General features: G+C 44.1%; 13 protein-coding genes across 24 annotated transcripts; 7 read left to right on the forward strand and 6 right to left on the reverse strand.

Moving 5' to 3' along the window:
• Window positions 1-3,713: 3,713 nt before the first annotated feature.
• bglapl (bone gamma-carboxyglutamate (gla) protein, like) lies at window positions 3,714-4,880 on the forward strand (the record flags this gene model as incomplete). Its single annotated transcript, XM_079159374.1, has 4 exons — window positions 3,714-3,826; window positions 3,945-4,394; window positions 4,532-4,628; window positions 4,778-4,880. The coding sequence occupies exons 1-4, from the start codon at window positions 3,766-3,768 to the stop codon at window positions 4,878-4,880; spliced, it is 711 nt and encodes a 236-aa protein (XP_079015500.1). The 5' UTR covers window positions 3,714-3,765.
• Window positions 4,881-7,115: 2,235 nt separating this feature from the next.
• On the reverse strand, window positions 7,116-17,199 carry slc34a2a (solute carrier family 34 member 2a; the record flags this gene model as incomplete). Its single annotated transcript, XM_079158903.1, has 13 exons — window positions 7,116-10,061; window positions 10,503-10,627; window positions 10,838-10,954; window positions 11,043-11,210; window positions 11,567-11,687; window positions 11,778-11,873; window positions 12,492-12,684; window positions 13,730-13,841; window positions 14,045-14,188; window positions 14,390-14,518; window positions 15,990-16,100; window positions 16,178-16,241; window positions 17,176-17,199. The coding sequence occupies 13 exons, from the start codon at window positions 17,197-17,199 to the stop codon at window positions 9,495-9,497; spliced, it is 1,971 nt and encodes a 656-aa protein (XP_079015029.1). The 3' UTR covers window positions 7,116-9,494.
• Window positions 17,200-19,571: 2,372 nt separating this feature from the next.
• LOC306695698 (OCIA domain-containing protein 1) lies at window positions 19,572-22,514 on the forward strand. The gene is made up of 8 exons (XM_079159004.1): window positions 19,572-19,795; window positions 19,995-20,079; window positions 20,194-20,247; window positions 20,344-20,391; window positions 20,845-20,974; window positions 21,072-21,244; window positions 21,778-21,927; window positions 22,047-22,514. Exons 1-8 carry the CDS (start codon window positions 19,742-19,744, stop codon window positions 22,082-22,084), a joined length of 732 nt encoding a protein of 243 aa, XP_079015130.1. The 5' UTR covers window positions 19,572-19,741; the 3' UTR covers window positions 22,085-22,514.
• Window positions 22,515-23,287: 773 nt separating this feature from the next.
• LOC306696734 (rhomboid domain-containing protein 2-like) lies at window positions 23,288-24,979 on the reverse strand. The gene has a single exon (XM_079160417.1). It carries the CDS (start codon window positions 24,701-24,703, stop codon window positions 23,600-23,602), a length of 1,104 nt encoding a protein of 367 aa, XP_079016543.1. The 5' UTR covers window positions 24,704-24,979; the 3' UTR covers window positions 23,288-23,599.
• A 763-nt stretch (window positions 24,980-25,742) lies between these two features.
• chic2 (cysteine-rich hydrophobic domain 2) lies at window positions 25,743-31,489 on the forward strand. Its single transcript, XM_079159518.1, has 6 exons — window positions 25,743-26,039; window positions 27,297-27,351; window positions 27,642-27,797; window positions 27,910-27,966; window positions 28,052-28,111; window positions 28,615-31,489. Exons 1-6 carry the CDS (start codon window positions 25,903-25,905, stop codon window positions 28,663-28,665), a joined length of 516 nt encoding a protein of 171 aa, XP_079015644.1. The 5' UTR covers window positions 25,743-25,902; the 3' UTR covers window positions 28,666-31,489.
• A 5,281-nt stretch (window positions 31,490-36,770) lies between these two features.
• On the reverse strand, window positions 36,771-45,620 carry fip1l1b (FIP1 like 1b). The gene is made up of 16 exons (XM_079159934.1): window positions 45,362-45,620; window positions 44,920-44,974; window positions 44,454-44,520; window positions 43,712-43,848; window positions 43,193-43,257; window positions 42,901-43,008; window positions 42,518-42,648; window positions 42,074-42,192; window positions 41,609-41,662; window positions 40,931-41,030; window positions 40,678-40,828; window positions 40,459-40,540; window positions 39,575-39,630; window positions 39,094-39,283; window positions 38,800-38,946; window positions 36,771-37,463 (listed from the first exon to the last, which is right to left on the reverse strand). The coding sequence occupies exons 1-16, from the start codon at window positions 45,438-45,440 to the stop codon at window positions 37,322-37,324; spliced, it is 1,683 nt and encodes a 560-aa protein (XP_079016060.1). The 5' UTR covers window positions 45,441-45,620; the 3' UTR covers window positions 36,771-37,321.
• A 7,877-nt stretch (window positions 45,621-53,497) lies between these two features.
• kitb (KIT proto-oncogene, receptor tyrosine kinase b) lies at window positions 53,498-67,550 on the forward strand (the record flags this gene model as incomplete). Its single annotated transcript, XM_079160026.1, has 21 exons — window positions 53,498-53,673; window positions 55,164-55,439; window positions 55,534-55,818; window positions 57,805-57,944; window positions 58,244-58,412; window positions 59,385-59,574; window positions 59,655-59,770; window positions 59,888-60,002; window positions 60,749-60,936; window positions 61,337-61,443; window positions 62,020-62,146; window positions 62,719-62,823; window positions 63,671-63,781; window positions 64,413-64,554; window positions 64,684-64,751; window positions 64,850-64,941; window positions 65,484-65,606; window positions 66,389-66,500; window positions 66,767-66,866; window positions 67,050-67,155; window positions 67,407-67,550. Exons 1-21 carry the CDS (start codon window positions 53,619-53,621, stop codon window positions 67,548-67,550), a joined length of 2,871 nt encoding a protein of 956 aa, XP_079016152.1. The 5' UTR covers window positions 53,498-53,618.
• A 5,408-nt stretch (window positions 67,551-72,958) lies between these two features.
• clockb (clock circadian regulator b) lies at window positions 72,959-83,658 on the reverse strand. 2 transcript variants are annotated; one of them, XM_079160197.1, is made up of 20 exons: window positions 83,552-83,658; window positions 83,047-83,195; window positions 82,389-82,480; window positions 81,609-81,698; window positions 81,306-81,426; window positions 80,591-80,704; window positions 80,372-80,490; window positions 80,174-80,256; window positions 79,786-79,892; window positions 79,545-79,692; window positions 79,294-79,369; window positions 77,874-78,018; window positions 77,569-77,666; window positions 77,160-77,294; window positions 76,461-76,619; window positions 75,339-75,545; window positions 74,490-74,683; window positions 74,231-74,360; window positions 73,711-73,845; window positions 72,959-73,505 (listed from the first exon to the last, which is right to left on the reverse strand). In XM_079160197.1, exons 1-20 carry the CDS (start codon window positions 83,581-83,583, stop codon window positions 73,224-73,226), a joined length of 2,616 nt encoding a protein of 871 aa, XP_079016323.1. In that variant the 5' UTR covers window positions 83,584-83,658; the 3' UTR covers window positions 72,959-73,223. The 2 variants fall into 2 exon arrangements, with proteins under 2 accessions (XP_079016323.1, XP_079016322.1); XM_079160196.1 differs by having other exon boundaries at window positions 77,160-77,351.
• An 8,905-nt stretch (window positions 83,659-92,563) lies between these two features.
• exoc1l (exocyst complex component 1 like) lies at window positions 92,564-94,114 on the forward strand (the record flags this gene model as incomplete). The annotated part of the gene is made up of 3 exons (XM_079158746.1): window positions 92,564-92,684; window positions 92,973-93,151; window positions 93,845-94,114. 3 exons carry the CDS (start codon window positions 92,564-92,566, stop codon window positions 94,112-94,114), a joined length of 570 nt encoding a protein of 189 aa, XP_079014872.1.
• Window positions 94,115-95,457: 1,343 nt separating this feature from the next.
• smc2 (structural maintenance of chromosomes 2) lies at window positions 95,458-104,158 on the forward strand. Its single transcript, XM_079160205.1, has 25 exons — window positions 95,458-95,743; window positions 95,969-96,118; window positions 96,217-96,339; window positions 96,427-96,465; window positions 96,559-96,669; window positions 96,772-96,816; window positions 96,961-97,194; window positions 97,386-97,535; window positions 97,635-97,868; window positions 98,076-98,235; window positions 98,351-98,468; window positions 99,105-99,243; window positions 99,357-99,476; window positions 99,579-99,783; window positions 99,985-100,120; window positions 100,654-100,778; window positions 100,920-101,113; window positions 101,284-101,427; window positions 101,593-101,667; window positions 102,292-102,411; window positions 102,549-102,749; window positions 102,865-102,981; window positions 103,147-103,307; window positions 103,438-103,585; window positions 103,699-104,158. The coding sequence occupies exons 1-25, from the start codon at window positions 95,576-95,578 to the stop codon at window positions 103,882-103,884; spliced, it is 3,603 nt and encodes a 1,200-aa protein (XP_079016331.1). The 5' UTR covers window positions 95,458-95,575; the 3' UTR covers window positions 103,885-104,158.
• A 727-nt stretch (window positions 104,159-104,885) lies between these two features.
• ecpas (Ecm29 proteasome adaptor and scaffold) lies at window positions 104,886-119,826 on the reverse strand. Its single transcript, XM_079159217.1, has 49 exons — window positions 119,776-119,826; window positions 118,881-119,011; window positions 118,518-118,634; window positions 118,051-118,169; window positions 117,671-117,820; window positions 117,392-117,569; window positions 117,072-117,211; window positions 116,728-116,806; window positions 116,519-116,638; window positions 116,271-116,356; window positions 116,100-116,175; window positions 115,976-116,025; window positions 115,813-115,879; window positions 115,571-115,693; window positions 115,362-115,465; window positions 115,078-115,201; window positions 114,901-114,981; window positions 114,604-114,811; window positions 114,258-114,349; window positions 113,902-114,036; window positions 113,626-113,797; window positions 113,248-113,420; window positions 113,006-113,107; window positions 112,612-112,735; window positions 111,955-112,100; window positions 111,394-111,448; window positions 111,151-111,265; window positions 110,994-111,062; window positions 110,771-110,888; window positions 110,497-110,664; window positions 110,240-110,319; window positions 109,980-110,085; window positions 109,747-109,794; window positions 109,545-109,663; window positions 109,313-109,463; window positions 109,146-109,211; window positions 108,954-109,043; window positions 108,679-108,745; window positions 108,494-108,585; window positions 108,324-108,390; window positions 108,009-108,206; window positions 107,657-107,868; window positions 107,525-107,568; window positions 107,233-107,425; window positions 106,970-107,117; window positions 106,439-106,544; window positions 106,234-106,322; window positions 106,083-106,154; window positions 104,886-105,930 (listed from the first exon to the last, which is right to left on the reverse strand). Exons 1-49 carry the CDS (start codon window positions 119,795-119,797, stop codon window positions 105,791-105,793), a joined length of 5,532 nt encoding a protein of 1,843 aa, XP_079015343.1. The 5' UTR covers window positions 119,798-119,826; the 3' UTR covers window positions 104,886-105,790.
• An 868-nt stretch (window positions 119,827-120,694) lies between these two features.
• Window positions 120,695-147,037, forward strand: kdm4c (lysine (K)-specific demethylase 4C). 11 transcript variants are annotated; one of them, XM_079159078.1, is made up of 22 exons: window positions 120,695-120,833; window positions 122,727-122,893; window positions 123,172-123,347; window positions 124,157-124,271; window positions 124,426-124,619; window positions 127,518-127,567; window positions 128,523-128,626; window positions 128,872-129,009; window positions 129,168-129,361; window positions 129,821-130,053; window positions 130,203-132,322; window positions 132,426-132,537; window positions 133,842-134,023; window positions 135,010-135,253; window positions 136,984-137,060; window positions 137,604-137,659; window positions 137,788-137,896; window positions 142,747-142,941; window positions 143,271-143,441; window positions 144,533-144,652; window positions 145,747-145,839; window positions 145,961-147,037. In XM_079159078.1, the coding sequence occupies exons 2-22, from the start codon at window positions 122,750-122,752 to the stop codon at window positions 146,141-146,143; spliced, it is 5,010 nt and encodes a 1,669-aa protein (XP_079015204.1). In that variant the 5' UTR covers window positions 120,695-120,833; window positions 122,727-122,749; the 3' UTR covers window positions 146,144-147,037. The 11 variants fall into 11 exon arrangements, with proteins under 11 accessions (XP_079015204.1, XP_079015209.1, XP_079015207.1 ...); XM_079159083.1 differs by having other exon boundaries at window positions 145,747-145,824; XM_079159081.1 differs by having other exon boundaries at window positions 143,274-143,441.
• A 4,387-nt stretch (window positions 147,038-151,424) lies between these two features.
• ptprdb (protein tyrosine phosphatase receptor type Db) lies at window positions 151,425-243,108 on the reverse strand. Its single transcript, XM_079160389.1, has 40 exons — window positions 242,971-243,108; window positions 218,073-218,222; window positions 205,742-205,887; window positions 203,108-203,249; window positions 196,936-197,124; window positions 193,571-193,588; window positions 191,741-191,851; window positions 189,945-190,214; window positions 189,081-189,190; window positions 187,926-188,123; window positions 187,612-187,737; window positions 187,340-187,487; window positions 187,035-187,180; window positions 186,624-186,768; window positions 185,322-185,624; window positions 184,020-184,213; window positions 183,129-183,155; window positions 182,343-182,460; window positions 181,464-182,051; window positions 180,983-181,077; window positions 180,202-180,458; window positions 178,440-178,533; window positions 177,600-177,824; window positions 177,342-177,502; window positions 175,974-175,985; window positions 175,181-175,293; window positions 175,033-175,074; window positions 174,402-174,499; window positions 172,404-172,527; window positions 168,510-168,685; window positions 166,987-167,010; window positions 165,040-165,159; window positions 164,093-164,247; window positions 162,093-162,378; window positions 158,930-159,108; window positions 158,647-158,773; window positions 157,329-157,454; window positions 157,067-157,221; window positions 153,037-153,172; window positions 151,425-152,924 (listed from the first exon to the last, which is right to left on the reverse strand). The coding sequence occupies exons 2-40, from the start codon at window positions 218,155-218,157 to the stop codon at window positions 152,856-152,858; spliced, it is 5,838 nt and encodes a 1,945-aa protein (XP_079016515.1). The 5' UTR covers window positions 218,158-218,222; window positions 242,971-243,108; the 3' UTR covers window positions 151,425-152,855.
• Window positions 243,109-279,126: the final 36,018 nt, after the last annotated feature.

Genomic DNA, 279,126 nt, shown 5'->3' on the forward strand with positions numbered 1-279,126 from the left:
GATATTCACTGAATTTGACGAGAAGCATTGGATTAGAATCGCTGACCCCACCTTTAATGCAACAGTATAATCAATTTAAAGACATATATAACAGTAAAACACTGACAGGGACCATTTTCTGCACAATGAGTACCTTTAGGCCTATTCTGAAGTACATTTTCGTTTACTTTTACATAACTGAGGTTTTGAAAGCAGGACCTTCACCTGTAGTGGAGCGTTTTCACAGTGTGATATTGCTCCTTCTACTTAAATAAAGGGTCTCAATACTAAGTCCGCCCCTGGTGAGAAGCCTTTCTTTCATGACATCTCCCATGTTGTTTCAACAACTCTACTCCTTCATCTAGTGCTCGAACACAAAAGTCTCTAACTCGCATTATTTCCATACATCAAACTTTTTTTTTAAATGGCTGCTGTCTGTTTATCCTTCCATAAGGTCATCCTGATGCACTTGGCAGAATATATAGATATTGAATAGTAGTAGGTTACAGTATGTGCTTCATTAGATAGGATTAAATAGCTGTGGTATGACTCCATAGTGTCACTGTTATGGCTAATAAGTCTCTGGTGCTGCAGGAGATCTGCTATCAGTCTGCTAAGCAGAGAGCCGTACACAGTAAATGTCTCTCTCAGGAGTTTTTCAGTATTTATAACACAAAACATAATTTTTGCATCGATTGCAAAAATATGGACACTTTTAGGCCCCCTCTCCTTCAACATGTCTGCACTGTTATATGCTGCATTATATCTCCCAGTTTACATTTTCTTTTATTCACGTACCGTAATACAAAATCACAAATCTATCCTTTTTTATCATTCAGTTGGTGTATTACAGCATATTTCCCGTAAATTACACCTTGCTGAGGTTACACATGCTCTTACCTACAACCTAAAATGTTCTCTGTAAGTCATGAGCATCCACACACGCACACTGAGGTAATGGTTTAAAAAGAAAAGTCTAAATACACGCCTGTAACTGGTCATTTAAAGCTTGTTTGTTGCAACCATGTGATGCGTGTGTATCATGCAAGTGGAGTAAAACTGGCAGGGACCAAGGACAAAAGAAGGAAATTTACAGTGAAAAATAAGTTGTACACCAAAACAGACTCTTTGCTGTGTAGATAAACCTGCTGTTAACACTGATCTGTCCTTTACATATCTTACTGGTGTGTTAACGTGGGCTTACCGTTATTGGTGGTGGGATTTGTTTGTTTAAAAGCTTGATACAGACCTGATGGAGCCCTGGTCTATTAGGTCTGAGATGCACGCTCATCTCCAGAAGTGTCAACTCAAGGTCAATAAACAGCCTATAGATGCACTTAAAGGAGGGGTAGGGAAGAGATATGTCATGAATATGAAAGAAATACATAAATGATTATGTTGTAAACCCATTCATCAAATGGCAAAATGTTTCTAAAAATAACCCTTCATACACACGCAAACACACAAATACAAACTGTAAACCAATGAGACTAATGCACATGAGAAACAGAAATAATAATAATAATATACTGTATATAAATAAATAAATAAACTGAATAAAAGACAATAACAAATATGATATATATGATGCAATAAAATATCTTAAAACATTGATACAAATGAAATAAATTATTATTATTATGACATTTTAAATGAGGGCTATAAAACCTTCTTATTAAAAGTTTAGGTTTAAAGACAAAAACAGTTTCAGTCGCTCTCCGGTCCTCAGACAGTCTGCCCCAACGACTTGGGAAAAAATGCATTTTGGAACAACTAAAAGACTCAGAAGATGAACCTCAGGGGAAGTGCTTTCAACAAGTAAAATACATTTTAAATCAAATCATAAACTTACAGTGAACCAATGCAGCGAGTAATGGGTTCTCTCCTTCTGGTCCTGGTACAGTAAAGATAGTATTATATTTGGCCTGAGAGGATACCGTATCACCTAATATAGAAGAAGACAACAGTTGATCGCCCTACACTTAATGGCGTCTTTGTCACACAGTATATATGCACCTGTGCATGTAAGTTTTATGCTGGACAAACAGGAAATGTGTAAACCCAGAACAACAGTGAATAAAAGTGAGCATTACTCATCGTCTAAATTAAAAGATTTCAAAGCCGAGACGCAACAACAACAAACAAGGTCTAGGGCAGAAATGCACCAGACACTGTATTTCCTGCCTATTCAGGGATGCTGCGGCAATTGTTTTCTCCAACTGTGTCTCCCCCGTGCACTAAGACGCAACCACAAAAATGGACACTGAACCAGACATTGAAATTACACAGCACACGGTCCAAGACAAATGCCTGACACCAGGAATAACGCTAGACTATATGAAACACGAAGGACACCAAGGTCACCCTGCAGCTGCACTGAACTTCTCAGAACGTCTCACTACGTGATAGATGGAGCCGTTTGGGGACCCTCTGGGACATATATATATATACATGAAGTGATATGTGTGCATAAACTTTTGGTTATCTAGTCAGTATTTACGGTGCAAGATAGTTTAGGGCCAAGCTGCAAACTCAAAAATACCATATATCTTTTTTATCATAAACCACAGCTGAAGCCGCACTTCAACTGTATCGCACAAACAGAAAGCTGCATCCAAACCCGCATATATAACGCTGTGCATCCAAAACACGGGGGCGGCTTATATTTAGCCGTATATCTGCTGAACTACATCAAGCGAGGCCATGTATTGGGCCACTGCTTGGCGTTGGTAAACCGTGGCCGTGCCTGCATCTGGGCCAGGAGCTAGACCCAGATGGATCCGTAAATAGTGACTGACTGCGGTTCTGGTGGGACTCTGCAACACTCTAATTAAGCTCTGTCGCATAACGAGGCTCACTGCTGTCCCATGTCACTCGATTAGTAGCCTGTGGTCGGCTCAAGCTATAGTTTGGGGTTTGTGGGGGTGGAGCGGAGCGGAGCAACATAACAGCAACGGCAGGACCGGCGGACTTCATGTTGAAGAATCAACCCTGCAACGGGTCTCCCTGATTAAGATCCAATCACATCTGAAGGGTATTTTATAGAGATCAGTAACACAACTGGTTTAGACTTTCAGGGGGGGTGTTGCATTATATATACAGTGATTAAAAGAGGATTTACAGGATTGGTAAACACGACAAGTATAAAAACTGATTCAGTTTGACCTCAGGGAGTGATTGACATTTTGGCATTTTGTTGGAGAAAATATACCCAAAAGCCAGAAGGAGAAACTATTTTAGGATGTCAATTCAGTAATCGAATTTGACATTTATGTATGGGACATATAGGAGTTCTTTAGAATTAAAGGTCAAATATGTGTGTATATTTGCATGTGTGCATGTGCGTGTGGAGAAGGGGAATCCCCCGATGTTAGTCCAACTTTCTTCATGTCACCCTGTTTGTCTGGGATTGGCTTTAATGTCGAGTCAAGGCATACATACATGAATACATACGTGTTTACATACAGTACATGCACTGTACGTACAGTTGAATGCCAGGAATGTTTGTGGGCTTGTAAGTTTCTGCGCGGGTGAACGAGTTTTTCGGACTTTGTGCCAGGGCTGCGTGGGTGTTAAGGGGAGCTTTCATGACAAGTGGAAGCGGAAACGTTGACATTTGATTCCCCGGCCAATCACAGGGCTGTCTTTGGTCTGAGAAAGGAGGTGGACTTCAGTATATATTGACCTCGAATTGGGGTAAGGAAACAGAGCAAGCCATCGAAGGAAAGAAGGGCGCACAATCAAGAAAGAGACTTTTCTACAGAGTGAAACTAACTACAAGGCATCATGAAGACTCTGACTCTCCTCTCCATCTGTGCCCTTCTGTCAGTGTGCTGGTCCATGGGAGGTAAGGACAAACTCGTCCCATCACTGCTGTGATTCCTGAGATTGACCTCTGTGTTATTTGGAATAGTGTAGCTGCCTACAGTGTGCCTATAAAAGTGTTATTTTCTGTAATTCCCCAGCTGTTGAGCCAGAGGTTGTCGTGGACCCTGCTGCCGACACAGCGGCTGATGCTGCACCTGCTGACCCCGCTGACACAGCTGAGCCAGCTGACCTTGCTGACCCCGCTGACAGTGCTGATACTGCTGACCCTGCTGACCCTGCTGACCCCGCCGCCCCCGATTCATCCTCCTCATCTTCCTCTTCCTCCTCCTCAGAGTCTAATTCGTCCTCAGCCTCCGACTCCAACTCTTCCTCAGACTCTTCCGCATCTGACTCCAACTCCAGCTCCAACTCGTCTTCCTCCTCCTCATCCTCCTCATCCTCCTCTTCCTCAGAGTCTTCCGAATCATCTTCCTCCTCCTCCTCCTCCTCTGAGTCTGACTCCTCAGCATCCGACTCCTCCGACTCCTCCGATTCTTCCTCTTCTTCTTCATCCGAGTCATCTTCATCCGAGTCAGCCAGTGACGAGGGTGTGCAACATTTTTGTCTCCAGAAAGAATCATTGCATGGTTTCAGAATGACTTAAAGTTAGACTATAAAACAAGAACATTTAAAAAAAAAATTTAAAAAGACAAAAAGTTTGATTTTGTGATGTTCGTCCCCGCAGTGTCCGAGGTGGTCATGGAGAAAGACATGGCTGCTGTTCTCCTGAGGAGAAGAAGAGCTGCCCCAACAGGAGTCCTCAGCCCCCTGCAGCTGGAAAGGTACAGTTATTTACTTTATTCCTTGCTGCAAAGTTCCTGCCTACGGTCAAATTATCATTTTACATATTAGTCGGGTGTAAAAAAAACAACCCAGAAGTCTAAGAGATGTTGCAGCCCTTCTAACCTCGTGTCCCTCCTCTGCCCTGCAGCCTGAGAGAGGTGTGCGAGCTGAACATTGCCTGTGACGAGATGGCCGAGACTGCAGGCATCGTCGCCGCATACGTCGCCTACTACGGACCCGTCCCCTTCTAAGATGAAGAAGACACCACAACTCTTTTCTCTGTCGTTTTGTAACAGAACAGTGCAGCAACAACTCCCCTGATACCAGATGAGGAGCAGACAATCCCCCCCCCCCCCCCCCCAAAAAAAAAAACTAAATGGAGATTTTCTTTTAAAGGCACAAACCCTTGCACAAGTGATCGGCTTTAATGGTGCTGTATGAAAAGGCCTCTTCCAGGCTTTCAGAGAGAGGCACATAGAAACGCAAGCCTGTGAAGTATGTAGTAGCCCACATGAGATTAAATTGTTCTCTACGTCTGTAGTATAATGCAATGATGGTGCTACAAGTGAAGGTATAGTGTATGTTAATGTATTGGTGTGTGTTTATGTTGTGCTTTAGTGCTTTAACTAGAAGTAGTAGTTCTAGTAAGTAGTGGATGCAGTAATGAGGTACTGTAGTTTTAGTGGCAGTGTATTGATAGTGGTAGTGTACAGTGTGTGTAGAATGCACATCAGTTATCTGTAATGACTGTAACCACAAATTGCCTCTGGGTTTGAAGATAATAAATTATTTCGTTTTTTTGTCGAATTGTTTGTCTTGTCTTAAATGAATAAAATGTGTTGATGGGAGCTGATGGAAGGAATGACGTTATACAAGAACTGCAGAACTTTGGTGATAATTACCCTCAGGTTCCTCTCTACGAATGACCCCTTCCACATGCAAGCAGTCATGTCATCCATTGTTCATATGAAGTACCGCTTATAGCTGCTGTAACTAAGATATATTCTGCAGGGAATTAGTGTTATATTCTCTTTCATACATAAACATGCACGATACAAGGGGCTTCATCTTCAGCCAACGTGACGCCGCTCCATTCAGCAGTCATGCTGTTCTCATATTTGCCACTAGATGACAGAGTCGATCAGTCAAACAGGTCAGGAATTAATCTTGTGTTCAATTGGAATACATGAAAACACTCTGACAGAATATTATATTATATCAATCAAATCGCACTGCCAACAGAAATAGTCATATACATTTACCCACAATTTTACAGATATCCCCTTTGAAAATATTATGCTTCAAAGATGCCGAAGCATGAAAACAACTACGGGAACAGATAAGATTAACAGTGAGTACGCCTCAGCATTACGTGTGCCCTCTGCTCAATCACAGCACATCACGTGGATGAAACGCCATGAGGGGGGGTGCACTGTTTTATCATTGAGAGAGAGAGAGAGAGAGAGAGCTGTGCTCTTCTTCTTCACTTTATTTAAAGTACCTGTGCAACAATAGAAAAATACTCTGTCATAAGTAAAAATCCTGCATTCATTATCCTACTTCAGTAAAAGTAATGAACATTTCATTGTTGTAGCTGTTGAGATGGTTACCTTATAAACTACAGTTAGATAGTTTAGTCCAGTGGTTCCCAACAGAAGGGTCGAGCCCCCTCCAATGGGTCACAAGATAAATCTGAGGGTCCAGAGATGATTAATGGGAGAAGACGGAAAAAAAGAAGAAGAAAAAATGTTCTGCCACACAAACACATTTTTTTAAATGTTTTTTCTAATATTTGCCTCTCTGACATATTGTACTTTTACCTCTTTGGTCCATGAACAGTTGAGAGAGGAAATGTCTTGATGGACTAAAAACCTAAAGACATCTGAAACAAGTCGCCCCAACAAGATCCTGCTTTTTTTAGTCTCAAGCTAAAGAGGCCGGGAACCACTATTTGAATTGATATTGTTGGGTGTGACCTCAAAATGTACAGTACTTGAGTTAAAGTACATATTCACTCAGTCGACCATGTGGAAAGTGTCTCGTGGTTGTTCGTGCGCTTTGGCACGGTTGTGCGCCCTCGATATTGACATATTGAGAATCCATCTCATGTCGTTTGCATAAGGTTTACTGACATGACAGTATAGCAGTCAGCGCAACACTTTCCTGGACACTGGCCGGGTTTCGTGCCCAGATACGAAAATTCACAACTCTGTTAATACTGTTGATAATGTTTATGATACTTTGAGATAAGGAGTTTGTCACTCTGAACTGTACACACTCGACTTTTCTTTATCAAAATTCGTCATTCCCAACATGCTCTGCTCAGGTAAATCATCAGAAAAAACTGATAGGAGAGCAATAAATAGCCCCTTATCATATCTATTATACAGGGTTGAATATAATGAGGCTAATTAGGGCTAATGAGGGATCATTTAAAACGATGACTCGAGTGGTTTCTGAGAAAAAAGATACAGTCAATCTTTCAGTCAGGTATCATTTTGAATCTTTTATTTCTAAATCATCATTATGGAGACAAAATATCAACATTAACATTACAAGTTAAAAACGTTCAGTTAGATGCCCATTCATCTCATTTCAAACTACATATTCCTTGAATACAATTATCCGTCTCAATTACGAAATATATTTTACACCTTAAAACGATGTGATAAGGATCTCAATGTTTCTTTTATACACCGTAAGAACAAGATGTTCCTCGTCTCTGAACAAGCCTGTTTGTTTAGTGCAGATGTGATCCTGACTGACTGTCTCTGCTGCAGTCATTCGACTGGGTCGCAATCCACAGGAGATTAAATAAATCTGCAGAATTTCTTCCATCGGCTATCATTTAACGATTATTTCTGCAGTACACCGTTGAGCCACATGAGGGAGGAGGACTGTTTGTAAAGGCTAGCGTACACAAAAGACATATCATATTTATAAAGTATTTATGAAACATATATCTCTTCAACATGGCTGGTTTACAAGTTTAAGAACATAAAAGGTGATGTGGAAATGGCAGTCTGATTGGTCGCGAACGTTCATTTATGCACATATTCGCTTTTTATAGATAAGGCCTTTTGTGAATTGGGTCGCGATAGTTTGTCTTTTTCAAAGAGTGGTTCCTCAGAAAAATAAGTTTGAGAAACACTGTTCCACTGACTTTCCGTGCACAAAGACCATGGCATCCTCAGGAGTTTCTCCTTTTAACAACATAGAATATAATACAACACTTGCATTGTTCTGCTCTTTCTATAACTGTTTCCTATTAATGCCAGTTATTGATTTTGTTCAGCAATAGTTTACATACACAGCGTTATGTAAACTGAAGCAGCGTTCAGTTTTTCTGCTCCACAGATCTGCAACAAAGTCCCAGAAAGCTGCAGGTCTGCTGAGACCCTCAGCTCCCTTAAATACAGATTGAAGACTTTTCTGTTTGCTGCTGCCTTTAATTGAACCAGATTCAGAGATATTAATCAATTTCCTGCATTTCTGCATTTTACTACTGTTATTTTCTTTCTTGCACTGCTTTTTAGTGTTTCAATGAATGTTTTTAAATCTCTTTTTATTTTGCTGCTTTTAATTGTTTTATGTGAAGCACTTTGAATTGCCTTGTTGTTCAAATGTGCTATACAAATAAACTTGCCTTGCCTTGCCTTACACATACTGTACATTTGTATTTCAGCATTTTAACAATATCATAAGATAAAATCCACTACTATGTCTGGAAAATTTTAAATGGTGATTTATTCTTTTATGCTATCAAAGTGGCACTTTATTTAGCCTATTACAGCTGAAGTTAGAAAGTCAAATACTAAAGATAAGTCTGGTAATATTCTATTTATTGTTCATATTGTCCACAAACCCCCTGATTATTGCTCCATGACACGGACCTCTCCTGTTGCCCAACACGACTAAGAGTCTACAGCCATGCTAGCAGCTTTGTGAGGCACAGTGGTGCTTTGAGATAAATTAGTAGTTTGCTATAAATGTCAGTGTCCAGCTGCTTTAGGAAATGATTAAAAATGTAAATATATATATATATATATATATATATATATATATATTTGTGAGCCCTTTTTAACATTAAGTCTTCAGCCGGAGCCAACTGGCTTAATGCTTGAGGTATGGGAAGTCAGAAAGTATTGGAGAGATGGACTAAGGCCTTTAACCCTGAACCCTCAGGGACTTCCTGACGTCACCTGGTAAATGGTTGCGTGTGAGAGCACGTGACAGCCCTTTGCTGCAACATATCATGTTACCATGACAACGTCAAAAATATTATGTACAATTGTGTGTATTTATTTTATTTATTTTTTTACTGCCTAATTTGAACGTGTTGTAGGCTCTTTCCTCACAAGATAGGAGGTCATTTCAGATAATCTATTTACTTTTGTCAAAACAGCTTCAATGACTAAATTAAATATATTTTGAATAAATAACTAAATATCCTCTGATTTCATGTGTTTTGTTTTGTTCCATCTTTAATCCTTAATGTTTCTGTGTAAATGTAATATGACAGGCTGAACACACACGTGCCGTCCTCTCTGGGAGCGCGTCTCAAAGTCCGTGAGTGCCTGAGTGTGGAGATTGGGATTGGGTCTAACATACTGTGGGATTTGTGGACAATAATAAAAAATACATTTTGCAAGCCCTTTCCTTTCACTTCAGTGAACACCATGCAGGTGACCAAGACCAACACCTTCCTGCATGCTATTTTTATTTTCCTTATAAGTTTTCCCATTTCCCATCTTACGCTAAAGTAATAACAGAAATATTACCGAAATGTTAGAGTTTTGCCGAAATGTATTTGGTCCTTGTCCCTTGACCAATGCACTTATATGTATATATATATATATCAAATCTTAAAGTCGGGTCATTTTTGGAATCTTTAGCTCTAAATTGATCTCATTTTCCACCTCTTTCTCTGCACTCATTGCAGGGTTATCATACACCTCTGTGTGCGATTTATTGTTATTTTCCACAGATTCTTTCTCTCCTGGTTCTTGGTCGTCAGCAGCAATCTGGCAGCATTTGCAGCAGCAACAGCATTTGGCGGTACATACCCCGACCACTTTGTCCCAGGGAGCCAGGGAGTGGGCCCAGAGAGGGAGGAAGTCCCAGGACCTCAGTGCTGCAGGCAGACACCCGGGTTTCCGTTTCTGCAGCATGTTGATCACCAGGATGATGATCAACATGATCACCAGAGGTGCACCCACGCCCACCAGTACCTGCCAGCCAGCCAGCGACAGGCTGAAGACAAGGAGCGGTAAAATGAAGAAGAAGGAGATGATGTAGACAGCAGCAAACCAGCGGTAGGAGGCCGTGATGTTGCCCAGGCTTTTCGCCAGCCGGATCGGGAGGCGGGTGAAGGGGATTGGATACCACAGAATGATGCCAGAGATGTTGAACAGGAAGTGCACGAGGGCAATCTGGAAACAACAACAACCAACTTTATTGATATGCTTCAGTCATTATTTTTCTCCTTATAAAATAAAAATAACTCTGTTACTGTGATATTACTAATATATTTCATGAAATAAATGGTAACAGTTTACTTCACAGGTCTGTGACATTTCATGGAAAGAACTACATGCAATGTATGCTATATTTGGCACTAGATAAAAGAAGTACTTCATTGATACACTTCCAACTATTTATTCTAATCCATTCTCAGTGGACAGCTAAACATGTACAAAACTGTAAATCTTGTCCAAGAGTCGAACAATTTCCAATAAAAATGTATATTTACTTATTATTACTTATTGTATATTTACTTATTTTGAATTTTGGTATAAAAGCTAAAAATCAAAGGAAATAAGTTTAGTACTGATCATTTTACGTGTGTGCACGTTCTTATGTGAATGACTGACCTGTAGCGCATTAGCCAATGTGTCTCCAGGACTAGCCATAGCTGCCAGGATGGCTGTGGTGGTTGTGCCAATATTTGAACCCAGAGACAATGGGTAGGCTCTTTCTATGCTGATGACACCAATACCTATTGTTTTTTTTTAAACGGGAAAACAAGTTAAGTTTGTGTGCTCCCTAGATCACTCTCCACTGTATTCAACCATATTGTTGTTGAAGAGACAGTGTCTGAACAATGTTGCACTGATTAAAATATCACCAGAGGGAATAAGAAGATACAGAAAGCTGAATCAAAAAACAAATGAAATGAATGGATGGATGAATGAATGAATGACCTCACCAACAAGTGGAGTAATGGCAGAAGTGAAAACCGAACTGCTCTGCACAATGAAAGTCATTCCAGCTCCGACTAAAATGGCAATGTACCCTGTGACCCAACCAAATGGGAAAGGGAAATCTGCACGCACAAACAGACACAGCAACATTCATGCATTACCAACCAACGCAGTCACATTGAATTCATTGCACGGGAGTCTGCTACTCACCAGTGTTGAGGATCTTCTTGATGACCGCAGCCACCTGTCCCTTCAGCATGGAGTTGAGCAGCTTGACGATCAGGATCAGGCAGGAGCAGAGCACCAGCAGAGAGAGAACCAGCAGAATCATCCCCACCGCCAGGTCGGACAGACTCGCGTTCACAAAGAGATGCTTACCTGTGGACACACAGAAGCACACGCATGAAAGTTCTGCAGAAATCACTCAATACGGACACAAGCAGGCGACGGCTGAACCATTATGGGTTTTTTTTCCTGGCCAAATGGGGGCAGAAGAACTCTACAACAACCTGAAAAACACACGTATTGAGCTGAAAGAGACAAAAAAAAGGTTCCATGAATGCAAGGATGATGTTGCCGTAACTGCACATACCGTATAAGCTGTTCAGTTGAATGAGGCCATGTTTACCATGATGAGGATATCATACATGTACTTGATGTACAGATAACGGTATTTGTATTGACAAAAATACAAAATTAAAAAAGAGTATAAATACTGTGAAAACTGGCCTTACATTTCTGGACATTGTACGTTTCAGAAATGTTCTTCAGCGTGACGGTGTAGTTGCCATCGACCCAGCAGAGAGACGGAGACGTGCAGTTCTCGGGACCAGCGACTGTGACGTTCATTAACGTCTGAAACGCAGCAGCAGTTTGACAATAAAGATTCTAATCTTCTCCATGTTTTGAAACATTTAGTATGTCGCTGACATGCTTTGGTCTTACTTGGTTGGTGAAGGTTTGGCACCATTTCTTGATGAGGCTCTTGTTCCTGGCTGCTGGGTCTCCGGTGGCAATCCCACTAATGACAGACTTGTCCAACTAAGTTGGAGGGAATGAAGACGCGGAAATGTAAAACCATGACATAGATAGTAATGTTACATAGTGGTATTCTATTTCTCATTTCTTTAAAAGAGTAAAAACAACACACAGAAAGTTACTTGGAGAAGCTACTGTGGAAGTTCAGCGGTGGCCCATATACACAACAATAAAAATTGCCCAGTGGCTTCTGTATCAGCCAGACTGCTGTTAAAGTTCACAAGTGGAGCTCAAGGACGAGCCAAAGAATGTGACAGTTACACAATCAATTAAGCACACCGTTAATGCCGCTAAAAGACACTTATCTACCCAGAGGGGCTCATTGCATACACCTACTGGGGATGAATCCATTGAGCTTAAAGATCTGGTTTTTGCACTTGCTGGACATTAGTTTAATTTTGTCTTCAGTGCAAAGTTTTCTTCTATGTGTGGCTAAGATGGGTATCGCAGTGCTGTCTTTACAGATGGGTGAAATGTGCATTAAAGACAATGTTGCATGAAGCAGTTTTTCTGCATCATGCAACATTGTATGCAAGATGTATCCAGATGTTGACCACTGAGGCTCAAATTTATAATGGCAGTTTGTTTGCACAGGGAACATCATCGGAAATGACATTTTACCTGTATAATTGACTCAGTGAGGATATCAGTGATCACATTTAACAGGTCTGGGGCCTCTCCACTCTCAATTTTGAAGGAGTCGATGATGAGCTTGGTGACCACGTACAAATAACCAGTGGCGACTTCCAGAGGCAGCAGCACCAGCACAGAGAGCCAGTTGAAGAAGTCGTGCACTGTGGCCCCCGCAAAAGCCCTGTGTACATTGTGAGAGGAGGTAGATGAATGTAAAGAGAAATGACCTTTGATCTTTCTAATGGGAGCTACATATTGTTGCTGTCCAGCAATAGGTAATCTTGTAGGAAGGTGCGTAAAACTATTTACATAGCAATAGTGATCTCTACATTTGGTGATTTTGTTATTTTAAACACTTAAACGTGTTTTTTTTTAAGCTGGTAACTAAAGAACATGACTGTACTGTGATTAAAACACATGATCTTTGGTGTTAATATTGACATTTTTACCAGATTTCTTGGCTGAAAATGGCTGAACTTGACAACTACTGTTTTAAATCAGCCCAATAAAAGAATGTTAATGCCTTCTAAACTGAAACCCCTCCTTGCTTCTCCCAAGAGCATCTATCATTTTTACTATTTCAGTAAACACGGTGTGTATTACAATCACAGCAAACGCCTGTTCTCTCCTTCATGTGTACTGGAAATGAAGCTTTCAGCACATCACACAGTCTCTTAACTCCCAGTTAAACTGTATATTACTCAAATTCAGTGACCCATATCGCCATTTTTCCAAGCTTCTACAGCTGTGATACTTGCTGATCTGCGTCAACAAACGGAAGTGGGCGTAGTTTCATCTCTCAGACTCTTGCCTACTCTGTAGCATTTCTCTGAATTATGCAGTGGTTGGACTTCGGCTTAAACAAGGGTGTGAAGTTACACCTTAAATATGGAATATTTGTCATTTTAAGATAAAGGTAAAGGTAGATATTGAAGATTTACTTTGTTGTAAATCTATAACCCATCGCCACCAAGCTAAAAAAAGGCTGATGTCTTGGTTCATCAAAAGCTGGCATTTTGGATATAATGTATTTCATAGACCGCAATTCAAGTGTTCTCACTGCATGGGCTGTTCTGATGCGTCTGTTGCTGGAGGTGAATGATACAGCAATGAAAATACTTTATCAGGCTTGAAGTTGACAGCAGAACACAATGTTTTTGGGGGATTTCTGAGCTGCAGAGAAAGGAGAGTCAAAGGAAGCAATCCGTCAAATACAAAATAATCACCTGCGAAAGACGCTGCGGTCACCCGCCTGCGTCATGGCGACTAGTGTGTTGGTGACAGAGGTGCCAATGTTGGTGCCCATGATGATAGGAACAGCCAGCTGGACCGTTAGCACTGTCAAAGCAACAACACGGGCCTCCTTCATCATCAGTCTCCACAGCTCCAACATCATCATCATTCATGCATTCTGTGCATGGATGTATATATGTGTGTGTGTGTGTGTGTGTGTGTGTGTGTGTGTGTGTGTGTGTGTGTGTGTGTGTGTGTGTGTGTGTGTGTGTGTGTGTGTGTGAGAGTGTGTGGAGGCTCGTACTCACGTCCAGAGGAGACCATGCTGACAACTATGGAGGAGGAAGTGGACGAGCTCTGGACCAGCAGGGTGACCAGAACACCAATAACCAGACCGGCCAGGGGGTTGGACAGAACCGAGTTGTCCTGAAGGATGTCGCCTGCTGCTTTACCTGCGCAGACCATGTTCATATATTTTTAAATGGGCTTTTGTATGTGTTCGTATGACTCACTGGGATATTTCACTGGAACAACGCCATCATATCAGAAACTATACTTTTCCAACTATGACAAGTCAAAATGTCTTCTGTGGTCCAGTCTATGGGTCATCATCACACCCACGCGTGGCTTCGGACGAGCGTTACTGTGTTTACCTCCGACGAGCTGGAAAGCTGAGCTGAGCAGGTCGAGAGAGCAGATGAATATGTAGAGGAAACCCAGCAGCAGGATGAACTTCCCCACAGACACCAACACTCTCAACACCTTCCCTTTGGTGTCCAGAGCTGGGACAGAGACAAGACATGATAGACACAAAAAAGAAAACACTATTATTTTTAAACCAAATTTTCCTTTTTGGGCCTTTTTTTATACGACAGACATTTGTATTTGTCGTAGCAGGAAAAACACAGGTGTGATTATTGCCATAAACATCTGGCTCTGTTACATTTAAGTGTCTCAAGAGGCTATGTCAGTTAGCCAGCATGCAACGTAGTAGGACCCTGGAACTGTTAAAGCTAAATGGAGAGCAGCCCTTATTAATATTAGTAGTCACACCTGTGGTTTTTGCACTATTGCACAGCCCACATAGTTTGATTGGAAACAGTCAGTGCCTACAGTGTGTTGGCACAGGCTCAGCTGTGTGTCTGGCTATACTGTATTTATCACATCCATTACTTTTGATTACCTCTATGCTTTCTAAATAATCAGATCAATAAATCTGATGTGATTTATTGTCAGTCTATTGATGCATTGATGCCTTGGGAGTTCAGCCAACTGGAGGGCTTAGAAAAAGTATTAACCGCTGTTGGAAGTTTTGAATCAAATTAGAGAAGATGTGACTTTTTTGACGATGCTGAACAGAAAGAAAAAAAAATCCTTTTTGAATGTCAAAGGGAAAACAGAAGAATACGTATTTGTTCCTTTTACATGTGGTGCAATTTATTACATTACAGTCATTTAGCTGACGCTTCCACCCAAAGCAACTTACAATTCAGATGCTATCATACCGTAGGCACAGCTACGGGAGCAATTTTCTGGGTTAAGTGTCTTGCTCAAGGACACATCGACATGCAACCGTGAAAGACGGCCCTGCTCTCCACCTAGCCACAGTCGCTTATCAGTCTTGAATGTTCTGGTGTGAGTTGCAGAGTGTTGGAGATATCGCCTGTAGAGACGTCTGCCTTCTCTCCAATATAATGGCACCCGGCAAAAAAGTACATTTGAAAAACTCAACGGCGATGTCTCTTTCCAGAAATCATAACCAGATTACTCAAAGATCATCCACAGACCGTGTTGTGAGCAGTTTCATGTAGGAAGTATTTTCTTTAATGCACAGTAGTTAGATTAGAGAGAAGGCAGAAGGCCGATATCTACAAAGAAAAAAAAAAGCCACATAGATTTATCTCGATCTGATGTTGTTGGATGCTAAAACATAAAAACTTCAGAGAGAGGGTGAATACTTTTTATAGTACTGTAAGAGAGAGTTACATATACTGTGAATTTATAAACATGTGATGTATAGCTGTGCGCTTAATTGGTTGACTGCACAAAAACAGCGTACTTAACTTAAGGTATAGCAATGATGTGTGGGACCCTTTATCACTTCTGCTGTAGGCTCTGTGTGTGACCCAATAGTTGGCATGTAAATGTATTACTTACTGACCATGTATATCTAATCAGGACACAGATGTTCCTTTAAAAGTACAAGGATAAGACAACACTTGTTAATAATAATGTGACATTACAAGTCCTCACCTGTCCATGGGACCCCAGTGTCACTCAGCTCTGGCATGTCCCACGGGTCTGCGTCCTCCGGCTCCTCCTCAATCAAAGCCACGGTGGAATGTGCAGGGCTCGCTTTGACCTCTGGGACAAACAAGAAGCCTGAATAAACTATGTCCACTACATGTAACTGCTGCATTTTAATACAATATGAAAAATACCTTTCTTCTTCTTTCCACGTCTCTCATTGTGGTCTTCGTTGCCATTGTTTTGAGCAGCCGTTGGCTGGGGGGGGGGGGGAATAGAAAACATTATTTAAGGGTTTAATTACAAAATGCCATATATTTATTGTTGAAGATGCTTCTTACATTTTATTTGTCTCTCTCTAAGAGGCACAGATGATTCTTGCTAGCAACTGTACGCAAGTAAAAGCCTCTTGAGATGAGGTGTCAGTGCTGACATGAACACTTTGTAAAGAGATTGCAGTCAAATCAAATATGTCAGCCTGAACGTTTGCCACGTACATCATACTGGTGGTTGGCGTCATATTATGTCATTACATTTAAAATTACAGTTTGACTACTGGGGCATCTGGTTCAAAAAGAACACACACACTCAGACACACAAATACACACTGCCCCCTCACATGCCAGGGTATTGATCTTATCGTCACATGGTCTAGCTGCAGTAAAATTCCATTCGCAACAGCATGACACAAAAAGAAAGCTACCAGCTAAATTGATATCTTAATTAAAGAAGTGCTACTTTTGGACTGAGATGTTAAATCAGTTTGTTATTTGAACGTATTCATTACGATTGATACAATTCTCTTACATATAAATGTGAGAGTTTTTAATTTAATAATATGACTTACATCATAAGCCCTAAGATACCTTTTTTACGTCAACATACTAGTATTAAAACATGTTACTATCATAATAGTAACAACACAGCTAATGGCATCATGTACAAATATTACCATTATGTTAGTGCAGTGTGGTAAAACAAATGTAACTGGTATATTTGTACGTGCATTATTCCAGTATTAATCATAATTGTAAGGATAGCAGTAATACAATTTAGTGTTTAATGTACCCTTCAGGCAAATAATAATTATTAGAATATAACAATACAAAATTCATGTCCCATCCAGTTTCCAGGTGACAGCAGTAATAAAGCAAACAGATCAATAGAATGAGAATAGAATGCTCGTCCTCACCTGTGGCAGGCGGAGAGAGTCCATGCTCCCTGTGTGTGCTGAGCTCACCTGGGCTTCAGGTTTAGAAATGATTTTCCTCCACCCAGGTGGAATGAAAGGTTGAGGAGTGGGGGCGGGGGTCCGCTTAGGGCAGAGGAGAGTGTGATGTGTACCTTTCACATCACCGGGGACACTTCCGTCTCATAGATAAGCACGCCTTACAAACCTCCTTTATTCTTACCCGACACTGTTGTAATCTCTCTTGTGAGATGTGTTGCAATCCAACTCACATGGTAGCTGATAAGTTTTGAGTCGGTGGTGTCAAATGCACCTGCACCTGCACCTGCTGTTACTAACCTGTATAACTCACAGAAACACCTCGCCGGTTTTACACCTAAGTTTCTTATATGGTTCTATTGCCTGCGAGTTTGTTTTGCAAATGAGTCCATTTTAAAATAAAAAAGCCCTGCATCGCCTTTAAAAAAAGAAAATACTCTACCGCCCTCAGATTGATGATAGCTCCGGCCGGTGGACCATTGGGAGAGGAGTGGCAGAGATGACAGCTCCCCTGGCCACGGTTTAGATAGACCACATGGGGGGGGGGGGGGGGTTGCCGGATGTGCACTGTGCCCTACAGAGTTTGTGGCTATGGTCTATTTTTGGCACACAATGAGATTTTTTTTTTTTTTTGAGGAATCTATTGATTCTGTTAATACAGCTACCCACTGTTCAATACTTCAACATATCAATGACCCACGTTTAGGTCTATATAACTGTTAATGGTGGCTGGGAGAACTTAGAGGAGAGAAAGTCAGCCTAGGCCTCACTGATCCATTGAATTTCCATGGAAGTTGTGACTCGACAACATTAGGTGAGGACGTCATCTTTGACAGCTTCTATCCGTCTTTCTCTCGGTGGTACACAAGTGTCCTGTCTTGAGCATTATTAATCAAGGGGGCATGTCCTAATGAAACACCTCCATGCTTGATTTATGCCTTAATATATACATAGTTGCCAGTATATTATGGTGGCCCAATGCAGCCGACTAACCATTTGATCTGTGATGGACACAAAACTGCTCCCCAACTGCTGCTGTGATCGGCCGAAAAGCCCTGCCGCTCTGGTGTGTCCATAACACCCTCTTCTGTCACGCACACCAGGAACAGATAACACACAAAGGAATCTTGGCCTGACCCTTCCTGTCATCTCGCGTTGCCAGTAAAACCGAATGGATGATAACTGGGAGAAGGAAGAAAAAATGAATCTCTATTTTTTGTTTTATCAATAAATGTTAGCCAATTGATTGTGATTTAGCCACTCTTCTCCTCCCCTGTCTCTTCCTTTCTAGATTGTGCTCCATCTCTCTACTATATGAACTCTAGCTTTATCAAGTTTTCAGTGCTAGCATCAAACATATTGTTTGTACATTACGTAACCACACATAAGAGAAAAATCAAAGACTTCTTTGTCATAAAGTGTGCAAGTGCAACAGCATCTCCTAGGCACCGCACAATGCCATTACAACATTGTACCATTCTATTCTTACTGGAAACTTCTTCACATTAATAAGATACAAATAACCAATATTAATGTATTTCTGCCTCAAAACATGGATTGAATTAGCCACTACTATGTGGACACACAACCAATGTAAAGTAAATCTCACATTACAGCAGCACACCGACAAGATATGAAGTAAGAACTTTATATTTAATAAAATGATTTACCTACTTATTTATTTAATAAAAGAAAGTGAGTGTAATGGCATTAAATCGCCAATAAATACATTACAATACTATAGATTATATATGTATAGGTGAATTGAGTAAATACTTTTATAAAAGTCCAGTTGTGCCACTCCAGCAACTATGATGTGTGATTTATATATTAGTATAGATATATAGGTGTAAGTGTGAATAAAAAATGCAATACAAATAAAGATATATACAAGGATAATGTGTTGTATATAATATGTACAGTTTATGTAATATACGGTAACAATTCCATGAAATTCATCATACAACTGGAAAATAATACTGTCATGATTTAGCATATATCATAATATGAAAACACAATAATAATACTGCAGTAATAAGGTATTATTATATGTGATATAACTTATATCATTATAAAATAATACCTTATCATTATGTAGTGATATAAGTTATGTAATGCAGTGTAATACATAATTATGTGATATGCTACTGCGATTTATACTCTGTAAGAAATGTCAATACAATTATTTTGACAGCCACTAGAGGGCGCAGGTCAACATTTGAATACCTTTACTTGAGCTTTCAAAATAGAAGTCCCAGTTTTAATCTGGTCTAACGCACTCTTTTGGGATTTTGTAAACTAGGACAACCCTTACTATATAAGGGTTGTATGACTATTTAATAACATAATTTGCCCAAAGTAGTGTTACAACAACACCTCAGTTAAACCCACGAATGGAACTATCTTTAACTTCCGGGTTATGGAGCAATGACATTGTACCAAACAGAAGGAGTCAGGTCGCCAGGTGGCTTACATATTGTTACTTCGCGGGCTTTAATTAGTTTAAATTAGCACCAACATTTCCGTCATCATGTCCTCCGCCACAACAGGCTTCACAGAGGAGCGGCAGCACATGGGAGCACAGGTAAACACGCCGATAAACACGCCTTAAGGATGCTAACGTGTTAGCTGGCTAGCATCAACTTTGGATGAACTGTGGATACTTGTGTTGTCTTCCGTTAAAAATCTCATTAGTGGGACTGTCTGCGTGGCTTGCCAACAGAGTCTAGTGCTAATTGAATTAAAGTAAACGCTGGTGTGTGTATGTGTGTGTTAATCTGCAGTCGCCAGTGGGCGTGGAGTACGTCCCCACTGAAGAAGAGAAGAGGGTGTTCAAAGAGTGCAACCAGGAGAGCTTTTGGTACAGGTGTAAGTTTCTGTCTTTCACACACACGGGTCGGACTAAATGTGTTGTGTTAAAAAGCACAGCTAAAAGATGGGACCGTTGATAATGAGTTTGACACCAACGTGCTTTCTTCACAGCGGTGCCCTTCTCTTTGGTCGGCGTGGCTATCACACAAGCCCTCTCTGCCAAAGGTAATAATAGTAATACTACGCATGCTGTAGAGGAAGCAGCCACATGTCGTAAACACACCGTGCACTTTAAATAAACCCTGCTCTGTTTACTTGCAGGGATTCTGTCTGCATCTCCAAGGTTTGGAACTCTACCCAAAGTGGCCTGTAAGTTCAGGAATGTCAAAGCCGAGTGGTGACACACACACACACACACACACACACACACACACACACGGTTGCACTAAATAATATAAACACCACTCACTAGTATACAACGTTACGCAACACCACAAACTACAGCCTCTAAAAACAGCAAACCGTATTCGACTGCATTGGTTTTGAGTGTGTGTACCTAATAAACTGACAACTGTGTGAAGCAGCGTGTTTGTTATCATTAGTGATAAATTGATGACAATAGACATCCTATAAAGGCTGCATTACGGTTAAGTGATGCAAATGTCTCTGAACTTATTTTAACAGTTTAGCTACAGTATCGTATTCACATCACTAACAATATTTTTCTCAGTGATGATATCAATTGCCCCTAGCTGAAATTAAATATGACATGAAGATGGGTCAATACGGTTGTATTACCTTTGAGTACGTTTGTCTCTCCAGTCGCTGGCTTCTGTGGCTACCTGGCGGGGAAAATGTCGTACATGAGGACGTGCCAGGAGAAGTTCAAGAGGCTGGAGAACTCTCCTCTGGGAGACGCCCTCAGACAGAGGACAGGACTGCCTCCACCACCGTGAGTACCACACGTACTCGATTGTGGTCCTATTAGGGCATAGTGGTTGGATGGAAACTAACAGTCTTTTCTGCCCCCCTCCCCCTCCTCCCCCCAGTTCCAAGGGTCCTCAGTCAGAGATGAGTGATCCAGACACCCAGTCATTTGACACCATGTTCCAGGAAGCAGAAGAGCCCAGCCAGACGCCCCCCAACACCAGAGACAATGAATACGGCTACAACGCAGAGTCACCCGTGCTAATGGGCAAAGCAGATGACTTCGCCGCTACAGGTACCACAGACAGCGACTGTGTATGGCCTTCAGATACAATGGAGTCGTGACCAACTGTTGTGCACATACACAAAAGCCCCACCTCTCAGTGTGAACCAACAATTGACAACAACTTGCGCTAGTTATAAAGCGTTCATATGGCAAACAGTGGAGCAAAGATGGAGCAATTCCAATATATTTTTGGGGGTTTTCAGTCTAGCAATATCCAATATTTTCAACTCATACTGAACAATGCTGATATTGAGATTTGTATATACATTTATAAATATATGTGATTCGGTTATTCCTCTTTAAATATGTTGGCCTAAGTCATTATGATGGATTTGGACATGCATACATCTAACAATTATGACGCATGCAAAGACCAAATGAGCCAAAAGTGCTCCTTCTGCTCATTCTAGTGCTTTACCATTTTACCAAATCTGCCCTATTATGAAATGTGCTTCCCACCTCTGGTAAGTAAGTAACTTTTTTTTCTGTCAAGTTCCCCAGATAACCGTCTTTGTCCCTTCCCTTGTCCCCACCACCTTCAGTGGACGACGAGGAGCCCAGGAAGAAGGCCACCCTCTATGAGAACCTGAGGCACAAGAACCGAGAGAACTACGAGGTCACGCTCACTCAGAAGGCCGACACGCTGCTCAAAACGTCGCCCGAGAAGGAGCCGGGGAGACGCAAGCAAGACGGTAAGCTTCTGCTGCAGTGATGTGTGAAACACAATGTCGAGGGGTTAACAATCAAGTAGAGCTGACGGCTTCAGTGACTTCACTCTTCCTGCTTTCTCTCTCTCTCTCTGATGTTACAGTGACGAAAAACATCTATGGAGACTCCTGGGAGGAATGAGTGCCTATTTGAAGTGATCGTGCGGTCTGTACACTGGCATCCAGCAGTACAGTAGGCAGCCCAGTGGCCATTTTGCTCCAGTGGGACCCAAGAGTCATGAAGTTGTATGAGTCTGTGATATATATGTCTTTGCAAAAGAGTCAATTAAACCAAATTACATGAGGATTAAAACAGTTTCTCTCTCTGTGCTTTGATTTTGATCAGAACGTATCTTTGTCCATCTTCTTCCAACTCAAAATGTAAACAAAAGGAAAACTAAGCTTCAATGATCGTAAGAGTGCTGCTTTGGTGTTATTTACTTTATTTGCTGTTGTAGTGTATGAACACAAAACTGATTATACACATTTGTATATACATTTGTGAGAAACAGACAGTATTTGTATGTTTTAATTCATGTCTAGAGGGGGGTCTTTAAATAAATCCAAATACTTTGTTAGTGTGCATTCTTGTGATTCTTATAACTCAGCTATTTTGATTTCTGTTCATCTACCTGGTGGGCTGTATTGAATATTTAGTTTCATCACTTGAACGTGACATCAGCCGGATGCCATTAGTTTTGTACCCATATGCAGGTATACCTTGTCTATTGTTATGAATCTTTTCTAGTTCGATATAGTTTGGGGAGCTGAACTCCAGTTTGCATATAGTCAATCATTTGTTACATGGAAAAGAACATTTACTCTGCTACCCTGCACATGCTTTGATTTAGTTGTGCCTGTACCAGTATTGGAAATATCTGAGATGCACCCTAAAATGCTGCATCGGGTATCAGCAATAGACAAGTCTATACACTGATCCTATATCAGGCTATGATGTCATTCATCAGGCCAATTACACTACACAGGAACAACAAAAACTACACGTGTCACCCAATCAGTACTACACATGTGCAACTCTCAATGCAGATGAGGAAGAAGCGGGATGGCTCATGGTTGGCTACTTCCGTCATCAATTTCGGACGCAACAATAGTTTTTTTTTTTTACCCCCAGAGCTGATGATGGAAGCAAGAGTTAAACAGGCGCAGCAGTGCCGATCGGGCAGGCGCGAACAGAGAGTGTAACACTGAGCCAGAGATAGCAATACTTTACACTGCAAGATCTATCACACTAGATGATGAACGTTTGATGACATTCATTTTGTGTGTTGCATCATTCACTGAAAGAAAGACTTTTTTTTCTAAAGACGTTTTATGTTTTGCACACCAGTTTATTTTCTTGAAATGAGGGGAAATTTGTACAAGATACAGGTATATTTAAAAAAAATTATACAAAAGTCAGCCATAACAATTAAACGTCCTATATAAATATACAGCCAGGCAGACGCTAGAAGCCTACTGTAAAGTCAGCTTAATGAGTCCGAGCATTTGACATTTTAGTAGAAGACGCAGTCTAAGGACAAGAGGTGCTGCAGGCGCCCACGTGGGTTTAACTGTGGAAAGGATTATAGTATTGACAGAGCAGGGCTCATCTGTGTGGAGTGTTGTAAAGCAATCAGATAAATAACCATGACTATAATTAACCATGACTATGACCATGGTCATGACTATGACTATGACCATGGTCATGACTATGACTATGACCATGGTCATGATCATGATCATGATCATGACTATGACCATGATCATGATCATGACTATGACCATGACCATCACTATGGTTGTGGTTGCAGCCTTGGCCAAAATTCTGATTTGCAGAATGTCCTTGACTTAGCCCAAAGCTATGTGCAGAGCCATGTCCATGAGCATTGAGAGGTGGTGTGGGACCGGACAAGGCACTGGTTGAATTCGGCCAGCCTTCGTAAACATCGGCTCTATTGGCAGTGCCAACGCTGGGCAACGGAGCGTATGCCTGGACCGGGTAGGACCCAGGCGTTGGATTGATCCGTGGAAGGAGGGTCTTCCTCCTCTCCTCTGTGGAAGCGGGGACAAACTTCACTCCTCTGATGCTTCTCAACAACCTAAAAGGAGTGGTCTTCTCCAGAGCACCAGCCCTGGCCTCTGACATGGTCAGAAGAGACAGCCAGCCTTTGCCGTACATCCACCCGACCAGGATGCCGATGATGTTACAGGGGAGCACACTGTGAGGAACGAGGGCCGTGGTGATTATGAGGAGCACCCAAGGGAGAGCCATGGCGGGGAAACTGACTCCACACAGGAACCCTTTGGTCATTTTTGTGTGCATGGTGGTCAGAGCCACGCATGCCAGTGTCACAGGAACCAACCCCTCGGTGTGACTCTGGCTGCCACTGTCACTTTGCATTAGATCCAGGAAGCTGTAAAACAAGCCCGTGGTGGTCGACAGCAGGAAGAACAAGAACAGGAAGCGCACAGTGCCAACACCTTTCTCTAGACTGCCGCTGAGAAACACCAAGGCGGTAATGTTCAGGAGAAGCTGGGCGGAGGTTTTGTGGTAAAAGGGGTACGTCAGCAGCCTGTGGATGTGTCCGTTCTGAAACACAGTGGCCCCGACACTGAAGACCCCCTGAGTGAAGTTGAAATATGTTTGGATGCCGAACAAAACGCACGATAAAAGTACCACCGTTAGAATCCCGCTCGTGAGGACAGGAACCACGTCTTTGACAACTTGAAGGATCATTTTAAAGTTCTCAGTTCGCATCATCTTGCAGAATAACTCAGGACATCCGCCGCTAATGAGCGAAGGCAAAAGTTTACCTGAGGTTCAATTGTCCCCACACTTCCTAAACAGGAAGTGGCGTTACTGTCATGTCCGGACTGCTTTGAGTCGATGTCTCCTGTTCTCTCGGGCTGATTTAGGCCATGATGGATTACTAAAAGGTTTACGGTCATCAATTAACGTTTAACGTGTTCGGTCGCGGCTCTCAAAAGTAAGCGCTTAGCTAGCTTAGGTTAGTTAGTTGAAGAACCTAGCCGGAAGCTAGCCGGAAGACTTAAAAAAATCACTTCTGGTCAAACATTTCAAAATAAAACGTGCAGTGACGAATAGTGGCACATTTTGAGTAAAAGTTAAACTTAATTGCGGAGCAAATTAAAGAATCTAAGCTGTATGTAAGTCAGGACTGCAAAAAACAGATACGCTTACCATGTGGGGTTAAAAGACAGTTTGAATGTAACTTATTGCCAAAGACCATGTTGTATTTTTAAGAAGAATTTGCTCAACTTCCGGTTTATTTTATTTTATTATAACACATTTTATTTCCGCGTCACTAAATACATGTACTCAAGTTGTTGCGGATCATTTGCGTTTTTTTAATTCTACTTGAGTATTTCTAATTCATTCTACGTTATACTTCCCACCCACTACAATTCAGAGTGAAATGTTGTACTTAATCAATAGTATAATCCAATAATATATATATACACACTATAATACCACACTAAAAGAGCCATACTTTTGATACTTTAGGTCAACTTTGTTGATCATATTTAATACTTTGTTGATATACTTAATGCTTTAATTAAGTACAATTTAGAGTGCAGGACCAAAGAAACCAAACAACACATTTTCCCATTTAAGTGAAACAAAAGCACGATATTCTGCATGTTACAAAAGCTTCCTTTAGTAAATTGTATTTTTATTTTAAAATAATAATAATTTAAAATAAACTTCAGCACGTCTGTCCCATTTCCGGTGTCGTGCGGCTACTGCGGCGGATGTTGATGTTTTGCTCCGGAGTTGGCTGAACGATGTGAACTGTATCGTCTCCGGGACGGGTTGATATTGTTTCGTGGTTGTCTTCGCGGTTCTACTTGTACCATTTTCTCGGTAAAGTTTCGCTGTTCGTCGGCATCGTGTCTGTCCCGGTGTCTGTCCCGGGAAGCGCGAGGCCGAGTCGTGCGATGATGGAGGACTTTGACGAGATCTACGAAGAGGAGGACGAGGAGGAAGAGGAGGACGAGGACAGGGCCGCGGAGGAGCAGCTCCTCAAGTACGCTCCGGACCCGGTGGTGGTGCGAGGGTCTGGCCACGTCACTGTGTAAGTGACTGGCAACACTTACGGGCACCGAGAGAGGAGCTAACCGTTACTGTTAAATGACCAGCAGGTCTTTGTGGATACACTGTCCGCTAGTTAGGTTAGCTGGTGACCTAGCGTAGTCAGCTAGCTACTAAGTTAGCAGCGAGCTAACTCTGGCGAGGAGTGGCTTATTAAATTGAGTTTTCGTTTTAGCTGAAGTAGCTACACGACCTGATATGTATTTATGTACATTGTCTGTACTGTTTCTACCACGTAGTGTGATTTGTTCAGCGGTATTGTTCAAGTTGGTTTGCTGGTGTTATTGCTGTATTGAATGTTAAGATAGTTTGTCCCGTCTTTTGTTCCACTCTTTCGGGACTTGAACATGGAATCTGTCGTCGTTCTCTACTGAGCCCCGGTAGTAGATTTTAAAGGTTACACATTTTCATCGTGAACTGGTAACGTTACTTCTGCCCTGTAATTAATCGTCTACTCTGAAAATACTGAATTGTATTCTCATAAACGTACAGACAGGCAAACATATTAACACAAAGTTGTTGTGGCAGCAGGAGCTGACGTTGTTGTCTAGTCTAGTCGGGCACACAGACGTGCTGGTGCACTCAAATTGATAGCTTTGAGTTATCCCATTGTTTCCCATCACCACTTCCGGTCAAAGTTTTGGTACGACATTGAATTGTCTAGACTCCTCGTGGCTGAGTAATGCAATACACAGAGAACTGTATAAAAAGAAGCCGTGGACAATCCCTTCTAGTTTGATTTCAAGTCTAGACTACATGTGTGTGTGTGTGTGTGTGTGTGTGTGTGTGTGTGTGTGTGTGTGTGTGTGTATATATATATATATATATATATATATATATATATATATATATATATATATATACATACACACACATATACACACATACATCCATGTAGTGTGGCTATATAAGGATGTATGTACTGGGGGTTTGGGGCATCTCAACACAACTATGTATCATCTTTGACATCCTTATAATACGTAATAATGAATATCTGATGGGTTTTTTCTGTTTCAATATTATAATAATGTGTAAGGAAAATATAAGGAAAATTCTCTTGATGCATATTGGAATAGCAATAGTTTACCCCAGATACCTGCTGGACTTAGTGTCCTGAAATGTAACGCCTGTTTGTTTGTTAAAGCCAATTCTTCACACAGTACACGTCTGCGTGTGAATAACAGTCTACTGTCTTTACCCCCCCCCCCTCCCCTCCCCCCCCTCCCCTCCCCCCTCACAGGTTTGGGCTTAGCAACAAATTTGAGTCAGAATTCCCTTCAGCACTTACAGGAAAGGTGAGTGTCTTGTTGTTCATTAATGCATATTAACTCTTGCAAAAATGTCACCACAAGATTGACCTTATATTCTCGCCACCAGCCAACATACGATGCAACATTTTATTTATTTTTGTATCAAAATTGCTCAATATTCCATAGTGCAGTGAGTTGTATTTTCTCCGTTTGCACAAACAAAGCCGCATTTGTTTATCTGATCACCAACACGAACCTCAGATTAGATTAGTGTACAATTACAAGACCATTACATGTTAATATACAAACGATACCACATGTGTTCACTTCCTCAGGTGGCACCAGAGGAATTCAAAGCCAGCATCAACCGTGTGAACAGCTGCCTGAGGAAGACTCTGCCGGTGAACGTGCGGTGGCTCCTGTGCGGCTGCCTCTGCTGCTGTTGCACGTTGGGCTTCAGTTTGTGGCCTGTCATCTGCCTCAGCAAGAGGGTGAGATACCCGTCCATGTTGCACTGGCAACCACATCTCAGTACATCCGGGTCAAGCAGGGAGTCAGCAAAAGGTTATTGTGTTGTCATCTAATATCACTGTTGCCTTCCAGACAAGACGATCTTTAGAGAAACTTCTGGAGTGGGAGAACTGCAGACTTTACCACAAGGTGAGCATGGAATGGATATGTGTGTGATAATACTGTACTCCGTTAGGACACGGTATTAAATAACTATCTGACCTCTGTTTTGCAGTTGTGTTTGCATTGGAGACTAAGCAAAAGGAAGTGTGAAACCAACAACATGATGGAATACGTAAGTATCAGTTGCGGTTAGATGATGATGTACAATACAAGCAGGCTGGTTTGAGTAGTCGATCAATGAGTTTGATGGCTTGTCAGACACCAACACGCTGCGCGGGGCTTTTGCAATACTACGAAGGAAGATGTCCAATGTGGTAGTCTCATTAAGAATGAATGAGGAGCTAGTGTTGATTCGAACACTCGACATCAGGATGGGGACTAACTTGTTAATCACAGTGCTTTGTTTATCCCCAAGAAAAAAGATCTTGATGAAAATCCTCAATTTAAATATAGTTTATATATATATATATATATATATATATATATATATATATATATATATATATATATATATATATATATATAGTGATATCGCCATAAGCAATGGCTCAATACCACCTGGGACACTACGGCGATGGATACTTTGGTAGAACGGTTGCAGCAAATTCTCTACCACTATAAAAAGAAATCTGTGCGTCGTCTCTCAGTAACAGCTTTTTCCCTCGTCTCCTGCAGGTAATCCTAATAGAGTTCTTACCTAAGATCCCCATCTTCAGACCGGACTAGCCCGACTGCGGCTGACCTTCGACCTCCACTGCTGCCCAGCTCCGTCGCAGAACCACGATAGCGGTCAAGCTCCTGAATGAATGAATAAATACCCCAATGTTTTCGTTTACAGGGTAGCATCGATCTTCTCTCTTCTCACTTTGACCCGTTGACCGACACATACCACCCTTGTTTACAAATCCCCCCTCCCCTCCTCCCAACCCTTGTTTTTGGAGTGAATTCACCGTTGAAACGCGACCTATCGGAGCGGGCTGGGGCACTTGTTAAGCCTTGCTAACCCGCACCAGCCAGTGGGATGTGGGGTTGGGTTGGGGGGGGGGGGGGTACCAGCCACATGCAGCGTTATGGATTTTGGAACTGAAGCTGGAAAGTGGACTCCTAAATTGAGTCCTCTGAGCTACGACTGGAAGTTGTGTCACTTGTATGTTCCCTAACCTAAGCACATGGCACAGTCGGACCATGATAACACAAACACTTTCACATCTTACCGACTGTCTCACCAACTTCACCTGCAAAAAAATACACCCCAGTGCTTTTGTAACGGTCGGTTCGACGCTCTCGATCCTTTCCTAGAGGCAGCATAACACCAGAACTCCGAAGGAAACCGTTCATCCAAATGGACTCTGTAGCGGACGGACTGGTCTTACAGGAGCATGTTGGGCGAGTGGCCGGAACAGCTGAACTCCATAATGTCACTCTTTCTTATCCACTACCAGACTTCCTCTGGCCTCCTTCCACATCTCTGCACACTTCACGGTGCAACACCCCTAACCCAGTGACAATCACACGCTCTTGACTGTACTCTCTGTAGTATGAATGGGTCTTTGTGCCACATGATTTACCTGGAACAATTTGTCTTCAACGTTGCGTGTGTGTCCAGGTGATGGTCTGGCTGCCTAGCAACTGCTTCTCAGTCGCAGTGGAACAAGTAAGATGGAAAGAAAGCCACTAGTGATTAAGAGGAGACACCTTTATTTCTTCCTTTTTTCTTTTTAGTATCTCATGTTTTGTTTACTATTTTGGTGAAAAACAGGCAATCAATGCTTTTCACCTTTCACTGTGTGTGTGTGTGTGTGTGTGTGTGTGTGTGTGTGTGTGTGTGTGTGTGTGTGTGTGTGTGTGTGTGTGTGTGTGTGTGTGTGTGTGTGTGTGTGTGTGTGTGTGTGTGTGTGTGTGTGTGTGTGTCTTTCTGAGCGAGAGAGAGAAACCTAAGCAAAACAAAAAGACAAATCAGACATGAAGAGATACTCTTTAGGATTCCTGTATTTGACGCATCTCTTTGCCATAACCGACCTTTGTTACTTTTGTTGTAGTAATTTATAAATGAGTGCATATTATCTGTGCATTCATGAAATGGGCCTCTATTTTTTTTTTTTTTTGCAAATGTATGTCATGGTTGTTTCCTTTTTGTCTTTATGGTCATGTGTCAACACTAAAGCACACAATCGCTCCTTAAAACCCTTACATGGCCTCTCTTCCTTATCTGCTGACCGTGGCTTACTTATGGAAGTGCTTCAAGTTAAGGATAAGGCTCTTCAGACAAAGCCCCCCTGCCATAGATACATTCAGAGTGTTCGGTCCTCTTTATTAGCTGTTAGGTAATACCAGGGTTCTGTATCATGAAGCAGGATTACTGAAGTGACCGTGATAACTGCACTAAAACAAGACCACTCCCGAATCAGGAGTGTGGACTGCAGCACTAACCAGTGTTTCTATATTAATAATGAATAAATGACTGCTGTGAGAAAAAGCAGTTTCCAGCAGCAGGCACCAAACGGCAGTAAGACACAGTTAGCGACGAGCTGGTGAACCTAGTGGAGCGTTTAGCGGCCAAAGAGGCAGACATTTCCCTCAGGAGTTGGTGGAGACCAAAAGCGGAGCTAAAAGGAAAGGGAGTCTTGGACTTGCGTTCATCGGGTGGCCAGAAGCTTTCCGCTAACGAGTCGTTCATAAGTTCAGTTACCTAGCTATCTAACGATCCTGCTTCATAAAGGCCTAAAGACTATTTCTTGGAACTGTCGACATGTTCTAGAACGCACCATAAAGCACATCGCTGTTAAATGAAACACAACCATCAGCCAGCAGAAGAAGGCGATGGCATATATTTAGCTTTTCTCACTCTGCACACCTCATGATTTGTCTATTTTGTTTTAAACATCCAGAGACTGAGATTGAACAAAGCCACTTTGTTTTAGGTCACACAGCTCCAGTGATTGTATGGGTCACACTCAGGGGATTATACGTCTAACAACCACATGTAGTATTGGGAAATCTCACTGTCGGGTATGTTCCAAAGTCACAACACGAGGGGCAAGAATACAGTGCGGATCACACATTACTTGAATAATTGTAAAATCATGAAAAATGCCCCGTAAAAAAACAGACAACCAACCATTATGTGGTCTTCCTGTTTAGATAGTGAAGGAAACACATTCATGGACCCACAAACTCAGACTGTGTTGGTTTTCATGGTAAAAGACCCAAATTCACTTGATTACCACTGGGCTGCCTATTGGTTCATCAGTCGCTTTTCCATATTTTAGATCATGGTCTATTCCATGTAAATCCAGAAGTAAGAAGATATTTGTGGTGTGTGTGTGTTTGTGTGTGTATGTGCACAGTGTGTGCAGATGCAAATGTTCTTCGTAGATCTCAGACTGTGATTGAACCCTGCACAGAAAACGAGTCCTTTTTTTATATAATCTTGAGTGGTCAGTGTGTTTGTGTGTGCGAGGGAGAGAAATATACATGTACATATGACTCATGTGCAGGTGTGCAGATGTACAGTAATAAACTACCAATAAATAAGGCTATGAGCATCTTCCTCTCTGTGTTTGTTTTCCTGCTTGTTGACATGAAGTCTGTATGATATGAGGACTATCGGTCATTCAAGGTCACGGGGAATCTGGGAGCACTAAGTCAAAGGTGACTGGATTGTAATTATTGGTAATGGATGGAAATTGGTTGTGCATACCGCTTTAAAAGCTGTGAGAGAAATCACATAAAAGCTTGCTCAAACCCGACAAGAGGGAGGTTGGTTTCAGCTGAACCGAGTGGTGAAACAGGAAAGGTACCGGCTGCCCTCTGTGGAGGAAATAATGCCACGTCAAAGGTACTCACATCATTGGATGCAGCAAGCTGGTTCTACCAGATCCTGGACCGCAGGAGGCTCGCTACTTTTATTACCCCATGTGAGAGGTACGCCTCCCGCCGACTCCCATTTGGGATGATGAGAGCAAAATGGCTGAAACCTTGACGGGACTTGAAGGTACAGAGGTCAACGTAGATGATATACTCATACATAGAGCAACTGAGGAAATCCAGGACCTGCACCTTGCAGAAGCATTGAGGGTCTGAACAAAACCAAGTTCCAACAGGAACAGGTCCGCTTCTTCGTTCACATGATCGACGAGACGGGCATCAGACCCAACCCAGACAAAGTGACCGGAATAGAGAACTTTGTGACGGAGCGTTCCACTGTGGGTCAGCCACTCTATGAGCTGCAGAAGTCAACAGCAGAGTGGTTGTGGGGGCCCGCATGGCGTACGACACTCCACTCTCTTCAAGCTGCCCTAGCCACCGCCCCCCGTGCTCAGTTCTGAGTTTGTTCATTTATTGTCGATGATGTTATGTATTTGACTTTATTTATTTTTGACTTTTGTGGACTGCATGTTTACTGCACTGATTACTGGGTTGAACTTTCTATGGGGCTTCAATGTAGATTTTTCACAAATTTGTGAAAAGTCTTTACTTTCTAAAGTGCAGTTTCCTTGTTAATCTACTAATTGTATTGTATTCTAGACCTAAGTGTTGCTGCCCGCTCACTTTATCTTCTTGAGGGGAAGAAAAAGTCTTGTTTTTGTCAAATATAACAAGAAAACAAAGCAGTTCCACCTTTTTTTTCTTTTTATTGTTTATGTAAATCAGGGAACAAAATTCCACCCTTTCTCGTAGCAAAATGACAAAAACGAGTCAGTTCACAAACATATCAAAAAAAGCATCCAGGAGTTTTGCCACTCGATGTCCCATCTTGGCCTCGAACAAAGAGTTGAGAGCGCTGAGCCCCTCTGAGGGCGAGATGTTGTCTGGGCAGATTTCTGTTTTCACACACATTCAAAATGAGACAAAACAGCTCTGCACGGCATCATGGAGGCACAGTGTGTGGAGATAAATAGTTTGAGTAATTCTCACCGTAGTCCGTGTCTATCATTATGGGCGACGGCATGTGGAGACATTCTGCTTGCATCCTGAACGTCTCCACAACAGCAGGTGAGACGCTCTGTCTCCTGCCTGGAAATAAAGATGTCAGAGTTGAATTGGAAGAATAATATTCAGGTCAATGCCGGGTTTGGGACTGATAAGTGAGTTTCTTACTAAAAAGTATAAGGCTGGTGAAAGTATCTTTGCCAGAGACAACGCTTTCATATACAACCAGACAGTCGGAGCAGTCAGTCGGCAGGTACACTTCCTTGAGGTAGAACGGTTGCTCTGTGAAAAACACACACACACACACACACACACACACACAGGAAATAATGTGAGTGTTTTCAATCCAGGTTTCCACTCTTAACGCATCTCTCTGAAACATTGTGGCTCTTCTGTGCTCACCGATCATCAACGTGCTGTTTTCAAAGGTCACGTTGTAGGTTAAGCTGGAACATTCGCCAAATCTGTGAAGGAAAAAGTAAAACATCTTACCATGATAGACTCTTTAGTGAGCCAGAATCAGAACCACAACTGTTTATTGCCAGGTACGTTACACATACAAGGAATTTGTAAGGAACACTGCAATAGTTTAAGACATCATTTAAAAATAGAAAATATGAAAATGTACAATAAGATATGGTCAACAAACAAACAAGAGTGTGTTAAAACAAGTATCATATTAAAGTGTCAAGTGTATATTAATAGAGAAAAGATGTGCAAGGGTGCGTCACTGTGAGAAATTGTCCTGGGGATGTAGTGTCTGAGTCGGTGGGGGTCCCGGGCTTTATTGATGAACCCATCAGCAGAATGAAGCAGGTTCTTTTTATTTGGTAATGTGGTCTGTATGGATGTTCCCCATTTTAGGGTGCTGCTGATGTCTTTGCCGAGAGATTTCAATTTATAGATATGTAATGCAATTATATCTCATAAGCAAGCTGCATAGTCTACAGTGGGGGAAAAAAGTATTTAGTCAGCCACCAATTGTGCAAGTTCTTCCACTTAAAAAGATGCGAGAGGCCTGTAATTTTCATCATAGGTATACCTCAACTATGAGAGACAAAATGAGAAAAAATAATCCAGAAAATCACATTGTCTGGTTTTTAAAGAATTTATTTGCAAATTATGGTGGAAAATAAGTATTTGGTCACCTATATACAAACAAGATTTCTGGTTTTCACAGACCTGTAACTTCTTCTTTAAGAGGCTCCTCTGTCATCCACTCGTTACCTGTATTAATGGCACCTATTTGAACTCGTTATCAGTATAAAAGACACCTGTCCACAACCTCAAACAGTCACACTCCAAACTCCACTATGGCCAAGGCCAAAGAGCTTACAGGCCTCTCTCATCTTTTTAAGTGGGAGAACTTGCACAATTGGTGGCTGACTAAATACTTTTTTCCCCCACTGTAGTTATAGAAAGATAAGTTCCTCTTTCGGCCCCGTGCTGCGACAGTGTGGGCGGGGACTTACATCCTCTGAGTCTGGATGATATTGAGGACGTTGCTCTGGGCGGTTGTAGTGACGTCCAGCCAGATGCTGGTCATCAGGTGGCCCAGGGAGCGGCTTCCTGGGAGGTCAGAGCTCCCCCCGATGTACAGCCACCTGCCCAGCATCTGAAGCACACGCAGACACGGAGGACACACGTCAACGTTTCTAAACCCGCGGGGGCCGGGACCTCCTGTGGGCTCGTGGGAGATTTCTGAGACGTATAGTTGTTTGATATACTAAATTAGATATGTTTTAATCAATACATCAATTGGAGTTCCCTCCATGCTCTGATCACCAAATGATGCAATATTACAATTTGGTAAAGCTTTGTTTTACAGGTCTGTAATTTCAAGTTTGGTCTGAATAACTTCCTAAACTACAAGACATTTTCTCGAAAAAACTATATCATTTTTGATGTAATTATAGAGGGAAATACAGTTCCCAAAAATAATAATAAAAAGAAAAGATAAAGGAATATTTACCTACATTTTAATGCCGCTTTTCTTTTAAAGACGTTCATTTTTGTCTTTATAATTTGCACCGTATTACATAGTATTTTCCAGGTAACACCCTAGGAAAGTATTGAGAAATAAAGGACCCGTAAAACAAAGTGTTACCTGAAGCGTTTTGCCAACTTTTCATTTCTGGGGCCCAGAAACCTTTGGGATCTAAAAACAAGTTCATGGTCCAATAAAGAGTCAGCATGGCGCGAGTACAGCAAGGACAGAGGAGTCGAAACATGGCAGGTTACTGCCGTTCACTGTCACATATACTTTGGAAAGGCAAAGTCTCATTATGAGCTTTCAACAGCTGTAAGCTTTTATCGCCTGTGGTTAAACAGCTGGAAACAGCAACAGCCTTAGACACACTGAAGTGTTTATGTTCGCGGTCATAACAACAGGATTCATCATCGAAATACACCTGATGAAAACCAGAGATGTTGTTTTTATTGCCGAGTTGGAATTAAACCGAGATACTGAAGATGCGAGGTAAAGCAGAAGTGCACTCACGTCTTCATTGCTGACAGTTATGGGTGTCACCAGACCGCCACAGCCGCCCAGAGGAGCAGAGAGTCCCACTGAGAGCAGACTCAGCACCACAACAGCAGCAACGCACTTCTTCATCCTCTTGATGTCTTTCTCTCCTTTCGGCGTCTTCGTGCTCAGCTTTTCTTTTGTCCTCGGGTGAGTCTCTTCTCTGCCTTCCACAGGCTTTATAACAGTGGATGCATCTCACCAGCGTACATTGACTTCCCTGTGACGTGATGTGAGCAAAGCAAACAGCCCCCCGGGGGGGGGGGGGGGTGGGGGGACTTTGAACTCACTGACTCTAGATCCGATCACATGTAACAGTAGAGGCTGTTATGCACAGCATGTGTGCTAATTTAGGTAAACAATAAGGACATTTTCAGATCATTTACTGTCGTAAAAGAAGCAAAACCACTAAAATACTCCATTAGAAATAAAGGCCCTCCCGTCTCCTGACTCCTTTCAGTTTCCTACCACGCCTGCACAGACTTTGGTTTACTTTTAATTCCTGTATATGTGTGTATATTTAGGTGTAAGCATGTCTTTGTATAGTATGCCCTGTCAGTGAACGTCCTAGCAAACATAGCCTATATTTTTTGGTAAAAACAAATTGTGCAAACAAAAAAAGTACTCACGTTGCACAATGAGTACTTATGCAACTGTTACATTATGATTCAGAAAAAACAACACTTCAAATTTGTAATAGTACTGGCAATTAAATATTTTATACGAAAAATAGAACAGTAATACAGTCATTATTCTGTTTACAAGGTAAATAATGAACTTTTCATACTAAAAGTGTTGTGGATGAAATCACAACAGCTACTGAGCCTGAATGTCATTTGATGGAAAGGAGAAAAAAATCTTCCAGACCCGAGATCAAATACTGGGGTCACAAGTCCAAACCCCCTCCCCAGCAAAACCATCTGGATTGCAATAATTTCAAAACAAATGTTGATTTGAAATTCACTTGAACTTTGTCCTCACCTACTGATAACCTCCGCAGTGCTCTGACGGTTGATCCCACAGAGAATAGTGACCCTTTAAGAATGTGTTGAAATGACACAAATGTAAAGTACACACACACACAACAGCTGCCTTGATGTGCACATGTACAGGAAAGACCTTCACCGGTCATATGAAGCCGTGTAGGAAATACACCTTTTCTTGCATTAAACATCACTTTCGCAGCAGCATGGTTACTCACCAAACACACAAACATAAACACACAATGCTGATAATGCATTTCATGGTGGGGTTACGTTAAAGATCTTTTCCAGACTTCCCTCTCTGCTCAGGTAGACGTTACTCCACTATGGCTTTACAAAGCACGTAGTTGTTTGCTGAGGAATCATTGGACTATTTATTACAACAACAAAAAAAAGTCACGAAAAGAAGTCTTATCAAAAGTGTTTTTTTAATCAAACTCAACAAACTGACTCTATAGATGTCTTCATACAGAACAAGAACAAACAAATGAAAAAGAGCTGAATCTGCTGATCATTGGGACTATACAGTGAAATCTCTGAGCATGACCTAATAGTTACAGCAGTGCTCTGAGAGGAGGGCCGGGGAGAAACAAGAGAGGGGGGGGGGGGTGAAGACAGATAGACGGCTTGTCTGGTGTCAGCTATTGATGGAAAGACGGATGGAGTAAACAGGACGACCACCCTTCTTTACCACCTCCTCTGCTCCATCCGTTCTCCGCTCGAGGTGATGGTGAGGATGAACGGCAGCAGGATGGAGGACAACAGTGATTGATGGAGAGGGGAGTGACAGGACGCATCGATCGCTCTGCCACTTTCTGGTTTTGTTGGTCTGAGCTCATCTTCCCCCATTCCTTCTTTCTCATCTTGGTGGGAGACACGGCGGGACAGACGACGGAGACCCAGAGACAGACGGGGAGAGGACAACGCGGGGGGTTGGCGATCGCTACTCCATGGCCTCCTGGTTCTCTTGGTCTGCGTTGATCTCCTCGCCGGCCTCTTTGCCCTCCTTGCTCCTCTTGCTCTTCTTGTGTTTGTGCCTCCGGTGGCTGTCGCCCTCCTCGCTTTCGTGCCTCCGCCTGCTACTGCTGCTAATTCAAAGAGAAGGACAAAAGTGTGTGGAAAGGGCAGAGGAGGTGAGGAGGGGGGAGATTTAGTAGGGAGAGGAAAGGGGCAGGGAGGGAAGACGATAGGGGGAAGGGAGATAAAAGGTTAGGTGGGAGAGAGGGAGACATGGCGACAAGAAGATCAATGGGTGAAAGAACGAAAAGGTGAAGTGAAATGGAGAAGGACAAGAGGGGTTAGGAAAATAACAGAGACAAAGGTTGGGCCAACAACAAAACAGGAAGACAGTTTGTCCATTATACCACTTAGCTGCTGCCGTGAAAGCGTAACTTTGATATTTTTCTACCTGGACCCTATTTTCCCCATGTTGGACGATAAAAAGTTGGGTAGGGAAGGACTCTACAGAGAAATAATAAAACATGTGCTTGATCCGGTCGGTCTGTTCGCTAGGAGAAGCCTCCTTCTGAAATACTGCGATGCATCCGCATTATTGAAATCAGCTGAATATTCAGCCACGACAACACTGAGCCACACAACACCGAAACTCCTCTCTGCAACTCTCTCTCATGTTGTCAAACGGACCGTATTGGATCAAGCAGAAGGTACAGCTTCTTTTTTTTTTATTTCTCTATCTTTGTGATAATATTCTGAGCCTGTCAGTGGCAAAAACAAGCACTTTTAGAGGAGGTGCATAGACGGTGAGGAGTTGTCCCGAGCCACGATTACACTACAGCCTGTTTAACGGAAGTCGTCTGCAGCATTTTCCCTCAATGCTGGACCGATTTCAGAAATTGCCGTCCCCCTTAGTGGGAGAATAGGGTCCAAGTTCAAATCTACCAAAGTTACTCTTTAAGCTTGTCAATCTTTCCCTTCTCACTTTGCACGTATGCAGTTCACAGTGATATAGAAAGCAGATTCAACCAAGTCCTTCATTTCAGAGGTAGACTAAAGCAGCTCCTCATTCAGCCAGTAAACCACAGTCACAGCTGGAAATGAGGAGCCTGCTGTTGTACCTGTATATATAGAAGCTATAGCTAGCTAAGCTAACCGTAGCTCTATGAGTTGGTTTCCAGCTGATTTGTTTCAAAACAAGAATATTATTATTATTTTTTTAGAGGCTGTAGATAGTACACTTTATGGCTGCGTATATGATGTCATGCTAAAAGACATGGAAATAAAGAAAAGGCGTTCTCAAGAATGAGAATATAATATCAATATAACCCTGTTCAGCCAGTTAGACCGCAAGCGTGTTCATATTTTCAAGCCACATATTCTCACTTCTCGCGCTTTAATAATCATTGGAGGGAGGGCTTTAGCGAACTGTTTTCTATCGGAGGGGTTTTGTGTGCATTTGCGTACCTGCGAGAGGACTTGTGGCGTCCCTCCTCCTTCTCTCGGTGCCGTCTCTCTCGGTGTCTTTCCTCCTTCTCTCGACTCGACCGCTCGCGATGCCGCTCCCCATAACCACGCTCCGGGTACTCGCGGTAGCGAAACCGCTCCTCGTCGCTGCGGAAAGAACAAGAGCTTTCACTTTACTGTGTTATGTTTGCACGTGTACGAAAACAAGCCGGTACTCTGGTCTGCTAAAAACGAGGCTTTCTAATGACACAATAAATGAATATTCATGAGTATCTCTGAGTGAGTCCCTCTCACCTGGTGTAGCTCATAGCTGAAGGGCTGTGCTCCCTCTCTCTCTCCCGCTCATGTGTCCTCTCTCTGGGCCGCTCTCTCTCCTTCTCTCTCTTGTCGTCTCGACGGGGGTAGTAGTCCCAGGGTTTGGAGTTGTCCAACATGGGGGGCCAGGTGAGAGGACCGCCTCCAGGCATGGGCGGAGGGTATGCGCCTGACAAAGTTCAGAGGAGGGTCCCCAAAGACAGTTATCACTTTGTGGTCAAATGTTTCCTGGAAATGAGGCTTTGTTCAAATCCAGTTAGCAATCTGTGATAAACATTGATGATGCACATGAAACAATTTAAAATACCAATGATATGAATAGCTAGGAATGCATATTTGATAAGTTTTAAAAACACATCGCAGTAGTTCTCTTTCATACATATCACAACGGATAAAAACGTTCTGACGTGTGTTGTGCTGCTGAGGTTAGAAAACCTGGCTGCGATGTAAAGCTTCCTACCTTGAGGGAATGGGTAGGGAGGGACAGGGCGGCCATCATAACCTCCAGGGTGGCCACTGTGGGAGGAGGAGAAAGTTACAACACGTTATGGAACATACAGATCTAGAAGAAAGGAATGTATCGATTGGGTATGGAGCCTGAAAACAGATGTTAACGGTGCACGTTTCCCTGATTAATGTTTGTATGGTGAACTGTTCAACAAGCTAAGGCGCTGGACAAGTGTTCACGTTAGATTATATGGAGAGTTTAGCAGGAGAGCTAATGTGGTTGTTGCTGCTGTCTGGCTGTAAGTCACTGCGACTGTCTGCTCGCCATGTAACGATCACATTACTGCTTCAAAAGGTCAGATTGATTGAAGAACGTTTTTATGGAGCTGAACACTTGAAAAAGAAATACGTCCCCAGAGTGTTTAGGAAGGGGCCGAATAAAAGCACCTCTTTTCCTAAAAAGATATGATTGTGAATTAATCATTTTAAAACTGTTGACGGGTCCAAAAAAAAAGTTTTCTTCATCGTAAGTGGGAGATGTATGATGCTTTGTTTCCCACTTCTAACAAAACCCACGAGCCAATAGTATAATTACGTTGGTATCGCCGGGTAAATGGCTGAGTTTGATGGTGAGCGGCCAACTCCGTTCCAGTAACGTTACCGATCCCGAATGCTCAGCGACAGCAGGAGGCTGCCTCTGCCTGGCCTCACTGACCCTATCGTCTGACTGCTCTGCATCAGGCTGCAGGACACGCGAATCGTTACCGTGGCAACAAGTGACAACTGACGTTAGCACGCATTAGCTATCTTAGCTTAATTGTCCTGAACAAAAATAACCCATAAAATGAGAATTTGGTGTATTTAAAACGAACCCAACAACAAACTACCAACAGTTACCTGTCCATAGTGGGGATGATGGCAGGAGGGGGGCCGCTAGGCGGAGGCGGGAAACCAGGAGGAGGAACAGTGATGGGCAACCCTACGAGAGAGAGAACGAGGGTGAACACATCGAAAACAATACAACAGAGCAAATACAGGGTACGATGGGGTGGCTGCTTAAAATCCCACAGAGAGACCAGCTGAGAAAGAAAAAGATGGCGATGATGATAAACTTACTGGGTGGGGGGATGAGCGGGGGTGCAGCGTTGACGTTGGGTGGTGGAGGGAGGAACGGGGGTGGGGGGATGTTTGGAGGTATGGGTCCAGGAGGGAAGAAGGGGGGAATCTTAGCTGGAGTCGGCTCGGCATCCGACTGCTCGGCGATCACCTGCACAACAGAAGACAGGATGACACGGGCACACTCGCAGCTTCTTTCAACAGCAACAGTTTAGTAGAAAACAAACAAAGTGTCCGTGTTGCTTCTGTGTACCTGGATATTGTTGCCTTCCAGATTGTGTCTGCGTCGCCCTTCAACCCTGCTGATGGTGGCCGTCCCTCCACCGATCACATCTATAGTACCACTCGTCTTCCTGGGAAAAGGATATGAAAAATGAAAATCAAGGCACTGGGCATACGCCTCGTCTGCAATATGCAATCTGCAATGCACATAATTCACACCAAAGCCTCCAACACTGCGGCCCTAAATCATTTCCGCAGACTGCACAGTTTGACAAACGTGTGCCCAACACTAGATTTATTTTACTTTTTAGGTTTGGTCAGGGATTTCACTTCAGCATCTCAGATCTATTTAATATATACAGTCGTTACCCCAAAGAAGACATTTAATTACTCCATAAAGTGATGACTTGAGAAAACAAGTTAAAAACAATACTGAAGTTTCACTTTAAGGAGGAATGGATTGCTTTAAAGAACCTTTAAAAAAGGGGTTTTATCAAAACAGAAAATACTTTAAGAAAGAAAAGTGGATGAAGCTAAAATGATGATATTCTGGTGACTTTCTCTAAAGCTAACTTTTAGCTTATCACACATGCACATCACCAACCCCTAAAGAAAGAAAGGTTCAGTTTTTTTATCCCCGTCTTTGAACATCAACACATTTCCCATCAGGCACATCAAACCTTGCAGGGACAAGGCCGTGCTAACTTACGTATAATAGGACATGTCCTGAGGAGGCGGACCAGGCCACTGAGGGGGAGAGATCCTACCATTTTGAAACAACGGACAGGGATAAAGAAGATTAGATCACACACCCATACAGCCCATGGGACACTGATAAACCTGGTGGTGACCAGGGGCCGGTATTTACAAACTCATAATCTGGATCAGAATGATCCGGATTATGAAATCTCACTTTTCTCAGTCGAGGATCAAAATTCTCCCCCCGTCCAGAGTATTTAATTTCTCGGTTAGAATGCCGTTGGCAACTTCTGAGATGCCAACAACTGCAGGTCATCAAGCTTGATGTTCATCGTGATTTATCTTTTATCAAAATACCTCAGCCAAGCGTAAAACATTTTTTACGTATTTTGACTTTTCACTCAGGTTTTTTTAATACTGAACTAGAAAATGTAGATAAAACAGGTGGATGGAAACCCTTTCAGTGGAATATTACCTGGTGAGCTGACTGACAGCGGGCTTGTACATGTTGATCGGAGATGTGAAGTCTGGCTTTGACGTGTGAATAGGCAAACTGGACATGTCCTTGTCATTCCCTGTCCTGCCTTGCTGAACCTAAGACAGAGAATAGATTTCATGCATTAATCAAAGTAGAGAGAGGTTTGTTTTCGTCTCTTCACAACTTTGTAGAAATAGAGGTGATGAACATGTTTGAAATCAAACTCTAATGTTTACTTTTGTTAATGTTCCCCTGACCTCCAACAGAGACGGTGAAGCATTTCTTTTAATGTAAAGTTTCCGGATTAAACCACACAGGAAACTGCTTTGATTCAAACTAAGTGATTAGAGGGAGAGGCTTCTGATGAAAATGGAGGTTTGAGGGAAATGTAGAGGGCGTTGACAGAAAGGGAAGAAAGAAGAGTAAGCACTGGGCTCTCACAGTGATCTTGCTCGCCACCGAGCTGATAGTAGAGACCTCCAGGCCCATGCGCAGTCTCTTCTGTTTTTCACAATAAGCCTTCCATGTGTCTTCATTGAAGCCGTAGTTAAAGTAGTCTGAAAGATCCGCTCCTACACACACACACACACACACACACACACACACACACACACACACACACACACACACACACACACACACACACACACACACACACACACACACACACACACACACACACACCGTGTGAAATACTGTACATGCTAGGCATAACATGTCATCTGGCCCGGGTCCGTGGGTGTTTGTGCATCACCAAAGCTCATAACTGAGGTGCCTAAAGAAATACATATTTGTACTGTTTTTTTTCAGCTACACACACTTACCTGGCTTTCTCCAGGGTTTCTCTTCAAAGGACTCCACTTCCGTCTCCAGTACTGGAACCCCGTTAATGTTACCAGGAGCATCCAGATCCACTCCCTTCATCTTGGAGGCTACGGAAAATAGTGATCATCATAACATGTCGACTGGACAACATTTAGTTCAAACTCTTTACTAGTCCCTGTGTATAATATCCATGTTCTCTGAGTTTTGAACTGAATAGTGCAGAAAAGAATAAGCTGGAGTTTGTTTTTTTTAGGTCAAAACAGAAGGCGGTTCAAGAATAGAGAGCAATACCTTGTCCATACGGTCTGGAGCCTGTTGTCTTTATGTTGAGGTTGACCGGTGGAGCGCCATAAGTTCTGGGAGGACAAAATATGAATAAAACTCTGTCACAAGGTCTCCTCATATACACTGTATATATATGTTCCACTTCAAAGCTTTAGCATCCTCAGAGTTTGATGTGGACCAGACTCAAGTCAAAGCACCAACAGGCTTATGAAGCACAATCAGAGGAAAGACAGTGTTGGCTTTCTGCTGGTCACGGACCAATACCAGCGGGTTAACAGTGTAGAATTAAAGCGTGGAGAAAGAAATATCTTAATCGAACAGTCTATCAAAAGCTTCTTTCATTTGTGTGAATTCCTTCGATTGCGCATTTTTATTTTCATCCATAAAAATCTAGCAAAAACACAGAAATCTGAAACACTGCCCTTTATTTTGACATCAGAATTTGAAATGTAAAACAAGAGACGAAGAGCGTAGAGTGGCTGTTTGAAACAACCGTGAAACACCACACTTTGACTGAACACCTACGTGTACTGTGGCGCTCCAGTTTTTATGTCTCCAATGGTGACGCGGACATCGTCGTCGTCGTCGTCACTGTCGCTGTCGCTGTCAACATCCTCACCTGCACCTTCGCCCTCACCTTCACCCTCAACTTCACCTGTGGCCTGACAGAGCGGGGGAGGGGGGAGACATGAGCATTTCTCAGAGGGACAGAAAACAACTGTGAGAGCAATGAGCTCTCTGCTCCACTAACTCTGAGCCTAACCGTGAACTCTGAGTTGACCAACCCTGAGAAGGAAAACTCTTGGGTTTTATTCTGAGTTGAGGGTGACTTGACTGCGATATATTTGAATGTGAGGAAAAAACAAACATGTTTAAGGAAATACAATCCATTAAAGCAACTTTAGGTTTTTCTGAGTAACAAACTAATACCCAACCAGGATTTGCAAACTAAACTACAGTCTGAGATACTTAGACAGTAAACCTCCACTATGTAATGCGCTGCGATACGTGCTTTTGTACCGACTATATGAATGTGGAAATAAACCCACGTGTTACAGAGACAGACACGAGGGAGACAGAGAGAAACTCAGAGTTTGTTGAGGATGTGGTGTTAAGTTACCGTATCTCAGGGTTAACTAACTCAGAGTTTTCACTAAACCTGCTCTCTGAAACAGGGCCCGGGGAGGTAAGTAAGCACACAAACTAAACAGAAAAGCGCGTTGCACCACATACTGTGACTGTGAGCATGCACACCTCGGCTACCTACCTCAGAGGCCACTCCATTCCCTGTAGCGTGCGTTGCAGCATCCTCTATTGAAGCATCAGCAGGTGCACTGTAGATCAAATGAAATGTCACTTTCTTTTCAAGCAGAGTCGTCATGTTCTCCCACTTTACAATCACGATGCAAACGAAGCAGAGGATTTAAAAAGGTACGATTAAATACAAAACAATGACTTAATCCAGGGATTTGCTTCTAGTTATTTTTCCCGTGCTGTTATGAATACTTATTTTTCAAAATTAAGTAGTTGTAGATTTGTATAAAACAGTAATTTGTGCATGATGATGAGTCAACAGTCAGTTCATCAGTTCATATTTCTTGTGAAACCTATGAAGGCAAACCACTGGATGTGTATAACCTCTGGATGTGTATAACCTCTGGATGTAAACAGGTGTCTTTTGAATCACTTGCACAAAGCCACGGTGTTTATGGGTGAACACAGAGGACACATACCTGACTGCAGCATTCAGTTTGGCTTCTTCGTCCTCATCTTTGCTCTCAGACTCATCTGAAACAAAAAACAATACTTATTTTAACTATAACTATCTCAAGAGCTCCATTCATTAGCTTCCCCTGTTCAACACATAGACATACCCCAACCGAGACCGACATTAGTATTCAGCACATTTCAACTTTCAATACACAACCTGAACATGTGACAGAGAGACCTATTTAATCACCTTTTTCTCAAATCATACGGCTGCAAAAGGCCGGGAGAAGCAAACAGGCGCTGCTAGCTTAGCTTACAGGCTAACTGTTGCCTTCCCAAACTAGCTGACAGTGTTATTGGTTAGCGGTTCATTAACAGAGCGACACACACGCTCTATGTCTCTCTCTCTCTCTCTCTTTCGGTCAAGACGAGCTGTGTTTGCGGACAGCGTGGTCTTTTCTTTACCTCCGTACAGCCATTCCTCCTCCTCATCTCCAGCGCTGGCATCAGTGGTGGTCGTTTTGTCCGCTTCCTCCGCAGACATGTTGAGCTAACACGGAGCACTATGAGCTAGACCAACAGCGGCGTCACAAAAAAAACTATATTCAACAAAAGCTTTTCAATGCAGAAATTCACGTACAGTTAATCCCTTCTGCGGGGAAACGCGGTTATGGACAAAAATTATGCCTTCATTAGATTCATCTTCAACCGAGTTGCGCGAGTGAATGGTGTGAACCCGGAATAGGTTGTTTCCGTCCCGCTAAGGTGAACGTGTCGATGTAGAAAACACAGCGCCCCCAGGCGGCGGAGACAGGTGGTGCTTATACGTGTATTTCCCACACAATACAAATCAAAATCACTTAAGTGCTTCTTTTATTGGGGGAGGAGGGGGGTATTGTAGTGACAATCATGTCCCCAGCTCCCTCAAAAGGTTCCTGTCCCACGCCGGGACTCAATTTATAAAGGTTTCATAATGGCTTTTTGTTGTTGTGGGACTTGTTGTTGTGGGATCATCAACAGTGAAGGAATTTTGACTGAATCCCTTGACTCTCGAAATAAATGTTAACCGCTTCAACTGTGAAATGCACTACATGGCCAAAAGTATGAGGGCACCCAAACATCACACCCATATGTAATTATTAACCATTTAATTCCAAAACCATGAGCTCTCAATTGCTTCAACACAAGTCCCTACTCTTCTGGGGAAGACACAGGTGTCATTAATAATAATAACACTATCAAGGCCTCTGTTAAGTGTCCCAGCGAGAGTGACAAGGAGACATTTAAAATACCTGGATCCTGAAATCAAAGCAGCTAAAGGAATTCAGCCATCGTTGAGTTCATTATTTATGCCTGGGCTATTTCTACTGTGACATGTCAAAACCTTTAGAAGAAGAGTTCACAAGAAAAAAAAGATGAAACACACTAAACAGTAGTATAAAAAGCAGTATACTTAGTGCTCACATGGTGCAAACCCTTGAAAGCGTACACACAGAGACATAGTGGTTGGTGGTGGTGCAGACTGTCAGTAGGGGCCCACGGCTCATTATTGTGCCAGGGCCCCTAAGTGGATTCATCTGTTCATGGCCACCAGAGCGGGATCGGGTGCTGATGTCGAGCTATATGTTAACACTTGCAGTGAGTGCACTCACATTCATCCCAAAGTTGTTGAATGGGTTCGAGGTCTGTGTCGGACATTCAAGTTCTTCCACATTCAAATTGAAAAATCTGTTTCTTCATGGACTCACTCACAACAGGAAAGGGACTCAAAACAGAGATGGAAGCACACTTTTGTCTAAAACATCATATGTGGTTGTCACAATCTATAAACAGCAATCGCAGACCAAAATAAGACAATGGTATATGTGCGCGGTTGTCTCCACATACTTTTTCTCTATAAAGTGTAGAACTATGCGATAATATGACATTGTAAAATATAACACAGAGAGTCGGAGAAGTGCAGCTGTGAGTGAGAAGCTGCGGGGTTTAATCGCCGGACTTCCAAGGAAATGAACGTTAAGGCACTCCACCCTGCTCCAGTGGCGGGCATTAAGACTGTGGTTGTTGGCTTTACTGAGCAGCAACAGGGTGCAATAATCTATATACTGTAGTTCTATAACTATAGCTGTGCAGACTTGAAGCAGGGCGTTGCTGGAGAAGAGAAAACATCCTCTGTGTATGATTAGATTATTTAGATACTCTTACTTTAACACATAAGCAGAGACAGACTGATAAATAAAGCAAGAGATAAGAAATGAAAATGTCCAATAATAAAATAATGCAAGTCAACTTAAAAACATATATATATAGCTGTAGTTTAAAAGAAAATACAGTGTGGCTTGCGAGCGAATGCACGGTGACCTCTGGTCGCAAATCCAGACGCATAGGAGCTGCTTCTCCTGACCTAAGTGTGCACCCTTTGCATGTCTCGGCTTAGTGGGTCTCGGAGCTTGGAGCCAATCCATTTAATGCCTTACAAGAGCTTAATTTCTCTGAAATGCACTACTGACATTTTCGGACACTTTTTTGCACAAAAACCTCACACATTCCACCCATCTTGCATGAGGTTTAAACCGATAGCAGTTTTATTTCGCTCTCACCCACAGAGAGAGCCGAACTGCATCCCCACTTTTTCTACGTTTTTAAAAAAACCAAGCAGCAGCTGCAGTGCTCATCACCAGCAAACAGATTGCTGTTGTGGTTCTGTTCGCCCCCGTTAATGCAAAGAGGATTGTTAATGCATTTATGGCCTTTTAAGTGGAGGCCACTTTTGCATTGTCAGTAAACGACAAGGAAATCTGTGGATTCTCTCAGTCTCTCTCTCTCTTTTTCTGCACTACTCAAGCTGTTATCACTTCTTTACAGTGGTGATTATAATCCACACAAATCTGATGCTGAGATCACATCGGTAAAGAAACGTGCACACATATGCATGGATGTAGGAGCTGGCATGCACGACATGCACACACAGTGGTCATTTTATATTTGTGAGTACATTGATTTTTCTCATATCATAAGTACTGTATCACATCATACATTTGAGCTTTTGTGTGGATCCCTTTATGTTCACAGCACACACACACACACACACACACACACACACACACACACACACACACACACTCACACACACACACACACACACACACACACACACATAGCCATTCACTCCGTCTCCCCTGACCTCATCTTACTCCTCTCTGTATTTTACCCCATCTGCTTTCACATCATCACAGTCCCTCCGCCTTTTTCTCTCCACCTCTCCTCCCTCATTTCATATTTGTTTTACCTCAATCTCTCTTTTTAATCATCCCGCTCTCCCTCCTCCACCCCGTGTACTCAAATGTTTCAAAGTTGCTTAAAGTAGCAATCCTTAAGATTTCAGTCCCGGTTGATTTAGAATTTCTTTTTGAGTAAAATCAGTGGAACTGTGATTATCCAAGCCATCCAGATTATCACTTTGACTGGCATGCCCATAATTGTCAATGGCTTTTTTCGTAAAGCATCTTGTACGAGGTTTCAATTGTAAGTGTGATCATTTAGACAACACACCGTACTGGTGAAAAAAGTATCCCCATAAATAAAAGGAGAGATTTAGTGTTCCTTTACGGGTACAGAAACATTCACACATCTTCAACAAAAACAAATCGTTTAGAAACCCATCGGGTTATTTCAAAAATTGAATTGAATCATCTAGTAAGCTCAAAGTCAACGTTTTGGAAATATATTGATTTCAAAAGGCAGCAACAGTGCACGCACTCTAACACTCTACAACCACATCACCACAACGTCCACTGCCATGAAAAACAACAACTATTTTTTGCAAACAAATCGTTGAAATATATTAAAAGAATATGAAAGGATGTGTGACGCTGACAGGCGTTCTATTATTTAGTCCACCACATTCATGTCAGTGAGGGTAGACAAAATAACAGAAACCCCTCTCTGTATAATGAATAACAGTATTTTACTCCTCCATCCTCTTGCACCCTGTTTACCTCTATTTCCCCTTTCTCCATTCCCCTTCACCCTTTGTATCCTCCCGCCTCTCTCTGTGCTCCCTCCCTCCCTCCCTCCCTACCTGCAGCCATCCCTCTCTCCTTACGGTGGATTAGGCCCTCTTACAGCCTCGTCGATGCTAATCAGGTTTATCCAGACAGAGGGCGATCATTGGACTATCAGTAATTACACGTGCTGATATTAGCTTACTCAGATATGTGCCCTGGCACATTTTCAATCCATATCATTTCTTTGGATCTAACATGTGGTCATCACAACAGTGTGACGCCAAACACGGCAGCTTAACAGCGCAGTGTCCACTCTTTTGTTTTGCAACACAAAGATCCATCTGTCGTAAAAAATAAATGTTTGTTTCAGAATATGAGATAATTGTTACAAATGTGATTACAGAAACTGTTATTTGTATATGTGCAATTAAGATTTGCGCAAAACAACAATTTACGCAACAATCTCCCGTTATGATAATGTTTAAAGCAATAGTTTTGGGAATCATGCTCATTTGGTTTCTGCAGCGATTTAGATGAGAAGACTGATGCCACTCTCAGGTCTGTACAGTAGATATGAAGCTACAGCCAGTTAGCTTAGCACAAAGACTGGAAACGGGGGGGGGGGACAGGACAGCTAGCCCGGCCAACTGTGGGTAAGTGGGTAGCAGGGCCGTCCTTCAATCGGACGATCGGCAGTTCGATCCCCGGCTTCACTCGCATGTCGATGTGTCCTTGAGCAAGACACTTAACCCAAAAGTTGCTCCCATAGCTGTGCCTACGGTGTAGAAATGTGATAGAATCTGAATTGTTATTCGCTTTGGATAAAAGCATCTGCTAAATGACTGTAATGTAATGTCCAAAGGTAACACAATCCACCTTCCAGCCTTGCTAAAGCTCACTAATAAGCAACTCTTTATTATTGGCTCTGAGCAGTTGCCAGGCAACCAGTGAAGACTCCAGGATGTTACTGTGTCAGCCCCCAAAATGTCTTTTAAAAAAAAACATTTTATTGTACTTTGTTTTTTGTGCAGATTACAAAAATAGACAGATATGACAGTTCCGTTTAACTCTAACAGAGAGCAGAAAAGCAACTCTTCTTTTAAGGTTCTAAGGCTCAAGAGTGAATTACATCAAAGTGAAACTAAGGCCGTACATCGTTTCTCTGAGGAAATGGTCTTTATCTTTATTATTCTTTTGACCCGCCTCTTAGTCCGATCTGTTCCACGGGTCATAATTGATATGTGAAACACCACAATTGAGCCATGGATGGACACTTAACAACCACACAGAGTGGGTCAAAAAGAAAAAAACTCCACTGCACTGAGCGTATTAAAGGAGAGGGAAGACAAATGGACACAGATATCAGGTTTGCAATGCCCAGTCAGCAGACAGAGAACAGCGTTGGATTGCATCAGAAAGAAAAAAAAAAGCTTATGCTGAGCCATTGGCCAATCGTTGGGAAGAGAGAAGATAAAGATGAGGTATTCTTTAAGCTTAAACGTGTGTGTGTAAGTGTGCGTGTGCGTTTCGCTGTCTGTCTCCTGTGGTTTTGTGGAAACAGCCAAAGAAGGCGTAGGCTATACGTACGTGATTGCCTGAGGGTGTGAAGATCCATTTGTAGGTGATTGAGTTAGGATGTGTGTGTCTGTGTGTGCGTGTGCGTCACTAAAAAGGAGAGAGAGGGTAGAAAGGGGAAGGTGAAAGAGAATAAGAGAGGAGAGAGAGAGAGAGGAATGTTTTTTCATTACGCAGTCTAATCTAAGTGGCTATTTTTCTTGTATAAAAACCTCCGTTGCCCTCTATGAGACCGCTGTCCTCTGTCTAAAAGCACTGAGTGAGTCATGCTGTGGGTCCACACACACACACACACACACACACACACACACCGAGTCACAGTGAGTCAGCCAAGATCTGCCATAGACGCTCACCTCAATGATGAATAATGCAATAGGGAAAGACATAGTATAAGCTGCTCACATGACATGTGAACTCGGTGGACAGCAGACATATGGAGGATTCTGACGGACTCACACAAAGGTGTCGCTGCAAACACAGCAACACCTTTCACAGGGGGCAGCTGGTGGACAGGTGGATTGTACTTTGACACCTTGAGGTGCAGGTTTCCTTTGTGTGCGTGCAGGAAATTCCACAGAAGATTCGTTGCTGAAGTCAATCTGTCGCTGAAGCAAAAGTTCAACATTGCGGGGAAACGGGTTCATTCACTTTCGGTTGGAGAGTTGGACGATAAGTTGGCAGCTGGTTAGCTTAGCTTAGCGCAAAGACTGAAAACAGGGGGAAATAGCTAGCCTGCCTCTTTCCAAAGGTAACAAAGTCAACATACCATCCCCCCAAAAGTCCACTAATTACCACGTCATATTGTGTTTGTTGAATTTGTTCACACACACAGAAGTTAAAAAGGATCATTTGCCGCTTGTCTAGCCGCTTCCAGTCTTTGTGCTAAGCTACGCTAACCGCTGTAGCCTTTTATTCAACACACAAACATAAGAGTGGTAGTAATCTTCTCATCTAATCCATCAGATCATCAATACACATATTTTCCCAAATTGTTAAACTATTCCTTCAGTGTGTGTTTTTCTGAGGCCAAGGCCATGCATGACAAATATTTGGGTTAAGCTCTCAGGCCTTTAAGATGTGCGACCCGGTTTTGCACGAGAAACAACCAAACACAATCAACCGCTTCATGGTGCAAATGTGAAATACCCCCTTGAGGCATCGCTGTCTGCAATAACATCTTTGATGAGCACATGGTTGGGCTGAGGCTGACCTTTCTGACCACCAGGCTTTTCAGTCAAAACCACCCTCTCTTCCCTCTACCATCATCAATCCCCAAAGGGTGCATGGCGTCACAACAAGCTCCACAAGTCTAATTGGTGCAATTTCCCTGGAAAATCGTGCAATATCACAATGACCCAAAGGACAGGATCTATCTGGACTTTGGTTCCAAAGAAACAGGCAGTTGGTTCTCTTTGCATAGACATCAGGAAGGAAAACTGTCCAAAAGTCGTAAATCTGAGCCCCAGTCTGAATGAGTGTGTGTTTAAAGAAGTTAGATTCGCCCACAGCTTCTTTTTTGTCCTCTTCTTTTTTATTTGGATCCATTACCAGTCACATTTTCCAGAGAATTATACTGCAAAAACAAACTAATGAGATAAAAGAAATCAATTAAAGAAAAGTTCTGCTTCTGTTCTAAGTTTGTTTAGCAATCATCCTGCCATCATGTGCTGAAAAAAGGCACAATGCCATGGGGCGGTACAGTGAGGTTAGAGATTAATCATGTGTGTAAGAAGAAAACACAACAGCCCCAGTGTCCTCTCACATATTCCTCTGGAGCAACAGGAAACACACAGACCAGAAGATAAAAACCTGCACATAACCAAACCGTGCAAACACACACACACACACACACACACACTTAAATATGCAGAGCCGGACTTAAGGCATAAAGTGAATTAAGTGGCAAAGTACTTTAATGTGTTTCTCTTAATTCTTTCTTTGTCACAGCCCAATAGTCCATCTTGATCTGGTCTAGGAAGTTGCTTTTGGGGATTATGACGAAGAAGGATCGAGAGATCCCGCGCCCTGTTGGTCTCGTGTAACCACATGATTCATCACAATGTTTTACCTCCTGACTGAAACTGGATTACCAAACCAGGCAAATGCCCCAACCAATTTAAGGGGTTACCATAACAAATGTAATATTATAAGACATTCAGGGATTCCTACTTATAGCAAATAATACATTTGTGAAGAGCTACTAAAAAATGCAGGTTTTGGGCATATGAAGGCAAAAACATCTGGGGAATAAAGTGTGGTATGTGTTCAACAGTTGTGTCTTTGATTAATTCAGGGCCACAACAGCAAAAGCCGTCAGTGTTGGTGTTTTTATCCTTATCCTATTATTTTAAATCTATACTTTCCCTTAGAATAACACTATCCAAAACAAGTCTTGGGTATGACTGATGCCACAAATGTAATATTGTCGGGAGTGTAGTGTGGGTCGTACACACAGCCACGCGATGATGCGTTTATTGGCTCCTAGTGGGATATTATAGTTGATTAAATCTGGGGGGGGGGTGAGACCACTATGCGATCGTGCTGATTACAGCTGGGAAACGCGAGACATCGGAAGCGCATCACAAACTGGACGGGTTTCTGTATAGAGGGAAACTCCTGCCAAGTGAGAGAGCTGTCATCAAGAAGTGTGAGAAGGGGCTGTCACCCGTCATGATGCTGCATTCACGTCCGGGATAAACATTCACAGTCATCCCATTGAAAAACACAGCCAGCTCTTCCATTACTGGAGAGTTTAATTTACTTCTTTTTTTTCTCGCAATGACTGTCAAAAAATAAAGAAAAAAAATAGGTGAGGATGGCTTGAAGAGATGCGTGTGCTGTTGTGCTTTTTTTCTCCCGACTCATCACCTTGGCCAGTCTCCAGCCAATGCGGGACAGAAAGGAGTGGCAGGAATCCAGAGCAGGGGAGGAGAGGCGCTGCACTGTGTCTTTAAGCTCCAGTAAAGTCCATCGCAGAGGGAGGGGGGGGGGGGAGTCGCAGCCGCGCAGGATCGTTGTGTTTGTGCGCCCAGCGCCGTGGAGGGACCTGCTCTGTGGATGGATGGATACGCGCAGAATGGTCGTTCCTGCACTTGAAACAAGCGGAGTAGAGTAAAAGAAGAAAAAAAAAAGCTTCAATCATGAGATGCCCCTGGGTGGCTTTCGCCTCGCATTTTGTTCTGCTGCCACTAACAGGTAAGAAAACAAGTGGCATGTTGTTTAAATATTGCTTTTAGCGACTCGTGGCGTGTCTGTGTTCGCAATAATGACTGTATAGTGACCTCATTTGATCGCATCACCTTACAATAGCCTCATCAATTATAGTTTAGTTACATTTTATTCCAAAGGACACGAGACGATGCCTTTGTACTTTATGCGTCATTACGAAATTATTTTAATATTCTCCTGCGCATTTGTGTTAAGAGTATTACAGTGGTCTTTTCATTTCACTGAAGTGTCTCCAGATTATTGGCCTATTTTGTTTGTGTCACTATTTAAAGTATTGTCCACCCTTAATTACATTAAATTAGATGTGAACAGTTTTAAAAAAATATATTTAAAAAAGCATTTAACCTATCATATGCTGTTTGAGGCTCACACATGTTCTGTCTCCACGTTGTTTTCTTGAAACATGGGGGATGTTCAACACACCCTAACGGTGCAGTTGGATCAACCTGTCAGCTCACGTCTCCAGATCACATCATTTGCATAACTATATACTGTTGGGTTGACAGGTGAGGGAGATGCCATTGGGCTGCCTTTTTCTGGCAGGCAACAGGTGTGTGTGTGTGTGCGCGCGCGCGTGCGTGTGTGTTCGAGGACGATTAATTATTCATCCCACCGAAATAAAAACGAGATTAAGTTGTTCGCTTTTGCGCGGCCAGCAGAAGGAACAAAGAAGAGCCTGGAAACACATCTTTGCGCACAAAACACACCCAGCAGCACCTTGACATTTACCCTGCTCTGACTGTGATGATAGCCATGTGTTAGTCAGATAAAACAGCCCCAGGTTCTGTTTGGAACCTTTTTTTTTTTTACTTACTCAAACACCGACTGCATCTCACAGTAGTGGCAGGCTATAAAACATGCACTTTGCAGCCTGCACAAACACAGATATTGATATTTTTTGAGTTTTCTTTTTTTTCGCATCCACATGCTTCTCCTCCTTGACTTCTCAGCCCGTCTTCCATGCAGCCCCGAAGGCACAACAGTCACATGGAGATCCTGTTCTTGAAATGGCGCCTATCATGTGGAAATCTGAAAGACAAACAAAAGTTGGAATTGGAGGGGGGATGGGGGGGGGGGGGGGGGGGGGGGGGAACTGAGAAATGTTGGTTTAGTACACTCATCTTAAGGGAGTGGATTTAGGGACCTTAATGCATGATTACTCAGCGGGTATACAGCTCATAATTATTGATTATTCAATTGAGCCGTGGTGGTTTGATAGCACTCTGTCCTAAGGGGCTCCGTGCCAATCATTGCATCCCATTTAACCATCACGTGTACATAACTGTGGTGGGGATTTTATAGACTGGACAACTAAAGGATTCTTCTCCAAAATAACCTGGGAACTAATCGCTAATGACGGCAATCTTTAGTTGCGTTGTCCTGTTTAAGCTATTTTCATGGATTCCTATCTCTTTCTCGCAACTCGCAAATGACCTCCTCTGTGCTCTGTCTCAAAGTTTGGTGCCAGCCGGTCATCTCACCCAGCGGGCCCCACGTGGTAGTTCCCAAGAGGGGAAGGCTGGAGCTGCGTTGCCGCAACAATGCCACAACGTCCGGCGCCCTGTCCGGGTTGAGGTGGCAGAGGGAGAGAGCTCGCAGGCTGGAGGGAGAGGTGGAGGAGGGCGGAGCGGCCTACGTCAAGGTGGCGACGGCACAGGCCTACCACGCGGGTCGCTATGTGTGCGTCAACAACAGCACGCTGGAACACAGCTCCATCTATGTATACGTGAAAGGTGGGGGTTTTGAGGTGGAGGGGGCAGGGGCACGTGATTTGCACGGGTGCGTGTGATGCGTCAATTAACGCAAATCATCCTCTCGTCTCCTCAGACCCCCAGAACGTCTTCCAGCGCACCATGGTGAACGTCATCCTGGTGCGCGCAGGGGACAACTGCACCATTCCCTGTCTCGTGACCGACCCCGAGGTCACCCTCCTGGCCCTTGAGACCTGCGATGGACGACCTTTGCCCCCAGGCGTGATTTACCGCAGCCACCTCCAGCGAGGCGTCACCATCAGCAGCGTGAGGAAGGAGTACGAGGGCTGTTTCGTGTGCGTGGGACAGCTGGCTGGGGTCAAAGTGACGTCGAGCCAATACACTGTGGATGTAGGACTCGGTAAGTGAGAGACATGCTGGGGTTTGCAACACTCTTGTTTCCAAAAACTATCCTTCAGTATACCAGTGTTTAATGGTTATTCATGCATAGGTTTACTAGATCTGTCATTAGGGTGATAATTAAGCTAAAAGAGTGTTTGAGGGCAGATCTATAAAGTCAGAGCTTGTAAACTTAGTTATGCCTCCTGCAGCCTTCCAGTAATGAGTCAGTGGAAGGTGAAGCCAAAGCATTTGACTTTGCTAATGCCTCTGGGCAAACCATAATGCAAGTGTTCCCAATGCTTGTGTCAGTTAGAGTAAACAGTAAAGTGCTCACAAAGAGGTTGTCACCAGTGGAACAACAAAGCCATAGGGCTGGACAATGTGCGGACAACAACGGTTAATAGAATAATCTTCTTCTGATACACGTCGTCATATGAGTTATGAAATGGAAAATCATATGTTAAGCTCATTTAAAATGAATGATTTTTCGGGGCGTTTTTGGTTTGGATTAGCAGAGGACAATGTCAAAATGGGGGCGACCGCGGTTTAAGAGGGTTGTCTGGTAACCGCAAGGTTGATGGTTCGATCCTTGGCTGGGACGTGTCATGTGTCGAAGTGTCCCTGAGCAAGACATTGAACCCCTAACGGCTCCCCGGGCTCCTGTCATAGGCAGCCCACTGCTCCCTATATACAGGGATGGGTCAAATGCAGAGACAAATTTCCCCCTTACCGGGATAGATATAGTATAATAAAATAAAAAAAATAATTTAAAAAAATGGCATATGGCATGTGCTGCAAACATTCAGCTATAAAGGCGCTACTAAACTCTAAAACAGTAGTTTCTTTGTAGTGGACTTATATAGTGGTTTATTATAGACAAATCATTTATCATACATAAGTAAACAAGACACCAAGTCTGCAGCCATGCTAGCAGCACAGTGAGGTTGTACTTATATACAGTGGTGCTTTGGTGCTAAAAGCTAATGTCAGCATGCTAACACAATGATAACCCTAACTACCTGATTGTGAACAGGTATGGCGTTTTGTGAGTGTATGTATGGTAGCGTGCTAGTTGCTAATTAGTAGTAAACACAGAGTAAATGGTGGGAATGTCATTAGTTTTGCAGGTTGTTTTTATCACAAAACAAAGTATTGTGAACATTAAAATTGATCACCAAAGTCAGAATGGATTCACCTACTGGGGACCATTAATGGCTGGAAAAAAACAACTTCATCCATCGAATAGTTGTTGCGATATCTCAGTCTGAACCGGAGTGGTGGCCCAACCGGCCAGCAGAGCCGCTACCATGGCTACAAATCTTCATAGGAGACCATAATGCATCCTGGCAGGGATCAGCGGCAGTCACAGCAACTGTCCACATTGCAGATGTGTTTTGGTAGGAGAGGGTTGGCTCATAGCTTTTCATATCAGCTATATTAATAGCAAATGTACCATAAAAGCATCTCTAAGTGTCAGTTGGAACCAATCATGTTTCTGTTTGTCTCTGCATTGCGTCAGCATTTTCCGTCTGGTCTGCAGTGGGAAGAAGTCTAAAACAGAAGCAAGCTGGGAGGAGCCGGGGCGCAGTGTCCTTCTGACTGCTGGAGAGAGGGAGTGAGAAAAGAGATGTTGGGGAGGGAGGAGCGGCGGGATTAGAGTCCCACACCCAACAAAGCTTTGTAACGGTGCATGAAGGCTGTGTCTGGTGTAAACAGAATGACCGTAGTCTTCATCAAACACAGCCACTGAAGTGACGCCAGAAAATAATAGTCCGTTTTATATGCACACGAGTGTCTGCGCATGCAAATACTGTACTTGTGTGTGCGTTGTCAATAGTGTGTGTTTGTCCACTAACTGGAGTCACACACCCTCAAGGGTCTTTTACGATTGAATACGGATACAGTCGTTTCAGACTGCTCAATAACACGCAACTACTAGTGAGTTTAAATGAGTCAGTCAATCATATCTGTCATGAACATGTTGTTTTTGCATCTCTTGATCCAGTGCCAGAGGTGCCTCCAGGGATCACGCTGTCCCAGAAAGACACAGTCATCCTGAGGAGAGGAGAACAGTTTGAGATTACCTGTAGCTCCGCCAACGTCAACCCGGAATTCAGTGTCGAATGGGATTTCCCTTCAACCGCGGTGAGATTGATGAAGGGATTGACCGGCTTCTCCTCGGCCTCTCTATGTCCGGGGTGACTGGCTGTCAGGATGTGAAGCTGTCTGTGTTTCTATCTGACTCGCTGCCCCTCTTTAAAGGACATGAACCCTTACCAATCCAAGACACAGAGAGTTATTTACACTGAAAAAAAAGCGGTCGCCGTGTTGTAAATAAATGTCGTAAATAATCGTATCTGAAGCATGCCACCTTGAGAACAGTGGATCTGTGTGACGATGCACCTGCTGACCTTTGCCCCCCCCCCCCCTCCCATGCCCTGCAGCACCCTGATGAATCCCACACCTCACACATCCTGTCCGGTTCCCGCGGATACCAACGTGCCTCCTCACTCTTGATCACAGCGGTCAACCAATCGGACTCGGGCACTTACCGCTGCCACGCCCACAACGAGAGAGGCGCCAGTGCCACAGCGCTGCAGCTGGATGTCCGAGGTGAGTGTTGAAGATGGTTTGTTTATTCCGTGCGTGCACGGGTGTCGATACCGACACAGACATCGCCACCAACTGGATTCTAAGCAACATTGTCTGGGCTCCTCTGAAACACCACCAACACCCTTCCTTCACAGTATTCACAGGAACGTTCACTGGAAAACTTATGACTTATGATCTCAAATTTGCATAGTATGCAAATATGTAGACGCCTCAGGAGAACAGCTATCATTATTTAAAGTGGGATATTATATTTACCAGTGAGAACGTCAGAAATGGGTCTGGACACGAGTTGGGCAAGACACACTTGTCAGACCAGGTGCAGCAAAAGAAAATGATGTTCCGAAAACAGCAAAGATTTGCCAAAATCTTCTAGTCCCGTCTGTGGATTTGTTCTGTTCATACTAAACATCATGACATTAAGAGTGAACTCGAATTGTTTCCTCGACAGCAAAGAGTGAGCAAGCCAGCTGGGCTCACCAGATATGAGCAGTGATCTGCTGCTTATAGTTTGTAACATCACATCACATGGTTTTGGCACATTTGTTGCACTTTTGAGGGTTTAGTTTAGAGTCTAACTGGAAAGGGAATCTGTGTGGGGGAAACTACCCTCAAGACAGACCCTTGAGACGCAATTACAGGTCACACCAGCGGAAAATAAGCTTCACTTTTAGTGAAACGTCCCTGAATAAATAACGGTAGAAACATGTGTCTTGTGTACTCTTTGTTATTTAGATTGGATTTCTTCTTTACCCAAGCGCAACAACTCATTTGTAGCTCCAATAAAAACCTACAGATGGGGATGCAAAATAGCACATTTTCATCTGGCATTTTTGAAAAATTCAGGAAACTGAAATGAAGGTAGACGGGGTATGTTTGCTTTATCTGCAACACGTAGACACATAGATGGACTACTGGGTAAAGTGTGCCGGTGGACTTTTCCTTCAAGTATGTGTGTTTCTGATGCCCCTCCAGATCAGGGGTTCATCACCATGTTAGGAAGCCCAGGTCCGGTCCAGGCCGACGTTAAAGAGGGGGAGAGCCTGAGCCTCCGAGTGGAATTCAATGCCTACCCCGCCCCCAGGTCCCTGTCCTGGTCCCACAAAGACAAACGGCTCCTCAACACCACAGAGCACGTCATCACCATCCACCGCCGCAAATACAGGTACAGGTAGAGTTCGCGGTGCGCGTTCCACTGCAAGTGTCACACGCAGAATTAGAAAAACTTGTGTTTTGTTTCACCAGACTCATCAGCGAGCTCCGACTTGTGAGGGTCTTCAGCTCGGAGGGCGGGATCTATAAGTTCTCGGCCAGCCACGAGGACGCGTCAGTCGACCATTCATTCCAGGTGTACGTCATCAGTAAGTGGCTCTCACAGTTGGGACATTGCATTCAGTTGCCTTAGTATTTATACGTTTTCTATGCTAAATGTGTGTGTCTCTTTTTTTTGTCAATCTGCCCACCTTTTCTCCTCCAAGGCAAGCCGGTTATCCTCGCCCAGGAAGGCCCTGTTGATGGACAGGTGCGGTGCATCGCCACTGGTTACCCAGTCCCTAAAATAAGCTGGTACTTCTGTGAGCTGCCCCACACGAGGTACGCCTCAAATATGTTTCGGTCGCTTTATTTACTTTATGAAATTGCAGTATAAGACTGATACACAGCTGCTTTATTGTTTGGAGCTGGATGTGAAATCATTAGATTATGTAGAAAGGGATGATGTAATAACAGACTTTACAAATTAACTGCATCACATTGTGAAATACCACATTCATTTTCAATAGCTTCAATGTTCATGTTGTCTCTCCTTCTTATTTCATAGTCACTTCAGTTTCATGTCGATTTTGTAATACAAACAATAAGAAATAGAAATAAGAAATGTTTTTTCATACATTTAAATTAAACTTTACATATATAAGTAAAATAAAAAACCTTGGGTTTTTCTGCTGCTCATATTAAAAGCTGTAACCGACCAGCAGTGTGACTTCGGAGCATTTTACTCACAATAATCTTCAACACCTTCTGTTGTTTTGTCTGGCAGTTCCTCTGAGAACAGTAGAGGCTCATGGGAAAAAGTGGCTTTATGTGATCTCATAGTCTCATTAGTATTCAGACAGCTAAGCCAGCCGGATTTTGACGGTTGGTCAACACAATATAAGCAGTTAAAGACATTAAAAACTCATTATCTTTTAAATTGTATAGGCTTAACAATGAATTGGTTTATTGCCAAAATGAGTAGCACAGAAGCTGAGAGTGGCCGTGGTTTCACTCGTTTCATCCTTGTGCTAAAACCACGAGAGGAAAATGTAACCTGAAACAACTTCATAATAACCCCTCTACAGGTGCTCCCACCTGCCCAATGCCACCCAATGGGAGACTCCGGACGTCGCCATGGTGACAGAGTCCACCTTCGGTCGGAGTGAGGTGGTGAGCCGACTGAACGTGAGCAAGGAGCACGCGCACTATCACACCCTGGAGTGCGTGGCGAGCACGGAGGGCGAGGAGGCCTACACGCTGTTCTCCATCAGTGGTACGACACACACACACACACGCACACACACACACACACACACACACACACACACACACACACACACACACACACACACACACACACAGACCCAGTTGTGTGGTTACTGGGTGCAGATTGAATGAGATTAGTTTATGCTGACTGTGCAGGCTGGGATTATATTGTGCGGACTCGCTTATCCTCGGCACGCAAACGAAACACCCCTGCTGCCGCTGTCTGTCTTGACACCGGGGAGGAGGATGTGACCGTGGGAGCGCTTGACTGCGTTGTGTTTGTGTGTGTCTGTGTGTGTGTGTGTGTGTGTGTGTGTGTGTGTGTGTGTGTGTGTGTGTGTGTGTGTACTTCAGCGCTCCGTGTGATTTCTAATTGCTCCTGGGGTGTGTGTGTGTTTTCCTCTCAGAGCGCATCGTCCCCCACAAACTCTTCACTCCTCTTCTAACCGGCATGGTGGCCACTGGCATCTTGCTGAGCCTCATTCTGGTGGTGCTGCTCTATAAATACATGCAGGTAAGGCGGGAAGTAAATCATACGTCAGCGCAATGAAGAAATGGCATTTAATAAGAGAGGGAGTGGGGTCATGAATCTTTCATAAATCACATAAATCGATCTATCTTCAATCCTTGTTTCAGAATTCTCCGACGTCAAGTTCATCCACCAGCGTTGAGAAAAATAAACGGCTGCAGTAGTTTCTGGCAAAAGGCCCACTCTCATTACCCAATGACTCAAGCCTCCGTGTTGATTACTGTATGTTTATGTTAGAGGCATCTTTCTGAGATCAGACTAGTTTATTCTGCTGCATTTGGTTGAGGAAGTATTTCCTTTTAATCGATGTGAATGTGTCCTAATGAATTTGAAATGAACCAATCAGCCATTCAAAAGTGCAGACACGCTGTGGTTAAATGATACACACAGCGTGCTGCTCTTACTGCATACAGATGAGTCAGACTCCCTTGAGAACTAGTGAATTCACGGTGGGATCATCAATCTCGCGACGGGCGGCGGACAGCTAAAGAGCACATGCAGTTGAATATAATCCCTTTCTCTGTGTATAAATACCGAATCAATCTCTCCACACTTGAACAGAAACCAAAGTTCCAAATCCAGTGGAAGGTCATCGAGAGTATCCACGGCAACAACTACATATATATCGACCCCACCCAGCTGCCGTATGACTCCAAGTGGGAGTTCCCTCGACAGAAGCTACGCTTCGGTATGACAGCGCCCGTGTTTGTGTAGCTGTACACTGCATGTTTGCACCATTCGATGCACTGGACCAGATTGTTGCTTAAGCTAATTTGCATCTGGAGTCCCTTGGCAGGTCAAACGAGTTCAAGACAATAACACAGTAAAAGGAAAGGACATCATACAAAGATATACCATAAAGAACATACAAGACACCCAATACAACGCTACACACAAATAGCACATACAACATGTATGTTTGTCAATAAAATCAAGTCAGAAAGACCACAAGAATTGAGGTCAGTGTGTGCAGTGTTGTGCAACTTTTTAAAAGACTTTTTAAGTTGGATTTGAAAGTGCTAATAGAGCTGCTGCTCCTCACACCTTCAGGCCGGGTGTTCCACTTAACTTGGATGTTTGAGCGTCACCGTGCAGAACGATACAGTGAAATATAAGTAGTTTATTAAACAAGGTGACACAGATATTATTCGATTTAGAGTATTTTAAAATGCCTTTAATCGTGTGTATCGGGGATCTTAGCGTAATTATAATTTGTTTTGATGTGTGTGTGTGTGTGTGTGTGTGTGTGTGTTCCCACAGGTAAAACTCTGGGCTCTGGGGCTTTTGGAAAGGTAGTGAGGGCCACAGCGTATGGACTCTGCTCCGCAGATACTGTTACAACCGTCGCCGTTAAGATGCTCAAACGTAAGTGTGTGTGTGTGTGTGTGTGTGTTGGTCTGATTTTAGCTCTCTCTCTCTGTGGCTGTGTCCGAAAACCACTCCATTGCGCTCTCATTCCTTATTCCATATTAAACCACAGAGCTTGTTTTTTTTAACGATAATACATGAAGTGAAAGAATGTAAGCCCCCTGGTCTTAGTGTAAATACGATAGTGGCCCCTCTGCTCTCTTGTTTTCCTGGATGAAGTACGCATGTAGCTACTTTCCATAGAGTCTCACAGTATTCAAGCTTTCCAAGCTGTAGTGGTTAACTTTTCTACCTCTCAGACAATATACAATCTGCCCTGCGGTCCGGGGGGACTGCGTGCAGCTCATGACGATGCCTGCAGACACAACTCATTCCGGAAAGTCCCCGAAGTCCTCTGCGTTTTCGGGGAAAAACAATTTAGCTCTTTTTTATTTACAGATAATTCTCCGAAATAGATGCTGGACGTGATCGTCAATCAAAGATAATGCAGTAAAAGACAGGGCTCTTTGTAGTCTCTAAGGAGTTTAAAGGTTCCGCTTTAAAATAACTCAGAAGACTATTTATCAAAAAGTATCAGGTCTCTATCATGGAAATTGTGTTTACTTTATTAGGTTTGTGCATTATAATGCTTTTCTTTTGGTGTACTAGCACTATTAGGAAAAGCATGATGTCTTACTAGACGGTATGCATGTATATAATTGTAGGAAATAACATTTATATTACGTTGACACTCAAATAAAATGGTGGACGGAAAACATATCTAGTAACTCGGGAGTGCTTTTGGACACAGCCTGCGTGTTGTGGCATCATAAGATTCATAAATGTCCCGATGATGTCATCCCAGCCAACGCTCACGCCACGGAGAAGGAGGCGCTGATGTCAGAGCTGAAGGTGCTCAGTTACCTCGGAAACCACATGAACATCGTGAACCTGCTGGGGGCCTGCACTGTCGGAGGTGAGCGGAGCAGCTTCACCACTTAGTTCACACTTGGGAAGAGATTTTGGGGCTAAATTCGGTCTGGATTTTGATTGCGGACACTACAACTTTCCAGCATTTTGCTTGTTTATCATATATTTATTGACTGATTGTGTTTTATGGTAATGTGTTCTACGTGCTGACTTGCCGCCATGCCCAGCCTATATTGACCTCTTATTAAAAATCAGGTATTGGACAGTTAGTACCACCCGGCTCCGATGTGAAGACGTGATGCAGTTTGACTCGTCAAGGATTTACTGTGCAATCAATCAATATGTTCTACCTGTCCAGACCATCGACATTGATTATAATGCAGCATTTAAATTGGATTCGCACACAAAGTATGCATGAGTAAGCTGTTGGGCATGAAAAACCATGGTTTAAAAAAATATCGACACCAATTTGTTCAATAAGTTTCAACGCAAAACCGATGAAATCGAACACACGTCCTGCATTGGAGCAGTCAAACGTATCAACCCTGACACCATCTTCTTTTTTCACTCATCATTAGAGCTTTGTGTTTGTGCGTCTCTCTTCATTGTTCTCTGGTGTCACGCGGTCTCAGAATCAGCGAGTGAGGTTTTCTTTTCATCTCTTTTCACCCTGCCAGGCCCAATTTTGGTGATCACAGAGTACTGTTGCTATGGCGACCTCCTCAACTTCCTGCGCAGAAAGCGAGAGGCCTTCCTAAACTCCCAAGTTGGTGACGGTTACTATCGCAACGTGTCGAACCGAACAGAGCCCACAGCGAGGTGTGCATGTGTGTGTATTAGAATTGTGGTTGCAATTGCAAAAATAATTACCATTTAATGCTTTAATGTGTGTGTGTGTGTGTGTGTGTGTGTGTGTGTGTGTGTGTGTGTGTGTGTGTGTGTGTGCAGCGGAGAGGTGACTGGTACAGGATACATGCCCATGCGTCCCTCTGAGAAAGAAAGTTCTTCCCAGTCAGGTAGAAAGTCTCTCACTCTACATTTCTCATCGTGCTTTTCAAAAACACACTGAGTGCCTCGCCGACCGCGCAAGTCTGACAATGTCATCTTTATTTAGTCGATGTAGAGGACCTGTCTCTGGACGCCGAAGATCTCCTCAGCTTTTCCAACCAGGTGGCCAAGGGAATGGAGTACATTACTTCCAAGAACGTAAGGCTTTTACCGACCGTGCGCTTCTTTTATTTATAGAGTCGTTACGGGAGAGATTTTAAAAGTGCTGCTGCTGGTTTATAACTCACGCCGTGGCTCGGGGCCAACATGTCAGCTTATAGTGCCCGTACATTCAGTACATATACACACATACATATGTGTATATGTATATGACAGAGCTAAACATGGTGAAGATGCATTTACATGTTAGATCATGCACTGCGCACACAGGGAACCAGCTCCTTCATGATCTGAAATACTACAGTCTGAATTAAAACCATCCTGATTCCCTTTAATTCACTGTAATTCCTCCCCTTTTTTCTGTTTCATTGATTTTATTGTGTTTGTATTTGCCACATATATACAGTAGTTTTACTGCATTTATATGTCCTGTAACTCGCCCCGCCTCATTAGTACATGTGTGCTGCATGTCACTCGCTCACTGCAGAAACCTGTTACAATGTCAATACTCACTGCTGTGTGTGTGTGTGTGTGTGTGTGTGTGTGTGTGTGTGTGTGTGTGTGTGTGTGTGTGTGTTCAGTGTGTCCACAGGGACCTTGCAGCCAGAAACATTCTGCTGACTCACGGCAGGGTGGCGAAGATCTGTGACTTTGGGTTGGCTCGAGACATCACCACTGACGCCAGCTATGTGCTCCGGGGCAACGTGAGTCTTTCTGTCCCTTCTACTGACCCTTCGTCCTTCCTTCCTTCCTTCCTTCCTTCCTTCCTTCCTTCCTTCCTTCCTTCCTCTATTTCCAGTTGCTTGTTTTGTCCAGTCAACCCTTATATAAGACAAAATAAACCAGTCCTCAGGATCTAGTAATGTTTGTCATTTTAGCTTGAAAGATTACGATGAGCTATTAACAACAAAGAAAGTAGCTGCTGTTTATTTTTCTCTCAGCCCACCAATCAATTAAAGCCAGGGATTGGTAATCCCAGATTAACATCTTTGATTTATGTGTTGAAATTCTCATTACTTTCCGAACGCAATCAATAAATCAAATGCTCTGACGAAAAAGTAGAGACGAAAAGAAAATCTGGTATCCGTGTCTGCTGTAGGACTGTAATAAACCCGTCCAATCTGCCCATTGCGCTTCAGCTGTACCAGTGCTAATAGTAGCCATGTTCATTGTTTACTTTCATAATGATCATTTAATCAGCAGTAGCTTAGGAGGGAGGCTAGATTTAGCGACTGTTGGAGCTAGTGCTGCTAGCTACTCTCACTCGAAAAGAGTTAGATACACTGGGCTGGGTTTTTTCGGTCAGATAATTATTCAAATGCAGCGTGCTTTTCCTAGTTTCTCAAGATTTCCAACCCCAGCTTTAATCGTTAGCATTAAAGGATTTGCACCTTTTTCGAGAAAAGATATCGTACGTTTTTTAAAGAATGAAAACAAGGGAACGTGTTCCACACTGCTCCTGTGATCACGGCTCTCCCTCCTGCAGGCTCGCCTGCCCGTCAAGTGGATGTCTCCCGAGAGCATTTTCGACTCTGTCTACACCTTCGAGAGTGACGTGTGGTCCTACGGCATCCTGCTCTGGGAAATCTTCTCTCTGGGTAACATTTCCAGTTAGAGCCGTGCTGTTGCATCTGTTTCAGAATGTCTGAGCCATTATCATCGTCCCTTCGAGCTGACTGGGCTGATTCGAGGCTCTGATGATGCTCCCAATGCAGCAAACATCACTTAGCGGGGCGAATCGTGCAAAATCATATTGATTGTGATACAAAATGTAACTCCAGAAGCCAGGCATCATAAGATGTCTCAAAATGAGACATGAATTACACAACGGTATTTAAAGCGTGCGCGTATGTCTGTGTTGCAGGTAACAGCCCGTATCCTGGGATGCAGGTGGGCTCAGTATTTTATAGGATGATTCAAGACGGCCACAGGATGAGCAGGCCCGAGTTGGCTCCCATCGAGATGTAAGTGTGTATCTCAGGCGACAGGCTCCGATGAAAACGGTGCGCTATTTTTAATGGCCAGCAGGGGGGGCGACTCCTCCGGTTGCAAAAAGAAGTCTGATTGTATAGAAGTCTATGAGAAAATGACTCTACTTCTCACTTGATTTATTTATATTGAAACTAATCTCAGTCTCCCCTCTGTAGGTATGACATGATGTTGTCTTGTTGGAACCACGATCCTCTGAAGAGGCCTTCATTCAGGAAACTGGTGGAGCAGACTGAGCTGCTGCTGTCAGAAAATACCAGGAATGTGAGTAGATTCGAAGATTATCCGGTGCAGTTTTTTTGTCTTTATTAGAGAAAACCAGTCTAGATGCAGACCGGAAACATAAGGAGCAATAGATGAGTAACATGTGTATGAAAAATCCTCACACTGTGCATATGACATCGGGATACGTCTCGTTCCATTTCCCAGTACTCTATCAGACTGTTTTTTTTGGTGTGGAAAAAGTTGTATCACCAAAATGTAATAACTCACAAATTGTTGTTGTTGTTCCTCAGGTGTACCTGACGCTGAGCAAAGCTCCGGGTCATTCAGAGCAGCAGAGGGCGCCATCACGGAGGCTGAGCTCGGTCTGCAGCACGACAGCCCCCAACCAGCCTTTACTGCAAAACGCTGCTGACGTCTTCCTGGACTATGTCTGACACACTCACACACACACACAGACTATGAAACACACAACCCCCCCCCCCCCTCTCTCTCCCCTTTTACCGCACAAACAACACGAGGCAAACATACTCTGTAATCTACTAACAACACTCAAACTAACTCTCCAACGCTGGCCTTCCTGCTTCACACACACACACACACACACACAGACACACAGATACTGTATATACGACCCTGCTCTGGGCTCTCAGCACTGGCCTCTATGTAATCTCCCCATTGGCTTATTGATCTCTGTGGTAGGTATTTCAGGTGCACGTCTATATAGAGCAGACTCCAGCACTATCCGTCCATCAGATACAACATCTCCTAACAGCAGCAGGAGGAGTTTTGGCTTACATTCAGCCTCAGATTGCATCTTAAGAAGCTTTGGGGGAAACAAGAGACCTTTGACTGAGGAATAGATAAGCACAGTTGGCGCTGTGATGAGTGGACTGTTTTTAGTTTTGTTTTGCATCGGGGTTGTCTCCCTTTTTATAGGAACGTTTGGCATTTTTGGTAAATTTAAAATGCAGCTGTCTTGCAGAGAGTTAGATCAGAAGATTGATACCACCTTAAGGTATCTGTGCGTCAAGTATGGAGGTGAAGCCAACGGCCGTTTAGCTTAGCTTAGCATAAAGGCAGGAAACGGGGGGGAAACAGCTAGCCTGGCTCTGTCCTATAGTATTTATACACATTTTATTTCGCTCCAATTGTACTTTATTCAAGTTTTACTGTTTTACTATTATCAATTTATTCAGTGTTGTGTTTTATTTAGTTTGAAAGGTGCTGTATGAATAAAGCTTGATTGATTGAACAGTGATAATATCCATCTGCCAATAGCTCTTAACTACACAAATTAATACATTATGTCTTGTTAGTTTACGCCGTACAAAAAAAAGACAATTTGTGGCTTTAGTGGGGAGTTATAGGAGGGACTATTTCTTGGCCGGGTGCAGTGATTCTCAGGTTTGTCTGCTGGTTGCCTGGCAACCTTATTTAAACTGAACTTGTGGTGCTTTTTTTCTCCTTCTCTTGAGAGTTACTACTTGTACTAGACAGGCTAGTTGTTTCCCCGTTTCTAGTCTGAATGCTTGCCTAAACGGACAGTCATTCTTCTCATGTCTCTCTCAGCGAGAAAGCAAATTAATGTTTTATTCCAAAACCAAAAAAAATATTAAAAATAACTTCAAGAGTCCCTAACAAATACTGAGTTGTTGGCAGCAAGCGGACCTCAAAACTGGCTGAAACAGGGCCTGACAAAAGATACGTTCTGATCAGAGACCTGAAGATTCTTTTTACATTATAACAAATGAGCCATAGCAAGGTGGCATGTAAGCGATAACTCCTAAAAACACATAACGCCGTAAGTTACAGAAACACTGATTCCCACCTGTGTGTTGTAGCTTTAAATACTGTGACTCATAACAGACTAAGTGGTGTATTGCTGTACGTGATTTAGGGTTAGCTTTAGTTTAGTCTGTGGCCAGGCGTTTAGAACTGATTGTGTGCTCGTTTTACTTCATTTATGTCAAACATGTATGCAATGTAAATACAATAGAGATGTGCCTTTTAGATTTTCTTTTTTTTTAATACTGAATGCATTTGATTGTGATAGAATTGTTGTTGTTGAGAGCCAGAAGAGAGAATCATGCCGTTTTGATACAGTTGGTTGACTTGTAATAATAAAGAAAGTACCTGTGAGGGTAGAACTGACTGGAAAGTGTCCATTTAATTTGTCATTTTCCCAATTCTGTGAAACGGGTAAGCAGCTTTGAGGCTGTAGTAGGCTGCTTTCAGCTAAACGCTAACACCAGCATGCTAACTTGTTCACAGTGACGCTAACATGTAATTAGTTTTACAGATATTCGGATGGTACAATTTGCCATTTTGAATTGATCATCTCACTAAATGATCGGCCAGGGGAACACCAAAGTTATTGGACTAGGATGACCAAAGTTATTACAACTAGGATGACCAAAGTTATTACAACTAGGATGACCAAAGTTATTGGACTAGGATGACCAAAGTTAATACAACTAGGAGGACCAAAGTTATTACAACTAGGAGGACCAAAGTTATTACAATTAGCGGGACATGAGTGTCTGCACAAAACTGAATGACAATCCACCCAATAGTTGTTGAGAATTTTCAGTAAAAAAAGAACAAAGATGTCAACCTCATGGTGACTCTGAAAGAGGGAAAGTCAGGGGATTACCAAAGTCATTAGGATTCATCCTATGGGGACCATGAACATCTTTACAAAATGTCATTAAAATCCACCCAATGGTTGTTGTTACCTTTCACTGAAAAAACAAAGATGTCAACCTCACGGTGACTCTGAAAGAGGGAAAGTAAGGGGATCAGCAAAGTCATTAGGGTTCATCCTCTGGGGACCATGAATATCAGTGTATGTAGATGCCATCCATCCAACAGTTCTTAACAGACCAACACACAACAAACTTGGAGCAGACAAGTTTCACGTATAATATTTGCAACTGTTTTTATTTTCAAATTGACCAAGAGGGGAGGGGGGGGGGGTTATAATAGCAAACATTTTGCTTCAAATTTTTCATTATTGTTACATTTGACTTTGGGCTAGATAAAAGGAGCACAGTTCAAGGGCAGAATAAGGGATATACATACATACAGTACAGGTAAGCATAGCACCGTTTTACACTGAATACTGGTGTTCTTTCACTTTGTGTATGTGAATGGGAGTACTATACGAGAACTAGGACCCTTTAGAACCAGACTGTGTACTGGAGAGGTGATCTGTGTATCTGTGTGGTGGGGGGGGGGGGGGGGGGGGGGGGGTCGCTGTCTTGTCTATGGTGTCCCATTTCAAATATCCTACACCTCAACTTTCAGAACCATTTAAACTTTTTTTTCCAACTAGAAAGTTATTGTTGCAAAAACTGAAATTTCGTAATTGGTGAAACATTGAGGAGGTTCTTTTACAAAACAATGCCTGTAAATAAGATTGCATGTCATGTATTGTATGTGGATCCTTGTAGTGAAAGACATGATTTTCTTTTAACACCCGGTTTCCTTCATCACAAAGCCTGTCAAAGGTCCTCCATAATCAACAGTTACAACATCCATTTGTCTCTTTAAAACACCGTTACATTCTTTGGGCTGGGTATCAGTGACACAAACTATAAACATTTCATCATTACCCTTCAGAGTGATGCCTTAAACACAAACTTAGTCTATAGAGGGTCTACATTTGTTATGTGAAGCGTGGAAGACCTGGTTCAAACAGTAGGACCCTCTCTGTGAATCCTGTCTTCTACTCCTCATTTGTAGACAAAGTCAATAAGAGCATTGTCCCCGCTCAGTCGCCAGCCTAAATGAAGACGGTCTCTCAGAAGGGGCTACCGCTTGAGACCGGTCTGATGTAGTAGTTGTCGTGATAAGTGTTTGTCGAGCAGTCTGCCATCGTAAAACAATAACGCTGCCCGTCTTCTTTATAGCCTGAATGGTGCCCAATGCTCTGCATTGCCTAACATCCATTCTGTTTCCAGTCACACGTCTGTTTCCATATGAAAATATAACAGGTTACAGTGAGACAGTAATCATGCATACTCTCTCTCTCTCACACACACACACACACACACACACACACAAACATGTATTCAAGTTGAGCTGTCCCACACACGGGTTTGCAGAATACTGAGCCCCACCGGAGAGGAAGTTTCTTGAATATTACAATTATTTTCTTTGTACTGCAACGCAAGAACTGATTGGCTATCGCCAGGGGAAACCAATACTGCCCCCCCAGAGAGATACGAGAAGTAGGAGATGCTATATACATATATATATATATATATATGTATATATATATATATATATTCACACAAACACGCAGTCTTAACTACACTCTTGAGACAAAACAACACATTCGCCAACCATCACGCTTCCTCCGATCCAAGGCGTTTCTGTTTGATATGGCTTACGACTGTAGTAGAGGGGCTGAGCCCAATTTCCATCAGCGTCATTTGAAATGGATTCGGGCCCAGCCCAAGGTTTTAACCAGAGACGAGTGAACTGAACTGCATGAGGGTTTCTGAGGCCTAGGAAGAGATAGAAGGATTAAAAACACTGATAATACAAAAAGACCACGAGACAGTGAGCAGAAATGCAGGTTCGCTGGTCCAATGAATCTATTCCAATCCGGGCGAATAGCTGAAAAAATACTTTTTTCTATATTTCTACTCGTATCTTGGCCTTCCCCACGCTTTACAAGATAACAGGAAGGCTCAAAGAGATCTGGGTCAAATCTGATTGAGTCACCACACCCTTCACACACGTCTTCCTCCTGGTCTTCGCTGCATCACTGTCTAATCCTTCTTGGTCTGGTTCCAGACTGAGGCAGAAGCAAAAAAAACGTTCCACATTCCTGAGAATACAAGTACCATCCAGCAACTTCAAACCCTTACTAAGTCAAATATTGTAAGACACAAGGGGAAAGCACACGCACACACGCACACACACACACACACACACACACACACACACACACACACACACGCACACACACACACACACGCACACGCACACACACACACACACACGCACCACAGACACTCTCATGCCCACACATGCACACAAAGATTGTATTCCCAAAAACACGCTAGCTCACAGAATCACACCACGGATTACAAACAACTAGGTCTGGACAGTGATTTACTGTACACAACCACATCAAGTGCTAAAGTTTCAGGAGGTTGAGGATATACTGTTTGTTACTTATAGGGCTCTCTGACTGTTAAAAAATAATCCCTACTATATACACACGCGTTAACTTTAATAGGGGTAATATCTTGTTGGAAAATATATATACGCCTTTGAATAGTCTGCTCGAAATAAAATAAAACAAGAAGATAACCGACTATGTTATTGGCACTTGGAATCACTAAACCCGTTAGACGTACAGTGATCACTCTGCAAAGAATTCAGTTAAACTGTGATCTAGTTTCTTGCCAAACATAATTTGTTACAAAGTTAAAAAGAGCCATTTTTGTCTCAGACACAGTGTTCAAAAACACAACTTCCACAAGAAAACCCCAGCCCAAGCAAACTGAGCGCACTTTAAAGCCTTATTCTGGACTGTTGTTTGAGGGAAGGTGGGGGTGGGGGAGAGAAGACTGAGAGCACATCATCGCTCCATCTTTGACCAGAAAACACTTGAACAAAGTAAAAATTCTCAAAAGCGACTAATAAAAGCTTACACAGCTATTCTTTCCATGCAATCATATAAAATACTACATTTCTGTTTCCTGTTAGGCTATATTGTATATTTACAAGTTTTTTTTGTATCATACAGTAAATCTGTACAGGGTCAGTCCACTTTGACACACCTTCAAAAAAAAAAAAAAAAAAAAAAAAAAAGTCAGTTGTTACCGGCTTTGCCCGGAGACCGGAGCTCCATCACAACTCCTCCTCTGGTGAAGGAAAGGGGGATTGTAATCCATCCTGTTGCCACGGTGACAATCGAGTTCCTTGTGGACTCACAGGCGTTCCTCTTTCCTATGATTCCTTTCTTTCAGACGGAGGAAGGGAGGGGCAATGATTTTATTTTGGGGGGGGGGGGTTGTGACGGATACGCGACCAAACCAGCTGAATGCAGCGGCCTCTTAACGTTGCCGGTGTTCTCTCAGTGAACGAGCTCACTGAGGTTGGCTGCTGACGCTGTCGGTCCTGTGCGATGACGGAGCTTTCTGCTGTTTCTGGGGCTGCGGTTTCAGTTGCTGCTGGTGCCTCTGGTGGTGAGATTGTTGCTGCTGTTGTTGTTGCCGTTGCTGCTGTTGCTGTTGCTGCTGCTGCTGCTGTTGTTGTTGTTGTTGTTGTTGTTGCTGCGTTGCCTGGGTGAACGTGCCCTGTTGTTGGAGTGGGAAAGCTGCCTGCAGGATGAGCTGGGTAGACTGGTTGCTGTGGAGAAGATGAGTGCCCTGACAGAAACACAGTGCAGGAGCATTAACAAATAAAAATGTTTTTAAAAAAAAGCATCTGTGAATGAACTTCTTAAAGTTTGAATAAATGTAGTATATTATGTCACTCATTACTTAAAGACAACAACACCTTAAACCAAAATAAAACTTGATATTTTCAAGGTGTCTGTTTAAATGAATCCTATTTACGGCCCTCTACTGATACCTGTAGGAATTGCTGTTGCTGCTGCTGCCCCTGCTGGCCGCCCTGAGCCACTACAGCCGTCTGGTTTGGGCCGTCGGGCTGACTTTGGGGCGGCTGGGCTGGTTGCAGAGTCAGGGTCTGGGTTTGCCCTCCCTGCTGAATATACACAGGAGTTAACACGGAACAACAAAGGGACGTCGTCATATCAGTGAATCATATAGGAAATCTTGTCTGGAATATTGTCGGCCATTTGCTGCTTCAAGAGAGGTTTGAATAGCATCACCTCTACTTATGATCTCTCTCAATGGATCAAACTCTTACAGATGTGTTTGGACTTGACAGACAAATGAAGAAGGATGGATTCTACTGTATATGCTAATGTAACAACAACACTGCACCGGCTTTAATGACAAAGAATCTACAAGTCTTTGGACCTGTTAGTCCTTTGAGTCATCTGTAGGCTTCAAGGAGATGACAAATGTTAAACAAAAACTTTTTCTGGTATCAGATACAGTTCCATTAGTCGCTCTGTGACTTGTACCTGTTGCCCACCAAAGGTGTTGTACGCAGTGACCACCTGTCCCATGAACATGGAGGTGGGCACCATGACCGCTCCACACGCCATTGGAGCGGTCACAAGCTTGGTCACCAGCTGCTGCCCTGCTGGGAACCTGCAGAGGGTGAAATGGAGAAAAGGGACAAGTGAATGACATCGTATGTACATATATGCCTGCAGAGACTTGTGAGAGTGGGAGTGGGGGGGGTAGTTTGAGGTTCAGGTTTGGTCGTCGTCTACCTACCGGATCTGTCGATCCTGCGTGAAGGTGGCCACTGCGGTGCCTTGCTGCGTGTTGGTCTGCGGCAGGCTGGTGCTGATCTGCAGCACGTTGGGCTGCCCTGGCTGGGAGATCATCATGGTGTTGTACAGTGGAGCGGATACTGAGCCCTGGGGCTGGGGCTGAGCCTGAGGGGGCTGCTGGGGCTGACGCTGGGGCTGGAGAGTGGTAATGTGGGGAAGGAGGGAGGGACATGATATGAATTCCTTTGAAAAACAGAGTAAACACACTAAGGGTCTTTTTTGGTTCACTTTCATTATTTTAGGCATGTTCAATTTCAACATACCGAAAATAAATGTACAGCTCATGAAGCAGTAAATATACAGAAAAACAGAAAATAAACTTCAGCATATTCTGCACATTGTTTCCATAGAAGGTGGTGGGCAGGAAGGTGGCATTACAGCCACTTCATTGCTTTTGATACATTATACACAAACATGAAGTGAAACGTGCTGCTTTTGTTGCCCCGGCTGTTCTAAATGAACACGACAAGATACCTTGGATCAACATTACTCAATTGCAGAGTATGGACGGTGTTTCTAACCAAGCTAAACATTATGGTGTGTGTTACAGCACTCCACCGTCGCAGAGTTTCCTGTGAAGTCCAACACTAACAGCGTGCTCTGTGGCTCTTCCTGTCTTCTGAATGAGATGTAAACACTGAAAGTTCACTCAAGCTCAGTGTTCTAAAAGGACCTCAAGTGTTGGGTACATGACTCATGTTTGACCTGTTCCTTTAAAGGTTTCAGATACCGTAAGTTTGATCTGAGATTAAAAGAAAAAACTTCTTTTTGTTTGATATCTGTGTCCTACCTGTGCGAGGGCGTTGGTCTGCTGCTGCTGCTGCAGGTTCTGCTGGGGGGGCGGAGCCTGCTGCTGGATGGTGAGCTGCTGAGCTCCTGATTGGACGGGGTTAATTGTCGTTTGCTGGACCTGACTGGTCAAAGCAGTGGCTTGTTGGACCGAGCCCACCTGGGGGAGCTGCACGTTCATCGCTCCACCTTGCTGCTGCAGCAACATCTGTCGGGATGAAAACATCAAAAAAGTCAGGCCTCAGTGGTGTGTGTGTGTGTGTGTGTGTCTAGGTCTGCACTGCATGCACTCGTTTCTGTACATTTACATTTACTTACATTTACTTACTTACTGTGCATATTACAACAGAATAGAATAATTCAATGTGAGTAAATTGTCTTTACAGGGTACACGCGGGTGTCCTCTGAATAGAACAAAGCCATAGATAATGCATGATTCTCGCTCTGATCTAGGTCAGGCACAGCCAGGTGGAACGCAACAGGAAAAGACAAAGCTCACCACATTTAAAAAAAAAGAGGAGAGGTTGCGTGCTACTTTTGTTCAAATAACCAACCATCTAAATTTGGAAAAAAAACATCACGGGGCGAAACCTGAATGCAACTGAAATTGATTTTCAAAAAAGGTAAGTATGCAGTTGTTGTGTGATTAAAATGAACCCCTTTCAGTAAACTGAAGTAGCGCTCTGGTTTATTGTTTGAATATAATGAGTTTCCTTTTGCTGTAAAAGGTTACAGCACAGCAAAGTAAGACTGATGAGAAAACTCAATCTAAATGTGACGCCTATTTGCATACAAAGGCTACATTCCGAATCACGGTGGCTCAATTATGGCAAAACTCATAATCCCGGTCAGTATCAAGATCGTGATTATTTAACAAGATGACTCATTGACTTTGGAAGAGTCATGCACTTCGAAAGAAAATGTTACATTATATGTTACCTACATTTTAAAGTGAAATGCATCAATCGAGTGCACTGCGGTGCCTTGTATGACACAAGACAAACGGAATGCGGCACAATTATCGCTAAAAAGCGAAACTAAAGTTATTATAGAAATTTGATTAACTGCGCGGCCCTATTTTACATTTTTACAGTCAGACGGCCACCAGTGGGTCTACACAGACCTGTATGCCCTGTCCCTGGACTCTCTGCAGCTGGTCTTGGATGTTCCTCAGCTCGTCCTGCTGCCGCTGGATGTTGGCTTGGATCAGTCTCGTCCTCTGTTCCAGCTGATCCTTCAGATGCTGCATGGCATTCACCTGCGCTGAGAACTCTGTCACCGGCTGTGTGGAGAGACAAAGAACAGGCCACTCATGTCACTCATGCTCATCACGAAGCGCTGCAAATGGACAAAAAGTCCACAGCGGAGCTGCAGCGAGTAGTTATTTCATTAGGGTTTTCAGAAAATAGTGATACATATGACTATATTGATTCTGAAAAACACTGTATCGATTTCCAATTAATAGTTAATAGCAAGGATTTGTGGCAGACTGGCTCAGATTGCACAAAAAGTAGTGCTATGATGTTGGATGTTACCGGGACAATGCAGATCCCAACGATCTGATTTCATAAAAAAGTTCACAAAAATATACCCAGATTTGATGCATATGGCAGTTTTACACATCATATTCTTGCAAAGGCTTGGCCCTTCTTCTACTGTTTAACTATTATTTTATTCTATTTATTGATTTATCATTTTGGTCTACTAGTCAGAATATAATAACCAACCTTTGAGAATGTGGGACCACAGAATCTAATCGTCTCAGCTCTACTACACATCACGATGAGAGGAAATGACCCGCGTGTAGTGCCACCGTGCTCACCTGTACGTTTGTCTGTAGCTGTTGTGGTTGCTGTGGTTGCTGTGGTTGCTGTTGTTGCTGCTGCTGTTGTTGTTGCTGCTGTTGCTGTTGCTGTTGTTGTTGTTGTTGCTGCAGTTGTTGTTGTTCTTGCTGTTGCTGATGAGTGATCAAACCTGGAGTTACACTCTGTCCTGTGGTCTGAGAGCTCATAGACTGCAAATAAGCAAGTAATCAGGAGAATTATGGCAACTGAAGTGCCAGAATTAATTTTTATTACATTTGCTTAACCAAACTGCATTATGAAACGTCATTGACTGAATCAAATTATATTTGCCTTACTCAGGGTCACAAAAAGCAGCATCTTTCAAAACAAGAAGAAGTCTAAGAACTGTGTGATACGTGTTGGTGTTTTGGGCCAATCGAGTCTCACCTGGCTGCTGATGGATGAGCGACGCTGTGACGTCATCTCCATGGTGGAGGCCAGGGACTGCTGAGGAGGTGTGGCCGTGTCCATGTGTAGCTTGGAGGCTGTCGCAGAGACAGAATCATTGATCGAGTGCGAGTCATACTCTGCTGAGGATATCGTGTCATCTTACTGCGGGGCCTCACATCCCATTAAACTCCACAACTGATGCGTCACTGACCCGTCTTTAACGTATTACGTCAGGGTAGGACTGACTAATACTATATATCTACATGCAACATGTGTGTGTGCGTGTGTGTGTGTGTCCTTACAAGTGCATGTGTTGTCAGAGACATGCGATGAGGACTTGTGGGAACTCTGTGAGGAGGTTGAGGGTGTTCGGCTGCGGTCAAATCGCTCCAAGGCCTCCTTCAGGCTGGACGTATTCAGCTGGGACTCCGAGCCAGAGTCCTGAGTCTAACAGCAGAAGAAAAATACACTTGACAGACAATCCTTTAATATGCAGCGTTTTCCTGTGTGTGTTTATGTACTTCAGTAATCCCTCTGCTCTCAGCTCTCTCTCCTCTGATGTGAGCAAAGCGTGCTGCTATCGGTGTGTCCGTTTGACTGAGCCCCACACCCACACCCACCCACACTCACACACATACACACACACACACACACACACCCACCCACCCACCCACCCACACCCACACACACACACACACCCACACTCACACACACACACCCACCCACCCACCCACCCACACCCACACCCACACACACACACACACACACACACACACACACACACACACACACACACACACACACACACACACACACACACACACACACACACAGCAGAGAGGCCACAGCGAGCGGGATGGCGCGCGTGCGCTTCGGCTGCATTCATTCAAATTCCGGCATAGCAGGACCTTCCTGCAGGGTTGAGCGGAGGTGTGGGTGTGTTTATTTGTGCTCGCTTTGTTCTCGCTAACGCCGCTCTCTCTCCCTCTCTTCGTTTACACTCACGCTCGCTCCACCGCCAACACTCTCGTCTTTTTTTTCTCGACAGCCGTTCATCCGATCGACTTCACACTTGCCGGGCGTATTTCTCGGACTGTGAAGTTGTTTGGATGAGCGGTGTAAGCGGCGATACAGGATGCCAAGCAATCCAAAGAGGCATGTCCTGTACTAGGCCCTGCACTAGTACATAACTAACAGCTATTAGACTCAAAAAGTTCCTTCATAGAAAGATATCACTGAATTAATGTTCTTTTGTGAATTCCTTTAAAACCATTATGATTCATGAGAAATCTGTCGTTCTCATCTCGATGTAATCACTGACCAAAGGGATCGAGATAAAAGAAGAGAGCAGCAGTCAGTTTGTCGACAGTGTGAGTAATATTAACGGGCAGTAGCATCTCACTGACGGAAGTTATTGGACAGCAAATGTGGCTTTATGTTGTATGAGACAGTTTACATCAGAAATAAGTTTTTGGGCTTGATTTTGGTAAACCTTTTGACATATATAATAATATGTTGGCTAGATGAATATATTATTTTGTATGTTAACACATTGCCACAAGAGAACTTCAGCCAGTCTACGAACAAAACTTCAATTACACTACTAGTAGTTTAATTTAGTTTTTTTTCATACTTGATATATGTTGCGATACCCTGAATTATTGGACTCGTGCGTTGATGAAGGCAGATGAGTTGAGAGCATTTCTAGATGTCATTTCTCACCTTATTCACCGTAACCTCTGGGTGAGACTCCTCAATGCCGAGCTCTCTGCGCTGTTCTGCCCTCACCTCTGCATAGCTGTGTTTCAGACCAAAAGAAGAAGGCGCATGAGAGATGTGGACATTTAGAAATGCCGTGTCACCAGTAAAACGGATCACAGTGAGGAGCCGTGTCACAATCACAGAAATGTCTCGTGATCAGCACAAATAACTCTCTGCTCTATCGGTACAAAGGGACAGGGAAGCTGCAGTACCTGACTACTGTGTGCGTACAGACAATAAACTCGGGCCGAGAGTTCCACTGGTGATAGGTGATGTAGTAGTGCGTCTGAAGCCAGATCCACTGTTGACCTTTAGTCAGGAAACGATAGTAACAGGACTTCCCTTTACCGTACTGCATCACTGAACACGAGAGGGAGACGGAGTGGTTAGAGGCGACGGGCAGAGAAAGGCTTTCACAACACAAAATGAACGTGTGTAAACAGGAGCCCTCACAGTGCTCGTGACACTTGGCCAGTGTCTCCAGGTCGTCCACGTGGTAATAGTCGTACCCTGATGTTCCCAGAACCTCGAAAGGCAGGTAGCCTATGATTGGCGGAGCTCTGAAAAAGGAGAGATGGCATCATTAACGAAATTGGAATACAGAAGGTCGGCTTCACAAAGCTCAAAATGACAAAGTGACCACGACCATCTGCTCTCTCAGTGAAGTGTATGCAAAGAAACGGTACATATCACAAAGAAATAAGTATTATGTAAATGCAAAGGGTTATGCTTTAAGAGACGTGCTTCATATGACGTTTTGCCTACGCGGGAAGAGTGCGACCCCCCGAATACGACTTCTGACGGAGTATACACGTTCAAATGTGTGCGTTTGTGTGTTTACCTGTGGTCTAAGAAGAGGAACTTCCATTCTAGACTGTGCCGAGAGGTGAATTCTTCATTGGGCTCCTCCACTGTACACATCTCCTTTGAATATAAAAACAAAAACAACAGCAGAGAGAAGGTATGTTAGATGAAATGATTCATTAACGGCTCAGTGTGAGTGATATTTGTATGTATGCGAGAGTGTGTGTGCCTCTACCTTGATAAACTGAGGTTTGGCCAGCCGAACAGTGGCTACGAAGTACACCTGGTCGTCGAACGCGGGTTGTAGCGACCGCTGTAACATCCCTGCTAGACCATTCCTCGCCGCGTTGGGAACTGCGCAACACAGAGCAGCCGTTGAAAAGGTTGTTTACTCCTTCAGTCAAAGTGGCTTCACACACACGTTTCTGTGTTGACTGCTATTTAAGTGTCATACCGTTGTTGAGTGACTTGAAGTTGCCAATGAACTTTACATATTCGTAGACAGGCGGTTCTTTGGGGTCGATGGTCCCTCGCAGCATATGGCAGCAGAACTCCATGTGGTTCTTATCTGGAAAACAATAAATAATAATAATACAGTTAGCTCAGAAGGCAAAAATACGTGTAATTGTCCAGTAAACGCAGTGTTCAAAATGTGTTTCAAATGTCTCATGGTGCTGGAAGGATATCAAGACAAAACTGTAAAAATCATGTGAAAAATAAGCCTTTTTTTTCAGACTTTTGGGGTTAAAATAAAAAGAAATGACGCGTGACTCTTTGTTTAGCTGCTCAAGTCTGAGAAGATGATGATATTTCTATATCCACCAAGTTGCTTCCTTACAGACAAGCCGGGATTCATGTTAAACTAAATTAGTTACAGAGTTGTGAAAACTAAACATTATCTTCAATTGTTTATTATTCAAAATATATTCAATGATTTACTACAGTCAAATGCATGTTACATGGATTTCTAGTTTGTTTAATCTTATTTCTGTATCATTTTCTTTGGATGTTAAGGCCCAAACAGACATTTATGATGATAGTGAAGTACATAAGTAAGTGTTAAACTGAATAATATTGTCCGATTAACCATCAAACACACAACAGTACAGTATCACTGGATAATGTTGAAAACCAGCAGCAGGTGTAATATGCTCCGGGGTGGTACTGACTCTTCAGGTAGTCGGAGCTAAGGTTCTCGTGGTCGGTGGGGTGCGTGGACAGAGCCTTGTACACCTCAGAGTGTTCTCCAAGTGGCAGGAAGTTTAACAGGTTCTGGTCCACCAGGTCCGTCTGAGGAGCACAGCACATACATGAGAACACGCACAGAAATCTGAAGAACAGTAACACCCATCGGTCATCCCAGCATGTTCCATCTGAACGACTCGCACAGGACAAATCCACTTAAAGCTTGTTCTGCCATACAGAGGATGACTAATACATAGCAGGTAAAAGGAAGAACCTGTGTTACTCACCGGTAAGTGTTCAAGTAGTGAGGTGACACTCTCGGAGACGTAGAGGATGTTCCCGTCAGTCATTATTGCTAAAAAGAACCCATCCAGAGCCTGACAATGCAAGACAAGATAAAGTAAAAGGCTGTCATCAATTCGTCTGTTGTTGAGTATCAGCAAAAATAAACAATGCGTCAAATACCACAGCATTTTTACTTTTAGAAATAAAATCCTGAGTGTCACCCATTAGTTCGTGGACTGCCGCTTTGAAGCCTCCAGTTTGGCATTTTGGCCGTAGCCATCTTGTTTTTTTTGCAGCCAGAGGTGACACGAGAGGGTGGAGCGAAGTACATTAAACGCTGAATAAGACATTTTTAGGCGACCAAAATGTTTACAATTAACTTTCTGGTAGGGACCTGTCGATCACAAGGTAGCCCCGCCCTAAAGCATACTCTGCTTTATGGTCTATTTGACTCAAATTGGACCATAATTTACTAAATGAACATCATGCTGTATTGAAGAAGACTTGAAACAAGAGATTGAGACCATAAACTCATGTTTACAATGTTTACTGAGGGAATAAATCAAGAGAGAAGTAGAGTCCTTTTCTCATAGACTTCTATACAATCACACTGAAACCAGAGGAGTCGCCCCCTGATGGCCATTAGAGAAAATGCAAGTTTAAGGCACTTCTGCATTAGCTTCCCTTTTCAGAACGCCTGAGAAAAAACTGCCACGAGAGTAAAATAACAGTGGATATAACCTAACAGACAGGATTACAGTACAACACGTGTGATGTCTAACCTCCAGCATGAGCTGGGTGAACTCCTCATTGCTAAGAAATGGAGGCTTCCAGTCCTGCCTGATCTCACTCGACTCCGACTGGGCTGCGATCTCTGGGGGAGGAAACGGAAGGCAAATGGCAATTTTAGGGAAGAAAAATCCTGTTTTTCAAGAAAAAAAAATCAAGTGAGGAAAACACAACGGGACATAAAGGAGACAACACATAACATGCATTGATAGCAAAGGGCTCAGAGTGAAAACAAGGCACTTAAACAGAGCAAGAGATAACACAGTGCAACGGTGAAGTGGCAGCCGAGTTAATTATCATGCACAGCAATGATAAGAGCTAGGATTAACAAGAAGTAGTAACACATGCCTAGTAATTAATTATTTCATCATAAAGGAATCACAGTATTAATGATTATGAGGGGAAACTGAGTAGAGGGTGGAGGTGTAAAGCAGCTAATCCTTAAAGTAGGACACAATTATTATTCCTAACACACAGTTAAAAGGGTAAAAAATAATGAAAGAGTAATTTACACTTTACAGGTACAGTACCCACGTCTCATGAAAAGTGTAATAAGCTCTAGTAATGAGAGTAAACAAGCACAGACGGACAGAGTCCACAAGAACAGCTAAATATAGAGCAAGACGTGTCCACCCTGGGAGGTGCCCTGACCTTTGTGTTTACACAGGAAGTCAATGCTTTTCTGCAGGATGGTGGACTTGTCCATCTTCCTGGTATTGCCCGGCAACATCGTGCCGAGTTCCTTGATGAGGACATTGAACTGGTCTCTCCGTTTCTTCTCAGACTTGTTTCGGGACACGCTGAAATCAAAACCACGGTTATAAATGTAACTCTTAATGTCATGCAGCCAACGTTTCTTTTGGACAAACATTTCCAAGAGACTTATGTTAGACTTAGGTTTTGATTTTTTTTTGTCCAGATTTGCCGTTTTGACGTACAGAAAAAAAACACAACGATCCTGAAAATAGACAAAAGTAACCTCTTTGCCATGTGACCCTATAATGTTTCAAGTTAAGACCACATGCCATAAAGTCAGTTTGGACATGCTTTAGATGTGTTTCAGATGCTGGTTGAGTGTAAGTCCGGTCAAGAAACAATCCTTTCTATATGATGTTTAATCTTCACTCTATCGTCTTCATCTTTATATCTGGCTTACCGTTTAGCTTTGTCCTTTTCATCTTCTTCCATCAACCCATCAAAGATGCTACAATCATCCCTACGGGAGGAGAAAAAAGTATTTGCAGCTTATCCCTCACTTTGTTTTTTTTCCTGTGTACGCATGTTTGTTGGCAGCTTGAAAGCAGATCTGTATTGTTAATAATAGCGAATGACGGATGCCGGTTAATGAGAGGATTCCTACATGCCAGGAGCGGCTCTATTTTTGGGTCACACCAAAAAAAAAGAGAGTAAGAGAAGGAGAGAGAGAGAGGGAGAGAGAGAGAGAGAGAGAGGAATGTGTTGTGCTTGCCAAGAATATTGCAAGTGCATTTGTGAAACAAGAACACAGGCGTGTTCTTGCCTCCATTTCAATCAATATGGGTCAATACGAATACTTTCATTTTTACTGACGGCTGATATCTGGAGCAGTTATTTAATATCTTTACATTTTTTATTGAGGCACTCCATTTCATGATAACAATAACCATAATTATAATTATGACAACCGTGACAGCTGGCATTGTTTTCAGCTTGTGTGTATGTGTGTCATTATGGCAGAATGTGTCCTACCTACCGCAGAATTGGGAATGAGTACTTTGGCGGGAGTTTCTATTTCTGTCTGTCTGCGGACGGATTTAGTCGACGTGATGGCGTCACAACCGCACAAGACGCATTTACACAATTTTACAGGTGTTGTTGTTGAGATCAAAATGAAGGCCGAGTTTGAAGATGGGTGTGGGACTAAGGGGTAAAGGGGCCACTGGGTCCGATTTAGCGTTGCGGCTGGTGTGATCCCACCACAACGTGGTCTTTAGTTCATTCATCATTATAGTTATCGTTATTATTATCATAATAAATCAGAGTGCTTAGACTAAACACATGTATAGTGTGTATGAATGTCATGAATGATACATAGACATTGTGTGTGTGTGTTGCAGTATACCCTATGCTTGATGTCATGGTGACTGCTGATCAGGGCTGTGGCTGCAGTGATTTGCTCTTTAGGCGTGAGGTAGGCATTTGGAAGACAAACTGCAGAGACAGAAAAAAACAGGAAGTATTGTATCAGCTTACGTGCCCGTTATGGTTTGCACATATTGCAATTCAGTGGACTGAAAACACGATTGACTGTTAAGGCACACAGCGTACTGCAGCTAAGCAAATAGGCCGAGCTTAAATAAGGATATAAACGTGATAAAAAGTCCTTTCTGAAAAAAAACAAGCATGTTCAATGTATTTAATGTCTTTCTCCAACACACATCACAATTATCAGCATTCCCACGGGGTTCAGATAGCTGGCTGACTATGGTCAGTTCTTTTATACCTTAATATACAACAGACCGTATTTGTAGTCCATGTTGCAACTTGACCAAATGTAATTGTGTGTGTGTGTGTGTGTGTGTGTGTGTCTGTGTGAGGACTTCTCACCCCAATGCAGCTTATGCACGTGGTCAGTTTATGTCTGTTCTCAGGGGTCGTAGAAAGGGTTTGGGGTCAAAGGTGACTCTAAAAGTCAAAACGTCCGTTGAGGTCATTGGGGTCACGAGAGGGCAACAGAGCACAGGAACGACATGGTGATCAACCGAACCTGCAGGAGCAATCACAACACAAAGATGGGGGTCAGTCGGTTAATTTGAGGGTTTTTTAACCAATTTCAATGTGTCATTGAGCATATGTTCAATTGGACCCTGCAGAAAAAGTGTACGTTGCTTCCAATTAATACTGTCTGACTTTCGAAACAACTTCTAAACTAACTTATAAATAACAAATGAAGCAGATTCTATGCCGTTGGGAGGCCTTGAAATTCCAATTATTGCAGCACAAAGTCTTTTAAAGTGCAAATAGCGAACACCAGTGCAGCGAGGAAACCCTGCTATAACTCAGTTATTATGCTTACATTATGAGTGCTTCAGAAACTCTTTTGAAGCACAGTGACCCAGTTATGAAAAACATGGTGATACGGTTATTTTAAACTCACTTTCTGGAATGTCTCTTTGCAGGCAGAACTAGTTGTTTTAGATCTTATCCTTCCAGGCACTGACAAACCTTCATGAGTGAGCCACACCTCTCCTGTAACACATAGAACCCACGCTCATTCAGGGGGGGGGGGGGGTTCACTGTTTACCGTGCATGCAAATTCTAGAGTCCACAAGGACAGAAAATGGTAGCTGCTGCAAAACAGGAAATTAGCCACCTGACAAGTGTATCTGACCAGCAGCCCAAAACATAACAGATATTCATTCTACTATACGATTAGAGCTGCTACTCATCACTATTCTCATTATCAGTTGATCTGCCAATTATTGTTTTGATTTACTCATTAATCATTTAGTCACAAAATAGATAAACAACGGTTGTCACAATTTCCTAAACCTCAAGGTCAAGATAGGGTCTGACCGAAAAGTCAAAGATATTCAGTTTACGGTGAAATAAAACACAGAAGATCAACAGAATCTACAAGCTGGATCCCATTTATTACTAATGAGTACAAGGGAAAAATGATCATCACACATTCCAGCAGCCCAAAGAGGCATCTAATGTCCGACCAACAGTCTGCAACTTAAATATCAATACCACATAAGATAATACTAAAAATTGCAGCACACCCTGTCAATTAATCAAGTAACTGTTTCTGTGATGTCTAAATGAACAGTCTGGCAATGAAGTTCTCAAACCTGTCAAGCAGAGCCGACACCAATCGGACACCATATGTGACCCAATGATCTAATAAGAGGATTTTACTGTAAGATATGACAGTACAGTACACAGTCACATCTATGAATAACATTAGCGCCCCGCTAGATTATTTATAGCGCTGATTTTAGTGAGAGATTATGGTGAGATTTAGTCATTTTGTTAAACCATCTTAATGGCTCCATGCACTGTCCTGACCTACAGTCCTGTATTCCTGATGGCCAATAAGTGGAGCCTCATTAGACTGAGCTTCTTCATTGGACGATCCTGCCCACTGTACAGCATCGTCAATAAATAAACGCTGATAATAGTGACACGGTCCTCGTACTGCAGTCGACCAAAACATCCATTAGCTATCACACATGCACAGTAACACATTTCAATATACCTTTTGGTGCCACAGGTGTTCGTTATACAAGCGAGAGCAACAAGAGCAACCCATATAGCTAGCTAGCAGGCTAACTAAGCTTGCTACCGAAAACTGTCCATTTAACCCAGAGATTGAATGCACCTACTGACCCAGTTTCTCCCGCTACGCTCGCGAACGCTGCATGACACGGATATGACAGGTAGAGCGCCTCGCGTCTGTGCAATAAACGGGAGGAATGTCAGCCTCTATCATTGCAAAGCTGGCCTCAAGCTGTCACGCAACAACTGACATTGAGGACAAAATAATCTCTAAAAATGTTACCGTTGGTACTCAAACGCCACGAGAAAACGGAGCCTAAACGTCCGCGCGGGGAAAGGTCCTCTTCAAAGCCGACAAAAACATGAATGTCGGTCGCGGAGAAATGCCTAAAACCAGCGATGGTGGAAACATTTTCGCGGCAGATGTATGTACACACACACACACGGTCCCCGGGCACACACATACACACACACACTAGCAGGGATACGCGCGCGCGCTCGCCCACGCGTACACATAGACACAGGCTGCTCTGAATGTGGGTCACTGGGCCTTGCTCTCCCTCGAGCGTGCGGAAACAGTCCCGAAGCCTCCTCTGCAGTCCGACTGCCTCCGCACGCTAAAAAAAACACCACAACGGCCGTGCTATTTCACAATCGGCGACCACCGCTGGCTTTGAGTGTGCATTAAGAAACCCTTACCTTCTCGTGTGATCGACGGCAGCCTCCGTGTTTTGCTTACTTGAACGTTGCATCGAGACGGTGGGGGCCAGGAGGACTCCGGGGTTGGGGAGAAAAACAGGAGGCCTACTTCATATTACGAAGTACAGTCATGCGCAATAGCGTCAGTAGGGCGCACTATTTTGCAAGTACAGTAGCAGCAAAGCTGAGGGGATCGCCGGGTGATCTTCAGAGGGGAAATGACTCCGCGTGTTTTTGTGGCTTTTCCCAGCGGCTAGTCATCCTAATTGTTCACATGACAGAGAATAAAAGGACACGGTAGCGATTCTGCGTCGCGACTTGCAAATGAATGCACTTAAAAGCGAGAATGGCGGACACTATACCGGATTTATCATTTGAATTAGTCTTGGCATAATATTTAGACTTAAAATGCTTTAAATGTATCGCTGTTTAAAGTTACATGAACGTGCATAATGAACACCACTGCACACATTTTGGGTGAGTGTGAATGTGACATTGGACGGTCGCCAGGAGGGTGCAGCGCAGGGTAGGGATGGCCCTGCCTGATGGCATGGGGTTTCCCCTTTTTATCGACATCCAATCATAAGCTCTCCATGCCGTGACGTTGTACCTGTACTGTGTCGAGGTTCCCCCTAAATTAATATTATTGGGCATTTTGACCATTGACATTTTTATTTATGTATTCTATTTATGAGGCATAGGTGGGATTGGAGGTTCTTTTTAGGAAAGATGATGTCCTTTTTATTGTGACATTTGTATTGGCATGATATAAAATGGCACATAAAAGCAACTGCATTATGGCCCAAAATGCAGTTTACAACTCGTTTCTGGGTGAATACAACATCCATAATCAAGGTAAGAGAAGAGATGACAGAGGAGTCTGGTCATGTGGGCTGCAACCGGTGCAGTGATGGCTGTATACTGTATTGTTCACTGGACGAGAGAATATAGAAAATAAACAAGATACTCTCTCACTGTTACAGAATCAAAGCTGTCAGGATTACACCACTGTTAAGTATCAAAACCCACAGTTTAAACTGCTTTATAATAAATGTACCCATATTAAAATCCTCAAGATTAAAAAGAGATCTATCATAATCCTGATTTTGAAACTAATACCAAAACAATAGCTTTGTTGTTGCCCAAGACATTATGTTTAACTGACCTGGATATTGTCATGTTTCCTGTGACAGTTCCGCTACATTAGTAGGTTTTGGCTGTGTCATCCTAGTGCAGCACTAGAAATGCATGAGGTCATTATCAGCTATAACAAACAACTGTTGGAAAAGTATCCATCAAAGAGTGTGTGTGTGTATGTGTGTGTGTGTGTGTGTGTGTGTGTGTGTGTGTGTGTGTGGGAGCTATAGCTGTATAATACTAAAGGCATGTAGTATTGTCAGGAGTTTGGCAATATAAAGGGGAAAGTGATCTCGTATATCACATGTTGAGGCACGGTGCTGAAGCTCAGGTGTGGCCCCTGCAATATTAAGCCTTAGAACCCCCTCTGGCAAATATTTTCTAATCATACCTCATGTTTAACCCCAGAGAGGGGGAACTGTAATTGTCTCAGCAGTGATCAAATCTACGTTAGGAGAAGCAGACCCTAAGGAGGTGGTAAATGCACTGCATTTATACAAAGCTTTTTATAGTCTTAGCGACCACTCAAAGCGTTTTACAGCACAAGTCAGCATTCACACAGTCATACACTGATGGCATACGAGGTGCCACCATGTTCCTCAGGAGCGATAAACATCCAATTTGTTTCAGGATCTTTTTCCTGAATGAATAAAGTATTTTAGCTTTTGGTTGAAGAGAGGTGGGAGATGCATTTGGAGTCCTTTGCTCCTATTTAGTGTATAAAGAGTAATATATATATACATATATATATATATGTATATATATATTGTTCTGGGCTTTTTCTCAACCATCTTCGCTCCAAGGCAAGGCTAAATGTTTTTGGCATATTGAAACATCATGATAGTGCTTTTTTTTCTTTCTATAAGCCTGTTCTCCTGTGGGACTCATTTTGCGTCATGTCCAGGAATGGCTCCTCGAATTAGATCATTTGATCATCTTTTAGTCATTAATAACTGCCCACCCTTTTTTAAACACAGAAACACTGGAGCACATCAGCTCCCGGATCAACTCCCTGTTGTGTGTACTTGACAATTTATTTTAGAAAAAAAGACGCTTACATGTTTACAACACCATCATGCAGAAATAAAAGAACACCAACACCAAAGCTGAGGGGATTCCATTTCAAATACATTTTGCTGTGTATAATAAAGACATTTTCATTTTTGCACAAACCCTAGTGTGCCTTGGATTGTTTTTTTGAAGAGTACTTGCAATTTATACTTCTTTTGAAACCATATTCCACCCAAGCAATGAGCCCTTCACATAATGAAATAAGCACAGTACACCTGAATCCAAAGAGCAGCTGATTACCACAAAGACACAGCAGCGCTTCTACTCCATTGGCCTCACAATTTTCCAATATAGTTACAAATGTAACACAATGCAAGCAAGCTATTTGGTGTTATTCAGTTCAATTCAATTCAATTTATTTTGTATATCACAAATCACAAATTTGCCTCAGAGGGCATTACAATCTGTACACATACGACATCCATATGTCCCGAGACCCTCACACACAGGAAAAACTGATATTAGTTATAAACAATGCATCAAAACATCCATGTAACTCCTGGCAAAGACCAAAACCAACATTTTTTGAAATGCAAAAGGCCAGAAAGAAACACAGTTAAGGTAAAATGTCTGCAAAAATTATACGAAGCAAACTTAAATCCATCTTTTTTTTTAAATATCTGTACAAATAACATTCATAATACTACAATAGTATCAAACAAATTGTACATTTTATAATCCAGAATCTATATATTTTATGAAAACAGCGTTCACACACTTAAAAAAACCAAAATGTCCAGCCTTAGGCTTGTGCATTAAACAAAAAGTGTTTTCATTAGCTCTATTCTCCTCAGTGTAGTGCCAGCCTCATTAATTCTCTCCTCCTGCATGCACTCATTAAACCGTCTCACAATTTTTCTTTCTCTTTTCTTTTCTCCTACAATCTTCTCTCTGTGAACTCAAGCTGCCCCCGCTCTTTTCCTCTTTTTCACCAGTCATCATTTTCAGCTCTCTTCGGGTTATTCTTTTCTCGGATTAGTCCTTATCTGCCCCCCCCCCCTTCCTTCTCCTTTCCCTATATATTATCTTCTCACCTTTCCTTGGCTCAGCAGCCCTTCCTGCATAAATCTATGTTATTTAATTCTTAATTCATCTCCACAACCTGATCTTTTTTTTTCCAAATTCACCTTTCATTCCATTTTCTCGGTTATATTGTCTTATTCCTCCGTGCCTCCTTCATGTCTTCCCTCCTTTCCTGCTTCCTTTTTAATACTTCATAGCCTCTTCTTTTTCCCCCAGCAGCTTCTTCTTCTTTTCCTCCTTCCCCTTGCTTCGTTCACCAGTGTTTCACACGGATCTGCTCCTCATCCTCGCTGCCGGGTCTTTTTGACTTTACTCCTAAACCTTGAACACACCTCCTCTTAGTCCTCGCGCCCCTCTTTTTCCAAACTCCTCCCATGGAGCCACAGGTAACACTATTAAATATATTGCTATACGTTTGTATCCTGGCTTCCATGCATGTCCCGACAATAGCCAGTGATAATGGGAATGCTTCGTGGTAAATACTTTCTTACAAATAAAGATTTAGACGCATTGAAAGTGTTTCCATTTAATTCCAATGGAAAAAACCCGCACCCTTAATTATTGTGCTATCCACCACATTACAAAAAGCCACTCCCTGGGTTTGTCTCCCATATTATTGTACAATTACAAACCCTTTCAATTGACGTTTGAAGTTTATGATAAGTATAAGTACAATAAAACCATGTGTTATTCATGAGATTCAACACTTGTATGTTTCCTGTCCTCCCTGACTTCCTGCCCCTGCGCTCATCTTTCCATCTCAGAGGCAGAGTCTGTCAAGGGAACACCCGCAGAAACCATCATCAACAACAACAACAACAACAACAATAAAGCACTTAGTTGTCCGAAAAAAAAACCGTGACAAATCCAATGGAGCCACACTCTTTCCTGCTAACAAATCAAATCAAACAGCTTTGGTCCGGTTCACCCCGGGACTGTTTTTTTTTTCTTCATGGAAAAACGTCCTCCCATGCTGTTTTGACGGAAGGAAAAAAAAAGTGTAATATTATGTCCTGTTTATCAGTACATCAGGCAAATTGTCTCGTGGAGCCATGCTCGCTAAATAAGTGTATATAGCATCCTATATGCGCTTGTAAAATCCTTCCATTTAAGTGCTTCACCCCATCGTACCTGTGCTCAGAGATTGAATTACTACAGGGTAATGGAAACCATGCAGAGTGCTGTGGGACATCCTTTTCCCACACAACAACCGTTTAATCACAGACGACCATCGGGCACCCTGCCACACACACACACACACACACACTCACACACTCATACACACACATATACATACATCACCATCTACTGCATATGTGAGTGAGTGGAGACAGACCACGGAAAGAAAAGTCAGTGGGTTGTGAGGAAACCACTTACAACCATAGGGCAGACTACTTGTATATCTGCGCTTCAGGGTGAGACACACAACTTCGACGCTGAAGTAAATACAAATATCCAAGAGTGGAATCCATATTTTACAGGAAACCTGAGTCAACGTGGGGGATCGGCGTTGTTATAATGGATCTTAATTGAAGCAATAAAAGGGCACCATGATGAAGAGATTGGCCTTTAATCGCTCCCTTTCTGCTCGATCCCTCCTGGGCACGTTGGTATTAAAGGCATACTTTAATGAAAGATTAACATAGATCATCAGAAGTTGACAGTCTCGGAGTGGAGTGTGTATGTGTGTGTGTGTGTGTGGAGTAAGAGCTCATTTCATATCCACGACCACATACTTCTCACGCGGTCTGAGCAGAGGAAACATCCTCACCACCTTCCTCGCCCACCACTGCCAGCTTTCAGTATTTGCGACTTCTCTTTTTTTTTTTTCCTCCCTCGGATTTTCTCATCTCTTGTCACTCTTTTATTGCCTTACTGCTTCTGTTTTTTGATTTTGATTTTTTTTTTTTTTTCCCCCCCCCCCCCTCCCTGCCACTGCATCATCTGATCTCGATTCTTCTTCGTCCGCTCTCCAGTGATGTCGTCTCTTCTGAGGGAGGAGATGCAGAGAGTTTTATTCCGACCTGAAAAACAGAGACTGGTGGAGTTTATTGAGATCGACGAGGAGACCGACGGCAGAAGTTTTCTCTGTGTCTCAGGTAAACAGCTTTTTTTTTTTTGGATTGGGTCATTTGAGAGCAGTTTTAAGGGGTTAAAGATGATCATTGGGATTTTCTTTTACAGGCATATAATATTACCTTGGCTGTAGAGAATCTGTAGGGAAATGTGCTCAACCTTTCATTTGTACAGTAGTATTAAAGGCTATGAGGCCTGGAAAGAGGTTTTACTTTTACTGCAGATGAAACGTCTGGTGATGCAGTGGGCCTATTTATATGCAAAAATTATATATATATATATGTATATATTTTTTTCTCCCCTTTCCGCAGTTTTAAAAAACAAAGTGGTGCAGTTATGTATCGTGCGATGTCAGATATCTCAGCCGTCCCTCAAGTCTGGATCCAAGAAGTCCCACACCAAACGCTCCAGCATCCAGGAGTGCTACAGGAGGACGGAGGTCTGGCCTCTGCAAGACCTGACTCTTGTTGATGGACGGGACCCTGATGTGGTAATTAACCCAATGTTTTATTGCTATTCTCTTTGCTTATTATTGCATTAGTTCCTATAGTTTTCTATAGAAAGAATGATTGTCACGTATAATATATCAAACTGTGTGTTCTCATAAATAATCACACTTTTACTCTTTATACTTATGAAAGCATTGAAAAAATGTAATTTATCTGAAATTATAATTTCACATTGTAATTCATGTAATTACTGTATTAGTGCTACGTGCTGCTACCCAAAAAAGAAATATGTCTTTGGGATCCTTAATAAAAAACAAAATATGTAAAACAGATAGGAAAAAAGAGAAATAATTCTTTATACCTATATTGTTGTGCACAACCACCTCAATAATGTTTTGATAATAATGTAGACATAACTCAAGATGTAGCTTTATGTGCAGCTTTCAACCACATTTCATCTTTCAAACATCAGACTTTTCCTGATGCGGATAAATTATTGAGATGCTTGTTTTTATCAAGAAGGTTATTCCTTGTTTATCTGTGCCATTTGTTGTCATATATCCGGCATCACCTCGAAGGTTTATTGTCAGATTTGAATCAATTTGAACTGAGTGACCATTTTGTTCTTTCACAGAACTTAACAACAATGTGTCGGCTCTGATTTAATCATTTAAATTTTTCAATTTTTTTTAACATTTTTACAAGTATTCTCTTTCTGTGTCTCGTGGCTCCAGGACGACCCCTGTTTCCTGCTGCACTTTGACACGGTGCGTACGGTGACGGCCATCAGCTGCTCGGCCAAATACTCGTTCGTGCGGGCCCTGGTCGTCCTCAGCGACCAACACTGCCAGAGGTCACTGAACCTGCGGAACTTTGACTGGGCCTACATCAAGCCCACCTCCTTCTACTCCAACCGAGGAGACTGTGTTGTCCTCACACAGATCTGCTTCTACGCATTCAATTTGGTGTGTCTCTCCATGTGTCCCGTGCCCATGGACGTATAATGGAACGACACGACGATTGTGTGTGTTTGTGTGTCAATTTAAAGATGTGTGCGTATGTTAGAAAGCGGCACAAGGTAACTTGTGTTGCGTATATGAGCTGTGGAGTGTAATCTTGTGGCTTCTGTTAACACTATAGGGCTTATTCACCATGAAATGTCTTTTTGCATTAATACTCTGCTGAATGTATCTTCGTGGCAAATGCAAGTTTCCAGCAGCTTGGTATTTGTTAACTGTGTAATCTAGTTTTGTGATCTTTTGTGAACTTATTCATCCTTGACAGTATTCCATTCTGTGCGCTATTGTAAACATGTGAATTTCAAATGGAGAACAAATAAAAAGAACTACACATTTATTTTCTTTCTCTGCCTTTAGCATTCTAGGTGGAATCATTCATTTGGTGTCAGTAATTCACTTTGTACAATATATTTGATTATTCCTATAGGGTTTTGTCTGTGGTGTCCTGGGCTTGGTAGCTCATGACTTCAGTTTAGACAACTGAATTACCATATATGGCTGATTCCAATATACTGTATATTAGAATCGATATATTGATAATCCCTACCATCAGGCCACAAATGAGTAAATACAGGATTCAACATTACCCCACCAGATTGATTTTTATTTGTATTTCTTGCTTTGTTGAGAAGGTTTTACACTTGAAACTTAAAATAACAGAAAATGATACTAAATGATCAGTTTATAGTGAAAACCCCAAATAATTAAAACATATGAAGACTTCATATATATATATATATATTTGGTCAAAGTAATTTACATTAATAGTAGGACTTTCTGCCGTTCTTAATGGTGAGTATGACTTTATGCTTCACGTTATTCATTTTTCAACATGGTAGAATCATCTATAAAAACAATAACATACAGTAGGCCAAAAGCAATTATAATTTCAATACTTAGATTAGCTATGGCTAAAATACACCTACCGTCGCTGATGTTCTGTAACCTTCCTAAATCTAATTGTTGTCCACAATCTATGGTTGTCCATGTTTGACACGGGTCGAGCTATTATTTCTTCCGTCTGCAGTTCATCTTTTCTACCTACAGGTGGCCCTCAAACATTGCTGCAATCTACGGGGAATATTTAGTAACCCTCAAAATTGCCTGACGACAATAAACATAAATATATATGAAACGGTGTCCGTTACATATTATCTTTAAATGTAATGTCAATCGTATTCTAATATTGATACATTCATTTAATATGCACCCAAATCGTGTTAAGATTTTTTTTTACGTCTTCGTCCTGTTCCGGCACAGAGCGGACGGACCAGCGGCTCCTTGCCTGCCGCCAAAATTCAAGTTAGAAGAGAGCCGAGCGAGTTTTCCTGTAGTCGGCTGTAAACACTGGGCGATAACCTAGTGCTTCGACTTTTTAATTGCCGATTCGGTTTTCAAACACCGCAAACTTTGCCTCCGGGAGTCCGCGGGGAGGACAGCCTAAAGATGCACATCAAGTCTATTATTATTGAAGGATTCAAGTCCTACGCACAGAGGACGGAGATCAACGGCTTTGACCCGCTGTTCAACGCCATCACGGGACTGAACGGCAGCGGCAAGTCCAATATTTTGGACTCGATATGTTTCCTTTTGGGCATTTCCAACCTCAGCCATGTAAGTGTGTTGTTGGCTATAAGGTCATTAAGCTCTATGGCTAAAAGTCGCCTAGTTGTTGACCTTTAATGAATCATGTAGCACAGTTGGGTATTGTAGTGTTGTTCTATCGGTAACTACCAAAACAGAGTCAGTAAGCTAACTGTTAGCTAGAAGCATCTCAGGAACACCGGTCTCTCTTGAAACCTGCAACGTTTTTCTTTTTGTTTCATTTTCACCTGAAAGGTGCGAGCCTCCAACCTCCAGGACTTGGTTTACAAAAATGGACAGGGTGGCATCACCAAGGCCACTGTGTCTATTACCTTTGACAACTCCAACAAAAGCCAGAGTCCTCTGGGGTTTGAAACCCACGATGAGATCACCGTCACCAGACAGGTTGGCCAAGAAATAGATCAACAGCCCTGTCACTGGTGTACAACTGGCCATTGTGTGCAATGCTGGTACTAACACTGTGTTATACAACTGTGTCCAAGGTGGTAATCGGAGGCAGGAACAAGTACCTCATCAATGGAGTGAATGCCAACAACACCAGGGTGCAGGACTTGTTCTGCTCTATTGGCCTCAACGTCAACAACCCGCATTTTCTCATCATGCAGGTCAGTCTTGTGTCTGCAGCAGTGTACGTGGTAGTGTTTGTAACCCTCGGCAGTATTTTACATCATGTGATGTTTCCGATACTTTAGGGGAGGATCACCAAAGTTCTAAACATGAAGCCACCAGAGGTAAAGCATGCACGTGCTGTCCACCGTCAGTACTATTTCATACAGTCGTCCCGTCTTTTTCGAGTCTCCCAATGGCCCCCTCTTTGCTTTCAGATCCTTGCCATGATCGAGGAGGCAGCGGGAACCAGGATGTACGAGTGTAAAAAGATTAGCGCTCAGAAAACCATTGAGAAGAAGGAGGCCAAGCTGAAGGAGATTCAGACGGTAAGTTACACATCCCAACTTGTTTTCACTCATTTATCTCCTTTTCATTCCACGAATACAACTGCAACTAATGTTGAAATGTTTCTCTTTGTTTCCTCCAAGATTTTGGATGAGGAAATCACTCCAACCATGCATAAACTCCAAGAGGTAGGTTCAATGCAGAGTCCAAACATACAGAATCCCTGCTGTGACTGACACGTAATGGCAAGAATGAGGCAGTATCCGATTAACATATAATTTATTTTAAAGTAATGTTTCACCCTTTTTTTCTGAACCGTACTCCCTCTGCAGGAACGATCATCATACTTGGAGTACCAGAAGCTGATGCGTGAGATCCAGCACCTGTCCCGGCTGTACGTGGCCTGGCTGTTTGTGTGTGCCGAGGAAACCAAGCTGAAGTCGGCGGATAATCTGAAGGTGATGCAGGATAACATCACCAAGATGCAAGCAAGCATGGCCGAGAATGAGAGCAAAGTCCAGGAGCTGTCGGCCCAGATTCAGGAGCTGCAGAAGAAAAAAGACCAGGTACGCTGGAACACTTAATTCTCCCGCATCATGATTTAATCTTTGCCACTGGATGACCATCTAGGTGTGTCCAAAATTGTCTGTAGCCTATCAATATTTAATGTTGTCTATGGTTTTTATGAAACCCCATCAAAGGGAAGGAGTCTTGAGTTATATTGCTTTGCCTTTGATGTTTATCTGCTCACCTGTAGGAGGTGAGTGGAGTATTAAAATCCCTGGAGGAGACTCTAGCCGACGTGCAACGTGTGGACGCCAAAGCTCAGAGTGCGCTCGACCTGAAAAAACAGAACGTCACAGATGAAACCAAGAAGAGGAACGAGCTTGTCAAGAGTATGGAGGAGGTAACGGGGACAGTACATTCAGCTAATTTGTGCCCATGTGACTTGTTTAATCTCTTGTCAAAAACCAGAACTTCAACGGTTGTTTCCCTTCGTCCTTAGGACAAGAAAATGCTTGTGGTGAAAGAAAAGGAAGTTTGTAAGTTGTCGGAGCAGCTTCGGGCTCTCCAGGAGGAGGGACAGAAGGACAGCGCGGCCCTTGAGGCAGCTGAGCAGCATTTCAGGGCCGTGTCAGCGGGCCTCTCCTCCAACGAGGACGGAGAGGAGGCCACGCTGGCTGGCCAGATGATGACCTGCAAGAACGACACGAGCAAGGCCGATACCGAGGCCAAGCAGGTGAGCAAAGCACTTGAACGTATCCAACGGGGACCAAGTGTTTCAGGTTTGCCAGTTCATCAGCACGCTTTGCAGTACAAAGCATGAACACGCATCACAGGCCTGCCGTTTCTAAACTCGCTCCTTATTGAGAAAATACTCGATTTTCTTTCCTTTCGTTTTCAAAGATTGTTCATCCATCTTGTCTCCGTCCTCCTTTCCGTCCAGGCCCAGATGACCCTGAAGCATGCCCAGGCTGAGCTGAAGACCAAACAGGCCGAGGTGAAAAAGATGGACAGCGGCTACAAGAAGGACCAGGACAGCCTGGAGGCCGTCAGAAGCAGCAGGGAGAAGTTGCAGGCGGAGCTGACTAAACTCAACTATGAAGGTACCGTGTGAGAGCAGAGCGTTGCACGAGGTCAGCCTCTGGTGCATATGGCAGCCGCCAATTCCTCGTGTTACACATGTTGTATTAACATGTAGGGTCTGTGTATGCATTTCAGATGGGAAGGAGGAGAATCTGCTGGACAAAAGAAGGCAGCTGTCCAGAGAGGTCGCCAAACTTAAAGAGACCTATGAGCGTCTTGTGTCTCGCTTCCCCAACTTGCGCTTCGACTACAAGTAAGGGTTTGCTCATATCTTTATCTGTACGGTGTGTTGTGAACCGAGACGTGCTGTTAGTTTGCCCTCTGATAATGAGCTGTACACACATCCACAGCGTTCATCACACACTCATTCTGAAACTGAAACCATTTTAGGGCAAAATAATATTTTCCAAAGGATTAATTATATTCAAAGGTCCAGCACATCCACACAGGTGTGGGGAAAAAAATAGATGTGATCATTTCCAAAATCCACAACGCATTTATATCCAACCAAATATTCTACTTCAATTCATATTTGTTGGCGTTTAGCCATTCAAAAACAATTTTCCCTGCGGTCAAAAAACCCCAGTTTGCTCTCCACGCGCTGCACACAAAGGGAGGCGCGGGTCTTTGTCAACGGGGCGGTCTGGCAGCAATTTAACAGCACCATCAATTTCATTTTATACAACCACAACAACACAGAATCACATTTTGTACCATTTCTAACTTTGGTGACATCCTAAAACATGACGAAAGCTCCATTTGAAAAGCTCAATAGAAGCTTCGAAACGTAAAATGAAATTAGGTGTCTCATCGTATTGCTTGGCCCGGAGAAGATTTATAGCATCGTGTTTAATGTGTGTTTTCTTTTTTTTTTTTTACCGTCTTAAAGGGACCCAGAGCGAGGATGGGACCGCAGCAAAGTGAAGGGGCTGCTCGCGAACCTGATCACAGTCCGGGACGTCTCCTTCGCAACAGGACTGGAGGTCGTTGCAGGAGGCCGCCTCTATAACATTGTAGTTGACACAGAGGTAGGTGTGTTAGTGGACAGCGGGCAATCATGTCACGGTGTTTATGTTATTTCATTTGCGTACCATTGGGACAGTGAAACCGGAGTCGACCGTGTGCTTTCTGTCTTTGCCAGGTGACTGGTAAGAAGCTGTTGGAGAAGGGAGAGCTGCAGCGGCGGTACACCATCATTCCCCTGAACAAGATCTCTGCCAAGACACTCAGCGACAGAGTGGTGAACACCGCCAAGAGCCTGGTGAGACATCTAAATACAGCCCGGGTTCGGAAATTGAGTCGTCGCTCTGTCTGATCCTAAAAGCCCTGACTCGTCTCCGTCTGTCCTCCCCCCTCTCGCCAGGTCGGCGAGGACAACGTCCACGCAGCTCTGTCCCTGGTGGGCTACGAGTCTGACCTGCGCAAGGCCATGGAGTACGTCTTTGGCTCCACACTGGTGTGCGACACCCTGGACAACGCCAAAAAAGTGGCTTTCAATAAGCAGGTGATGACCAAGACCGTCACTCTTGGAGGGGACATCTTCGACCCACAGGGGACTCTGAGCGGAGGTGAGACTCGCGCTAGATTATGTGTGTGTATGTGCGGTTGCTTTGAAAACATGCCACGGCTTGTTTTCTTGTACATTCAACTGTTTTATTGTTGCTTAGAGTCGTCTAAAGCTTCTGCGCATACCTGGAATACCAGTTTGGACTTACTAGACACATGTAATATTACATTTTTTCATACACAAATGCCCTCTTCTCTCCCAGGCGCTCGCTCCCAGTCAGCATCGGTCCTGTCCAGCCTGCAGGAGCTGAAGGAGGTTCGCGACAACTTGAATGACCAAGAGGCCCAGCTTCATGATATTGAGCGACAGCTGGCCAGCCTGAAGGCAACCGCGGAGAAGTATGCAGACACAAACTCGCAGAAATACCCACACCAATTAAAATAGAGCTCAGACAGACGAATCGGATGTATGAGTCAGCACTAGTTTATGACGGATGCGTCTTTATCGGTCCATCTGAAAACGTACCATGTTGGAGGTCATTTAGAAACAGTTTCATAGTTTGTCCACCAGAGGGAACTCTCCTCTTCAGTATGTATCAAACATCTTTAATGAGAAGAAAACCTAATATAAGGGGTCCATATACAGGTTATTTTGATTGTTATAAAAGATATTCGTCCGACATATTGTTATGGATTTTTAGAGATATCTATGTCAGTATTTGCCTTAAAAAGAAATCCTGTATCATTCAGGCTTTTGTTCCTGAGTTTTCCCAAATGTTCGAAGAAATATAGATTCTCAAAATAGATCACCAGCTCGGTGCCCTGCACCCTGCTTTCACATCCTCCCGGTGTGTTCTGGTTTTCGTTATCTGATAATCTTTCCACCCTTGAGCTCCGTTGTCTTCTTCATTCGCTGCCCTTCCTCCCTGCAGGTACCGTCAGCTGAAGCAACAGTATGAGCTGAAGGTGGAGGAGGAACTGATTCTGCTGGCCAAGGTGCAGCAGAGCGCCTTCCACCAGCAGCAAGAGGAGCTGGAGAGGCTGCGCAAGGCCATTGGTCAGAATGCTGGAATGTGCACAAACACACAGTTTAACATACAAATGGGCACTTGTGGAATCTGTAACGGTACACGGGTCCTGATTTAATCTTTTTTTGTTTGTGCTAACGTAACTGTGTGTGCTGTGCTCGCTGAACCAGAGGAGAGTGAGGAGACGCTGCGTGCCACCAAGGAGGTGCAGAAACGGGCGGAGGAAAAGTACAAGGTGCTGGAGAACAAGATGAAGAATGCCGGGGCCGAGAGGGAGAAGGAGCTGAAAGCCGCCCAGCAGAAGCTCAACACAGCCAAGGCCAAAGCTGGCGCCTTCAATAAGAAGCTGAAGCAGAAGCAGCAGGCACGCCGACCACACACACACACACACACACACACACACACACACACACACACACACACACACACACACACACAGTCGCTAGTCGTCCTCTCCATGCGATGCTTTGGCAGCCTCCATCTGCTTGTGCCTCTGGTGAACTCATCAAACGTGTTTTACGTTCTCGCTCGCAGGAGTCTGACGCCGTGGCCCTGGAGCTGGAGGAGCTGCGGAGGGAGCAGGCTGGTTATGAGCAGCAGATTCAGGCTGTGGATGAAGCCATGGGGGCCATCAAGGAGCAGATAGACAGCATGGCTTGCACCGTGTCACAGAACAAGGTATTTGCATTGTTTTTAGGTGCGTGTGTGTGTGTGTGTGTACGCTCACAAGTTTGTGCTTTTTGAAACGTTGTCTCCCTGAAAGCTCACATCTCTAGGTATACATGTTTACTCTACTGTTGGTATTTTCTCTCACCGTACCTCCTCCTCTGTCTCGCTGTGCAGGAGGCAGTGCGCAAAGCCCAGGAGGAGCTGGCCAACCAGAAGGAAGTGATCATGGCTCAGGACAAAGAGCTCAAGGTGATTGCACATTTTTCCCTACTTTTTATTATTTTTTTAAAAAAAGGACAGTTTGTAGGATTTGCCGGTGAACTGAACAGCCCTCTGCTCTGCGGTAACGTGAGCCGCTGAGTGCAAAAACCACGGTAACGACCGCTCGCCACTGCTCGGAGGCCATCCTTACCATAATAACCGTACTATAGGAGCAACAGAAGTCAGACGTGTCAGACAACTGCTGTGGCCTTCAGGTGACATGAAAACGCTCAAAGGCCGGTGTTTGGTTTGTCCATGCTCGGCTACTGAAGAAACATGGTGGACTCTGCTCCCTTTGTAGAGGTGAAGGGCTCATTCTAAGCTAACGACAACACAACGATTCTTAGTTTCATGTGATAATAAACAGATGAAGACATAGTTGTGAATATTATATTCTATTTCTGTTAATAGATCCTCCCGAAATGCTCCACACTGTTCCTTTTTTAATGCTGTGGTTTTTAACCCCTAATTTAGAAGCTTCTAGTACTCTTTGACTTTCCTCTTTTGTCTATTTCACTTTCTTAATTGTCTAGCGCTGACTTATTTTACAGCTTGAAAGTTTAGGATATGACTAGTTGTTTGATATTTGTTTTATTAAACTGAATGTTCCAGGGTAAGAACACAGAGGCCAATAAGATAAGGGAGCAGAACAACGAAGTCCAGCTGAAGATCAAGGAGCTGGAACACAACATTAGTAAGCACCGCAAAGACAGCCAGGATGCTGCTGACAAGGTACACACACACAGTCCTCTACTTAAGTAGTGTAACTCCGTGATCTCAAAGTTCTCTGAAAGTTTCATCTGTCTTCATGATCAGTGTCCTCTAAACGTCTCCATCTCTCCCCCTCGTCATAACGTTGGTCCTCCCAGGTGTCTCGGATGCTGGAGGAACATGACTGGATCCGGTCGGAGCGCCATTTCTTCGGCCAGCCCAACACCTCGTACGACTTTAAGACCAACAACCCCCGCGAGGCCGGTCAGCGGCTGAAGAAGCTGGAGGAGACCACCAGCAAGCTGGAGAGGAACGTCAACAAGAGGGCCATGAACATGCTGAACGAGGCCGAGGAGAGGGTGAGGACAGAGTAGCGAGAGTGTGTCGGCAAATGCATAAAAAACAAAAACAAACTACAACTGCAGCTTTGAAAGACTCAACGTTTATCCCACACAACTGTCTTCCCTCCTGCAGTACAACGACCTGATGAAGAAGAAGAGGATCGTGGAGAACGACAAAGCCAAAATCTTGCAGACCATCACGGAGCTGGACCAGAAGAAGAATGAGGCTCTGAACGTGGCGTGGCAGAAGGTCTGCGCGCTCTCATTATTATTTCCATTTGTGGCTCACTTTCATCTCACATTGTGCTCTGTACACAGCACTGCCAGTTTATTAGGTACTCTGTCCCATGGATTCGGACCTCACTGTAATTCCTGTTACGTTTCCTTCCCTTCTATTATTTCCCTTCCTCCGCAGGTAAACAAGGACTTTGGCTCTATTTTCTCCACTCTGCTGCCAGGGGCCACAGCTAAGCTGGCTCCCCAACAGGGCTATGGTGTCCTGGAAGGTCTCGAGTTCAAGGTGGCCTTGGGCAGCACCTGGAAGGAGAACCTCACCGAGCTCAGCGGTGGGCAAAGGTCAGCACTTCAAAAAAAAAGCACTTCTATGGCCATCGAGTGCCAATTGTTTTGCCTATTTTTTATTTTAGCAGCATGGGTGTAACGGTGTCCCCCGTATTGAGCGTCCTCTTTGCGTCTGTGTGTTCAGATCACTGGTTGCCTTGTCCCTCATCCTGGCCATGCTGCTGTTCAAACCAGCTCCCATCTACATCCTGGACGAGGTGGACGCGGCCCTGGATCTCTCGCACACGCAGAACATCGGACAGATGCTGCGCACGCATTTCAGACACTCCCAGGTATGCACGCGTTCTGATGCCCTCACTAAGCCTCACACAGATTCTCAGTCCCGGGTGCATCAAAGAGCAATACATGCACACGACTGACCTTCCTAAATTCTATCTGCCTGCAGTTCGTGGTGGTGTCCCTGAAGGACGGCATGTTCACCAACGCCAACGTCCTGTACAAGACCAAGTTCGTCGACGGCATGTCCACGGTGTCGCGGACGGCGCTCAGCCAGAGTGACACCAACCTCCCGCAGAAAGGCCAGGACAAGGCTCGTCAGAAGGACAAGAGGAACAAACTGCTCATCAGCTAGTCGCTGCACAGCCATATTCTAATTGTGCTCTGGCAATCAATTGTGTATACATTTCCTCTTGGCTCTTTTCCTAATCTCAGAGTTGTTTGTTCAGCAAGTGTGGACTTTCTTCACATCTTTGTGTATTTCAAACCTTTTCAACTGTAAATGTCTTTTTGTCTAAAGTGTCCTTGTTTATTCTCTTTTCCAGTCTGTGTTCATGCTTTTCTGCCACACATTGTCAGTTTTATATGCAGCTAACGTGTCCATGTGTTTTAGTAAATAAAGCAGGTTAAATATACATACTTGACTCATTTGTGTTTTTTCTTCTTCAGATTGGATGAAACTAAAAGCCAAAACCTGCCGTGTCAGACAATTTACCTTTTATTCACGTTACAAAAATCTTCAGGCCACTGACCTAACGCAATCTATTTGGTTGCTGAGTTACAATTTTACAGTTACATACATTTCATAGACTTTATTAGCAAACAAATAACACGTACTGCCAAGATGATAGTCACTATTTAACAGGATTGTTTGAACTACATCAGATTACTGCATACAGTAATAAACCAACCGTAAAAATAACTTTGAGTTTGAGCGTCCATATCCATCTCTAGGAATGTTCGCTTTTCCTTAAATATAAGCTCTGGAGGATTGTTTGCTTTGGTTCATGTCAAACGCATCAGTTACAGCTGGGTCACATGACATTTGATTGGCTGTTAGATGAACCTCACCAGAAAGTACAACTTGATAATGCAGCTGAGATGTAAGCATTTATTTACCTCAGATAAATAACTCAACATGTGGCGAGAGTGCATGATGTCTTTTCTGACTGTCAACCAAGCAAGTTCAACCTTTCCTTATTGTTTGTACCTAACGTGTGTGGTCTCATCAATATGTGTGATTATGAGTTTGAATTGCTGAGAAATCAACACTAACTTGTTTCTTTGATTTTAAAAACCGTAAACATAAAACCATCATTCCTTATTAGGGACAAAAGAAAGCCACTTGTCAAAATTGTCACGGTAGTTTTATTTTATCAGGGACAAATTCAAACAACTATAGCATCACTTTCAACTGAACAGGGTTTCTTTATTTCATTCTCAAGAGCGTACTAAATTGGCTGTGGTCTTGCTCATTCACCCCAAACAGGAGACAGAACATCATTTACAGCAGCCGGAGGTACCTCGCTGTTTCACCACTGCTCGGCAGCGGTGGTGAAACAGCGAGGAAGTGTCCGACTAGACGTCTCTTCTGATATTTAATGAGTAGGCAAACACACAACAGTAGTAAAAGTCCCCATTTTGGGGCTCTAGATATACAGTGTCCACAAACCCAACACATCGGTTTATATAGTATTTATTTTCATTATGTTACCGTCCATTTAAACGAACAAAATAAAAATGAACACGTTACAGTAACAGCCTCGCCCTCCACCACTTCGTCACTGCGAGTTGTGTTACTGTAGTCTCTCTTCAAGCTTCGTCAGCCGCTAAACATGAAATCAGTGTGTGTGTGTGTAATATGGATAAGTAATGCAGTGACTTGAAAGATTTGTGAATATCCGTTTAAGAGAAGATAACTGAATTAAAGACCTCAGACTGAGGAGTGTGTGATGCGTTTCGTTCGACTGATAAAGAAGCAAAAGAAAAAGAGTTGATGCTCCATTTGGTTATATTCTGTGTTTGTGACTGCATGTATCTGGCTGGCTTGGTGAGCTCTATGTGTGTGTGTGTGTGTGTGTGTGTGTGTGTGTGTGTGTGTGTGTGTGTGTGTGTGTGTGTGTGTGTGTGTGTGTGTGTGTGTGTGTGTGTGTGTGTGTGTGTGTGTGTGTGTGTGTGTGTGTGTGTGTGTGTGTGTGTGTGTGTGTGTGTGTGTGTGTGTGTGTGTGTGTGTGTGTGTGTGTGTGTGTGTGTGTGTGTGTTCAGGGTTGGCTCTGGATGTGTCTGCGTAGCTCCTGGGCCTTGTCCCTCAGGTCCGGCCTGCTGTCGGTCTGCATCGTTGACAGCGAGCGCTGCAGCTGCTCCCGGCTCTTCACGGACACACAGTCCCACTGTTCGCTCTCTGTTAACGTCACAGAAACGGGAACGGTTCGTCAGTGACGGATGGATCAAAGTAGAGCATACACATGTTCATTATTTATATGCGCACGTTGGGAGTGCGTCACCATCCACGCTCGCTCCGGTCGGAGGGATTATGCCCCCAGAAACCCTTACCTCCAGTTCTCTTCACGATCAGATCCACAACCGACAAGGCCTCCGTCCTCACAGTGGAGTAGCTTTTGTTTTCTGGATAGGAGAACAAACACAGTGACAATGTGCCGGCGTAGGATACTAGAATACTACACGGACATTGTGAGGCCCTTACCTAAAGGGTGAGTGAGAGCGCCGCAGGTCTCTGCGAGGATCTGAGACAACGCGTCGAAGTCTTCACCGCCCTTCTCGAGCAGCAACAACCTACGGAGAGAAAAACATCACACGCACGGAGTCAACATCACCGATTAGAAATGTTCATCGTGAGCACGCCCGATAGATTCAGGGTTCGGGACACGTTGGTCTGGATTGGCCCTTACCCCTTGAAGTACGCCTTCATGGACTGGAGAACAGCGACCTGCACTTTCCAGGTGCTTAGCTTGAGCCTCTCGCACATCAGAGTGCACACCGCCGCCTGGAAGCGAGCTACAGACAGACACAGAGTTCACAACATTGTCCAACTACGTTAGGACACCTTGAAAAATCAAACTAGCTTGTCAGTGCAGTACATGAGGACCACAACAAATCAGGGGCTCAAGGTTCAAAAGAAGCAGGTGTGGTCCGCCACATGAGCAGCAAGAGAGTCAAAAGTCCAGATGTGTGTTTGTTTAAAAAAAAAAAAGTAAATGAAAATGATTCGAAGCCTCAAACCCTGCTGCATAACGTGTGTGTGTGAATGTTAATAAGTGTCTGGGATTCATATTTTTCACCATTCATTTTGCACAACGTATGAACAAGTCTACAGCTTGATAGGGTTACGGGGTTATTGACTTCCCTGAAGCAGTCAACTGGTGGTATCTGAGCAGCGGTGTGTGTGTGTGTGTGTGTGTGTGTGTGTGTGTGTGTCTTACTCTGAGTCTGCTGGTTTCTGGGCCAAGCCTTCCCAAGAGTCTCAAAAGCACAGAGCAGGGCTTCCGTCTGCAGCTCCTTCTCCTTCACGTCCTTATCGTCATCGCCCTCCCGCGTCCTCTGTGACGCGCCGCCGCTCTGTGGGCAGTTCTGTCGGGGGACACCGGTCAGATAAGAGTGAGCGCAGTTCAAACAGGCGTCTCAAAAGATGTCTGCCGATGTGGCAAATGAGCGGTATCAGATGAGAGTAAGACGGGATTCAAACCTTCTTGATCAGGGGGAAGAGGATCTCAGCCATGTCGCTGAACCGGTCCTCCTGGCTGCTGTGGAGCACGTCTCCGGCACAGCGCAGAGCGGCCATCTTGTACACCAGACTCTCCTTGCGGCATTCCTTGAACACCAGCTCCAGCACCTCGGAGACGCTGGGTTGGCCCGCGCAGGGCTTCTTCAGCTCCGCGCTAACAACGGAAGCAATTCAAACTCTGGTAAGTGAATGTTGTCCTTCAACTAAAACTGGGATTAGTGGGTAAAATAAACAATTCTGCAGGGACTCTCACCTGCATTTGGAGACTACAGATCCAATGGCTTTCAATAGCTCCTCCTGAAACAATAGAATATATATATTTGTCGAAAAAAAAGTATTTTGTGACACAACTATCTTCCTCCTCGCTGTTGTTCAGCCGCTGTACCTTGCCCGCCCATGTGCGTCCGGACAGCCCCTGCATCAGAGCCGTTAGCACCATGCCGAGGTGCGGCGCCACCAACGAGCCCGTCTGTTCCTTGGCAACGGTTGCCATGGCAGCTGCACCCTGAGCCTTCATCTTCCAGGACTGGGACTGCAGGGCCTTCTGCGTGATGGCGATCAGCTCCGGCATGTAGAGCCTGATGCCCCCGAAGCTTCCTGGAGTCAAAGAGAAGTTCAGAGAACGGAAGCTAATGTTAGCGCAGCGACAGAGTACGTAGCGCTGTTGAGATTAGACCGAGTTAATTAATGAACGCCATTAATCCAAAATAGTAGTCTTGTCATTTATCTGTTCTCACCTGGGACGTTGTCCTGCCACACCTCAGCCCACAGCGTGGCGTCGTGGCCTTCTCCTTTCTCCTCATCGGGACCCGGCGCCTGATGCATTCCCAGGAAGGCCAGCGGCAGAGCCACCCCCGCGTTGCCCTTCAGCACGTCGGGGCTGTAGTGGCTGATGGCGTGCACGGTCAACACGCATGACGACTTGTACACCGGCTCTGGGAGTCAGAGAGAGAGAGAAGAAGAGAGCGGGTGTCCCAAAGGTGCCGTTGGGTTTAATGCACAAAACAGAATCATTATATTGAGAGGACACATCGACTTCTCTGCCGCCTCACCTTCCTTCTCCAAGTACCAGCTGTTGAGCTTCAGTAGTAGTTTCTCTACGCTGCTGTCTTTTGCGGTCTGATGGGGGGACAAGTGCAACCAGCCATGCTTACTAAGTCACTGAGAACGACCCACGCTGTAATTATTAGAATAAAAATGCTTGAGCAGGAGTGGTGCTTACCCTGACTAGGTGTCCCAAAGCAAAGGCAAATGCTTTCTGCACGACAGTGCTCCTGTCATGGATGCCATTGAGCAGGGCACTCATCAGCTTACCTGGAAACAACAACAACAACAACATCTCTGTCGTCAGTTCGCTCGCATCAAACATTAAAAACCGCATTCCAGGAAGAGATGAGCTTCGCCTACCTGAGTATGGGGTGAGGTCCTGGGGGCACTGCACTGTGAGTGAGACGATGACACTGGCACAGCCTCCCTGTGCCGGAAAACAGAGAGAGACGAGCATAAACACGCTGACTCGACACGCTGCATCTTTACATACGTACGGGAGGCAAGGGGCCGACATTCAAGACACAGCTTAGATTTTTTTAAAAAAGACAATCAAAAAGCATCAAGCACTTGCACACAATCTAGGAATTAGGGACTACAGAGGTGTGTGTGTGTGTGTGTGTGTGTGTGTGTACCTTGGTGCCCAAGCCGACTCCACTCTTGAGCAGCTCACAGAGCCGGGGAACCAGCTCTCCCAGCACGGAGACGTCCAGGTGCTGCAGACACTGCGCACAGAGACACACACACACGAGACGGATCCTCACTAAACAGATCACACGGGCTTTTGTCATGTTTTGTCAAACGAATCCTGGTGTTGCGTTTCCTACCATGTTAACGGTCTCCATCATCGGAGAGGACTTGGCGGCACTCAGCCTGGCAGCGTCCATGGCATTCTAGAGAAGCGATTCAAGAAAAAACATTTTTTTTTTTTAAAAACGTACAGGCTCTGCTCGCCAGACTTTGGGGTGGAGATGCGGCGGACAACTGAGGGTACCTTCTCCTGCTCTGTGGCTCTGAGGCTGAGGTAGTTGAGGACCTGAGGCTCCAGGGTGCTGAGGGCCTCCAGCAGGGCCGGGATCAGCCGGGAGGCGTGAGGCTTTAGTCTGGCGCCCGCCGTCTTGCTGACCTTCACCAGGGTCTGGATGCTGGCAGGGAATTTAACGGATTAGTTCAGGGACAAACCTGGTCACGTGGCGTACGGAGGGCCGTATGGAGGGAGACGGTACCTTAGTGAGCGGACCTCTGACACATTGCTGACGATGCCTTTTTCCAGCAGGGTGGGCAGCAGCACCGCCACGGTCCTCTGGGCTGCAGAGCCCGTCGACTCGCACATACGAGTACACACCTGGACAGACGGGTGACACGAGACACTTGTACCGTGAACAGGCAAACAACCGCAGAGGCCGCTATTGGGACGAACAGTTTTACCTTGCTGAGCGTCTTCAGCGTTAGGTCTGCTGCTTTCCTCACAGACTCCTGAAATGCAAGACGACACGACGGTCAGAAACAAAATAACGTAATACTTATTGGAGTTATTCTGCCGTGTGTGTAACGTCTGCCCGACATGACAGCCTCATAGGAGTCATCATCTCGCGTGTCCCATCCACAGTTTCTACAATGTGTCAGAGCTCTCTGCTGCTCTCGGATCAGTTCCCGCTCACCTTGATGTCATCGAGGACTCTGAACAGCGCCTCCCACATTTCCGACAGGTGATCGATGAGGTCGTCGGCCTGGCGGCCGCGGATCAGGTCATTCAGGGCGAGGCAGCTGGAGGGGAAATCAATCCATCAAAAGCAGATCTGTTATCATCTGACTTTTACATCACAGCGAAATAGAAATGAATTCAAATAGAAAAGTAGTCTTACTAATGTTTAGTGTGTGTGTGTGTGTGTGTGTGTGTGTGTGTGTGTAGTTACTGTACCTGGACTCGCGGACTCTCCAGGTGTTACTGGTCAGGTTGGAAATCACATCCTGCAGGATCTCCTTCAGATACTTATCCACCTGAAAGGCACCAGAACAAACCAGCATGTTCGCGTTACTTCTAACGATGACAGTCTTAAATAAATAAATAAATATATATATATATATATATATATATATATATATACACAATTTTTTTACACCTAGATCTAGTTTGTATGTTTTTTTTTTGTATGTCGCACAAGACCGAGCTCCTACCAGGGTCTTGTCGGTGACCAAGGCGTCCCAGATGCTGGTCATGGCCTGACGAATGCCCAGGTTGGGGTCAAACTGGTAGCGGTACAGGCGGGGCACGATCTGGGGCAGGAAGGGGGCCAGCTGCTCCCCGGCCTTGGATGCGATCATGTTGAAACCAAAAGCTGCCCCCTGGAAGGAGGAGAGGTCAGGGGGGAAGGAAGGGTGAGACAGGCCCAAATAGTCAAGAGAACGAGGGGGAAATTGACTTGACGACGACGATGCGCGGACACGATACCTTGCGGGAGTTCCACATGGCATGATGATTGGCCAGGTTCATGAACTTGTAGACGAGATCCGGTTGGTTCAGGTCGCTGGCCAGCGAGCAGAGCTCCTTGTATGTGGTCAGGCCGTGACTGTCCGGGGGAGAGGGAGAGGGAGGTCAGTGTGTGTGCACACAAAGCATTTTCATTACATTTAGGAAGGGCAGAAATGTCCAACAGTGGTGACATCCAACTTACCCGTCAGGTGTTTTCCCCAAACCTTCTCCTTGGAACACCTCTGTATCTTCTGAAACGGCGTGTTTCACTCTGTTCGCAAAGACAAACAAGAATTTAACAATGTGTTCTGTATGAACACTCTCCTCTTCCGTCCTCCTTTACTCAACCGTCCACTCGCCTTTTGCCAGTCATGAGTGTTTCCACCAGAGTAGACACCAGCTCTTGCTGGTCCACCTCTCCTCCCATCTCATAGACCAGGCCCAGGCCTTTAGACGCCACATCCTGACTCAGCTCTACGTGAAAGAAGAGGGAGAGCAAGGGGGCGATGGTTAGTTTTGTAATGTTGCACATGTACGTTTAAAAAAGCATGAGCTGGTGTGAAGTAATAACGGAGTCGGGTTAGACCGAAGTCTCTTCTTACCATCAGGGTCTGAGAGGACAGAGATGAACGCCACCTGAATCTCCTTCAAATGGGACTGGAAGAGTGAAGGCAAAGGTTTGGATTACGGGTTTGATGGATGCACAACAAGTCTGTGTTTTATTCTTTGCTACAAAACAAGATGTAGCCTTCCAGTTCTTTCTCATTAGGGGAAAGAAACGGTATTATTGTGTATTTTCTGCAGCTAAAAGTCATTAATAAGTACAGATACACCTTTTGTGAGCATTTGTGACAAATGTGGAAAGAAAGTTCAAAGATAAAGTATAGTTATTAGACTAAACATGGGACATTTTCTAAATAAAAACAACAGGCGTGGCGTGCGAAGGTCTTAACTCCAGATCTCACAGACCAAAAACAAGGTAAAGCATAATGAAATATTACACCAATCTGTTTTTTGTAATATTTGAAATCACAAACTCTTCTTAACTCAAGTCGCTATGTGAGCCTTGCAAAAACAGTTCCTGTCTAAGTTTTCCCTCTCCTGGTAACTGGGACCCCGGGCCTCTTGAGTTCCAGAAGTGTACAGTTGTACCAGACGCTCACCGTGATCTCCTTGTGTTGGCTGAGTTTCTTCACCAGAGAAAGCAGCCATATGCAGGCGGCCTGTCGGACATGGGGGTTCTGGCTGGGTATGTACCGGGCCAAGACGGACGTGAGGACCCACGGAACCACGTCGTTATGTTTCACATCTAACAGAAAAAAGGGAAAGAGTGGAAACATTTTTAAAAGGGACAAAAAAAAATTTGTTTTGTTGAGGTGTAGATAGAGAAACATGGAAATTAATACTCAGGTTAATCAAATTTGTCACATATCCGATAACTAATGCAGAACTGCGAGACAGATCATTTGTCTTTCATCATTATGCATTTCACCATGACAACCGCTGTCAGTGTGCAAGAGACCGTCTGACGAATGGGATCACTTGAACATACTTGACAACCAAAATCAATCAAATGCGAACACAGCTTGAGAAATGACCTAATTCCTGAATTAAGTTTTTTTTACATATATTATATATTATATCACATATCGCACATTTAGCTCAAGGGCACTCGACAATCTGTACAGCATACGACACCCTCTGTCCTTGGAACGGCGCTTCAGATGAAAAAAAATAAATAAAAAGACACCGTAGGAAGAGGGGAGGTCCCTCTGACTGGACGGGCCATGCGTGACATAGATAGTACTGAAGGTACTTACTTTGTGGCGGGCTGTACTGGTCCTCGGTGCAGGTCCACGGGTCTCTGGCAGCTCCAGAGCTGGTGCCTATTGCAACACTGGTTATAGCCTCTCCCACTGTGAACTGCAGCTCCACCTGTTTGGCCTTCAGACAGAGAAGGGGGGGAGAAACGTTGAGCGATTTGTCCACTAATGAGACACAGCTTCAAAAGGGACGTCAATGACAATGAATGTTAATAATTTGAGAGTGCAGAAATCCCCACTTCTGCCAAAACTCTACGGTTTGATGCATAGGCTTGAGACTTCTTACCTAACAATGCATCATACAAAATTAAAAAAAGATTGTATTTGTGCGAAAACATGAAGTCCTAGACAAAATAAATTGTGTTAATGCTGCAGTCAGCATGTTCCATACCTCCACAGAGTCCATGAGACCCTGCAGCAGCTTCTTCTGGTGAGGGAAGTCTCCGTCTCCCACAGGAAGGTAACCCAGGGTCTGGATCGATCGCTCCTTCATCTGGACCGCGTACAGAGGACATAAAGACGACATGTGTCACAGATCTTTCGGCTGAAGATCGGATGCGTTCATTTGAGAGCATACATGCACACTTCAAAAACGCCACAGCGCCCACTTCCTGCCGTGTAGTCCCTGGTTACCTTGGTGCTCTCCTTGCCAGAGGGGATGCGAGCCAGCAGGTTTTCCGTGGCCGACAGTTTGGTGAAGCCCGCCCCGTCTGCGGGGATCAGCAGGGGGCCGTTACGGCCGATTTCTCCCAGAGCTGTACACGCTGCCACAGCCAGCAGGGCACTGCTGCTGTCCAGGAAGGAACCTGGAGGGACACACACACACACACACACGTGATGAACTCATTCCTAGTTGATGAACCCAAATAGACAAAAGCAATTTGTTTTCAATTAGTTTGTGTTCACACAAAAAAGGTTTTATGGCAAATAAACACCAATTTATTGTACAACAACAGCTGCTATAGTCAGTCTGAACTGCAGGACATTGTAGTAAAACAAAATAATGCATACCGATTGACTTGGTGGCCATGGCAACAAGTTCATCATCTCCCTGGGAGGCGATGCTCATTTGCTGCCCCATGCCGAGTGTAGAGTCCGCAGAGGCCACAGCCTTTTTCTTGCTCATGTACCTTCCCACCATGTAGCCGAGAGCCAAGATGGCACCGTGCTGAGTCTCAGGACTCTGTGGTTCAACAAAACAAAGAAACATTTACACAAAAACGTCACACTTTTAAATATATATATTTTAAACCTTCGAGTGCTCTGAGAAGACAAAAGTGTGCATACGTGGTTGTCCTTGGTGATTTTGAGCAGGTTGTGCACGGCCGTCTGCAGCTCGTTGCCAGTCATGGAGGAGACCACCACGGCGTACAACTGGGCCGCGAGCTCCCTCATGTCCTCCTTATTTGTGTTCATCAGACTCTGGAGAGGACGACATCTGTCATTACAGCGGCAGCGGAGACGTGTGAATGATGCTCGTGGTTTTTTTTTACGATATCACAGGACAAGCCGAGTGATCGGAGCAGTTAGTTTAACGGCGCTGATATCCGTCTCACTCGTGAATTAGAGCGCGATGACTCTCACTGTAGACTTGCCTCCATCCTAAATCTAAACAAATACACATACATCAAGGGGACACTCACTTTAATCCAGTCAATTCTCTCAACAAATCTGGGAGCCAGTATGTCTGGGCAGACAGACACCGCCTCCAGTAGACAGTACATCACGGGGATTCCTGTTGAGATGAATAAAGGGGGGGTGCAATGAATAACACACGGAGTGTTTCCAACCATGATCATCACCACAATTCTTTTACAGTACCACCCAGATGAAAATAATTGAAAACATCACTTATAAAAGGTTCAATAATTAACAAAACAAACGCTCTCTGTTCCACTGATATCCCCTTCATGTGAGCTACTAGTAATAGTTGTGAAGCCCATAATAACAACGGACACACGACTTGATGCTGCAGCAGTTGTAACTCACCCCCGACGGCAGACAGCAGCTGCTGCAGCAGATCCATGTACACGTGAACGGGGTTCGCCTCCGAACCCTTCGACTGAGACTCGGCGGTCAGCAGCGCGCGGATGTAGCGCCCGATGGCCGGGGCGTCGTCCTGCATGTCGGTCAGCCGCACGGACAAGGGCGTGACCCCGGCGCTGTGGGCCAAACACATCCTCAGGTAGAGCACGATCTGGGAAGACAAGAGGGAAGTTAGGTGTCTGCAGCAAAAATAAATAAAACTCATCCAATGTCACAGCCTGATCACCAATTAGTATTTACCTCCCCGAACGCAGATGGGTTGAAAGGGATAGTGTAGGTTCCAACAGTGTATTTAGCTGGAGTCTTCATCCTCTGAGCCGCCTGATAGCGAACAGATAAAAAAGATAAGAAAAGAGATTAAATCATTTTTTTCATTTCGAGTCTTCAAGAGACTGAAAAACAAGTGCAGAGCCTCACCTTCTCCTGGACGTAGGCCACCATGTCAGGGAAGGAGGGCATCGTCTTCGGTCCCTCCTTCTCTGAGCTCTTGTTGGAAAAAGTTCTCAGCACCTTCTGGGCCTCCGCGGCCACCTCCTCCCTCCTGAAATAACACACGACGACAGCTCGGGTTATCTCCTGCAACACTCGGGGAAGGTTAAACGACCAACGCCCTTATTTCAGCATTAAAATGCTAAGCAAGCTAAGCAAGATGCTTATTTGCGTTGCATTTAAATCTAAGTTTTCCGTGTTTCGGGACTTACGGGTCTCCAGCTGCCAGCAGCAGCAGGTATCTTGATGGCACGTGATCAGAAGCAAACACTGTGCTGGCAAACTTCATGGCCACCTGGCGAACCTGCACCTCCGGCTGCCACAAAAACAGTTGTTGATTACGCCTCATGCCGACTTACTAAACTCATCAACATTTGTATTTTTTATTAACCGAATACCTCGTTTACCCGTGTGGACTCACCTTTCCAATATATGCAGCCACCAGGGCCTCCATTAGGTTCAGCAGCGCCCCCTGCAGGTTGGCGTAAGCTCCAACCATCATAGACAAAGCTTCCTGAATGGCAAGACGGACGTCGGACTCCTCCTAAAGAAAAAGACAGATTTTTGGAAACATCAATGTCAGATAGTCCCTTTGCATCTTCTTAGAATTAGAACTGTTTTATTAGAATGTGTTGGTGTGTGCTGCTGTGATCTTCCACTTACCTTGCACATGGACTCAAAGAACTGCTGCACCAGTGCGATATCCTTTGTGAACAGCTGTGGCATGCGGCTAGAGGAGAGGATATAAAATGTAGAATATTTTTAATTACTAAAATCCTAAACCAAGCTGGCGACATTTAAGAAAAAAAAAGTCATTTCATTTTACCTTGACAGCTTTCCAACAGCAGAGTAGGCGACACACAGTAGCTTAGGATCCTGCAAGAACAAATGTTTAGTATATATATTGATATCTATATAGTAGACATGTGTGCTGTCACATGTAGTTGTACCTCCTTGTATTCATTGATGAGCTTGGTGAGACCGTTAAGCAGCATTAGTCCCAACGGTTTGTTAGTGTCAGGACATCTGAAAAACACATAAAGCCCAAATATTATTTTTCAAATGCAAATGAATATTTTGTGTAAAGAAATGAAACCTGGATGGAAGTAGACTTTTCTTACACCACGCAGATGTGATGGACAAACTGCAAGGTGTGGGACAGGAGCTTGTTGTTGGTGTTGGCTCCAAACAGACCGTCATACACAACCTACAGGGGAGAAGAAAGCAAAAGGAGTGATTGCGCCGCACACAGGAGCGTTTGGGGAAAAGGATTTAGCCGAACCACCAGACTTACTTAGTCTAAATATTGAGAATACACAAATGCACCGGCAAGCGCGGACAGATAGCCTACTACTACTATTATTATTACCTGGATGTTAGCTGGAAAGCACTCGGCAGCTAGGCGTGACCGCAGAAGATGTGGCAGGATCTTCAGCTTCACTCTTGTGCTTACTGGCTCGTGTTTCAGCTCTTGCTTCACACTGCCTCCCTAGTGCACAGACAAAACAGTATTATATACACTTTATATTTAAAAAGATTAAAAAAAAAAAAGGTAAGTTAAAAAATGAACTGACGAACCTTTGATTTAAGAGGAACGTCCCCCAGATACACCTTGTACATCTTGTTGATAATTAGAGGATTGTTCCAGTCGATGATGCTGCAAGATAATGAAACACAAGGACGCAACCAATGGTATGAAGACAGAAGGATTTAGATACCAGCCTCTCAATCTCTTAAACGTAGCCTGAAAACAAATGTTATGGACAAAGAATCAATTTGAGAACATTTATGTTATCTTGTGAATTTGAGGCACAAGTACACCTATTAATTAGATAAGTCATTGTACCCCATACTGAGTTCAAGGTGAGGCTACTGCGTGCGTGACTTGATGAACCAGAGACGACCCGAGCTCCTTCACCAACCTCTGTTTGCTCTTCAGCTCCAGATCCGCCGCCGTGGCCACGCCGTGTCGGGTGTCGCTCGATGCCACCACCAGGTGCACCACCGTCTCCACCTCCGGGATTTGCTTTGCCTCCATGAACTTCACTATGCCCAGTTTACACTGTCCACACCAAACACAGGAGGACGGGATTAGAATCGTTACACAGCCCTCCAAATACAGGGGCTCAGGCATAAAAGTGCATTAAATATCTATTATCTGACTTTTGGGATGGTGTCTTATCTTTGTCAGGAAGGCAAACATAATAAAATTTAGCCACTACTCATCCTCCAGTGACTGTACCTGCTCCAGCTGCTCCGCGCTCCACTGGGCCTCTCCGATCACCCTCTTGGCAGCATAGACACTCATCCCTGGGGGAGGCTGGGGGAGACCCTGGCCACCTGCGGCCGCCGTCCCATCCGCAGGACTTCCCTGGGAGGAGGGGGGAGCAGGGCGAGTCGGGGATTCGTTCAGCACAAACCTAGAGGAGCCGGAAAACGAGTAACAGGTCAACGTTCTCGCTCAAACGCTGAAGAGTTGGACCGCTCCGAGAGCGCCACAGAGCACACGGCGGGAACTCACCCGTAAGGCATCAGTAGAACATCCAACATGAACTCCAGCAGCAGCTGCACCGTCTTTGGCCTCTCAGACAAGTTAAATGGAGACACGATCTTGGAGGAGTCTGCAGGATACTTCATATGGTAAAGAGTAGGGATCAGCAGGTGCATCAGGCTAAGAGGAGAGAGCGAGAGTGAAGCGAAATCACAGTCCAACAAGGAACGGAGAGGGGTCAGCCGCTTATACAGAACACATGTTTAACCCGATACATGTGTCAATCGGGCAAAAACTTTGAGTGGCTCTAAAAAAAAACAATAATAATCTTGTTTTAATCCAGTATTGTGATAATGGTAAATATGCGTGTGCATCCTACGGTGTGTCTACAGGTGAGTGTGTCCCCTCACCTGTCCTGCTGCGGCTGAGGCTTGCCCTCCATGGCAGTGAGGAGGGTGGGGGCCAGCTCGCACTGTTTCCCCACCTCCAGACGAGGGTAGCCCATTTTGATGTAGATGATGGTGAAATTCTACAAAACACATTGGATTGAACGATCACCATCACACATCAAATCACACGTCACGACTTAAAACTAAATACAAATCCAATTGGTTTCCGATCACTTCTTAAATATCAAGACAGATGGAATAAAATCCACGTCAGTGACAACTAAATCTACTATTTTTAACATACGGTGTTAAAATACAGGTGCAGACTAGATATGTTATTGTCTCTGTAACTAGTTATTAGTGAACACCCTCAATAGCGATTATAAACACCTACACATTTAGAAAATGCTCAACTCTGTGACTGCATCATGACTGCATATGAAAACGTCTGGCTCCATGAAGACAGCGCTGTGAACTTTCATTCTTACCGTCACAAAGGAGGCGGCAGCGGGATCTTGGTACTGTACCAGCAGAGTTTCTACCGGCAGCTGAATCTTCGGTCTGCTTTTTATCCTCTTGTTCAAATGGACCAACAGCTCCATCACCTAGCAGGAGGCACAGAGAGTTATTTGGTGGTTTGACCAACAAACGCAAAAAAAAAAACTGACTGGCAAAACTGGAGGCTGCATGTTGTTTGCATACAGTGGATGTTTTATGGCTTTGACTTAAGACACATATTTGAGGGAGAGGTTCTGGTGGCCTTTCAAAGGAGATTATTCACATTTCTCTGAGGTGTAGCTTGAGCAGAGTCATTGTAATCTCTTTAGAGATATAGACGACACCCATCTTACTTTCTTTCGCACACCCTCCTGAACGCTGGAGAGTTTGAGGAGCACAGGGGGAAGGAACTTGGAGATAATGTCCTGTAGCTGCTCATCGGTTTCTGCGTGACCCAGACGAAGGAACACACGTTCCAGTTGATCTGTCAAAAAAATAAAGACATTGAACACCTTGATCAACACTTTTGTCTCATTTTCTGGGTGGTATTCGTCACATCCCAAGAATAAACACTTAACATGAGACCGGTTTAGAAGCAATAACTCTGCTAAAAGTCATTTGACAACAATTTTCCATTCAAATATGGAAGCACAAACCAATTCCAATCGGGTTTATGCAACCACATGCTAAAGACACTGTGCGACCTTCAGCTTCATACACGGAGAACAAAACACACAGAATTAAAAACTGACTAAAAACAGACCGTCCCAGAATGACTTACAGCTCGTGTAGCCAGCCTTCTCTCTCTTAGCATGTTCACTAACAGCTAGCTGCATTCACTGACAGACCAGCAACGCATTTCATATCATTTTAGACGCCATACCACCGTCTTTGCACAGTCACTGACAGCCTACGCATTTAGTCCGAAACGCTCTCAACATTCAGGTTGTGAATCTACGACTTAAAAGTGTGCTTAATGAAAACGTATTAATAGCATACGTGATAGTTTCATTTTGACCATGACTGGGCAAACGGCCTCCAGACGTTAGCATTCTAGCTAGCAGTATAGCTGAGCAGCTAGCTACCGTCCCTGCACCAGTTTAAAACTGAAATAAGCTTTATCGTTACTTTTAAAAAAACATCGCAATCGTTAGAATACAGAAGGATCGTCGTTCATTTGATTTTTGACCGCCACAAATACAGCATTTTAAGAGATATTAATCACCAATACCGCAGAAAGAAACTTACTGAGTTCATCCTGGGCAGCCATGTTTGCAGAGCCACATCAGCGCCCCCACAGTTCACTGGTGTCACTGCACTCACTAGTGCCACTCCTTCATCATCGGCAGGCTCTCACATAAATTAAAACTATTTAGTTTAATTTGTACAATGTACACATAACCGTAGTTTATGGCAGTGCCACATTGTACATGTTTACAAGCAAAGGACTTTATGACCATTACAACAGTAATGTTGTATTTCCATATTATGTCACTGCACACTATGCTGCTGTATTATATTGTACAACTAATACACACATATTAATACCAGGTGTACTTATATTGTTATTACGTATCCCCAATAGGTCAAGGCCAAACAGACGAGGGGGTCTTTCTGGTGATCTTTTTTACCCAACTTTATTTAAGTCATTAAAAATAACTGCAAGCCATTGTGACAACAAAATAAGTTCGGGATAGAGCTAAGAAGACAAAGCTTGCCAAAGGAGGATGAACACCAAACAGAGAGATTCTTCCCAAACTGGCAACCCACAACTTGAGTATGAAACATTAGAAAGTTATTGGTATTATCTTATCAATAAAGTAATTGGTTACAACTTGTACAATGTGCCCTATAAGAAAATGGTACCATTTAACAATATGTAAGAATAATATATATATATATATATATATATATATATAATAATTGTATTATTATTAATTAATTACTTCGGGACCAGAATATACAACTGATAAAAGCGTCAAGGCAAATGCATAAAACATATGAAGAGTGCAATAAGGCTGGAGCTGCACTTTGCACTAACATTGGCTGCGTTCCATTTCATCCACTCTCCTGCTGGTTCACAGATCTCACAGCGCGTGGATGCGTCCACCACACCAAGGTCTGCCTTCCACCGCGGTCGTGCCTGTTTGCACGGAAACGCGGTTGAGCTGGAGTGGAGGCGGTCTGGAACGCGCCCTCGTCTCACTGGAAGCAGCAGCAGCAGGCAGAGTAGCTGTCATGTGAATCAGCTGGACGAACAAGGAAGGGGATAAATAACAAACACGACTCCGTCTTTCTAAATTAAGGTAGATTACGATATACTTTTATGGAAACGACGTGTGATATACCGGCGTAAAATGGCGTTTGGTAGCTAGCGTTGAACCCGTTTATCAGAAAGCGGTGTGCATTTCGTGACTACTGTGCAGAATTAGCCAAGCTATCAACAGCTAACCATTAGCGCTTGCCAAGTAAAGAAGTTGGCAATGCTCGTGCCAATGTGCATATCGCACTGTGTGCTTGATCATTGTTCCTCTGCCTAAACATGTATGATATCGACAAATGGTGTATACGCGATAAAAATATAGGACTTATTCATTTGTATCACACAAAGTCACAGAGCCAAGCAGCTACAGCACGGGCCTATCTGCAGCCACCTTGCGAGGGGCATTTAAACCCCATCCACTCGTGCATTTAAGAAGTTAGCTAATGCTGCAGCTAGGTTAGCTTAAGAGCTAGCTATGCTTTCCTTGCCCAGCTGCTGTTTTCGAGTCAGGTACCGTGCATGAATTATCTGATTCAGGTCAAACAGAGCCCAATGAGCCTAACGCTACCATCTAAGTATAAGTTAGCTAGCAAGCAGTGCTAGTTGTTCAGCCCTCACTTTGCATCATAACAACACGTTGGCTAGTTGGCTAGTTAGCTGGCTTTGTAGACAACAAAGCTCAGCCAAGCCACAGACGTCCATGCAGTATTTACGGCTCTGCCGAGATTTATTAGTCCCAGGGCTTTAACAGGTTTGTTCCAAATTGATAACAGGCCGAATATGCCAGATTAAGGATCCCCATGTTTTGAAATGTTTGTTATATTTAAACAAAGACTTAAACACATTGTGTCTGAACATTGTTACGTTAGCTGATTTTTCTAAAACTTGCAATTGCCTGTTACATAACCGGCTCACACGCCATTATAACATGGTTTGCAGTGAAGCAGCGTTGTGATGAAATATAAGTCCCCCAACAGCATCACTCGGGGCCATGTGATCCTTTGTCTGCATGCACAGTAAAGTCAGAGTTGGGAGTGGGGTGGGTGGATGGGACAAAATCTCAAAAGGGTTGCTGGCATCAGAAAGGATCGAAGCGACATTTATTGAATCTCTACCTCCATCTAGTGGTTAGCCTGCCGCCATTACACACACCAACCCCCATAGTCCAGTTACACACCTGTGAATTACATCTAGGGGTGCACATTTTGTGATAGTATATTAAATACGGTATTTGACTAGGAAAAAACTAAACACACACTTTCCTCTAAAGTATTGCAATTACTGATATGAGATTCTGATAGTATAATTCAATGCATCAATCTATCACTGCAACGAGTGGCAACATGTAAGATGTGCAATAATGTGAGAAATAGGTACAGAACTAATGTTTTCAACCGGTTTGGTCATTAACTGACACTATATACATATAAATACACTCAAACAAACAAAAACACATTGCAACCACCAAAATCAGGTGACTCCAGTCGGTGATGAATGAAGCAAAATACAATTAATTCAAAATAAGACAATGGGTAATATGAGGACATTATGTTAACATGAACATGCTAGATGAAATAATAACCTTTTTAACTTTAAAATACAGCAATTTAAACAATCAAAAATGAATTACTTTTCAGATATATTTCCATCTGGACTGTAAAAGCATCTCTATCTCTAATAGCATGTACAACATCTGTTCAGTACTTTCTGAATAGATTATATTTTACTTGAAAAGATTCAGCAGATTCTCTAGTCTGCCCACATTTGACCCGGTTACCTTTTCAGAATAGAGGTTTCTCTCCACATAACTATCAAAAGTAATCAATATATTTACCTTAGGGAATGTCTATCACCATTACAATTTAAAAGCCACTTATAAAATATAAGTTGATGTTGGAGCACGTTTTCATTGTTCATTTTCTTTCTTCTTTCCCAGGTTATATCTGGTGAGGGGGCAGGATGGCGGGGGCAGAGGTGTACAGCCCTGCAAACCCCACCTGCAAGATTATGACCTTCAGGCCCACCATGGAGGAGTTCAAAGACTTCAACCAGTACCTGGCTTATATGGAGTCTCAGGGTGCACACCGTGCAGGCCTGGCTAAGGTAATTTGGACAAAGTTTCAACCACCCAAAAATGGTTTGGGTCTCACAGATCTGTGAGTGATGTCCACACGGTTGGTGTGTCTGTGCATACAGTTGGACTGCTGTTGGAGAGGCTGATTATACATAATTTTGTAGTGAGGGCAGTCTTAGTCAGTCACTGGCTAGTTGCCCTTTGGACACGCTGGGTCAACTGCTGCTGATTCGAGCGACCTATTTGTACGAAGTCACTGTTTTTTTATTTTCAACAGCAATCCTCTCCTCTTCTGTTTGTCCCTCAGGTGATTCCTCCTAAAGGCTGGAAGCCCCGTCGTACCTACGACGACATCGATGATCTAATGATCGATGCTCCCATCCAGCAGATGATGGCTGGCCAATCAGGGCTCTTCACTCAGTACAACATCCAGAAGAAGCCTCTCAGCGTGCAGGAGTTCAGGCGACTAGCAAACAGTGACATGTGAGTATTATGGAGTTCATTGTTTACACTCACGCTGACATTACATGCTGTAAGGATCTAACTTGTTTAGATGTACACAGTGTATGCGACTGGCGTATTACAAAGTGTACAACGTTAAACAAATATATTCTTTGCTTACCCGGCAAACTGGCTGAAATAGAGAGATACTTAACAGAATCAACATAGTGTGTGTGAATGTTCAATGTTGATTTATCATCCTGGATGGATGAAGTCGACAAAGTGAAAGTCAAGAAGTAAATAGATGCATTATATCCAGTTGTGTTGCTGGCATATTTGCCCTAAAAGGAAATAAAAACAACATTTTTTACGAGTATTTATAGTCAATTTTTTGAATCGACAGTTTTATTAGTTTGCATTCAAATGGAGATGGAGTTGTAAGAAAGTGATTTTAAGGTGCAGGAGCATTATTTGCTGAGGGTGCATGTTGTTGGTGCATGTTGTTGCTGCTGATATGTGTTATGAGCTAGTTATTAATAATGTACGGTCACCTTTAACTAGATTAACTTTTATAAGCATAGAAGATTATAAAAACGGGATTAAGGACTATTTGAACACTGAATGCAGATGTCCTGTTACTGAACACTGCTAATACGTTGGTTCATGTAGTTTGCTGGGTTTTTTTTCCAAGTGTGTTGCTTGTTTATTTGAAGTAAAATTACTTATGTTTGCTTGAATGATTTTTGCTGTTTTCTTTTCAAGTGTTAATGCTGTTGTCTGAATCTCAGTGGGAATGTTCCTGGTAAAATCAGGGCTAAATAAATATACATATATGTGATTGTCCTCCACAGGTACTGTACACCTCGCTACCTGAATTATGAAGATCTTGAGAGGAAATATTGGAAGAACCTGACTTTTGTCTCACCCATATATGGCGCTGATGTCAGTGGCAGCCTCTATGATGAGGTAGGTTATTCAGTCTCTGCATGAGCACAGGTTCAGTGTTTCTAATCTGTCAGTAATAGTAATAGTGCTCATCACTTTGGTGGCCTGAACAGCACACCGAGTTCAATTATTGGATATATTATTGACTGGTTCCCGGTTGTTTCTAACCTCCTAGGATATGGAGGAGTGGAACATTGGCCACCTGAACTCCATCTTGGATGTTATCGAGGAGGACTGTGGTGTGTCCATCCAGGGGGTCAACACTCCATATCTATACTTTGGCATGTGGAAGACCACCTTCTCCTGGCACACTGAGGATATGGACCTGTACAGCATCAACTACCTCCACTTTGGAGAGCCCAAGTCCTGGTTAGTGTGGGGCAGGGATGGAGGAGGAGGAGGAGGAGGAGGAGGAGGAGGAGGAGGAGGAGGAGGAGGAGGAGGAGGAGGAGGAGGAGGAGGAGGAGGAGGAGGAGGAGGAGGAGGAGGAGGAGGAGGAGGAGGAGGAGGAGGAGGAGGAGGAGGAGGAGGAGGAGGAGGAGGAGGAGGAGGAGGAGGAGGAGGAGGAGGAGGAGGAGGAAGGGCAGTGATTGTGCAACAATTGCATAAAAAAAACACAAACTAGAATGTCATAAAACATCCAGAAAAGGAGCCCTGACTGCAAAGGCTCCATCACCTTTATGTGAGAATCTAGACCTTGGAATAACAACAAACGATGCAATCGAGGATCTAAGGGTGTGGGAAGGCACAAAGGGCAGCGAGAGATCTGATAGATTAACTTTGGCCGAGGCCTCTCAGGGCTTTGTACGTAATCAATCATATCTTAAAATCAATTCTAAACCCTGAACCCCTTAACTAACCACAGTGAACTGGAGTTATTGGAGGTACGTCTCTCTGGCACTTTTTCTTCTTCCCGTCCCTTGTGACCAAAATGGAAGTAAAACTTGCAGCTTTCTTGCTGTTTAACCTTTTTAAAGTTTTGTCTCTGACGACAGAGTAGTCCTGTTAAATGGTATTTCTATATGTGGTGCATATTTACATTAAACCCATTTAAGGATCTGTTCATTTTATCTCTCTGGTGTCACTGCTCTTGTTTGGTGCGACGTGTTAAGGAAATGCGTGTCAGAGTATAGCGTGTGTGGAATGGATTCGCAGATGAGATTCATGTCCTTTTCATAGTGCACGTCCATATTTGCATCAGGGCTGCAAAACTCCATCAATCGCACTCTCCATTCAGATCCATTTCATGGTTTGAAGTGGATTTAAATGGTGAATTACATATTATATGTTTGTTATAGCCGTCATTCTATGAACCCGACCATTGCCTTTGCATATGGCTCCAGGGTTTTGTTCCCTTTCTGCTGGTTTGCACACTGATGAGGTGGTTACCTGCAGTAAGTGACTGCGCTTTGGGGAGTCTACTAGTGAGAATAGAAAATGTACAACATAAGCAGCAGTAGGGCCATCCAGTGTGTCTGTCTGTGTGTGTGTGTGTGGGGAGCCTTTGTTATTCTCCAAGGGCATAAGCATAAGCTTTGAGTTCCTGGTTGCTATCATTCTTGTCTGTGCAGTGGCGCAAGACAACATTTAATATCCTAACCAGACGACCACATGCTGTGCGTTGTTTCTGTGAATCCACCTCAAACACTTTAACGCTGATTAGCAAAAACACAGCTCTGTCATAATTTAGTCTATGACTGAGACCATCATCGATGGATTGTGTAATGAATACACAGTGACTGCACATGTAAGTCACTAAAAGAAAAAGTGGATTTATTGTTACGCTACTCTTTCAGCAAGACGTGGTAAGAACAGTCAAGATGAGACTGAAATGAAAGATCCAGATCGCAGATTTTTAGAAATAGATCGAGGATTTACGTACTTTAAAGTTGCCAAACTAGTTTGAATTTCATAGAAAATACTGCATTGGCCAGAGTGCATGGTAACATGCTGTTAGAAACACTATATATATATATATATATATATATATATAGCACAGGTCTAATTGCTAGTGGGTTTGCATTTTTTAATGGAATAGGAGGCTATAAGGGGCTTTAAGGGAGCTCATGTTCAAAATAATAAAGCGAAAGAAGAGGTGAAGAACGCAGGTAGATCAAAATGGAGTTTGCTTTTTATTTCTTTGTCAGCTCGGCTCGCTCCGTTCCTCGCTCCCTCTTGCCCTGGAGGGAGTTCTGCTCATTAGAGCAGTGAGCCCTGCAACCCCACAGGGATCAGTGTCACAGCCAGACAGTGACACACACACCTACACACACACACACACACCTACACACACACACACACACACACACACACACACACACACACACACACACACACACACACACACACACACACACACACACACACACACACACACACACACACACACACACACAAATAGAGCCGCCTGATGATCCAAGCACCCACACACACATGCATACCCTTATCATCCAGCACCACACACACACACACACACACACGCAAACCCTTTCATCTTGCTGCTATTTTGACACCTCGTCCCTGGAGGGGAGCGGCTTAAAGATGCACCTCTCTCACCTCCTCTCAATCCCCCTCCAACTCCGACTCCCCCATGTCACCTCCACCTGAGGTTGCCTCTCCCTCTCAACCCGTCTCTCACGGCTCTGTTGAGCTGACGGGTGATATGATGTTAGAAATGCCACAGACCCGAGGGCGGATGGTGCTACTCAAATGGAACGCCTCGTCAAACCTGGAGGGGATTCTGCCACCCTCCCCAGGTTTCTCGCCCCGGGAACGTTGACAATAGTTTGAATTCGGATTGCGTTAGCAGTGTGGCGCAAGGAAACGTGGAGTAAGGACAAAATGGGATTACCTCTAAACCCTCTGTCAGAGGTGGAGCTAGGCTCCATATTATGAAATACAGTATTGCAGAAATTATAAGAGCAAATAGATTAGGCCCAGAGAAGTTAAAAGCATGTTATTAGAGTGTTTCTACAGTCAATTTGAATCCACTTTTATGGTGACATTTCTGTTATCATTTTTGATTAATGAATAATAATGCGCTGCTGGCAAAGGCTCGTCTGCCTCGTTACAATTGTTCATTTATCCACCACTTGATGGCAGTCTTGAAATTGCAAAGGCTTCTCTCAACATCTCGGCTGCATCTGTCCAGTGGCTGCTACGGTGTGTTCATTATGCCGACACTACAATGCATGTTCACAATGTCCCCCCCCCTACACAGTCAAAAATAATTCAGTCTGCTCCATAACGCTCTGTTGTCTCTCACAGGTATGCCATTCCCCCGGAGCATGGGAAGAGACTGGAGCGTCTGGCTACAGGTAAAACAATCATCGGTATTCTCTTTGTGTAAACGGAGGCGGGAGAGGTTATTTGAATAATGTATACAGAAGCAGGTCTGCATTAAACAACGAAGTACAGCACAGCAATTAAACTCCGCAATGAGAGGGCACTAATGGCAACGCTAAAGACGCAGCATGCTAACGAGCTCTGACTACAAACATGCTCCGAGTAGAGATGTAAATGGTGAACATGCTAAATGTATTGACGAGCCACTTTAGGAAAATCCATACTGTAAGCTATCAAGAGACTAAATACACTTCAATGCATATGATTACACACACACACACACACACACAACTAAATAATAGTTTAAGTGTAATGTAACATGAGGTCTAAGATTTCAATGCTGATTACTTCACTGGATAAATGAAAATCCCAAAACGCTGAGAACGTAAGCAACTATTTGAGTAGACTGACCTGTGCCGAGTTCTTATAGCCATCCAGTTAACAAAGCAAGTCATCTGCAACAAAGCCTGAATACTACAGATTGTTGACTTTTCATTGTTGAGGTCATTTATCAGGTAAGAATACAAAACATTTCCTGGTTACATATTGTCAAATTATACTTCAGATGAACATCTTTTGTGTTTTCATGTATCATTGTAAATTGAATTCCATTTCCGCCATCTTGTCAGACAAAACGAGCAACATGAAGACATTATTTTTGCGCTATGGTAACCTTTGATGGATATTTGTCATGTTTTTTTGTCATTTTATAAACAAAAGAATTGATCCATTTTATAATGAATGAGTTTTGTTATAATAATCATTAGTTGCAGCCCTCATGGAAAACAAGACATGACTGTGGCCTGTAAAGGTTGAAAGTGTTATAAGCACCTTTCACTTATCTTTTTATTCATGTATGTGTTTTTTTTTCCTTTTTCCGTCTGGTTTACGCTCTGTTAACGGTGTGTACGTGCACATCTTTGTCAGGTTTCTTTCCCAACAGCTTTAAGGGGTGTGAGGCTTTTCTTCGTCACAAGATGACTCTAATCTCCCCTTCTATACTTAAGAAGTATGGCATTCCCTTTGATAAGGTAGGCTCTCAGCTCTCAGCTCCTCTCCTCACCATGTATGCTCCCTTTATTTACCGACTTTCTGGAAACACATTTTCTTGCCAGTAAAATGAGCAGGGTTCATTTCAACTGAAACCTGCTGTAACTTATTTGAATGATTTCTTATTTGTTGTCTTTTACGTGCACATTTTTGAAAAACAGAAGTTAGTGTTTCTGTCACTCATCCCCCTGTGTCTTTCTCCCTTCCTACCATACATTGATACCAGATTACTCAGGAAGCTGGAGAGTTCATGATCACCTTCCCTTATGGCTACCATGCTGGCTTCAATCACGGCTTCAACTGTGCAGAGTCCACCAACTTCGCCACTGTGCGCTGGATCGACTATGGCAAAGTGGCCACGCAGGTAACATTCGGCCGAGAAACCTTCATTAAAACAGCGCACCGCTTCATGTCTTTTTGGAAGGTTTATCAAAGAAGTGTCTCGCATTTGAATACGGTAACATTTACGGAGGAAAGTCCCGGTCATACAGTGTCAGATTATGTCCTCTGTCTCTCCTCTAGTGCACATGTAGCAAGGACATGGTGAAGATATCCATGGAACCCTTTGTGAAGCGCTTTCAGCCTGACCGCTACGCTAACTGGATGGTGGGCAAAGATTCGGCACCTCCCGACCACATACTTGCTACTCCCAGTACAACACCGGAGCTGCAGAGCTGGTTGCAGAGGCGGCGCAAGAACAAACCTACTAACAAAGGGTACATTTATCACATTCAGACAACGTTTCTTCTGTTTTCTGTCACGTACTGTTCAACAGAGCAGTCTGCTGCAGCTGGTGGTGCTGCTGGGGTTTTAATCTGGCATAGGAGTAGTGCTGATTGTATGGTTATGATCAAATGTTTTTAATATCATACACGGTCCTCATCGACGTTAATAAAGATTTGATTTTGTATCAGGAAAACAAAATGCATTTATTCCATTTCCAATGCAATATTTGGGGATGCATCAGATTGTGATGATGAACTTGGTGCCTGTGACAGCGGCCCTGGTGCGTTGGGCGGTGACTAACATATGTGGCCCGCAATATTTGACAGCTGCAAAAGCAAAACGCCATTCTCTCCTAAGTCGCAGCGTTCCGCATTTGCTTTCATCGATTTCTAGTGTTAATTCGGGTTTTTTGATTTTCAATCTTCTCCGATCTATCTCCGTTCTTCCAGCTGCACCCACTCGCGAATGCGCTCCAAGCGCCTCCGAACCACCGAGGAGCCCATTGGCCTGGATGGCAGCTCAGCATTGACCAGCAGCAAGAGGAAAGGCCTAAGTGGTCCGCCTGGGTCCAAGGTGCGAAGGACTATGGCAGGAACAAGCTGCAGGGAAGAGGAGGAGAAAGAGAAGAAAAAGGAAGCGGAGTCAAAGCACAACCAGAACCACAACTCCGTTCACCTTCCTGGTAAGACACGGTAGTCGGTGCGTGATTGACAGAGTTAGTCTGCATGCCTGTTTTTTACATTTTGGAAATATCTTTCATCTGAGGTCTATAAAAAACATATTTTGACTGTCCTTGCTTACTTAGTGAACCCACCCTTGTATCTTCAACAGGTCCTTGCAGACAGATGTGTGTGGTCAAAGTAAATCGTGTGGAGAGTAATAGTTTAGGATTTTTGAATAAGGACCCATCCCATAACTCTCGCTGCAGCTCCGCTCCCTCCCCTGCTTCAGCAATGAAGACGGACATAAAGGCAGAGATGGGCACACATATTGACCCTCAAAGCCTCTCAGGGTCAGGGGTCACGAGCAGGACTCCTGAAGGACTCAGACAATGTTCTGAGGCTACCCAGATGCATCTTGGAATTAATGATCCACGCTGCTGCTCTCCTGAACCACAAGACCTCTCAACCTCTCAGGACTGCTCTATCGGGGTCTCTCCCCTGGAGGCCAACGAACTCTGCTCATCTTCCCACACAGCGAGCACTGCTGCTGAGACGGAGATGAGCGTGCGTCCCTCTGACTCTGGAGCTCAGGCCTCTAGTTCCTCATGTAGAGAAGACACTGTAAGCCTAACACCAAACACTGACGGTAGCATGGACATGGGTACTGAGAATTACACTAACAGCGCTGCTGAAGCAGAGAAAACGGACACAGTTGTTCACACAAAACATATCAATCCACACTCCACTACAGAAGCACTTTATGATCTCAAAACTGAGCCCGTAGAGGGGGAGAGCTCCACATCATGTGGCTCCTTCTCCCCTTCAGCGCACAATCGCAGTGAGGAAAAAACCTGCACTGAGGAAAATTGTTTCCCCCCTCTGCTGCAGAGGAATGCAGTGGACATGCCACGACTCACTCCGGAGCCAGCAGATAAGGTTGGAATCTGCCCTTTGCCCCCCGTGCTCATCCAGGAGATGCCCTCGCTCACTCCGGCTGACGACGGGCTAACCGTTGTCCCAAAAGCCAGATTGTGCGGTCACCAGGTGGCACCAGTGCTTCAGCGGGAGACGCCAACCAGCTCTCCGTCCTCGCACCGAGCCGAGCAGGAAGAGAGAGAAGCCGACACAGTGATGTCTAAAGAACCTCTTACTGGAGAACACGCCAACAAGTGGCATTTAGATTCTCCATATAATTGCGACGAGGCGGCGGTGTCTGGTTTAGAAGGAAACACGGCTCATTTAACCACCGATGCTCTGCACAAAAAAACATCTGGTGGTGTTGATGAAATGCTAATAATGCCAGGAATTGCTGCAGAGAAGGACCATACAAAGCTGGAAAATGTTCCGACTGGACAGACTGATGCTTCCTCTCGCCAGCTCGTTCAGAGCGCTGCACCTCAAACAGAGCAGCAATCCAGCTCAGCGGGGTTGGCAAGTGGCGATAACTCTGCTCAAAGGGACAGTGCATTCAGTCTGAGCAGTTGTGGCTCTCTTTTAACTGGCACCTCAAGCAATAGTCCCCCAACCCCTTCCCCTCCATTATGCACTCAGACTGACAGTCACCTAGCATTACAACTCCACCACCACACTACATACTCCCCTCTGCATTGTACTTCCGAGAACCCGTACATGGAGCCCAAACCCTTCTCCAGCAGCATCTGGAAAAACTTCAATTCCCAGGGTCCTGCAGTACTTATCCAGAGTCTGCACCCAGAACTCCCTTCTGACTTCACCCACGACCCCCTGCCTTACACCATGTGGACTGAGCCTCAGTGCAAAGAAGTCACGGACCTGGAGGACGCAGAGCAAGACCTCCGTGAGTCAGAGAACCAGGAGGAGGAAGGCGGGCCTCTCACCTGGGCCCAGCTCGAGCCCACCTCGCTGGTTTCAGTCGGTGCTGTGGAGCCCCTGGGGCTTTGTGGAGATTTTGAGCTCCATAGAGGGGAAGTGGAAGGGTCTGAAGCGCTTTCCTTGTGCAGGGAGCTGGGGAGACAAAGGGAAGCAGAGGAGAGTCTCCACTCGGTCACTGCTGTTTCACCTCTCGGGATGGGAAGAGGAGAACGGGATGGAGTGTTTGATATGGAAGAAGGGGGATCTGATGGCGTTGAGGCGGAGCAGCAAAGTAGTGCCAAGGGAGAGAGCACTAGCGACTCATCTGACAACGAGGAGGAGGAAGAGGAGGAGGAAGAGGAAGAGGAGGAGGAAGAAGAAGAAGAAGAAGAGGAGGAAAATGATGCGAGTAACTGCGAGTGTGATGAATCAGGCCTGGAGCCTGGGGAGGTTTGTGCCGTGAGTGCTCTTGTACATACAGGCATACACATTGAGTCTTTTTATACAAATACAGATTATTTTTCGATTCTTATTTCTTTTTAATTATGCTTATTCATGCCAGTACGCTGCCCTGTCAGTGAAGAGGACCACTAAGAGCTGGCGCCACCCACTCAGGAAGCCTACTGCGAGGGCTGTACCCACTGCTGTCAAACAACAGGCTGCCAGTGACGATGGTGGGAACTCACTCACCCACACACACACACACACACACACACAGTTCACACAGTTCACTGAGAGGTACCGCTAAGGTTTAGCCTGAAAAAAGACTCCCAACATTCCGACAGTGACACATGCACATGCTGGAAGCCAAGAGCCATGCTCATTTTAATACAAACACGGGACATTTCCTTTTCGTGGTCGGTGCTGCATAGGGGATGGCACCAGGCCAGAAACCCTGATCCTTTGACCTCTGCTGGTTGCATTGCAGTGAACCACAATACAGTTGCCAAACCCCAATTGTTGGCATACTTAGAAACCATGACATTTTCTTTGTAAAAGGGTAGTTTAACTAGCAAGACCATAAGCTCCGAAGGAATCGAATTGATTCAGTTGTCTTAATGCTGTTAATAACACCCTTTTGAAATAGTAAGTACTGCCAGGTAACGTTCTGCCGTGTTCTCCCACGGCGTAGCTTTTTATAACCACCGAGCCGTTCCTGTCTTCCTTCTTCCCCTCCGCATTTCTCTCATTTTATGTCCCCCCAAATGGTTCGTCTGACGTCAATGCACACATAAACCAAACAGATTTAACTCTCAGGCCTACCACAGTAAAATGACCTCGTGATAGATACACTCCTTGTTTTCATGGTTTAAACAGGGTGGGAGGCAGGGCCCTCAATTAACAACTACTAATGCACATACACACACACACACACACACACACACACACACACACACACACACACACACACACACACACACACACACACACACACACACACACACACACACACACACACACACACACACACACACACACACACACACACACACACACACAGTCATGTTCATCATCTCCATGGTTGTGAAAACGGATGAATAATTCAGCAGCCATTTTAGTTGTTTATCCCGGAGAAATGACCGTGGCTGCGAGAAGCCTATTTTATGATGATGAGAGCTCTTAATCATTTTGGGTATTTTTTTTTTTTTTTTACAAACACACAGGCTTCATAGTTTTTCAGGTCACTGGAGGAAATTGTCACCACTGTGGATGGATTAGATGTGACTTGGCAGCAGGTCTATTAATGCTGCAGAAGTCAGCAGTGAGAACGAGGCTGTGTTTTTGATAGTCAGGGCACACGATTGTTTCAGAGTCAGAACGGGCTTAATTAACAAACTACCAGACAAGAGATTTGCTCTCTGTATTGCATGAATCATCATCTGGGCCATATTTAAAAATATATATATATATATATATATATAAAAAGCACTAGTTGAATATATAAGTGGTTATAAGGCTTTGTTGTGTCTCCACTTAGAGCCCCCTGAAGCAAGCCTGGCAGAGGAGGAGGAGCAGGAAATGGAGGCGTGGGCGAAGCCCCTCATCTACCTGTGGCAGAACAGGAAGAGCTGCTTCACCGCGGAGAGGGAGTTCAATTCCCATGCAGCCACCATGCAGCCACACTGTGCTGTGTGCACACTCTTCATGCCCTATTCTCAGGTAGAGCGGAGGTCATCAATATATATATATATATATATATATATATATATATATATATATATATATATATATATATATATATATATATATATATATATATATATATATATATGTGTGTGTAGCTGGTGTCATTTGTTGGATGTTTGATTCCAAAATGCATTCTAGTTTCACTAGTGCCTATATGTGTTCCATATGAGGATATGATTGTATCTCCTAGCCACCGAGCTGAAGATGGAGGAATCGATACTAGCAGATCACATCCAGTCGGACTCTTTGCTTTCGCTCCTTAAGCCCCGCAGGATTTATCTTTGCTGGTGAGGTGGGCAGATTTCAGTTTTACCTGCGCTGATCATCTGGAACGCATTATGTCTTTAACCCCCCACCGTAGAAATACTCATAGCCACAATTGCTTACTGCTTTTACAGCAAACATGCAGGCCCTTTTATTTAAGTCCAGTCCGGAGTACTTTTTCAAAGTTTTTCTGAATAGAGCTGTGTTACTCTTAACACAGAGTCAACTCGTATAACGGTGGAGCAAGTAAATACCCCACAAGCTAATCAAATGGGCTGTTGTGATGTCATGTTAGTGGTGATATTGTCTCTGCTGGTCTACCTTTTTTATTTTATGGTGTGCAGAGAGCTACATGTATATGACACTAGATCCAGGCCCTGTCTTGTTGTGAAAGCATAGCCCTGAAAAAGAGACCGTTAAGTCTGTGCAAATAATTTAATAACGGCTAAATAATTAGTGCTGAATAATACTAGTATTGAAAATAATTCTAAACCCTCTGGTGACGAACGTCTCTTGTTTCTTTTGCTGCTTATCATCGTCTTATTACAAAACCAGCTCCTGTAATGTGCCACTGGCTAACAAGCCATCCAGAATTACTTTAATTATGAGGGAGGAGGGGAAATCCTTTATTTTCTCTGCTAAATTAAGAAGTTCTTAAGAACAACATGAAAATCACCAAATCCTTTTTTTTTCAGGCTGAAGACAAAGTAGAGGACGGTACACCTATCGTAGCTCAGGACACCTCCAAACCCTCGCCTCCAATGGAGGGCCCCACACATCCCTGCGGAGGTCTGAGGCGGACCACGCCGCTGGTCCCAGAGATCTGCTTTTCTTTCCGGGAGCAGAACTACCCCCCAACTCCCACCAACCCTCTGCTGCAGGAAGATGGCACCTCCCCTCTGCTCTACTGCCAGGGCTGTTGCCTGCAAGTCCATGCAAGTACGTATGCACGAGGGAAGGGAAGTGTGTAAATGTGTGTGTGTGTGTGTGTGTGAGAGAGAGAGCATTGTGTGTCCGCAGGTTGATACTGGTCCTTTCAGTATAGTTTTACCTCCTACCTCCCCAAGCCACATTGTTTGTTTCTACATGTTGTGCTTGTTTTTTTTTTGTCATGTCATTGTGAGAGGGTCAGCGGGTTTGAGCCCTGACTCCGTCTCAATGTTCCACCCCCTCTCTGTTTCCCTTTCTCCCCCTCTCTCTGCGGTTCGGAGTATTTTATTTCCCTCGTCAGCCGAATGACGGAGAATCCTCTGTCTTCACCACACATACTTCCTGTCCAAGAGCCCCAAGCCAGTGCAGCAAGGCCTCACACACACACACACACACACACTCTTTAAAGAGAACTACCCCTGTTGCACTGGACACACAGACACAATACGCCGTACTTTATCTCAATCCCCCATACACACAATTTAACAGCTCTCTCCCAAATCCCCACATGTTTTACCAATATCTTAAGCGTTCAGCTGGTCTTCCACAGACACACACACACACACATATTTTGTAAGTCTCACACACTGTCCCGAATCCGCATCTTTATAATGACATTGCTTCTCTCAGTCAGTTTCAATCCCTCATACTTTCCTGCCACTAGTGTTGATACTCCTGTGTGTGTGTGTGTGTGTGTGTGTGTGTCCTGTGCACTGCATGTGCTTGCTTTGTGTGTGTGAGTGTGTGGAGGTTAGGGTGGGAGTAGGAGCTGAAGTGCATGTCATTTGACACTGATGAAAAAGCCACAAGTTTGGTTTAGAGAACCTACAATAAGTACAAGTTGATGTTGCTTTCCCCCGTACTGTTATTTGAACTGGGGAAAGGAAAGCGAGGTGAGCTTAGACTTTATGTTTGGTTTGGTGATGGATAGTGGGGGAACAGAACGGAGACACACACACACATACACACACACACACGCACGCATACAGACTAAGTGTTTCTTACAAATAAAAATTCCCCGCAGCTTATGTGTCTAAACCGTCTAGGACTGGATTTTAACCAGCTGTCAGCTTTGAAAAGAATCTCATTTGTCTTACTTTTAAATTCAAAATGTGCTTCTGTTGTGAGGCCACCAGCATTCATACTTCTATAAAACACGTCTGCTGTTTCTGCCTGACCAAGGACACGGACCTAAACCGAGCGAAACAACAGCATTTACTCAAAGTGGCTGTTTCATACGACTCTGAATGTTTGGCGCTGTCTGTCAGCCACGTCATCTGGGTTCCAAAGGGCTCCCCGCACAAGTGTCTGAGACGAGAGCCCGCTGTCACGCCACGCGCAGGTCTGACTGTCTACACAGCGCTCCTTGATACACGGATGAACACACAAAATAGATGCATTTATAAAACAAAGGCACATAGATGTACCTCTCCCCGCCTGTGTTGTCTGCACTTCTTGCTCAACCACAGCCGTTCCCTTTCATAGCTTAACCGTCGAGCTCTGTCTGCAACTCTGTGCATTTCTGCAGGAACCACAACCATCTTTCTGCGGAATCAACGCGAACGTGGCATTTTATTCTTGTTTCTTTGTAACCGATTGTAGACTTACTGTCACGTCGGCTGCTTTCTGTGAATGGTTAGTTGAAACCGCGCCACCAGGTCAGAGTGAAGCGGTTTAGCAGCATTTGAGTGAGAGTGAAGATTTACATTTTTCTCTCATCTATTATTTCCCTTCCGTAGGTTGCTACGGTGTTGCCGCAGAAGATGTCAGCGAACAGTGGTCGTGTGATCGCTGCACAGAAGGAAGCTTCACAGCAGTAAGGCCATGTTTCTCCTCCTGTGATGTCACTTTCACCTAAACTTTTGAGACTAATTATAAGCACATTACGTGTCGGTGCAAAGAGCAACATTTACAAACTTGCTCGGGACATTTTGATTCGAGTCATTTTTTCTTTTTACCCGAGGAAGACGCATCCGAAGCGAGATCCAATTGAAGATCTTGTTTGTTTCTAAACAGATTTGGGTTTTGGAGTCAACAAGGACAATGTCAGGCCTGATAGATGAATCTAAGTTTTATTATGCTGCACTGTTCCTCTCAAGAAGAAGATGCCGCTACTTTGTGGAAGCCTTTGTGTGCATTTATATTGAAAGTTTCTATTTTGTGCTAAAAAACATTAAACTGCCTTTTTTAACATAAAACCACCCAGCAGATTTCCCATGAATTTGATTTGCCCTAGTACCACACACACACTGCAGGGGTTATAAGCAGGCATGTGTAAGGATATTAGTGAGTGGGAGGGGGGGGGGGGGGGGAAAGATCTTTCTCTCATACTCACTTGTATGTTTTTTGTTTTTTTCAGGAATGCTGTCTCTGTAACCTGAGAGGTGGAGCTCTGAAGAAAACCCAAAGCAACAAGTGAGACGGGCTTTTGTTCTGTGATCAGCTCCGCATACTCATCCCTGATCTCCAGAGCTCAGACGCAGGAATTGTCTGTGCGTCTTAATCATCACAATGTAATCATTTGTTTGTTTGTGTGCATATAGATGGGCCCATGTGATGTGTGCAGTAGCACTGCCAGAGGCAAGGTTCAGCGATGAAGCCAAGAGGAGTCCCATTGACACCAGTAGGATCCCCATGCAGCGATATAAACTGGTGAGGACACACACACACTCACTCACTCTGATGCTGCTCTGGAATTCCCCAGGTCCTTGAGGACTGGCTCAGTCTAATTAATGAAGTGTTCACAGTTCTAATTAACAATGTGAGACGAACATGCCCGCAATCAAAGCTAGATAATTAACCACTGGTGGATGGCAGAGGGGGTTTGTCTATGCAGGGCTGTCTGTGTGCGGGTGTTTGTCTGTCTGCATGTGTGTATTCGCATCTATTGTGTGTGTGTGTGTGTGTGTGTGTGTGTGTTTGTTTGCTTAATGAGAGAGCTGGAGTGTGTCTCAGCAGACCTGACATGTTGCCACTATAGTTAGCTCTCTGCTGCAGGCGCCATGATAGCTCAGCAGAAAGCAAAATGTTGGAGAGGTACATGCGAATGAACGGCAATGCACGGTCCTCGCTTCCGTTATTGGTTCAGGAATACATGTTGCATGTAGATAAAAAAGTATTGGGTCAACTTCCTGATGTTTCTGAAGACAGGAGTTTGTTTTCAGCTGTATATTATATTCTACTCACAGGTCTTTCTACAGGGCTGCCCCCTCCTAATTGGTTGTCTTAGTCAGCTGAGATTTCTTTTGGCAACAAGTCATTATGCTTTTTCTGAATGTTATATTATAAGAAACCGATGAACACGTCGCTGTTTAACGCAACATTTAAAGAGATGCTTTTGTGTAGAACCCATCAATCAACTGATCGATTTGTCGACTTAGATTTTCTTTGGTCAGGGACGGCCCTGTTCTCCAGCATTCAGTCAGCCCTCATGGCCTCGGGGGTTAAGCCGCCGGCCTTGAACCACAACTTCGCCGATGCGCGTCCAGGCCGAGGATCTTTGTTGCTCGCCCTTCCCCGGCTTTCTCTCCCCTCATTTCATCTCATCACCTTACTGTCCACTATGAAATAAAGGAATAGTAAAACCCCAACCCTTATTGATACAAATAGAATGGAGCTTCCTGTGTGAAGCAACACTATCGGGTTAAATTTAGCAGTGTCCACCGTAACGGAACCGACAAAATTGTGGTTCCTACACGAGCGCCTGCCTCACCTGAAAGTAGTTGAAGGAAAACTGCTGCACTAAATAGGACAGCGACTTTATGGACACAGTGACATTACCCACAGCACGGGCTATTTACAGAGCTATGGTTCATATCGGCTCACACCACATTGAAATTAAGCTCATTGCAATATGAAGGCACAGACCACAGCGTGTCATATCCAGAGGCCAACATCTGAACAAAATGCAAACTTTAGTCCAGACTGAAAAGGGCGGCGCGCTCATTAACAGCCTGTGACATTACCCCGATGATGGCCGAATCCTTCAGATCTTGTTAGCATCTAAACTCTATTTATTTTGTGGAAACAGAGCTTCCTTCCTTTAGCTGTTGGATGCTGCTCGGTTTGTCACAGTGCCATCCATAGCTTGCAGCTGGCAATGCTGTGAAACACATGCTTTGATAAGTATACACAGTTTCTTCCCTTTTTTGGAAGATGTATCGGATCTGACCGCATCACGTTTTTCCTCACACTTCACGATGACACAAAATCTTTGCTCTCTGCAGCCAGTTTTTCACTAATTAACATGCTGACACAAGCACTTTTTTTTTTTTTTGAAAGGATGCATGCCTCAGTTGATGATAGAACAGATGGGCCTCTTTAAAATAACCTCTTTGAGTTTTAAATAATAAGATAAAAGATGTAACAGCCTGTATATAGTATATATAAAAACAACATTCGTTTCATGATGACAGCGATTACATTTAAATTGAGTGAGATTAGTGAGATAGTCCAATGCATCATTTGTAAGTTCGCTCCGTGAGCCACGTGTTCGCGTTGGACCCGCTGCCCCTGCAGCAGCAGCCCAATGCATTTATAATTTACTATCACACGCACACGCATACGCATTCATAATTTACTGTGGGAATGTTCTTAACGCATGGCTCAACACAGGCGCCCAAATACACCCCGGAGAAGACACCGGCATGGGGAGGAGTGGGTTAGGCTCCTGCTCAAACTCCCTCACACTGAAACATCAAACTATGTTGACAATATTTTAACATTACCTCATGTTTTCACACAAATCTTTCCACCAATAAAGGTACATCAATGCTCATTTACACACACACATACACAACCCCCCCCCCCCCCACACACACACACACACAGAGGCACGCACACGTCCCTCTGCACACACAGGGAGCGTTGCATGCCATTCAGAATCTTGTCATGCTGGCCTCAAAATAGGTGGACGGGCCAGTTCATCAGCAGCACACTGCCGTCCATAATGGAGGAGATCTGGGAAAGGGCTTTGTGAGATGTAGGCCAAGTTAGTCACCAAGAAAAGCACCGAGTCCCTAAGTTCAGAAATAGAGACGCTGCGAGGCAATAGAGGCTCCATTAATAACAGAAACTCAAAACAAAAATGTGATAAAGTTCTGTATTCTCATCCCCCATTTTCTATTAAGCATGGCCTTTTAGGCTGAAGGAGGACTTCTCTGAGAGTCTCTCAGCACACGACACCTCTGATCCTCAGCTGATACCTGCTAAGCTGATAATTGTGACGGTTGTATAGGTCAAACTGAATTAATGTGGCCTAGGTTGACTAATTAGATCGGCTATTGATTTTTCAAAGAAATGAACGCAGAACTCTTATTTTAGAGGGTGAGCCGAGAAGGACAGATACTTTAAAAAAAGTTTTGTGTTGGCACCTTCTTCTCCGCCGATCACATGCTGTGCTTTTCTCCCTCTGGCCATTTTATGTCCGAGGCAATGACGACATCTTAAGGGTCCCATTACCTCCATACTGTTTAGATGCAGCATGTTCCTCCATGGATGTGATTGGATAGTGATATGACAGTTTAAATGTCATCAGACTCTTTATTTTTTTTATTTTTTTTTATAGGCTCGACTTCATATTTACAAACCAGGTAATTCCCACTTGAGCTCATTTACCGCTGAGGCACATCAGTGTGTCTATATATAGATATATATCTATATATAGGCATATTAGCTGCCAGCATCTATGGATTCACAGGAATTAGATTAATGAATAAATTACCTTCAAAGAGATGTGAAACTGCGAGAGGAAGACGGGGCAGGGAAGCGAGAGAACAAGAAAAAAAGAAAAAAAAGAGCGTAGATGGATGTTTTATTAGGAGGAGAGTGGTGGGAATGGAGTGAGATGGGAGGGATGCGAAAGGGGTGAAGGAGGAACGGGGGGAAGGAGCAGGGTCCTAATGGAAGGATGTCGTCATTCTCTCCCTTTAGCGGGAGAGCTGAGGATTTGTGGGAGGAGGAGGAGAGGGGAGAAGCCACAGTAGAGGGAATGGACTTGATGGGCCGTTGGGTGCAGAAAACCGAGAGATGGTCTTAAAAATGTAGGTGTGAGTGTGCATGGATGCATGGCAGTGTTTGTGCGTCGGACGTGCATGTCTATTTTGTGCAGTTGTGTACAGCTCACAGACCTCGTGGGGGGGGGGGTTAAATTACCACAACATGGCTTAGCAGCACTGGTTTCCTGTGGAAACCTCCAGTGATGTCATGCGATTGGTCCCGTGTGAGGGTTTCCTTGTATTGTAGCGGTGAAATCACGTGTGTGTGTGTGTGTGTGTGTGTGTTAACTGTTAGGTGCGTCTCCCTCGCCTCAGTTTATTCTCTCGTGTCTGTGTTTTGTTTACACCACCGTATCCAATAACAGTGCATCGAGGAGATCCCACTGATCTGTTTGTGTGGAGCACACAGTGGTTTTAGAGGATGTTGGAGGTTCATGGCTCAACCAAGCGATGATTCACTAAAGCTTCACTTTTTGTCTTTAATTCGCTGATGTTCTTCTTCAGATCGTATTCAAAGTCTCTCAAGTGGAAACACAGATTTTAAATTGCTCACTACTTCTTCTTCTTTTTTTTTTAAACCAGCTCCTAAAGACTACACTTTTGAATGAGGTCAGGTTTTGTTCAATGCAAAGAAAAGACTGTCATTGGTTGATGGCTTATTGTAGCTTGCAATGGAAGGTGAGAGGAGATGTGACGGACGGTTTTGTTAAACTAAATCACACAGTCAACCTGTGCTTAAAAGTATTCTATATACCTGCATGCATGATGTGCTGCATTTAACATACTATACATTTAAGTGTGTAGAATGTATTATTCATAATTTACATCTAAACTCAAGTTTCTCTTTTGATCAAAACGTATCAAAAAACCAGGCTGCCGGTGTGAGACTGGCCCGTACCGACTCAAATACCTGGACCGGATATCGCTGACAATGGGCTAATCTTCTATTGGATACCATTAATTCAATAAATAACAACTCACAACATTATTATGAGTATTATTTTATGGGATTTGTCGACAAATCCCATAAAAAGTCCCAAAACAAGTTATCAATTGATGATATAAGCAAGAGCCGTAGTCCTTCCTTGATGAACATGAACTATCAGTAACACATAAGTGAGCCATACTCAGTGACATGTTCCTCCATTATGTTTATTTCAATCCCACACACCGTGCCCTAATTATGTAAAATATCCACTGGAGAACTTCATGTGTTTTAATCCACAGCTGGACATGTTCCCCAACACCAGCACTATTTACCCCATTTACCCACTATTTAGGTATAGACGACAGTCAAAGGACATATTTGAGCCTTTTTTCTGTCTCTTTTTTTTTTAAATCAAGCTAAATATTTGTGACCTGTTTGTGTCTGCAGTAGGAAAGAACGGACATGGGGGCCGAGTGCTGGCTTGAAAAGCCAGAGGATGAAGCCGGCATCTCTGGCTGCGGCTGGCCCCTCGTCGGTCTGTCCGGTGCTGACAGTTTTGCTCTGGTCTGTGTTTACAGAAGTGCATCTATTGTCGTAAGCGCTGCTCGGGGAAGCGGCAGGCAGGTGCTTGCATCCAGTGCTCATGTGGCCGGTGTCCCACCTCCTTTCATGTGACCTGTGCCCATGCTGCCGGTGTAATCATGGAGCCGGATGATTGGCCGTATGTCGTGTCAATCACCTGCCATAGACATCAGTCGCGGAGTTCCTCAGCTGTAAGTTATAGGACGGGTGCTTCCCAGAGCTGTTATGAACCAGGCTGTGCTCAGTTTAGCGAGGACATGGCAATGTGTTCGCTCTTTGAGATCAGACTTTTCATTCCGTAAAAAAACAGATTAACGGGGATAATTGGTTCTAGCGTAGACGCCAGATGATTGGTGTAACTCCCGTGCAGTATAGCAAGAGGCGGGCATGTCAATGTTGGTTCTTTCAAAATAAATGTAAGTAGCGTAAAAGGGGGATGGTTTAGCGTAGGGACATAAATCTGCATATTGACTGAGTGTGCTTGTACGGTCGTCTAATTGCTGCTCTCGGCCTACACTAGAAGCAGCGAGCGTGCCAAGCGCCTATCTCCCTGGGCCAGACGGTAATCTCCAAACACAAGAACCTGCGCTACTACAGCTCTAAGGTCACCGAGATAACCTCCCAGATGTTCTACGAGGTCATGTTCGATGACGGCTCCTTCTCCAACGATACCTACCCCGAGGACATAGTGGTGAGAATATGTTCAATTAGCACCAGGCCGTATCCGATATTATAACCCCTCTCATTTGAAAGGAACTTCCTTCTAGCTGAGAGGGATTATTAGTTCTCGCATGGTCATTGCATGAGGCATTACCTTTTAATGTGGTTTACACTCTTAACCGTAACGTGTGCATCTACCAAAACGCTTTGAGCAAGAGTCATTTTCTCACTATAACGCTTGTGAAACAGCATGGATTCCTGAAGAGGCTATTCATATTCTATTATGAACATCGTGGGACTGTCACGGTGGCGGCAAATAATCACTCACATGGCCTTTCGATGAGTTTAAATTCATTGATTTGTTCAAGTGATTATGGTAATGACTTGACACCGTTAAAGAGAAGTATCTGTGGCGGAGAGACAAGCACACACTTACATGTATTACTGTATTAGTGAGGACATTCCACTCAATTGCATTCAATCCTCAACCTTAACTGACCAAGTCTTCCTTCAGATGTGCACCTTTTTAAATTCTTACTCTAAAACCCTTCAATGCAACATTGAATAGCATCCTTTGAATCTGGAGACTATTATGATGCTGAAGAAATATTTGATCATGTTTTGTAGGTCCATGTTTTGAACATTACTCACCATTCAATAATGTTGGATTCATCGTTGTCGTAGCTTCTAACCAGCCGGCTGTTGGATGAATATAAAAAAACACCTCCCGTTGTGAATCGCTTGCGTGGAAAATGTTGCTGCGTTTTTAGAAAGACTGCACGGTTTCTTTCACGGGAGCCATTTTGACAGGTCATAGCAGGGTAAACACGGGCGTGATTCATCAAATGAATTATGGTCCCGTTCTATTTTGAGTGAGCCTGCACAATTCCAGGACCTAAATGGAAAAGGAACATAATTAATCATTTATTACACCTGTTATTACACTGCGTGCTATGCATCAACAAAACGGGCGAACGCCAGCTAGCTGAATGCATCAAACTTTCACTCTAAGATACTAGAGCTACTCCTCTTAGACCACAGTCCTCGCTGCCGCTTCATCAAATTTTGACATTTTGACACGCACTCTTACTCCGACCAACCGTTGTTCTCCTGTGTCTTTAGAGCAGAGACTGTATGAACTCGGGTCCTCCAGAAGTGGGGGAAGCTGTTCAGGTGAAGTGGCCTGATGGGCTGTTCTATGGTGCCAAATACCTGGGATCCAACGTATCACACATGTATCAGGTACATGCTAACGTACATGCTAACGTACACGCTAACGTACTGCACTATAGACATACATGACACATGGTAAATGTACGCGTAAGATGTAATCATTTTTTGGGGGTGAATGTTGAATTATATTGCAAGCTCAGTTGAGGGTCAAAGCGAGACAGCAAGTGAACTCCGGCAACGTCGGCGCTATCGTGACTCCTCTGACGTCAGCAAGTCTTCTGGTCGATGTGTGTGGAGAGAGAGAGAGAGAGAGAGAGAGACACTTGAGGTTGAGGGAGGGTGATGGGAGGATGAACAGAGATAGAGAAGGTGAAAGCTATGCAGACGCAGAGTGGAGGCAGATGGAGAGAGTGAGAAGAGGAGGAGAAGGAGGAGGTGACAATCTGCATTATTCAAACTAAATGAAATATTCACCAAGCGAACTCATGCGGCTTCCACTTAAGGCTTTATTTAGTCGAGCTGGGCGTCAACCATTAGTTATGCACAAATGCATCTGTGACGCAGACACTCGGTTTAAGATGGGTCGGATTCAGAAAAAAAAAGAGAAGCTGAACAAGAACTTTCCATTGTCAAGGTGTGCTGAGCCGTGAAATAGTTCTAGGCTGAGTTTACTTCAACACTCCACACGACGATCAAACACTTGAGTTTGATGAGCAGAAAACTTTTGATCGTGAGCGCAGAGGTAACATGAAAACAGCGTCTTTAATCAGTCACTCTTCATAGTCCGAGTTAGTAATGTTTCATGATTTCGACCTGAAAAGGGCAGTTTTTCTTTGTGATTTATGATGAAATAACATTATGAAGATATTGATCCATGTTTACTTTAGATGTGAGACATGCTTTATAATAAACGATATTGTATTTGCATTGTTACTACAAAGATCACTTGTCTTTGACTGATGTTCAAATCCAGATTATTTACTGCAAAATGAATACATAGATTACATTTCGGAGTTAGAAAAGCACCAAGCGCAGTACCACAAGTACCATTTCAAGTTCAGTGTGTGCACGGGTGAGAAAGAGGCACATTGTAAAGCACTTTGCATCAATGCACTCCGTTCATTTAACAGCGTGTGTAAATGATTATTCTCACGTCCTCTCAGGTGGAGTTTGAGGACGGGTCTCAGGTGCTGGCGAAAAGAGAAGACGTCTATACTTTAGATGAAGACCTGCCTAAAAAGGTGAAACGTAGACTTGTAAGTATTAGACTTACTGGCCAACACATGAACTGTAAACCATAAGTTTGATACTTGTAATAAACACTGGAGCACTTTGTTTACTCATCGGCGTTTTTTCCTCTTGGCTCGTCTTTTCTAGTCCACCGCTTCAAGCATGCGTTTCCAGGACGCCTTCTTCACCACGCAGGGCGAGAGGAAACGGCAGAGAACGCCCAATTCACGCTTCCAGAAAGACTATGTGGCCCTGCCAGGCCTCCGTACTACTACTACTACTACTACTGCCAAAAGCACATGGGAGCAACGCAGCCACAAAGGGAAATGAAGTCACGGACAAGGATCGATGACAAACGAATGCACTGACTAACCAGTGGATGTAGAGGAGGGGGCTGTTTGTGTGCGAGTATGCTTGTGTTGAAGCGTTTTGGATCTACGTCCAGCTCAGCTGTCGCCCACACAGCTTTCCCTGAGGAAACATCTGAAGGTATCGGGGCGACTCGGGTCAGATGGATGTTCACTAGCGAGAGCGATTGTGACGGGCTGGAGAAGAACAGGACATGCTGGACTCTCATAGAATTCTGGGATTGAACGGGTTAATGGAGGGCGTCGTGGCCTCGTGCTTTCACATCCGTCAGGGAAAATAAACGTGACTTACATTTGTCACATCACCCTTTTTTTTTTTTTTTTTTTTTTAAATAAATGAGAAAACAAACTTTTTTTTCTTTGTACATGGACAATTCAAAGGGGAGCTTTTTTTTCTAAATAGCTTTCCCATGGTAGCTTTTTGTGGGTCTGTTGTTTCCAGATTTGATTTAGAATATTTATGGACTTTGCTTGTTGTGTTTTCCCTCATGTCTTACTGTTTCTCCCCGCATGTTAAATGTCCTAACTGCTCCTGCCGGAGTCCAACGACACCACAATGGCTTCCTTTGCTGCGTGAGTTTTCATCCACACGGACGGAAATCTATTAAATGTGGAATTTGTTATTGAAAAAAATGAATCGTTGCCGAGTTTAAAAGAAACCAAATGTTCATCCCTCCCGAAGGTGAAGGATTCAGACGGGAAGCCAGGACTTTGGGTTGGATTCTGTGCACTGTTAACGTGAAATGCTACTGTCGCTCCATTGAATGAAACACATTGTTGAAATTATTTAAAATTTGTATTTATTTTTGGCTTGCTATAGTTAAACTATTGCTAACTGCTGTAATGAAAACAATAAATAAAGATATGGTTTTTTTTAAATTGAATTGTCAAGTTATTTCATGTAAGTCCAACAGCCGCTGTTATGCTTTCACATCGCTGATGAGGCGCAGCTGCTGAGCCTCCCCACCTCATGTCCTCTTTCTGCCCTTATCTGTGTTTAAAGAGGGCGAGAGAGGTAGTTGTTGTCTCACCGTGTCATCAGACTTACTACCTCACCCCCCGGTGATCACACCAATGACTGTGGTCAGCAGAGTTCAGGATGTAGTTGTAGGTGATTAGTGTGTAGAGCATGGGACACGTTCTGTCAGGATTTCCAATCCATTGAGAAAGTCCCAACAGCCAGTCACAGAGTTTACGTTGCACTGGCTTTAAATGTTTGATTGTTGTCTTCAGTAAAGACAGAGCTGCACTCGCAGCTGAAGGAAAGGGAGCAGAGGGCTGCCAGTAAGTCCTGAGGACCCTGGCAGGAAAAAGGCAGGAGGTGAAATCCAGGAGGCATCTTAAGTGGGCGTGGCGAGGTTTCAGAGAGCTTTGTACTCTCGTGGAAACCATGTCGCTCTTTGTCATACTGATGCCAAAGAAAGATGACCATGATGACCATGTTAAGAAAACACAGCGTATGTACTGAAATATAAATTTGAGATCCTGTTATTTCCATTTCATTCAACTTCGTACTACTTTTTTCCACATACTATACTATGATTTATTATCTATGACCATTCTTTTTTACATACAATACTATGATTTTTCATTCTGACTTTTTTCATGAATTTGTTGACAGACTATAAATGGTAAATTGACTGTACTTGTAGAACGCCTTTCTAGTCTTCTGACCTCTCAAAGCGCTTTAACACAACATGTCGTCATTCACCCGTTCACACACTACCACCACGCAAGGTGCCACCTTAGGACGATCTAATCAATCATACACTATTCATACACAATTTGGGGTTAAGTGTGAATGAAAACATCAACATGGACTAGCGGGGCCTGAGATCGAACCGCCGATGCTCTGATTGAAGGACGACCCTGCTCAGCCACAATCATAAGGCCCAATCCCAGTGTCCCACCTTTTTACGACATACTATACTGTGACCTTTTTCAACATACTATACTGTGACTTTCAGGTTAACTGGAGCAGTGAAGACAAGCAGACGTGGAACAAAGGAACTGGGCTAATATACATAGGGACTGAGTGATGGTAAAGGTGGAACAGGTGACTACAGGGCTGACTAGAGACAAGTTAAACTAACGAGGGCGGGGCAGACGATCACAAAGGCGGGAAAAAAAATAAAGGCAGGAGGTAAAACAAGACAAGACAAATAAGAGGTTACCTTCAAAATAAAAGCAGGAAACACTGAATGACCTGAATGAAAACACGAAGCAAGGAAACAAGAAACAGAAGACGCAAGACACCGACATATTTCGACATATAATACTGTGACTATACTACTTTGTTAGACGTACAAAACAATTATCTTTACATGACTTTTTTCGAAATACTATATTATTCAATATATTTTTGACATCCTTAATTATGGCTTTGATATGACCTTTTGCAACATATTATACTTCAGACTTGATTTTCGACACGTTACGCTGCCTTTTTATTGAAATCTCAATGACAGACTGTACGAGGACTTTTTTTTATGACATTCACATTATTTTTCTATTCACACTACATTCTGACCTTCTTACCGATACTCTGACATTTTCAACAGGCTTTTCATTTTGCAATGACTTTTTATTTATTTTCACGAGATGGCTTTTTAAAAATATATATTATTATATTTCTAAATACTATATCATGACTTTTTGATTTACTCTACTATAAACGTTTTTGACATATAATATCAATTTTTTTGACTCGACTAAAGACATACTATACTTTGACTTTTTCTTTCATATAATTTTGCTCTTGTGTGTACTGTTTGTGAATAGTTTACCATGACTGTTTAATTCGTTTTTTTCTACATATTATAAGACTTTGTTCAGATACTATACTATGTGATTTTTACTACTTTCAACAAATTTGAAGGTCTGCTACGCTGACATGGTCCAGAAAAAGGACCGCTGATTTAACATGTTTGAGCTCATTTAATACTGCCCGTGTGAGTTAAAACACAAACATGGTGCATTCAAACAACACATAAACAACCTTTGCTCTGTCAGCCATGAACAACATGAATTGTTAGGGGCCAAAAACAAACCCCTCTTAATTTGAGACTATCGTTTTAGCATTACAGATATAAAAATAGTATATAACTTAAGTATTTAACTAAACAGAGCACAGTATCTAACAGCCAAAATCACCGAAATCTACATTTCAAGGTGCCGTTTATCCAAAATAATGTCTTCAAAAGTTATATATAAAAATCCTTATATCCTTTATCATTATCGTTCCAACCATGTTATTTAAAGTCTTAAGTATTATACAAAATGACAGAAGTAGCAATTATTTCACTTGAGTTTATTTGTAACAAATGAAACTTGTGTCGACAGAGAACAGAAATCCATACAGTCCTGTTGTTCGGTTTTCACTCGCTTCGAGAACCAATGTAGGAAAATAAAAAGCACTTGTTGACCCGGAGCAGAAAACAAACCAAATAAAAAAAAAAAAATGTTTACATTTACAGACCAATTAAAGGTAATTGATCCAAGTAACACCATATTTTAATTTTTATACAATTTATAAACTCCAGTTTTATCCATCTACATGATACATTAGGGGGTAAAATAGAACACTTTCTTTGTGAAACGTCTCTTTTGTGGTACAACAAATCCACAACGTGATGTATCGCACATTACTGCTGTGCCATAAACTGTGACTTCAGGTGCATCGTTGTATTATATCACTCTGTATATCTGATAGATTCTTATTCACTCTTTAGCTTAATTGTTTTATCTATTCATTCATTTGTTTTATGCATTTCAATTACTCTCTGTGTTTTGTGTTATTTACATATAAACAACCATGTGAGCATTACAGGGTCCATCTTTACTGAGTTCAAGTACAACTCCTTTGGGGAGGGGGGGGGGGGCTATCAGAGATAATAGGATACTAGTATTAGTGCATAGTACAAAGAGAGAAAGTGCAAGTCTTCCCATAACAGGTGCGACCAAAGGGGCATCTCAAAAGTGGTACCATGCATACAAAAAACGACAACAGGGTTACGGTGCGATGGTGGGAATCCGTCAACGATCCCTTCTACGGTCAAGCGTTAACGGAGGTACAAAAAATGATGGTTTCTGTGTTGTTAGAGATGTAGCACCTGAACTTCTCTCAGCCTTTTGTCGTTAAAAGGAAAAAAAATACAGAACCGTTGACATCAGGATGAGTGACACAGATGAGCAGTGTGTGACGGGTTTTATAGGAGGAGGGCTTCAGGTATCGGTTTGGTTCGTTTCTTAGCTTTTTTTCTCCAAACGGACAAAGACAGCCACTGTAGTTCAGCCTCATCTTGATTTCGACAAAGCTGAGTAAAGTATGACTTTCCCGAGCCGGCTCACAGTCGGTGTGATGTCATGGTGTGGCCAACATTTCATGGCAGGCAAACTGAAGTGTGAGTGACAGAGTATATACACAAAGCTTGTGCACACGTCCCAGGAAACAAAAAGATTGAAAGCTGTCGACATACAAACTTTCTTTCCCCTCCAAAATGATCAGACCATCCTGCTTATAACCTATTTTGAAACAACTTTCTTTTTGTTTTTTGATGTATTTGAATCTCATGTAAGATATCATTTTGATTAAAAGAGATATGACAGTGTTGTTGCCGGGAGAGTAATGAGTACAACTATCCAGCCTCCGCAGAGCCGTCCGTACAAAGTTTCACAGCCCAAAACACAACACACGAGATACTTATACGTACTGTAACAGAACAAAATCATATACACATACATTCGGTTCACATACGTACAAGCACACACACATAAAATACACAAAAGAACCCTTTAAAGTAACTTTATCAAAATAGGCGTGTAATATAAGGCACTAGAAATCTAAAATCAAAATACTTATTAGATGCTGTTTGAAGTATGAGTTTGATCATTCGTCGGTTGCCGTGACACACAGAAGTATGACATCATCTACTGATACTGTGACATGATAAAAGATCTACTTCCTAAGAGGTCAGAGGTCGTCCCTCTTGTTTGGACACATTTTAACGGTGGCGAGAATCATAGAACATCTTTGTGTCTGGAGAGAGATGCGTCATCAATATCATCGTCCTCAGAATGGCATATAACTGCAGTTAGTGACTACACACAAAAATATATAATACATCTACTTATTGCACACTGAATCAGACAGAGAGAGAAGTCATAGGTGAGCATTCCAGTGAGAAAATTGTTCCTGCCCTAACCCCCCCCCCCCCCACCCTGTTTTCTACATCCCTGGCTCGCTCCCTTGCTTAAGAAATCTTTGTGAAGCTTATTTGGACACATAAATAGACGTTTCGTCGTACTTTGCTTTTCCGTGCATGATGCTCTCTGTTGTTCTATCTGGACTTTCGCTCGACCTGCACTCAGAAGAACGTGGCGAGATTATTCTCGGGACTCCCCCAGTAGCAGCGGGGTTAACGCTGCGCCTCGGTCGGCCCCTGGGAATTCAGAAATGGCTGTCTTCTTTGACACCGCGGGCCAGATAGAGATGAGGTTGAGAGTCCTGTGTGCATGGTGACAACAACCGTGTGTTCTTGAACAACGGAGTGGGTTAGAGAATACAGGAGTGACACTCAATTGTGGTGCTTTTTTATAGAATTGTGAACATTTTCCACACTAGATTTGATTGTACACTTTAAAACAGTATCGTATCACTTCTTTTTTTTTTTTTTTTAAACGCTACAGCTCAATGTATTACACAGAAGGGTAAAAAATACTACTTTGCCTTTGTATCGTCAGTGGGGACAAAGTCATAAATCTGTAAAAACAAAAAAAAAACAGAACATGCCATAAAGAATAGCTAGTTTTAAAAAAAAACAAGATAGTCACATATCTATATTTTCTTTTCTAAAAAACTAAATGAATGTTTTACTTTGTGGTATGCATTTTAAACCTCTCTCACGCTTCCCTTATCTTAAAACATGAAGCATAAGGTTGAACTGGTGGTTTTTATTACTGTATGGTAGAAATATCTTGTTTCTCATTCACAAGAAGAGTCTGTTTCCAAAACAAAAACAGGAAAAAAACATAGCTTGGTGTCTTTTTTTGGGATGTATATTCTTTGTCTTTTTAATACTGTGTGCTCTGTGTTTTCAGTCTCCCGTTGGCAATTCCCTGGTGCTCAAATGTCCCAGTTCCTTCAGTCCACGAGACTTCCAGAAGATGGATTTGTAGACTCCTTCTGGACAGTCCTCAAAGATAGAAAAATCTAAATTTCTTGTGAAAGCTAAATACTGTAGCCGGGTCCTGTATCTAGGGTTGGTGATGCTACACTGGTGGTGGACGAGGTGAGAGTTCCACACCCAAACAATGTAAAGCAATCTGGGTGCTCACAAAAGCACTGAAACGAATAATAATAATACAAAAAAAAAAATCAATATTTGATCAAGTATTCTGATTGGAACAGTGGTTGAAGTTGCTTCTTCAGACTGACCAATGGGTGTGTTTGGGCTGAGGGTGAAAGGAAACACCCTTGTCAAGCAGGTTGCTATGGCTCAGTTGGAGGTGCTGTTTCTGAGTACGGGAAAAAGCCGATGGGTCCTCTTCACTCTGCGTGTGGTCGCAAAAATCTTCAAAAGACACATTGCAGCCTAGTGCATTCATTTAGGCCGCGTGTGACCTAAGAAAAGTGCACTAGCTGGGATGTGGCATGAGACAACGGCCAGTCGGGTTTATGTTGCATAGTGATCAAAGCTCCCCAGGTACTCTAGACTGGCCCGGTAGCAGAACTGGTACTGGTCCTGGAGGGAGGCAGAAGAATATCAAGTCAGTGAAAGAGGACACACAAAGTATTTTAGGGAAAGAAGGCATGAATTAGAAAGGAGTTAGAAGGATAACAGCTGGGACGCTCACCTCTGTCTGAACGGTGGCAGGTCTCTGGGTGCGCAGCATCTTGACAGTCTGGAAGATGTCCACCACTCCCTCGTACCGCATCCTCTCCAGAACGATGCTGAGGGTGATGAACACACCGGTCCTGCCGACTCCAGCACTGTTGGCGAAGAGATGGAAACATATTAAGAGCTGGATATATAGAAAAATGTAAAAGGCATGGTATAGAATATCATAGTATAGCATGTCATGAAAATGTCTAAGAGGATATTGTAAAGAATGTCATTAAGAGTCATAGTACAGTATTTATGAAAAATATCAAAATAATGACAGTGTAGTGTGACATAAAGCTCATACAAAGTGGTAGTACAGTATGTCATCACATTTGTAAAATATCACAGTCTAATATGTCAATAAAAAACCCAATATAGTAAGTCTTAATATTTCAGTCAGGAACACTCTCGTTATAGATTTTAACCATTTATTGCAAGAAATGGAATACAGTTAAACTTGGCGATAATGGCTCCGCTCTTTGAATGCTCCCCGGATTAGCCAGCAGCTACTGAGCTAAGACTGGGAGCACCGAGCAATAACCCCCCTGGTTTTACAGGACAGAGGTACATTTTTTAAATACATTTCAACCATTTGCCAGAAGATGAACTAACAAAGAGGTGGAGGCTGGGGTGGAGGAGGCGAAGCTTCGCCAGCAGTGTGGTCTGTAACAGCGTAGATGTAGAATGAATCAGTGAGGAGGAAGCCATATTTAAATAAACCTCCTTGAAGTGAGAGTGGGCTGTGATTGGTGCGTGGCCGATTGGACGCTATGATTCAATGGGCTGGCTGTCAGCTGGTTACAGCTGGGGCGTATAACTTCCGTGTCCTGCATGAATTTACGCTAGCTTCATAGTACGTCATCAAGAAATCATTGAAAAGTTACAGTTTGCTATGCCATCAAAATGTCCAAAAGTCTTCGTATTATATGTCATAAAAGAGTCATAGTATAGATTGTTATTAAAAAGCTATGGTATAGTAAAAATGACATAAAATAATGTGTCACAAAAAAGTACACTATTGATGTCTCGATGCTCCAAATTCAGGATTCGATTGGACTTTTGACTTGAAAGTCACGAATCAAATTTTCGATTTGAACATTTTTTGCAGCTGTGCCATTAGTAGACAATGGAGTCTTCATTCGTTAAGATCAGCAGGTCATTGTTTTTCATGTCTTTACAATTTCAATTATATTTTCACATTTCTCCTTAAAAAGATAAGCTACATGGTATCAAGTGTGATATCTTTCTCAATGTAGCACTATAAGGTCAAACTTAAAAATAATGTATTTAATATGTCATAACTTATTTCACCAGTAAATGTGTTGTTACAACAACGGCTTGAGTTCTCCCAGTTTACGAGGTACACCTGAATGCACCATGAAGTCCCTGTGAGAGCCCACGTGCTTTACCGTACAAAGCGACGTGGACACAGAGGGAAGCAGGAGGATTTCCCAGTTTTGTTTGTTTGGTCATCTCTGGCGCCTCACAAAGTGCAGCTGCAGGCTACCGGTAAGCTACGCTGGTTTGTGTTTATTGTGCGGACGTGCACCAGGAGAGGGGAAACTTGACTTTGAAGGTGGAAATGGAAAAGTTGTTTTTGACACATTTTTTGATAAATCATGACACCCCTTTAGTATCGTATGTCTTTAAAAGTCATTGTACAGTCTGTCATAAACATGTTAAAAAAGCATTTCATAAAATTGTCATAAAAAGCTATAGTATAGTATGTTATTAAAAGTCATTAAACGCAGAGTATAGCATCACGGTCGACTGGATGTTGAACAGAACATCTTGGTCACAGTAATTAAACCTAAATAAATAAATCTGGATCACTAAACATCAAACTCAAAGTAATATATACCTATAGCCTCTTTAAATATGATGAATCTGGATAAGTGAACATCAAACTCAAAGCAATAAATAGGCCTACGTGCATAAAAGCCTTTAAAAAGCTCAAAGCAATTAATACATAAATCTGGAACTGAACGTCAAGCCAACCATAAGAAATCTAGGTGAGAGCATTTTTATGTTTTGAAAGAGGGAAGTAAAAGTGAAAGTTTTCGCTACATGTTAAATGCCACTCTTACAAACCATTAATGTTCACGCATTGTATGATGAGGATGAGGAGAATCCTAAAGTGCGCGATTTCGCTTCATGAAGTAAGTTAAAGTAACTGTTGAATGATCTCTGTACTTGTATCGTGGACGAATAGCTGATAGTGTTGCGTTATATATTAGAGAGACGAGCAAGAGTCCCAAGAAGCTTTTTGGAGTTCTAATGGAGTAAAGAAAAAAAGATCTCGGACGTCGTGTGAAGCGCACTGAGTGCTGGTACGCCCCCAACCCCACCTCTCCCAGTCTCATAGTATGAGTGCCATACCCTGTGCCATCACAGGGTATTTAACAGTTTGGGTTATTATCGGGAGTTTATCACATGCAAACATATATTTTTAGCAAAAGTTGACGTGTATTTGTATGGAGCCTCCATGAAGAACGCCGACAACGTCCCTGCATGGTGGCGGCTGCGCAGCCATCGGCCACCACGAAAGCCCAGCTCCTCCGGTAACGAGAGTTTGTAAAACGTCCTCTAACGGCCAAACAGAGTCATCTTCTAGTATAGTATGCCATTTAAATGTCAAAAATGCTATATATAGTAGTATAGTATGTCATGAAAATCATGTGTTGCTAAAATGTCATAAAAAAGTCATGATATAGCATGTCATTAAAAAGTCATGCAGTAATATGTCATTAACAATGTATAGTATGTGACAAAAAGTGCTTATTATTGTGATCATGATATGATATAGTATGTCACGAAACCATAATATAGTATGCCATTAAAATGTCAAAAAAGTCAAAGGACAAAAAGTCATACGAATGACAGTATGTCGTTAAAAGATCATACAAAAATCATAGTGTGGTGTGACATTAAAATGTCATAAAAACTCATTGCATTGTATTGTCTTAATGATGTGATAAAAAAACTCTTAGTACAGTATGTCATAAAAACAAAAAAATTATATAGTCATAAAAACGTCATAATAAAGTTATAGTCTAGTATGTCACAATAACTGATGTATTTATCTTAATCAACCTTTACTTTGCCAGTCTAATTTATAAAAGGGGTTCCTGGCAAAGACGGCAACGTAAAAGCTTCACACAAGCAAGCACCACATAAAAAAACTAACACAAAACATAGAAAAAGATAAAAGCAGAATAGCAAAAGTTAAAAACAAACAGAAGATTAACATAAAAGAGACGACAGACTTAAAACAAACCAGCAAATTGCATCAACCAAAGAATTGTCATTCAGTGTCACCTGGTATGTCATCAAAATAACAAAATGTATGTAAGTGTGTCACGACAATGTCATAAATAAATCATAATGATACTATAGTATGTCATTAGAGTCTCAAACAGTTATAGTAAATTATGTCATTCAAATGTCCAATAATAGCCATAGTACAGCATGCTGTATTGTGTCATAGTGTATTATGTCAAATAAAATGTCCAAGAATCATAGCATATCATATCATTAAGAAATGTCAAAGAAGTCATAGAATAGTATGTCATGAAAATGTCAAAAATAGTCAAAGTCAAGTATGTCATGTTCACTGGCTAGGTTTGTAGTGACCCAATTCAGATGTGTTGGCTTACAGCAAAGATCAGACACTGTATGTATCATTATGTTTCAGCAGGACACAATATATATATATATATATATATATATATATATATATAGAGCTGTAGCAGAGAGGCAAGTTTCCCGTGACTGTGACCAGTGACCTTCGGGCTCATGGTTTAGGATCACTGCCCGACACAGACTATTATGCGGTCAGATGACCGGCACTGTTTGCCAGGTGCAGAAAATAACCTCATCAACCTCATCTTCATTTGTTATGTTTCTCCACTCATCTATTTTTTTTTCTCTTAAATGTGTCACTCACCTCAATACAACAATCACATGGTATGTAATATAACTGCGTTAGTGGGAGGTCTTACCTGCAGTGCACAGTAATTGGCCCGTCCTGGCCAAACTGTTCTTTAGTTTTGTGCACCTGGCCAATGAAATCAATGAATCCCTCCCCTGACTTTGGCACTCCTTGCTCTGGCCAATCGGTGAACTGGAACTGACGGACTGTCCGTGATTGGCCGTCCTGGAAGAAGAGAATGTGTTGTTATCATTTCTAACCACGGAAATAATGTTGAAGCAGTGCTAATGCGCACGTAGACGCAAACACACACACAAACTGACGCGACTCACCCTGGCATCAGTGACTTTGAACTCTCGCAGAATGTACTGGGGCATGTTGTACTCGGCCATGGGGTCCACCACAAAGTACTGGTACCTGGCTGAGCGCTCTGCAGGCCAGTACTGGTGACACTTCTCCTGCAGGAGGACAGCAGAGAGGCTTCTGTTTCAGAGCTGTGCATGCTCCCGCTTGGACAAATCATTAACGACAATAACATTTCTTATCATAGCTATGCTGATGAATCCCTCTGTCGATGCATTGCCCTAAATTAACAGCTGGACGTCTCAAAATATCCTTCTGCTGAATAAGGACAAACTGAAATAATGACTGAAAACAAAGGGAACTATAATAAACACTGGTGTCTTAATTGGTTGCATTTCGTCAGTTAAAAAAAAATCATGTGAAAGAAATAACAAAATCTGAATTACACCATCTCAAAAACGGCTTCACTAAGAGGCCTTATGCCAAACAATTATTTCAAAAAACTCATTCATGCTTTTAGCTGCAAGAGTTCCTACGAAACCAAAAGAACCAACCTCACTTTAAAGCACTGCTGCTTGTTTATAAATCATTAAAGGGAGAAAGATCAAAATGTATCTCAGATATGTTTCAACTGTACAATCATTGCTGGACCTCTCAGATCACTGGAAATAAATCTGTTAGCAACACCTTCCGCCCAGAACTAAACATGGTGAAGCAGCGTTTAGACGTTGACGTTGAAACCTTGCTGTCCTCTGACGCTTTTTGCTAACTGATAGAAAACACTCTGCTTCCTATCTACGTTGCTTTAGTTGAGCTAAAACACTCTTGTTCTATCTGCTCACCTGTAAAGCACTTTGAATTCCCCAGGTGTGTGAGTTATGCTATACAAACACACTTGCTGTGCCTTGCCTTTACGTCACGCCCGAGGGATTCAGTGCACGAGGAGAACAATTTCTGGCTACTTTGTCAGAAAAAATTCCATCCTGACCACAAGAAATGAATTATTCATTTGAAGATTGTCTTGTGCCAAATGAGACACGATGTTCATTGAGATATAACTCACATCATTATCTCTTCATCACACAATCTATATTTTGGGTCAATTTTCATGTAAACCTTGTGTAACGTTTTAAAGCTGCAGCTCACCCACAATCATTTCATTACTGAGGCTTTCTTTCTCTTTGTCTTTGAATTTTCCTTGAGCTTTGATTCATCACCAGATCGACAAGCCCTAACACCAGGAGAATTAGAGGGTTGCTTCCCAGTACAGCCGATCTATTCTCACAAGTACCCTACATAGGGTACTAGATTACATGAGTGTGTGTGTGTGCGTTCTTTTATCCGTACCCGTCCCATTTCTCTCAGTTTGGTTAGCATGACAACTATGGTGGAGTTGTGTTCCCACAGCATCCTCCAGTAGTCCTCTGTGGTCTCAGCCAGCGGGCCTTGGGTTGCTATGTAGGCCTTCTGCTGCCTGCAAACACAAAGCGATGAGTTAAACACTCTCCCTGTAAATACCTTTGAGTCTCCATAAAACAACTGAATGAACTAAACCTTAATGTACGGCCTTAAATGCCGACGAGAAAAACGGAAAGATGAAAAAAGAACAGTTAGATACATTTTGTCTGACCTGTATCCATCGATGAAGCTGGCGTTGATGTAGTCCGATCCCTCCACTCCTCTGATTGGCTGCAGGCACACTCGCGTGGTCTCGTAGGGCATGATGTTCACCAGCCGGTTCTTGAACTTGTTGCATGGCAGGTTGGCACTCACAAACCGCGATGTGTGGGCCTTGGCACTGGCCAGACGCTGAAACGGGAAATAAATCAATATTTTATAATATTACACTATTATTTTATTTCTGTGTCAAACACTTGGCCAATCCCACATGTGATTACAAAGACACCTCTGTTTTACATATGTCTTTTGGTTTTGCATTATACAAATCATTTATAAGAAACGTTTAAAGATCCTTAGATATTGTTCCAAGAAGCAGTGTTTGGTGAGAGCAGACAAAACACGAAGGAATCAAATGAAGGATGATGGAAACAAGAAGGGATCGATTAAAAGGAAGGAAGAAAGTTCAGACAAATTCAGGGACCTCATTCTAATGTATTTAGCACAAGCCTTGGTTTTCTCCAGACAAGCTGAAAAATCAGTTCGACTCGGCGGGCCTGAGGATATTTAGCCAGACACATCAAAAAGAGGGGCAATATAGGGGAAAGAGGGCAGCGGTAGAGAGTGGAAGAAAGAAGAGGGAATATTATAAAATGAACGAGAGGAGGGAGAAGAGGGGGGGTGGGCAGGAAACCACAAGGCCCCACACTGTCTCAACGCACATATGTGAACCACAGTTGATCCTTCACCAGCAAAGGGAGGAAAAAAAAAAAAAAAAACCCTGGAACACACTCATTCGTGTGGATAGGTGCAGACGTGAGCACAGACTGTAACACTCTCCCTGACACTCGACCATCGGATGACACGGCTTCGAAACGAAAGACAGAACAACAGAGAACAGGCAGAGGGGAAACCGCAGACGGAGACAATGGGATCTCGTGAACTGAGCCTCGGCCGTCGGCGGCTACCGGAGGCGCTGTGGGAGAAACAGCGGTACCTTATTTTTCTTACAGACGGACCACGCTGGAAAATCCCACACCGACCACAAGTTCACCAGTTGACTTTGGTTCTCTGAACCGAGGTTTTCCAGTGCCAACGATAGCAAGTCTTCATGCGAGTTGGATTTGAATTTGACTCTGCCTTATCAATAAAGTCTGGAACACACAAAACGTTCCGTTCCTTTGATACATTCCCATCATTTTAACCATCTGTTAAGCTTGGATAAAATCATGCCCTGTTGGCAACCTCTTTAAACTCTCTCAGTAAACTCTCTGTTTCTGTGTAAGGAAACAAAAACAGAGTGTCTTAATATGGTGTTAGGTTACCCGAGGCTGCCAGGACAGCTGCATTTCTTTCTTTTTCTCACACACATTGCCTCGACTTTCTTTTCCTTTGAGGGGATGCGACGCTTCTCCTCCGTGAGAAATTCCATCCTTTTGGTGTTTTGTTGATGAAGGTGGAAAGTGCCGGTTGCGAGATGGAACGTGGTGACCGGGACACCTCACACACACGCGCATGTTTTACGGTCAAATGTAAGGCTGAGCAGACAAGTTGAAGGAGCCCTTGGTTCATTGTCATTCTGAGGAAACCGCTGCCATTAGGGCAGGAATGCCAGAGCAGAGAATGGAGGAGATTGCTTAGAATGGCTTTGTGTTTACTTTGCCCTCTGAGCGTCTGAGCAGAAATAAACCATTCCAGGCAAAAAGAAGGTAAGCCACCTGCTTTCAATATATACCTGTACGGGTAAATTGTCTTTCCACCACGCCGAACCAGACAGGTCTTCTGAGAACTCGGATTGCAAGAGGTGAATACCACAGCAAACAAAACAAAAACAGCGAGAATACAATGAAAGCAACCCAACTCAATAACACTCCCTTATGTACTCACTCTTCTCGGGTGTGTGTTGACGCCTGTATTCTCACTTTGAATTCTGATCAGCTACTCTAAATTGTTTGAAAGTGCCCACATGACCTTTCCCTGAGATTTTGTTATGAACTGCAACTTTCTGGCCTACGTTATTTCATCTTTCTGCGTGTAGCCATTTAACATCCAAACATGCCCTCTAAAAGCCCCCGTAGAACTCTCTTACCTTGGATTCAAAAGTTGCAATCCCATAATCCCCTTCAAATCCAACCATCCAGCCTGAGTATATGAAACTCTCAGAGGGGGGAAACAATAACAGCCTCGGGAAAGATGCTCAGTGACCAGCGGCTGACTGGCCATCGGGAAGTTGGGGAGGACTCCCAAACAGCCAATCCACTTCAGGCCGGCCAGAGGTCATAGCGATTAGATTTGTCTTAATTTCTGATAGTAGTAGTACAGTATATGGCCCGCCTGGCCCTCGCAGCCACAGATGAATGTTAGATAGTCCTGATGTGTGAATGAATGAATGAATGGGTGACACTTTAAAGCACTTTGAGTGGTCGTAAGACTAGGAAAGTACTGTACAAGTACAAGTCCATTTATTATTTATGCCCCCGGTCAAAGATTTTGGTCATGAAAGCCAAAATTTGGCCTTTGGCACTTTCCATCACAGAGTTTGCCTAGCGCATGGTGAGAATTAGGCTGATTGTGTGTTCCAGCTCACACTTCTCTACTGACTCCACACCTATATCATGTCTCCCAGTCACATCACTGGTCCCGTCGCTCTGAAACACCAAATGCCAATCACAGTTAAATGTAGTTACACAACAGCTCAGCAAAGGGAAACTTTTACGCCAATGGATCAGAGCGTCACAACATGAGCACACGTCACCACAGATCTGCACACAAAAGAGGCGTATTATTATTTCCCATTAGGTAGTTACAGATTGAAAAGTTAACACACTGATTTGGTGAAACGATTTATATGATTGCATTGGATGATTTGGACGAACTGTTTTGTTTTGTTATTCCAATGTCGCATTTTTAAGGACAAAATATATTTCGATTTTTGAGCAAAGTAGTGAGCCCATCCTCAGATTCATTCTCCTGAAGTGGGAGGAGGCACTGAATACCTACAGTGCCAAATTCAGGGATGCTATTGTGTAGCTGACCCTGACGCCTGGCCTTCTGTTTGTCCCTTACAGAGACCAGTTTAAGAGTCACATTATCATCGTTTGATCAGTTTTACGATCCACCATAAATCAGTTGGATCTAACTCTACAACCTTCACGCACACGGCGATGAGGCCTCACCTTGAACTCCAGCTCCATGCCGGTAACATTCTCCCCCGGTTCTATCTGCGTCAGCCTCTGGATGTAGGAGTACAGGTTCCTGGCGGGGACCTCGGTGTTCCCGCAGGTCACGGTCTCCAGCAGTGCGTCGTGGATGAAGATGTACTGGTCCTCCGTCTGGACCATGTAGTTCCTCTGGGAGCGCATCAGCGTGACATGGCCGTAGACGTCCAGGGTCTTTTCATGCTTGATTCGCTCCGCCATGGCTTCGATCACGATGAAGCACCCCGTGCGACCGACTCCAGCACTGAGACAAAACGGAGCAAAAACAAAAAAAAAAAAAAAGGGAACAGATGGTGATGCAATATTCTCACGCAACCTTCGGGGTAGGAATTGTCGAGCAAATCATTTTCCTGAGTGTGTGTGCGCCGTGTCTTCAAACCTGGTACAAATCTTGCCCTGTTGCATATTGCATAATACTGTGCCTAAATCAACTAAGTATCGCAAAGGTGCCAGCCAGCAATATTTCCAACAAAGGACGTAAAAAATTGACATCAGCGATGAGTCAGCATCACCGTCTGACTGGCATTAGGAAGATATCCTCTCCTATCGACATGCGATCCAGAAATATAATACATTTAGCTGCCCACCCAAACACTTCCACGGTTTTTTGCTGTGCTGGTACCTACATGGTGAAACACCCTGACCAAGCGAGTTTCAGCAAGCGAATAGAAAAAAACGCTTTATATTGTTAAATTAATATCAGTGTGTATGTGTGTGTGTGTGTGTGCGCGCTACCGTGTGCGTGTGCTGTTCAGGTGGAGTGAGACTCGGCCCATTGTTTGATACAGAGGCTGGTTGTTAAGGCACATTATGATGGAGTCTTGCTGGGATAATTAAATTTGACTGATAATCCTGTTAGATACTCCATCTGACTGCTACGGAAGATTAGGAAGAGCTCCTCTCCTGCCAACCTTTCCACCCCCCTCCCTCCCTCCCTCCCTCCCTCCCGTCCTTATCTCCCTGCCTCTTTTTCTCCCCAAGCACCCTTGCAACACTCTCACGCCAGCCCTACCACTTCTTCACTCTTGCATTTGTACGATTATTTATTTTTTTATTTTTTTTAGGATTCCATTTTCACTCCAACCTTCCCTTTCCTTTAATTCATCATTTCCATTCACCGCGTCCTGGATTTGACCTCACCTTCTCCCTTATTCCGCTCACATATCTCCTCCTCTAGCTCTCGATCATTCCTCAATCCCCTTTTTTCTTCCCTTTGCTGCTCTTCCTTCCAGGATCTATACCTCGCTAATTCTTCCTTCCCCCCTGAGAGCTTCAGCTTGTTCTCTTGCCTTCTCTCCCTGGTAGCAGCTTCGTTCCAGCTCTTGGGAGCTCAACGCTGTGCCAAGACTGCAATTACAAGTTTCCAGAGTATTCCTCCGACCAACGCGCGAGCCTCCTAGCCGCTCAGATAGCAGCTCGTTTGAGTTTAAACTTGTGAACCCAGATGTACAGTAACGTAGCGTGAACGGCAAAACAATGGACCCTGAAAGCTACTTCTGCAAAAGAGGGTCAGCATCGGGGCTGCCTCTGGTGTAACACCTTTAGAGATGATGGCTGTCGTTAAGGGAGGAATGTGGCCGTCTAAGCCAGTGAGGACGGTTTGGGGTTTGCATAATGGAAGGTCAATCAGTCCAGGACCTATGGAGGATTTTATACAAGTGCTCTTGGACTCATGTTGATTTTCACAGACTCCCGGGCTTCTGAAAATGATGTTGCCAAGTAAAACCCCAAATAACACATAAGCGTTTCATGCAAGCACACACACACACACACACACACACACACACACACACACACACCAAAAGTATTTTCTTTTTGGTCAGGGACCCCTGGATTTTTTTTTTTCCCTTGGTGAATTTAGGAATCATTTCAGCACAGTGAATTACAAGAACTTTTTAAAACTAAACCAATGAAAAAAACCATAGATAAAGCAATGACGAAAAACAACACACACACACCTGCAATGGACGACCATGGGACCGGCATCTGGAGGGTTGCAGGCCTTGACCCTGCGTAGGAAGGCCAGGAAGGGAGTGGGGTGTTCAGGCACCCCGTGGTCCGGCCAGGCTGTGAACTGGAAGTGACGAACCTCGCGCTTCTCATTGGAGCCGCTCTGGACGAGCAGACGGACAAGTGTTACTTATTGCTTATTTGTTTGACTGTCAGCAAACATGTAGTGTCCCATGGAAAGCACAAAACCCCACAACGTGCTCGTCTGTCTTTCAGTACTTTCCTATTTCCCTTCCCTGTCTGTGGCACTAAGCTCGAGGCCCATTCATTCCCACTGAAGATATAAATCTTTAAAAGCAGGTCACAAATAGAACAATAAGGCTCAGTCATTTCCTAAAACTGCGGGAATACATTAAATCAGGACTAAATTGTTTATGTATTTGGAATTATTGTCCGCCATGGATTGATACACTTTTAGTGGCCTAGTGAGCGGCGAGGTGGTATATCAGGCTTTGGCGACACGTTCAATACTTCATTTATCGTGGCTTTTGTGGGGATTTGTTATCGCCAAGAGAATAGAACAAAGTGTCAAAGACCTATCCTTTAAAATGTAAACCAACAATAAATTGCTAGCATATATATATTAAGTAATATACTACTGAACCAGGTGGTCCAATTTAGTTGAGAAAATCGAGGAAGAAATATGCCACTATGGTTATGATGAATCCCTTTAAATATTGGAAAAATCAATAATGTATGAAAATATGTTGCTGCTGCTGTTTTCTTTTTTCTTTAATGTTGGGTCACAACTACAGGCAACTGCATGTACAAACTGTGACATGGCCACAGAACGGAGCACAAGCACACAAAACGGTGCGCATAAATATTTGAACAGATCAATATGCACGCGACCCCATTACACTCCACTGAACACACTGAGCACATGTCATGTTACCTTGTAAAGAGCGAAGGTCCGGACAGAGTAGGTGGCCAGCTCCACTGTGTCCAGCAGAGTGACCTGGATGAGGCCGTAGGTCTCTGTGCCCCGCGTTGGCCAGTACTGATCACACTTCACCTATGAGGGGGGGGGGGGGAGGGGGAAGAAGCTGTGAGCGATGCGGAGCAGTTTGCATAATGCCTGTACACATTTTTTTGTTGTGAAAGAAGAGAGAAAGAGAGAGCTGACTTGGGTGCGTGTTCTCGTGTACAGATGCACAAAAACAAAAGAGAGGAGGGGAGTGTTAGGCAGATCAGTGAGAGAGTTTTTTGCAAACTTCAGACAGTAATGTTTGGAAAAAAATGTGCATATAAAGCGAATACCCGGCGTGTGAAAGCGGGTTTAGTGAGTGTGTGGGGTGAAGAGTGACAGAGAGAGAGAGAGAGAGAGAGGGAGAGAGAGAGAGAGGGAGAGAGAGAGAGAGAGAGAGAGAGAGAGAGAGAGAGAGAGAGAGAGAGGGAGAGAGAGAGAGAGAGGGAGAGAGAGAGAGAGAGAGAGAGTTCTGCTTTCTGGGTTGTGATCCTGCATAAGTTGCGCTTTAAATACTAGAAAAACCTGTGCGGCATGAAATTGCCATATAGGTTGGTGGGCTCTCACGAAGATCCACCGCAGAGCTGGAAAAAGCCAAGTGATACCCAAAGTTCAGCCCTCGCATATTTGATGTTGTACATCGCCCTACATTCCAACCTCACAAATCCCTACAAAACTACACCCCCCGCACACCAAATCCCAGCATGCCCTGACCACCGAAGCACCTACAATCCCCCCTGTATAACGCGGTCATATTTGTAGTTTCTTCAACTCAGCCTCAGAGACCCCAAAGGAGAGAGGGAAAAGAAAATCCCAGTGGAGGGGGAAAGGGACAGGGGTGGGGGGGTGGGGGGGGGGGACTTGGCGGAATCAGGCCAAACCAAACGTTATGTGCTGATCCCTCCAGTCCTCACATCAAAGACAGCAGGGAGCTCAGCTCAGCTCGCTCTGCATTCCGCTGCTCCAGACTGGGGATTATGCGTTTTGGCCCGGGACGTTCAGGCTGTAATTACAGCTTTTCAACTGTTGTTGTCCCACCAGACCATGAGACACTGCGGGGACAGGAACGGCCGTCCACGTAAAGGGGGGGTGGGGGGGGGGCTAGACCCCTGCCAAGGACTAAACAGGATCGCAGTAAATGGCCGGTGTGAAGGCTATATCACCCAGTGACATATTGGCTAGCATAACCGCGCACCCGCTCTTACCGTAGTTTGATTGGTGCTAAAAGGAAGGATACTGGCAAGATTCCCACAGCGGGACCATCTGTGATCATCTGTGTCGTTAATGCGTAAACACATAATGGCGTAATGTTGAGAGGTGTTAAATGAGATTAAATCATTTCCTCCAACAAGCAGCCCACCACTCCCTCAAACAGCAGATATGGAGTTAGTGGGCTGATAATTAACAGCTAAGCAAATTGACTGTCTTCACTGTAGCATAATGTTGTAATCACTTATTGAATTTAGATCATTTAAAGCTTAGCAGTCATTTCACGAATGAAGATTCATCATGTTTAACGAGACAGTAACAGCCTGTAGTTTACAATTAGGTCCCAGTCTTTCTTTCATGGCTTCATCCTGCGTAGCCACTTGACAGGAAAGTAGAAAAAAACCAGTTGCGGGCGTGATCATGCAAACTGTAGACGCTAATGTGCACTGTGTGTCTGACCTGCGGTGGTTACAATAAAACTACGAGTGCCTTGAGATGAGTTGGAAACAATCCTGCATTCTCACTCGATGCACTGGTTGATTGCATAGAAAAGGGGGGGGGGGGGGCATTAAGTAGAGGGGGAAAAAAAAGGTAGGGAGAGAACCATGTGAGGTGAGGTTGCACTTTTAAAAAGGGATTAGCAAAGGAGAGAAAGAGAGGTCTTGCCTTAGAGAAGAAATAAGAGGGCATCTGAGGGTCAAACAGACACAACAGAGACAGTTGGAGAACGTCGGAAAAGCAAACAGAGTTTTAACACAGGACACAGGTTAATAGGGGAAGAAGCACAGATGAAAGGAAAGGATCATTTCCTGAACAGGGCCCTGGACATAATTGGTTAGCACTTAATCATGATTCATACCTGGAGCCATTCTTGTTATTTTTTATTCCAACATGACATTCTCATTACATTGAATTTTTACTCAAGCGCGAATCCTGTTAACAACAGCAGAATGCCTCGAGGCTAAATGATTTTCTAATTCATTACCTACCCCCCCCCTGTTTAGCTGTACATGCAATTCCCCCAGGACTGGCTCACCGTTCTGCTCTCCCACATGCTACTCTATCATGCTCTATTCTGATCGACTGCATGCCACCTTGCGCTATCCTACTCTCAACTTCTCACTTAAAACACAACCCTTTCAGCTTGATCGCCTTAATGATGTCGGTTGTCTTTCGGTTGATTCAATAATCTATTTCCACACTACATGACGTAGTGCTCCATCCTGGTCCTCTCTCTCATGTCCTCTCCTTGTTAAGACCATCTTGGACTCTACTGTCCTTCCAACATCCTAAAGAAATGAACGTCCTGCCCTGAATGTCTCGTAACCTCCTCACTGCTGTCAAACCGACCACATCCAATCCTATTCTACTTGTGTTCAACTCCAACCTAACTGTAACTTTATTCCTGTTGCTTTATTGAAATGTAACCTTCAGAAATGGCCGTGTCCTTGACCACTCAACCCTCTTCCACATCCAGTCCCGTTCTTTTAAACCTCATAATCTTACCCTTTCGTACCCACTTCCCTTGCATACAGTCCAATCCAATCCTATTCTACCAAATCCAGTCCTACTCTACACTCCGCCTCCTTTGCCCTTTCCTACGCTGACAGTGGGGGCGTGTCCGGTTGCACTCTTACACTACATGTCGCTGCCGTTCTTCTGACATTTCCATCAATCATCTGAAAAGCAGAATGCGGCAGTTAAAACAAATAAATAATTCACTGCATGTACAGCATGCGGCCTAGCTCAGCGACCTGCTTGTCAATGTGCAAAGGCACAGACCAAAGAGATAAAGGTCTGTCTCACTTGCATCATTGAGAGATGCAAGATGTGAACAAAACCCTGTTGGATGTAAAGATTGTAGTTTAGGTTTTTTTGTTTTTGGGAATTTATTGTAAAATTGCTCCGGATAAAATCGATGAAGGGAAGATATGTTTACGCATTGTATCACATTGCACCTTGCAAAAAAGTATATGGTTAAAAAATAAAATGCTACTTAATATGTCCATCCTGACAACCTAATATTTGACCTATCCTCTCCCGCTCCTTCCTCTTCTGCCTGACTCCATTTGATCCCATCCTTCCCTCTCCCTTCTCTTCTCTAAGGGCACCAGTATCGTGTTTGCTGAGCTACCCCTTTACTTTGCTGTCGCTCGCTCCCACGGCACTCCATCCCCCCCTTTCCTTACCCGTGACTTCTCTTCCAGCTTGGTCATCATGATAATGTTAGCCGTGTGCTGCTCCCAGACCATCCTCCAGAACTCCCCGAAAGTCTCAGGGAGGGATCCCTGAGTGGCGATATAGGCATTCTGACGGCGGTAGCCATCGACATAGTTGGCGTTGATGTAGTCACTGCCTGGGACACCTGCATGATGAGGTAAATGAAGTGGAAGTTACGGAGGATAAACGGAAAGAGGTGTGTGCACGGAGAGGAGGGGAATAGAATTGTGATGGGTGAAGAGAAAAGGGGGAGAATAAACAAAGGGGTTATATAGATGCCACTGATGCTGAAATATGCATTTGTGTCGCTCCACTGCATGCATGACGAATGACATCAGGGTCGAATGGAAACAGTGTCTGTCCTTTTCCCTGATTCTTATTCTGATTCACAGTGAAATAATATATGTATGGATTATTCAAAGTCTCCGGCCGTGAAAGCAGGTTCCCGTCGCAGTAATAAAGGGTGCAGATCATCTGAGGTCATGGCGGGGGGGATTCATGTTTTCACCGGGCCAAGCGTCCTTTGGTGTTGGATTGTTGAGCCGTCTTGTTTTATAATACATGCTAAGACGATCATGGGCCTAATCTCAGTATACTCTGGATGTGTCGCTTTGAATGGCAATATGACTGCAGGGCCCCGTCTCTGTGTAAAACTCGGCTGACACTACTTGTCCTGGAGGGGATTGTGTGTACGCGCGCGCGCGCGTGTGTGTGTGTGTGTGTGTGTGTGTGTGTGTGTGTGTGTGTGTGTGTGTGTGCGACGTGAGAGACCATCTGTGTGTATTTGATTTAGGATCAGTCCTGCTCATCTGGGGCCTAATACCATAATCCCAGAAATCACTGAGTCACAGCTCAAACATGCGCACACACACACACACACACAAACTAAAACACCAAAGTACACACACGGGCGTGCACGCGTGCATTCAGCCGTGACCCGAATCTGCCGAAGTGGGACACAAAACTCCTTTTGAGTCGTCTGATGGCAGTTTACGTTTGAAAAGATGGAAGTCAATGAGCAAACAGAAGAATCCCTGACAGGAAGAAACTCCTGCAGCTGATTCTCTCCTAGCCCCTTTTTCATGTTAGCACAACGCAGTTGTAAAACCCCAAGCCTCCATCGCACACACACACACACATTTAAATGACAGAGGACATCGGGGTGTTTACACAACTTATTTCAAATGGGATGGGGACAGACGGTAAGAAGAGCTTCTAACATATGTTTATCAACCTCAAGTCTTTAAAAGACAGCTTGGCTAAATGCTTTCATGTGCTGCAACTTTATTGCAAGGGACTACAGCAGAAGCGCTGTGCAGATAAAACAGACACACACACACACACACACACACACACACACACTTCCAGTTACTTGCTGGCTACACTGGCTTGGCAGAGTGTGTGTTCATGCAGCATGTGTGGAGACGACTGGGAGCAAAAGTGCATATCTGCGCTTGTGCACATCCTGGGCATGTGTTTTAAATCTATTGTAGAAAGTGAGTGTGTGTGTGTGTGTGCGCGCTCTTGTGTGTTTGGACATGCTCAAGAGTATATGTGTTTTCTAAGCTGAAAGAAAGACAGACAGCCAGGGCTCCGGGACAGGCGGGGGTGGAAGGGCTGCTCACACATGCTCTGCCCAGATAAGGCTCATCTGTTTGGGCTTGGCCTCCCACTGCCTCCCTCTCTCCACATTGGAGCTGCCAGTTTCTCTGCCTCAGGTCTTTCCCAGCTGAGGTGGGTGTGTGCGCTTCATAACGCACACTCAGAACAGGACTGAGAATATTTTTTCCTCTAATTTTAGACCGTTTAAAAAAGACCAAATCCAGTCAAATGGGCACACCATGAAACTATACCAGTAAATAGGCTATTAATAAAAAATGTTAAACCTCATCTGTCATGGATAGCCGCTCTAAGACATACACACTCATACAGATGAACTGTACTTCTATACTTGGGATGACTCACTGTGTTGACATAATGCACTTCCTCGTTTTACAACCTTAAAGGTGCAATGTTTTCAATTTGGCCAGTTGGTTTAAAAAAAAAAAAAAACTAACATGATCGCCAGAATGTGAAGAGGTTGCAGTTATTGACGTTATGTCAAAGACTTCTACGTATTTTGTTGCAGAGATATCTGCTGAAATGAGCATGCTAACAGACTAGCCCTGGCCTGTACTTTCATGTAATACCCCATTTTACTCGAGGGGGCGATGGTGAGTCAGTCTGCGAAGAAGTGGAGCTGCCCCGAAAGCTGATGGCAAAAAAAAAAAGAGTATAGAAGCAAGTACATGAGCCTCTGGTGCTTTTTTTGACAACAACGGCTAGATGGTGCTGCTGGTGGAAACGCCGCCATTTGGGATTGAAAGTGTCAACGAGTCTGTGGCTATGGAAAACAACTTCCAAGTACAAACACTTAATGAGCCCCTTATTTCAAATCCTTATGTCCTAAAAGTTGGAAAGTTCACTAAAAGCCGAATCTAGAGTTATTTCTTTTGGCGCAGCGCTGAGCTCTCAAATGACACATTTGGTTCTGCCAGCTTCATGCTAACTGTATGCGGCTGTAACCGATCTATTGTTGTTGTTGCAATTCATCTCTTTTAGTATCTTATGATACATTCATGGGCAGTATGCTGTAAAACCTGAACCATGGTGTATGCTATTGGCTAGTAGCGCTAGTAAATAAACGGAATCTAATGGAGTATTAGCAGAGATTGGAGGTTATTTACTAATACGATGGAGGAAAGCATGGGCTCAACCTCTTCTGTGTGTTGTACATACATTTTGGAGTTCCTCGACGTACAACAGTTTGAGATTGTTCTTAAAATCCCAAGAGTGATAGAATTTTCTAACTTCTAATAATGTCCATTGCTCACGTTACGCTCCTCTGTGAAGGCAAAATGTTTAATGAATAAATAAAACCTTTTTTCATTGTTCAATACAGACTATTTTGATAAGAATTGCAATGATTTTGTTTAACTTTTCCACAGCACTTTCTGGGCAGATGTTTTTCTGAGGCGTAGCTCTACTGCTGCGCGCTGATGTTGCAATGGAACGGCCAATTATCTTTCACTTTTATTCAAAATGAGTTCTTTGCTAGAAAGGTTCCGTTCTTGTGTAAAACTCTCACAAGAGCTCGTATTCATGTGTTGACGTACGGCAGGCAGGAAGCCTACCAGCCCCGGGGGATCCTCTACACTTTCACATGCTAATTTGAATGCAGTTTGTAACTTGCTTTAGATTAAGGTTATAGTTATCTAATGAAGTCATGAATCAAGTTCAAGGTTGAGGTTTATATTCCTAAAATAACAAAGATGAACTTTCATTTCGTGTTGATTTTTTGCGGTCCCTGTGGACAAATGTTAGTGTTTCCGAGCACCAGATTTCCTTAAGAAAACCTTTAATTTTACTGCAGCAGGGTTCTGGTTCTCCTGTGCCTCCCTACCTTCCCTTTCCTGCTCCGATTACAATGATAATGTGACGTCAGATCCTCACCGCCACCGGTCACGTAAGCTATAGACAGACGCCGTTGTTGTTTTAGTTTTTTTATAACTGATAATTGTAAAAACTTTGATTGAACGGACCCAGTAGAGGTGAAATGCGGCCCCCTATTTCTTTGGGGCAGTTGGCTAAGTTTGACACATTGCACCTTCCATCATCACAACTAAATGCCCAATCTAAACCCTTAGCCTAACATTTACCCTGTAACCAAGTTACAAACCTCAAACAGCCTTAAAAGAAGTGACTAAAATGCCATCACTTCCTAAAAATGTCCCCACGCTCAAGTGAGTCCTCACAAAGATAGAAGTACAAGAGCTCTCACACACACACACGCGCACACAAACATCCTGGCACACTGGTCTTACCCTCAATACTGGAGAGTATGACCCTGGAGTGATCATAGGCAATGACGTTAGCATAGCGGTTCTTTGGTTTGTTGACCTCCAAGTTGGAGTTCTCCCATGTGAACTGCTGACCGGGGTCGATGGACTGCAAGATGCAAAAGACAAGGTCAAAGACAGAAAGTACCACTTTCAAACTCCTGTATGTATGATCTAACTCTCCAATAATATCATGCATACACTATACAGTAAGCATTACCACTTACAATTAAGTGCTGGCAAGGGCGTTGCTATTCCTTATAAATCGGCCACAAAATGCAGAAAATGGCATTCAGGAAAGCCAGAACTGGACAATTCCCTGAATTTGAGCTCGCAAGCGTTGCCCAGTGTTGCCGGAGCGAAACCACACCATTACAAACCAAGGACAAATTGAAAATGAACAAGGTATTATTGAACTTGGACAGGAATGTCGGCAAATACGATATCCCGTTTCAAGAAACAACAGCGATGTAGGGACTTTCCGCTTTCGACGCACTCAAAAAGAAACTAGCTACCAGAGACGGAGGATAAAAAGCACAATAAATTCCTCTGGGAGAGAAAAGATGGTTGAGTTAGACCAACACATTAAGTTCCTGGAGGGTAATTACAGTGTAACCATCGCCTTTAGCTGGGGAGAGGCAGACATGAGGTCATTATGGGGCTGTCAATGGAGAGGGACGAAGAGGAGAAAGCCAGAGCAATTTAGCAATTGTGAATATTTTACGACACATAATTATGGTGTGGTTGGGGAGGGGAAAAAAAATGGGCCGGAGTGGTGCCGGTTTGAGTGCGTGCATGCATGTGTGTGTTGGAGACTGCTTTCCCCCCGCACGCTGCCCAACATCATGTGTGTCTGATTATTACGCCGCAATCATTTCTGGCCTCTCCCTCTCTCTCTCTCTCTCTCTCTCTCCCTCCATCAATCCCTCCTCCATCCATCTCTCTCGTTCCCTCGTCGTTAAGGGTTTCGGCACCGAACAAAGCACACAGTCATGCAGAGAGAATGCGGGGCTCAACGGAGTGGTTCCAACTGACACCACAATTACACACAGCTTCTCCCTCACTGTCTCTTTCCACCCTGCTTTATCCGCTCTCCCGACGCTTTTTCTCCCTAAAACACCCTCGCTCTGCTTTTATACTCTTTGCATAATGTGCCCTTGTCTTCCTCTATATATGTATCTCTGTCACACGCAATTTCTCTCTCTCTCTCTCTCTCTCGCCAATTAGAGCCTTACGTCTGCTTCTTCACCCAAAGTGCCGTCGGTCTAAACAGGTTTTTTTTTTTTGTGAGGAAAAGAAAAACATTTTTTACCCCTTTTAATGGCTCCCTGTGGATCTCATTGTAATGCTTGTGTTATTTGCTACACAAGCAGCATGTTGGGAATTATTTCTACTGATGTGGGGTTTTTTCTTTCTTATTCCGTGCCACAGTTCGGCACACCGAGTTCAGGCACTTTGTTATCTCCAAGTACAAGCCTTTTTGTTCCAAATTAACTGTGCTGCAAGTTGAAGGGAACTAATCAAAAACTCTCTCTCTCTCTCTCTCTCTTTTTTTTTTCAGAGAACACTTGCTTCCTGTATCTCTTGGACGGGTCTTCTCTCCGACGCTGACTCTATATTTCTATCGCCGTTGCTCCTCTTTCTCCGCCGAAGCGTAGAAAATACGGGGCTTGATAACCATCTGGCTGTAAGCAAACTCACTTTGAGCTTGCAATTTCAATTTCCCCCCCTTTGTATTTGTGTAGATAACGACAAGACAGCAGAGAGAGGAAAGTGTGCGTTATCTTGTATCGTTCTATGAAGACGAATCAAAATGCAACTCGGAGAATACGTGAGGCTCAATCTACGGCGCTCGTCGTTGAAATTGAGCCTAAAAAAAAAAAAACGTGACGAGTCAACGATAAATATATGTGCGACGGCATCCAAACCAGATGAATTTCCCAAGTTAAAAGACTTCCAGGGGCAGATAATCAGCATTCCTACCTCGTACTCTTGAGAGAACTTGAGATTGTCGTTCGCCTTGAGGCGCTCGGTGTGATCTGCTAGCTCAGAGATGGGGACGGGCGGGTGGCTCGTCATGCCTGCCGAGCACAGAAATAGAAGAAAGAGGCCATTTGGATAGATTTACAACTTTTTTTTTTTTTTTTTTGGAGGAAAATGTTAAAAGTGAGGATTCTCTGAGGTGGTGTTGTTTAGTGCTCTGTCCACAGTCAGCGCAGGAAGCAAATGGGTTGGTTTTTTTGTTTGTTAAATGACCATTTTCTGTCTTGGCAGACAGAAAGAACAATGTGCAGTGCTCTGAAAGTTACTGAGGCGCAATAATATGTCCTCGGAGTATACGCACACTGCTGGTGAAGACAAAAAAAGACTGTGACACAGGTGGTTAAACATTTAGCATAACATTAACAAAAAAAAAAATGTAAACAAAATATTCCAGAGACATTTTGATGAAATGTTGTCAATTCAAGCAGCTTCATCCTAGATGGGATGGAAGGTTAGTTAGCAATGACAATGGGGGAAAAAAGGGAAAGAAAGAAGGCAAGAAAATGAATGTGGTAAGAAAGAAAACAGCAGAAAGGAGAGAAGATCTATGTGCGAACTAAGACCAACTAACTTGACAAACGGCGGTAGCCGCGGTACACTGACACACGGTAGGCTGAAAAGGGGGAAACGACACCACGGTTAATCTAATAAACACAACCAACACATCAAACTACACGTGGCATTTGTGGCCGCGTGCACGGCGGCGTGAGCTGCTTTACCTGGAGTCTGGAAGTTGATTCGGCGTAGCTCCACGGGATCAGTGGGATGGTGGGACGACATGGCTTTGCTGCAGGGGAAACTGCCCTTCCTGCCCTCAGCCTCGGCCCTTTTCCTGGAATCAACAGATCAACGCGCAGCGATTACATGCATCTCAAACCCCGATGAACTGAAACCTTTTATTGCATGACAAAAAAAAAAAAAACAGCTGAATCTGGGAAAATGTGGGATTTGTAATCTTACGCAGAACCTCCATTTTTGTGGGGGGGAGGATTTGTGTTCAAATAAATTGACCAGAGTGACGTGAATGTTATACATTTCCGAGAAAAGCTGCATAAAAATTGCTCCTTGGACATTTACAGGGATAGCTGTAATTCTTAGGAAATATCTGTTTTAAATTGTGCCAGAGCTTTGGTTGACTACTGGTTTAGTGTTGCAGCTATTTTATATGTAAATGGCCGGCACATTGTCTGAGATGTCTGAGATGGAGGGGGGAAGTCGGCTTTTTTCCAAGGAAATATAAATGACATCCATTCTCACACTGTCTTTTCTTTTACATTACCTTTTAGTTAAAATTGGAGACGTGAACTCATGCAGTGCAGTTGTCATTGTTCCCTACTCTGCATGCTACCAGTGCACTGCAGCTTACTATACAGTCATCAAAAAAATAAAAAATACATCAAGTTAATCCTGACTCTACTGGGATCTATTATCAAAAGCATTATTTGCAGAGGCTTTTCAAACGGAAAATACCCTGCAGGACAGAGGAAATGGTAATAGGTAGTGTTTGTTTACCTGTCGGGTTTGCTGGATCCAGACAGGAGAGAAGAGCAGATGAAAGGACAGACAAGGATGAATAACATTAGTGTCCATTCGAGAGAGAAAAAAAAACACCAGGGAGAAAAGCAACGTTGAACACTGCGTTCGACCCCTCTCATTAACATGAATCACTTTCTTATTAAAATGTTAGATAAGTTGAAAGGCACCTCCTATAGACGGAGATACACAGCTAATGTAAAGCTAAATGGTTCTGCATACACATTATGTCACAACACAGCCTCTTACTGCCACATCTAGGATATAATAACATACTGGGAATATGTTGCAAAGGGAGACGTTAATGGCTGTGGATCACCACTGTTTACACTCTTTAGATTATTACCATCAAGGTTAATAATTCAGTCACAGTCATTTATTGCATTTGCATTAATGCATTAACAAAGCTCTAGCCAGCAGATGATTATCATAAATAATGCCAATGAGTGGTAATGTTATCTTCCACTATCCGTTATGTCGGCCAGCTAAACGGATATTTAAGAGCAGATGACAGAAGACACACAGTTCAGTTTCTGCGAGAACCTGTGAGCTAAACTCAGATGATTAGTGAGCAAACAGATTGGGAAAGTTAATTGTGTCGCCTGCAGCAGCGCGGCGTGTAGCAATAAATACAGCTTAACGCTAGTCCTGTATGTTGCATAAATAACGGAGCCACATAACGAACCAGCTGGGCTCCGTTCAGTCTCAGCTCGGTTCAGGCGTCGCGTGAGGGAAAGGTACGGCGTGAGGTTAAGAGGCTTTGTTCACTTCAATCTGCGTCACAATTCATACGCCTCCTCAGAGTCACAACTCAAATCTGATCACACAGACACGATACATTTGTTAGATTCAGTGTGAATTACACTTTACCGATGACGTCATTAACTCAGATTCCAATTAATCCATGGAAACATTTATACTTCCTGTTTGCATATCCCAAAGCATTATGGGCACCGTAGTTCCAAAAACCTTTCAGAGATGGTTTACATTATTTCTTTTATAACTTTGCTCGGTCAAAGGCAATTTGAGAACTGCTGCCTGTGATAGAACAGCAAAAAAGGCAAGGACTATTAAATACAAACATGACATATACTGTAAGCCAAACATTTTGAATTGACTACAATAAACCGAGGCGCAACAAGCCAAAGTGGAAATGAAAATCAGTTAATCCTTGGAGAATATCTGTTGCTCTTCTGTGAAGACCTAAACTTGATTCTACTGATTTTATTTTTCTCGTATTCATCAAAACTCTTAATCCTTCTCCCTATCTCTTTTTGATTTCCTTACTCCTTCTCTCACTAATCCCAACTCTTTATTAAACCCTTTTTTTCATCTTGCTGCCCTTACCTCTTGAACAGAAGGATGGCGATGACGATGCAGACGATGAAGATGACAGCGAGCACAGGCCCCACCACCCACAACAGACCCTCTTCCTCATCGACGATTGGCTGAGGATCCACATCCGATGAGGTCACGGGATCAGAATAAGGGCTGGTGGCGTACATGGTCTGGAGCAAGACACGTTTTGTTGTTATACATTTCGACAAAACTGCACTGAGATGGTAAAAAACTGTGTGTTTGAGTGTGTGTTTTTTTTTTACTCACGTTCTCAGAGAGGTCCAACAGCGCAAGCACAAAGAAAACATACTCCTGTCCGTTCTGCAGCGGACGGTTGCGGAAGTCGCCGTAGTTTCGCCCATCACCCAGCGTGAACTCCAGGGGGAGGGTCTTGAAGTGAGCGGTGACGTAGGCCCTCGGATCCGATTGGCCGGCCTGTCTGCGGATGCGAAGGGCGCGACTGACGCTGGTCCTGTTGATCTCTTTCAGCAGCTAAAAAGGGTGGACAGGGATTAACTGTTTTGGCAATTTTACTTCGCACACAAAAAAAACTAATCAGTGAAAGAACAACGGGGCTGTACAAAGCATTATCGACTAAGCATGAATGTCTTCATCATCAACTGAATTGCTACCGCATTTATCCATTGAGACGGCGGCGGGCATCATGAAAACTCTATTGAAACTAATCTCGCACACATGAATGCGCTTTCAGAAACAGCGTAATAAGGTGATGGAAGTCTTTATAGAAAAAAAGGCAGGAAGTGGAATTAGATGGGAAATGTTATGTGAAGGCATTGTTTGGCTTGAACAGGCCGCGGACGGCCAGGTCGTCCACCTTCGCATAATGAGACGCAAATACTCTGACAACAGAGCCCTGCGAGTGGGCTCGGCGCTATTCTTTGTTTGTGTGACTTGAAAATTCAATTCGAAACACTCGAATTGTCCCTTCAAGGGGCGATTTTGAGTTTGCAAACAACAGCACAAGAGTTGAAGTACAAAAAAAAGATGAACGGTAATGGCCAGTCCATATCTGGCAATCATCATAATTGCCCCTCAACATTAGCATTACCTTATAGCTAGCTCTTTATCATGGCCATAATGTCTCACCTCATCCAGGTTCATCTGGTCGGGCTCCTCCCAGGGATTCTGGAACTTCCCTCCTCTCTGCTTCTTCAGTGGCACCACCACCACATAGTAACCCCTGAAACACACCATGCACTGGGTTCAGGCTTAGGGAAATACATAATAAAGACCACATTTAAAAAAAAAAGACAAAATCATTTCCGTCCCTGGAGAAACACCAGTGTGCTGACATTTAAAGGAATATTTCGACATTTTGGGAAAAGTACTTATCCTTCTTCTTTGAGAGTCATTAGATAAGAAGATGAATACCACTGAAGCTACAGCCAGCACCCAGTTAGCTTAGCCTAGCATAAAGGGGGAAACAGCTAGCCTGGCTCTGTCAGAAGGTAGCAAAATCGTCTCACTAATATAAACATTGTATCTCTTTTGCTTAGTTTAGTTCAGTTGTTTTAATTATTGAGCTTAAGAGGTGCTTCTGCATTTTGTTACCCTTCACACGGAGCCAGGCGAGGTGTTTCAAGTGCTAAGCTAAGCTAAGCAGCTGTTGGTGGTAGCTTCATATTTACTTTAACGTTTTATATATACAGTATATATATATTTTTTTATTCTATTCTTTTTTTAGTTTTATATACTTCTTATTATTTATTTCTGTTACTTCTCTATTTATCTGTACTATTGCTGTCTGAGTTTCTCCTCTGGGGATCAATGAAGGTTCATCTGATCTGATCTTATCTCGGCTTCACATTTACCGCACACATCATCTAACTCTCAGCAAGAAAGTGAGTAAAGATATTTCCTTAAATGTCAAACTATTTCTTGTTCTGCTGTAAAGAACTACAGAGTATTGTGTCATTAATTCTGTATATTGCAGCAGCAGCAGCTGTGACACCGCACGCTAAATCCAAACAGTGTGGTTGTTTTTGGAACAGAGGGCCCCGTCTGAAGCCTCGTGTGAGACAAAAACAATAATACCACTGGAGGAGTGGAATTCTTTTCAGAGACAGTCAGACCATAAGCACCCGCCAAGCGATCACAGGGCACTGACTCCAAAATCATCCATGTGTTCTCAACAGATGACTCACTCCAGCGCTCCGTGCTTGCAGAGTGATACGGCAGAAAGTAGCTTTTCCATGTCAAATGCGAGAATTTGTTACAGTTCTAAAGATGGAATAGCGAGCGAGATGAGATAATGTGAGCTTCAATCTGGCAATTCTATTTTTAGAGAGGAGGGAGATAAGTTGATCAATGGAAAATCTCTAAAAGCTAATCACATAAAAAAATTGCTCACGCGGTGTGTTTTATTATTTTTAATATCCGGCTCATTGCAGTTTGTGCTACTACTGTATCTTGGATTGGGGCCCCTGACAATGGGAAAGACTTGCAGGGCAAGATCCTGAAAGAGCAAAATCCTGTTCGGGACTCTAAAGACCCCAAAACACTTTGGCTGAGAGAACATGTGAGTAGCTGTGGACCGACTCAGGTTGTGTTTTCAGGCTGAGAGGCAGCTCCCACTTGCTATGTATATTTGTTCTTGGTTATGAAAAAGGCAGATGAGATTATCAGCTTTGTGCTTCCAATCGGCCTGTTCACAGACCTGCTTTGCTGCCAACTCAAAAGAAATCCCTCCCGATGGACCAATAAATGAAAGGCAGCAGTTAAGGGGAGGAGGACGATGTGAAATTGGAGCATATTCTTGGAGCATATTCTGCACAGGTAAAGATACTCCCATCTAGTCATGGAATGAAACCTAATTCCTCCCCTCTTCACTCTCATTCATCATCACTACCTGACTTTGGCCGTGGTCTGCACGGTCGGCAGCTGCACAGTCACCATGCCGTCTGCGTTGGTCTTCCCCACCACCGTGGGCTTGGTCTTCAGGATGTCCGGGGCGGTGGTGGCGGTGACGCGGTGCTGCAGACCCCCGGCGCTGTTGGCCCGGTTGGTGAGCAGGAAGGAATACTGCGTGTCCGGCTCCAAGCCGATGATCAGCTTCTGAGTCTGCTTCCCATCCACCTCCACGGACTGGCCCTTTCCATACAGGATCTGGACACGGGATGGGCCACATAGTTTGAATACACGACACAGAGTAAGACACACAACGCAGCACGTATTGTAAGTTCTCAAATAGTTCCCAGTGCCTTGATTTACACCGGCAAAAAGACGTTTTGTTGGTATATATTATTACACTTTAGCACAAAGTCTCAATGTTTTTGCCTGTTTGCCTAAACACCTCTATTTATTTGACACTAAAAGCCTTCCAGCAGTTCCAGGTGCATTACAGTATGTTCCTGCAAGACTTTGTATCAATCATCAAACAGGAAGTGTTACATTTTATCATAAAAAAAAAGAAATAGGAAACAAATGCTTGAATATATTTGAAAACATTATGTTGAATCTACAGAGACTTGTTGCAGAGCAGATCGTTTCATTCTCCCCTTTTCCCCCCACCATCCTATATTTGCACCCCGTCTTTATTTGTTTTTTACACATTTTGCGACCTGAAAATATTTGATTTCTGTTTTTTATTTACTCACATTTAAATATAAAAGAAATGCAAATCTACTCACGGTGAACGGCTGGGCCGGGTTCTTGTCTCGTATCTCCCAGGACAGCAGAACAGAGTTCTTCATGGCAGCTTTTACTCTGAAGTTGGTGGCAAAAACTAAAGGCACAGAAAAGAAGAAGAAAAGAAATGAACACTATTCCAGTCTCGTTTAATCTCTCTACTGAACCAAAAGTAATGGCCTTACCTGCGTATCACTCTCTAGTGCCCGTCTCAAGCTAGCTACCTGCTCTGATCAACACACAGTGAGCGGGACTGGACAGCGATACTCGCCCATGACCCAAGACTCTTACCTTGCTTTGGGAAAAGGACGTTGGGTCTAAGACTACAGTGACAAGACAACGAAAAAGGACACTTAGGATGTTGTCACCAGATGTTGTGTGTGTCTGAGTGTGTGTGTGTGTGTAAGTGGGACTTGTGTGTGCACAAATGTGCTGTTAGGAAGAGCGTGGTGCGTCCGGAGCAGTTAGAAAAGTGAATCCTACCTTGGTCTAGCCGCTGCGTCCTAAACTGGACACTTGGGCTGAACGGCCCGGGGCCAACAGCTGTGAACGCGCACAACCTGACTTCGTACACAGTATCGGCACTCAGACCCTCCAACAAAACACTCGCCCGTGGAGTGGGCACCACGACCTCCGAGGCGTTCCCTCGACTGTTTATATCCTTGTACAGGACCGAGTACTTGGTGATTTTCCCGTTTTGCTCAATCAGCGGCACCGATTTCCACTCCAGCCGGAGGGAGGTGGCAGACGCCTCCTCCGAGATGATAAATTCTGGGTATCCACTTGGGGCGTCCTCCGGAGTGGCCAGCTCCTTGACGGCCTCCTCGCCGTAGCCCATTTTGTTACGGGAGGACAGCCTGAACACGTATTTGGCTCCCTTGTGGACGTCTTGGGCGGTGTAGCGGTTCTCCTTGGTAGGGAACTCCACCACCGTGAAGGGGAGGACGTCGACGCGGCCGAAGGTGAGGCGGTACCCGAGGAGCGGGGTGGGCGGGTTGGGCGGCGGGTACCACTGAAGCAGAGCCGTACCTGAATCGGTGGCGCTCACAGTCAGTTTGGGCTTCTCGGGCACTACAAAGAGTGGAAACAGGGAGGGAGCAGGAGAAAGAGAGGGACTGATGAAAAGATAATTAGGGAATAATTGCAAAGCGCATTATTCGTCACCTCGAGCGAAACTGCAAAATATGATTAACACGGCACCAAGCGACTGGCTTCTTTCTGGGCATATCAAGGTGTGACAGAGTGAGACGTGAAGCAATTCAGCGATTTAATGGCCTCTAATGATCATTAGCGACGCTTTGGGCTCAGAGATCATTACTATGTGTGTGTGTGTGTCTGTGTAGTCTGTGCGGACACACTTACGTGGCAGGGCGCTGCAGACGGTAACAGGTTTGCTGCGAGCGCCGTCGCCCTTGGCAGTGTAAGCCCCCACCGATACAGAGTAGGCGGTGTCTGCCTTCAGGTCTCCGAGAACCACCTCCTGCAGGAAAACAAAAAGCACCGTCAGCATCAAAACGGAATCTATTTCTGTGTGCCCTCAGGACACGGAGCAGGGCTTCTAGTTAATAAAAAAAAAAGAAAACAACAACAGTTTGGGTCAAACTGGTTAAAAAAGATACAATTCTGTGCCTGTACGTGACAGATATTCAGCTCTTTTTCTACGCCAACAATGCTTTTCTCAGGCCGGGAAGTTATTTTCACTTCTTTTATAAAACTGTAGACTGGAAATCATCTCTACACAACTCAAAACAACTATATCAAATTATCCCAACAGAGCTCAAAATGTGGTTCACTAGCAACACAAAATGCCCTTTAATCACACAGACACTCACAACTCATTTAGATCGGTCTCCATCTAAACACTAAACACAATACTTTCTTCATTTCTTGGCCTGCGGAAAGCATAAATAATGGTATTTTGGCAATACTCGCGGGTGACTCACATCATCAGTTATCTATGTGTTTATTAATAAATTCTGGAGAACACACGATGCAGAAATGAAAAAAGGGACTTCCTGCAGGAATTTAAGCCTTCGCTCAGTTTATAGGAGATTTTAAAACTACAATCTCATAAATATGTCTCATCTACTCTCTGTGCTTTGTTGTTTTCACTATTAAATAATAAGCTTAAAAAAGGGGTTTACTCACATATTCAGCTGAGTCACCATATTCCCACTAAATAGCAGCATCAAGAAAAGAGAAAAGGAAGAGAAAAACACAATAATTAATATTTGGTATGTAATCTAAAAGACTGCCAAGTCTATTGCACCATCTTATACTGCCTATACTAAGCTGGAAACTATCAGCAGTAATTGGCAGATACAAATAGATTTAGGTCCATTATTTATCCTGGACAGAGATCCAATAATGCTGGAAATGAAAAGAATCAAGACTGAAATACACTTTGCTTTGCTTTCTTGTCAATAATTAGATGAGAAAATAGATACCGCTCACATGTCGGTGTGCTAAATACGAAGCAAAAAGACTGTGAAAATGGTTTGATCGAACAAACCAGATGTAACGTGCTAATTAGTGAGCTTTAGAGGTGCTGGTGGTTTCTCCCCCTTCTTCCCTTCATTACGCGAAGCTAAGCCAACTCCTGGCTATCGATCTTCTCATCTAACTCCCTGCAAGAAGGCAAACAAGCAGATTTCCTAAAATGTCAAAATGTTCGTTTGAAGCAATCTTAAGGAAGGTTTAGGCTCAATATGTCAGTTTATTTGGCACTGTTCCTCAACCCTAATTATTTTACAGAGGAAGTTGATGTGGAATCTGGGACAGATTGCTTCATTGTGATTTGTGTAGTGTAGAAAATAAAAGATTCATCTTATCTAGAGTTATACCTAGATGGCAACATGCGGGCTTTCTCATCTATCATACATATATCCAGCTAAACCCATGTGTCTAGGGAGCTCATAATTTATTCATGGCTTTAATGAATCTATTAAATTAACATGTTAAATTGCAAATTTGCAATGAATATAACTGTGTAATAAAAATATGGTAATTGTCATGTTGGAGAGCATATGTTCGTTTTACCTGCGAGTCCTCTATGAGGATGTCCTTGATGAACGGCTGACCCTGAGGTTCTCCGTAGTTCATCCTCACATAGTGGACTTGGTAGCCTCGGACCTGACCGTGCTGCCGTTCGGGTGCTGGTGCTCGCCATTTCACCCTAACGGCCGAGGCGTTCACAGTCTCCGCCTCCACCCCTCGCGGAGGACCACTTGGAACTAAAAAATGCATGTTGGTATAGAGGTCAAGGGTCACAGATGATGGGCACTCAAACCTCTAAAGGACTCCACTTTTTCTAATAAAAAATATACTGGATTCATGGGCAGATAAAAAAATTTAAAAATACCCAAAAGCTGAAAAAATTTAAAAATACAACCCTCCAAAAAGTCTAAAACTGCTCTGATGTCTGGGGGAAAAAAAGTCAAAATAGTAAAAAAAAATAAAAATGAGAGTGCTTGAGGAAAAACATGGAGTAAAAAAGCAGTGGAGGATAAGAAGCAAATGTAGAGAAAGATAAGAATGGCAGATAGAAAAGGATTTGTTGCCATGGGCAGAAGCAGTGGCAGGCAGTCAAAGAGAAAATACTGTTATCAAGAAAAACCTCTCTCGTGCTGCCAAGAACTACACTTCTCCCTATATAGACACTGAAAAAAACTGGAATGTCTCCAAACTATAAAAATGGAGACATGGAGAGTAAGACATATTGAGCATTAATATCAAAAAATATTGCTGAAATATTACAAATTACTCAAGACACAGTAAAAAAGACATTGATTAAAGCTAGATTAAAGATATTTAAAGAATCGGAGAGGAGTTGGAAGGGCATGTGAGAAAAGCCATGGTGTGGAAAGGCCAAGGTACGGCGGATTGGTTTTGGTATCGTTAGTGGAGAAAAAAAAGTGGGAAATCCCAACCACCCCTCATCCCAAAAACTGGGGAATTTTACAAGAAAGGGGAAAAGTGCGGAAAAAAGATGCTGGTAAGAAAAAAAAGACAGGGTAAAATTTGCTGCTGGAGAAAAAGGGGGAGCTGCTGTTGACAAGAGAAAGCAGTGGTGAGGGAGTAGCAGGAAAGGTGTCCGGATGTTGGAGGTTTCTGGCGGTTATGAAGGAATAAAGGAGAGGTTTTCAAAACAGAATGGTCGGAGTGGTTCCTAAATGCATCATCCATTTAGATTGTCAAAATGCTTTAACTGGCCAGTGGGAAGAAACTTGCTGTTAGTTTAGGGTGCACTGAGCTCATTAGTGCTATATTAGTGAGGGAGCCATTGTTAGAGGTACGGACCCTCTTAAAACAGGCAGGGGGGAGGTTTGTTTGGGAACATACCATCTTCCTCGGTGCGGATGAGCAGCTGTAAACTCTCCGGCCCGTCGCCGGCTTCCGTCTGCGCCCGTACCGTTACGCCATACTCAGTCCATTTCTCCAGGTCTTCCAGGAGATACGGAGAACTCTCCGGAGGAATTCCGTCAACACTTTTAGATATTTTGTTGCCCTCAGTAGTGGAGTACTGGATGGAGTATCCGGTGATGACGCCGTTTTGAAACTCCAGAGGGGGCGGAGCCCAACTTACCAGAATGCTGGTAGAGCTGGGACTGGCGCATGTGATGTCCTGGGGAGGCGCTGAAGGAACTGATCGACCAGTTTCGAGGAAGCACAGTGGAGGTGTGTGTGTGTGTGTGTGTGTGTGTGTGTGTGTGTGTGTGTGTGTGTTGTTTGGGTAAATGTTATTCGGTCGTGTGTGTGTGTTTGTTTGTGTGTGAGTGTGTGAGGTCGTTATCGGTGGGTGGAGAGGTGAGGAGGTGAGGTTTGCCGTGAAGGAACGGTGGGATGATATTGAGCAGACGAGAGACAGAGAACAAAAAAAAGACAAAGAAACATAAAATGAAAACAAAACACTGGAGAACAGAAAGCTCTTATGAAAAAAAAAATGACCCTGTGGCTCGAGAGCAAGATGGCTGAACAAAGATACTGAACGATGGGTGTCCGCTTCTGTTCGGTTGAAATGTTTAGAGCGATGGAAACGAGTGGATGACTTAAAAAAAAAAAGAGATGCGACACAGGAACGTTGACTAGAGCGTTAACACACAAACATACCTGCCCATAACTTACTTGTCCTCACAGCCTACCCAAGCCTCTGTGATCCATGTTGGAGTTCTCATCTCTATCTAGCTTCTCAGGCTCCTTACCTTCGTTTTCACTGATTTTTCTCACAGACCTCAGATTGCTAGCCAACAAATTAAGTTTCGTTACTTTGCTGTCAATCATCAACAAGCTGTCCGGTACGATGCTTTGCCGAAAAAATACCGCATTTTGGGATTAAGTTCCGGGAATTATTGAATTCATGATGTATTTGTTGGAATCAAATCTGAGGTCGGTCAAGGTCTGGATTCACGAGGGCCCTTTTTGTTGTGACAATGCAAAAAAAAAAACTAACTGCCAAATGTCTGTTTGTAACATGATGGTCAGATCTAGCGTTTTGTGTATTTGTGGTTTGGCTTTTGTGCCAGGTCTCATTTTTGCATTGTCAAAATTGAAACCACACTCTCTCTCTCTCTCTCGCTCTCTCTCTAACACACACACACACACACACACACACACACACACACAAACAACAGTATTGGGACCTACGCGTCTGCGGTGTGTCGATGGACACCTCGTTGGTGTACGCCCCGATTCCATGCTTGCTCCTGGCAGCCAGCTGGAAGGTGTAGGTGGAGAAAGGCTTCAGGTTCTTTAACAGGTAGGAGGTGGTGGGCTCAAAGCTCACTTTCTTCTGAAAGGACATGAAGAGAAACGGAGAACAGTGGAATACGCAGGTGGTGAGGAAAAAAAAGAAAAAAAAAGGTTGTGTTAACTTTCCCCCCACGGTGTTTCAAACAGAACAGGTAACTTTTAATATTAAGATCAATTAATCTTCTGTTAGGCAACACTTCCATCTATTCATTAAAACATGTTTGTTATCCATCCATGAATGTATCAGTCCAGCAAAACTCTCTCTCTCTCTCAGCTACCAATCTGTCTGTTTCCCTCTTATTTTACCTCCTCTGTGTCGTCAGCTCGTCGGTAGACCAGTTCATATCCCGTGATCTGGTTGTCGGGGCCACCCTGGGGTGGCGCGACCCAGGACAACAGGATGCTGGTCTCGGACTTGGCCTCACCCTTAAATTCTGAAGGTTGGGATGGAACTACACAGTTGGGTGGGGGGGGGGGGGGGAACCAGGATTAGTAAAACCATGCTAAGATACTTTCTTTCTTTTACTCTTGCTGATAATTGCGTGAAGTTAGATTATAGTGTGCGTGGCGGATCTGTCTAATACAAGCAGAGCCCGACATCCCTCTCTTACCTCCGGTCTTGGCTATGATCTGCAGGTCCTGGGACAGGGGTCCATCTCCTACGGAGGTGAAGGCCAGCACTCTGATGTAATAAGTCTTGTTGGGAGTCAGACCCTGGATGGTGATGAAGTTGGCGCTGCGCACCATCTGCTTCTCCCACTGCACGACACACATCGCAACGCATGAATGCAAGCAGACACACAGACGGACACTTGAGTGTTAGACCCAATGCGGACGGCACAGGCCATCGGTCCTCTGTCTTTAATAATAGACAGGTACCCACCTGGTTGACTGGCAGCGCGTTGTCTGAGGTGTAGTAGACTCTGTAGCCCACCACCTGTCCGTTGGGTTCCTCTGGTTCATCCCAGTGGATGATTGCCGTTGTGGTGCTCAGCATACGACCTCTGACCTGCAGAGCGAAAACAGGAGGAACTTCAGCGGAGCTGCTCTGGGATACAATGTACTGGAGCAACTTGGGTTAGTTTTATGGAGAACAAAAAGGCAACTTTGCATCTTTGAATGTCCCATTTCTAGTTAATAAATGACATGCAGTATGGAATGGAATGTGAATTTGCTTTGTCCTTATCAAACCCTGACCTGCCGAGGAGGCGAGGAGGGGGCCTGCTCGGCCGTGCGGGCCTCCACCACCTCGCTGGAGGGGCCCTGGCCAATGGTGTTGACGGCCGCCACCCGAAAGTCGTAGTGGGAGTACGGGCTGAGGCCGCCCACGCTGTAGCGCGTTGTGGCGATGCCATCGATCTCCTTATAGGGATCCTCTGACCCTTTGGCACGGTGCTGGAGGAAGCGAGAGAGGAAGAGGCATGAGACAAATATATCTAAATGGGCTATTCCCATGCCATTTAGCATCTTCCAGTGGTTTACCAAAAATATTTTTGAAAAACAACATAATAACATCTGAGAAATAATTACAGGAAGTTGAGATTGACATTCTCTGTCATACTTACAATGTAATAAAAAATAAAGACAATGGAGTGAGAAATCTTGCTTTTGGTCTTAACTTGGCCTTCAGGAGACTCAAATGATGCTACTTCCTGTTGATCATGTGACCAAATTATTTACGTGGGGAATGTGTTTGGCTGACAGGACAGGAGTGATAACCTGGGAACGCGACTGAAATGTGTATTCCAACTAACATATTATGATATTTCTGATGGGAAATGTGTTGGTCTGTCTAAATTGTCACACAATAATAATCCAAAAATTTATATTTCATGGTGGCGTGTGGTGTTAGAGAGCGGCGAGGCTAAAAGCCTATTGTTTCAGTGTTCTAGGTAGTTTTTATTAGGGATTTACATGACGTATCAAAATGCAATTAGGACAAAGTGCAGGACACTTTGCTTAATATAATGTGTCATACACTTTTCATGCATATTCATGGCGACGGAAACGACACCAATAAACCGCAAACACCATGATGCTCTTATTAACCAACTAAGATCCTCCGCCAAAACCTCCGGAATGAATTGTGAGATATGAAATATATCTAATGTGGGTGAATTCAGTCGTTACTTTGATGCAGCGGCTCATCTTTCATTCTTAACACTTCGATTCATTAACTCCTCGGGGCCAGAGAGCACTCCAGACACCTGATTTCATTTGAAGCAATTTGGTGACTTTATTACTACTATGACTATTATCAGTTTATGTTCATATAAAAATGTAGAGCAGCTGCGTCTCTAAAAGACCCCGTGTGCACAGTGCGGCGGCGCCTCTGTGTCGCCTGTCACACACCTGTATGATGTAGTAGGAGACGGGCTCAGGGTTGCCGGAATCCCAGGTGAGCGTGATGCTCGTTGCAGTTCTCTCCGTCACCACGGCGGTACCAGGGGCCTTCGGCAGAGCTGAGAGAGAGAGAGAGAGAGAGAGAGAGAGAATTTACAAAAATATCCCTTTATCATGAAGAAATCATCTGATAGGCTCAGATTCACACCGCCGCGCTGTACTCGTAAAACTAGAAAATCAACTTCTTCTGGGTAAAACTTTTAAACGACGAGACCAGCTCAATATCCCGAATTAAACAATGAACATAATCTCCAGAAACAATAACAAGAATTGGACAAAAACATGTGATCGTAACTGGTTAATCAGTTCAACCCTTTGTTAATCCAAATGAAACCCCCTGTATATTGGAAAGTTGAATTAAACACAGACATGGGGGTCATAAATAATTACTGAAATAATTGATAAAACAGAGTTTTGACAGAGAAAAACCAAAGTGAAATTGAATTGTAATTCAGCTCAAATAATCCAGTCTTTTCTTTTCCTCTTCGGATTCTGAAGATTTCTCAGAAATCAGTACCAAGTTGGTGTATTCAAAGCACTCTGTTAACACCACCTCGTTATGTATTCACAACAACGAGTCTTATTTTAAATTTCTTTTGTGATGGAAATGTTCTCCTTCGTGTGCTACACATGAAGCGCTCAGTTCAGAGAGAGAAGACAGAAGGCCACGCTGTGGTTTTGTCCTCTCTGCACACAAAAACAAAACAAAAGTCTCACTGGAGGCAAGGTCAAACTATCACTTCCTCTCTTGCTCACACTCTCTCCTGTCCTCACCTATAAACCTCATCACGCGGCCCGCACGAGGAAACCCACCTTTCACGATAATCTGCGCCACCGCCTCGATCACGCCGAGCGTCGACATGGCGACGCACGTGTAATTGTTGGACTGGCGCACGTCGGTCAGCTCCAGGACGTTGCGGCCGATGGGCATGTCGTCCTCGGGCGTCAGGTCCTCTGCCCCCAGCATCCACTTCACGTACGGCATCGGGGAGCCCACGGCGACGCAGGTGATGTTGACGTTCCCCCCCGGCATGATCTCGCTGTCCGCTGGCGGGATGGAGAAGCGAGGGGGGACGCGGCGCACTGGACCGGACAGCGATGAAAGCGGGAGAGGCAGGAAGAGAGGGAGCGATTAGAAATTCATAACTGTGTTGCTGAGGTGAAGTGCAGAACAGTGCATAACAATCAGTGTCTGTACACCCTGGGATGATTTTTTTGTTTCTTTTTCATGTGCTCTGAAGATGAAGTTTTATGGTATTAAAAAAAAATCGAAAAAAATAACTGCAAGCATTCAGACAGTCTGGAACATCACCGCTAGGGTGCATGTGATATAACAATGTTTTATTCATGGCGTTTTTAGGTGTGCTCCATTCAATATTTTATGAACTGAGACACAAAAGATACTCACAAAAAAAAAAAAAAAAACTCACTGCAAACACACATGCACTCAGGGGGGGGGGGGGGGGAACAGAGGAGCACACTGTACAGGCAGAGTTTGAAACCTTCAGCGCACATAAAAAAACAGCCGAGACACACACAACACAAACGGCAGTTTAATGGAAGACAAGGAAATACTCGGGAGAGACTCTCAAAAAGAGCCACACAGTCAGTTACTGTACCAACCTTCTCGCAGCTCTGCAGAGGGGAGGGAGGACAGCGGGAGGAGGAGGAGAGAAAGAGAAAAAAAAGGAAGACAGAAATGTGAGGAGAGCAAAAGAGAGAGAAAACACAGCGAGTCCATAGACGGCCGGCGAAAACCTGTGCAGTTTAAAGGCGGCAAACCGCAGCCGGCTGTCTCCATGGACCGCCTGTCAAACACTCGCTGAGCAGCACTGCAAGATTTCACCGGCCCTGCGAGCGCTGTTAGGCGCACATCACTGCCTCCGCGCCGCTCGCGCGCACTGTCGGTGCACGTGTGTTCACGTGTTTTTCTTTTCGTGTAGCACAAAATGTGTGCGTTTCTGTGCGTTCGTCCAGTCGTGTGTGTGTGTGTGTGTTTGTCTCGTAAACCCCCGGGAGCAATGTTAGGAGTCAGAAAAAGCATGCTACACTGTTTAAAGCCTTTTTTTATTTCAGTTATTTTCCAGGGGTGGGCAGAAAAACGGAGCAAAAGGCCAAGGGAATCAAAATGTCTCTCCGAGATTCAAACATGTAGTGGGGATGCGTGTGCGCGCGTGTGTGTGTTGAAGGAGACAGTGCCTGAGGAGGTGAGATGCCTGTCAGATTTTGGGGGAGAAACACCAAGTCTTAAACCAGACAATGATTTGTTGGGTTTTTTTTCTTCTCACTCCAAAGGTCTAAAGGCTAAGAAGGGAGGGCAGAGAGATTAATAGCCGGAGTGAAACATTCAGGCCGCCCTAAACTGATGTGGAGCTCTCGCTTTAAAAAACAATCGCCCCGGTTTTATGGCTCCGCAGCTCAGAATTATAAAACACAGGAGTTTTACGGGCACCATAATCACATTAATATGACAAATGCACATTCCTATAGCAGAAGACGGTATATGTCAAAAAATGTCTTCTAGGAATAAATGTCCCAATCTGCACATCAATGCGATCCTTAAATCTAAGTGCTCTAATTGGACCAATTTCTTATTATCCTCTTCTTACCTCTGACATAGAGGTTAGCTGGAGTGGAATAGCGTGTCCCATCGCTGTTGGTGGCGACACACTCATACTTCCCCTGGTCTGACTCCTCGCTCATCTCTATCTGGAGGGCACCTGGATGGATGGAGGGATGGAGAGGAAGAGTAGGAGAGGGAGAGAGAGAGAGAGAGAGAGTCGCACAGAAGGATAGCGAGGAAGAAAGAGCAATTACACAAGGGTGGAGGATATCAGATAATTGGGTATAGTCCATAAATACACCGACATAGAAATGGTAAGAACTGCACAAAGTGTAAATGAATCGGAGGGAGTTTTTTTCAGCGAAAACAAGCTGAACAAAGGGCTAAAAAAGGGAGACCAAATCTATTGGGAGACATTACCAAGTTTCTACCACTGTCAGCAAGAATCTGCCCCAAAACAAGGGGTCAGCTTCCTGATTTAGAGATGGGAAGGAAACAAAATGTAAAAAGAAAAAAAGAAGAAGAAGAAAAAAGCACTGATACAAAGCCTAGAAAAAACGGAGAATGTGGTCTTCATGCAAGGCAGAAACAAATCAACCAAGCAACCAAAACGGGAAGAGATCCAGTCACCAATACCGTATTTAAAAAAAAATCCTTTGCTGAAAATTAAGATGCAGTTATATTAGGGAGCAAATAATGTTTCAGTTGTCAAGGATATAATGTGACAAAGATATCGCCATGGCGATATGATATCCCCAAACCCTTACGGATCCACCAGTGGGATCAGGAGTGTGATGTCATTTTAAAAACACACCCAATAAGGAGGTACAGACATTAAACGACCTCAATAAAAGGCCACAGATTAAAAAATAAAAGAAATAAAAAAAATGGAACGACATACGGAAAGCCTTGGGAAGGGCCCGACGCTTTCTCTCTCCCTGAAAATAGAAAAACTGTCAAAAAAGTCAACCAGAGGGTTCTTTTAAAGATGGTGTGGTAAGGCAAAAAAGCGCCCAGTAAAAACTTTATCAAAAAAGTGGTTGTTTGGGGCTTTTTATCGGTGATGAGAGAGAAAAGAGAAAGTAATGGTTAAAAAATCATGAAGAAATGTGTGTGTGTGTGTGTGTGTGCACGCTTGTGTGTTTACGTCTGCGTGAGCGCACTAATGTCTGCACGTGTGTCTGAGTCTTCGCCATCTGGACTTTTCAGGTTCAGCGAATTAACAGCTGGGAGGGAAAACAAAACCGGGACGTCTGATTGGGCGAATATATAGACAAGGTAGAAAGGAGAGGTCGGGTCAAGCTTAGGTTTTAGACCCTCCACGAAAAAAATAAAAGAACACAAAAAAATAAAAAGCAGATCGAGGTAAAAGCGATAGTACGCTTTGCCACCTCAAACTAAGCGACCAAGAAATAATTCAATACTCTAAACAAGTCATGCTTTAGACTGAAAACAAAAGTAGATGTAAAACAAAGCGGAATGATGTTAAACTGGATACAAAAGAGAGACCACAACATGGCGAGGAAGGAAGCGATGGGTTTCTGTGTTGTAGAGCGAACGTTGAGGCTGAGATGGAAAAATGAACGGATGAAGAGAGGATGATGGGATGGGAAGAGGGGAGGTGATTATAAAAGTCATAGTATAATGAATTGCTTGCTCAATTCCAATTCCCCCCTTCTTGCACCTACTGCAGATCTGATCTGAAGCAGCCGGATGAGTATCGCCAATATAGGAAGTCTTTTTGGACTAAACGTGCATTGATTAATCCACCCGGAGCTGCTTTTTTTTTTTTCAGATCCGCGAGACAAGTAGGAAACCAGGGGGGTTGGAAAGGAATCAGCCCACTGTGTCATGTTGGTCCTCCCAGCAGTCTTACCTCGTATGGGCGTGCCACCTGAGTGGGCAATGAATGCACGAGATTAGAGAAGGAGAAGAAGAAGAAAGTGTTAGTACCAACGGGGGAGAAAAGCGGGGGTCAGGGAGGGAGGGACTGGGATGGGGAGGTAACTTGGAGAGGAGAAGAATCAAATTAGAGAGGAAGACTCAAAATATAGATCCTTAAGAGTGAGTGAGAGGAAGAAGGAAGAGAGAGAGAGAGAGAGAGAGAAGCATAAAAGAGGAAGACAGAATAAATAAAGACAGAATAAGAGGAGAGAGAGACAGAAACTAGATAGACAGAGTGACAGAGCTATAAGGAGATGGGTTATTGATTTGACTTCATTGACTTGCAGCAGGGGCAGATGTGGCTGTAGGAGTGGGGTGGTGTCTGCACTGCACTCATCTATGGGTCTCTAAGAGGTGGACTGGGACTCTAAGTGCACTTCACTTCCCTGAGACTTAACCTCAGAACCAGGTGTAATCCTGCCAGTGTTATGGTGTGTAAACATATTTAATGTCGAAAGGAAAAAAAATCCACCCTCCAATACTTAAAACTCCGCAAAAACACGTCACTGTCCCCGCGTTGCGCTTCGATCGATTTCTATTGTCTGGCGTCCCTTCCAGCTAGAAACCTAGTCTGACAGCAGGGACATTTTCAACAATCAAAAAGACAAAACATCAGCAGGTGAATGTCAAGAGGATGTCTCGGCCCCTCACAATCAAAAAGAACAAGCGTGTGTTTGTCGACTCGATGCCTTAAACCGACCGACGGCATTTAAAAAAAAAGAGGCAGGAGCGGACTTTGGCGGACCAGGATGCAATGCGGCCACTAACGGTGGAGATCTGCCAAATCCGGGCCAACAAGCGGAAAAAGACCCGACGAAACCCCAAACGGTCCGGGTTCGCCAAACTTTTTAAAGTTTTTTGCCAGCTGAACAGTGAACCACAAATATGTTTTTTGGGAAAACATTTTAGGCGAGAAAAAAACAATGCAGTAACAGAATATCGATTCCTTTTTTTTTTTTTAAACCAACGCTGCCTGGTTCGACTGTTTGATCTGAGTTTGGCGAGCCTGCTGTCTTATGATGGTCGGACTTAATTTCCATAAAGCTGAGGTTCCAGTCATGATTATGCAAAATCACAATGCCCCCTGAACTGAATGCGACATCTTCAAAATGTGCTTGTTTTGTACAACCAAGAGTCACATACCCTCACAGTTTACAATGGTGAAAGAACAAGAAGAGAAAAAAAAGCAGCAAATTTAAGTAGCCGATGTCAAAAAGTGATTTATTTAACAGTGAAACCGTATTGAAGGGCGGGTTTTTCTTGAACTACTTCACTTGTCTGTCTCTATTATGGTGATGTTAAAAGCTGCATGTGTCCTTTCGCTACCTCTTAACAATGTTTAGCTACGCTGCACGGTCAACCTCTCGGAGTCTGAAGACCTGGTCGCCATTGATCGCCTTAGGGCGGCTCCACCAGAGGCCTACTACCTACCGGCCATCTGGAGCTGATGGCTTATTGACTGGTAACTCTATGCAGCAGGGCGGGTGGGGAGAGTGCTGTAAGTGGGTGAGTGGATGACAGAGTGAGTGAGCGAGTGAGTGAGCGAGTGAGTGGGGGGAGGAGAGGAAGGAGGGTAATCGAATAAGTGGAAAAGTAAATAGGTGAGTGTGAGGAGAGAGTTATTTGTAATTCTTTTGGGTGTGGAAAGGCTGCAGGTGCACAGGTGAGGGTGAGACCAGCTACCTCTAAGGTGACAGAGATATGTGTGAGTATATATACATGTATAAATATATGAAATATATAGACATATATTTGTAGATATGTGTTTTTTATTTCACCAAAATGATGTATAGGTGCCTGCAAACGTCTATGAGTGTGTGTGTGTGTGAGAGCATCTGTGCTTCGTATTATCTTTGTGTGTGACTGTTAGTAAAATGCATGCCATGCATTTTAATAACACCTCAACATTGTAAAAGGTGAGCAGCAGCAGGAACAGTAGCAGCATTTAGTGAACAGTATACAGAAGAGTGGACAGTGAGGGTGTGGGCCTCGGAACAGAAGCACTTACCAAAGGACTCTGTGGTTAAAAAGATACAAAGAGAAAAGAAACAGCATAGACATGGCATTACAATCGGACCATTGGTTACACAGAGGAGTTGACTTAGTAGAAACACCTTGAAAAAGCACTGGAACTCCAAAAAATAAAATAAGAAAAGTCATGGATATTGATTATCTAAACAAAACTTTGTGCTTTAAATAATCGTAAAAGTTTTTTTGTAATCATCACGTAGAAGAAGCAAAGCTTACATACCAAATATTTGACATTTAAAGCTCAACAATTGTGTAAATCTTAAAATAAATCCTGTATATATATTTCTTTTTGTAAAAATAAAGGTATAAAAAGGGGATCTGAGCAGGGTGTTAAGGGTTGAGCCAGATAATTAAAAAGACAAAACAATGGGGACAGAAGCGAAGAGGTTGTTATCCATAAAGAAGCCAGAGAGTTGGGTGTCCAATCACAAGAGAGGGATTTTGGGTCCATAGTTGTTCCCTGGAAGCAGGAGGAGGACTGAGAAAGGAAGGGGAATTGCTAAGACGAGTTGGGATTTTACACACTACTGTGGCTATCGAGGAGCTGATTGAGAAACAATCTGTTCTCTGTTTATTTTTTTCCAAGTAAAGTGTCTTTGAATTGAACACATTTACATCAGTCCATGGATGCGACGTCCGTGAGTCAATTTCACACCCACTCAAGACTCACTTTCCATGAAACGAGGAACAACAAAAGGTTATTGGTTCGTTTAGTCACAGCAGTGAGCCATCTTTGAGAGGACATTCCCTCGGTGCACGCCGCCATCACCTGGGTTTAAAACTTGGGAATTCTGTCAGTAGAGAAAAGAGCTGCGACTCGGGAGATGTTTTTACAAATGTTTCGAAAAGTTTGAACCAAGTGAGAAACGAAACCCTTTTTCCGTGATGGCGATTTGCACGGGGGAAGACCTCAGAGAGTTTTGGAGAGAAGCGGAGAAACGTTGGAAAAGTTCACCGTTCAAGGCTTTGAAGAGTTTAGAAAAAGTTGGCAACTACACACACACACACACACACAGTCAGTCAAGTCATACCACAGCGGCAGAGAAAACACAGCCAGAAACCACGGCGGGAGGAGTGCGGAACAGCAATAAGAAAAGGGGTGAACGAGGGCAAGAATAACAGACGGGGGAACAGAAAATAGAAAATGGGTTTGGGGGGGGGGATAAAAGCAAAGTGGGAGGGGGAAAAAATCCATTACGTGGAAATAAAAGCTTGGGGTTGAGGGAAAGAGGGAAAAAACATGGAGGGATCAAAAGCCTTAGTTACCTGAGCGGAGCTGCTTGATTCGTCCGTTGTTATTGGACGTGTTGACCGGCAGGAAATCCTTGAACCAGGTAATTTCTGGGTCAGGGTTGCCACTAGCGGCGCAGAGCATAGTGGCGGTCCGGGAGCGCTCCACCACTTTCAGCTGGGGGCCCATGTCTATGGTGGGGAACCCCGAGGGCAGCTGGTCCTCTATAGAGAGATCAAATACACCAGTCAGAACAGAGCTGCTGAACATGTTTCACATGAGTTCATTTGAATGTTTTTTTTTACACAATACATAAAAGTGTGTATTGTTACTGTGCATATTGATGCTGGAACTGTCAACGTTAAGGCTTCGCCTCTGTTTTTTCTGTGGGTTTGGTCAACTTTGCATGCGTTGCTTGATGATTTTGGAAACTGCAGTTTGTTGAGCTCAACATGGTGGGAAATATTAGAAACATTTGGATTTTGTTACTTTCAGACAGAGCCAGACTTTGCCGTTTTCCACGCTTTCTCCTATGCTAAGCTAAGCTAACGGACCGCTGTTCGTAGCGATTCGTATTGAACAGATAGATATGAGAGTGGCATCAGTTCTTCTCATTGAACTCTCAAGCGAGAAAGCGAACAAACGCATGTCCCACAATGTCAAGAGCATCCATTTTTGTTCAAGTCGTGCATTCGAGACGCCCTCAAAGCAGATGGTCGACGTTCAAAACAAGACGAAACACGACGCTTCGCACCTGCAGAGACACAGCTTCAGGCCTGAACTGACGCCAAGCAGGTTGAGTCACTAGTCCAGTGTGAAGAAGAAGTTTTTTTAGGGAAACAGGTTGGAGTCCAATGCAGGAGTCGGCTTTGAGGCCGGAGGCAAGACCGCGGACACGACATGTGAGGTCAAATAGAATGAGTAACATTTCATTCCACCTGACAAACTATCTCACAAAAAAGCTTTAGGCGATCACTCCTCAAATAAGAATCAATTTAAAAATCAAATGCTCTATTGCGCTGGGAGTCAGTAACAGCTGAGCCACGCATTTTTGTCCCACTCAGTCTAATGCGCACAACCTTCTCGGGGAAGCTCACCGCCCTTTGCATGAATGAAACAGGCCAGTCAAATAAAGACGCCTCCGCTGGGACCCCGGCACCCCCTTTTTATTTTGGATTTTTTTGGGATGGCAAATCAAATGCGAATTCCGCCGACATACGAGGCGATTTGATCAAGCCACGAGGAGTCGCTCCGCTGTGATGAAGGGAAAATCAAAGGCAGAGGGCCAACTTCATTCAGCTGAGAGTTGAGGGAGAGGAGGGGACAATGCTTTGAGGAGGCGGAGGGATCAAAGACGTCTGAACTGTATTCACTCGTAGAATGAAAGGGGTTCGGAGAAAATCAGCTTTAAAAAACAAATGCTGTACTGACGTTCAAGGCCGCACTCTCCGGCAGAGGTAGAATGTCAGATTCATGAGTCATCCATAATAAAGTGGATAAAGACAATCCTGGTGAATGTGGACCGACGAGCTAGGCATCCCTGCGTGTGTTTGTATTTGATGTAGAAGGCAGTCTATTGTAATTTTGTTCTTCTTTTTTCTTTACCAAGAATCCCCTGTGACTTCATCCCTCTCAACCACACAGAGCCTCATTAATGGGAAATCCTAGCACGGAACCTCGCCAAGGAGATGCTAATTCTGGTACCAGCCCATCGAACCGTAGCCGACGGGTCGTGAGACACTAGGCTTTGCGAGAGCGAGCGAGCGCGCGCGTGTGCGTGTGTGTGTGTGTGTGTGTGTGTGGCCTTTTAACAGCTCTGGTTTCAATCAATCGCAACGCCCCGACAAATGGAAACACGGACATAATAAACCGGGAGGACGAGATCAGAAGGGGTTTGTGTGTGTGTGTGTGTGTGTGTGTGCCAGGGTGTTCTGTTCTGCGTGGACGGGTAGAGAAAGAGGGCAAAAGTGCAAAAAGAAAAAAAGAAACAATGGACACAAGAGTGACAGGAAGGAAAATAGAGAGAGAACAAGGGAGAGAGCACGAGAAACGCAGAGAGAGAGAGAGAGAGAGAGAGAGAGAGAGAGCGCACAGGGGACACACACGGCATAGCAATCCCGATTCTCTCCGCTTTCATTATGCAAACGCTTACTTCAAAGACAGCCCCTCGTAGGCAGCCATAATGCATTCTATTTCATCTACCTGGGGTGGGACGCGAGCATCGAGGACGCACAGTCAGGATGCTACTCCCGAAGATCGTGCGTCTCTCTTTGCCCCCCCTCTCTCCCGCAAACCACCACACCCAAAATGTTCATTTTGAAAAGGTGACAAAGTGTGAAGAGGCATTTAAGGAGCGATCGAATGAGTCGATATTCACACAAACATGTTAACACATGCACATAACCAGCTCTCCGCTCATCCATCATGGGGGACAGGTGTAAGCAACACCAAAGTGTGTTTGGGACAAAGCTGCTCCAGTGTGTGTGTGTGTGTGTGTGAGCTGCAGAACAGTTAAGTACCCCCTGAGGTCAGAGCAGATGTGTAACCCTACACTCCCCTTGTCGGCGAAGCCTTCCACACATCCCACTGTTTCGTTTGGACCTGCTCCCACTTTGGTGTTTTTCACTGCGCGAGAGGTTCAGATAATTTCACAGCTCATAGAAGAAGCCCGGGTCTCCCCGACCATGGGAAACCGCCGCGCAAACACCGTCCTCTTTATGCGAGACCCAAAAAATTAAATCCACACACATCGCTCACTGCGTTTGTTCATCGGCAAATCTGGGAAAAGATTCAATGGGTCAAGCCTGGTCGTACAATCATGGGAACGAAAGCGGGAGCCAGCCGCTATGTCATAAGCTTGAGTGAAACATCTGCACCTGCAAACAAACCTGTTTCTGTCATTCATGACTGACTGGGGGGTTAACTGTGATGTATGCAGTGAAATTAACACAACATTTTTGTTCAAGTCTGGTCTGGTTTGTGAGGCCACGGCTTGTTTTTGTTTCTGCATCTCATGAAGCTGTTTTGTAGGGTCTTTTGTCATAAATACATTGTGAGAACATGGCAAAACCGTGGGGTTGCGCTAAACTTTTACAACTGTCGACCAATTTATTACAGTAAGATGTATACGATATGATGACAGGCGACACTTTAATGGGATTATAATATGAGGGATTTAATTAGAGGGTACAACCTACAGCTCTTACATTTCCTAGTTTTCGGCCATCATTCTCACCAGTAATAACAACATTACACATCAACCTAGCGGCTTGTTTAGATCGGGGAACACGGTGATTACTAAAAGTGGATCCACGCTGTCCGTTGCAAACATCAAAGACAGTTTACAGATCCACTTCATAGTTCCATTTTCACTTATATCACCAACATTTCTGCTGCGCTCACTTTCCATTTTTTTATTTGTTGTGATGTAGATACTCTGGCTGAATGCTGGCTTGTTTACAACCTGTCCGACCATCAGAGCGCTCGTGTTTTTTTGCATCATCAGACTTCATTGTCGCCATGTTCCAAGATCTTAGCAAGTACTAAAACACAGAAAATAGAACCTTCACTTAAGGTCGACGTGAAAACGCAAAAGGCGGGAATGTCCCTGCTCAGAATGAAGATACAAACGGCTCATTCTAAGGTACGGAAAACACAACAGTTCTTATTTTCAAGTGATGAAACGCTAAAAATATTCTCATAAACATTATATTCCATTTCTGCCAATAGATCCTCCTAAATGCTACACGCTATCCCTTGAAGAATGGAAATACGTTTTTTTTTGGACTGACATACTGACTCACATTGACCACTTTGACCAAACCATAAATTATACAGTATCGGACTGTACACTGGATCCTGAGGCATAATTGCTCTAGAGTTCATTATTATTTCAGCCATTGTCAATCACGGCCGTTTACTGGAAGCTAAGATTTCAATTAGCCCACTTCTAATCCTCAGTAATTAAGCCGGCTGACCTTAACACCGGATCCCTCCTGTCTGACAGACAGTCAGTCAGTCAGTCAGTCACTGGAGCTGTGTCTTTACAGAGCCAGGGAGACCAGGAGACATGACGGACTGACAAGACTCTGTGTGTGTTGCCTGCGTGTGGTGTGTGTGTGTGTGTGTGTGTGTGTGTACTTTCCGACATTTGGACTGACAGTATATCAGGGGCTATTAGCTGCTCCCAGGTGGCCTCTTAGTCCTCCACAACACAATGACTCCTCAGAGGAGTAGAGAGAGGCTAATCACTACATAAAGACTCACTGTCTTAGATTGAGGATACGTTTGTGTGTGTGTGTGTGTGTGTGTGTGTGTGTGTGTGTGTGTGTGTGTATGTGTGGTTTGCCTATGTGTCCATGCATAAGTCCTTACGTTCTCGATAAAGATAAAGATTAGACGCGAGCGGATAGCTTCCTACAAGGGAGGCAGGGAAGAAAAATAAATCAAAAATAGATGCAGGGACACAGAAGCATGAGCGCATGCAGATGTGTGCGCACACAAGCACAAAGACAACCATGTGAGACAGGAAAAATTCTGGATGGATGGAGCGGAACGGCCCAGAAGATGCTAAGAGTGGTCTGATGTGAATAATTTAGAGGCTGCTGTGTAGTGGACCTAAGAGCATATGAAGAGGGAAAGAGAGACACAGAGAGGAAAGGAACAAAGTGTAAAAAGACAGAAAGGGGGGGAGAGCGAAAGAGGGGAAGAAACTTGGGAGACAAAAAAAAACAAAGACAGACGAGACAGAGGAGAGAGGAGAGTGGAGAGGAAGAGCTGCAGACTGTGTTATTACCCCTCAGAGAGACGAGAGGGAGAGAGTGAGAGACAAGATGGTAGAACAATAGGCTGCGCGTCCTTTCCCCACGAGCATGTCTACTGTAAAGGCAGGCGATGTGATTATCCACACTTGAGCGGCTTCACTCGCTAAGACACTCTTGAGCTTCAAAACTACCGGTACATAATGTTCTCCTAATGGACTCCACTAACACTAACATCGCCATCTGCATTAATGGACTCTTGCTAACACTAACAAAAAAACCCATCTACCGCAGTGGACCCGGGCTGACACTTGCACATGCTGTATGTCCACGATAACGACAGAGACGTATCACATATGACAAACATGATTTCGACAGGATAATATGCAATATATATATATATATATACTGTATATATATATATATAAACTCTACCTTTTGAATCTATGAGGAGCCACAGGTCAGTTGACGTTAAATAACTCAAGCTATAATCATGTTTCCTGCATTTCTTCTGCTGCATCTTGCTATGGCCAAAAATGTTTGGGTCTTCATTTTTAGTTTTGTTCATTACTGGAGCACTAATGACAAAATACATTCATCAACATCAGGAAAATGAAGCGTAGGGATTGGATTGAGTGCAGCCAATTTAGAGACGATCACCGCCCGCGGCCGGCCAACTAGCCAGACCTGCCGAACCACAACGCCCGAGGAAAGGGAGGAAGCGGCGAGATGGAAGCTAAGCTAACCCAGCTAGGACCTGAGGCCACTCCACTACCCAGCCCTGCTGCTGGCTGTCTGATGCTCGGTCGCAGGAAAATAAGATGGATGAAATAAGACTTCAGGCGAACTGTTGAGCCCACATCTTCACAGAGACCCGGCACCACTGCAGTGTCCCGGATCAGGCTGCACTTGACGGGTGGACCGCAGCACAGAGTGCAGGACTCCGGTGGGACGAGAGGAGGTGGACTCTGTGTTTACATCAATGATGCTTAGTGCTCAAACATAGTTGTTGATGGACGATGTTTTAATGATTTTTTTAATGAGAAGATGTCGGCCATATTATCTGACCAGCGAATTGTTTTTGTGGCTGCTATTTACATCCCTTATGATGCAATTTTTAAAAATGCACTACAGGAATGCACTGTTTTTGTTATGTTTTCCTTGTCTTGCAAGTGGGCTACAACTGCCCTTCGTTGTGCATCCCCGTGTTGCATAATGACAATAAATGATCCTTGAATCCTTGAATCCAAACACGTAATTACAGAGATGTCATTAGGAAAACCGTAACATGTGACTGCTTTGTCAGGTACTGTCACAGTAGGGTGACACACATACTGTGGCCATGATGTATGTCCAGGTATCATGATTAGTCATTTTCTTAACAGCAATATAAAAAAAAAAACAGTGTTTGAGATTAGAGACAGGGGCCGTCACACAGCACACTGACCCCGTAGCACACTCAGTCGGGTGGAGGCAGTGAGCTCTCCTGCAGAGTTGGAGGCGTGACATTCGTAAATGGCCTCGTCCCTGGGGGTCCTCAGCGGCTGGATCCTCAGGACCGAGCCGGACCCGTCGTCAAACTCTATAACCTGTGTCGAAGGAGAAAAGACGGTTAATCAATATAATGTATTAACGATGGATCAGAATGTGTAAAGTGAAAGGTGCCACTTGTAAAACGCCCACTGCACACAACCTCCCCATATACCAGGCAACAGACAAAGCTACAGAGACACACCTTGCCCTCGGGAGTTGGAGGAGACCAAAGACAGAGCTAAAAGGTGAGTGAATGTTGAACTTACATTCATCAGGTGAGCAGAAACACAACTTCAAAAGAATGTTGCTCTGTGTCTGCTGCATGTTTACATGGGCACACCTTGATATATAATGATATGTCAATTTTGTGTTAACAGCTTGTTTCTGCTGCCTCCAAAACACCAGAAACTTATATATATATATATATATATATATATATATATATATATATATATATATATATATATATGAATGCATATTTCACCGTGCTACAGATACAGTAGTGGCAGGTGTGTTTAAATGTTCAGCTGAAGCATTGGACACCGACTGGTGTTGCTGTTTGTTTTTAATTTTATCTCCGACATTGTCTGCAGCTCAATAATAAAGGTCCTTTCCTAGTTTTTGATTTGCCGAGGGAAGCTGGGGGGACAGAGCCTGGGACGTATGAGAGCAGCACTAAATCAGGTTTGAGCCGTAAACCACGAAGCATACCTGGACCCACAGTCTAGGATCAATCACTCCGCACATTTAAATAGACTTCAAGTAGCACCAGAAGAGCAGTCCACTGATGATTAAAAGTAACTTTTGACAGATTCTAAAGAATAGAGATGGGATGGGTTGAGAATCAAATTGTCCTTGATTGCCCCTCATGTCTTTTTTCATATTTAGGATATGTAACAATTTGAAATGGGTTTTTTTCTGAAATACTGGATTGTACATCAGTAATTGCTCTTGCATAAGTTTAATACATGCATGTGTACCACATCTGGATTCGGCATTCTGTTCGGGTTTTCACGAACGGAAATCCAATAAAAGGAAATCCCTCAACAACTCTTGGAACGACAGACAAAAGAAATATATAGCAAGAAGCCTGAGCTTATATAGGGTGGATTAAAAATAAAATATCTCCCCGAGTGATTTAATCACAAACAGGAACGGGCCGAGATGAACTCAAGCCTGGGAGGAAACTGTACTTATTAAAGTGGAAAAGCACCCTGAGCTCAGGGTGAAACTGACTGGGGGGGAGGGGGTGCTGGTTCTCTATCATCTCCATCTAAGAGTGACTCGTCGTGAGGTGGTGAAATAAATCAAAGGTTACTGCCTTGGGGAAACTAATAAGGCTGATCATATAAGAATCTCATATACTGTAGCCAGAGGCATCATCTGACATATGAAAGAGTTGGAGCAGATAGCATTTCACACAGTTGTATAACCTTTGGAGTACAAATGAAGAGAAGCAGGTAAACAGTTCAGCTTGGACTTCACTTCAAACACAAGACTCATTGTTGACTTAAATGTCAACTTAAACTGCAATAAAAAACAGTGGCAACGGCACACCTGTCTCACAGCGGGCGATCTGATTTGTCGACGAAGGAGAAGCACGCGTGTCACTAGTAACATTAATGTTGGCTCCGTTCCATTTAGGAGGCAGCAAGCTAGGATAAGCTAACTGGCTCCACCTTCATATTCAACGGACAGACGCAAGAAGAAGTGGTGCTGATGTCCTCCACTTTCAGCAAGAGAGCAAATAAATGTGCTCCCCAAAATGTCAAACTATTCGGTTAAACAACCGATTATCAGGGCAGTTTCTAAATTAGTTTTAGTTCGGTATACTAATCGTTAATCCGCAAACCAGCTCCCATTTTAGGCTCTACAGCCGTTATTAATGCTATGCATGTCACACCCATGGATGAACAAAGACAACTGGATACAGCGTTGGAGGCGGGGCCCGTTACATTTGACTTCCAAGTAAGAAATTCAGGTAAAATGATCCGGATCGCCCGTTGATCTTCTGCATCCATGGGGCCATAAATCACGCGCACTAGTGCTTCCTTTAACCCCGCCTCCCGGCCTCGCTCTCGGGCTCATTCACATGAGCGGAGGAAGGCCATTAACTCTGGATTTAGCTATTAGTGCATTTTACAACGTTCAGGATTAAAAAAGAGCCATTCAAGTGTCCGTACTGACAAGTTGATTCACCTTCAAATTCATTATTTAGTTGTGATACCAGTGACGGGCCACTTTGTAAAATTTGCTTCAAAGCCAGCCGCTCTTTACTGGGGGGCTTGGTTACACTTGTGTTTTTTTCACAATCAAAATGTCTGCTGTGAGAAAGGTATTTGAAGAAAATAGAACAAGAAGAACTGACACCGCTGAAAACAGTCATCCTGCTTTTTCCCAGACACCACTGCTTTGGCGTTTGGTGTTTTGGACACAGCGGGGTTCACACAGAGCCATTACCATTTCCGTACGAGAAGAAGTCCGTACTATCGTACAAAAAAAACAACAACAACAGAAAGTCACCTTCATCAGTATCTCAGCATCATACCTCAAATCTCTGGTTGCTGACTTTTTTGCCTTTCTTGTTCCAGACAATCTTGGGCTGTGGATCCCCCGTGGCCTGGCACACAAAGGAGGCCACTCCCCCCTGGACTCCTGTCTGATCTTCGGGGGTTCGCGTAAACCTGGGGGGTGCTGAGTAGAAACACGTATAAAGTTAGTTTGTGTCGACGCTCTTAACATGACAAGCAGTCGTTCTATACCAACAAGCATTGACGCATGCATGCACGTATTCTCTAATAGATTATTGTGCTTCATCTGAATGCACTTAATATATAATATTTTCCACTTGATATACGACCATAATCTGTCATTCACACATCTGTAATGCTGGAGACCTCTGCGTGGTGTGTGAAAGGGAATGCCAGATATGTGTGTGTGTGTGTGTGTGTGTGTGTGTGTGTGTGTGTGGACACTTTAGTTGAAAAAAGAGGCGGGACAATGATGCAGTTTTAGGAACATTCCAAATGAAAACAGATCAGAACAGTGACAGTATGAATTCTTGGAGTACACACGCATCTATACATCTGTCTTTCAGTGCATGCGGGTGGCTTTGTGCATCTTTCTTTCTTTTTCTGTACACGTGTGTGCACGTTCCACCATGTTTCCCCCACTGTCCATGTACCACCAAAGAAGCTTAATATTTCTGTGCCATAAAGGATTTATGAAGACTTACTCCTGACATGACCACTAAAGCCCCTCATTCCGGGGACGCCAACAATATCATAACCACAGCCTCCCGCTGGATTGTGACATCACGACATCAAAAAGATTCGGCACGTCAGTCACGGCACGTCACCGCCAGCTCGCCTAATGGCATTCCAGCCAAACCAGAAAATCCCTACTTAAGGGCTTACCGCCAACCGCCCTGACAAAGGGAGAGAAATTGCTTTTTGCTGTTTTAAAAGGAGGGAGGGAGAGAGGCAGAAAAAGCTAAGCTTTTCAGAGGAGGAGAGAAAAAAATGATGAAACGTTGAAAGAGCGGGGGGAGAGCATGGAGCAGAAGAGCGGGGGAGATAAAGAGAACGAGCGAGAGAGAGACAGACAGATGGAGAGGGGAATGGGTGAGGGAGAGAGAGTGAGCATGAGCGGCAGAAGTGCAGGGAGAGAGGAAGAAGAGCAGGAGGTGGAGGGAAAGAGGGAGAGAGTGAGAGATGGAGACAAGAGAGATAAAGTCAGCGAGAGCGAGCCAGATGTACCAGCAAACATGGTCGGAGAGCCCCGAGCTGCCCGATCACCTCCACCCTTCGCTGGCTCACGGCCAAATCTACCTCAACAACTGAGTAGAACAGTGTGTGTGACAGAGTGTGTGTGTGTGTGTGTGTGTGTTTATGCTTACTTTCCATCCTTGCATATGGCATTTAACGCGTACACACACAAATAGTCACTTCCAAGATGAGTCGATTGACAATTATGGACAACAATTTTGATTAACGATAAATTGATGGATGTGAGAAATCTGTCTCCTTTTTTATGATTGTACATTTTAATATTTCGGATAGTGGCTCGAACACAACAAGCTATTTGAAGACGTCCCATCGGGCAAACGTTTTTATTGCATCATTGATCAGTCAAAAAAAGACTGGAACAGTTGCGGGCCCTAATGCTGCACGCTATTTCTACGTGCACGCCATTGCGGCGTACATGTGTGCCCATCGGAGAGAGAGAGAGAGAGAGAGAGAGAGAGAGGGAAAAGAGAGTGAGAGGGAAACAGAAAGAATGAAGAGAGGGAGAATTGCTCTATTAATCCTCTTGCTAATCTCTCCCTCACAAAACAAATGAAAAGTGTAAAGCCAGCGGAGCCGTGCTAAAAGGCACGGTAGATCTTTCAATTGCTTTAAAAAAAAAAAGAAGATCTTTCCCTCCCTTCTCTTCATCTCTCTAACCAGATTCCTCTCTTCATGCCTCTCCTGCTTAATTGTCTTACGTTCCCTCTTTCTCATATTTTGCCCCTTTATCTTTTTACTCGCTTCTAATTCTTTGCTCCCCCCCCCCCCCACACACACACACACTATCCTTCACAGCTGCTCCCTCTTTCATCCTCCTCCTTGTTACTCCATCTCCTCCCTCCATCTCTGGGGTGTTACATAAGTCTTCCTGTCACATTGACTGACTTAATGAGGAAGGGTGGTGGTGGTGGTGGGGGGTGTGTGCGCAACCGTATGCTCCACACTTCTCCCCAACTCGCTCTCGCAACCCCCCCCCTCTTGCTTTTTTCCTCCTCCCCTCTCTTTACGGGCCCTCGTCTCTCCCTTCCCTTCCTTCGCCACTTTCTCTCCCTCTTCCATCCCCGCACCACATCTCCGCTCTCTATTGACGCTGCTAACTGTTCTAATCGGGGTCGTTTTGTGGGATTAAGCATTGACATTTGGGCCGAGGAAGGGAGCGACCGAGCTCAAAAGGGCACTTCAATATTCGTAGCCCTTTTAAGGGGACAGGAGGGATGGCGGCAGGTTTATTACTATTTCATGGATTTCAGATTAAAATAAATAAATAAGATGGGCTTGGAAAATTCACACAAGAACTTGTTCTACGAGGGGGCACTTTGTAGCAGTCACATGCTTAGGTGCTCCTCACAGCCGTCCTCTTTTCCCTCAACATGACCCAAGATGGAAGTGAGGGGGAACTACCGAGTGGATCCGCGGAGAGAGATTTAGATGGAATTAGACAGAGCCAATCTTTCCCCTCTCGATGTGTGTGTGTGTGTGTGTGTGTGTGTGTGTGTGTGTGTGTGTGTGTGTGTGTGTGTGTGTGTGTGTATGAGGTGGATGGAGGGCGGCCTACATAAAGGTCGCCATACAGTGGGATCTGATCTACACAACAGATGGCAGGGATTACAAAGTCAGCCCCCCCCCCGGGACCACTTTCGAGTCACGGCTGAAGACGATATGTGATGAGAGATCGTCTTTATGTCTCTTTGAAAAGAAAAAACAGAAACAGAAAGAATGCGTTTGGGTATGATGGTGGCCTAGAATAAAAAATGTGACCACGTAGATAATGTGGACTTCTGACATACAGGTAAAAACTAGACTGGTGACAGATTCTGCTATGATTCTCTTCCAACTGTTTTTCTTTTTCAACATTTTAGTTTAGTTAACTGTGACAAATGCGACCATTCCTGGGTAAACTCCCCTCGAATGAACCTGCAAACCATAATGGGGCTACGGAGGTTCACTGGAGTAGCTGAAAAAGCCAAACAGAGGGACTGTATGAAGCTAATGACACTTTGTAGGAGGCTACAGGGACGTACTGTAGCTGACAGATGCTGTCTTAACCTAGAGGGACACTGCGAGAGGGAGGGAGTTTGTAAGAACAGATGCTGGCACGAACCTTCGGGGAGTATGATTTACGAATATAGAGTATTGAGATCGGAAAATTGTATGAATTGATGGATGGAAAGTATATGTTTGTGAGGTTTAACAGATGGAGCTGAGCTCAAAAGATGCACGTCTTAGGTTGTTGAAGTATAGCCTATAGTTTTTAAAGTTCCCATATGGGGTTTCTATACTTTTTTGCGACGCAAAAAGAATATAAGATTTGTATTTGATGGCAATTTAGATTTAGAAAAAGTGACGTTTTATTGTGTTTATGCTATTTGATTTGAAATATGCCGTTCTCTGACTATAAATGTCCACTAAGTGAAATAATAATCAAACAGGACATTTGTGTTATTTTTCCTGGGATGCACTAAGTGATCTAAACTCACAGATCTCTTCTAAAACATTGCAATTCATGTGCCCTCAGGCCTCATCTTGTGTGCCCTCAGTCACTTAGCTGATTCGATGCGAAAAAGCATAAAGCAGACCGGCCTTTCCCAACAAAGCAAATCAACCAAAAGCAATGGACTCAGCAGCACAATGGACCCATTCTGTCTGATACTGCAGCTGACAATGTTGCAAATTGAGGGAAAAAAAGCAGCTCTGAGATGCTTAAATACCAACAAAGTAAAGAATCACAGATAGGAATATAGAATCAGTAATTATTGAATGTTTGGATCATCCCATTTTTTGGAGGAAGGGGATAATTGGTTACAGAACTTCCTGATCAGAGAGATATCTTGCCAAGCATCTGTGCCTGCGCCTCACATTTTCCTGTGTATGTGCTCACGTCGATAGTTAGGCACGTAATGAGCAATTTACGGCCCTTGCCAGGAGAAGATCCAGCTGCATGGTGTTGCATGTGGTGGTGGGCGGTTGGCTGATGACTCCCCAAATGAGAACTGAGTCAGGGCTTGTCAGACAAGTTGAGGAACGAGGCCAATGTCGAGGCCTGAGCCAGGGCCGCGATAGTCAGCCCCGGAGAGTGGGTGGGCAGCTGGCCAGGGCCATAATTTACAACATTAACATCAGAACCGACACATTAAGAGCAAATTATCAGCCGCTCGCATTCGTCCTGGAAATGAAACTGGATTGCTGGGGCCAATGAACACGGAGACACAGCCATCATCCTTCTGCAGCACACATGAGAGTCAATCGGAAAACATTTCAGTAAAAAATGGGCCGTTTCAACGTAGGAAATGAAATTATGCACAATTAAGCACCGTAACTTTTGATAAATCTTCCCATTAAAGACGAGATGTTATTGAAGTTTCATAGAGTTTAAGTGTCCGTCTGTGTCTCAACCAAATCTGGAGGACACAGTTTTCCTCTCATGTAAAATTGCGTGCTTATGACTTGTACTTTGTCACTTCTCTGTATACAAATCCTCAGTTGTCACTTTCACAATGACGCAATAGCAAAACAATAAAGTGCACTTTTACTGCCGATTGGAATGCATGTCCAATTAGCATGCCACTTACCCACCATGGCTGCCCCAAGGGTTTGGCTAGTGCAGAGTTAATCAGGGTTAATTTGTTAGAAACACAAGGGGAGGAATTAATCAAATGGGGTCTTCTTTTATATACAGATCATTAGAAACACATGGGCTACCCACTGGGTACACAACTTTACTGGGTCAGGGCTGGCTTCCCATAGAGACGAACAGAGGGTTTTTCTCAGCGCCGGTCACAGCGCGTTACTCACACTCCGTCGCTCTGCTAAGTCAGAGCTAGGCTGATGCTATCCAGGCCTCTTCACAGACGGGTGCACCTGCTAAGCTAACGCTAAGCTAACGCTGGTCAGATCCTGTTACCCACGGATGGGCGCACAGCTATGCTAGCCGCTAATAGCCCCACGCTGCTGCGGCAGAGCCGTTTCACTCTCTTTCTCATCAACACGACTTTCCTTCTCTCTTATCTGACTCACTCACGGATAGATATTTATGGTTCACAATGGAGAACCTGTTGAGGGAGTCCAAAGGGTCACTGTGCTACGACTGAGCATGAGATTGATGTGAAGGTATAGAATATCTTGTGCGCTCTACCCAGAATATCAACAGCAGGTTACCCTCAAGGCAGCACTGGCAGTGAACAGTTGAGATAATACCATAACTTTGATCTGCCTTTTAATTGCGTGTATGACTTCTGAAAATGTTTGTGACGTGACCCACTTCTGTCACCTTCTATGCAGAGATATCTGCACTGGAGTCGACGGAAAGGGGTCGTTTTTACATTTTTAAGGTTTATTGTCATATTCCGGATGAGCGGGCACATCATCGCCAGAGCAGAAATTTTATAAAAATGCCATAAATAATTCCAGATAATACACCGTAAATCCTTTAGACAATGACTGAAATGAGTTGTGTTGATAAGCGGCATGCTAATTGAGAATAAGGAAACGAAAGGACATTTTCTTGATTTCCTGACACAACATCACTGTTGACTTTTCTGCAGTGTCACAGCCGATTTCTCTCTCTTGTTTCTTAATAAAAAACTGTCAAACCACGTTAACCCTCCCGATGTCTTAAGGGTAAGAAATGACCCGTTTGTTAGTTCAACAGCAGAGAAGATTTCCTAAATTCATCTTTATAACTTTTATTTCCTGGCCTGAACCTAGCATTTGGGAACTTTCAAATCAAATCTATCTGTCAAATAAAAGCCTTGCACTATCAAGGTACACAGATTGTCTCTTGGTCTCCTTGTTCATCTAGTTATGTGAGGCGATATTTCAAGATTTCTGTATGCGTGTAAAAAAACTGTAACAATGAACAATTAAATGGTAGAAAAGAAAGGATCTCTTGAGACTTGACACTGGAGGCCTTTTGGTCATTTGATCATCACCTCCCAGTCCACACGAGAAATCAACAAGAGCCTCCATCACGGTCTAATCAGCCGAGAGCAGATGTTGACATTTTGAACTCTGGATGGGCAATGATGTCAACCAAGATCTGGCCTTTTTTTTTGCTCGTTCGGTGAGCCAGGCAATACCAATCAATCACAGGAAAGAAGCACAATCCATCGAAGAAAATAACTGCTTGATTCTGTTTCACCACCATCACTAATCCCCCCCCCCCCCCCGAAAACCTTTTTTGTGACCTTGCCTTTTCATCTCTTTCCTCATCCATCAGCGACAAGAAGCTGCGAAGCTCACACGAAACTAGATACTTATCACAATCTAATCCCTTGTCTAATCCAAGCACTACACATGCTTGCATACATATACATACAAAACAGACAACTGCGAGCATAATCACAAGAAGACGTACACACACGCATGTGGCACTAAACGTGAATCCTTATCGATACGCCCGACCTCACAAATCTTTAATGCACATGCGATGTCCGCCTTCTTATGTTCTCAACAAAGAGCGACCAATTTCAGTCTTAAGCAGATTTCATACACAGAATCACACATCGCATACTCGCCTCAAGGGGCGTTACTATCTGTACAGCATATGACACCATGTACTGTATCCTGTACGGCAGTACATGGTGGAGTAAACAGGGTATCCTTTCAAAGTATATCAAATGCGTCAAATACGAAGCTAGACTTTGTATGCGGGTGAAAGGGCATTTATTTATTTATTTTAACAATTTAGCTGATCTAATGTGAAAAGCCTCAGCTAAACTGAAAACAACATTAAAGAGTAAACTCACTGGAATTCACAAAAAACAATGACAAGTTGATTTTTATAGTAATTTAGACCTTTGACCTTAGAAGCCTGGGGGAAAGCTGCATGAAATACAGGTAAACTGACTCCTGTCTAAGCACATGGCGATCAGTGCCTCGCCCAAGGGGCTCCCATGGTAAGCCAAAAGTAGCGGTGCTGTCGTTGTGGGGGATTGACCCAACCTTTCAGATCCCAGCCAACCTCAAGGCCACGCGAGCGCTGGCAATATGGTCGCATGTTGACAGGTCAATCAGTCACCATATGAGCAAGTTCAGTCTTTCCAGTGTTGTACTCAGGCCCCAATATGTCATGTGTGAAAATGGGATATTTTCAGTCGCTGAGAAAAGCTGTCTTTCACGCCTGAGACGGGGACCCGAGTCGGCGACTTAGACTCGTGTCGCACTTCAGGCGCACACACACACACACAGTGACTTGAGACTCGTCCTCAAAAGATTTGAGACTCGACTGGGACTCGAAATTTGGCACTCGTGAACAATCCTTCATCTTTAATTGAGTACATCATTTTCTACGCTATCGAAACACCGCTACCTGCTGCCCTTTCTCACTCCCTCCGATCTTTACAGGACCCCTGTCTCGTTTGCCATCCTTTGTGGAAGTGAGGCTTTTTGCAGTGACATCACCAATCATATCTATACAACCACTGTGTTTAGCAAGAAATTGTTTACCAAAGCACAACTTCTTCATAGATCTTGCCTCTTCATTTTGCTCTCAAAGCGCACCGGTTGAACTTGGCCTTGTTACATTTATCTTTTATCCAAAAATCAAGACTTAGCCCCTCAATGTTTTTTTCAGTTTTTCCCCATGGTATTGGAAATAAGAATATTCAATATGCAAATAGGCCCATTGATAGTTTTTAAGCTACTGTATCAAAGTCAAAAATTCCAGTATCGTGATAACACTAATACTCATGCTATATGCTAATAGCTAAAGGAGCGACGATAATACAGCCCACGCTTTGAATTCCTCAAAGACTTGAGACTTGGTCATTCAGGCTCACGAGGCATCCTCTTCTGTGTCGTCCGTCCCATTCTCGTGAATGTGATATCTCAGGGACGCCTTGAGCGAAGCTCTTTAGATTTAGCCCAATCTTCCGCTTAGACCCAGGGATGAAATTGATTTAGATTTTGGAGAGCAAAGGTCAAGGTCACTGGGACCTCTTTGTCTGTTCCACTCTCCTGAATGCAATATCTCAGGACGCCCTCGGCAAACATCCTCAAATTTGGCACAATGTCCACTTGGACTCAAGGATGAACTGATAAGATTTTCGTCGCTCAAAGGTCAATGTGATCTCACAAAAGATGTTTTTGGCCATAACTCGAGAGCTCATATAATTCTGAAAACTTCACACAAGTGTCTAACAAGAATGATGAAGGGATGACATTTTGGATAGACGTGGATGTAAACCGCAACACGACGGAGAGGTGGAGGCCCACGCCCGCAAGGCTGTAATTTTAGCTTAATAATGTCGCTGTGTAGTTGTTTTTTTTACATCAACCTTGGAGGGGAAAAAAAACTAATTAGAAATGCACAGATGTGATGCAAACTGAGGCTAAAGAGTTTCACATTACCAAACTCCTCCCTAGGCAGCATTCTAAACCACTCTTGGTTTCAAAATGTACAGTCTGCTTACCAAAGCTTACTAAAGGGGTTCCTCAGCAATGCTTCCTTTACTGTGGCCTCTGAAAAAGGAGACGCTATGTTGAGTTCTGTTGCACGCACACACACACACACACACACACACACACACACACACACACACACACACACACACACACACACACACACACACACACACACACACACACACACACACACACACACGAGGAGTTGTAAATCAGCTGGCATTTTCATTGTTACATCTGAGCTGCAAGGGGAAGGACGACAGCTTGTTGGTTTTGGGGCAAACGAGGGTCAGCGGAAAAAAAAAACCCTGTTGTTGCATCGTTTCCCCGTCGCCCCGATTAACACACTGTGAGACGCAGTTTCCTCGCACAGGGCATCTCACTGCGCACATGGAGCGGTGGCCCAGTTTAGCGACGGGATCAGGGCATTGCTCTTAATCCACCAGATAGATGTCATATGCACGCACGCGCACACAAACACACCGAGAAGCAAAAATGGTGGGCGAGAGAGGGGCGGAGAGAAAGGGGGGGAGTTAAAAGAGGAGAAAGGTGCATTCACACACGCAAAGCTCAGCGCACTGCTTGTATTGTTACACAAGCGCTTGTGTGCAGAAATGCACATATGGTGCCGTGTCATGCAAGGTTTCCAACTATGCTCATGGGCATGTGGGTGTAACTTGTGTAGCGGGCATGAGGTGTCAAAGTTAAATAAAAAAAGCACAGAGGAGGAAATTGTGCTTAAAATGTATTCAGCTCAATTGGCACTAAGTGTGAGTGAAGATAAGCGCAGCTGAAAGCAAGCGACTTTTCAGAGCACGTTTAACATTTCAAAAACACGCCGACACACGACGAGCAACAAAGATGTCAAAGCGTCCCAGCGGCCTCTGTTTGAATACTCGACAGTCAAATCTCTTGAGTCCCCACTGTTGATATTAAAAGAGGCATTGTACGTCATGCACACACCGAGATAAAAAGAGAAAAGAACAGCCTTTTTCCTCCCCGAGCCCTCTGCCCCTCCTTTCTCACCAGATTACATGGATGTGCGGAGAATGGGCCGAGCGATGCAGGCAAGGAAAAAGAGCAATGGGGAAAGTCACCGCGAATGAGATGAGGGCACGGGGAAAAAAATAATATAGAGACAGAGGACACAAAACGCGAAGCCTTTTTCCATCCTCTGTGTGTGTGTGTGTGTGTGTGTGTGTGTGTGTGTGTGTGTGTGTGTGTGTGTGTGTGTCTGTGCCGCTCCCCTAGCCGGCCCGTAGAGGAAGTCTGGGAGCATCACCATTTTGATGGATGAGTGGGCCTTTACTGGCCGACCCTGGAACTTACGCAGGGGACAAGAGGGCATGAGGCTGAAAGGAAAACAAGAGTGGTTTGTGGATATGTGTGCGCTTTCTCTGTGTGAGTGTGTGCTTTTAAAGCGTTTGCAGGACTGAGACGGCTGCCTCGGGCCTGTGCTTGTGTGTGTGTGTCTGTGTGTGTGCGTGTGTGTGTGAGTCTGTGTGTGTGTTACAGGGCGACAATCATATACGTTCAGCATTGTACAACCACAAGCTACGAGCTATAGGCTGCATTTTCCTCCACAAAAAAAAAACAAAACAGACTGCAAGCATACTGTGCGTGTTTTATCTGGTTTCTTTTTGACCATATTTACCAAATCATATTTACACTCACGGAACAAGGATTTAAAAATAAATAAAAAATATCTAAATCTAAATGCCATTAGACTGCACTGGTCTCTGACGGATCACTCCCAGATGTTTTTACAGTCTGCATGTTGAGCTTGACTGACCTCCCTCTCCCTTTCTCTTCCATTATTCTCTTTCAGCCGATCCCATCTCTGAGTCCTCCCACACTGCCCTTCTGTCTTCATATCTTTTATCCTTAGTCTCACCCCGAAATCTGGCGGTTCCATCACAGCTGCTGCTAGACTCAAAGCCACATTTGTCAACCTGACAAATTGGCAGAGAAGTCATGCCTGGCAAAGACTTTCTCTCGCACAGGTAGACACCCACACACACACACACACACACTCGTATATACTAGTAATGAGTATAATGTCAATGGGTTTCTGGAATATCTCGTGCTTTCTGTGTAGGCGTGTTCTCAACTTGTGTCATGTGGTAGGTAGCCATACAAAGATATGATTAACAACGCGGTGTTGTCTACATGCTGAATAAAGCCTGGCACTGGTTCAATGATGATCAGAAACCTGGATAATGTCCCAGTCACAGGTGGTTCTACTGGGATTCATGAGATGTGTGTGAGTGTTTGAATGTTTTTTAATTCTTTTGGCATGATGAAAGGAATACACTTTTTTTTTTATAAATGAGTTTTTCTGTGCTGTTTGTTGTTTTCATTTTTAAATGTTTTTTTCATACACAGGGAGACGAATAACCAGGTGACTTTATGTTCCATGTGATATTCCAAATATGATTGAATCTTAGGCTAAAACGGAACTCTTTTGATAATCTATTAATTGTTTGAGTTATTTAATATCTCCGGCAGGAGGATCATGTGATCAGTCGTGTGTGAGCATGCGTGCATCCGTCCGTCTGTCCGTCCGTGAGTGAGTGTGTGTGTGTGTGTCTATGTGTCCGTCCTAATCTGAACTTGATTCTGCTTTATATCTTGGGCGCCTAGCTTTGGCTGCATGCTGAAGGACCTGTCATGTCATGGTTGCGGTGACTCAATCTTTCTCAAAACACCTTGTGTTTCCTGCTTTATACTGACATTGGCTGCCTGCTGACTCCTCACTCACTCCTCTTGGCTAACCACTAGCAGCTAACGGATCTACCAGCACAATCGCTGCTGTACCTCTTGAGCGACTCAGCCGCTCCTACGCAGCCGACAGCTTGGTGAGTTTGATTTTTGGCAAGATTGTATGAAGTGTAGTACACGACGATTTCGAGCCGATTGCCTGCACACATCACCGCTTGTTTTTGAGTTTGAATGAAATATATTTTATGCACCAATTTTACAAAACAGCATGGTTGTTGTCAAACGCGAAGATCTGTTTCCTAGTCAGTGCACTTTTCTAGTTTATGGCATAAATTAACAGCTGTCAGCATCCAAGCTTCACTGTTCTGAGCATTCTATGAAAGCAAACAGAATATCTTTGGGTTGTGGACTGTTTGGTTGTACAAAAAAAAGCAATCTGAGGACATCACCTCATATAGGCTCTGGGAAATAATAGAGAAAATAGTCAGCAGATTCATCAATAATAAAGATAATCAGTAGCTGCAGCCGTAATTAAAAGCAGCATACGGCTCATAACCAGAATACTAATGTGCATGGGACCAGCCATAATCAGGGATCACACACACACACACAGTTTTTAACACAATCGCACAAGCAGTGGAAAAATTATCTGATTTGCCATATGTGGTCTGTCTCAGTATTACTTGGCATGGTCAAAAACAGCTGGCCACATATCAAACCTGCTACCCAACACACACTCACCCACACATACAGTAGGGATGTGTTGTCAGGAGTGGAGCTGTTTGTGGGAGAAAATCAGGTCACTGCAACCGCTGCGTGTGCTCGTGCACGCATGCTTTTTTTTCAAAAGATATGTGCTGCCTATATAACTTCAATCGTTTCTCCTCATGCATGTCTTTATCTGGGTGTAGCTGTGTGTGAGAACATAAGTATGCGGGTCTGAGTGGGGGGGGGGGGGGGGGGACTCACAGTCGGCATCAGCAAGGAAGAGGAAGCTGAGGAGGAGCAGGCCTGGACTGGCAGAGTGCATCATGGGATATGTCGACACATGCATGCTGTATCCACCGTGAGCTCACTGCCTCACTGTACGACAGGACGATAGAAACAGGCCCTCACAACCTGGAGAGAGAGAGAGAGAGCGAGAGAAGGGAGGTTAAAGAAAATGCAGTCATTAGACTCGTTGCAAAAGCCCATATTAAGAGAGTTTTGGATATAATGTTGTCCGTGCGTGCACACGCCACACACACACACACACACACACACACGCGTGCGCACACACACACGCAGACTTGAAGTGTGCGAGCTCCCTCTAGGCCCCTTACACTCCAGCTATGCAGCTGCCTCTCTTCTTCTCGCTTCATTAGGACCATACACTCATTGCCGGAGGTGTGTTTTGATGTGTGCGTGTCTGTCTGTGTGTGTGTGTGTGTGTGTGTGTGTGTGTGTTAGAGTTCACAAAGTAGCTGATGAATTTCAATTCCAAAGTTCATTTTTTAAGTAAGCAACAGCCTCATTTTTGTTGTTGTTTTCCCTGCTTTAGGTTTTGCCCGTTGCACAATCTACAGAGCCGACTCCAATACCGGATGTCAAATCGCCATGATTTCATATTGATGAAAAGAAATGAATGGCTTTAATGTGGAGGGACGGAGCGAGGGATTGATGGACTATGAGGAGATTAAAGTGGGAGGAGATTGATCCGCTGGCTACGCTGCACGTGGTGTTGCGTCAACACACGGCTCAATGTCTCTATCCTTTCATACTTACCTCGCTTCCTTTACTTAAGACTCTCTCTGTCTCTCCCTCCAGTCCTTCCCTCCTTTTCCTCCCCTGTCTTTGTCCTCTTGTTACCTTCACCTCTGTTCAGTTTCCAAAATATCTCTTCCTTCAATCCGAGTTTCCTCTCCCTTTGATTCCCCTTTCGCTTCCTTTTCTTTCATCTTATCAGTCACGTTTTACTCTTCCTCTCCCCCCCAAGCATCTTTCCATCAGTAAGACCCCCCCCCCTATTTTTGTCCATCTGTCTGTCTGTCTGTCTCACTGTCTCTCAGCCATCTGCAGCGCCTGGGTGTGAGTGTCTGGCGCTGGAAGAGACGGGTGTCAGTCTGTGTCAGAAATGTCACGGCTCAAATCACACGGCGCAATGAGACGCGGCAGATCGCTGCTGCTGTCCAGAAATACCGACGGCGTCGGCGGAGAGACGCCCGAAAGCGAGCGGAGGACGAAAAGAGAGACAGAGAGAGAGAGAGAGAGAGAAAGAGAGGCGACGCTTCGATTGCGATACGTGAATGTTTGCGTGAATGAACGCGACGGGGCCTGCACTGTACGTACGTGCATGCGTATGGACTGGCTCATACGTGTGCCGATGCCTCTGTGTACATTACGGCTGACTGCCTGTGCTGAACTGCTTCTACAGTATACAAGCGTGTGTGTGTGTGTGTGTGTGTGTCTGCAGTGTGTGCCTGTGCCGTTTGCATGTGTTTGCGGGCTTTTCCAAAAACCGGACAGAGTCATCAGCGGTGGCAGCAGCAGCGGTCTTAATCCTCTCCACTCCTGAACAAGCCATCTGATTAAAAACAGATGAGGATGGAGGGGGGGGGAGTAGAAGAACGCTGGAACTCAGAGCTCTTAGCATCCCTGCAGCCAAGGCAGCAAACAACTAAAACCCACACAGGATTTTCCACTTGGTCTGGTCTGAAACAATTGCTTTGGGATAACCTAGATCCCTGGCTGCACAAATTAAGTCCTCTGCACTGTGATGTCCGCTGCTCCAGCAGATATGGGAACTCTGCAATACAGTGTGACAAATGCGTGACAGTCAAGCACCTTGTGCATCTACACAAATTAATGTTTTATTCTTATTAGATCTCAGTTACATTTTACTTATATCTAGTGGCCATTACCATACGTTTTTTAATGAATATCTTAACTGTTTAGTGGCATTTCTGGTGTTTTTAACCAATGTATTCACATTTGTGCGCTCACTTTAGAAAACAATACAAACACTACACAACCCCTGTACACACATTTTACAGTAAACTAAATACTAATGCCGCTTGAAATGCATTCTTGGAATACACTGCTCTCAACCGAGCGTTCATGTTCATGTTTGTCTAATCGAGCCACATTTCTTTCTGCAAAATGAATCCTCGCATTAGAGAGGGCTTCCGTCTTGGGGTGTGTGTGTGTGTGTGTGTGTGTGTGTGTGTGTGTGTGTGTGTCGCGTGTGGCCACTAATCACTACGGCTGATTCAATGTCACTGGAAAAGCCTGCATTATTTAGTATCTCACTTCACAGCATGTCATGTTAATTAAAGAGCTGATATAACGGAGAGGGAGGGAGGGAGGGGGGGGAGAAAAAAAAAAGGTGTGTGGACGGAGGAGGAACGGAGTAGAGTGGTAAGCAGAGAAGGAAAAGAGACGTCGGGATGGAAAGAAGACAAAAGGGAGATAACCTGAGACACACACACTTACGCACGCAGCCAGGTAGTCACCAGATTGTAATCTGGGTGGCTGTTGTTTCTAGTATTACCGAGGGCCTAACAGAGAGCCTGAGCCTCTGCCGCTGCTGTGGATCACAGTGGGCTCTAAGCCATTCACTTACATTAGTCCCTATCACTCAATTATACGCCGTCTGTCTGGCCGGGCCTGCAGCGATCAGTCACACTTATCTCTGGGATAGCTTCTGACAGAACAAAGACTGACTCAAAGAGTGACATACTGACGTGTGTTTTTCTTCTTTTTTTTCCTCACAGGACAGACAGGAGGACGCATGAGGAGGAGGAGGAGGAGAGAACAGAGGAAGACCAGGACACGAGAGGAAGTTGGAATGTACGATTAAAAGGACATTTTTGTAACCGGTAATTTTGGTTTTTGCAACTGTTTAACATCTGTAAGCTGTATATAAACATGTAGCAAACACATAATAATGGAATTATAAGGACAAGTCTTCAAAAATCCCAACTCCTCCTATGAATACATGTTTGGTATTACATTGTCTTGTTATATACCAGCATCCAGTTATGTACACTTCACAGGAGTTTGAGTTGTTGACAACTCCGTCAATTAACGTATATTCTTCATTTTAGTGGGTTACAAACCATTGATTAAATGTTTACACCCTGGTTGAAATGCGGGTACCAACTTGTCATCATGTAATATGATGTCCCTCTTAACGCGTTGGGAAAATGCAAGCACACTCGCGCATTAATAATAAAATGGGTTTAAATATATCCGTAGTTGTAACGGGTGTGGTAAGGACCCAGAAGCACTATGACAGAACACACTGAATAGTTGGAATCAAAGCTTTATTCTCAACAGACAGAACTCCGAGGAAACAGAGGCAGAATCTCGGGGTCGGGGACAGAAGGCTGAGTCGTTTACGCGGGGCAGAGGCAAGGCGGAGAAGTCCAAACAGGCTGGGTCGGTAATGGGAAATCCGTCAGAGGGTAAACGCTGGAATGGTCAGGCATGAATGCGGAGAACGATCTGGCAGTGAGTGTGTGTGTGTGAGCCTGGGGTCTAAATAGTGGGTGCAGCAGAGTGAGCAGGTGAGAGTGATGAGCTGATGAGGTGGGTGTGACTAGCAGGTGCACTGAATGAGCTGATGAGGTGAGTGAGCGATAGAGTGACAGGAGAGAAGTGGCAGAGCTATGACAGCAATGCTTCAAACCACCGTTTACATCACCGACATGCAACAATAAAAGCAATATGTTTTTCTTCAGTTGGTACTGCATTAACTGGCTGCTTATTGGATTAACAGCTTTTATTTATTTTTTATTTTTCTAAAAAATCTTGGTTAAGATCTGGTGGTTCTTACATCATCAGTTGCGGCAGAAGTCAAGAGACAAACAAATGATTAAGAGATGGAGCTGAAAAGTTGTGAGGTGGGGAAGCAGAAGTGGGGGGGGGGGGAATAAATAAAAGAGGGGAAAAGATCCAAAAATGTAAAGAAAAGAAAGCGTGGGTGGATGATGAGAGAGGGAGAGGAGGGCAGACTACAAAGCGAAGACGTAGTACAGCTGGAAGGGACGTTGAGAAAGACAGAGACAAAAGACAAAAGACAGATCCTAAAAAGCATACAGCTCGAGGCAAACCGTGTGCCGCTGAAAAAAAAACACTGAGTCTCCTAATTTGATTCGATATTCCCAAAAGCCGAGCCACTAAACGCAATTAGACATACTAATTAACTTATTCTATTTGCCCTGCTGAAACAGTGGCAGACTGATAGAAATGTCAATGGAGACATGATTTCTATATGTTGCGTCACAGGGCTGAGTGGTCGCGTCCTCCTTCTCCATTAGGGACGGTGGTAAACTCAAAGTCAGAGAAAGAACAGATCTGTTGGGGTCCAAACTGTGTTGGTAACATTCACACACACACACACACACACGCGTTCATACGCTGATGGAAGAAGCTGCCATGCAATGTGCCGACCCGCCCGCCAGGATCTAAATGAAATATTCATTCACGTACATTCGCATTTTGGGATTCAGCGTCTAGCAGACCGGAAGAGCCGGGGATCGAACCGCCGATGTTCCGATCAGCGCACGACTCGCTCTATCCCCCCACAGCACTGCCTTCATGTCCTATTTTCGAGAGTGTAAACGTCTCATCAAGGCAGCGCTGAAACGGTTTGACGTTTTACAAACACGACCAACTTGTACCTTAAATTCTTTCGACTTGCGACACTTTGATTCGTCTATTTGAGCGACCACAGGAGTCGAAGACGCACAGAAGGAATCCGCGTTAAAAACAAACACGTGCACGCGGCAGAGAGATAACGAGCAGTATGGAAATCAGATTCGCGAACAATTGTGGCAAAAATAAAAACGGTGTCTTTCGAAGCACAACAAAAGAAAACAAAACTGGAAACGGCTTGAAGGGAGAGCGTTTGTTTGAGGTGTGTGACTACTGAACACACGAACACACACACACACACACACACACACACACACTCCAGAAAGAACCCCTGAGCTTGTTTTTTAAGAGAAACGTTGATCTATAAAGGGGACACAGACGGCGGCTGATGACATCAAGCTGTGACAGAGATGTTCATTGTGCCTGTACAGGGGGATTCACCTACTTGTAGCACCCAGGAACAACTACTGTATGTATGTACCGTGTGTGTGTGTGTGTGTGTGTGTGTGTGTGTGTGAGAAAGTGAGTCAGACGCTGGGTGTTGTGTAGGTGTAGAGAGCCGCACACATTAAATACATTGGCTGTATTTTCTACAAAATATTTAGCATATCTGTTCATACGCAACAATGATCCATTCAGTAAATAGGCTCATAAATATCTGTGCATGACAAGCTAAGTATTATTAATGCCTCTGGAGAGATGAACATCTCTGCACACCTGCGTAGAGAAGGGGATTATGGGTAACGAAAGTCTCTGAACGACCGACACTTACATGTAGACCCTGGAAGCATGTTTCAGCCATAGAAATGGAGTAGTAGGAAACGCAGAGTTTTGCTGGTTGTTATGGACACACGTGTCTGGCTGGTGTGGAGAATTTAAGAATTAAAAGCATTATTTAGTAGAATTTATAGCACCCCTAGTGGTGAATAAAATTGTCACAATGATGAGAATGTAAATTATGTTAAGAGTCACAATATATTTACTTATGGAATGTAATATAGGTTTACAGGATGTTTACTTATAGAAGATATGTTTGCAATAAGTTTACTTGTAGGAGTCTTTTAACATAATCATTGGAAGTGTTGAACCAAAGTACAGTCACATAGTTATGGGGGTTCTGAGCCATGAGGAAGAGACATCAAAGGGGACACAGAGGTGCTGGACAAATGGCCAAGGAAGGAGGAGGAGAACCGGAGACAACTGATGAGGAAGCAGACTGCCATAAAATAACAGAGAGGACTCCTGGGTAAACACCATGCGGCCGCAGGACAGAGGGCAGGTCAGAGGTGATGTCACAAGGGGTCCAGCCATTGAGATGAGCAGTGGATCGATGAAGGAGGCGTCAGAGCGATTGGAAGCCAATCACTGACCCCCAGAAGACGGCCTTTGTGTTTTACGACAGATTTCGGACACTTTCCGACCATCAAAGGACATAAAAGGACTGTTTGCGAGGACGTGCGCCGGGCCATGGTAGTTCGCTTTGCAGGATCCGACTTGGTCGGGCCTGTGAGGGGAGTTGCACGTGGTCTCTGCTCTCGAGATGCATACTATCGATAGTGTATTATAGATTATAATTGTCATCATCAGTTTACAGTCGTCATTGTTTAATTAAATACTGTTTTGAATTTGGACCGGATCGAGTTACTTTATGATGCGCCTGCGCAGAAAGAAGTAAACACAGCAGCGGCCTTGCGCTTCCTCCACCAGTTTCAGCCTCAACACTGGCTAGTAAGTTGGCTCGGCCTTACTTCGGAGTGAGGCGGAGGGGCCGTTAGATCCAGCGCTGCAGCTTACCACCGGCCCCCTGTTTGGCAGGGTTTTTGTCACCAATGTAGCATTGAAGCATGGCTATAGCAATTAGCTAGTTAGCTAGGTGGCTTGCTAAATCCACCATGCTTTCATGGTACACTGGTTACAGAAAATGAGACGAACAAGGTTGTCACTCGTCTGGCAATAGCCAGGCCCAGCCAGGCGCAGCGGGGCAGGCAGCTAGCGGAAGCACAGTTTATTGCAGCCGTAGTAAAAGCCTGCGCAAGGCGTGCGCGCCAGAAAATGACGTGATCACAGCCGACACTACTTGCGAAATATGCTCTTCAAGTGGCTGCGGCGCTTGGTCGTGCAACCTCTGAATTTTGTGCAACTTGGCGAGCGCGGCACTCAATCAGAGCTTTTCAAACGTGACTGTCACAAATAGTTCACTGTTAAAAGCACAACATGTCTAGTGACAAAGAAGACCAATTCAGTTTTAGATGCTTTAGAAATCTAAATATCTTCATTTTGAGTAAATATTTTGCAGCCAAATACATTTTTTTTTTACCGGGTATTCAACCTTCGCTTCTTTATAATGCATGTAATACTTGTCCTCTTTCTTTACAGGGCTTGAACAAAGGCAAAAAAGAGTTTACAGTTAATTACAATCCCTCCTCGGCACCGTGGAGGTTGGTTTCATATTGGTTACCCCCACCTGTAAAGTTGACATGAACGTGGAAATTAGCTATAGAAAGCCAAAACCTTATTTCGTACCAGGCTGTAAACATGTTTATTTCTGCTGTAAAGTTGGGCATTTTAACTAGACTTCCTCAAGCTCCTCATCCTTACTTTTAGATTACATCCACACCAGGACTTGCCTTAGACTCGCCCTAAATCACTTAAAATAGCTCTGATCAATGCCAAACTTTGGCCAGCGCTAGTTCCTCCCAAAAAACGTAACGGGTAAATGTAAAGAAGAAGTTTATATGAAAGGACATTGAAGGAGAATGGGCTGCAATATCACTTGCTGAAGAGCCCAGTGATCCCTCAACTTCCCTTTTATAGCTGCGAGAACAAATGACCAAAGAGTAGTTTTCACTGGGAGATGGAGCCCCACAAACTCGGAGTAGTCATTTGAGTCGGGCTTTCAGGACACTGGCAGAAACGAGAAATCAATAAGACAAACTGAGAGGAGAGGAAGGGGAAAATGTGATTGATTGAGATGAGGATTTAGGCTGTCTGTCTGTACTCAACTTATCACTTCCTCTGGTTCCCCAAACACTCTGTCCTCCCTCACTCCCTCCCTTCCTTCCACCTTCATTTATTCCTTCCTTCAGCCTTCCTCTCTCCTCTCAGCAACCAATTCCTCTCACTTTCCCCAGACAAAATATTCCTTCTCTTTTGTACCTGCGGCCCTGGCGCCGGAATAGAGGGGGACAACGGGACTTTTTGCCCCCCCCCCCCAAATTTCAGGTGTTATGGTAATAAAGTGGTAACCTCTAAGTCGGGTAATATGGTCAAAGGCTAGGCTGTGACTGAAGTAAGGTGACATGAACAATTTTCACTGGCCTGTTACATCCAAAGGCATTTTTGCGGGGTATTACATTCCCTTGCATCCCAAATTGGAATTCCAGAAATGAAATTCTTTAAACCATAGCCAAGGTTTAGCCGTTTTAGATTTTTGAGTCCAGCTTCCATTTCCATGCGGAACACATTATTCATTTTACCCTCTTTCCCTCTATTTCCTTGATGTCTGAATAAAACGCTTTTCGTTGGTCCTCCCAAGAGATGTCCTTTCTACTTAGCGGTTAGACGCATGACACGCGGCCGGGTTCCCAACACATGAAAGATGAAAATCCACATTGTCTAGACATCGCTGATTAACGGGCGGACCTTGACAACGGCAGAGCGTGCGAGCCGTTCCTGGACGGATGATGTTGGATAGACGTTTAAATATCACCTTAAACATTGTTATTGTTGATGTGACGGACGAGGACAACCCAAAGACAACGCGTTTGCATCGATTTATTTCAGCAGCGGTAATAAATACCCACAAAAAGCACAACACCCCCCCCCCACTACTACCTTCCATCACTGTCTGACGTGTTCAAAACACCTGGAGCTGTCTTAAAGTCTCCATTAGCAGGTGGGTTTTTCGCCAGTGGGTGGTTCCAGTTTTCCCATTTCAATGATAAAGTGTCCCAGATAACAGACCTGAAGTGCAGGCTGAAAAAGTGAAAACTGTGCACTAAGCAGAGTGCTGAACGTGGCCAATCGAAGGGTTAAGCCAGCTGTGACTAACAGGCCCACGCTGGGCTTCTATTGGACCATCTCTGGCAGCCATCCATGATCTTGAGAGAAGGGGGGGGCGGGGGTAGACGGAAAGGAGCGAAGTTGAGTGGATTAGCAAGAGGTGGGGGGGGGGGGGGGGGGTGACAACATGTAATTACCTATTTACCCAGCCTTTAGTGGAAACCCTCATCGAAGGCTAATTGAGCGGTGCATTAGTGAGAGGGTCATAAAGATAGCAGCAGGACTGCGGGAGGGAGGGAGGGAGGGGGGGAGTGAGAGGAAGATGAGATACGAGCAGCGACTGAGGGGCGAGGAGGTTAAAGAGAGGGAGAGATGGAGGCCGAATGGCACAGAGAGAAAGAATGGGGAGAGGACGGAGGGAGAGAGAAGTGAAGAAATGTGGAGACATGCGTTCTCTGATGTGAGCTTAAGCAACAGCACAATAAAGAAAAGCTCAGCAGTCCCACTAGATCAGGTTTTACTGAAAAGCATCAGCAGTAAAAATGTACTTCGATCGTTTGAGTTATTTTTTATAAGACAAAAAAGATCAGACAAAAAAAAAATAATAATAATTTGAAGATGTCGCCTTTGGCTCTGGGACATTTTCTTTCTTATGTTTTGTACAACAAATTAGAGGTTGACCAATCGTGGAAATAACCGGCAGATGACTCGCTAATTAAAAATCGTTAATTGCAGGCCTGGTGCATGGCGAGGGAAATTTCCCTCTCACAGTGCTAAGCTATTGATGTTTTTGTGTCTTAGGTGCATTTTAATGTCCTAAGTGGTCCAGGTGGCTCTACCTTTTGGCTGTTGGGCGATCTGTTGTATAGTTTATGAGCTTTTTTTACACTTTGCCGGTAAAATTCGAAACTGCAAAGGGACTAGTGCCGACAGGCAAGACTACAGTATCCTCCCTGCAGGGTAGTGCAGTAACAATACTTCATAAAGTAGTAACATTTGAGCAAAATACCCCGCTTCCAGCGGCGTACAGTAGAGTCTCTAATGCTGGGGGGGGGCACTCATCCCTGTAATGTGTTTTAGTACATGGATGGATGAATGTAAGGCTAGATCTATGGATGGATGAGCCCCGTGACATGCTACACATACGACTGTTGGCTACCGAGGCTGGACACACATTGTGACTAACATGTGTGCTGACGCAGGTGCACACACACACACACACACACACACACACACACACGCACACCGCTATCTACCGATGTAGCTGGCTGGGTGACCTCCACAAGCAGGTGGAATACAGCGGTAATAATTTACAGGCCTTGAGCGGCTCTCACGTGGAATAAAATATGGATTTCCTCCAGACCTGAAGTGGGCTGAAGCTTCAATAACTGGACCTTTTATCTACACCGTGCTCCAGTTATAACCTGCATCCTCTTCTATTATATACCATATAGACTGGGGGGGGGGGGGGGTTCAATATGTGGCGGTTCTTCAGTGTGGAATAGGCAGCGCAGCCCTTTATCTTCCACTCCCTGTCCTGCTAAAGAGTGCATTTACTTAAGAAAGAGGCGAACACACATCCCACGCCCCGTGATGACTGAATAAGAGGAGGAGGAGGAGAGCGACGAGGAACCACGCAGCAGTTCACAAACCCGGCTTTGCGCATTCACCGTACTCCACAGTGCACCACAAGTCAAGAAACGGCCTTGCCATTGTGAAAGGAGAAACACACTTTCCTCTCAAGCGAGCGGGCAACGCAACCGCGGATAAAAAGGAGCTCCACGTGAATTGAAAGGAGCCGTGTTTCCTCCACGCTCAAGGTGATTTCAAGTGGAGTGAAATAAATTAAAGTGGAGGCCGCCGTCTCTCCTTTTTTCCATCTATTCAAGGCACGAGCTGAGAGAAACCCCCCCCCCCCCCCCCCCCCCCCAGGAGGTTCAAAATCAATTGATAAGTGCAAAAGAATGAAGACGCATCGGTAGCAAACGCGGAAAAATGCAGCCGGGAGTGAATTTGAGGAGTCAACTAAAGCACAAAGAATAAACAACGGCACCTTGAAGGTCAAAGGGGAGGCGGTGGGACGATTTGGTCCAGAAATACATTTCTTGATCAATCTTCTCCAATGTCATGTTACAAACGGCTGAGAGAGAAGGATGGGGTTACACAGCCTTTTCCCTTCCGATTGATTTCGGCCAGCGGAGGAGTGGGAGCACATGAGAGCGACTCAAAATAACATGCAGGGAAATTGGAAAGACGTGAACACTATACATGGATTATTTATTTTTTTGTGGATCTGCAACATCTCTTGCAGAATCCTCACCGACTCTACAATCAACCATAACTATTCCAATTCCAAGGAGGGGAAACATGCGCCTGAAACTAGATTACATCTTGTAATGGTGCTGACTGGTTTATAGTGGGGGGGGGGGGGTCCACAGTGTCTGAGCTAGATCCATGTTCTCAAAATAATTAGCCGTGAGCCGCGGGATGGATTTCATTCAACGTTAAGGTGTCACATGTGCCGGTTCCTCTGGCTTCCTGCGCGAACATGTGAACATGTAATTTGCACGTACAGCCACACACGCCGCGGAGAAGTACAGCCTACCGGTACCAAAAAAAAACAACTTTTCCATTACTTTGTGTGGAATTGGAAGTTGCTTCAGCTCGGAAGCACGGAGGTCTGACGACCGGAGAGAAAGTGGCGAGTGAAAAGAGGCGGAAGGAAAGAGAAGGTCTCATCCATTCAAGTTAAAAAGAGACACAGGAGAGAGAGCAAAACCCACATCCCCTCTGGCTCAGTAATTAAGACTGGGGACAATAAATATGTAATGGGGGCTTTTTCCACCAAGTGCGGGCTGCCTCTCCTCTCTTGGAGATGGGACCGCAGGGAGACGGGCCCGGGAAGAAACGACTAAGTACACTGGCCATTAAAAATGGATGCGAGGAACGCCGGCCCCGACTGGCCCCCGTCGACCGACCGCCTAGAAAAGTTGTGATGGCAGTTGCCGTGGTTACGGGGCTCCCAAATGGTCCTCGGTTGTCAGGGTGAATCAAATCAGACATCCGAGCACCGGAGCCAGCGCCTCCGCCCTTCGTAGGCTTGCTGCTGCTGCTGCTGCTGCTGCTGCTGGGGGCAGCGCAACCCAATGATGTCATCGAGGCAGGAAGTTTGGACCTGCAGTGTGTGTGCGTGTGGTTTGTGGATATGTGTGTGTGTGTGTGTGTGAAGAAAAGAGGAAGATGGAGAGACTGACATGATCTCCCAAAACTCCCTCTAAAAAAAAAAGTTCTGGTAGCGACTATCAGGGGGCGTTATATAACAGCCGGGTTTTGCCATTTGACTTGAAACTGCTGTGGCGTTGAGCAGATTTGAATCCCGCTGCTTATTGAACTTCAATAACAAGACTCGCGTCCTACGTTTTTGCTGAGAGACTAATCAGAGAGAGTGAAACGTAAAGGAAAGGAAGAATATTTCTCATAGAGAGAGAGAGAGGGAGCACAGCGGTGAAGCCCTCGGGGCGCTTTACTGAAAGCAATAGGAAACTCGCTCATTCGTTTTTCTGGTGCAGAGGTAGATGAAAAGATTGATAGCCAGCAGCCCAGTTAGCTTAGCTTAGCAATAACACGGGAAACTGGAGAGAAACAGCTAGCGTTTAACCAAAACCAAATCCGCTGTACCAGCACCTGTAAAGCTCACCAATTAAGATATTTCTAACTAGTTTGTTTTAGTGTGAAAACACGCAGTGGGAGCAGAAACTTCCTGGAGTTTCTGCTGATTGCCTGGCAACTACTCGGAGTCAAGAAACAGTCTGACGCATTACCCCCTGTAAAACATTTGTTCACGGAGTTTTTGAAGGTATTAAAAAAATGAGTATTAGTGTCATAATAATATAATACGTTATACAAATGAATGAGCGTTCGATGTGCTGGCAGGTGGATGTTGGTACCTGTGGACGGTTTCTCAGGTTTTTTTGTGCAAAGCTAAGCTAATCACCTGCTAGCTGTAGCCTTAAATTGAATGGACAGCCAGAATTCAAATGTAGTTGCACTTCTTCAAGTGAAAGAAGTACAACTTTGACAATTGTAGCTGCTCCATTACAAGTCAAATATTTGTAATATATTTGTTGAAATTCTCTTTACATCCCCACAGCAGTTCATTGATCAAATGCTATGACCAAAATAAATCTGGTGGATATGGCTGTCGCGGGATTGTAATAATCCTGTCCAATCATTGCATTCAGCCCAAAGGACTTTCGGAGCTAGCGCTGCTCGCCACTTTCATTAGAAAAGAGTTGGCAACACTGTGCTGAATCTTTCGGTTGGATCTTGGTGAAAAGAATGTAAAACATAAATTAAAAAAATCATTACCAACCAGTTTTATTATCAACAGATCTACTTTAAGTATAACAAGACTGTGGAATAGAATGATGTATACTGATGTATTATTGCATAAAGTACATTCTTTTTTCATTGTTACTGATCTAAGAAGCATCTTATAGAAAGGAAATTGCAGCATTTGTGGTACTTGCAGTATCAGTAAATCACATGTCCTGTGTTTGTACTTATTGTTTTGGTCTGAATGGGATTCCAGTTGGACGTACAATGCTGCAGCTAATTGGGATGCGGCCGGTCGGAGGTAGAGCAACTGTAGCTATCAAACAATGTGAAGGCCTACGACTTGCAAGATGAGGCAAAGTGAACTTGAGCAAGAACCAGCGATACAGAACGGTGTGGGATGTGTGATGCCTTTAATGCATACGGTATGGACCATATGTGCGTGTTTTTCCTTCTGTGTGTGTGTGTGTGTGTGTGTGTCAGTTTGATCTGTAGGCCTCGGAGGAGAGAAGCCCTGTATGGTGCTGTATACGTTATAATAGCAAGCGACAGCAACTCCGAGCTCGTCTTACAGTAGAGGGGACTGGGGGCCATGGATGGGAATACTGACGAGGAGAGGAGGTACCATGGGGAGCTTTCCCTCACACACACACACACACACACACAACCACACACACGCACACACAAACTGACATGTGACATGCAGTGCACACCAACATACAGTAGACCCATGTTCTTATAGCTGGCCATAACAGGAAACACTACTTTGAAGTTGATGAAGACTGATATAAATGTTGCATGGTCCCCTCATGTTTGATTCATGGGCACACCCCACACACACACACACACACACACACACACACACACAGACACACACACAGATACGCTGGAGAAAGACGGATGCGGAGAGGCCGCAGTCTATCGAAGCGTGTCCTCGTTTCCATGTGTCACCGATGCTCCTAATGACGTCGTCGATCATGACGCGGTGCCATCGGAGGGGATTTAGGGGTCGGGGGGGTCAGGGGGAAGCCAATGTACAGCGCCGCAAACACTCTCCGCTGTATAAACTATTACCACAGAAGGCCGAACGGCGGCTCCGATCGCTTCGAACGCTTAGCGGGCGGATCACTCGTGGAATTGATTTCAGGGGAGAGAGAGAAAGAAGGGCTTACGTATTGAAGCTACATCCAATAATGTGCAGGAACTGGACAAGCTGTGGGTGCCGGCACCTTTTTTCTCAGGGTCAGAGATGAGGAAAAACGTCATAACATGCAGCAGATATTTCAGAATGCTGTAGCTCGAGGCGGCTCATGGTCACACTGTACGCATGCATCTTCAGAACTGAAGGCCACGGAAATACAGGAGACTGAAACACACTTCAACACCTCAAAGCCTCTTACAGACCGTCGTATCAAACCATCATATCAGTGTATTAGTGGAATTTATGGCATGAGGGGATGACAAGTCCATTGCATCGGTTTCTCTTTGCCGGATTAGCAAAGCATGCGACTTAACGGTGCACCACGGGTTTGTTAAAACAATATCACTCTGTTCAGGTTGGTGAATATAATGGTGTGTGTCATAGGGCAGCGGGGGGAAAAAAGAGCATAAGTAATGAAGAACTGAAGGACAACACATATGTATTCTTTTGAAGGAGGAGGAGGAGGAGGAGGAGGAGGAGGAGGTCACAACGATATCTCTGAAGCAGTCCTTTGATTTTCGAATTGTGAATTATTTTTGACACATCTTGCCTTTTTTCACAATCAAATAGAATTATAAAATATACCGACCAAATGGGCAAATGAGTTCAATGTCAACAACAATTTTAAATGACAAGAGAATAAAAAAATAATAATTCAGCCGAACAACGGCATGTTGACGACATTTGTCGTTTGGAGTCTATGTGGACAATGCAGCGTCACGTTGGACACGGCTGTCTGTAACCGTGGCTGAGTATTATTGGACTTTCATCACAGAATTTTATTGTATTTGCATCCATTCATATAATCAATGGTTAATAATATCACATTTCATTGTGAAGTCGCTTCGCTCGCCGTTTTGCACCAATCTTCTTCACTCGTAGAAGATCCGCTCTATAACAGCCACACATGAAGCACCTACATGCAATGAACATACATTGTGAGAGTACACAAAATGCATTTTACATCAAAAGCTATCCTTTATAAGAAATGTGGTTTTAGGTGTCCCTCCCTCTCCTCCTCCTCCTCTTCACAATCCTTGGAAGTACACAATGAAAAATGCCTCTTGTATAAAATAACTTGCCTCGGATAAACACAAATATATATATATATATATACACAAGACTCATAATCATAAAGGGACATAATGATCTAATCTGTCACTTCCTCAAAGTCTGATAGGCCAATACATCAGCACATGGAACGTAATCTATCACGGGGCAGCGGCGGGTTATGGCAGAGTGCTGATGGATAGGAGCTGTGGAGGGAGAGAGAGGATGACTGAGTCGCCCTTGTCAGAGTTATGAAAAGGAGAGGGATGGGTGGAGGTGTGGGGGGGGGGGGGGGCAACAGGACCAAAATGTGTTCCGAACAGACTCGTTTGTCACGCTTTGTCATCGAGGGACAGCGAGGCTAGTAAGTGTGTGTATGTGTGTGTGTGTACAGTGGGAAATCAGTGCGTGCTTGGCTGTGCTGTATATGCGACGACGTGTAACGATTGCTAATTATCGCGCTGACTGCTCACTAGGAAATAAATATCACTTAAAGGAAAACAAAAACAAAAAAAAAGAAACCTGTGTGTGTGCGCTTGAGCTCCCCTTCCAGGCGTATATATGTATGTGTGTTGTGGAATCCAAAGCATTTGACCCCAATCTGTGCCTCTGCATTATTTATAGGCCGATGCCAGCTTCCCTTTTGTTTGTTTTTCCGAAGCTCGTATGAGGTTTGGAAGTGTGGGAAAATAAACCAGGGGTGGGGGAGGGGGGAGGGGAAAAAAAGGAGGAGAGATGACAGGAGGCGTACTCCAGAAACTCTCTCTCTCTCTCTCTCTCTCTCTCTCTCTCTTTATGGGTAAACACAACAAATCACATCAAAAAGCATCACGGCTAACTGATGGCTCCGGACCTCGCTGTAGTTTCCCCAAAAGGGGGTTTGAACAGTTTTCGGAATGTATAGTTACTATAGAGCTGTTCTCACACTCGGAAAATGCACTTTACAGTCTCTTTCAATCTGGCGTACACACACACACACACACACACCTACACATACCGCGGTCCCCTTCCCTGGGCCTGGCTGGCGGCGGGGCAACAGTGTGCATCCTCAGAGACCTGCTGGGCCAAATCAATGGCAGCCAGCAGCCTTCCACAATGAGCGCCACCATGTTTTTGTTACTGGCTGCCGCCCAGAGCAGCAGAGGGAGCGGCTAAATAGTCTGTGAGGAGAGCGGCGCGGCGCGGCTGCTCAAGACGAGCGCACGCCACGACATGGGGAAAATATCACAGCGTCGCATAGAGTGTGTGTGTGTGTGTGTGTGTGTGTGTGTGTGTGTGTTTACGCCGGGCGGCCAATTTGTTGAGCGAGCTTAATGTATGCTGCTCGTCTGGTTGTGTGCACGCATGACTTGGGCAGTCCATTTGGGGTAAGCAAGCTTATCATAAACTGCCTCGCTTGTTTGTTTGTGTGTGTGTGTGTGTGTGTGTGTGTGTGTGTGTGAGAGCGATGGAGTGTGCGTTGCCTTTTGTGAGACAATGCCAACAGCGAGGTTTGCTGAATTCCAATCAGAGCGATGTAGCTTTGCAATTCTCATTCCGATGATTGTTCCCTTTCATGCTGGTGGCATACGTTAAGCTCGCCTGCAAATAAATCAACCCCCCCCCCCCCCCACACACACACACACACACACACACACACACACACACACACACACACACACACACACACACACACACACACACATACACACTTTATCTGTCATTATGCCTCTCTTTCTCACACACACACACACAAACGCTGCTGGCATGGCAGACTGGTTTCTAATCGGTGAATCAGCATATCAGCCAAGAAATGTCAGATTACGTTATAATCCCGCGTTTTAGTGCCTTTAACTCAGCACATACGTGTGCGTCACGGTTTCGACACCGGCCTATTATGTCTGCCTTTTTCTGTGTGGAGGGGAGACAACGCACACGCCTGCACACGCACACGGACATGCTCGCGCTCGCAGTGTTAGGGTCGGAGGGGGCTGGGGGTGTGTGTGTGTGTGTGTGTGTGTGTGTGTGTGTGTGGGGGGGGGGGGGGGGACGGAGCAGAGCGAAAGGGATCAATTCTGAACCAGAATTGAAGTATCGATGTGTCGCTCATGAAATAAAAAATAAAAAACAATGCTGGAACAACTGAGGGGCCAATTCAATATCTAGACTTGACTTATTTGATGACCTGAAGCTTCTTCATAAGCTCTCTCCGTATCTCCTAAAATGAACATGAGTTTAAACGTTTATTTTGCGTCTTCACAAACTGAAATTATTATTATTATTGTTATTTCTGTTTTAAATCCCGGCAGCATCCCTTTCTGTCGTTTCTGTTTGCGTGCTTTCTCACTTCTCTTCTTTGATGGAATCTGTTTGTGATTTGCAGAAGCGAATCACAAGGAAGACACAGAGAAGCACAACAGCATTCTCGGCGTTGAGCTATACATCTCATACAAAAGAAAGGGGCTCCATTGAAAAAAAACAAGTTTATCGACGTTTCAACCGAGACAGCAGCAGAGAGTCCCGTCCGTAACCCGAGAAGACAACCTTGTTATTTTCAATAAACCTATTATAGAAGCTTCTTATGAAAGGCGCATGGGGGAGGGGGCAGTTGGTTAGGTGCCTCTCAGCTTTGGCTCAGAGGATGCACGGTGGAAAACGATGCCAATATCTACACCAGGGGGATGTATTAAATGGCAGGCCTAATTTAATATTGCAACATTGAGAGACCCGCTAAGGCACTTCCTGTGTCTAAAGGCCGTCCAGGAATGGAGTAGTCGGGGGAACTGCATAGTAAGGGTTTTTTGGGATGCATTAGAGAGGAAGGGAAATGATTTTGTGGTCACGCGTTTACAATGTGAGGGATGGGGCGCGGCGTGGTGATTCAAAAACTGTGTGTGTTGGTATGTTTGCATCTGATGCATTGCCACGCCTTATGCCACGCCTTGTGATGTTTGCCGTTATGTTTATTGCATTCACTGACTCTGACACCGTAATCGCATTACAACCCCCCCCCCCCCATATATATAGAAAAGGCGTGGAACATATTTAAGTTAGCTAGCAAGCTAACGGCCGGGTTGGCGTTGATGACGTGCATACCTAAGACGAGAGATGTTGTTCACCGAACGGCTTCACACAAAACTAAATGGTCCTACGATAAAACTGGGACTTTTTGAACTTTCGAAAAATGATCTTTTCAATTGACAAACAACATATGTTCAATTCATGGCACAATTTAACCTGAACCACAAAAACATTTGTCTCTCGCCGATGACTACCGCAAATATATATTTTTTCCAGTATAAACTCTCATTGTGGTAACACAAGAAGGGGAGGGACTTTGCCTCTCTCTCTCTCTCTCTCTCTCTCTCTCTCTCTCTCTCTCTCTCTCTCTATATATATATATATATATATATATACAGTATATATATATATATATATATATATATATATATACTGTATATCCATTATATTGAAGAGAAGGCAGACATCACTACTGTAGATATCTCCAAAGCTCACACCAAAACTGTCTAGATTGATCAAAAGCACTACAGGGAACAGGGAAAAATATGCATTTTTGATTTGGGCGTGAACTGTCCCTTTAAGCATGTGTTAACCACAGACCTTATTTCAGGCATCTAAAAAAAATGTACTTCAAGACAAGGGTACCAAAGTGCAAAAATGATCATTTATCAGTTCATCATTCACAGGTTTTAGGATTACTTCCTGTTTCCCCCCCCATGCCTTCTGAGGACAGATCGCGTCTAGTAATTTCAAATGTTTTGGTGCTTGTAAAGAGATTATTCATCCTTGTGCACGCGCACACACACACACGTAGGCCTGCACAGGGACGGTCGCACACACCCAAACTGGCGCTCACCTCCTGTAAACCTTTAAACCTCATCGGAGGTCAGTCTTCGCCCTGATCGTTACACACACACAGAAAGCCCTCGCGCAATCAAGACTAACCGTAAAGGGTGTTAAAAACACACACACACACACACACACGTCATTTAATCCCAGGTGCCTTAGGGAGTCTGAGGGAAATGGGGAGGCGGAACACGATTCCTGAACACGAACAACAAGAAATGGGATTTGTGTTTGGACTCTCAGCAGCCCCCCCCCCCCCCCCCCCGTCTCCAGAGAGAAGGACAGGGGGAAACGAATAACAAGCGAGATGAAGGATGAACGAAGGGACAAAAGAGAAAGCTCGGCTCAGCAGCCTTATCCCGATTCCATTGGCGAAAACAAACAGAGCAGACAATCAAAGTCATTAATTACAAATCTACGGACAAACAGTGGTGAGGGCTAATCCCGGACGGGAGGGAGGAAAACAAAATTGGGATCCGAGATTGACTAATAGAATTAATGAGCGGCGGGAGCCATTTTGAGGCGTCCCGGCCCCGCTGTGTCGCCGGAGAGGTTGTGAGACGTGGGCCAAGGACCCGGCAGCTCTGCCACGGCGGGGGACAGCTGAGGTAAAGACTCCCACAGAGGACGCAGAGCAGAAACACTCTCCACTGTCTCACATAACAAGTGGAAAATTCAGAGTGTTTAATCTGTGAGACGTTCATAGAAATGTCCGTGTTGCTACTCCAGCGCTGATTGATAAAACACAATAGTGACTCAGACTGGATTCACATGAAAACAGGCTCTCCTTTTTGTTACATTTACTGTTCTTAACACCTGGAGGTGGGTAGCTCTTTCCAAGGGAAAATCCTCTGGCTGATGTAAGCGATGCACATCTTTCTCCTTGAGCTGCTAAAGTGGTGACATGAGCAGTGAATTCACCCCAGCTCAATAGGGTCAAACGTTCCACTAAAAGACACAGTGAAACTCACCAAGTTGATTACTTACAATGAGACAGATTACTTTTTTGTATTGCCAGTTTTAAATATGCAAATTAGGCATTATTATAACAAATATCTGTTTGCATACATTTCCAGAACAATGGAAAGTAAAATAAACACCTAAATGTGTATTTTGGAGGGTTTTTTCTACTAGTCCTGAAAGAACACAGCTCCAAATCTCAAGATTTGACTGGTGCAAAAAAAAAAAAAAAACACTGTTTTCGCCTGAGGTGTCTCCCCTTGAGAGACAAATCCAAGGCAAACAGCTGTCTGTGATGTATGACTGACATGTAATCTCTGGGAAAATACCACAGCAGTGACCGCTTAGCGCCACAGATATTGCCAATAGAAAAAAAAAAAAAAAGAGGAGAGGAAGAGAAAAAAACAACGATTTGGAGGACTTCCAATTTCAGTGGATAAAGTTGCATATTCTGCCGCTTGAAAAAAGAATTGGAGCAAACGCAGTCGGAGAGGCCTATCTTTGGATCTGCCTGCTGCAGGACAAAAAGCAGCCCGTGACAGCGGTTTCACAGACGTCGACGGGGCTCTACGGCTGGACGGGACAGTGATTAAAGGAGTGGATAATGAGACGTAATGCAAACACATGTCACACAGGCGCTGCTGCGTGTTGACGGGAGGAGATATGAGAGAGGGGGAGAGAGAGAGAGAGAGAGAGAGGGGGCAAAGCAAAAAACTAAAAGGAGATTAAAATGAATAAATTATCAAATAAATAAATAGCCGTAGAAGATGGAGAGGACGAAGAGGGCCACGGGAGGACGGCTGTAAAGCAGCAAAGCCTCTGGCAGAGAGAAAGAAATGATGTGGAAGTCCTGTAGCTGTTGCCTCTAAGCCCCCCCCCCCCTGCAGATTAAACTGTGTGGTAGTAAGGATTGGGGGGGGGGGCAGCGAGAGAAACGTAGAAGGAGAGCAAGAGAGAGCGGGAGACGGAGCTGCTGAGGGGAAGGAGAAGAAAAAGGCTTTGTGGTCTGGCACCGGGTTTTTTTTGCGATGTCAAACCATCACGCGTGCCGGGGGAGAGATGTAGGAGACGGGGGAGAGAGAAAAGGGAGCGACGAGAGACAGGGAGAAGACATTAATTGAAGGAGGAGGACAAGCGAAGGGGAGACGAAGACGTTAAGTGCAACAGGGGGGGAGGAAAGCGAGTGGGAAGAGTGGGGGGGTGGACACTTCAGCTTTTGACGGCGGAGGGCTGAAGACGTTCAGCCTCAGATTGCATGTCGGCCCGTGTGTGTGTGTGTATGTGTGTGTGTGTGTGTCTGTGCGTGAGCGAGTTTGTGCAAGCGTGGTTGGAAAATGGAATTGTTGTGGTTGTGCCTGGCTCCCTCAGAGTGTCCCCCTCTGATTGGTACATGGGGGGGGGGGGAGATGAAGGGATCACCCAACCACAAACTCTTTCTTTCTATTTATCTCACGCTCTCTGAATGTCCTCCATTTTTGTCTGTTCCTCATTACACACATGCCCCATATCGTCACAAACACACACACACACACACACACACACACACACACATAATAAATATGGACATCTGATGCCATATCTCTGTTATGGAATAGTAAACAGAGAGCTCGCTGCGTACTGCTATTACAACCCTTGTGATTAAAGAAAAGAAGAAAGGACACGACGAAGCAGTTTTGAACTGAGAAAGAAAGACAGAGTGAAACAACAAGACGAGAGATAAAAGGGAGCGACGGGAGACAAACGGGGGGGGGACGAATGGAGAACAGGCGAAGTGAGGGGAGTCTTAAGTTAAATTTTTAATACCTCGCCATATGCTCCTCTCCACAGGTGAAGACTTTTTTGTTTTTTTTTGCCATTAATTACCAATTCACAGCCTGTATGTGGGTGTGCGATCGCGTGACGGGCGGATGCGAGCGGAGAGAAAGCAAGAGAGCGACGAGGGAGGAAAAGAAACAGTGACGATAGGGACGCGCACATGACAGAAATGGGTACTATCGGGGCCGAGATGGTGGAGGGGTGGAAAGTGAGAGGGAAGGGGGGGGGGGGGGAATATAGAAGGCCTGAGACTCGGGGAGAACAGACGGACAGATGATAGGGGCGAGCCGGGATAGATTGGAAGCTGCTCCCTCCGACCTGCAAGGAAAACCAATACCATCGCCTCCTCCGGCCCCGTCTTAAACACATCCTATCACAGCGCGGCTGGATGCTGGCTACCAGGAGCCCACTCGCCCTCGACCGGTACAGCCTGTTTTTTTCCAACCATAAGGCCACCTCTCAAAACATAGCCTCAATGAAAACCTGCACATGTACGGTTTTGAGTCTTTGACAAGTGGCCTTGAGTTGCAGTGAATAGAAATAAAGAAAGAAAACGTAGGTGTGAGCTTCTTTTTGTTTGTGGCGGGAAAAGTTGACCCCACCTTAGCGTCTTTCCCTTTTTCTTCTTTTTTTTCTGCTCGGTCTGCGTGGGAACCAAAAGTTGCAGTCTCTATAAATACCGGCCCAACTCAAAAACATCCCCTGACCTTAACGTCCCCCCTCTCCTAGCCCCGACCCCCAACCACATTCACCACATACACACAGCCGTACACAGAAACACACACACACTCACACACACACGCTCACTCACACACAGCTGGCTCTGCAGACACCCGGCATCCATCACATCTTCTGAAACTTAATCTCACCGAGAGGAGGAACAGCTGCAGTGGCACGCATGTACTCGCACTCACACGCACACACACACACACACTCGCTGCACATTAACACAGTGGAAGATCAGTCGGGGTAAAAGCACTTGTTCATCCACAGACTGGCATGTGACAAGGAACCTCTGACCTGAGAGCAGCAGGCTGCGCTCGTAAAGAAACAGGTTGAGGTCCACTGACTCAACATCATGCATCAGTATTATACAAGATAATTATAAGAGGTCAATCGAGAGGCCGATATAGTTATGATAGTTTGGAGCGGGAAAAAGCCTCCAGACGATTAATCGGCCTGCTCCTCAGAACCCACATGTTCTAATCCTATCGCCAGAAAAATGCACTGAAGGTTTCTGTCAAATTATTGAAAAGAAAATGAAATAAACATATAAAATGTTATATTAAATCTGGGGTCTTTCACGGCGATATATCTTATACTCAGGAGTTTATCGCAGGCACACAGATAGATTTTCAGCCCCCTCACCGTGCGTATGGAGCGCCAAAAAGGTGACGGCCTTCGGCCACTATCGGAGCCCAGTTTAAGATGAAAAGTCCCGACGGCGGCGATTAATCGGGTCTGTTGAACCTCTGATATCATTTGACACATTTTTGCCAAGAACATCCACCCCAATATGGATCTATTACGCCAATATGGATCCATAATTTGGTCATTAAAATCAGCTGTTGTTTACAATTCCGGAGGAAAAAGCATGATGTGCGGCTCCCGCTGCGCAGGCTTTTCATAGCAACACTTTTAAGGTACTTAGCAGAGAAAACTGGAGCCATGAACTATAGGGGACATGTGCACTTTCTCATATTTACACATATATACACACCATAATTGCTGTCAAAGTACTTGCATGATTGATTTGTAAACCGGCGAGGTCTGTAATGCTGCCATAGACGATGTGCATGTGAGCAAGACTGCTGACTACTGTCAAACACATACACACACACACACACACACACACACACACACACACACACACACACACACACACACACACAGCACATTACAGCACATTACAGTCAATGTAAAAATGTCACAACCTGCATCCGATCCTGAGGTCTTGCAGGTGAAAGTGTCTCGTACAGCAGACCTGATAAATCGGGGGGGGGGGGGGGGCCCAAGAAAATCAATCAGAAATGTGTTTTTATTCCCGATGACATGTCTCCAAGTGTGTCCAACTGGATTGAACGCAGGCTGGCAGAGTTAAAAAATCCACCCCCATATAATCCACTGTGGGCCTATTGGAGTCTAAAGTGTTCACGCAGATTTGCATAAATTCTCTCGCAAAAAAAAAAAAAACCCAGGTTGAACCGACTGACAGCCATTAACGGGATCCCATCGCCTGCTTGTGTGCCACGGGTTCACCTTTGAGCATCCGGCATTCAGATGTGTGCCGGTGGCATCGGTTCAGTCGTGAGAAAATACCTCTGAGCATGTTCTGAAGGGGGGGGGGGGGGCACCAAACCCCCAGTGGGAAAACCAAGCGGTTTACAGCCTTCCTTAATCTCTCATCAGCATTAAAAGAGGAAAAACTCATTTTCTAGAGCCGCCCTGCAGAACTGGATCGACCTGGCAGTCGGGGCGCAACAACCAGAACACAAAACTGCATATTTACTGTACGCTCACATCATCACCATGACACCACAGGAAATAAGAGATCAGCCTTTGGGTGGCATGTTGTGCTGCGTGAGCTCCGATACAAACCATAACTGTGGCACATAATAAGGATCAGCACCATTGATTGGGGCTGAATAAAGGGGATCGATATGAACTCACTATCGGCTGCCCACGTTCATGCTCCCAAGTCCTGAATATTACAGAAAGCATCTGCGTGTGACATTAAAAACAAAAAAAAACAAAAGGGGGGGGCTGGCTGGCGACCACCTGAAACACCAATTAAACAACTGTTCATGCTGGGGAGGGAGGCTAAGGCGTGTGTCAGCTCGCAGTCATATGTGTTTGACAGACACACGCGCGCGCGCACGCACGCAGACATGAAGGGATAAGTGCAGATGCGCATAAGCGCTTCTGCGCTGGCATACATGATAAGTTCTTCCGTGCGCGTCCACAATAACCAAAACAATTACACACACAGAGGAGAGAAAACCGACGGGAGACGGAGCTCACCATATCCAGCATCCCGCCCGGCGCCGTCCGTCCGTGGGGAGAGAGAATTTAAAAAAAGATATAAAACTCGCAGTCTGAATAGATTCGAGCTCTCCGTCCGTCGTCCGCCCGTGTTACATCCACCGTGGCTGCAGCCGCTCTGCCCAAATAATCCAGCGCCGTGCGTCTCTCTCGCTCTCCCTCCCTCTCTCTCTCCCCCTCTCTCTCTCTCTCTCTCTCTCTCTCTCTCTCTCTCTCTCTCTCTCTCTCTCTCTCACTCTCTCTAGCCCTCTCTCTCGCTCTCTCTCCCTCGCTCTCGCTCCAATAATTTCCTACCCGGTGAGGAGGATCAACGGCTCGGTAAGGTAGCTGTTAAATCCATCCCCCCCCCCCCCGCTTTCCGCGCGGTGTGGTGGCTGGAGCGAAGTTGGGGCAGATTTAAAGACGCAGACGCCACGCGTAATAATCCCTGCGACGTTTTTTTTTGTCTTTTATTTTGGGGGGGGGGGGGGCATAATGTTGAGTGGAGCGATGTGGAAGTCGTTTTTGTTCTACGGCATCACTCCCTCGCCCGGTACAAAGAGGAAATTGTCCCGGAGGACGATGTGGAGACGATGTGGATGGATCAATGTAGAATGTCAATCTTAAAGCATTTGGTCACATTTTATATTCATTTTTTAAATATATATTTGATGAAATCAACAAAAAAAAAAAAAAATCAATGTGTGTTTAAATAATATTCTATGAATAATTTAAGCCACTCTACTTTTTTCCAAACAAACTGAACATTTTCTCCTTGATTTGGTTCAAATTTAAACTCAAATCTAATTCAACATGTTGATTTTTTTTTTTTTCATTTATAAACTGTTTTGGTCAGCGGTAAAAAAAAAAAAAAAAAAGAAGAAAATCTTCGGGTGAACGTTTGACTCATATTTATTGCAGAATTGATGTGAGAACTATGAGGCGGTTTGAATGTGAAAGTTCTTCTCGTCAACTGCAGCTCAGAGAGTTGTGTGATGATTCTATAATTGAATCGAAAATCTTCCCCAGATTGGACTGCTTGGAGCGCACAACGTGATTACGGCAGTATGCATGTGAGTGATATAGCTCTCTGTAAAGTGTATTTGTACCGCAGTACCGAGTACTGAGTGTAGCTCTACTGTTTATTTATTTGAAATTTGATGCATCGGCTTTTGAGACATTTTTGAGAAGAGTGTGAGATAAATAAAGGTAGTTTTACCAAATGATTACTCACAGAATTAAGTTCTACGTGGCGGCACATGAGGTCCAAGGACAATATGGGGGGGAGGAGTGTGTTTTTCAGACTATGTCATCAAGCTGCTGCAGATCTGATGAACTTTTAAGAGTGTCAGGACCGTCTGCGCGCTGACAAAGAAGACAGGAAGTCAGCAAAAGAGGGAGAAAAGGGGGATAGCAAGAGCTTTAACACCAATTTTCAGTCTTGCACCACACACACACACACACACACACACAGACTTATCTGGGTGTGCTGACCCAGAACACTGAACACAATCAAGTGGTGCAGCAGATTTCCCATCAGCGCAATGTAAATGAGAAACTCCTCAGCTCAGTGGGTCCGAGAAAAAAACACAACCTCAGGACACAGATGCAAGCATTCACACACACACACACACACACACACACACACACACACACACACCGGAGACAGATGTGCGTGCCCACACGGACACACACACACACTGGAGTTGTGTACGCGCTCACAGCGACACACACACACACACACACAGATACCAAAAAGATAGTGAGTCAGCTCGTAAGAGATAAGGGATTTGCTTATCGAGTTAACTTCACTGGCTAAAATAGAATCTGGGGGCTGCATTTGATGGGCCCCATGACACAGTATCGCCCTGCACACACACACACACGCACACACACATACACACAAACACGGCCACACACTCTCGCCGTCGACACGCATTCTGCACTTGCAGCACTCGATTAAATATTCAAGTTATCCACTGACAAACATGTACCCCTGCAGGCTGCGTTGTGCTGTCAACCTACTCATTGATCGGTATTCCACGTTGTTGCTGTTGTTTTAAGTCATGCATGAACTATGCCTCTCCTCACCACACTAACCAAGCTTTACACATCGTGTGCTCTGAGCCTGCACAAACTGGCTCCACTTCCTTATAAGATGTAGTTTATAGGCTTAATAAAATACGCCACGGTGTAGCATGGGGAAGTTTGAACATGCTTTTCATAGAAAACGTCCTGCTCACATATCAGACCGCCAGCAATACGTGGGCTTTGAATGCTTCAAAGTGGGACTGATGAGAGATATAAAACATGATCAGCATGTCTTTGTTTCTCAGCCTGGAGGATGATGGAAACTGGAATTCATTTCGCACCTTTAAACTGCAAAACGGTAGGTCGACGTCATCTCACCATAACGGTGTGATTTTGGAAGTTAGAAATTGCCTCAGTTGCGGCAATGAAAGGATCTCAAAGATGCTCCCTCAGACATACAATGCAGGAAGCAGTTTTCTCATTGTAATGGTTCAAAATGATTATAGGCTGGGTGACCTGTGACCTCGACTTTGTCCTGATGACGGCACTATAGGGACAGTTGGACATTTTCATAGTTATGGTACAATAAGGGCTTGTGCCGAAACAGACAAAAACTTTGTAGGAACATTGGGCCGATGGGACACACTGGGTAAATTGTATTTATTGTTAGACTTGGACCGACCACTGTCAAAATGACAGGGGACCTCTTCTACAGCAGATATTTCTCAACTAATCATAACAGGAAAAAAAACACACAAGTACCTCCAATTACAGTAATGATGGCTCCATTCCATTTAGGTGTGCCAGTAGCTCATGACAGTGAGTTCAGCTCGCTCAATGCTGGAGCCCTGAAACTGGAATCGCCTACACTACTGTAAATGAATAGCAGCCATCGTTGATGTCATTACTAAAGGCCTTTCTTTACACACTGGAGGGATGGGGGGGGGTTCTTTGCGCGATTCGTTTGATCGTCAATACATTTTTTAGAACTTTAGAATTTTTGTCATGAGTACTTTCACACGGAACGGCGAAAGAACAAGGTCGATTTTTCTGAGCTTTCACATCGTGAATAAATGCGTCAACCAATCACGTTGTGCCGAATTTATATAGTGGCCAAAAGGTGGAATTACAATTTCCTGGTTCGTCACATGATGCCTTTGGGCCCAAAAATACTTTTCCCCATAGACTTACATTGGGAAAGAAACGTCTGTAACTTAGCGGCTAATTGTTTTTTGTTTTCTTTTGAGATAAATCAACTTCTCAGTATAAAAACATGAATAGCTCGGCAGTCAAACATTTTCTGCTTCACGCACCACTGAGCGACTTTCATAGAAACAAACAGGGCGCAGCCTCCAACGCTGTATCCACTTCTCTTTATACGTCCATGATGTCAACGTGGAGGTTCCGAACCCGGATGGCAAATTGAATAGCGCTTTTCCCTCCTTCCATTCTAACCTTTCACAATAAAAGCCCAGGACCTATAATATTCGCAATCGAGATCTTTGCTTTTTTGGGCCATTATAACTGTGTTTGACAAGTCAAATATATCTGCCATGAGAAAGAAAATAATTTATTTACATGTAATCACAGTACACTGGTAAATGTTTATCCGATCAGTGCAGAATGATTGCTATTTCTATGCTATTTACCAATGAAACAGACTTCATTCATGAAAAGAGAGCATCTTCAATGTACCAAATCTCTTTTAAAGTGTCTTTTATTTTAGGGTAATACTTGACTTGAGTAGTATTCAAGCACTACGCATGCTTTTACTAATTTATAAAAAACAAAAAATGCTGAATCATTTATTTTTTGCTTCCTACTAAGATAAATGGCTAAATTCGCCTCTTTTTTCTATTCAACTTTTTTAGGTTTTTTGTTTTTTGTTTTGACATCCGAATAACCAAAAGAAACAACAAAACTCTTCACTAAAAAAGAACAGCATGGCACTCAATGACTCGAATAACAAGAGCAAACTAAAACGGAACAAGAGACGAGCGTGTTCATAAAGGACGTGCGTCAGAGACTGTTGGGTTTACACAAAAGAATTCACTGCAACAAAACGACGTGCGTCACGCAACGGTGGCATACGCAACGTACTTGAGTTTTAACCTTCAAACGTTCTCTCAGAGGAGTAGGACTATCCAGGATCCTTTATGGAAATTTTTTCTTTCTAGCCCAGCCTACAAGATGTATCACCGTACAGATGCGATTAGACGCTGAACAGGAAATTGATCGGCAACAATTTTAATATTTGGTGAATCATTTAAGCCGTTTTTGAAGAAAGAAAATGCAAAAAAATGTAAGTTTAAGTTGTTTTTATCTTCTATAAAGGTCAAATGAATCCTTCCGCTGAGAACTTTGGGAAAACACGATGACGATGTGTTTTGTGACATTTTATAGACCGAACAATTTGTCGCTTAAACAGCAGACTAACTCATAATGAAAATAATCTTTACCTACACCCTTACATGAGTCTCCCTATATGGAGTATTAAAATCCTATCGATAGGCAAACCGGGTTAACAAGTGGTGGGCAACAATCTGACAAACGGCTCCTTGTTTCGTCACCTTGAAAGTTCAGCTTGTGACTTATGAGAGGGTTAGCAGAGTGGCGGCCCATTAAAGCCATGACATTTCAATAATTGCCTCTAATCTCAGCATCATGGAGAGCCACAGTGCCTCCTGCGCAGACACACACACACACACACACACACACACACACACACACACACACACACCTTAATCATTGATGCTTCATGATTAAGCATCCTCTCCCACTGATGCTTGACCCCACCCCTCACACATACACTACATGTACACAGAAAAACACTCCTTCGGCCTCAAAGATGGATGGCTTTATGATAGACACACACACACCCCTTTTCTCTTAGTGGATATGGAAAACAGTGCTTTGGCTGCACACACGCGCGCTCACCACATCATTATCCCTTTCCTTCCCTTTAGGCACAGACTTGGCTTTTTCCGGTTCTCCAGTCATTTGTGTGCTGCCCCGGACATGTGAGCGCTGCGGCGGGCTGCAAATCATCAGTGTGGTTTAGGCTGCTGTTGAGAGAGGGCACCTTCTCCTGTTGCACCTGGACCATTACGGCCGTAATTTCAGGGAGACACCAAGCTAACAAGCCCAGATTCGCTCCACACCTCACCTTCCTTCAGATTTCTATGCTATTCAGGTGTTAAGCAGCACTAAGCAGTGAGTTTTGACTCATGTTGATCTGGCCCTGACAATAGCGATCCTCCTCAGGCTTAGCCGGGGTACGAAATAAAAGTCATTCTGGAACCGTAAAAAAAAAAAAGATCAATTTGGAGGAAAATGTGATTGATTGAAAATTGATTTTCAATACGGATGAGTTCAGACGGGCTGATGTAGGCTCAGAATGTTAAGCGGTATTACAAAGAAATACTCACGCTGCGATATGCACTTTAATCATGCACTGGAGACAGATCTGCTGTGCTGCACACACACCGAGCAGGAGGAGTGTGTGTGTAGGTGTGTGTGTGTGTGTGTGTGTGTGTGTTTTTTGTGCAAGTCAGAAAAGGATGTAAATGAGGGAGTGCTAGGAGGAGAAAAAATAAAGAACACAAGAACAAGCAGCCGAGCAGCCCTAAAGAAGCTTTCATGGAACACTAAGAAGGGAATATAGAGTGATGAACATCCAGTCTGCTCTTTTCACATCGAGGAAATTGCATTTGGGAATATTGAGCTGGCTGGTATGATGAAGCACACAACTCCTCCTCCACACATGCACGTTTCCTTTTATATGGTGGCGCTTATCAGCAAGATCATATTTACAGAGTCTCAGCTGCGCGCGCGCATGCAGCGCACACACACACACACACACACACACACACACACACAGAGAGGATCTCATTTGGTCTGCTCGCACAGGGGTTGGATGAGCACTATTGAAAGAGCGGAAATGAGAGTCGGTGCAAACAGGGAGGGAGAGAAAAGAATGAAAAAAAATCAGCGAGAGAAGAGGAAGTGGCGGAGAAAGAGAAAGAGATAGACAGAGCGCGGGAGCGCGGGATAAGTGAGTGAACGATAAAAGGAAAGGAATGAATAGAGAGTTAACCAGAGGGAGACATCCTCCGCTCGTACCATGGCTGTTATTTTCAAAAAAAAGGCTGTTGCTGACGTGGCTACAATTCATCCCAGCGTGAAAGAAAACATCCAAATTATTTGCCAAAAGAAAAGAAAAATGTCTTTTTAAATGAGAGCAGCCGGGAGTCAACAGGTTCCGCACAAATGGCGAGCGGACAGACCATTAACCGGGGGAAGAGCTGCTGACTCCGTCGAAATGAGTGACGAATGGCAAGCTAAGCAGCTATCACATTAGTGGGGAACAGCGAGGCTGCATTGTGTGAGGGCTGTGGATCCTGGGACATGTAAAAACCCAGAAGAACGGAGTGTCTCAAAACAAGGAGATTTGACTTGAGGTTCTTCTTGTGTGCGAGCCTTAATCCGCCAGTGTGTATGTGTAGAGATGTGTTGTTTAAAAGTATACACACATAATGATTCAGTACAAATGTTGGATATTCATAATCTACTTGCCCACGCACACACACACACACTCGAAACACGCACAGATGCACATGGTGCAGTCGAATCTTATTATTTATGTTTACATAGATTGCAACAATGACAGGGATATAAACTACAAAGAGAGCTGTCAGTTACATTCTCCGCGCGCTCGACTGGTAATTACTTCTATACACGCGGAGCAAAGGAAAAAAGGCAGCCGACGCGATGAAACACAATCGGCGTGTCGCAGACATCGGGATACTCGCACACGCGCACACACAAACACACACACGGGTCACGGAGAAGTGGCTGTCACTGTGATTGGTTCCTGCTGCCGAAGGGCGAAACCCGCAATAGCCAATTATCTGTCATTATACACCACAGCAGCTCTTGCGGTCTGGATGCCTCCGCGCGCGTGTGTCTGTGTGCAAGAGTGTGTGTGTGTGTGTGTGTGTGTGTGTGTGTGTGTGTGTGTGTGTGTCATAGTGGGAGAGATTGGCAAATTGCTGGTTATACATTTCAGCATGCTCAAAGAAAAGAGGAGAAATGTAGAGGAGGAGGGTGAGCGGGAGGAGGGTGAGCGGGAAGAGCTTTTTGAGGAGGCCGGGCAAAAAAAACAACAACAAAAACATGTAGAGTGAATATAAAATGAAGCGAAGTGGAAGAGATTGATGATTGCATCTGACAGATGTAGCGACGATGGGGATCGCGAGGAGCCACAGACCTCCAGTGAGCTGTGAGCTGACGACAGACGGTCCGGGGGGCCCACGACGTAGCCTGGCGCAGCGTGAGCCGAAGAGTGGACGGGCCACAGATCCGAGGCGCTCGGTCAGCGTGCGACAGCATCAGTTAGCGTTTCCTCTGGCGAGCGGGGAGCACACAGTGTACACGTTCCCCGCTCTCGGCGACTGGGCAATTTGTTCAAATCAACATTAAAGGTGACCCGTTCCCTCTCATTTTCTCCTGCAGTGGGTGTGCGTATGGGCTTCACCGCATTCAGCTCTTTTTACGATATGGGTTACGGTTAGTGAGAAAGTCTTCCAGCCGTTATGGTATGCTAATCCGACCACGGTGATGGCGGAAAGCTCCTATGACAATTAGTGGTGGGTGTTTTAACTATATTTCAGTCAAAGCTACAGATTTAATTTGTTTTTGGTCGAGCAGAGTTTGAAAAGTGAGTAGTGAAGGAGGAGAAAAGATGGCAGTCAATACAATTATCAGGCCTTAAAGGTTCTATACAGCAGTCAGAACCACGAGAGCAAGCAACAGGTTGTAGGCCGACATCGAGGTTATTATTTTGTTGGTTGGAATGTTGATTTTTGCAGTAGAATTATTTTTGAGAACGTATTCAGCTTGGTACGAAGCTATTTATTAGATCTGCAGAGTGACCTAAATCCATATTAGCTTACTAGCTATCCTCCTAACGCAGCTACCTTAAACATGGATAGAAAGAATCCGTCTTGTGTAAAACTCGTGTTTGCTCATTTAATCCAGTGTGTAATTTGCTTTACATTAAGGTCACAATAATGTTAGGAAGTCATGAGTCAAGGTCAAATCTTTTATACTATCTTAAAGTTACTACGAGGAACGAGTCCCATAGTCTGCCCCGCTCAGTCCTGGTACTCCCGTTCCTCCTTTCCCTCCAGCAGGCTCAGTAATTCTACCTGGGCCTCCAGCAGCATGGTGCTGGGTTGGCTCGTAGGGGGGGCCGGCGGAGCAGGGAGGCGAAGCTCTGCTCCTGGCCGGAGGAGGAGACGCTGCTGCAGGGCGTGGAGTTCTCCTTCTCCCGCCGGAGCTCTGAATTGTAAAGAAGCCGGACCTGGGTCTGCTGGGCCTGCCGGAGGCACCGCTGGAGTCTGAGCTGAAGGAGTTTCTAGTAAACCTGCATGATTTCGTCTGATTTTGGCAAAATCCAAACCGATGGCACCGATTACAAGGATTAAGAATGGATATATAGTAATAGCCAATCTTCTCGCTGATGGTCTCGTTTACGTATGTAGATCACACAGAGGCATCAGCGTCAAAGTGAGACTGTTTCATGAATGTAAGTGACAAATCAACATACAGCATTAATACAATAGTAACAGTGTTCCGCACTTTGGGCAAACCGCCCACCTCGGAAACACCATCCAAGTTTGTTTGTTTTGTCTCCCAAGTCGCCTCGATTACAAGGAGAATGTGTCGTCATATTTACACAAAATGACGGATCCTGTCTAGCCATAACCCTAAAACATTGAGTTAAATATGTTTTCACGTCACCTGAGGAGGTCACACTCTCAGCCTCTTTATAAACTCGGGGAGGGACTCACATGCGCTAACCTGCATTTGAGTCTGTACCGGCTACCACAACAAAGAACAGTGCAGCTCTGATTACAATACACGTGGAGGGAGTGTGACTTCATTCTCCGCTCAGGACACCTTTACTCCACTACATCTAACTTCCATTACTGCCAATATTTTACTATTTTTCTCTCACTGCTTTTTAAAACTAGGGACTTCAAATGACAATGGCATGATTCGACGACAGTTTAAACTTCACCTGAGTCACAACCCTGCAAACTTTGAATGGACACATTTGATCAACTTCGCATTTCAAGGATTGATCATACTTTTATCATCCACTCAATTAGTTTTCTGTGAAGTGTAATGGCACAGTTTTGGTGTCAAAAGGGTCAGGGAGTTTTCTGTAGCCACCGTGATACAATGTAGACAAAGGAACTTTTGTACATTATGCTCAGAGCATTCGAAAATTATGTTTAAAAAACATCAAAATCAATGAACATTTGTAGAAACGGTGTCCTACTGAGGACAACCCACAGACCTCCTTTCTTTCCACCAAAGAAATAGACTCAGTGAAAATTGTTAACAACCTCATTATGGCCACAGCTACGTGTTATTAACGGCAGAGTGCAGTACATGAATACGCACATGACGGGATGCTGCGTCATTAACAGACAATGCATATCAAAATCAATGTAATTCACACAATGACAAGAGCAAACTCACAAGAACCAGTCACATATATTTATATGACAACAGAGCATGACAAATCAATCCAGCAAAACTGCGGCGCTAAAACATGTATTCCACCACACACTCGAGCACGGGCCATTCAAGTATTATTCACATCAGAGGGAACAATATTAACCATATCATAAAAACGACGCCATAGACAAACTAACACAGTAGTAATGCTACTGCAGATGTAAAAACACAAAAGCACTTCACTTACCAAAGCTGCGGTTCACTTAAAGACAAAGTCCATCCTCCTTTCTTTGTTTACAAAGAGTTCAATGACGCGGTTGTACAGAACATCGGTGCGGCTCAGTTCCAGCCAGAGGTCCTCCTGCGAACGTGTTCGTTAAGTTGTAGATCCACTCGGGTCTCAGGAAAAGTTTTCAAAAGCACCGTAGCTTGTAAGTGTCCTGCCATGCTATGGTGTCTTTTTGCTGCCTTGGTTGGCCAACTCAGGTTAGCAAATCCAGCTTAGCTCCAAACACCAAGACGGTCATTCGCAAATAAAAATGCATTCCCAGCCATAAAATGTGCAACGCTTCTCCGGCGCTGTCAGCCAGGAATACCGTTCGTACAAATCCTTTTCCTGGCTGGGTCAGGGCTGCTAGCTGTGGGGTTGTCCGACCCTTTCTTACGATGTCCAGCTTTTATGGCAATGTCCTTCTCCAGAAAGGCGTTGCCAGTAACTCCGCCACCAAATCCGTTTCTCCTCCTCCTTCAGCCATTGAGTGTTAAAAAAACAAAGCCAGGAAAAAAAAGAAAAGAATCTACACCAAGCAAAATGCTAAAAATGTCATATCAATGTCATAACTTCTTACATATCTTTCCACTTGAACTCTTACTCCTACTAACTTCTGCTAGATAGCTTCAGCTTCACAACAGTGACGCTAGCCCACTGACCAATCACGGCGCACGTTAATGCTGAGCTGCACGTTAATGCTGACGTACTTGTAGGCCACCTAGACAGCTCTGGCATGTCAAAGAGTCTTATTAGGCTGTATTGGACTTCTAGATGTTGCAGAATTGGAGAAGCTCACACTAGGTTCTCAAATATTTCCTATTTATGTCTCTCTGTCCTTGACTGAAGGAGATAGTAAAGTTCTCCAGAAACCTACGTGGCTGCCTATTCATTAAAACCGGTGCAGGTGGCGTTTTATTAATGTACATCACCTGCGTTTCGGAGGTGAAGATGTTGAGATCTATTTGCTTGACAAAATGTCAAGGTTGTCTTTTTTGTACGTTATCGTAGATCAGATTGTGGATATAAGAAAAAAAAAACGGTCACGCTCACAATTTTACACCTTATGGCAGTTCTCTCTGTGGGTCATTCAGAAGAACATTTATATTCATGAACATAAAAAATAAAAAAAAACGTTATGATCCAGAAATTGAATCTCGGGAGCTTTCAGTTCCCACCATTCCAGTTCAATAATTGACTGCTAAAGCTTATTTGCTGCGCCATTGGGTTGTCTTCCTATTTAAGCTTGAATGGTGCTCAAATCATAATGCATGAACCTATGTCATCATACCATCCACCTCAGAGTAAATCCATCTTGCCGTACACATCCAGCATGTGTGTGTGTGTTTATGAAGTATAACACTGATCTGTCTCTGCCTGTTTTACAGCTATGCTTCCATAATCCCCATCCTAATCCACAGCTTGTGTGTGTGTGTGTGTGTGTGTGTGTGTGTGTGTGTGTGTGTGTGTGTGTGTGTGTGTGTGTGTGTGTGTGTATCTGTGTGTGCGCGTGTGTTTGTGTGAGTTTCCTCTTTATGTCTGCGAGGCATGGTATTTAAGCTTTTGGCTTTCAGAGGGCCTCTCTTTCCCACGCCTTCTGCACTATATGTAATACCATAGATAGCCCTCTAGTCATCCACTTCTCTCCATCGAACCACTCAACACAATGGCCTGGACAGAATCACTCTGCACTCCGCTGTCAATATCTCCATTACCGTTTCAGTCAACAGAATAAACACGGTGAAAATTGAATGGTTATGGGTAGTATTACGTTTAAATGAGCTGATGAAATGGGTGCAGCAGTGACAGGAGGGAGGGCAGAGTGGTTGAGATGGAGAGAGGCGATTGTGTTAGTGCAACGAAAGGACAAAAGCACAGAACAGCAAATCAAAGTTCCTTTTTTCCCTCCTCTTTGTCATGTCCTTATTACAATGTAGGGTGCTTTGCATCTTAAAAGGGTCAGTTCACACCAAAATCCACTTATCTGTAGTGCTATTTATCCATCTAGCTTGATTTGGTGTGAATTGCCTCGTTTTGGAGACATCCAAATGACATATAATGGGACTATATGGGACTTGGCTTGTGGTGCTCGAAGCTCCAAATATAAAATAGATTTGGAAAAACTAGGGAAATATGTATTTTTGATTTTGGGCTGAACTGTCCCTTTAAGGATTGCTACCTGGCTCTATGTCTAGAATTAACAGCTAAAATGGCCATTACAAATGAGTAATCATGTCTCATTATAACTAAACCTATGTTGTCTTAATTGTCAAAATGTTCGCACAAACACAGAACGTTGTTCTCAGAATTAGTTTAGATATGTCTGTTTTTCTTAACATAGGGCTGGGGTTCCCAACATGGGGGTTGGGGAACTACAAGGGGCCGCAAGTAAAACACAAGATAATTAAATGGAAGGATAGGAAAGCAGACACAAAAAAAACACATTTCTGCTACACAAAATTGGGTTAATTCTTTCAGACTTTTCTCTAATCTTATTTTTAAGACTTGTGGATTGCCAACCCAACTGGATGACATATGTAATGGAAATCTGGCACATGAAAACCTTCCTTCATGTTCGGGGGTCACTAGCTAAGGTTGGGAAACACTATTACAGAGCCTACATTGTTGGGGGGCATTTTGTGTGCCTTTACTCGAAAGCAGACAGTACAGAGAGATGGGGAAAGAGAGGAAAGAGACATGCAACAGAGGTCCCCAACTGGACTCGAACCAGGGACATCGCAATTATACCCGGTCACCGGTTTAAAACCCTGAGGACGCCACGCCGCCGCATTGAGTTTTAACAACGCGGTCCTTGTGACGAGGCCGTGCTGATAGAGCAGATTCACTGTAGCAATCGAAGAGAAAAGAGACACCTAGGAAAGAAAGAACGAAACAAAAGAGAAAGAGATCATGTCGAAACGGTTCTCCGAAGTGTTTAAGAACGGTGCTCGAAGATGAATAGAGAGCGGAGTAAGAGGTTGATGAGTGGGACCCTTCAGCAATGATAATCCCATTAGCACTGCACCGCATGTTAAGCTCTCCATTAATGACTGATGTGTGTGTGGATGTATGCGTGGCACATGTGTAAGCGTGCACAGTGTGTGTGTGTGTGTGTGTGTGCGGCTGAGTCCTCATCTGACCGCCCTAATTATCAGACGTGACTCACGTGAGGGTAATTAAGGCATCTGAGACGGTGGGGAACAAGGCTGCGGACGACCCAAACGTCCACCGGCTAATGAAGCGATAAGAGACGCACACTTGCTCTCCATGACTCGATACACACAGCGGGGGAGAGAGAGAGAGAGAGACGGGGATGGAGCGGGAGGAAGAAAGAGGCCGCTGAAAAGGACAGAAAGGGGGAACAATGTTTCCCTTGGACTGCATTAGAGAGAGTAGAGAGATTTGGGAGGAGCTGTCAAAGAGACGGCTTCAAGCTCTTCCCCCTCTTCCTCGGTGGGAAGTAATCTGGCTCCTCTGCGTTCTCCGTCATATCGGGCCACGGCTCCACAGCACCGCGGCCCTTTTCCACGGGCGCTGGATTAAGGCTCGGCTACCCGAGACTAAATTCGCTATTGACAAATCATCTAGGTGTAATCCCTGTGTGAAGCCAGCCCTGTATGGTGCGGCGCATTAGACCCCACACCATGGCTATTATACACAGCAGGCTGCACACTCGGGGAGAGGCAGGAGACAAGCATGAGGGTGGTTTGCTGTGTACTGGCAGCAGAGCCTCAGGGTTTGCTTTAAATTGTTACGTAAAGTGAGATTGGTTCACTTAAGGTGGCCCCATCAACACCCCCCGGAGGGAACACATCAAAAAATTCAGAGTTCTTACGGAATGTTTTTCACCTCAGTGATTACAATATTTAAATTTTAATACACCCTGTCACATATTTCTTTAATAATCCCGTCTCCTGGTTTTTCATACTCGCATTAACATTTAACATTTGCATTTTCTATTTGATTCTTTCTTTTTTTTTCTGTTGAATTCTCAGGAAAGACAGAAACGATATCACAAAAGTATAGCCTACCCATACAAAGTTAACACACACACAAATCATAGACTGTATATAAGAAGTGGACGTATAGTCAAAACATTGATGTGTGGACTACACCTCTGAGGCCTATGGGGGTGGAGGTAAGTACAACCGAACGCTGAATAAGAAGATTTTATGTGAGCAAAATGTTAGTTTGATGTAGAGACCTGTGAATCACAAGGTAGCCCCGCCCTAAAGCATAGTCAGCTTTATGGTCTGTTTGACTCTAAATGGACCATCATTTACTAAATGAACATCATGCTGTGTTGAAGAAGACTTAAAACTAGAGATTAAGACCATGAACTCATGTTTACAATGTTTACTGAGGTAATAAATCGAGAGAGAAGTAGAGTCATTTTCTCATAGACTTCTATACAATCTGACTTCTTTTTACAACCAGGAGTCGCCCCCTGATGGCCATTAGAGAGAATGCAAGTTAAAGGCACTTCGGCATTGGCTTCACTTTTCAAAATCAGGTTGCGCTTTTTTCCCCACCATTTTTATACATTCCACAGACGAGATGACTTATCAATGATGTGATATGTGTTGAAGAAGACTTGAAACTAGAGATTGAGACCTTAAACTCATGTTTACAATGTTTACTGAGGTAATAAATCAAGTGAGAAGTAGAGTCAAGTGCCTAGTATTCTAAGGCACTTCCACATTGGCTTCACTTTCAGAGGTTGCCGCCCGATACAAACACAACAAATAAGACAAAAACATGCCAAGAACAGCTCAAATTAACTGATTTCAACAACACCTATGGCAACGGTAAGACAGAGATATAAACGGCATTACATTTAGTGAAGAGTGCACTATGACTTGTTTAGAACTCAACATTTCTAAGTTTAGGACTTGGGGCTTGATCCTGAACTTGCTTTTTTGGGACTTAACCAGGCACTTGTCAGTCTTGACTCGGGACTTGATTCGGGGCTTGACTTGGGACTTGTGCACGAAGACTTGAGACTTGGTCCCACTAGTGGTTCTAGGTGTCAATATTGGTGGGTAGACAACTAAGGGTGCATAGATCTAAGATGCCGGATGCAAAATGACGATCCACTTTTAAAATAGTTTAAATGATCTGTTTTCATTATCAGCTACATTCACCCAGTCACAGAATGGCACCGACTCTGTTTTTAAAAAGAGAGCACTGGTACTGGATCAGTTTTTCTGGATTGGCAGATCTGTCGAGTTCATGTATCGGAATCAGGAGAGAAAAAAACTTGAATCGCTGCATCCTTTCAGACACGTGACATGTGGCATGTGACCCCTTAAAAGCAAAAGGCAGTTTGTCATGTCGGGACCCCCTTGGGTTTAATGGCCTATCCCTTGCGGAAGGGTCTTGACCCCCCCCCCCCCCCCCCCCCACACACACACACACACAGGATGAAATACTTCTTTAGAACACAAACAAAGCGAACTTTGTTCTAAAAAGCTGCACGGTGAAACCACACCTGTGCTCACGAAAGCAGAGGACATTCCTCTAGTTTGGGCCAGTTTGTACAACGGCGCCACCATCGCGGCCATTTATGCGACAAGCAACACGAAATGCTGAACCCGTGGCGTCCCGTGGAGCAGGTTACCCTCGGCCCACGCCCCAGTCATCACAGGAGGCCCGTCTCTACGGCTCCTACGCAGACTGAGTGAGATATCTTGATCAAATTCCCAATTACACAGACGACTGCTGTCTCTTCAATGCTGTGCTCTTTGAGGAAACCCACAAACCCACGCATACACACACACACACACACACACACACACAGGCCAGAGGCAACCAGGCACTTCATTTCCTATTCCGCCCCCTCTCCTCGTCCTCGGCACCCTCATCGTCCACTCCGGCCTCCCCAACACTCAACTCACGGTCACTATAGCAACCTCACACATAGAGCTGCCGGCAGCCAGAGGGCTAATCATGTCGTTACTACATCTGTCGGAAAAAAAAAAAACTGAGACGAACGCCCTGAAAACATTCACGCAAAGCGCCTGTGCACCCAGCAGCCCTCAGACCCAGATGTCCAATGTGTCCTTGCAAACACATAGGAATTGGAATACACACACGCACGCACGCACGCACGCACACACACACACACACACACACACAAATAAGGTCAAAGAAAACAGGTCTTACCTTTGCTCATGGTTCATCATGGAACGTGAAGTTAAAAAAAAGCGGGAGCTGAAAGAGGACAAGACAAGATTTTTCATGTGAGTTTGAATCCGTCTGCACTCTTGAACCGTCAACAAAAATACACCATATTGATTTATGTTTTTTTCCACTGTTTTTCTAGGCCTGGGGAAAAGAATCATTTGCTTGACGGCCCCGTCTTGGATGAGACAGAGAGACAGCAGAAGGGAGCTCTGCACAGAGATCTGCTGATAAAAAGAAAAAGGGGCAATCGAGGCTGCCACAGAAACATGCCTTCTGGGTATGTTGCTCTGCTGCCACCTGTGGACCAGACCGGGTACTCCACCTGCACACAGTCTCAGGACAGTGACCTCAGAACATCCAAATCACAACTTTTTAAAGCGAGGGGGGGGGAGACAAAGGAGGAAGTGTCGCGGCTGGGTTGTGCAAATGAAGTCATTGCTGTGTTCCACATGCTGTCTGATTCTAAACCAATCCCCCTGGATAACGTACTCGCTTCCTTTCGGCGTACAGCACATGCGACTCCCAGTGAAGCGCGCGCCGCTCGCCTCGGCAGACTCTGTGCTATCATCCAACACTTTCAACGAGTTTGATGAAATCTTTTTTTTTTTTTTGCTTTTGCCTTTTTGAAGTTTTTCGCAGAGGCCTCGCAAACCAAAATGAGTCACAGACAAACTCAACACACAGAAGAAAAAAAAGAAACTCCAGCCGGCCTCAGAAAAGGAAAGTGCCACTCGGAGCAACACACACACACACGCACACACACACACACACACACACACACACACACACACACAGCCTACGTGCAGCCCCTGCATCTTTTAGCGAACCGAAGAGGGCTGAGCGAACACTTTATATTTAGAATGGTGACGCTATGCGAGCGCTAACATGAGAGGAAAGCTCAGCGATGCGTTGGAGAGCCGCGTGTTCAATAATGTATCAGAGGCAGCGTTTTAAAAAACAGCTGGGGGATCGCCGCTCTGTCTTATCCTGTCCGCCCGTCTGTCTCTTTGCATGTCTTACCTCCAGGTCCGTCCGACGGCGGCAGGTTCCTCTGTGTGTGTGTGGGGGGGGGGGGGGGCTGATGTTTGGTTAAACTTTCATCCTGTCAACAGTCTCATCACTCGCTCCTTCTGTCCCTCAGGATGGGCATCTCTCTCCCTCTCTCTCTCTCTCTTTCTCCCTCTCTCTCTCTTTCTCCCTCTCTGTGTACTTGATCCGTTGCTCTCTCTTTTTCTAAAGCAAGAATCCAACTCCTTTCTCTTTCTTTCTTTTTTTGTCTTTCTCAGCGGACACGGCGAAGCCTTTTAGCAGCATAAATCATGCACCGATCTGGGCCCCAGAACGAATCCGCTTTTGACAGCGAGGGGAGGACGTGCACGTGTGCGCATGTGTTTTTGTTTGTTTTTTGTGTTTGAAGGTCATCGTGATATTCGGCTCTTACCTTTTCAGTGCGCGGGTCCGCTGTGCCGCTTCATCCTTGAGGAATGAAAGAGCAAGAAATCTCCCCAGAATTCTCCTGCAAGGGAGAAGGAGGGATGCGGAGAAGGGAGGAGGAAAAGAGGAGAAGCGATTAGGAACAGAGCCTTTCAAAAACTCTGTGCTCTTAAAACTAACTCTGGGTTTTAGACTAAGTTCCCTGTGTTTGCATTGGTGTGTGTTTTGCGTGCATTAAGTGGAAGCTTCGAACTGAATGCGACAACGTGCAATGATTGTTCCCAAAGGCATGTCAGGTCAAACGGACAGCCCAGGCTCAACTCCTGGTGAGCTTTATTAAAGGCTTTTGGGCAGCTACAAGCCGTATAGGCCTACTGTGCTCTCGTGAGTACACACACGCACGCACGCACGCACGCACGCACGCACGCACACACACACACACACACACACACACACACACACACACAGAGATGTCCACCTCCTCTGTGTTTGGTGTCTGCAGTGACCCTGTGCTCTTATCCAGAGTTCCTCTGCCATCTATGGCGGTGCAGCAGAGCGCACCAAGTCATAGCCAAACCGAAATCACTTCGCTGGAAATCGGGGATGGGTCTCAGAGGATCACGGGGCAGCTGCACGGTTCCTCTTTTGTTATGAAATCCGTCCTCCGTTGAACTTCGAGGCCTCGGGCAAACCAACCCTGTGCAGCAGCACGTGTGTTCATGTCCAATAAGATCCAATAAGATCAGTTTTAAAATGATTAAGCCCTCATTCATAGTATGCAGCAGTGATTCTCAAATAGGGAGTAACATAGTTTGATATAGGCTACATTATTACATTATATTTTGTCTTAACATGGTTGGTATTAGTTATTTATTTTCTTTTTAAAATGTTATTATTATGATTTATTTTTTCTTTAGCGCCACTCAGTGGTGTATCTCAAGTTTAGGCGTGGTGCGGGTGGGATGTGTTTTTTGCTGAATTAATAAAAAATGAATAATAATATTTATTAGTAGCTACCTGCTCATTGTATATATATATATAAAAGTGTATTCAGTAATAAGTATTAAAACAAGTATATTGTGCCCAATACCTTAGTTTCTATTGTGCCCAAAGCTAAAAACTGATGCGATTGTGTCACACAGCAAAGCGTTTATTATTGTTGAGTTGAAGCACTTACTGAAAGACTAAAGAAGTCTAAAGATCTGGATTTATTAGGACAATTGTGGGAGAAAAGTGTATATGTGTCTTGAAATATATTTGTGTTAAATCATATCCATAATTTGAAATGTATTCATGTATATTCACATTCATACTGTGATATTGGCCTGTATCATTGTCATATGTTAATCACATCACTGAGGCAGGGTGTTTGTGCTCTTTTGCCCGCCTCAACATTGTAACCTTTTGACGCGCAGGTAGAGCAAAGTTCAATCTTTGAAGCAACTACTTCACAATTAAGTGTATATGCTCACAGGATCAAACAGGATCCTCTGTCAGGGGGTCAAAGAAAGGGGACTGTCAGACAACAATTAGTGGAGCGTCTACTGTTGACGGGTACAGGGGAAAATCAGGAAATATGTACGTCACGGGGTGTAATCTATGACGTCCAAGGGACGAGGAAGGGCCAGGGAGTCTATGCTTCGCTGTATGTAAACATGCACAACTCAACCAGACTCATCTGGGGAGGATTTGCTCATCAAGCGTCTCTCTGTTTCAGACGCTTCGTTGTTCCCTTGAGAGTAGGAAGGTAAGCATAGAGGCCTAGGAGCCTGGGTGAAGATAGAGGGGGGGGGGCGAAGCAGATGTACAAGTGATGCAGGTTTTCTAATGGATGAGCCGGTCACGGTGACCTGCTGCCACTGACGTTAAATCAGAGGAAGACGAGCGGGGAAGGAGACGGGGATTAATTAATTAAAACCCTCTGTTGTACATGTCCGCTGTACACGTTGCATGTCTATTTAGGGGCCTAGGGACAGAGAGCAAGGCAGCAACCTGGGGAGGGGGGGAGACCCAACGGACCGCTAAAGTTACCCCAGCCTAGGGAAGAATGGAGGTATAAAGTGATGTACATTGCTATTGTGAAGTTAGTTGATTCCGGGACAGCTCGTAGTTTACTCTGTGTGATGCAAATAAACATGCATGAAGTGAAGAAAGTCGAATCTCTCTTGTGTTCTTCTGTTGGTGTTCGTTACTGGGTTCCTGTGCTGTCTCACCACGAGTCAGATACAGTTATTAAGTAAGTCAAAGAATCTGATCATCAACAATGAAAATCAACCACTACACAGTCTTCAGCTTTTTAATTTTAATTACTTTAAATGTAGGCTAGAAATTCAGTCGAGTTGAGTCCAAATTAAAGTATCAACAACAACCCCCCCCCCCGGTAAATGGGGTCTCTGCCCCCAAATACACAGCAACACACTTCATAGCCATGACATTTTAAAGCTAAGAAATAACAAGTATGAGATCACAGCAGTGTGATAGTGGAGCCTGGTGCCATAACAAAGAGCCACCACTAGTCTGTGCTGTTACACCATTCCTGCGTCTGTGCCGCTGACCGACTTAACTGGAATAAGGTGCAGAGACGATGATGGCAGAATACATTAACTGCAGGATCTAGATGATGTAAAGATGATGGGTTTTTTTGTTTTTTTAATTACCAGTGGGAAAAAAACGAGGACATATGTCATTACTGTTACATTCCTTCACCCTGCAGGGTTTTCTAGGGGGGTCGCGGGGGCCTTAACGTCTGACAGAATCTCACGTAACATAATGTGAAGAAAGGATCTGTGTCTAAGACAGCTGGTTTGAGTGCCGCCCAAGCTTGCATGTGCGGCAAATGTATGTGCGCCATGTGTGAAAACTGGTTCACACTGTATTTTCAGTCGATGACACACTCCTTCCCCCGGATCTCTCTCCTCTCGCACCATGTTTCCTCTGTAACGATCTGACATGGCTGGTGAAATCAGTTGGGTGGGGGGAGGGGGGGGGTTATTAAGCATCAGCTACCCTCTATTTTGGGCCGTCGGTTTTCCTCTCCATCATGTTTGTTTTCCTGGTGGGTTTTCAGTGCTCCCTGGATGGAAACCACCTTGTTAGTGAGAATGTGCTTCACCTGCGCCGGCCCAGCACAAGTAATTAAAGCCTCGGCAGCACTCAGAAGAGTTTGGAAACTAGATCATTTCGAGAAAGCTCACGTCGGCGTGGGCAATTTCGGTCTTACAGGTCCAGTGCAGCCGGACAAGTTATGTTTATTCCGTTGTTTTGCAGAGCCAACATTACTATTAGTCTTCCCCGATTTCTGTGAGGTAAAAGTGGCACCCGCGGCGAGAGTCTGCCTGCAAAACCGTTTTTAGTTGCTTTGCATCTCTGTGAGGATTCCCCATGGGAGCCCTTCAGAGTGCCTTTGAATCCTTTTCATGGCTGACTGTTCAGTGAGAGTCGAATCGTTGATAGTAAATTGAGGGATATTCGACTGCGGTTGCTCCGGCTGGACAATCGCCCTCTTCTTTCCTGCCCCGGTGGTGTTGGGAATGATTCAGGGGGAAAGCAGCCGCATTATTTAGGTCACTAAAGTGCTTTCACGTACCCTTTACAGTTCCGTGAACCGAAACTATTTCTGCGGCGATCTGCCGCGGTGATGGCCCAAATAATTTTTTGATGTCTAACCCCCAACCAGGGCAGCTCGGCGGACCTCGGCTGACTTTGGGTTTGGCTTCACTCAGCATGCGTGAAACACTCTTCTTAGGTTTCTGTCAGCTGAACTCAACATCAAGGCAAAGTGGGTAAGCAGGGCAGCAGGGTGGGCATCAGACGGCCTTCTCTTTAAGCCCTACTTTAGAGGGGGGGGGCGGCGCATAACACTGACATGATTACCTACACACTTTCTCTCCAGACACAGACCTCCTCGCGCTGAGCCGTCTCTTTAAAGGCACCGGTTGTGAAGGGGGGGGGGGGGGCGTTTCAAGATTTATTTAAAGAGAAAATTACATTTCAAAATTGAACTTCGTAAACATGTTTACTCTTTGGAGGCGCAGCGCTGATCAAAGTTCGCCCCGGGATGCTGGTGAGGTTATTGCAGGTCAGCAGGCGGCAGCAGGGACCCTCGGAGCCACATGACACAGTTTTATCGTAAACAACTGGAAACTTGTTTACATCTTTTTTTTAGAGTTTACACGAGAGGGATATGTGAAATCCGCGAGGATGATGAAGCACTTTGAGAGGACGCACGCCCCCCCCGCATAATTCAACCGAGTCTTCGGAAAAAGTGACCTGCTGCCGTGCGAAACAGTTGTGGCGTCTGTGTGCTCGTCCAACAACGTTCGCATGAGACGGGCGAGTCAACAGCGCGATGGAGAGGAATGTAGAAATTCAAGTCCTATACTACATAGAAAGTTTGCTCCTCTTAAAACCTAAAGAAGGATAAGCACAGCTTCATCGTGCATTTCTGAGTCGAGTCAGATTATGCTCCAGTGTGCATTCACGTCTTGATTTAACGAACCAAATGCAGCCGGATTTTCTCAAGAGCTAAACCAAAGGGTTGGTTTTAAAACGTATACCTCTATATTCTTGAGAAGATGATTTATCAATGACGCGCTTCGGGACGAGTGAGAACACGTGACTTGATGTTGATTTGAGGCCAATTTAGAGTTAAGGTTAAGAGGTCGGAGTGAGGAATACCCCGTTAGAACTTCAGGCTTTTGGACTGTGAATTAAATGACACAGCACATTTCGCAATTCAAAATTTAAAGCAGCACTCGACAATGGAAAATACGACTTAGTGTAATGCTCAAGGCGCCGCTTGTAGTAACAAACCCACAGAGAATTATTACCAAAATGCCATTCCCCTCAGCTCCACGGAGCATTTTAATCGTCTTTCTACTCATGGCTGTGGTTTCAAAAAGCATGCAACTTTACTGGTTCAGTCTCAACAAGAAAACACGCATCCTTTTGACTGGTGTCCAGCAGCAGTGAATGCAGAGCAAATTTCGGACTTAACAATGGCGAGATAACCGACTCCAAATTGAATGCTAATGTAGCGGTGTGTCTACTGGATGTGTAAATAGGCTAATTGTTTATTAGCATGTTCACTATATCAACTTTGTTAGGAGATAACGTCAATCGTGTGTCAACAGTTTGTCCCCCAAGTGGCCAAACATGATAATGCAGGTTTCAAATGCACTTCCATGTTTCGTATGTTGGAGCAACAATTACAAGCGGTCCAGTGAGTATTTAATATGGCAAGTTGGACTACTTGGAAGAGAGAGATTGAAACGAGAATGTCGCAATGGGAGAGACATCTTTGACTTTTAGTCCCCTAGTTTGGGTCAAGCTTCCAATAACACCGCTAGATAAGCTAGTTCATCACGTAAAGACGTTATAGTCTTCCCGATCTAAGACAAGATAACCTTCACTAGGTTAGGACTTCACTAGGGTTATTTTCTCAGATGTTTCAACCCCGACAGAAGACATTACACAACGTTTCATACTAATTAGTACATAACTTTGGTATTTTTCGACCTGTACCCCAATCTTTTCCCGTTAACCCCCCAGGCCACACTGCCTGTGTGAGCAGCTAGTGTTCAATCGCGGAACCTCTTGCTTTTGACTCGAAGAGAAAAATATCAATTCTGCTCCTTCGTATACGCCCCTCAGCAAATTATTTACTTATTACGTCTGCTATAGTTTGTGCAATGTGAAACCTAAACAGACTCAATTCAATTTTACTCTTAATTCGGACGAGACAATCTGCGGACTACAGCTTGTGAAAGCACTCGAAGTGACTAATGGGAACAACACATTTTTTAAAATTGTAAAACAGTTTTTGAGGGAGAACGCTGCAGCCGGGGAGCTATGAAATTGTTCCGGTAAATTCCTCTACGTCATTATAAGTGTCTGACATTATGGAAAGAACCCTATAGAGAAATTCAAACTTCTTTTTTTTTTACCTTTCGCTTTATCCGCTCTGTTTGCTATTGTGTCATGTGACTTGTTACCAGAAGACAGCGGTGGAAATGTGAGCGAGAGTTGGAGAGCGGAGTGCCGGTCTGGTCAGAGTTTGTCATTTAGCTTAGTGTCATCTAAAAAATTCAACATCGTGGCTAAATATTTAGCTAATTACGCCGGTTACGCGAGATTTCAGAACGAGACTTCTCCGACACAATTATGTAAACAAACAGGATCAAGCGACATTGCGTTTTCCTGTAGGGTCCTTTCTTTAGGTTTTTAAGACACTTATAGTAATGATATGAGCCTGTCAAGCACTTTTAATGGGTGTATATTGACAATGAGGAATCCCCCTAAGCGATTATTATGCAGTGCTCTTGTTCAATACCGGACCAATTTCAAAAATCATTAATCACTTTGACACAAAAACATATGAGAATAGGATCAAGGTAGAAAAAATAGAAGTTACCTTTAAAGAATACTTATCTACAAGATTAAATGACGTGGGTGAATATTTACGACGATGCGGATGCGACGCAAGATTTCAGAACAAGACTTCTCCAACTGAGACTTGGTTGGACACAATTACATAAACAGACGGGATCGAGCAACATTTGGTTTCCCTGGAAGGTCCTTTATTCAACTGGACCAATTAAAACAATTGTCTTCCTCAATCGCTTTGACACAAAAACATATGAAAATAGGATCCAGGTTAAAACATACCCTTAAAGGCTACCAAACTGGCTTTCATGTGTAAAATTGTTGGAATATTCCGGAAGTTTCAAGACCTTTTGGTAAATGATCCGGTCCGCTTTGCCTCTCGAGAGGCCGAACTACTTCAAAATGCCACAATTACGCCAGAACAGCACAGAGAAAAAAGGGTTGAAATTTAAGGAAGCTGTACTCTTCACGCTTACTGGAAGGAAGAAAAGCTGCAGCAGAGAGGGCGGCTGTAAGCAATCTACAACACAGTAAATTCCATGTAATGACAGTGTAATCACGCAGCTTACATAAAGGGCACAGGCAACCCTGCTGAGAAACGGCGTCACGTCTTTGTGAAATAATCCTATATTTCTAGATTTCCATTTTGACGCCACAATGGAGAGAAAATCTCGATGACTGCTCTCTTCGAGCAGCAGATGCTACCGTGTGCTCGGAGGGGCCCACGGTCGTGGATATACGGTGACAATTCTGAATTATAATTTGGTAGGTGCAACAAATTACTCAGCGCTGTCCTACTTTTAAAGACATATTAGGCACCACTGTGCTTCAGGGGGCAGAGAGAGCGAATGACTGAGAGGGCGAAATAAGTGAAAGAAAGTGTCTACAACACAGGGGGAGCAAGAAAAATGAATGGACGTTATGGTGGTGGTGGGGTGAGAAGAATTATAGCAAATGAGAAAGGGCAAATTAGATATTAGAGAGAGGAAGACATTCTAAAGTGAAGGAACTGACAAAAGCTTTGTCCTGTTCCATCTGCTCAGCTATCATCTTTGAAAGGCAAAATTACAACAGTACATAATAACCCTGAATATCAAATTGTCTCTGCACTAACGTCTTAATTCTTTCACCGGTAAAGACAATGTGCGCAGCTATTTCTATTTCTATTTCTCATCCAGATAAGAAACACCTGTCACGATTCTCTCAGAGGCGAGCGAGACGGAGTGTTAATTTAGGTGGAATAGACGGAGGAAGGGCGGCCAACTGTCACAGAGGTGGTGGTTGGGTGAGACCGGCGTGACCTGACACCTGCTTATTTCTTGCTTTTGACGAAGTCACGAATGTTAGGCTGATACTGGAATTCCCGCAAGCGCAGAATGGGAATGCTGGAGCAAAATTAGAATGGCCACAGAATGACTGCAACGGGTTTCCTAATGAAGCGCTCTCAGTCCCTCTCCCAATGTGACCCATTTTCTCTTCCTTCTCTCTTTTTCTTCCCCCACTCTCGCTGATACACTTGCCCCAAATTCTTCACAAGGAACCAATATGCATAAATGTAATTAAAATGGCAAAGAATTATTGGAATATATTCTTATATCCCCCCTTTCTCCGAACCATTAGTCCTTGGGTTCACTTGGACTCCAGCGGTTGAGGAGTCTGACGGGGTCAGCCTTCATTGTCGGGAGAAAATGTCACCACAGAGACGGTAAATTACAATAACACAGATGAACTTTCCCTTTTAAAGGACACGATGGGATTGGAAAGATGTTTTAACTGTGTATGTGAGTGTGTGTTTATGTGTGCGGAATCAAGACCATCGGGTTTCTTATTTTTAGGTACTAATCCTCTAGTTTTGACTAAAATGATTTTCTGGTGGCTTTTCTGTGAAACTGTAAGACAATTAAGACTTTTTTTCGCCATTTTTGTTTTTGGATTTGATTGTTCTGACACTGTTTTAGAAAAATGAAAATGATGTGGGAGGGTTTATGAAGTAAGTGTGGGGCCTGGTCCAAATTTCAAGCTCTAGCAAGATAGCAAAGGGTTTTGTTAAATATCTTGCAATTACAATATTCCCTGGAGCAACTTATTATACAGCACCCAGACACCCACTGTGTACAAGGTTGTTAGCTGAACAGAAGACGATCAGTTTCCATGCTTGGAGCAGGCTGAGTTTTTCCATAGGTGCCTCTGAGCATCAATCTGATCTTGGACTGGCAGAGTGAGCTAAGACTGTGCATCAACTCATGACAGCTGGTTCACATCCTTGTTTTGTAAGTTTCTCTTTCACACCAGGCATCAACCTCCGGTTCTGAAAAGTGAAACCAATGCGGAAGGGCCTTAAACCTGCATTCTCTCTAATGGCCATCAGGGGGCGCCTCTGGTTGGAAAAATAAGTCCAATTGAATGCTTATCTATGAGACAATGACTACTTCTCACTTGATTTATTACCTAAACATTGTAAACATGAGTTTATGGTCTCAATCTCTAGTTTCAAGTCTTTTTCAATACAGCATGATGTTCATTTAGTAAATTATGGTCCCATTTAGGGTAGAATCGTCACTCCTCCGCAGTCAATATATGGTTGGATGCAAAAAACCAAGATGGCGCGCCAAAAAACACAAGATGGTGATGGACAAAATGCCCAACTCGAGGCTTCAAAACCGTAGTCCACAAGCCAATGGGTGACATAACGACTACTTCCACCTCTAATATACAGTCAATGTTTCACACATGCCACGGCAAAGCCAAAATAGATGGGGCAAGGGACAGTCCAGCAAAGGGCGGTGATGCAACACTTATGGAGGCCAACCGTCCATATAAGTCAACAGAAAAAGAAGAAGACAAAAAGACAAAAAGCGAGGTGCAAAGCACCGCTTTTTATAGTTGAACTCGCTGAATCACACAGAGCGTGTTGCAGTTTGCCGCGTCTCTATCGTTGCTAGGAAACCGCAAAATGAGTGCCAACATTAGATTAACCATGACCACAGACCATGAACTCACCCGACATATCGATTTTTCAACTCGAAGCGTTCAGGGTGCTCCTGCAAAAAATGCGAGGAGCGAATAGCTGAAAAAAACGAGAAGCGCTCAGCAACGCAAAAACAGCATGCAAAGAGCCTCAGTCTCATTAAAAACAAATACAAAAAAGTAAAAGTGAAATACGGAGATAACGCCATCCCGACCAGCTGCAATGTCGTGGAAGCGTAGCACCTACCCTCCGGTTAGCTCTGTCCTCACTTTTGCTGTAGTTTGCGCTGTTAGCGCTGATAGCACCGTTAGCTGTGAACTGCAGGCTTAAGTTTAGTTGCCGTAGTGAAGCCGGCACGAGACACGTGCGCCAAAAAACCGGAGCGTGGAGCACAAGTGTAATTTGGCGCAATCGTGTGACTGTCACAAATAGTTCACTGATAAAAGCACTATTTACATCTACCTCATCTAGGGGTTATACAAAGAAGGCCAATTTGCGTTTATATACTTTAGAAACATCTTCATGAGTATATTTGTTGCCAGCCACATCAAATTGCTTATAGGATTTTCAACCTTTGCTTCTATATAATGCTTTTAATACTTGACTTTTTTCTTTACAGGGCTTTTATGAAAGCGGTAAAGTAGTCCATGAATATGAGATATGAGTTTCAAGATTGCAATCCCTCCTCGGCATTGTGGAGGTTGTTTTATGGCTTTTTGTGACACCTACAGTCTATGGGCATTTCTATGGCTTACATTCATTGTCTTTTCGATTCTTCATAGTTCAATTCAATTTATTTTTGTCTAGCCCAAAATCACAAATTACAAATTTGCCTCAGAGGGCTTTACAATATCTACACATTTGACATCCTCATGTTATGTATGAACTATGTCCAACATAGTTCATGTTGTTTGTACGCCCTCTGGCGTTTCAGAGGATAATACAGAGCACATCGCATCGAGCATAAACGCCTCTGTTCATGCTCGGAGCTCGCGTGCCGTCTGTGGAGGCTTGCACTATGGCACCAAGCGTGAGTATAGACAAAGCTTCAGCCGTCAACCATGTTGAGAGCCGTGTGGAGGCAATAGAAACAATCCCAATCTGGTATTTAGCATCGTTAGAGACACCTTTGACTGGCCTGAGTAATGAAATAATATAGACTAATTACATTAGCTGTTGAGTAATTAGAAAAGTATCTTTTTACTTTGTCAATGCTGTTCTTCACTTAGAATCTCATGACGTACAGCTATCTTCAACAATCTGACACTTTGTTGTAAGCTGTTGGTTTTTCTGCACTGATGCCATTCTCTCCTCACATCAGAAAGCAGGAGCAGATTTCTCCTGTCATCGCTCCTGCGGCTGTATGAATGTGTTTGTGCGTGTGTGTGTGTGTGTTTGTGCAAGCATGTGTGTGTTTGTTTCTTCTCAAGCATCTGCCGTCATCCTGCTGGTGAAAAACGAGGTGCACATAAGTCATCCAGTGAGAGGTAGTCACTAATAGGATAGAGGCTGCTCCACAGGAATGAGCTATGGCCTTATTACCCACCTCACTTCCGTGCAGTCGGTGTCCTCCCATAAAAGCACAACAACACTGTTCCTGTCCTCTCCCCTACACATGCTCCATCCATCCATCCATCCATCCATCCATCCATCTGCTCCCCCCTCTCTCTCACTAGCCCCCACCTTTTCTCCTTCTCCTCCCCCGTCAGCCTCTTTATTTCCCCTCCTTCCCTCCACACTTCTTGCCTCTTTACTTAATTCGCTCCACACTTCCCCCCTTTCTCCTCTCTTTGCCATTTCCTTCTCTCCTCACCTCGAGCACCTGATTTCCAACCTGCATTAAAATAGCCTCTTCCGCACATCTCCCCTCCGCATAGCGCCTACCTGATTTACTCAGATATCCTCCTTACCCCCACATCCCCTCCCCCCCTCCTTCCTCTTTGCTCCAATCCTACCTCAACCTGACCTCATCCCTCTTTTCTCTCCTTTCATTTCCTTTCCTTCCCTCTTCATACTCTTTTAAACTTTCATCATATGCCTCTCCACTTGATCTATTAATCTCTCTCTGTTCTCACTCGGTCTTCCTTATCCCCTTGGCTCCTTTCCTCCCTTGCTCCCTCCTTCTCCCCCCCCCCCTCGCCTCTCCCTCGCCTCAGCACCTGCTTTCGGAAGCTGTCTAGACTGGCAATGAAATGAGGATGGAGAAAGAAGGAGGAGGTGGATGGGCACAAAAATGCAGGAGGATAAGAGTAGAAAAAAAAGAGACACTTCTGAGGAGGAGCGGGAGTGTTTGAGGAGAGTGATAAGAAGAGTGGATGACATGAAAGAGTGTGGATTTATTGTAAAAAAAAAGGATCGCGATCTGAAGTGGAGTTGTTCGTTTTTAGAAGAAAAGAAAACCCACTGCTTCTCCACGGTTCCTTTTGAGTTGTCAGTTTCGTTTTGTTTGTTTTTTTGCACTCGAAATGTTTTTTTGCCGTCTTCCAGAGAACACAACAGCAATCATTTTTGCGCGGATCACATGCTTCACACCCGCTGAACACCTCTGTCCACTCCTCAGTCATTTCGGAATCGCGCCCCCCAATCTTTCTCTGTGATAAACCTTCACAATTCACACATCGTATCAAAGTGGAGAAACGTGATCCGAGGGGACTCCGTCCGTTTTCCTTCCTGATGAACGACTTCGTGAATGAATTTGGTTGGCGTTCGTGAGTCCCGTCGTTTTGTGAATACGCGTGGTGGAGGAGGAGGAGGAGGAGGAGGAGGAGGAGGAGGAGGAGGAGAGAGGAGCGAGGCAGGAGGAAGTTGGTAGAGAAAAATAACGAAAGGAAATGAAGGCCTCAGTCGAGTGATGAGGCAAACGAGGACAAACAGATGCTGGATTACATCTTTATATGACAGATACACACACAGAGTTTGTTTAATGGTCTGTGTGTTCGTGTGGTTCAGAGTGTGGGTGTGTGTGTGTGTGTGTGTGACAGGAGGAGGTGTCCTGTCTGTCTGTAACAGGATGTGATAATTAACCTTTCTCCCGCTGAGCGAAAGCGAAACGAGTTTCATCACGAACACAACACAACATTACACAACTTAAGTTGTTTGGAGCGGTTGTACGCATACAACAACACTGTGCGCCAGACCGGTTCATGTGTGGGTTGGACGCCTGTCTGTGTCTATATTTATCTACGTATCTAGCCAGCCATGTAAATAGTCGGTCGGGGTGGGGCTAATTTGGACTGCTTCATATGCTGTGTAGAATAACCTTTAACAGGTTTTCAAACTGTGAAGCGGAGAGTTTTAGCAGTTGCCGTCACGCAGCGGCACGATTAAAAATCTATCTATATCTATAAATCATGAGCAGAATTTGTGCATAACGTTCCTGACTATCTGTACTGCTACTTCCGCATCACCTTATATTATCTTGATTAGGTAAAGGATACACGTTTGATTAATGTAATAAACTTTGATTTATGCATGTGTTATTGAAAATATATTCACATGTTGAATACTTTTAAAGTAGACCAAATAAATGAAATAAAAGAACGATCTCATTCTTTTCATTTCCTCTCAGCATTTAAACAAAATACATTTCGGCAGAGTTAATGGCAGGGTTGGCAATCTTCCTCAAAAACATTTCTTGTTATATTTGTTGAAATTCTCACTACATCATGACAGCAATCAATTAATCAAATCCGGTATCTGCGGCTGTTTCAGGGCTGTAATAAACCCCGTCCAATCCCTTCATTAGGCTCAGATGAAATGATAAGACCTGCCTGTCTACCTACCTGCTAGCTTATAGCTGTGAGTATTAACCAAAGCCGCGTTGTTAAGTTCATTGTGATCATTTTTGGGAGAGTGGCTTTGGAAGGCCTGAAGGGACCGGCTGGCAGTGCTGCAGACTTGGCGACTTTCTCGCTAGAATTAGCTACTTTTGCAGCTAGCGCTGCTCGCTACTTTCAATGAAGAAAAAAAAAGGGCCAAGTTGGACTGGGCTGGATTTTTTGGGGCTCTGGTTTATTTCCTCTCATCAGTTAAACAAACAAGAATGTAAGCTAGCCTTTCATATTAGATTCAATGTTATAAGAAGGCTACAATTACAATACGAACATTTGGGCTCCTTCGTGTGGCTCGAAGGTGTATTGCAGATATAAATGTTTAAAAAAAAAGACTATGGAATTCGAATTTATTTGGCGAACCAATAATCTCCCGAGACCCTCTTGTGGGTCCTGACCCACTGCTTTAAATAATAAAAATAACTGTATCCGTTTGCTTTGGTGCCCAAGGTTGGACAACAAGCACCTCATGACTGTACAATACCACCACCGCTTGCAAAGATACACGTGCACAGAAAAAGAACCAAAACCCCACCGTCTCAAGCAAGCGCCAATGTTGGCAGATTGGGCCAACAGTAGAGAGTAACATATGACTTCGTGCAGCACCCCCCCCCCCCCCCCCCCCTCGATTGAGTCTCCAGTAGCAGCGGGCTAGCCAAAACTTAGCCACTAATGAGGCTCTACATAGATTCAGTCCCAACAGAGGAGCCCACTCCAAACACTAGGAACCAGATACACACAAGGAGGGAGACAGAGACCAAGGCATTGATGCATGCCCTCACACATACACACACACAACACACACACACACACACAGAAACGCACACACATATCTGAGAAATAAATCTGACGCACAACCTTTGGCACCACAGCAAACAAACATGTCGTGTGTTCGGTAAAATCCTTGTGTTTAAAAATGGTGGTGTTTTTATGTCTTAACTTCTTTGAAAGGCTGGCACCCCTCTCTACCGGTCCTCAGATCTGAAGCAGGGGTGGATGACTTGGACACAATTCAGTAGTAGTTACAATATCACAGCGTTTTATCAATAATGATACAGTATGTGGCAGCATTTCATATTAAAATGCAGGTTAAAAAAACGCAAGCCAAATGTCTTTTTCCTCTAAATTGTTGGAGCCAAATTTTATTATGGTTATTTGAAAAAATGTGTCACGCTTTATGTGATTATAACTTCTTTCAAATTCTTCTGATGGAAAAAGGTTTTGTCGGTAGAAAACCGATGACCTCCCCGTGATAATTCATGTATCTGTTATTGCTTTTCAGCCATTTATTCTTAGTGGCTTTGGGTCTGTGAGTCACCATACAGCATAGGAGCTTCAAGCTAAGGTGGGCAGTCTTGAGAAACGCTATTTCTTCATAATTATTCAACCGCGTGTTGCCAACTGTTTGCCAATGAAAGTAGCTAGCTGTGATAGTACCAAAAGTCGCTAAATCTGGCGAGAAAGCTGCCAAGTCGGCAACACTGACAGTTTGTCACTTCACTCCGTCCAATCGTTACTTTTGGGACGAATGAAATGATTGGACGGGCTAATTACTGTGACAGCCACAGATACCCGATTTCTTTCTTTTCTTTTTCTTTTCTGCCTGAGCATTTGATTCATTGATTGCTATCAGGATGTAATGTTTTTGTGGAATATTACCTTGCCAGGTTCAGTTAGATGCTTTCAGTTATCCTGGCTGATAAGTCTGCTGCGGTTTCTGATTCAGTTTGGTGAAGCTATACCGGGCACAACGTGAGGTCATTAAACTACATGTGCCTATAGGAATGATGAACATATTAAATTGCCCAACCTTTGTAGCTGCAACAAATGTAAGTGTGAGGGGAAATGTCAATAAAGCACAGTATGTTTTCGCCCACTCAGTCCGGGGAAGCAGCCAAATCAGGCATATTAACAACTCAGACTAAGACAACTGATATAAATACTATACTAATAGTCAGTTAAATAACTAAAATGGATATAGAAATATAAAGTTTTATACTTTTCCTTTTATCTCATATAAGTTGGAAAAAAAATAATGCATTTGGGTCCTCCATATTTTGGGTAGCAGGTTGTCTTTGGTTCCTCTGCAGTCTACTCAGTGGTTAGATTGAAGAGGTCTCCGATAGTACAAACCATAGACTAACCTTCTTTTTCTATTGTGAAGTTTTAAGAAGAGAAAGATTTGTTACAGGCTGCATTATTCTGAAACACTTGACATTGAAACATGTCTCCATTTGAATCTGCACACAGGTCGATGCTCAGCTTCCAGTGTATTTCACCAGTGACTGGTGAAGTCTTCCATTTCTTCAACTGTTGCTCAAAGGGATCTTTGTCTCTTGTTGTCACTCCGTTTGAACCGTTGTACAGCGTTTTGTTCCCCGTGTACTAAACAGGACTTTTTTTTTGCAAACTCTTCATCTATTTCTAAAGAGGATATTTTAGAAGCTAAAGCATGAAAGACAATTTTAAATATAGGGTAGCACTCTTTTTTTGTGGGGGCAATTAGTAACTTTATTCCTTTATAGTTAAAACTGTTAAACTGTATATTTTAATTGTATTTATATTTTGCCAATTACATATGAAAAGACAACAATCGTTACAATTACATGTTGACAATCCATAAAGACAATCACACAAACTAGGCGGGGGTTATCAAATGTTTAAAAAAAGAAATGCCCCTGCATGCACACCACAGGATTTGCCCATGCTCACACTGATACACTGCAGTCGGATATTACACGCACACACACACACACACACACACACACAACCTGTATGCCCAAGCCACGAGGTCAGGCCCGGTTGTACGGCCGTAACACTTTAATTTTCTTCTTAAAAATATTGTGAGACTGCTGATATTATTACAGAACACAGCAGTCTGAAAGTAATAAGTTTGAGATCTACTAACGGTGAAACCTGTAATCCACAAATAAACAATAACAGTGGCCTTGCCTTTTAAAAAACTATAAGGCAGGTTTGTTTTCTTTTTTTTTTGTTGCAGACAGACCCGGTTATGACTAACAGTTTGTGACAGGCAGATTCAGTTGCAAGACAGCGTGGAAGAGGATTTACTGTGTATTATTACTCGTTGTGTGCACTGTGCAGAATTACTATGCAGCGCTTATGATATATCTTATTGATTGAAAGCGTTTAATAACGAATGGAAGGACGGGATGTAAATCTATGACACGTGTTGTATAATAAAGTGTCCTACTGGCTGCTGATTTTCGCTCCCTGCGTTTCTGACCACGGCTTCACCAGGGGGAGTGCAGTGGGAGTGTTACCCAGAGTGTCTCTTTGTTATCTTAACACAATGTTATTGTGTTCCAGCGAGCAGAATCCGGAGCCAAATACATTTTTTGAGGACGCAGATTGTTTCGTGCCGCACACACCGTGCCAAGTGCTGATGGCGTGCTGCGTTTTATGGGTTTGAAAATCAGAGGAAAAGTACAGAGAGGGAAAACACAAGATGAGACTTTCTCCCTCTCTCGCTTACCTTAAAAAGCACTTCAACACGTCAAACTGAAAAGAGAAGGGGAATAGAGAAAAAAAATTGAAATTAGATTACCATGAGGTGCAGTCACAGAACAACAACTTTCCAAGACACTTAGCAGGATAATATGTGAGGTAAAACAAGAGGGCTTTGTTGTGTATTTGTCTGCAATGTCTCTCCCTCTTCGTCCAAAGAAGTCTTACTAAACAGGCCTATGAGTAGTGCTCGCCGGTATACCGGTTTTAATATGAATTTTTCACACACCGTCATACCGGTGCATAGCCGAAACAACTGCTGTCACTCTTCAACAGGCAGCTAAATATATTGTTCGCAGCTAAGAGCGCAACAGTCGGAGCTAGTTCTCTTATGTGTATTGAGAGGGACCCCTAGTCATGGTTATAACGCTCTTTAACAGGATAAAACACCACGACACAACAGTTTGTGACACATAAACTATTTGTAACACTAATAATTTTAATACATTTAATAAAATTACACCACCGAACTGCATGCTGGGTACAGCTCGCTAGCTAGCTAGCCCGCTAGCACAACAGTTTGCTAACAGCTGCGAGAGGCTCCATCGTTACCGTAACGCTACATTAACAAACAGAAAAGAGCGATGAAGGATGAACAAAGAGAGACCGGAGATGCACCAATAGTAACGGTAACAGTAACGTTAGTGCGAGTGAAACATATAGAAGCCAAAGGGTCAGACATCGCTTGAAGAGGCATTTGCTTGAGGCGCTGCATACGACAAGAAAGGCAAACGGTGGAGCGACATTCTGAACGCAATAACGATCCAGCTATGCAAGGTCATGGTCCCGCTACAGACAGTCGAGAAAGACGGGTTCAGAGCAATGATTAAAACACTGGATTCAAGGTACATCTTACCGAAACTACTTCAGCCAAACTGCTATCCCAACATTATACGAACAAACGAGCAAACCCTCTAGTAAGCAAAGCCTTGCTAAATGATGACATTAACATGTTTTTATATTCTATGTATTCCTGACAGTAGAGTAAGCCACTATAAACCTATATAAAAACACAGTCAAGGAAAAACAAATACCGTGATATACCGTGAAACCGGCAGAATCGTAAAAAATACTGTGATACACATTTTTGGTCCTACCGCCCAGCACTACCTATGAGCACGCAGAATCTCTTTAGGGTTACCTTTAATCCACAAACTATTCTTTAATTACACACATGCAAATTACTAATATAATTCCCAAGTCTTTCCTCCGCTAATTAAGAGTTCCCAAAAGTAAATTAAAACATTCTCTGATGGAAGTGCGAAATTAAAGTAGTTGCACAAACAAAATGACCTTTTGTGCAATGCATGCAAATGATATGAGCTCAGTTTTAGAGATTCATTTTAAAAAATCATTACTAAATTCCAACCAATCTGCGAGATCATGTATCAATTCTAAAGTAAAAAATACATGAATGGATCATTATCTTCAAAAGGGTGCAGTGTTCCAGATGTGCCGCCATCTAGTGGTGGGGTTGCAGATTGCAACCAACTGAAACTTCTCCAAGTTGTCCGACGTGTGGGAGAACTACGGTGGCTGGAGGGGGAAAATAACGCCAACGGCCCTGTCTAGAGCCAGTGTTCGGTTTATCCTTTCTGGGCAACGGTACAAACATGGCAGGCTCTGTGAAGAGGACACGCTCCGTATCGGGATACAAACGGTTCATTCTGAGGTAACGATTTCAGGTAGTCAACATACTTAATAATACTAGATTCCATTTCTGCAAATAGGCCCCCCTAAATGCTACACATAGTGCCTTTTATATTTTGTAAATTTTTCATGTCCAGCACAGGTGGGTTTTGATAGCGTTCACTGGGGATGTGGACTAGATCTCCATGAAAAAGCAAAGTGAAGCAGTTTCTGCACGCACTGAATACCATTTGACGGCTTAAAAACAAAACCTAAAAGAGGCTGCTCTTGAATCCGTTTTGAGTGGGCTTTTCAAGAGAAAACTTGCACAGTTTAAATAAACAGACAAAGAAAACCAATATGTTCCA

This window comes from Pholis gunnellus, assembly GCF_910591455.1.
Source record: "Pholis gunnellus genome assembly, chromosome: 5".
Lineage (NCBI taxonomy): Eukaryota > Metazoa > Chordata > Actinopteri > Perciformes > Pholidae > Pholis > Pholis gunnellus.

Excerpts from the sequence above, each read along its gene's own strand:
- ecpas (XM_079159217.1), bottom strand. The coding sequence starts at position 119,797 with ATGGCTGCCCAGGATGAACTCA. Across the intron at positions 115,202-115,361 it reads CTGCTGGCAGCTGGAGACCC|GAGGGAGGAGGTGGCCGCGG; the intron begins GTAAGTCCCGAA and ends GTGTTATTTCAG. Across the intron at positions 111,449-111,954 it reads GCCAACACAAGGAGATCACG|TCCCATTTGAAGGAGATTCA; the intron begins GTGAGCGTCTGG and ends TCACTCTTCCAG.
- smc2 (XM_079160205.1), top strand. The coding sequence starts at position 95,576 with ATGCACATCAAGTCTATTATTATTGAAGGATTCAAGTCCTACGCACAG. Across the intron at positions 97,869-98,075 it reads CCGATACCGAGGCCAAGCAG|GCCCAGATGACCCTGAAGCA; the intron begins GTGAGCAAAGCA and ends CTTTCCGTCCAG. Across the intron at positions 98,236-98,350 it reads GACTAAACTCAACTATGAAG|ATGGGAAGGAGGAGAATCTG; the intron begins GTACCGTGTGAG and ends TATGCATTTCAG.
- kdm4c (XM_079159078.1), top strand. The coding sequence starts at position 122,750 with ATGGCGGGGGCAGAGGTGTACAGCCCTGCAAACCCCACCTGCAAGATT. Across the intron at positions 132,538-133,841 it reads ACAGGCTGCCAGTGACGATG|AGCCCCCTGAAGCAAGCCTG; the intron begins GTGGGAACTCAC and ends GTCTCCACTTAG. Across the intron at positions 134,024-135,009 it reads TCTTCATGCCCTATTCTCAG|GCTGAAGACAAAGTAGAGGA; the intron begins GTAGAGCGGAGG and ends TTTTTTTTTCAG.
- chic2 (XM_079159518.1), top strand. The coding sequence starts at position 25,903 with ATGATGGAGGACTTTGACGAGATCTACGAAGAGGAGGACGAGGAGGAA. Across the intron at positions 27,352-27,641 it reads CTTCAGCACTTACAGGAAAG|GTGGCACCAGAGGAATTCAA; the intron begins GTGAGTGTCTTG and ends TCACTTCCTCAG. Across the intron at positions 28,112-28,614 it reads CCAACAACATGATGGAATAC|GTAATCCTAATAGAGTTCTT; the intron begins GTAAGTATCAGT and ends CGTCTCCTGCAG.
- LOC306695698 (XM_079159004.1), top strand. The coding sequence starts at position 19,742 with ATGTCCTCCGCCACAACAGGCTTCACAGAGGAGCGGCAGCACATGGGA. Across the intron at positions 19,796-19,994 it reads GGCAGCACATGGGAGCACAG|TCGCCAGTGGGCGTGGAGTA; the intron begins GTAAACACGCCG and ends GTTAATCTGCAG. Across the intron at positions 21,245-21,777 it reads AGATGACTTCGCCGCTACAG|TGGACGACGAGGAGCCCAGG; the intron begins GTACCACAGACA and ends CACCACCTTCAG.
- clockb (XM_079160196.1), bottom strand. The coding sequence starts at position 83,583 with ATGGAAGAAGATGAAAAGGACAAAGCTAAACG. Across the intron at positions 78,019-79,293 it reads CAGAGGTTACGGTGAATAAG|ACTCAGGACTCTGGCTCGGA; the intron begins GTGAGAAATGAC and ends TTCTGCTGTTAG. Across the intron at positions 74,684-75,338 it reads AGACCAACGCCCTCGCACAG|CCCCAGCGTCAGCCCCAGCA; the intron begins GTAGGACACAGA and ends ACCACTCTCCAG.
- LOC306696734 (XM_079160417.1), bottom strand. The coding sequence starts at position 24,703 with ATGATGCGAACTGAGAACTTTAAAATGATCCTTCAAGTTGTCAAAGAC.
- ptprdb (XM_079160389.1), bottom strand. The coding sequence starts at position 218,157 with ATGCATGTGTCGACATATCCCATGATGCACTCTGCCAGTCCAGGCCTG. Across the intron at positions 203,250-205,741 it reads TCAGCAACCAGAGATTTGAG|GTTATAGAGTTTGACGACGG; the intron begins GTATGATGCTGA and ends CCTTCGACACAG. Across the intron at positions 187,181-187,339 it reads GATCATAGCCAAGACCGGAG|TTCCATCCCAACCTTCAGAA; the intron begins GTAAGAGAGGGA and ends CCAACTGTGTAG.
- fip1l1b (XM_079159934.1), bottom strand. The coding sequence starts at position 45,440 with ATGTCTGCGGAGGAAGCGGACAAAACGACCACCACTGATGCCAGCGCT. Across the intron at positions 43,258-43,711 it reads ACTGGAGCGCCACAGTACAC|AACTTATGGCGCTCCACCGG; the intron begins GTAGGTGTTCAG and ends TTGTCCTCCCAG. Across the intron at positions 37,464-38,799 it reads CGCCACAAGTCCTCTCGCAG|CAGTAGCAGGCGGAGGCACG; the intron begins GTACGCAAATGC and ends TTGAATTAGCAG.